Genomic DNA, 245085 nt, shown 5'->3' with positions numbered 1-245085 from the left:
TTTATGAATTCAAAGTTTATAGCGCCCAGTGTTAGGCAAGTTTAGTTTTAGTTTTTCAAAAGTATATGCTCCATTTGGGTCTCGGTGCCACATCTTGGTAATTCTATCTTAATTTTTTATTACTATTCTACCTGTTATGATGGTCTGTGATCAGCAATATTTGATATCACTATTGGAATTGTCTCAAAATGCCATGAGCTATGTCCATATTGGACAGCAAACATAACGGAAGAATACTTTGTGTGCCAACTGTGTGCTGTACTGAATGACATTTTCCATACTCTCCTCTTTTCCTTTTAGCCACCTTATTCCCCAAGAAGCCATTGAAATTGGGCCAATGACTACACTTGGCCTTATTCAAAAAACTGAGAAGCAAAAGGCTGGCAAGCAAGAAAGTTAAGTCAATAATTCTTCAGTGGCTTCTACAAATCCAAGAGAAAGGAATAAATGTGTATTCCTCACTTTAAATCAAAACCAGAGTAGTGTCAATTAGTGAGGAAGGAATGTTAAAAGATAAGACAGGCTGAAAGCCTTCCCTCTTGTTTGACTTCTTTGGGTCTATGGGATGTATCATGGATATTCTGTACTTTATGGCAAATATCCACTTATCAGTGAGTACATACCATGCATGTCCTTTTGGGTCTGGGCTACCTCACTCAGGGTAATGTTTTCTAATTTCACCCATTTGCCTGCAAAATTCATGATGTCCTCGTTTTTAATAGTTGAATAGTACTCCATTATCTCAATGGTCACATTTTCTGTATCCATTCTTTGGTTGAGGGACATCTGGGTTGCTTCCAGTTTCTGTCTATTACAAATAGCTGCTATGAATGTAGTGGAGCATGTTTTCTTAGGAGCATCTTTTGAGTATATGCCCAGGGCCAATGTAGCTGGTTTTTCTAGTAGAACTATTTCCAATTTTCTGAGAAACCACTAGATTGATTTCCAGAGTGGTTGTACAAGTTTTCAATCCCCCAGTAATCAAACAGTGCTCTTTTTTTCCCCCACATCCTAGCCAGCATGTGCTAGGATATAAGCCATTCTGATTGGTGTAAGGGAGAATCTCAGGGACATTTTGATTTGCATTTCCCTAATGACTAAGGAGTATTTCTCAGCCATTTGAGATTCCTCTGTTGAGAATTCTGTTTAGCTCTGTATCCCATTTTTAAATTGGGTTATTTGGTTTCTTGAAGTCTAACTACAAGAGGTAAGGTCATGAAAGGATGGAGATAGGAGGCAGATGAAGAGCAAGTAAACTGGATGAGAGCAGGGATGGGGGGTCAGGATCAGGTGTGGGGAGTGACAGGAGAGAGGGCTAGAAGGACAGGAGAATGAATGGAAATCTGCAGCTGCTGAGGGTGGGGTGGGTAGGGGGAATCTCTAGGAAGTCCCAGAGATCTGGGATGGGGGAATGTTCTAGGAGTCAATGCTGGTGACCTTAGCTGCGTTGCCTAACAATTGGTACATGGAAACTGAAGAGGCCGCATCCTATAACCAGGCAGGACCCCCAGTGGAGGGATAAGGACAGCAACTCACCCACAAAACTTTCTACTCAAAATTTGCTCTGTCTAAAAGAAATGTAGGAACAAAGACAGGGCAGAGACTGAGAATGAACAATGAATAACTGCCCCAGCTTCAGACCCACTCCATGGGCAAGCATCAATCTCTGATACTATTAATGATACTCTGGTATGCTTGCAGACAGGAGCATAGCATAACTGTCCTCTGAGAGGCTCTACCCAGCCACTGACTGAAATGGATGCAGAGACCTACAGCTAAACATAGGATGGAAGTTGCAGACTTTTATGGAAGAGTTGGAGGAAAGGATTGAAGGTCCTGAAGGGGACAGAAACTCTACAGGAAGAACAATAATGTCAACTAGCTTGGACCCCTGGGAGCTCTCAGAGACTGAGCCACCAACCAAAGAGCATACACAGGCTGGACTGAGCCCCCCCCCCCAACACATATGTAGCAGATGTGCAGCTCAGTCTTCTAAGGATCCCCCAATAACTGGAGTAGGGGCTGTCCCTGAAACCATAGCCTGATTCTTGAATCTGTTACCCAACAGGACTGCCCTGGCTGGCCTCAGTGGGAGACAATGAGCCTAACCTTGCAGAGACTTAATGCACCAGGGTGGGGGTATTCTCCCGGGTGGGGCCCCCCCTCACTGGAGATGGGGGGATGGCGGAAAGGACTGTGTGCAAGGGAAGACAGGAAGGAGGGGCAGTAATTGGAATGTACAAAAAAGAGACAGGCTAAAAGCTTGTTATTTGGCCTCAAATGCTTGTCTAGGCTGTGAGTGTGAAGGAAGTGTTTGCACTAATTTACAGTGCTTAAGTGGGATAGAGTCCTAGCAGTTGGGGGGCCTTGAAGTGGGGAATAGTGAGAAGACACTGATGTTCCAGCAGTGAGCATGCAGAACCTTATAAACGTTCCATGTGACGGAGAACATGAAATAGTCTCTTTGCTGTTTCAGAAAAGGCATGAGCAGTATGCATGGAAGATCAAACCGGCCACAATGCTCTCTTGGGGGCAAAGTCTAGTGAAGACGTAAAGCCTAACTCTCTTTGAATCTTTGAAGGAGGAGGATGGTGAGGAAGCTACAGCAGGACCACAGGAAGCATAGCAGAGGTGGTTGATGAAGCTGGACGAGACGGAGCCATCTTTAACATGAGTGTATAAGAGGAGAAGCAGCAAGTGTCAGCACAGAAACTGGAACAAGCCATCAGAAGATCCCAGATAGCGGCGTATGAAGGTGGCTATATTAAATAACCAATATTAAATGTATACAAGACTATTTCATTTTGAGAGAATACAAAACCCAGGCCTCCAATAGCTACTGGAAAGAAATCAATGTCCACATTCATAGCATCAAAGGGCAACCTGACTGTTTTGTTAGAGGCAACGTAGCTGTTGCTTCAATTCTAAGACGATATTTATTTAGTATTATGATTCCTTTAGAATCATACTGAATTTGCACTTTTTTCCTTTATAAGTGGAACAGTAAACTGTAGATGCTACATGTGTTCACAGCATGGTTTATTAAATATTTTAAGTTCACTGTTGAGAATTGTTGACCAGAAAAAAAAATTAAAATATATTGCTGTGGTGCAGAAACTTTAAAGAAAGATTTTCTTTGTGTGTGTTTTGTGTGTGTATGAATATTTTGCCCATATGTATGTCTGTGCACCATATGTGCTCAATGTCCACAGAGTCCCAGGAGGACATTGGATCCCCTGGACCTGTGGGTACACACAGTTGTTAGCTGACATGTGGGTGCCAGGTATCCATTGTGGGTCTTCTGAAAGAGCACCCAGTGCTCATAAGGACAGGATTGTCTTTCTAGCCTCCTGTGGAAAAACTTTTAAATTTTATGTAGTTTCATCACTTGGTACATGGGGCTAATTCCTGGGTTTTGATGTTCTATTCAGAAAGTTCTAATCAATCTCAATATCTTAACATATAGTCCTTATGTTATCCTGTAGTACTTTTTGAGGATTTCATGCATGAGTATTGTATTTACATCATTCCACCATCACACACCCACTCTCTCTTAATTTCATGACCTTTAAAAAATTATTTTACACATATAAATATATATGTATAAGCTTATATATATTAATACATGTGTATATATAAATACATCATGCTGAATCTTTAATGTTGTTCACATGTACACATGCGTAGTGATTTGAATAGAAATGGCCCCCACTGGCTCATACATTTGAAAGCTTGGTCATTAGGGAGTGGTGCTATTTGACAGGGATTAGGAGATTTGGCCTTGTTGGAGTAGGTGTGGCTTTGTTGGAGTAGGTGTGGCTTTGTTGGAGTGGGTGTGGCCTTGTTGGAGGAAGTGTGTCACTGGGCGTTTCAAATGCTCAAGTCAGGCCCAGTGTCTCTCTCTTCTTGCTGCCTGTGGATCCAGATGTAGAGCGCTCAGCTCCTTCTCCTGCACCATGTCTGCCTGCATGTTGCCATGCTTCCTCTATGCTTCCTACTATGCTTCCTGACATGTTAATAATGGACTAAACCTCTGGAATGGTAAAGAAGTCCAAATTAAATGCTTTTCTTTATAAAAGTTGTGGTCATGGAGTCCCTTCACAGCAAAAGAACACTTACTAAGATAAGATGTTTAAGGATAACCATTTGGGATTGGATAACCTGTTAGGGGGCTCATCTACGGACAGCTCTGTTATCCCTTGTTGGCAGACATTAATTGCCAGTAGCTCAGAGAACTAGTTCTTTGAGAGTTTTATACAATGTGTTTTGGTCACATTTATGGCCCCTCTCTGAATTCTTTCCAGATCTATCCCACTTCCCTACCCACCTAACTTTGTGTCCTTCAAAAAAATACCTGCAAAACAATTTGTGCTGCCCAAATGGTTAATTCACCAGGAGATACACTCTTAGAGAAAACTGTCTTTCTTACTCCTGGCAGCTAGCAATTGTTTTTAGCAGTGAATTAGTTAAACCGCTTTGAGGTCCAGTGGGTGAGTCTTGGTGACTGCCCAAGAGTTATCTGGATTCGTGAATGAAAGACACACATACACACACACACACACACACACACACACACACACACACAGAGAGAGAGAGAGAGAGAGAGAGAGAGAGAGAGAGAGAGAGAGAGAGAGAGAGAGAGACTAGCTTAATAGCTGGACACTTCTAATCCTCCCTGTGGCTAGCATATATTTCCCTCTAGTAGTACTGGCTTAACACCTTTTAATTCTATGTTATTTTTACTGCCCTATTACTTTCCACCATAGGGTCACTTTTCCCTTCCACCCACATTTTAGATGTTTTTTCTTCTGTAGCCCAATCTCTCTGCCTCTGAGTTATGGCGAATCTGCCTCCTTCTTTCTCTCCTATCTGTTCAAGCCCAAGAATCCTAAATGTTCCGCCTCTGTCTGCTTTGTCTAACCATTGACTGCTGGTCTCTCTCTGTCTCTCTGTCTCTCTCCGTCTCTCTCCGTCTCTCTCCGTCTCTCTCTGTCTCTCTGTCTCTGTCTCTCTCTCTCTCTCTCTCTCTCTCTCTCTCTCCCTCTCTCCCTCCCCCTCATTAATCAGAACCAACTGGAGGCAGGGTCCATCAGTGTCTTATGTGTAGACACTCACATAAATAGTTTTGCAGACCAAAATTAACATAACACAGGCAGCATTAGGCCAAACCCACCTCAATGGTTAATAGCTTTTTTTTTTGCTATGGGTGGGATTGTGAGCCTAACTCACCTCTCCATGCTGGGGTTTGGTCTGGCATTGGATTCCACAAGTTTTGTACGTGTTATCCCAACCACAGGGAGTGCTACTGTCCTGTTGTGTCCAGAAGGTACCATTTCCTTGTAGACATTCAACACCTCTGGCTCTTACACTCTTTTCACCCTTGTCTGTGATGATCACTGTGTCCTGGGAGGCAAGTGTGGTTTATATGTTCCTTTTAGGGATGAGTATTCTGCAGTCTCTTATTCTCTGTACCTTGGCAAACTGTGAGTAACCGCTAATCAGCAACCACTGCACATAGAAGCTTCTAGTATGAGGATTGAGATATACATTGATCTGTAAGTATAATCATCAGGAGTTGTTTAATATTATGCTCATTTGGCAGAATAATAGCAAATTCTCTCTTAAGACCTATGGCCTGGTGTTGAGAACTGCACTGCCTACATTGGGCGCCAAAATGTCTTCGACCCCTCTATCAATGTTGGAACCCGCACTGCCAAAAGCCTTGGGGGCTAAGTTGTTAGAGCCCGCACTGCCCCAAGCTGCTCCGGTCCATGGGTCGGGGTTCAGCAAGAGAGAGAGACTGAGGACGGGCGCAAAAAATGGAGACCAGACAGAGCGTGATTCAATCCCGTTTATTCTTCAGTCTCTCTTCTTCTCTCCAAGTCCCTAGTTCAAGTTCCAAGTTTCTAGTTCCTAGTACCAAGTCTCAGGTCCTAATCCCTACCTCCAGGTATAATAAATCTCAAGTCTTAATCCTAGTTCCAGGTTGCTAGTCTCTTTCCCAGTTCCAAGTTCCAAGTTTTCCTTCCAAGTTCTTCCAGCTCCAAGTCTCGAGTACTAAGTCTTTTCCAAGTGCCTGTCTTCTGTCTGCCTCTCCCTTTTATATGTCTCACTTCTAAGTCATGACTTTAAGTCACGCCTTTAAGTCTTGTCTCTAAATCACATCTTTAAGTCATGCCCTTAAGTCATACACCTTTAAGTCTCACACACCCAAGGGGAAATCCTGGGTATCTAAAACAAGAAGTTATCAGAGTGTGCTCAGCTGTTGTAGGCTGTTGTAAACAAGTCTCTTGTCAGGGTATATGGCTCAAGATGGCTGCAAGGATGATAGCCGCCTTCTGTCAGCTCCCCACAGCCTGGTATAAGTTTCATCTCAAGAAGTGGAACTTAAATCCAATCAGAAAATGGTTGGTTACTTTCATGATAGTCTTATTCTTATTATATTACTGGGCATGTCTCTCCAGAAGAGTTATTGCAGCTTTCAGGGATCATAGCTTCTACAGTTATAGGTTTTCATTTGTCTCTTTTTGAAAGATCTTTGGTGTTATCCTGTCTTAGTCAAGGTTTCTATTCCTGCACAAAACATCATGACCAAGAAGCAAGTTGAGGAGGAAAGGGTTTATTCAGCTTACACTTCCACATTGCTGTTCATCACCAAAGAAAGTCAGGACAGGAACTCACACAGGGTAGGAACTTGGAGGCAGGAGTAGATCTAGAAGTCATGGAGGAATGCTGCTTACTGGCTTGCTTCCCTTGAGTTGCTCACCTTGCTTTCTTGTAGAATCCAAGACTACCAGCCCAGGGAAAGCACCAACTACAATAGACTAGGCCCTCCCCTCTTGATCACTAATTGAGAAAATGCCTTACAGCTGGATCTCATGGAAGCATTTCCTCAAGAGAGGCTCCTTTCTCTGTGATATCTCCAGCTTGTGTCAAGTTGACACATAAAACCAGCCAGGACACATCCATTTCCATTTTCGATCCTCTACTCTACCCTCTGCTTCTCAACCCAAATTTAAGCATTCTTGTTGCATTAGTTCCCTTGGATCATTTGTCTATTTCAAATTGATTCTTGCACAAGGGGAAATATTTGAATCTAATTCCCTTCTTATGCAGGGATCTATTTAGTCTGCCAGCATCATGCTAAATATGTTATCTTTTCTCTCTGAATGTTTTTGTTCCCTTCCAAAAATCCATAGGTTTATTGATTTATTTCTGCATTCTATAATATTTTCTGTTTGTCTGCCTGTTGGTTTTTATGCCAGTACCAGGCTGTCTTTATCATTATAGTTTTATAGTATAACTCAAGATTGGGTATTATGATACTAGCAGCAGTGTGCTTACATTTTAAAATTGCTTTGGCTATTCATATATAGTTCTGTAATTCCATATGAGGTTTTGAATTGTTTGTTCTGCATCTGTGAGATGTGATTTTGAAATATTGATGGGTATTACATTACATATTTAGATTAATTTTGGTAGTATAGACATTTTCCTGATTCAAGTTCTGCCCATCCAGGAGTATGAAAAGTCTTTCTAGTTTAAAAAACATAAACACATGTAGCCAATAACTATTTTAAAGGGGTCTCATATCCATAGTCATCTGATAAATTCAAAATCAAAACTATTTTGAGATACCACCACACCCCAGTCAGAGTGGCTATCACCAAGAATATGACAACCAATATTGGAAATGATATGAAGAGAGAGAAGCCCTTATTTACTGCTGATAGGAGTGTAAATTAATACAGCCATCATGGAACAACAAAATTAAAAATAGCACTACCATATAATCCAGTTATTTTATCCCTGGGTATATACCTAGAGAACTCTATGTACTACCACAGATATATTTGCACATTCATGTTTGTTGTTGTTCTATTTATGAAAACAAGGGAATGGATTCAATGTAGACATTCATCAACAGACAGATGGCTCATGAAAATGTGGCATACATACAGGTTAAGGTCTAGGTAATTACTGCCTGTATAGACAGCCCTTTTTAGTTTTTACTAATGCTAAAAGGAAACTTTCTGATATGTTGTAACTACTGTTACTAGGAAACGTTCTCATACCGGAGTTGATTGCATATTCTGTTATGTTCTGTGCTTCGGTGTTTTTGGAAACCAATCACAGTAGAAGTCAGAACTGCTTTCTATAGTTAGCCATAATAACCTTGAACCTTGAACCTTGAACCTTGAACCTGAACCAACTGCCCAGCAGCACTTCCTGTACCTGTGTATGATAATCCCCCCTGATATGGACCTCAACGTAAGAGAGACACCTGCACCAATATAAGAAGCCATTGGAAATCACACTTCCATTTTGTGTAGGGGGTCATGTAAAGTCTTAAGATCCCAAGATCTCTATGAAAATTGACATCTTACTTGATAGAAAAAGACATTTATATCCTGGTTGGGAACTTAAGACATGGATGTTAGGCAAGGCAAGTCCTCCACCACAGTTGAATACCCCAACCAATGAGAACAGGATAAGTGTACAACAAAGACACATTCCTAAGGAAATCCTGTATCCCTAAATCCTGATTGGTGGAATAACTTGGTGCAGATGTTTGTAGATTTCAGGCTTAAAAGCTTTATCGGATTCTGGCTGGTAGTATCAGTTCAGTTCCAGAGTTTGGACTATGTCTATGATTGATCAATCTTGGGGTATGCATTCAATAAACCAGACCTGTTTGACTCTGATACCCATCTGAGTGATTTGTGCTGTGATTCTCAGACCCCAACAATTCAAAAACTATTAAATAGCTGCAAACAAAAATGAAATTCAAGTGAAAATAGATGGATTTAGAAAGCCTAATATTAAGCAATGTCACCCAAACTCAGAAAATAATTGCATGTCAATCACACACACACACACACACACACACACACACACACACACACACACACCTGAACATGCACATGCAATTGCAAATGCATAAACAAACACACATGAATGCACATACACGGGCTTGCACACACACATATGCAGCTGTAAGTGCAGATATGATATAATATAATATAATATAATATAATATAATATAATATAAAATTTAGAAAAGAGCCTGAGAGAGAGAGAGAGAGAGAGAGAGAGAGAGAGAGAGAGAGAGAGAGAGAGAGAGAAAGTATTAGGTAACAATGAAGAATGGGATGCAAGCAAAAGAACACACGAGTTGTGGAGGAGGACATAAGATAATTGTTTTTCCAGTTTGTACTCTGTCACAGGTTTTCTTTTGTTGTGGTGGATAAGTGATCAAGCATGTAGCTACTGATAATGAAGATGTAAAACCGTCAGTGATGCTCATCCTGCAGAACGGCCATTCTAACTCTACAGAAGTCCACTGAGATGTATGTTTGGGGCATAGAAAATGTTTGAGTGGCTTCCTTAACCTAGCTGTGTGATGTTATTATTTGTGAATTCATTACAGTAAAGTGATTAAAAATAATGACTTTCAGTTCTACCCAGATCCCTTAAAATGATTTAAATAAAAATGTTAGACACAAAAAGATAAGTAGTACATATCTTTCTTAAGTGGAAGATTTTTAAAGTCTTGAATGCATATTTGTGGTCACAAGATGTGGGGAGGAAGAGGGATTGGTAAATAAACACATATTGAATGTATATATTGAAATATTAATAAATATAATGCTATCTCATTAATACATGAATTATGTATTAATTATGTATCTCATTAATCATGAATACAAAGTACTAATGGCAATATAAATAAAAATTACTGGCATGTTAAAAAATGTAAAACTTGTTCTTTCTTGCCAGTATATCTTGTTGGCCAAAAGCCCTTCTGGATATGACACTGAGATTCATGCTTCTTTCATTCTGATGAACATGGAGCAGTGATTTCCTACTTTGATTTTTTTTTTATTGTTTAAGAAATGTATTTTAGAAATCCAGAGATGGTGGCCATAGATAATATTCCCCTGGTTAAAATGGACAGTGTAAACTGAGAACGTTCAGGAAAGCATTCACAATCTAGATTCAATGAACACTTATGATTTGTGGGAAGAGGTGAAAGTGCCAAAATTAATAGGAATTTGAAGGATGTTTTCTTCAACTTTCATGGGAGCCTTCGAAGGGTTCAAGAATTCAGTGGAAGAAGAACTTACAGATGTGGTAAAACATCTGAGAACTAGAAGGAGAAGTTGAGTTTGAAGATGTGAGTTGTTATAATCTCATGGTAAAATCTTAATGGCTGTGGAGTTGCTTACGGATAGGAAAGCAAAGTTCTTGTAATGGTCACCAGGGGAGGAAAGAGTCAATTTTCTTCAGGCTGTGGCTGTCTGACTGGCTGCCCATGCTGCTAAGGATGACACTGTATACACGAGGGCCACACTAAATGAATTTTCTGGGTCTATGATGAGTACATCAAGTTAGAAGGGAAAAATGTCTGGTGATATGTGGGAAACTTAAATGGGTAGAAAGTGGATTGGATCAAAATACGTTATGTACGCATGAAATTCTCAAACAATACAAAAAGAATTCAGGAAGAAAGTTCTCTCTTGAGCTTCCACCCTTTTCAGTGTTACGGAAACACAACAGATTCAACATAAAACACAAACTCAGTCATAAAACTGTGGTATAGCTTAAGAGAACTAATTCCACTCTTGAAAGAAGTTCTGTGGGTAAAATCTTATTGGACAGTGACACACAACACAGAGAAATGTATGAAGAGTTTACTGTTGCCTTGATTCCACTCACTGACACAGACACCCCAACTTCATCAACCATTGCTCTGATCAGTCAGTAGCCATCAGCATGAGGGCAGGACACCCCACCAAAAGAAAGATATGATTTACTGAAGGCTCAGATGATAATAAAGCAATTAAAGTCTTTTTAAAGTGTATACATTAAAAAAAATAATGTTCTTACCCACTCCATAAAGCAGTGTGTAGTATCAATAACTTGTTATCTGCACCGGGAAGTCCCCCAAAGTTGTGTGATTTCCTTTTTTGTAATATTCACTTTTTACAGTGGAATTGAACCATCATGTCTCTGAACTATGGGATAGATTTCATCATTAAATAGACTGGAAAATAACGTGTCAAGTTTAGTTTTTAATGTTTTAAAATCTAAAACGGTGTCATGACTGTCTCAGAGAGGAGTAGAATTTAAAGCATATTCTAAATTTGTTTTGCCTTAAATTTATTCATTTCAAAATATTTTAGGATTAGGCATTCCCAAGAAATATATGTCAATCACCCTACCCTTAAAGGCTGCAAGGCCAGCCGAAGGACAAGGAATGAGAAATTGCTGGAGGGGATCAGACAGTAGATTCTTCATGGAGGCATTTGCATTGAACCTTGACTGAAGAAGAAGCATTTTGATACACACGTTGGATACGTCGGAGTGGTTCTTGTTGAGAAAGTGCCAGGAGCAAGAACACAGAGCTAGGAAGTCACACACATTGCTCAAAAAAAAAAAAAAAAAAAAAAGGCAAGTGTTTCCACATACATCTATGGAGAAATCTTTAAGCTCAGACAAGTCACCAGATGGTCACAGAACAAACCAGGTCCCAGTCTATTCAGTGGGATGTAGAAAAGTAGCAACGGGCTTTCTGCTTCAGAGTCATAATGTTGGCAACAGTCCAGCTGGCAGCTGGTTATACAGCTGTTCAGGGGGGATTTTATCCCCCTTCCTTCTCCAAGTGGCAGCTTATTTGCAAGGGGAAGAAGTGTCAGCATTGGTGAAGGGGTCTCCCTGGCCTAGAAGCTTTTACTCCAGTGTGTTAATAGCTCTTTTTATAATTCTGTAAGCATCACCTCCACCGTCCCCATAAAGCCCCTGCTCACCTACAGGAGTCATACTCAAGTCTAAAGTATAGCATATCTCTAGAATTTTTTAGTTTCAGTACATTCACATCTGACTTACCTGTGAGAAATCATTTTAACCATAAGATATTCTACCCATATAACAAGGTAAATGCAATACACTTACTATTTTTCAAAGAAAGTGGTCTTACATGTTATCAAAGGTCAAATTCTTATTTGTAAATGGTGCCCTTTATACCCAGCTCATAAATATAAAACTGCCAAAGGTGACTGGGGACATATTATATAAGAACCTGGATTCTAATTAAGAGTTCAGATTGAAACCATTTTATGCTTGTGATTTTTTTTTTCTCATTTTCTTTTTTCTTTTGAGACAAATTTTCACTAAATAGCTCTGGCTGTCCTGAAACTCACCTTGTAGAACAGGCTGACCTTGAACTCACAGAGATCTACCTGCCTCTGCCTCCTGAGTGCTGGAATTAAAGGTGTGTACCACTACACCACCAAGCTTTGCTTGTGATTTCTTATTAGAATAGATTTACAGTCAAACATGTTCTGCTATAAAAACATGTAAATATTTTCTGTTGGTATACATCTTGGCAGAGCGAACCATCACAATACTTAAGTCCAGAAACATACATCTAATCATAAGCCATCAATCTTCTGAAATAGATAAGATCCTCTTTTAGCTTCAGAAGATTGGGTCTTGTCTAGCACCTGTAAGCAATCAATACCAGCTGCTTGAAGTAGTGGGGACCTTTTTTTATGTAAATGCAAAGGTATCTTCTCATAGCCCCATGAAAGGACACATGTTTTTGTTTTTTTTTTTTTCAGAGTGTGTAGGAAACCCAAGAGGCTTCACACGATAGTTCTTTTAGGTAATGATCTCTCAAAGAGTAGAAGTCAACTGGTAGAAAACTTTTTTATTTTTAAATTGAATGCAGTCACAAAGTATTCTGTATAGTCTTGGCAGTTTATGAAACTGGCTGAAAGAGTAAATAGCTGTTCAGTGGCTGAGTAATTCTAATGCCAGCCTTCTCCCTCCTAGGACTTACTGCATGCCTGAGAGCATGTGATTCAACGCTTGAAACCCCGAGTAAGAATCTAAGCTTCCTGGCTCTACTATCCTCTCCATAGCGACTCACACAACCTGCCTAACCAACCTTCCTCCCAGGAGGAAGAAACTCAGGCTTGAATAAGAAATGTCTTCCAGAGGCTCTAGTGTTTGGATACCTGGTTTCCAGCTGGTTGCTCTGATTTAGGAGTTGTGGAACCTTTGGGTCTAAGGGCATAACTGACAAAACCAGGTAGCTGGGGGTAGGGGCTGAAAGTCATATTTGCCTCTAGTTCCAGCCATAGCTTTCTGTTGCCTTATCCTCCAAGATGTGGACCAGTCATGTTGCGAGCTCCCACTGTTATAGGCCAAGCCACCCCAGCTGTCCTGCCTTTCCCACCCTCTGAACTGTGGACCATAACAAACCTCTTGCCCCTAAGTCGCTTACTCAGGCAATGAGAAAAGCAACTAGTATACTCATTGTCAGCCTCCTATGATGACAAGTCACCAGAATGAAAAACTCTGTCCATACAGGAGTCCAGGGAGAACAGCTCTTCCCGATTCCAGATAACACACTCAACCTGGTAATGTAGAGTAGAGACAATGCCAGTCACGTTCATCTTTCCATTTCCCACAACTCCACATCAACTTGGACACAACATTTAACTTTTAGGATATGTTCAAAGAGTGGCTCTGTAAGTCTGTCTACATAAGTGGCACCCAAAGGAGAAGGCATGGTCCATAAAAAAAATGGATGCATTAACCACACCCTGCCCCTCTGTTGCTTTGCGATCCTCTACGCACTGATGTATTTAAATGAACTCTTGCTCAGTCTTTTACAATACACTAGTCTCAGTACACAGTCTAGGTTTTGTGCTTCACGGTGGGGCTAATAGAACACATGATCAGAAGTCCAAGAAAATAAATTTATTGAACTTTGAAGGAAAAAAAAATCCACAGACATAAAAGAAAGTTAAATATAGACTGCAGGACACAACTAGTCATACGGTGAATAATGGCTTGTGTGGCCAGCAAAGTACCAAAAAATGACATTCTGGGACTGATTGAGGTATTTAGCTATTTTTGGCTATAGAAACATGGTCAGCCTATGGTGAAATGGTAAGATGGTTCATCAAAACACACATCTTTAAGCTGAATAGATTCTTTAAGCTGATGATACTTCATATGAACTAAATCATGTAGCCACTGGAGAAACCATAGCAGCAAGGTAGCAGAAAAACCTATTAAAATCTATTACAAAGTAGCACAGTGAACCTTAAACATCTAAGGCTGGATTCTCACTGACTCTCCTACATGAAAGAGATTTTAAAATCACTAAACATTAAGCTTGTCTCCCCACAACGGTCTTGGCAAAATGGTAAATACCATTAAAAGTTAAAGGTAATTTTAAAGTTTCAGGCATCTAAAAAAATATTTAAAATATTTAAAATGAGATGTAGTCTTCAGTCAGCTGAGAGTCTTATTTCTCCCATAAATCTTTAAGGGGGCTAACTCAAAGAACTATGTTTATGTTATTACAGAATCGAAAAGTGATTTTTTTTTTTATATTGTATGTTTTTCTACCTTATTTGAGATCAGTCTTCCTGGAAGGGTAAGTAAGAAACAATGAAATATCGCTTACTATTTAAAATACATCTTATCTAAGGTTAGATGACAAGGCTTCTGTTACTTGTTTAATTCCTTCTGAGTTGTGCTTCGTGACTGGGTAGTCATCTATTCTGTCCCTTCTTCTCCCTGAATTAAAACTGTGTGTCCAGCTGTGAAACAAAGATCTAGGTCTTTAATCTCCTATGCTATTACCTGCTTAACTTTACCCCATCTGCTATTGGATTTCACACATATGAAATATCTCCTCATATACAGTAATTCTTAGGTTACTATAAAAACCAAGCTGTGTTTGAAAAGACGACACTGCACAGATGTGAGAGCCTTCTCCTCCGCCTGATCCCTGGGCTCTCAGTCCATGTGCTCTAGTAGCTGTCCTGCATGCTAGCCAATCACACCACAACACTTCTACCTCTCTTACATGTAGCCTCGTGGCTTGAACGGAAATTTGGCAAAGGAAGTGTTTGTTCCATTGTTATCATTTCTGTTACTGTTTGGTGTATGATACGTTGATCTGTATTAAAAAAAATTAAAGTTTTCAAAATTAAAAAAATATTCGTTTACAAATTTAAAATGAGTTTGTTCCAATAATGCAGGTTATTAGACAAGTTATAGATTTAAGAAGTTTTGGGAGTTATAAAAAGGGCTTTGTAAAAATCTAACTTGTTTGGTTTTCTTTAGGTTCATTGACCAAAGCATTAAATCTTCTTTACATTGTAGTTGCGACATCCTTAGATGGATTGTTGTGAACTACAATTTATATGTAGCATCTTATAAAATACTCATGCTTAAAGTGTAAATTATTAAAAATATCTTTATCAATTTCATGTCAAAATAAATGTTTTGCATATCCAAACTAGTTTTACCTTCTCACCTAGAGTTTAGTTCCCAGTTATTTAAAAAAAAAAGAAAGAGATCAGCCTCTGCTATAATATGCATTCAGTTTCCTGAACTGCAAAAGCCACCTGATTGTTTTGCTTTTTCAAAAAGCATGATCTACATACATGAAAATGTAGCTATTTAATGCTTAGTATCACAAAATTAAGACCCACAGTACAGACAATCACTGCCACTAAACAGTCTTAAAGACAATTCTTTAAAATATTTATAATTCACAATGGGAGTATCTATCTGATTATGTATTCTTGATTTTCCGCGTTTTGATAATGTTTCGACATTTCCAGAAAAGGTGTTTTAGAATCCACACTCACTCGCACGCTCTCCCAACACAGATTTAAAACGTAGTTTTGGTTTAAGTGTTCATGCCCAGCCATTTCTTTGCCTTTAAAGATAGGAAAGGCTACTGCATGATTTTGTTCAGTTGGTCTGTGCTCACATAGCCACAGGAGGAGAGAAACTTCTTTTTGTCAGGCAAAGGCAAAGCAGTCGCGTTGAGTATAAGGCCCCTTGGAGACTGCACGGTGTGAACCGTGGTGTAGTCTGGGACAGGCATCTCAGTATCTGGAGCAGTATCTGCTGTCTCGGACATCCGGGGAGTAGTGGTAAGGCTTTCTGTGGTGATGTAAATGTCCTCTTGGTTAAAGCTTGGTTTTACACATGACGTGGCCTCCATGCAAGGGGCCACAGCGATGCACTTTTTGGCATCTGACTCACAGAAGTAGGCACTGTTCATGCTGTAATTCTCTTGGCAGGGCGTGGCCACCTCCGGCTGGGTGTTGCCCTGGGCTATCCCTGCCTTAATCTTTTGGCCTGGAGAAAGGACTACACCACCTGCTGGTGTAATGTCACTTACTTGGGCATAAAAGTCAATGTTTGCCAGTGACACGGGATTGCTCACCGGTGTAGAGGTGAGTTGGTGGGTTGACTCAGTTTCACTGCCCAGAAGTGGCTGTGGCTTATCTTCGCCTGTCAGGGAGCCAAGGGAAGCAACGTAAGGCGAGTTCTTCAGATTCTTCTGGTCAAGGCACAAGAGATCAGCTTCCGCATTTAACTTCTGTGGCTGAGCAAACTCCGAGGTACCATCACACACGTCACTGGTGTGGAAATCAGTATCCAAAATGTCAGGGTCATAACAGCTGGTACGTCCAGAATCGTCATCCTTTGCTCCAAGGATACCAGCTGATTTCTCATGGTCATCGTTTAGAAGTCTGTCTGTGTCTGACCCTTCAGTCTTCTCATCCGCATCATCAATATCTAGCTCAATGAACTCGACCCAGGAGTCATCATTGTAGAAGTCTGGTTTGTAGTTATCATGAATGCCTAAGATGGTGTTCACCTCCTCCAATTTTCCTTCCTAAGAGGCAGAGAGAGAAAGTGGAGATCTATAAAAAGCAACTCAAAACCATTATGTAACTTTACATAGGATCCATTGAGATTTCAAAACAACAACAACAACAAAAAAAAAACAAATAAAAAACAAAAACCAAAAAACTGAAAAAGCCAAAGCCAACAACAAAACAAAACAAAACAAAACAAAACAAAACAAAACAACAAAAAACCCAGACAACAAACCAACCAACCACCAATAACCCTCTCAACAGAGGATAGTATTCTTTCGGCACTACTTAATTGAATGATCAACAATTTAGGCTTAATTACCTTGAGAAGATCTGGATCAATCCCTTTAATCTTTGGAACGGGGACTGGGGGTAAAATCAGCATCTTAATCCTTGGAAACAAATAAAGTGTTATTTTCACATCTTTATTTTACATCTTTAAATTATCTCAAAAAGGTAGAAATGAAATATTGCCAGTATTATCACTTATTACAGGCATTCTTGGATCTTGTATAAGCCGAATATTTGACAGAGAGGGAGAGTTCTAAGCAGTAAGTTGGTGATAAAAGTTGCAGGAGAAAAAACATCACCCAAAGGCCATCATTTAAGATCATTTAGCTAAGTTGTGGTTTATCTCTAATCCTTCTTCTTAGCACTATTGATGAGTTGTCAATTTTAGTATTTGGCAATGAGGAATCTGATTCTGTCTAGAGCCAACTTTCATGGAACTTATAAATAAGATACGAACAAGATACTTTTAAAGCATGTGACACCAAATAGAAAACAAGACAATCAATAAAATGGAGTGAAAGTTATTTTTAACCTTGAAAAAAAAAAAGGTTGGGCCAAGCACTACACAGTCCATAGTAACTAAAAAACATTCAAGATGATTTCTAGTCAACATAATATTGCATGTGTCACTTAAAATAGGGCAGACTACTGTGAATCACCTCTAATAAGAATAGGTTTGTTCGTATACCACTAAGATGTGTTTATATTTACACTTTCTCTTTCAAATATTGAAATTACATCTATTACTAATAATTTTAATTGAAATTGAATTCTCTTTCCCCCTTTCTTTCTTTCCTCCAGCCCTCCCCGCCAGTCACCCTCTCTAAAACCTCTTCCATGTAACCCCCCTCAAGAGTTACCATTTTTATTTTATGTGTTCCCTTGTAATTATATTCCATGAATGAGTAGGTGCCTAGGAAGGGCAGAAGAGGGTGTCAGATCCCCTGGAGCTAGAGTCACAGACAGACATGAACCACCCTCTTGTGGTTCTTGTGGGACTTGAACTTGGCTCCTCTACAAGAGCGCTAGCTATTCACTCTCAGTTGCCAAGCTACCACTGTAGGCCCTGAAATTGGTTTTGACTGTAATTAATTTCAATGTTTATCCTACAGATTCTGTGTCTTGTTGGAATTCTATTACTTAGCTCATGGAACCTGCTCCGTAAGCATTTCTTGAATAAATTTGAATAAACCATCTATTTTGTTGCTAGCTAACCAGTGTTTATGCCTTAAACCCAACACAATTAGTTCTGAATGCTTCTGTACTTTATTGGAGGCACTGAGCAGTGACACGGATATGGTCCCCAATGCCTAAAACCTCACCACATAATTATTCATAGAGCAAGATGATCGACTCCTGCATTAAAGATTTCATCGAATCCTTACAACTACCAGGAAAGGGAAATGATATTATCTGTGTGTTCTAATCATATAAGACCCTTGGTAGAGCTGGTGTTCAGGCCCAATCTCCAAGGCCACTGTCTGTCCTATGCTATGTCCTCTCTATTGGTTGCTTCTGCATCTATATATTCTGCATATTCTGCATCATTCAAGCTTTCAAAAGTTTAAGAATGCAAAGAAACCTCAACAATATGAAACAAAGATGCCCCAATGGCTAATGTTTCATTTTGTGATATGTATGTTTTCTTTTTGAAAAAGTGATCTGTTTTGACACATGTTAGTGGCTTTCTGTAGTTGTGATAATCTTAAACCACAGAGACCCCTCAACTCCAAGGGCCCAAGCTAGGAGTGTAAATCACTCAATCAATGAATAAATGAATCAATCAATTAATGATGATAGCAGATGATAGGCAGGGAGATAATGGGAGAGCAGGGTAGCTCTTCAGCTCATGAACAACACAGGAAGATCAGCTTAGTCTAAGTACACATCTCAGCATTTAAGGTCTCTTTTTAAAACTGAAAATAGATTATTCTCTCATACAATGCATTCCATCATTTCCTCTCCCTCTATTCTTCCTAACTCCTCCCACCTCTGCCCTCCCCAAGAACCACTCCCCCTCCTTCTGTTTCCTCTTTAGAAAAGAATAGTTCTCCAAAACACGATAAAATAAGACAAGGCAAAAAAGCCTTCTATCAAAGCTGGACAAGGCAACCCAATAGGAGGACAAGAGTCTTGAGAGTAGGCAAAAGAGTCAGTGATACATCTACTACCATGGTTAAGATTGTCACAAATTCTCATCCTTTATAGCAAAATCCTCACTCCAAAATAGGAACCAAAATTACAGTGTGGACCTGCAGCCACTCAGTCTCCCACTTCTGCTGTGTGAGGATGCAGCTCTTTCATGAATCAATAACTCTGGGTTGGTCATATGGTGGGAACAAGCTCAACCTGGGTTGAAACTGTGTCTAAATTTACCTGATTCAAATGCAAATGTCAATACAAACCTTGCTGGATTTTACTTTTAATTATTTGGATTATAACAGAGTAAAGTTCTTTCAAAACTCAAAAGACGTATTTATCCTGGAGCCCTCAACATCTCTGGGATTTTGAGCGAGATGGGAAAAAATAACTTTCTTTGTAGTATTTTAATTTTGGTATTGTGTATTAGTTCTGTGATAGTTGGTACTATTTTCTATCATTTCATGCTTTTATCACAATATGCAAGTCTGGGTGATGATGCAGGTTTCTGTTGGAAATGGGAGAAATTGATTTTTTTTTAATCACAGGAAAGTGGGAATGCAATAAAGATTTTGAACAAATTTCACAACCTGTTGATTTTGAGTGAGCATTCTAGTTTGGTTGGAGCCTCATTAATCATAGAAAAATATATTTTTCAGAAAGTATGGTGCATATATTTATTTATCCTGCCACAGAGGAAATGAAGCCACATTTGCAGGAAAATGGATGAAACTGGAGACTGTTACGTTCAGTGAAACAAGGCACACGCAGAAAAACAAATGTCCTCATGTTTTCACTCAGGTACAGAATGGAGATTTAAATTTCTCTATATAGGCATACATATGTAGGAAATGAAAGTAGAAAGGCGAGGTGAGGAAGAGCTCTAGAGGAAGGCAGAGAACAGGGAAGATAATGTGGTATATATGGAGAAAACAGAAGAGGATTCTGCTTGGGAGATAAAGAGAACCAGAAATGGGAGGCTGGTGGAGGAGGAGGCTGGTAGAGGAGGAGGAGGCTGGTGGAGGAGGAGGAGGATGGTGGAGGAGGGAAATCAGAGAGAATAAGAGCAAAGCAGGATGTTGCACATTCATGAAATATCACTGTGAAACCAGTTCTTTGTCTTCTAACCAAAGTAAATTAATAATGAGAAACCAAAACATCTTTTTATTTAGAGGCTGATGACTGATCTCAGTTAGGAAGGTGTTTGCCTAGCACACATAGGGCCTTGGGTAGAACTTTTAGCACCACATAAAACTGAGATGGTGGAAGCAGGAGGATCAGAGGTTGAAGAGTATCTCTTCTGAGTAAACAAAATAGAGGCATATATATATATATATATATATATATATATATATATATTTTTTTTTTTTTCTTATTGATAAGATGGTATTTTGTTTCATATATTGTTTGTTAGTGTTAGTAGACAACCTCTTGGCCTTTGTGACCTGAAATGAACTAGTGTTAAGGGTGAATGGTTTATATACAGAACAATTTTATTTATCACAGTTCCATATAAAATTTATTTATCACAGTTTCATTTATATAATTTCACTAGCTCTATAGACTTATGAACTCAAATCAATTAATTTGACTCTGGTTGGCATAAATCAAGCTCATGTCTTACTTAAAATTCTAAAGATAAATGTACTTTCCTCAAACAACTGAAAACTCTGCTATTTCAGTTGTAGTATATGCTTTTGCAAAACAAGAATTTGGCTAAAAAGCTAAGTTCAAAATGGAATTACACGGTGAGTTTTTCCCCCTCATTTACATTATGATATTGACAATGAAACCCTGTTGAAAATGAAGTTCATTCAGTTGAAGTCTTTCAATATTGACACTCAAGAATGCTGGCATTACCTGAATCACTTCTGCTAAAATTCTATTTAAGGATGGCTAATTCTGAGATGTGAGAATACTGGATCACTACAACAACTAAAAGCCTATACCATGTATTTGTTTTTACATTCCATTTTGAGTCACAGCCTCTTGACTTGAGCTGAAGAGTTTGATTTCAATTTTAGGTAGAGCAACCAATTATTGGTGGCCCAGAACTGATGGATTTCCCAGGACATAGGGCTTATGGTGCAAAGACCAACTGAGTCCTGGAATCTTGAAAGTGGTAGTTTTAAAAAGCTCATGACCACACATAGTATTGAAACTATGTTAAATGCAAAGGGCAAACATTAGTAATATTTTTTTTCTTGCATGTTGCATAAAACATTTTCTTCAATCTAAGTTTATTTTCCAAGAGGGAAAAATAGCATTTTGTTGTTCAAAGTGATTTAAAAGACCATGTTGTACACACAGATGTAGATTTTCAGAGAGGTTAAGTGATACAAAGAAGTTCAAACAACAGTGCTTGAATAGGTATGCTCAATTCTTGGACTCCAAGAGAACACAAAATAAAATTTCCTTAAATTCTGAAGGCTCCTTCAACTGAAGAATGAAAACAGAAAATGTGGTACATTCATACAATAGAGTATTGTTCAGTTGTTGAAAACAATGACATCATGAAATTTTCAGGCAAATGGATGGAACTAGAAAAACATCATTCTGAATGAGGTAATCCAGACCCAGAAAGACAAATGTGGTGTGTACTCATTTATGAGTGGATATTAATATAAAGTAAAGGATAATCATGCTATAATCCACAGACCCAGAGAGCCTAGAATAGAACCAAACAAGACTGGAAAAAAAAAAAGTCAGTGAAATGACGCCTAATGATATTCTGCTATACTCATAGATTGGTGCCTGACTCAATTGTCATCAGAGGAGTTTCATCCAGCAACAGACAAAAACAGATGCAGAGACCCACAGCCAAACATTAGGCAGAGCTTCTGAGATCCTACTGAAGATGGGGAGGAAGGATTTAGGAACCAGAGGTGTCAAGGATACCACAAGAAAACCTACAGAATCAACAAACCTGGACCCATAGAGGCACACTGACACTGAACCAACAATCAGGGAGCCTGCATGGGTCCAACATAGACCCTCTGTATGTATGTTATAGTTGTGTAGCTTGGTGTTTTTGTGGTACTCCTAACAGAGAAAGCAGAGGTTGTTTCTGGTGCTTTTGCCTGCTTTGGGGATCCCTTGTCCCCCTACTGTGTTGCCTTGTCCATCCATGAGAGGATGTGCCTAAACTTCCTGGTTTAAACCACCCATTTTCCAATACGAAGAGAACAGATTGAGTATAGATGTGGTAAAGGTAAAACCAGAAATTAAATTTTAATTTTCTGAGTTAAGATATCCACTCATGCTATACAAGAGAACATTTCAAATAACATACGGGAGTTCGCATGGAAATGAGGACTTGTAAAAACGTATTAAAGAGAGTGCTTCACACCTACCTTTGCTGCTTTGAAAATATAACTACAAATAGCATCACTGCTACTCCACATATTCCAAAGATAATAATTAAGAACCATGGAAACCGGAAATCTAAAACAGGAAAGAATATTTCACTAACAGAATTATGAATAACCCAAGCAAAGTTTACATTGCAGTGTCCCTTTCCAACTTAAAAATATCTGTTAATTTGAATTCATATGTCAAAGTCACCCTTTCACTTCATAAGCATGGAAACACAGTAAGATGGCTTTGGATTTTTTCCCTAAGCATACAGCATGCTTGCCCACTGCTTAAATCCCTTTACATATATATACATATATATTTACACACATATACATGTTGCACATATGTATATATACACATGTATAAATATATATGTATATACATGTACATATATATGATGATTGTCACCTCCTCACTTTCCCTCAAATTCTTGGCCTCTTTTTCTTTAACTGTTTTTAAATATATATATATATGCATATACACACACATATATATATATACATGTATATATGCATATATACCTATATGTATATACATGTAAGTACATATATAGACATATATTTTTATATGTGTAAAAATACATATAACATATTTAATATACATGTATAAAATATATTACATATGTATATGATATATTTTACATATATATATATATATGTCAAAACAGTTAAAGAATAAGATGCCAAAAATTTGAGAGAAAGTGAGGTGATGGCCATCCTCAAGGTAGTGGTGATGCATGGGAGGCTTTAAGGGAGGAAAGAGATGATGTTATTACATTACAATTAAAAAATAAAATTCTTATCAAAATGAAAAAATCAAAATGAAAAGCACACACGTTTCTAACATATTGCACAAAACCCAAAACCTGTAAGCTTCTCATATGTCCAAATGTCTAAGGAATATCACCAGGGCTTTAGCACCAGAAAGAAACTGTTGTTTGTTTAACCTAAGTAAAGAATGTCCATCTAATATTTTAAATTGTAATAATATCTATTAGTTTCCACATTGAGGATATATCAAAGTCATGAGGCCAGAGTCACCGTGATATACCTGGGCATGTAGAACACATTTTTATAGTTTAATAATTAGCGTTTGTGTACACTGTGCTGAGGCTGTTCAGATACTGACATACTTTAGGAGCCATGGGAGAATTTGCGTGTGACACTCTCATCTCTTTCCTTAGGATTACATGCCCCCCAGTTTCCTTGAGGTCAGTTCCCAATATTCTTATCACAGAGGCAGAATCTAACTATATATTAATACAAACACAGAGCAACCCTGCATCATCCAAGTAGTTCTCCTGTATAGGAGCTCCAAGCGCTTCCCATGTCCCTGGAATATGACTAACACATGACGTACTATACTACTTACTAAGCATTCTCTAAGAAAACACCACACCAAACCCATGAGCACCACATTTCCTTATTCAAAGTTGAGATAAATTTGTTTCTTCTGGATACAAATCAAAACACCCACACTGTGGAAAAAAATTGGGAATATAGAGATATACAAAGAAAAAAATAAAAAAACAACTCCCCTGAAATTCTATTGTTCAGGGACAAACACTGTATTCCCTCTCTGAGTTTCCACCTGCCCTGAAATCTTTCCTAAATCAAATAATTTGGAAACAAATTCTTTTGTTAATTTTTAAAATTTTATTTTATTATTTTTAATTATGTGTCTGCATGTATGGGCATATGAATGCAGGTGCCCGCAAGGCTAGGAATGGCGGATCCTCTGGAGCTGGTGTTACAGGTGGTTGTCAATCTCTTGATGTGGGTGCTGGGAATTGAACTTGGATCCTGTAGAAGAACAGGAAGTGCTCTTAACCACTGAGCCATAACTCCAGCCCCTCTTTTTGATTCTTTTTCATTGTATATATCTTCTATAGATAGTGACTTCAATGTCTTGCCCCTGATATGTGAAACTAGAGTATATTGACCTAGACAATATACTAACAAGTGGAGGCATATGTTAGCATATAGCATATATTGCCAAAAGTTCTGCTAGCTGTCATTTAGACAGACAACACACACACACACAGACACACAGACACACACGCACGCACGCACGCACGCACTCACGCACGCACGCACGCACATGCCTATGTGCATGCAACACACTTTACCTTCTTCACATGCTCCCAGTGTGTTTGTCAGAGGAAATACTACATGGAGCACTTCGCTGAACTCACTGTACTTTTCAAAGTTCCGTTGTTGTCTGGTTCTCACACGAACTTCATGCTCTTTATCCAGTCTCAATGAGTACAGTGGGACAGTTGTTGACCTTATAGGGCCCATCTTTCAAAACAAAATATAAAAACATATTGCCTCAGGCATCAACAGCTCGATGCACAAACTCTTCAAGTGTTTTCTCTTTTCCCTTCCAACTGGGGTTCTAGAAAGTAATATTTTAACATTCCCCAAAGAAACTGGGTATTAAATAGGATAGACTGAGACAAATTATGTAAAGAATAGTTTTGTTAAAAATCATAATCCTCAAATTTATTTTATTATCAAAAAGGCAGCCATGTGTTTGCATTAGGTTCTTAAATAGTTGATTAAGTCCTAATAGACCTAGGCATGGCAGAGTTGTAAGAGAAGTATCAGTATGTTACTTATCTGGGACATTACAGCTTTGTATGGAGCAATATATTAGAACAGGAAACCCCATATTTTCACATCACAACAAATTATGGCCACAAGCAAACCATATATCTGTAGCAGATGTATACTCTGAAAAATCTGGGTAGCAGTCATTTATTAATAATTACAGAATTTGAAATGGTCCTAGAAATACTATAGTTGTCTTGAACTGCCAGAGAATTTTATTGAAAGCAGCTACACACTTTATTTACTCCAGAAGTCTTAAACCTGCCTCAGAATAGTCTATTGTTCAAGAATCTGCATAGAAAAAGGTGAGGTAGCTATTTCCTCAGAACAGAAATACTCTTTTCTCGAGGAAGGGTCTTCAGACTCAGGAAGTCAGTAAAGCTCAGAAGGCTGGAGGTTTCCGAAACCTGACTAATTTACAAGGCTCCTCTATAAGGTCATGCACACAATAACTGTTGCTGAGGAGAGGAAACTGTCCAATCAGCTGAGCTTCCTGTAAGCTCTGTAGTCAGCAAAAGGGATGTACCCTTTGGGAGTCATCCTGCCTGCTGTGTGTGTAGCTGTGTTTGAGTCAAACATACTCCTGTAAGCAAGCCTCACGTGTTCTCCTTTTGGCACTGGATAACCTCACTGGTTCTGGAACCTAGAAGTAGGTGGAACAGTTTTGTTGACCTGTCGTTTGTACTCTGCCTAGAGGGACTAAATTGTCACATCTCCCCAGGAAAAGGCACATGACAGAAAGTCACTAGAGACCCTGAGCATTGACTATCAGTGTTTCACAGTTTTGAAACTTAGGTTATTCCCTCTCCCCGGACAAAGGAAGTAAGAGTAGAAGATTGGCTTTCTAAGATGTTGCTATTAGAGAGGCAGACCTACGTTATCACAGTCCTTTATGGTGAGTCAGTAGGGGTCACATAGCAGATATTGACATTATGATTCAAAACAGTAGCAACATTGCAGTTATGGAATGGCAATGAAATAATTTCCTCTTTGGGGATCACCATAACATGAGGGACTGTACAGCATTCAGAATGCTGAAAACCACTGCTCTAAGTCAAACACCCAATACACGTGGTGCTCAATGTGTTTTTATACATTTTGAGTAGGACACCTTGTTCCTGTTAACAAAACATGCGGAATACTCACATTTTCAACGGCATAGATTTTCCTATAGATACACTACATGATTTTTTTTTTATTAAGTTAGAAGCTGTACTCCAGCATCTGAAACAAATCTGTTTTTACCTCAGTTGCCTTCTATGCACAAAGTACTTATTTCTCCTCTGTGTGTATATGTGTCTTCTTACAGCAGCCTCTGAACAAATGCAGGATTTGTGTGTTTAAAGTGTTTTCTTTAGAGCAGGATTCTGAATTTTAAACTTTCTCATTTTTCATTAAGTAGTTTTGAAAGCTTGGGTTTCATGCTTGGAGCAAGACCTTCTCAGCCACTGTCATTGGTATTATTTAAAGATTTCACTAGCAATTGTAAATGATCCATAGGGAGCCCCAGAGGTCAACCTATGACCCCTCCCATCCGTGTTTTTCTATACCATCTTTCAGTTTTCTGAGGGAACCTTCAACTGCATCAACTATACCTCAAGGAACTAGAAAAATCTGACAGGAGCCTGATACAGCTGTCTCCTTAGAGGTCTGCCAGAGCCTGACATATACAGAGGCAGATGCTCACAGCTAACCACTGAACATCATGGGGCTTCCCAATGGAGAAGTTAGAGAAAAGACTGAAGGAGCTAAATGAGTTTGCAGACCCATGGGGAGAGCAACAGTGCCAACCAACCAGAGCTCTCAGGGTCTAAACCACCAGCCTGGGAGCACATAGGAAGGGACCCATGGCTCCAGCTGTATATGTAGGGGAGGATGGCCTTGTGGGGCATAGGTGGGAGAGGAGGTCCTTGGTCCCATGAAGGCTGGATGCCCCAGTGTGGGGGAATTTGAGGGCAGGAAGTGGGAGTGGGTGAGTTGGTGGGGGCACATTCTCATAGAAGCAGGAGGAGGGGGGATTAAATAGGGGGTTTCTGGGTGGTGGGAAGTGGGGAAAGGGGATAAACATCTGAAATGTAAATAAAATATTCAATAAAAAAAGAGAAAAAGTACAAACGGACCGCAAAGGAAGCAGAAGGAAGCGAGGGGGTGGCAAGTGTGTCAGAGCAGAAACAGGTGAAACTGAGACTAGAAAAATATTGTAAAGGATTGACAGATAACATGTTTTAAAAAATACTTTATTTAACTGTGAACTTTGGCCTTTAATGACCAACTAATATAAACCAACAAAAATTCTATTTAGTATTCATAAATCCCTATAATGTTTTGATCAAACTTATCTTCCACCTCCCATTCTTTCCTTAATCATCCAGTGCTTTTCTTCCCCAACTTAGAGTAGGCACACAAGTTCTCTTCCTCTCTCCCCTCATCTCCATCTCTTTCTCTCTCTCTCTTAAAATATTCAGTGTATTTACTGCTTTTATATGCATAGGTGTGGGACCACCTGCTGGAGCACAGAATAGCTCTCAGGTCTCATGTCTGAAGAAATCCAGTTGCTCTCCCAGTAGTTATCTCAAGCAGTGGAGGAATTTCCCGAGGCTCTCCCAGATACATGCTGGGATTTTTTGCTGGCATGGTCTTGTGTAAACCTTTTGCTCATGCCTTTCCAGCTGCTGTGTTTGTGTGAGTGCATGGCCATAACCAGTAAATAGTTTCTCTATAGCCATATACTCCTTTAGATAATATTTCTTCCTCAATAATCTTTGAATCTTGGAAGGAAGGGTAGGATATGGATGTTCCATTCAGTGCTGAGTGCTCTTCATGTTGAGTGAATGTGGTTTTCTGTATTAACTACTATCTGCTGAAAAAAGGAAGCATCTCTAATGAGGGTCAGTATCTGTATTACTCTATGAGTAGAGTGAGAATAGCCTGGAGAGGCAGTTAATTACTATGCTCTCCTCTCGGGCTTATAACCTGGCCAGCCATGTTGTTTTGGCCCAGTTAATGATGTCAGGTATGGGTTCCATCTTGTGTAGAAGGCTTTAAATCTAACTAGAAAGTAGTTAGTTATTCCTGTAATACTACTATCAGTGGACCTATCTTTTGCAGTTAGAATCTTGGAACATTCACAGCAATGTAAGACTATTGATGGTTTTTCTAACTTGTTTGTTGAAACAAAAATAATACAGTAACTATTGAAAAGAGTATAGAGGTTCTCAAATAATGAGAACTAAAGTTATCATATGCTCTAGTGATTGTTTTTACTAATAATTTATATCCCAAGGAAATAAGATTAATATGTTAAAGACACATTTGCCTTATCATAATAACTAGCCAAAAAGCTAGTAAATCATGGTTGTAGATACACATTTTAAAAAATTCTACATCCTGCCTGGAGGTTAAAATTTATCCTTGGTGCAAACATTGTCAGATGTTCTCTGGAAGAGTAAACTTTTTCTTGAGAAATCTTTGATTGTTTTTACTAATAATTTATATCCCAAGGAAATAAGATTAATATGTTAAAGACACATTTGCCTTATCATAATAACTGTAGCCAAAATATGGATCAACTTGGCCCCACTGATGAACAAATGGGTAAAAAAAAAAAACAGGATATATTGGAATGTACAAGAGAGTAGATTTGAAACTATCAATTAAAATACATCTGTTTAAAAAATACATCCATTAATAGCTCTGCTGAACCATCTTATCACATGTAAATATTTCAAAACATCATTAATACAATAATTAATAATGATAATTATTACATAATATATGATTATATAATTAGTATAATTACTATCTAGTTTACTGAGATATAAGCATCAGAAGTCTTCACAGATTTTATTATATAACATAAAGCCACCGTTTTTGCTAATATCACTATGGATCCTTTTGGGGCAAGTCTTCCTATGTTGGGAAGCTAGTAAATCATGGTTGTAGATACACATTTTAAAAAATTCTACATCCTGCCTGGAGGTTAAAATTTATCCTTGGTGCAAACATTGTCAGATGTTCTCTGGAAGAGTAAACTTTTTCTTGAGAAATCTTTGACCATTCAAATATGAATGATTATCTACTTGCATGTGTGTTGTCCTTCGTATAAAATTTGTGCTTCATTACAAAAGAGCTGCTAGTCCAGTTGCTGAATCATTTAAGTGTTTTGATCCATCATTACCTTGGAATGAAGATGAGTACAGTGTGTACTCTCCATGTGCCACATAGAAGCTTAGACAGCAATACACTCCAAGGTTGACATTTAAGTGGACAGAGGATCCTAGGAAACATCTCTAGCCTTTAATGTGAGCTTCACAATGTAACTTCGTAAACAATGGAACTGTTGCCTTGATTCACGCCAAGACCCAGCAGTTTTCTTACCACTGTATTTGTACTATGGCACAAACATGTTATTAGAGTGAAATTAGTGTTGACCTCATATGCTCCCTTGAGATGGTCTCAAGAGTCCTCCGAGGTACATGATTCTAATTTTCAAAACTGCTACCTCAGGTGCCCTTGGTACCTTGTGCAAAGTAGTTGTTCTTATACTTGGTTGGTGAATAAATGTTTGATTATGACTTGGGTTTAGAAAGCCTTGTTTGAATTAACATCCAACCAGCCCTCTTTTGGTACCAAGTCATAAAACAGATATCTAAATTAGAATGATTCAAAAAACAGAACTTTGAACAGAAGAAGTTGCTGTCTGAGGCAGCCCAAGTTGTAGTCTCTGCTAATGACAAAATTGGCCTCTTTTTTGGTGCTACACTGAACAGACAGGGACTCGTGTCTTGAAGTTTGGGGAGTGAACCCTGCCAGGGTGCTGGGTACAACCTCATGCCTATCCAGAAGCTGCTTAGATTGGCCGAGGCTGTGGCTGTGGTTAGACTGATTTAGAATTAGTTATATTTGGAATGGCATGGTAATCCTGTTTCCCTTCTTGTTGTGTGCCATGTGGAATTTATCTCAGTGCCGAGTTCCCAAGCTCTTGGCAGGGAAGTGAGAGGTTTGTGGGCCAATTTGCTTTCTTCTTCTCTATGTAATGGCCTCTCAGCTTGATTTTTCTCAGAGGTATGTAAAAGAATGTCTTTCTGAAATCTCTATGGAGTTAACTCCTTCTTTATGCCTCTCTCCTGGAGAGACCCAATAACAGATACTAATATAGATCTTATAAGTAGCAGCTGTTAAAATCATGGGATGACATTTGACCATAGCCTACTGTGGACCTCAATCATGATTCTAGTTAAGTTCAGCCACATCTCTAAAGATAGCAAAGCAGTGAGTCTGTGACCTTGCCCCATGGTTAAACTGAACACCAAAGATGACTAGGAAATGGTTTTCTCCTCCCAATACTCTTCCATATACCTATATGGAAGATTCACATCAATATTTGCTGTCTGAGACACTTTTAAGGTATTGAGATTATGTCAGGCTTCCTCTAATAACGAGTTCTAGGGCACATCACTTAGGCGTGTGGTACTAGGTGAAAAGAAAGTGTTATTACACACAAAAAAGTGATTATCGAATTAGGAAGAAGAGAAAGTCAAAGTGTAGGAGGGAGTGATTCTTACCACTTTCCATTTTGATTCATTTACTTCTTTGTACTGAATTTCATACTCCAGAATTATCCATCCCTTCAGAACATCTGCACTGGGTGGTGGCTGCCAACTCACTTGGATGTCTCCATGAATCCCGGTCAAGCTGATGTTTAATAAAGTCCAGTTGAGGCCAATGGGTGGATCAGGTTGCACTGTGAATTCAGTGGAGAATCAATTAGTCCTCAGAGAAACACTCTTGATAGTGATAGTCTGCTTCCTTCAGACACTTAATCACTTCATTCATTTTTTGACCATACCCCTAATTCTTCCACAACAATCCACATCACTAGAACTCTACTTTATAACAGAATAACATTTTTAATATAAGAACGATGTTTTATTTAAAAAAAATATGTATAAAAGCTCCTCCAATTCCCTTTGAAGTCTCAAAACAGAAATTTACTGGAAGAGTTGTTATGCTACACATGTGTTTTAGCTCTGGTAGCATTCATATTTTAGGGTTTTGGTACACAAAATATATACACACAAACAAAAAACAAAAATCAAAAACAAAAGAAGTAGATAATCAGAAAAACTTTGTTTTTTAAATACGGCCCATTACAGGAAGCAGAGGATTTTTCCTTCCAAACTGTGTGTGATCTGAGGAAGGACTTGGCTGATCTCTGTATCTCTGTGTTGTATCTCTGTATCTCTGTATCTCTGTGTTGCTACAGTTCAGTCCCCTGAGCCCTCTGCACTTGCTTTCTGGTTTTGCTGTCTTCCTGGCCATACGACTTTGTTTCTTAGTCATAAGATGGAAGGCATTATGCTCTTATCTTGAGTTAGTGATAATCCAGTATTTTCTCTCTTTGCTTAACTGTCAAGTGAGCAATTTGAAACTGCATTTTGCTCAGTTTCTGCTAGTAACCCTCTATTATATCCTTAGATGTGTCTCTGTATTCTTATGAGGCCCATGAAGACAAGAGCTTCATAAAAGGTGATAAAGACAAGTATAGATTCCAAAGCTAGGCTTTATATCTAAACTTTGCCATGTCTCAGGCAAAGTCTTGCTGGGTAGTGCTTATTACAAGCCTTTTGAAACTACTTGAAGATACAGAATTGAAACTTAACTTATTTCTTAACATATTCAAGTAGCTACTTAGAAAGTTTGGATCCCTAGAATTAACCAGAGAAAAGCCTACAGATACATGTTATAAGGCTCTTTTATTAATACAAAGAAATTTTTGCACTGACCCAGAATGGACACAAACCTATAATGGAATCGTATATTATGACTAGTGTCACATAAACTTTTTTTTTTAAGAAATAAGAAAGATTTTCCTCATTTAAAATATTAATTACATAGACACATGAATACATTTTACAAATTAAATGTAAAAAATATCCAAGTTACGTAGTCCTATATAACAACAGTATTACCTTGTCCTGGATTTGTTAGGACTTGAGGAGTAACTACAAGCTTAACTTTTTAAGTGACTAGTTTCAAATGTATATTTGCATTTCAGCTAACTTTTTAAAGTTAGCATAAAAGTAGTACACTCATCATATTTTCACATGTATTTATTGATATACATCGTTTTTATTCATCTTGCTCCTTCACTGGATTCCTGCACTTCCTAGAGTCTTCCTCTGCTGGTTCTCTCTATCCATGAACATAGTCTTTACTTCTGCTTTCCTGTTCCACTGTCTTCTCTTTGTCCTCTTCTGTTCTTTTATGATCCCCTTTCTAACTCTATGAAAATCTCTTTCCTCATACTTTTAAGTTTATTTTTTATTTTATGTGTATGAGTATTTTTCTGCATGTACATGTATATACCACATGAATGAATGCCTGCAGAGGCCAGAAGAGGGCATTGGAACCCCCTAAAGTGGAGTTATATAGTAGAAAATACTCTCAATAGCTGGCCCACCTCTCCAGTCCATATCTGCCTATCTATGTACACAAGAACATGTATATATAAAATTTTTGAGAAAGGATTTCATTATTCAGCATCAAATTGATGAGCCTCCTGACTCAGCCTCCACAGTGCTGGGATTCCAGGTATCCATCCCATCATACTTGGGGCTTTAAAAAATATTTTTGATGAAAAAATTTCTGAAATTCACGGCTCATGTTTATTCATAGAAATTTCCATTTTCACTTTAAATAGATGTGATCCATAGTGTCTATGAGAGAAGGCTCAGACCCTCTATTAGAAACATACAGCAGCCTGCTCCCCACTCCTACACACATTTACATGCCTTTGAAGCAGACATTTCTGGTTTCTTTGGAGACTCCGTTGTGTCATGTGCTATTTCTCTGGAAACTGTCTTATGTGAAGATGTTTTTACTGAAGGAGACACATGGGAGGATGTTTTGCTGAGAACAGCCATGTGGTGTTTTTCTGGAAGCAGCCTGGAAAAAGGGCATGTGATATTTTGCTAGAGCAGATGCTTGAGAGAACATGCGATGTTTGGAAGTGTATAGATATAACCTAACAGACAGTGGACAACACTGTGTGGTATTGGTTCTCCTTGCTGGTCATTGTTTGTCATGACTTCATAGAGAAAAACACACCAAAATACTTTTGGTGGTGTTCTGGTAGCTTCTTACTGCTTCCTTGGATCGGAACTTGGGCTAATTGGCAGAGCCTGGAGGTTTCTTCTGGATAGAATTGACATTGCTGATTTGTGAATGGTGTTTGTGAGTGGATTGAGCTACCACTGCTGATTCCTGTGAACTGAACTGCTGATATCCTGACAATGCAAATTAAATTCACTCCAAAAAACCTATTTCTAAACAGGTCCACATCCTCCTTTGTCCTGTTAACCTTTCCTTTCCACTTTTTCTAGTTGGTGGTGGGCTAAAATAGGGGTTAAAGTATTTAAGTACACTTATTAAGGTAGGTTTTGAAAATTATAAGCCTACATGCCTTAGCTGACAATTCCCCTTAGATATTTTAGAGTACTTGAAGCTTAATTTATGCAGAAAAGGTTTCTGGTCCTCCTGCCTAACATCTAGCTGCTCCTCCTTCATCTTTGATCTCTCTCAATGGTGATCTCACCCTTCCAATTACTTAGGATAAAAACTGTGAACTCTTATCCTTTTTTGTCAGGACCATATGTTCTGTCAGCTTCTCTTTGAAAATAGAATTATCCCTTTTCATTTGCGTTTGCCCCTTCCCTGTTCCCTTCCTGAGGTCTTTGTCCCCTTTCTTCCAGTCTTAATCTCCACACAACCCACAGACACCGCATCCTCTTCACCTTTTAAGTTAGAGCATCAGAACAATCACCAAACACTATCCCAGCTTTTTGATCTCACTCCAAGGGGAAGCCATTACTAGAGTCTGAAAATTACTAGGCTCTCTCAAATCTTGTCTCTTCCCACTCCTCTCCCTCCCCAGTCTGTGCCAGCTCCTCTGCTGCCTGCTGCTTTCTTTATGCAGAAGGCATGCTTACATTTCAGAGTGCTCACCCTGTGCCTTCCTGCTGAACTGCTTTTCTTTCAGAAACTAACAGGAGTGTTCTTTCCTCAGCTGTACCTATCGTCAGGGAAACCAATCCAGATGACCCTACTTAACCCTGCTGCCTCCCCACACCCTGGCACTCTTTTGCTCTGCATTTCTCTGTGGCACTGGCCCTTTCTACCCTCACTGGGATTTAATACTACCAGGTAGATACTTTCTTTTTCAGCTCATGGAGCACTACCTGGCCCAAGGGAAGAACATGATATTTGCTGAATGAACTGAATGAATGGCACACATCAAAGTAATCTATTATTTCATCTAAATCCAAAGAATAGCCCTGTGAAGGACAATACATGCACAATGCATGAGTCAGCTGTGGGTTCAGACCACTAATATTTTTTTCTCAGAATATACCAGGGTCACCACAGACTGACTTTTCACCCAGTTCCTCTTCCCTTCTCTGTGTTACTATTGTGACTCTTTTTTCCCCATGTTTTTATTGAAGTCTTCTAATGGCTCTGCCTTTAGTTTGTCCCACTTCAAGCTGTCAACACAAATGGCTAAGTCAATTTCCTTAAGACACTAACAACATAGAGGTGATAGGTTAAAGTTATAATTTACTATCTTATTTTACCTTGATGTCATCATTTAACAGTTCTGAGTCTCAGTTGCATTATCTATATAATGGAGTTTATAATAGTACCTACCTCTTATGACCATTATATGAGACATAAGTGCTCTGGGTTAGTTATGTCCTTAAATACATGCAAGTATAACTTTTGACAGTAAGATCAAGCCCTTCCCCAAGGGCCTGTTAGGTCTATGTGATTGCTGTTGAGTCCTTAAACATTTCTTTTCTTTCCTTTTGCCACTATTAGAACTGAGTAGTTTCTAGAAGGTCTGTGACTCTTGGTAAATCTCATTCACATTTTATGAGGTAACTGAACTGTTACAGCTCTGTTCAGCTGGCTTCTCTCCATCCCCCAGGCATAGCAGATCATTCATGCATTTGATTACTACCTTGTTTTTTATGCATCCAAACACCTTAAGTTCAGGACCCGCCATACTGTGTTATGGTACACTGTCCTGCAATTATTTTTGAACTGCCCACTTCCACTACTTGACTGTTTCATATAGTATAGTCAACATGAATGCAGGAGCTTAGTGAGAGTCAGATAAAGGCTTGCTACTGATAGGAGCAGGGACAAAGCATGGATCTTAAACCAGTGTCCTTAAAATTAACCCACCACTCCCTCATTTAACTTCAGCACTGCAGTTGGGATGAGGCCATTAAATAAGTAGCCTCTAGAACCCATGAGTTTTCTCAACCCTCTCTCTGGAAGGCAGACTTCCAGGTTTTTCTTGCTTCTGTCTGCAGCAGTCAGCCACATTTCCCACTGTCTTCCAGGCTGTTGCTGCCTAAGAAACAACCCTTGTCTGTGAGAAAGGACAGTTCGTGTGAGAAAAGAAATGAGATCTTGTGGATAGATTTTAAAGCACCAGGGTCAGTTACTGAAAATCCTTGGTTGCTTTCTTTCCCTTTGCTGTTGACACAATTATACTGTAAACCCAATATCCCAGTTATGGTTACTTGTTTCAGTTCCTCTCTGTATGTCCACAGGATGGGAAATAAATCATCCAAATGGCTCTCTGACTTGTTTTCTCCAGCTGATTTTCATCAATGTTCATTTGAGGTCATATAAACAAGACTTTGACCTGATTATGGCAGTTTGGTGAATTTTGTTTTATGGCTATGGTTGTTTTGTTTTGTGATCAAGAAAATCTAGGCTATGATTCTATTGTTTGGCCTGCTTGTATGTATGTCCATCATGTGCATACCTGTTACCACAGAGGTGAGAAGGCTGCTGCAACTAGAGTTACAGGTGGTTGTGAGGCATCATGTGGATAATGGGTCCTCTAGAAGAGCAGCAAGTTCTCTTAACTTCATAGCCATCTCTCAGCCCCTGATTCATTTCTTCATAGCATCTACTACCAGGTGCTAAATAAAATATTTATTTTATTTGTATGAATGCTTTGTCTGCATGCATGTCTGTGTACTGTGTGTTTTGTATTTGGAGGCCAGAAGAAGGTATCAGATCCCCCTAGATTCAAGATGGTTGTTAGCTGCTATGTAGGTGGTGGGAAGCAATTCTGGGTCCTCTGGAGAGTAGTCAATGCTCTTAGGGACTGAGTATCTCTTTAATTTCATTGCCAAGCTTCTTTAAGCTAGAATGGAGTCCATTGTCTTTTTAGAGTCCATTCTTTTAAATTCCTGTGAGGCAGACTCCATATACCTAAAACCACAAAGTCTTTATACTTGATTATACTTGGAAATTAGGGCTTCCTTAATATTTAGTCTAAAGCTCTGTCAAATGAAACAAACCCATGGCTTACCTATTTCATCAACACTGAAACACTTTTGGTCCAACAAATCACCATTTAGAGTTAGCTTGATGCAGTAGGGTATCCAAATGGAAGTATACGATGAGTTGAAGTAACAGCTGTTTTCTCCAGCAGAGACATAATCAGGACATTCTTTCCATTCCTGGATCCATTCATGGGCGATTCTGAAATGGAGGGTAAAAAAAAAAAAAAAGATTAATCATTCCCCAAAATATGCCACAGCTATAGTCAAAGTAAGGTATCTGGCAGCCAGATCCAGTAAGCTAAGACACAAGTATCTTACAACATAAAAATGTAACATTTCAGCAGTACTTTTTCTTAGAAACATCAAATCTATAGACAGTGTTATTAGAATCTGAAGATTGTCAGGTGCCTATATAGTACTTCTGCCTAAAATAAAAACATCTGTTTATTGAGTGTATATGCTGTGAGTTCCCAGCTGGTGGACCCAGTAATTCATCAGTGACCCAATCACCGGATTAATCATTGATGAAATCATAATTTGATGGCATTATTGAGGGTGGTAGAAAACAGAAGGTGGGCTGGCCGGAGGAAGCAGGGAACTGAGGACATGACTTTGGATAGAGTTATCTCCTTTCAAGCCCCTCCCCCTGACTGGCTGTCTTCTTCCTTGACAGTATAAACTGAGTAGCCAGATTTGTACATGATACTGCCACCATTATTTTCTGCCTTCCACTGGCCCATAGCAACATATTCAGGTTACCATGGACTGAGACTTCCATGACATGGGGTAAAGTAGACCCCTCCTCCTTTAAATAGTTTCTCTCATGTGTTTGCCACAATGATGTGATGGTTGATAAACACAGGTGGGATAGTTCATTCTCTCTTTGTTTTATTTGCTAGCCTGTTTCAGTTGAGAAGAGGGTAACTGGTGAAGAGAATGCAAAGCCTGGTACCTTTGGTTAAAAAAAGAAGGTTAAAAGTAGGGGCCAGCAAGTTGCTTCAGTCTTAAGGTGCATGTTGTGCAAACACAAGGACATGGATTTGATCCCAAGAACCCATGAAAAAGCTGTGTGAGAAGCACATGGAATCCCAGCGCTAGGGAGGGAGACAGGAGTATCCTTCCGGCTTGCTTGGCCAGCCTGTCTAGCCAACTGGGCAAGGCTCCAGGTTCAGTGAGAGACTCTATCTGAAAAATTAAGAGGTGGCAAGCAATGGAAGAAGACATCTGACATCAGCTTTGGCCTTCTATATCACACACACATAGACATACATCTGTGCACAAGTATGTACATATCTGAACATATACAATGACACACATCTCTGCATATATGTGAACATGTACATACACAGACAGACAGGCACACACACACACACACACAGAGTGACAGGAGTGACTGTGCAGGCACAGGTCAAGGGGCTGGCAAGCTAGATGCGGATGTTAGAGAGTTTCCCACTGTTTTTCAGTGCTGGACGCAGTGGGCAATAAGAACACAGGCTGGGGTGGCAGGGGAGGGCAGGGCCTAAAAGGAAGGATCGAGAAGCCCTGAAGTCAGTTGCATTTACATTTCCTTTTAACAGCTGTTTCTCAGGCTAGTTATTTGGTACTTGGGACTCATGTAGACTCAGGGGCCAGCGAGACAGCTGCTCATCAGCTGTTTGAACACAGTTGGGATTAAAACAGCAGAGAATTCAGAATCGAAGACAGTGAACCGTTGCTTACATTCTAGTTGAGATTCTTACATGCCGCATGTCCTTGGCTGGAAAAGAGACTCCTCTATTACAGGGAAAGTAAGTGGAGAAAAGCAAAGGGAAAGATAAAGTGTGCTTGTGTATGTGTGCATGCTCGTGAACTGTGGTAGATAGTGAACCGTCAAAGATAGTGAATGGTAGTGACATTCAAACTGAGTGTGAATTATAAACTTCTACCAAAATTGTCCAGAACATTGGGCATTCAACGATACCAGTGAAGATATCAAGTGCACTTTATGTGATTAATTGTGTCAGTTTTAAAAAGTAAGTCTTAGAATGGTGCGAAGATTCATGGCAACTAGTGGACAGCAGGTCTGTGCTGCTATAAGGAGACACCTAGCTCCATTGTGCTTCACAGTTTCTGTGAGGTTTTCTGACATTTGACAGTTGAAAAGCCCTGTTCCTGGGTCTTGTGTGTAAAACTCTGGTTAGGATTTCTAAATCCATTAGTTCCATAGGACATAGCACTTACAAGTGTTAATCTGAATGTGAAGCATAGTAAATCAGTAATAGCTAGTTTAAAACACAACTCTCAATCTCAGATCTCCCTCTCCCTCTCCTCCCTCTCCCTCTCCCCTCTCCCTCTCCCCTCTCCCTCTCCCCTCTCCCTCTCCCCTCCCTCTTCCCCTCCCCCTCCCCCCCCCCCTCCCCCTCCTCCTCTTCCCTCTCCCCTCTCCCTTTTCCTTTCTCTCTCTCATGATTTTTGAGACATGATTTCCAAACAGCTGCATAGTCCTAGGACTATGTTCTGAAACTTGCTTTGTAGGCCAGGCTGACCTTGATCTCAGAGATCTACTTACTTCTGCCTTCTGAGTCCTGGAACTAAACACATGCCACCATACCAAAAATGGATCTCTTAAGTTAGTAAATCTCTGGCAAAAACCAAGTAACTTCATGAAACACGAAGTCACCTGTCTTCCCTGTGTTCTAGACAAAACATAGGATGACCTAAGGAAGCTACTTTCTTCTTCCTCTTCACCCTCAAATGAAGTTCTTTTGATTTGCCACAAGACTATCTTGTGACGGGTGTAAGGGCCATAAGATATTTCATTAAAAAAATAAAGAGTGAAAGCTGTATTTCTCTCTAAAGGTTTGGATTGGAGTAAAAGCAAAGAACAGAGAAGTCATACAAATAAAACCAGATTCCAGGCCCACAAACATTTAGTAATTCTAACTAAGGGATGCCAACTGTTAACCACCATGACTGGCTCCTTCAATCAAGAGCTGCTGGGTCATGTGGAGTCCCTTGAACCCACAGGCCATACATATATCCCACCTCTGTCTGGCATAAACTTCAGGGATGGACATAGCCAATCAACCTTCTCTAACAAAAAGGAGACAGATTAGTTGTCACCCTGCATTGCGGTGATTTGGATCTCAAATTCTTCAGGATGAAGTTTGATGATACAATTTTTTTTCAGTTAAAATAAATGGTAAAAAGAGTGGGATGACAAGGCTGATGTTGACAGACTTTAGCTTGCTCCCAGAAAGCCTTCTCAAAGCTCCACCACCCTTGGCAGTGCCTCCTTGTGCCATGGCTCTGCTTTGCATTCAAGCCCAGTTGCCTTCAAGTGCGGAGGTTGGATTTGGCAGGATCTCCATCCCAGGGCTTCAGAGACTGCTCTGAATCAGCTGCTTTCTTAAGCTGGGCCATCTCCTCTGCCAGTTTACCTGGCTAGCATTGGGTCTAAGCAGAACACATGCAGACCTGTCCCTTCTGTCGTGTTGACAGCCCAACGTGCTTAGATTCATGTATGCTTTGGATTCCAAGAACAGCCCCATCACAGGACCACATCTTATGATTCTTTCTGCCTCCACAGACTGTAAGTGTTGAATTAAAGTATGCTGTAGTATTGTGGGTGAGGGATGAGAGGCATGATTCTATAGTTTTAGGAGTTGCCTAGGAAACGAACTCTCAGAAACAATAACAAGAGTTGGAAGTCCCCTCTGTGCCTTTGTCTATGTGTAAGTGGGTGCTGAGAGCCTGTGCATCAGTGTAGACTCATTCTGATAGATTAACCCTTGATTCTCCATTTGATTCTCAGACAAACAGGGCTGAGGGCTTTTGTGGGTTTAGCTAGAATATTCAAAGTAGTATTTAAAGTAGGTTTTTTTTTTTTTTTTTTTTTTTTTTTTTTTTTTTTTTTTTTTTTTTTGGTAGAGAAAACATGAAGTCCTGATTTGGGGAGTTTGGTTTGGCACTTCATCATGAGTTTGTATTCATGATATTTAGGGAGGTGGGAATATTTTCCACCAGGGTTTAAACAGGATGTTCCTTTGCATATGTCTGAGATTTTCTTTTCCCCTGGTCACACTTGCAGCAGATTTCTTGTTAGTTCCCAGGGTGAGTGCAGACAGGGGATACTGGGAAGATTGAGATGTGAAGAGAAGGCCTACAGACAGTTACTGTGGCTCGGATGGAAGAAAGTAAGAGACAAGGATGTTTGTGATGGCTCCGTGTCTCTGGATTTATCCTTTGGCTCACAGCTAGTTTAGGTGACTGCTCGGAGGATAGAAAAATCATTTTATTGGAGCGGAACTGATTCAAGATGTTATCCCATTGCTACTTGGATCGGTTTGGTCAGTGGGGCCTGAATGAAAAAAATTCTCATTTGTTTTGATGGCTCTAAGTTGTCTGAGCTACTGAAGCAAGGTATCTAGATGGTATCTAGTGAGTTTCTCTCTTTTTTCACATTAGAAATAACTGAATCAATTCAATACATATTCAAAAGTGTTCCCAAACTATCTATCTATCTATCTATCTATCTATCTATCTATCTATCTATCTGCCTCTACTTTATTGGCCCATACCTCTTTACAGTATCAACCTCAAGATAAATAAGTGGTGTGTTTGGTGCCAAACTTCTTCTATGTGCCTTCTATGTGCCTTTGACGGGGGGTATGTCTGTGATGCCTTTCATAACTAGAAGGTATACAGAGTCAGTCTTTGTTGTTCACGTAGAGTTTTTATAGTCTGTAGATTAAACACTCAGGTAGGCATTAGAAAGTTCTCATAGTCTATTAATAACCATAAGCAATAAGGAATTACTTTTTATAGCTTAGGAATCTGGGTTCTATATCATTATTGCTTTAAATTATTATTATATACAAAAATCCTGCTTATTAATTAATTGATTGATTGATTGATTGATTGATGATTGATTAACTGTGTACTTACTATGCAGAATGCACTGTGTTAGGAATTTTTCTGTCTAACAAAAATCCCCCTAAGATGCTGTGAGCTAAGTCTACTACTCCTAGATGCAAGGAATCTTAGCTTAACTAATTTGCTGGCTGTTACGTGGTGAGCAAGGACTGAAGCCAGGACATACTGAAGGAGGCTAGCTCGGACTAACTGCCTTCTCACATCTTCCTTCCCTTCCTTATCATCTATGGGGTGGAGCACATGATTCTCAGATCCTTGGATGAGACTCTAAGACAAAGGGTCCCCACTTACCTTGAAGCTTGCCGTTGGCCTTCCCTGGAGGTTTATGGAGGGAAGAAGATAAGAAAGTATTTAACTCTAACATTTAAAAGAGTGAAGTTTTATTGTATAGCACAGTAGGGTAATTATAGTTGACAACGATTAATTATGTATTTCAAAATACCTAGTAAAGAGGATTTTGGATGGCACTGGCACAAAGAAATGATAAATGCCTCAAGTGATAGGTACACCAGTTGTCCTGGTTTGAGAATTATGCATCATGTAGATATATTAAAATATCACAGAGTATCCTATAAATTATGCTGATACTGCGTAGTAACAGTGGGAGGAGAGGAAAGAAGGACATGGCCAGGGAATGAAACTTAACAACTGGGTGGTGACCACATTTTCATATCTTTGTTTTCCTCATCAAGTGTCATTCCAGACGATATGGATAAAAAACGAAAGGGCAAGTTCCCTCACTTATTGTAATTAATTGATTTAAGACAATGACCTATTCTTATAGAGAATCCAAGTAATGGAGGCTCCTAAAACACATTTTTTTTTTCAAAGCACAAAGTAAGATTCAGTGGTCTTCCCTGGCCTACAAGCATTGGTACAGTCTCTGAGTAACCCTCTGACTCCTTCACATGCCACTGTCCCACGTTTTAGTCTCATGTCACCTGTACAGGCTCTTCTGATTCTCAAACATGCCAACGTGGCCACTGGGACACTGCATCTGTGATTTTCTTTGCCTTCAAAACCTTTCCCTCATATACTCACACAGTTTTTTCTCACTTCATTTCTTCTCCCCAATTTAACACACTACATTAGAGAGATCCCTGAGACCTCCTCAGTTCAAATATTCCTCAAACCTCTGCACACACTCACATATGCACACAGGCATGCCCACACGCTCTCACTCAGAATTTGAATCTCTCCACAGGATCCACATTGACAAATCAGAGAAGAACAGAGTCAGAAGGGCATGAAGCCTTCACCTTCTAGCATAGTATAGCTGAATGGATCCTGGGATCTTTAAGTCATAATTATCTCCTTTTGTCCAGTAGCATGAAAATGTCTCCAGTTCAGGGGAGCGACACTTGGTGAATCGAGGCTTTCCAGAAGAACCTGCAGAATAAGGAGAAAAGGCATACATGGAATGAGGCAGGTCATGTAACATCCCATGAAACATACTGTTGAAGTGTGCAAAGCAGGAGCTACAGAGATAAAGACAGTCTCTCTGGGAGGTGATGCTAACATTTGGAAGAGCTGTTTTCCTGGCTCACCTTCTCAGCATCTATTCCTTGTTACTGTCAGCCATCAATTCTGAAGCCATAAAGTTGTTGCTTCATTTCCTGCATTATTCCTTAGGGCCTGTTTAAGACTTGGAGCTAGTGGAAAGGATATGGAGGAGGGTCGTTCATCTGGAAGGCATGCCTAGGACTAGAAGTGTGATAACAGGCAGAGAGCGGAAAGGTCCTAAGGAATAATGCTTATTAAGCCTAAAGGTATTGTTTAGTATCCACTTATAGCATCCCAGAAAAGAATGTTGCAATTTGCAAGAGAGTTCAACCTTCATTCCCAGATTAATTCCCACTTGTACAAGTGAGTGTTGGGACTGAAGATGTTCCCCATTCTGAAGAAATTTTAGCATTAACACTGCTTGTACTCAAAGATCTTGGAAGATCATGGGTAGTCATTTGCACTTATTCTTCAGAGGCTTTGTGTGTGTGGGTGCATGTGTGTGTATGTGTATACATGAGAATGTGTTCAGTAGCATGTATGTGTGTGTGTCTGTGTGTGTTTGTGTAGGCCAGAGGTTGACTCTACTGGTTGGTTTTGTGTGTCAACTTTATACAAACTAGAGTTATCACAGAGAAAGGAGCTTTCCTTGAGTTAATGCCTCCATGAAATCTAGCTGTAAGGCATTTTCTCAATTAGCAATCAAGTGGGGGAGGGCCTAGCCCATTGTGGGTGGTGCCATCCCATGGCTGGTAGTCTTGGGTTCTATAAGTAAGCCAGGGGAAGCAAGCTAGTAACATCCCTCCATGGCTTCTGCATCAGCTCCTTCTTCCTGACTTTCTTGAGTTTCTGTCCTGACTTTTCTTTGGTGATTAACAGCAACGTGGAAGCTTAATAAACTCTTTTCTCTCTAACTTGCTTGTTGGTCATGATGTTTGTGCAGGAATAGAAATCCTTACTAAAACAAACTGGTACCAGCATAGTGGTGTATTCCTATGGCAACCTGACCATGTTTTGGGGAGAACTCTGCCACTGGGTGTTAAGAGCTCTATGGGATGTTCTGTAAGAGCTTAGAATTAGAAAGTGATGTTGGTTACACAAAGTTCAGCATGAGGTAACCTCTCTGCAGGTATTGATGTTCACTGGAACTTGCTAGATGCTTCAAAAGCTGGTGAATTCTATTTGCTTACTTCTCATGTGATATTTTCAAAAAAATCTGGAGACTTGTAAATACGTTTTATGTCCCATTCTTTGCTCTATTTTGTTGTTTAAAGACTCATTTGTCTAATATTTGTAGCAAAGAAAGTACCTGTTTTGTGCTGAATCTGAATTATTTCTCATTTTAATACAAAAGTGTGTAAATTATATAGTCCAAGTCCCCTGTGTGAATACTGCAAGTGTGTCCACAACTTGACAATTGTGGCATTTACTTTGATTGTGAGATTGGACAGTTTGCTGCTTGTGGCACCTGATGTGTTGCTATGACATTTTACCATCTGATTGTAAAGTTATTTTGTTAAAACATCTAATAAAAATAGAGGTTTTTAAAAAATCTATTTAAAATATGTAAGGCAAAAGTTATAAAGTTCACTAACTATCAGGTAACTTGAAATTCCTTGATATCTTCTTTCAGATAGTCACTTTTGCAATTCTAAAGCTATTACTATCAATCTGGGACTCCACTTGTCCTGGAAACAGAGTTTTATAATTCACTGCACAAAAATCACTGCTCAGTCCCTTGGCCATATGAAAAGCTCCTCAATGGGACTTAGCTGAAGCAATTCTATGTGGAGCTGTCAGGTCCTCTGAAATTCAAGTTCTTGGTTAGAAATCCACAGACAGAAATAAAATTCACATGTCTGAATTTATTGAAGAATTAAGTAAATATTGATGCTTACATTCCATCCTTTAAAATTCTATTTAGTTGGTAGTTTATGGGTCAACGATTTGCTTGTGTAATGGACTTTGAAATATTTCCCAGTGGCTTTCATAAGTAGCATTTGACCATTAATTTAGGAACCACTAGGTCATGTCACAATTTCCTATCTGAGAGTCAGCAGGCATTCTATTTGCTACCATTCATTGGAAGGTCTTGTCTGGATTTCACAGGTCAAGTTCTTAGCTAGTAATGGCAGGAGAAAGAAGTGCTGGAACATTACAGTGAACGCCTGAAAGTCTAGCAAGGCCCTTGCCATAATCAAATTGATGTCACTGAAAACTTGGAATCTGAAGTTAGAGGGAACCTTATTGCTGGAGGAAAGTAGTAGGCATATGCTTCCTGACTCTTTTGCTGTTTTGTTGAGGACATTAATTCTGAATGACAATGATATACCCTTTTATGTAACCTCATCTTTAAAAAAAAATTCTCATTTAAAAAAGTATTGAAAACAGATTCTTCTTTCATACAATATATCCCAGCTACAGGTTTCCATCCCTCCATTCCTCTTGGCTCCCCCCTACCCATCTTCCCTTTGCCTCAGATCTACTCTCCCTCCATTTCCTCTTGAGAAAAGAGCAGGCCTCCAAGAGACAAGAGCCAAACAAGACAAAACAAGATAATAAGACAAGGCAAAAACGCTCATATCAAGGCTGGACAAGGCAACCCAATAGGAGGAAGAGAGGCCCAAGAGCAGGCAAAAGATTCAGAGATGCAGTTCCAAATGCAAGGAGCTGATTTTTGTAATGAGCACATATGATGTTAGCTTATGTCAGCACAATCTAATATCACTTGAAAACAATCTTGTTAAGGACTGTCTATAGTAGCTTGGTCTGTGGGCATGTCTGTGGGGGACTCTCCTGATTATGTTCATTGAAGTGGGAAGACTCGTCCACCATGAGTGGCACCATCTCCTGGTCAGGAGATCCTGAATATGTAAGAGTGAAGGAAGTCAATAAGAAGAGCATGAGTAAGTATATATCTGTATATGTCGTCTCTCTGCTCTTGACTATGGATGAGACTGACTGTCTCAAGATCTTGTGGCTTGGCTTCCCTATAATGCTGGACTGTGACTGGGATTTATGAGTCAAAATTAAGTAAGACAACACACTAGAAGTTTTTTATTTTAGGGTTGGGCTCCAATCATTCTTTTGTGCAGTGTTCAACAATCACTGAGCAATTACTCATGGGTAGCCAGTAGATTAATAATTTTTACTTCCTTAAGTAGTATATTTAGTCTAAGATTATGACAGAATATTTCGCACAAAGAAAGGGAAAAACCATGAGTCGCTGTTTCTTAGTAACTTCTGCCCTGCATATATTCTTTTGTTCTATACAATTACTATCACTATAGTTTTGAGTTCTTATGTATACGTTCATATTTAAAAATTGATTTATGTGTATCATACACTTCTATTGTATAAAAAGAATGACCAACCTGGCAAATACAATGATACATTTCATATATGTAGATATGTCCTCTAAATCACATAAAGAAAATATTTTTCTTTTAATCCTTAAAAAAATGTATTTCTAAGGACACAGTGAATTCTCTTATGTGTGTACCACTAATATTACTCTTAAAATACTCAGGTGTATACTGGTGCCACATGTAGCTAGGTGATACCTCATTGTCCTCAGCCAAGAGTTCTCAAATATGGTTTTGTTTCCTTCCCAGTAGACATTTGGCAATGACTGGAGAGAGACATTATTGACCATCAAGTCTTGGTAGAGAGGTGATGCTGATATCTGTTAGAGATGTGAACAATGCACAGGACAGTGGGCATGGCAAACAAAAGTCTGGACTAACGTCAGTCCTGCCTTGTTCCAAATAAACTACAGCATAAGAGTACAGAATACTTTTCCAAAATTCAAATATATGCACATAGAATGAAATAAACACACAAATATCCATAACTTCAATCTCTCCTACTCTGTAGCTTATCTAAATGTTGTTGTTGTTGTTCAAACAAAGAAAAATATTTGCATTTTCAAGTTCATAGAATAGTCTGGGGTAATTCATGTCAGATATTCAATGTTTCAGTTAATTCAGAAGCATTTATGATACCTGGCTGTCACGCTTAAGTTTCCCTAAGAAACACAAAAGTAACATTGTATCTAAATTCTGCTTTTGAAGAGTTATTGGGCTGCAGATAAAAAAATGTATGCACATATGAAGACATAGCTAAGAATAAAGGTAGTTAAAGGCAATGATTGCTTTAGGAAATCAGAGAAAGAAATGGTTACTAAGAATTGAAGGTCAGTGTATCTAAGGATAGAAGAAGGCTTAAAAGAGGAGGAAGGATGGAGTAAACTTCTCTACCTAGTTTTCTGAGATGAAAAGCAAGCAGATGAAGTTTACTAACCAAACATCATCAGTAAGTGGTATGTTAGAGTTAGGTTTACCTACACATATACTAGATTAAGATCATTATTCTAGCATGCTCTTTGACCGTCTGTCTCTGGATATTAAGATTGAGACTCATGAGACTAAATACCACTGTAGCAGAAGGCACCATGCAAACCTGAAAATGATGGTGGTAACCAATAGTCCTACCTAGCTCTGACACCCATGAACCACATCAATGACCAGTGTGGGACAATAACCCTAAAATGTAGTAGTGGCACACATACCTTGGTAGTAACCAACAGTTCTCTCTTGAATTTAAGACCCACTCAACAAGAGGGAAACCATAGTTGATACTGGAATTTTCAGTGCTAATGGGATCATGGTTGTTGGAAGAGAATCTACAACCACTTCTTTACTAAACCAGCATAATCACTAACAACAACGTATAAACATTTGTCCTCGTATACAGATAAATGTGACCTTAACTCTTCATAAAGGAAGTGTCTATTTGCAACAGAGCAAGACTACTTCAGAAAAACCACAACCAATCAAAATACAATTGTAGATTCCAATCCCATTAAATCATCTACAAAATACTTCCATACCTAAGACTCAGAGAACATTATTGCAGAGGAGGAGTTGGCAACACTGTAAGATCCAGAAAATCAGGGAGTTTTCTGTGAGATTGTGTCTGAATGTCAGGAAATATACCCACAATGTCTTACCAATATGACTATCAAAACAGGAACTGAAGAACAGACATAACAAAGTGGATGGGGAAGGGCCCATAAGACTTCAACCCTACACAAAGAACTATAGGCACTGAAGAAATCTTTCCCCAGAGAAGAGCACATCAATTGGCTACTAATGTCAAAGAGTTAGCTCTGAAAACACACATACAAGTACCATTGTACAGACTGAACATGTTATATTTAGAAATGTGCATGTGTATATGTATATATTCACATATGCATATATACACATATGTGTACATATGCATAAATACATATATGCATGCAATAATGATTAATGAAAAAAGAGGTCATGAATTTGAAGGAGAGTGGAGAGGGGTGTGTGGGAGGGTTTGGGGAGAGAAATGGAAGGGAGAAATGTTATAAGTATATTATAATCTCAAAAGAAAAGAAGAGAAAAGAAAAAAGATTGAGATTCATGGATTGGGTACCTGCATGCTAACTCTTTCCAATTGGACAAGTGGGTCTAAGTTCTGGCAGCATATTATTATCACTTGGAATATTAAAAACAAAACCTTGGAAGACTAATTTAATGAGATTGGGGTGATACCTGACCATTGTTGAAATGCTCCTCATGAGTTGAGGATCGCTGAATAGAACAATGAGCTTTTTTCGATATTACACTAGCACAACAATGAGTTTCTCAAGTGTTTATACCGAAAGGCCCTTCAAATACCGAGTCTTGGGAGAAAACATGCCAAATAGGGATGGCATAAGCAAGGTGAAGCAGCATGAACTGAATCCTGGGGAAGTGGGGTCAGGGGTAGGGCATTCCATGTAAAACTGCCTCTGTAACTCTCAGAGGATGGCAGCATGCTCAACATGACTCTCTGCTGTCCATGATTGGTTTGGTGTCTCTCAAGTAGATCAGGGCTTAACTTCCACTGGCGTGGAGCAGAAATGCAAGCTCTCAGCTGTCTTCCAGGGCTTCTCCCATTGTAGTTTCTAATGTTTGGTGCTGAGAGTTCAGCTGTGTAAGTTGTTGTAGTCATAGAAGTTAGTGTTAGATTCTTGGAAGCAGATCCCGGGAACAAGGTTGACACCCAGGCTTCAGCTCTGTGTCAGTCCAGAGACAAGAGCCATGGTTGCTTTGGCAGAGAGTTACAAGTGCCCACAGAGCACATCATTAATATAATCATAGAAAGACAAGCTTGGAAGCCAGTGGGATCTGAGATTGAGTCTCAAATGTACAACTTGCTAGCAGAATTAATCCCCATTCTTTATAGTCACTGAGAAGTGAGTTACACTGAGTACTTGGCTTGGCAAGTAACTTTCTTGGCAAATAATTACTACCAGGATGGAGGAGAGCAACACACCATTTCTAGTGCTTTAGTAGATTCAGTTACCTCTGGGAATTGACCTTCAAGGAAAACCAGCAAAACTTTATTTGATCTTAGTCTAAAAATACTTCATAATTAAAATATGAACCCATGGCAAGGTGAAACTCTTCATAGCTAACCACAATGGAAGCTTTTTTTCTATCTATTTGTCTAGTTCGAATGTCTACATTAAGTTTCTAGACTCCAACAGAACGTTTTATACTTATGCACTTTTGGTATTTAGACTAGGTAATCTATGTCCTCAGTGCCTTCTTGTGCATTTGAAATATTTAACATCATTCCTACTCTCTGCCTACTAGATGCTAGGAGCACTCTTTGCATGACTGCTGTATGTCTCCACATTCCCAGAATTTACATCTTAGGCAACAGAGTCACATTTGATGATAATCGCTTCTGAATGGAAATGTATCACAGAATTACAATACTGTTCTGATTACTTTTAACTTGAGTAATTGAAAAATATTTTGTGTGTAGTAGGTGTGGTGTGTGTGTGTGTGTGTGTTGGTGTGAACATTTTATGGTGCATGGTGCATGTGTATGGAAATCAGAGGACAAGCTTGGTTGTTGGTTTTCACTTTCTGCCTTGTTTGAGAAATGTTTCTTTGTTTTTCATCATTGCCTATACCATGAGAGATGACCCATGGGCTTCTGGAGCATTAGAGATGCATGCTGTTGCACCATGGGTTCTGGAAGTCTGAAATAAGTTCTTACGCTTGCATGACAAGTGCTTTACCAACTGAGCCATCTCTTCATCCTCCTCCCCCAGCTTTGAATATAAGCAGAACATTTACTTAAGCAATGTATAAAAGTATAAAAGAAGAAATTAGGCTCCTACTGTGTGCCACACTCCTAGCATGTGCTTTGTCATTTCATACACACACTTCTTATATGTAAAATGTTGTGTGTTAGTGTTATGACCCTCATTTATAGTTAAGGGGCTACTTCTGAGAGGTCAGATAATTTCTAGGCAAAACACAGATGCATTAAATAGCAAGGCTAGGACAGGAAACCACAATTTTCTCACTTCAAAGCTCTTCTCCCCATATGGGATGCTGTAGGCTTTTTCCTTTTTGGCATTAAGTTCAAAGAGTTATAGGCATCTATGAGCTGCTAGATAGCTGTAGAGCCCAGAGCCTAAAGACTAAGTGCTGTGGCCACAATTTGAAAAGGGCTTCTATTTAACCTTTTACTCTATGTATGTGAAATAAATGGGAAAAACATCATCATTATCAGAAACATATGCATAGCCTCCAGGATGTGCCAGATTTTCTTTTCACAGAAATGAGAAACTGAAGATGGCCCAGACTCAGAAAATCTTCTGACTGACTGAGAAAATAAGACTCGTAAGGCAACCCCCAAATGAAACATTGTAGCGTATACTGAAAACACTATGGAGAGTTGTTTAAATAAAGGGATACAACATTCGAAGCTAGCTTCGGGAATGGATTATTTATAAGAGTCCAAGTCCAAATTTCCCTAAGTAGTTAGGAGGCTGGAGACTTATATATGATTAGCCTGTATATTAATAGGTGGACAACAGTCCAGTGACAGCTCTCAAGAATACATGAAAATAAAATCACAGCCTGTATTTGGTTCTTCCTTTTCCAAGTCAGGAGCTCTGCTCACCAGAGGTCAGATGTTCACATAGAGATGACGTTCACTACAGGCACAGAACTGTCTTCTGGGGCATGACTTTGGCTTATTTAGAGTAATAGGTTCTTAGAGTTTGAAGGTACTTACCATACTTACCATTCCATTTTATCACATGCAGAAAAAGGTGCTGTTTAAAGAGAGACCAAACTGCTGATGATCCTGTGGTTGGTAAAGAGTGAGGGTATGCCTTCTACTGCCTCTATGAAGTGAAAATCATGGTTTCTGATGCTCTTCTATACTTAATGATGTTCCTAAGAGTTGCGAAGCCTAATTAATAACCAAGGGTACCACTTGCAGGGGTTGGCTTGCTCCCGAGTCCCTACTCTGTATGACAGAAAGTTATGATGGTTTTCAGATCACAGTAATAACTGGAAGCTTATGAGAAACCCAAACTGAAGAATTATTCTGAGTATTAATGTTCCAGTATCCAATGAGTTCAAATTCCACGTCACTACATATTTCAATACACTAGGTGGCAGCAAATAGGTATTTAGGTACATAGTCAATTGCCCGGCAGACTGGAAACAAAATGAAACAAAGCCTTTGGATCTAATATAAGGGGATTAATCTCTTGATGCTCTCAAACATACATGCCAAAGCCAGAGCTCTTCTCATAAGTTTTCTTTCCCAAAGTTGCCCTTTAAAAACTGTTAGTGGTGGACAGCTACAGCTTGGAGAGCCTGGAGCTGTGCAGCTGCTGTTTCCTGGGGAGGCATGGCAATATGCTATGTATTTCAAGAATGGTTTTCCTAGCATGGAGAGTAACAATCAGAGACAGATACTAGGCAGACATGAAAAGACAGGTTTAAGGGAGCATGTTTCAGGATGTGCTCCAGAATCACAGGGCAGAAAAACAAAATGTCAGCAAAGACTGGCTGGAAATCCTGGCAAGGGAGATATTTGAAATTAAGTAAAATTAGTATCTACACACTCATCCATATGGACCCAAAAGATTATCTAGTGTCTCAGTTGGTTCTGTCAGGTGATCCATCAAGGGACAGAAAGAAAATATATTTTATGTGGTATTTGTCTCACATAGAAAAGTAAAGAAAGATTTCTAATACTGCAGATCAGACTCAGAGTCCTCACTAATCTTGTGTACATGAGTCACACGTCACATTTGCTATGAGAACAACTTCACAAAAAGAGTAGGAGGGTCATGACTCAGAGTGTTTGTTTATAAATTCATCCCTCAGCTCTTTGCGTAGCAGAAGCTTTTCAGGTTCTTCTTGGCTGATTTAAAGGCTATACAGACTTAAGAGATATGAAGCTGCTCAGCTATAATTGTCTTGTAACAAATAAGTGGCCTAAAAAGATTCATGAAAAGAAATTTCAAATTAAAAGTGAGCTGATGAAAGTCCGTTACTGATCAGACAGAAGCTGATAGGACGCTTTTCATAGCTTTAGAAACAGATCTCATGAAGTCCAAGCAAATCTGAAGGAAGTTAACCTCCAAGTCGGAAAAGACTCTCAAGACTATTTGAACAAAGATTGACTCATATTCTTACTATGAGTGAACCTCTAATTTGATGTGTACTGCAACACTTTTAAAATAACACATTGATAAACAAGATACAGACTCTGCCCTCAAATTTCTGTTTTATAAACCACTAAATGAGAGTTATCTCTTCCTAAATAAGTAAACTTGTTGAAGTATGTCAAGAAGCATTCTGCTCTAATAAATATTAAACACATTTTAGAATATCATTTGATTCAACTATATAAAAATTTAAATATATATATACATGTGCATAGAAATTTAAATTTTTACATATGTATATACAATTATTAAGTACGTATGTATACAAATGCATATAGATTGTAGTGATATGGATTGAACTCAGGGCCTGTGCAGAATCTAAGAAAGCTCTCTTCCACTGAGTTATATCCTCATCCGATAAATTTATTTTTATGTATAACCTACGATAAACAAAATATCTTAGAGTACTATGTATGTATAAGCAATTTATAAGCATGTAAACATGTAAACTGTGGCTGTGTGACTGTTACTAATGGGATATAGAATCCAAATTTTTATGACTTGAGACAGCTTAATATAGTTATAAATAAAGAAGTAAAATGAAGCAAGAAACATAGACTCTCAGTTTTCTGAATTAGTCCATTTTCCATTATCATTATGAACTATCTGAGGCTTAGGTACTTATAAAGGAAAGACATTTATTTATTTTCCATTTCTGAGATTCAAGATCAAGGCTTTGGCTTCAGTTCATCTTTGGCGAGGGGCTCATGAGAGACGGCAACACAAGGTTGGGAGTGTGGTGAGAAGAATCTCACAGTAGCACAGGAAGCCAGAGGGACTAAGGAGTGTTTGTGCCACATGTTTTTAAAGAATATCTTTCTTGGGAATGAATTGTGATCTGCTAAGAACTACATGCCTTGCTTTTTCTTTGACTATTTGTGTTTATTGTATTGCTTGTTCTTTGACTATTTGCATCTATTGTATTGCTAGTCACTCAACCTAGACCTGACCTTAATACTCACATGTAATTAAAATGGTATAAAAGCATAAAGGAGGAGGGGGGGATCGGATGGGGGTTCTAGGGAGGGGAAATGGGGAAAGGGGATGACATCTGTATTGTAAATAAATAAAATATCCAATAAAAAAGCCCTCCAAAGTTAAGGCTGCCAATAAACTAAGAACCTTTTTCTAAACACAGTTTCTTAAAGTCCCACCACCTCATGATACTGCCATAATGGGACAAGTTTCTGACGTGAATATTTTTGGAGATACACCATATAGAAACAATAGCATCCATACAGAAAATAAACTGTCAATTTGTTGTATAAACACTTCTATTTGATTTTCCTCAGCTTCCACATTTTCTCTGATGTTGCTAGGTATACACTTTTGTGCACAGGTCCAAGATACAGAGTTGAGATTTTTAGTCCCTTCTAATGCTCCAGATGCCTTCATTCTTAGAGACTGCTCTGTTGGAAGCAAAGTTGCAGGAACTATTAAAAAGGAGGTACCTGCCCATCAGATAAGTGTAGCTATGTGGAAAGGGAGCAGACATCCGAGGAGAGCCAACACTTTTCTTACCATTAAATCTTTCCAATTAAAGTAAAACCACACTTAAATTTGTCTCCTGTATTTTGTGCTATATAAGGAATAGCTTAAGTAAAAGTTGTGCACAGGTGTGGAGAAATCTGTTTGCTGTTATGAGGTAGACACATGAAGAATTTCCCTTCCAGATGGGAAGCTTCTATGGCTCTGATGATTTCCCTGCTGATAGACTTTTTGTTCATTCTCTCCTCCCTCCCTACCTTCTTTCCTTCCTCTTTTGGGGAGAGGGTCTTGCTATGCATCCCTGGATGGCCCATCACTCACATGTAGGCCAGGCTGGCCTCAAACTCTCAAAAGTCTCTCTGCCTCTGCATCTTGGGTGCTGAGATTAAAGGTATGTGCCCACACACCCAGCATTGTTCTTTTCTTTGGAGAGCTTTGTTGTTTGTGGTAATAGTTTATACAAACTGTACTAGGGAAGGTCTATCCCCTTCCTGTGAGCCAATGCTTGGCATATGGAGTCATGAATTCTAAGCTAGTGGTAGCAGAGGGATTTGCTTGATCATCACTGGGCATGTGGGCTCTACCCTAGACCTATTGAATTGCTAGGTTGGGCATCTTTGTTTTTAATCCCTTTTCTTAATTTGTATGGTTTTAGGTCTTAATTCTCAGGCAGAGTGTGCAGTCTGGTAGTTGAAAAAGGAGAGGGGTCAAGTTCAGAGGCTCCTCTACTGGAATCAAGGCAGCAGATACTCACACCTGAACGGGAATTGAACTCACTTTATGATGTGAGATGTAGGATGTAAAGCAACATGTGGCTATGCAGGGTATTAAACTGTGGAATTGGATGCATTAAAGGAGAGACTTTGAATACTCCTTTTGAAAAAGATGTGTGTGTGTCTTTGAGATGTGTCTGCCTACACAGGAATCAGGTATTTTCTACAGGCAGCTGAGTGTCAGAAGCAGAAGCACCAAAGACAACGCAGGACAATTCTGTTCAAGACAACTACAGGAAGAGTCACCATTATTTTCATTTACAAATATGGGATTCAGTCTTTGAAAGGTTGAATGTCTCAGTCATCTTCACTGAACTAGTAAGAGAAAGACATGGGATTCAACTGCTTCATAAAAGAGAGGGAATGGCTAATGTAGCTGGCATGAAGGGAATATAAGCTATTTACTTGGACCATTAATAGAATCCAGTGTTCTGTTAGAACAGAGGGGAATAATGAACCTTACTAAGCTGATGATTTAGTAACCTTGAAGCTGTAGGTCAACAAACAGGAAATAGTCACTTAATTTGGACTGGAACACCGAGTTCCTGTCTCAGGGGAAATTTTATAGAATGTCAACAGCAGCAAATGTTCAGATCAGCTGCTGAATTTCACATTTCCATTGACAGAGGAGGCTTAATACCCCCCACCTCCCACTGGAGAGCAATGGACCAGCACTGATTCAAGAGCAATATCTTTGGGTTCAGAGCCACAGTGGCCACTTCTGACACCTACAGAACCCCGGTGTCCCATGCTGTAATTTCTAATATAACTTTATTTATAGTTTCAGATTCGTCTGAGCCCTGAAGCAAAGTGTGGTTGTTATTCCCTGACCCTATGCAGCTGAGTTACATTAGCTGTTATGTCCATGAAGACAGTTTGCAAGGTCAGTAGTACTGTTTCTCCTGTGACTTTTATTCATGTTTCTTCACTCACGAGTGAGGACTACATGAACAAACCTTGACTTAAAAATGCAGGGAAGGAACCCAGGCTCTGAACAAGTATACCCTGAGTGTGAAGCCTTCTCTTTTGATATTAGAAAACCAGTCTTCTCTCCCATAGCATCAGTTTCCTCCAGATAAATGAAGTGGGTATAGCAAGACTAACCATAGAGAATTATTGTTAGGGAAGCTCCAAATACTACAGGGTTAACTAATGTTTTCACCTCTCACCTAGGAAATTTGGCTACCATAATCCATACCCTAAAGTTAGCTCTAATTTTTAGCCCCAGATAACAGATAGTGAGCTGTAATTGATCAGTTACAGTGACTATCTTTTTGATGTGTTATCTTGGTCAGTTCTCTTGTCAGAAGTACTAAAGTGGGGGGCGGGGGGTTGGTTTGAAGATCTTGGAAAATATGTGCAAAGCAGACTCAAAGATGGGGGGCACCATGCCTAGGAAGCTCTATCTCAAAGCTCACATTCTCAACTTCTTCCTAATACTCTGTGAATTTAGAGAACAATTACTACAGCAAGAGCAGGTAAAGAGGCTGTGGAGCACGGTAGTGAAGAAGTGTGTGTAAATTTCTGAGCGTGAATGTCTGGGATTGAATCACACATCAGGATCTCTTACCTGCAATGCTTTGGACAAACCACTTTTCTTCCCTGCCCTAGTCTAGACTTCTTTTAGATATGGAAAATAGCATCTGCCTTAGAAGCTTGTTATCAGGACTCTGTGCTGTTTAAAATATGTAAAATGTTCAAACTGAGCATGGTAGAATACTACAGTGAAAAGCATTTTCAAATGGGGAGTCTGAAGGTGAATCTGTTGCATGTTCCTTTCAACACTTACAAAACTTCTTACAAGTTTGCATCAGATAACAGCTCTGCTGGTGTTTTATTTATTAGAACACCTCAATGTTTTCTTGATGTAACCACTTCAGACTCTGTGATATGCATGTTACTAAGACATGTATTTTAGGTCCTTGAAATCACAGGGCAAAAAAATTGAGAAAGAATAAAGGCATAGACTTTATGATAAGGCCAGAGATTCCATCTGATCTTCTTCATCTGTACCACAAGAGAGTGTCCACCCCATGATACAGTCTGTAATTTTGAAATTTATACTATAGTTACTATGACATGTTCCAGGTGCCCAGTGGTCCACCCAGGAGAGAAACCGATCTTTTGGCCTGAATGATGCTCTGTTCAGCTTCCTCCCCTGACAGCAGGTTAGTACACAGTGAAACCTCTCCTTCATTTTCACATTTCCCTGGATATCCACTTACAATTAAGCCCAGCCTGGAGAACATAGAGACTCTCTGGCATTCTTGATACTTGCAAGATGCTGAGAATGCAATGCAAAGATTAGAAATGAGGTTGTATGGGATTAGAATGTAACTTAAGATCCAGCAGCTACAAATAATTAGTGCCTCTGCTTCAGATGACACACCTTAGGAGAACAAGTGTACTGTGGTGTCTTCATCTAGCCACAGGGGCTCAAACTTTGTCAACATCCCTGAAATCTTCCTAGGATTACTCTCTGGGTCTTTTGTAGTCAGGCAAAGATAGTAGGTGAAACTCATTACTGCTATCTTTCCCCTTATTCAACAGCTTTGTTTCCTTCTCAGCAAAATCCTAATGGAACAGATTTAAATGATTCAGTTCATCTTATCCCAATTAAGACCTATAATTTTTCAGATTTTAAGCTCACCTTGGAGTTTATGGCTATAATACACACACACATCTACCTCCCCTCACACTCATATGTTTTTCTATATTCATGTCTGCCTCCCTCATACCCCTACTTTATTATTATATATGTGCCTATATGTCTATTACATACCTGCCTCTCCCTCACACCCCTCTACTTTATTATCATAAATATATATATATATATATATATATATATATATATATATTTACATATACTCTTTAGATTTTGCATATTAGAGAAAATGTGATATTTGTCTTTCTGAGCTTGGATTATTTTGTCTAATATGACAATTTCCAGTATTATCTATTTTTTGTAAATGATGTATGTTCATTATTTAGGCTAGAAAGAATTATGAACTTATACCATTCTTCTGTGATGAGCGTTGAATCTGGTTACATCTTGACTATTGTGAGAAAAACAGTGATAGCCATGAATGTGCAGGAGTCTCTATAGTATTCCAACTCAGATTCACTCATGTGTGTTGCTGGAGTAGTGTGGCTGAATCATACAATAGTTTAATTTTCAGCTTTTTTTTTTTCTAAAATTTCAAGCAGTTTCCAAAGAGATTGCAAAAACTCAGAATCTCAACAAAGATGGGGTAACAAGAGAAGGTAAAGTAAGGGAGAATTAAATCTCTCTCTCTCTCTCTCTCTCTCTCTCTCTCTCTCTCACACACACACACACACACACACACACACACACTTACACTTTCATACACCAGGAGAGAGAGAGAGAGAGAGAGAGAGAGAGAGAGAGAGAGAGAGGAAGAAGAAGAAGAAGAAGAAGAAGAAGAAGAAGAAGAAGAAGAAAGCAGTAGGAGGTAGAAGTATGGTTGTGGGGGAAGAAGGGTGACCAGTGAGAGAGAATGGGGAGGAGGAGGGTGGTGAGAAAAACAGCATGAGGCAGAGTGAGTTCCAAGTCCTGCTGTGCAGAAGGAATGATGTGACACAGTTCCAACCCTTGGAGCAGAGCTAGCAGGGTGTGAGCCTCCACAAGTGCTGTGGGTGTGGGGCTTGTTTGTATAATAATGTATGTATTTTCATGTTCATCCTTTCGGGAACCCTCTCCCTGTTAAGGTTAATGATTATCTGTTAAGTTAATGACTCCACATGAGAATGTGTTCCTCAGAACAATGGTAAATACTATGACCTTCAGGACAGGACTTAAGGCTGTGGGAAAGAACTCTGAAAACATGAGTTCAAGAATACACAGTTTCTCAACTATACAAAATATAAAGATAAATATAAATCATATGAGGAGCTTCACAGACTTCAAAGAATAAAGACAGCTGCACTAATGAGTAGGCTGGTCTGTAAGATACAAAGGCAGGCAGATTTCTGAGTTCAAGGTCAGCCTGGGACAGAGCAAGTTTAGATTCATGCTGGGAATTATACAAAGCTAACCTCACTGTTAGTGCTTACTAAAGCAAGCAGATCTCTGACTTCATTTGCTATGTTAAAAGAAACATGTTTACTGTCTCTTTCTAAGAATGAAGTGAGTATGAGAAATGTACAGATTTTTAAAATTTAAGGACAATACAAAAAAATAAGAATAAGCTATATTCTATGCTTGTTTGGAGAATCCACTTTAGAGTCCCCAGAGGGAAGTCAGGTGTTTGAGAGGAAGACTTCTTTGAGCTGTACATCAAACTCACCAAAGTCATAGATTTTATTTTAATGCTAGGAGTATCTGATTTGATTACTAAGTGATCCAAATTATAATTTTAATCATCATTCCAGTATTCACACACTTAATGAAATCTTTAAAAAGAAACACTTTGGGAAAATTTAAATATACCCCCATAGTATTATAATGGCTTAAGTGATTGTATAAGTTCTTCTTTGGAATTTTCTTTAATTTTATTTATGATGCATTAGCGAAAACAAGTCTTTTTACTTTTTAGTTCCAACTCAATAGCATTTACCAATGAAAGAACAATTTTAAAGCAGATATTTTCAATACCTGAACCTGGCTGGTACTAGTTATTTTCTTGCCCTTGCTTGCAAATTCCCAAGGCAACCGCAGATAACTAGCATAATGAACAAAACACAAGCATTTCATTGTTACTGTTGCTTTCTGTAACACAGCTCAATAAATTAATATGCCTCTTTACATGACTTTTAATAACACCATAGTCTGCTAAAATGGGAACAATAGCTTCTGGCACATAACTCTAACACTTTTGGTCTGAGAGTTATCTTCATTCTTTCAACTTCTCTACCCTGCCCTCTCCACTTCTCAAGAAGTTAAAAAAAGAATTATTTTATTTTTAACTATGCATATGCTATGCATGTTTATGTGGAGGTTTTAAATGTTGAGTGCTAGTGATAGTATATTCTAGAAAAGGGTGTCAGATAGCCTAGAACAGGAGTCATATACAGTGTGAGACCAACCAAACTCAGGTCCTCCACAAGAGGAGTGTGTACTCTTAACTGCTAAACTATCTCTCCAGCCTATTTCTTTTCTTTCTTGTTTTTGAGACAGGTTTTCATGATGAAGATCTTGACTGGCCTGGATCCTATTTTCTAAAACTCACAAAGATCCATTTACCTCTACCTCTTCAGGGGCTGGATACAGTGGTGTGCACCATCATACCTGGCCTCCCTGAGACTCTAAATATGATACTGCCATAAATAGGTACTCAGTAAATACCCTCAACTCATTTGTAGGATGAAGGTTGAAACCCTGGCATTTGTCTGTTTACTAGGATAGAGACATCAGGGAAACAGTATTACTATTCTCTATTATGTAACTTCATTTTCTTTCTAGCCAAGTCTTCACAAAGTGGACTTTTGGCAAGTAAACCCCTTTAACTCCCAGCCCTTTAAGACTTTAAAATCACCTGCTTCTAATTATTTTTTATTTCAACTGAAATCTACATTTCTTGAAGGAATTCTGGTTTTTCACCTGGAGTTTGGCTGCTTACCAAAGTAAAGGGGGTTTTCAGGATTTTGTATTATTTCCTCCCCCTACCCTGGGTTTCTCAAATTGTCACACTATTTGGGAGCAGTTAAAATGGATTATTGATTTGACTATGTTGCTTTCAAAATGCTGCAGAAATCAGCCTGCTCCATGCTTGAGAGCATGCTTTTCATCTTTAATTAACTTAGCATGTTCTGATAAACCTTTTCATCTCCTGTGCAGTTATCCTGGAGATATATATGTATATATGAGAATGAGGATGCCATTGAACTAGATTAGAAAATAAAGCTCATGGAACAAGGGACTGCTTTCCAAATGTCTGCAGCCAAGAATCCTTCATAGGAAGCTCTTCCATTTTAGAATGTTTTGCTCTTCTTCAGTGGCCTTGGTGGCTTTACAAACATTAAGGAGAGTCATGTTCCACCTTGTGACATTTGAATCAGTGATTAACTGTCTTTGCCCACTTTCCTAGGTTCTCATAATGAGTAAAGCACTGAAGCATACATTTCTTAGGAAGTGTCCTCATTGTTAGACAATGCATGCCTGTATTTTATTACTTTCAAAATCTTTCTCAGTAAATATTTTTCTTCGACTCTTGGTTTCACCCCAGCTCTCCTTGCCTCCGGTTCACTAATTAAGGCATTTTGTTTTAATTAAGTAATTAATTTTAAATTAATCACTGGTGGTTTTAAAATACTCATATTCTGTTTATAAAATTTAAATTGCTCTCTTTTATTTGCTTTGGGCATGTCTCTTACACCAACTGCTATTTCTTTCTGGCTCCTCCCCTTCCTTTTTCAGTTAGTCTTTTTTTACCCTAGACAGTTTAACTTCTACTCTCATGTCACCTATAATATGTAATTTCAAGTATCTATATAAATGCTATGAATTGCAAATGAAAAAAGAATGCAATATTTGTCTTTCTGGAATGGACTGAATTTGCTTGTATGGTCATTTTCAGGTGCATACATTTTTCTGAAAAATGACATAATTTTGTATGTCGTTATGGTTGAATTAAATTCCATTGTACATATGCATGTACCACATTTTCTTTGTCCATTCATTTGTTGATGTGAGGCTGATTTCCAAATGTAGCTATAAAATTTAGTTAACTAACCAATTAATTAAAATAATAAAAGGAAATAGGTGAATGCAGAAAAATCAGTACTTCCTTATAAGAATACCCTGAAAGTCCTTAGATGTTGGGTTGTGTGTATGCATGTCCTTTTCTCTGTGGTAGTGAGATGTTTATGAAGAACTACACCATGTATTTTCAGATCTGGACAGTAAATAGGAGACAGGCAACCTCATGCTTGGTGGACAATTTTGTGCAAGTTGTAAAGTAGGCAGCACATATTATCATTGACAGATGAGCCCCAGGTTAGTTAAGTGACTTGTCCAGAGCCCCAGGTCAGTGTGGCTCAGAGCTGAGGCCCAGTTTCTCTGATGTAGTCTGTATATTTAGTCAGGTTTCTGAGATGGCTCCTCCTTGAACTTCATCTTTTGAATACCAGAACTGTGCTTTAGGGCATTTTCAGATAGGAAAGGATATCATTAGTGTTCAAGGAACAATTAGTGCTGGTTAAGTTGAGAGATGGGAGTGTCAGGGCTGGTGACTTGGTAGATTATTGGCTTGTTGAGGATGCCACAAAACAAAGTGTCATGTAAGCTGCCAGTGAGATACACGAAGTATTTCTACTTCTATTTTCATATCAGTTTCCTCCCCCTTCTCTCTTCCATGTACATTTAGAGCAGAACAAGGGAGTAGAATAGGAGGTAAAAATGAAATCTCATGTTCTATATTAACAGGGAGGGTGAGGAATCTGTTTTGAGGATTTATGTGGAGAGATAAACAGGGCTCTAGTAAAATCTAGGAATAAAGAGAAAGCCAAGCAAAGAAATTATTTTCCCAATTTTACTCCAAAATACACATAACCACATACTCATACTCTTTGAATGGCTGACCATATCCAACTTTACTTCAGAAAATAACCTCAGCACCTGTTTTCATGTTCCAAATTCCCTGCCAGCCTGATTCACCATTTGGAGCCACATGCAATATGGAGGAAACTCTGTAGCAATAAACTCCAGACTGCTGTGGTCTACAGACTGCTCCATCCTTTGTTAGGTACACATATGTCTTTGTCACACCTGGTGTGCAATGAAAACACAAATGTTCCCCTGTTGACAATAAGCAGGTATCCAGTAGCACACACCTTTGCTCAGGCCTTTAATTTTTTTTTTCTTTAAAATAGAGTCAAATCATCTAAAGTACCAATTTCAGCTCATGTTTTGATGATCTGACAAATACATCTGGTATTAGAAACACCCCAGACAAAGTGCATTACTATGGTAGATGTCACAGCACCTGGAGCCACTGGGCCTGACTGTTGAAGAGGAAAGAAAACTGAATTCAGGGAAGCCAACTTTACAAACAGAATGTCATCAGCCTATGCAAGATTCTTCTACCAGGAGCAGGGGCAAAGCAAGCAAGGGAGCTGGTCTTTCAAGTTTGTTTCTCCCCGTGATTTTGTTCAAGTCAGCAACCTCCCCTGCTCTATACTTGACCTTTAGACAAGGTTTGTAGGAGCATAGCAAAGTTAAAGCCAACACATTCCCTGTAATCTTACTCTGGCTCTTCATCGTCTATTATTAACAGACTACAATGCTTTTTGTTGCAATGGGTTAATCAGTCTCGTTCATACTGAAGAGGAGCATGAGGGCATCTTAAGCTGTGCACAACGAAGCTCAGTGTTGTCTATTGAGAAGGTTCTCAACCGTAATGTTATAATTACAGCATCACCCACACACTATAATTACAGTTAAAGCCAAGGCTATGTTTACAGTGTACTAAAAGGGGTGGAACTGTTTTGTTTTAAGTGATCCAGTTGCCTCCTCTGTTGGTAATCGAAATACATAGGAATGAAAGAGCCATGTCCTAATACGGTTTTCTGAACAGCAGCATCAGATACCAAGAAGCTAAAAGTGAAAATAAAAACCCCAAGACCTCTAAATACCAAATGAGAAAGGACACACATGAGTGCCAAGCCTGTCACCACAATGACTCTTGATTTGAAAGCCCAGGGTGGGCAAGACTGTGGAGGCTAACATGTTAGTGGGGGTTGTTCATCTCTGGGTTCCCTTACTTGATCTGCCTTGTTGTACAGGCTATGGCTGAGCGCCTCTTGTCTGTTTGTAGGAGTTCATTGGTTGTAATATTTTCTCCTAGGATATGAGCATATAGAATCACCACTGACCCAATTACAGTGAATGGTCATTCTGCAGGCCCGCTCATTCCCCTGAGATGTACTTTATTTGTATCCACTTATGAGCCAGACATCCTTCAAAATGCTAAGTAAACTGCAAGAGCAAAATAGAAACTTCTGCTCTCGTGGAACCTAATTCTAATGTATGTTAGACTCGTCCTCTGCTTATTAACCTGGGTGAGTAAAAGGAAAGCTTTGTCATGGGCAATGGTTGATGTAGACTCGTCTGTCCTGTGTTGGACACCAACACTTGACGCTGTAAGCTTTGGGTTGAGATCTACCATTTTTTCCACCTTTATTCCTTCTTTTTAAATTACAATTTTCATACTATATATTGTGATGATATTTTCCCTCCTGCAACTCCTGCCAGATCCTCTCAACCTCCCTACCTCCCTCGCTCCTTTTTCTTTTTATACTCTTGACAATTTCATACACATATATACTGAATTGGGTCACTTTCATCCCATCCCCATTTTCTCTCCCATGGAAACTCTTCTTTCCAACAAGCTTCCTATTTTGATGAGATGTTTTATTTTTTATCTACTGAGTCTAATTATGGATGAACATGAGTGGAACTGTGTACTAGCACTTGGGTAATTTATCAGTTGACACATCACTGAAGAAAATGACAGTCCTCCTCCACACTCCTGACTATGAAACAGAACAATAAAGTGAATGTTGTGCTCTCATTAACATGTTACTAAACTGAAGATAATTTTTACAGGAAACTAAAAGACGGCCACCAGCATAAGATGGAGGCTTAATCTCATAAAATACAATATTACAAAAAGAATCATTTATATGATTAGAACAGTATTTGGTATAATTTCTTAAGAGGCTAGATAGGACTATTGTAGATTTTTAGGCCTATGCTCAGTATCTTAATTACCCTGAAGTAGTCACAGTCAAGCTAAAACAAATGGTCATGGCTGTGTTCCAACAAAACTTTTCTAGCATATGCATCTGGTCTGATGGTTAGTTTGCAACCTCTGGTTTAAATAAAAGCTGACCTAAAAAAAAAGAAGACCCAAGGCAGCTTATTTTATAACTCATATTGTTGAATTGTAGGCAAATACATTATTTATAAAACTGATATTTCATTATTGTTGTAAATCACTGCACATGGTGTTGGGCTTCACATAGGCAATTTCTTTCAAGTTCAATAGATACTTTGACTGTATGAAAACCTCCCTCTTTTGGTCAAGTGATTTTTATGAAAAATTTTAAATAACTCTGGGGAAATCAAATATCCACATGAAAAAGAAGAGTAAGTCTCCCAACTCAAGTCATGTGTGCAGAAATCCCCACTCAGGATGGATCCAATGCACACCCATAAGAGGTCAAACTTTAAACTGCTCTTAAGAAACACTGAGGTAAAGCCGTGTGGGCTTGTGATTGACCAATATATACCACGTATTGTGGATCATGAGAAAAAATATATCCAAGAATTCATACATTTTAACAACCTTTAAAAAAAGATGTATAGACTCATTACTAAGTTACAAGTTGTCTGTTTAGAAAACAATCACCTCTTGAGTGGTTTTGGTCCAAGGGCATATTGTATCATGTTGCATGCTTGCCGCTAGATACTCAATTACTTGAAAAGTAATCCTGGTATTTATGCTTCAACTCTTTATTAAATCCATGCATCTTTTAAAAAAATGCAGTGTGGCTTCTTCTTTCTCAGTAAACACCGAGATTAACTTATATGAAACACAAGACGTACCCAAGGAAGATTAAATAGTTTTCTTCCATGCATCACTGTATATTACCTGAAACAAAATCGTTTATCATACACAGGAGCTATGTGGACCAAGCGCCTTTCTGGAAAAATGGATGTAGATTATTCTCTCCTGACAATACATAATCTACATCTACCACATAGGATCTATGGCTCTCTGGTAATTAAAGAATTGGGTTTGAAAGAGTGTAACTAATGAGTCAAAAAATTAGTAGGCTGCAGACAATATTGAAAAGCTCACAACAAACTGTGGGCCATCATCATTAAAGAATACTCACTACACTACCTGCTGTCTCGGGCCGCCTAGGGCAAGAGAATGTTTATGTTGGTTTTTATCCTTGAACACATTAAAAAAAAAAAAAAAAAAAAAAAGCCTGCTAGGATTCTGTATATAGAGTAAACACAGACATACTGTGATTTTTAGGGAAGTGCTTAAAAATATTTAGCAGACTTCGGAAGAAAAAAAGGTGTAATCATTTTCTAACTATTTGTTTTTATCCCTACCCCCAAAGAAACAGAAGAGCATACTACATATGTAAGCCAGAAGGGCCTTCCTTACAGAGGTTTCACTAACAGTGGCTAAAACATGTGCAGAGAGGGAGAATAGACTTGTTGTATGCAGGTGGTAAATACAGATTTGCCACTTATGGCTCAGACCACTGTTAGAAAGTGAAGGATCATTTAAAACAATGTTATGACTGGCTATTTATCATTTTATAAAGAGTCTTTCTTTTCCACCCACTCTATGTGAAAACATCCACTGTATAACAATGTGTTAACATGTACGTCATGATGATTATAGTCTTTATCTGGGTATTTGAGGTTGGAAAAGTGTCACTGACAAATGAATATTGACATGGATGTTTGAAGAACTATCTAAGTTATTATTTTTTTTTTTCCTGAGGCAGGGCTTCCCATAGCTCAGGCTCACCTTGTCCTTGTTATGTAACTGAGGCTGGTCTTGAACTACTGACCTTCACATTGCGACTTCCCAAGAGCTGTGATTGTGGGCAAACCTCACTACACTTGTTTAGTTTTGCTGAACTAAGAACAGATATACTGTCCTCTCTATTGGTCCGTTGAGAATGCCTAGTAAACCGTCTTCTCTGTACCTCCATTTTCTTTGTATAAAGTACATAATTCTTCCTGCTTGCTGTTTCTGAAAGCAAGGAAGAGGGATGGAGAGCACCACTAGGCTGTGTGGCATCATTTGGAGATTAGCGCTGCCTGTGAGTCAGGGAGAGTTTACCATTCATTTGGCTTCTAGAGAGAGCCAACATAAACACTGTCTCCCTAAAAACAATCACCAGAATCCATGTTTACTTACTGAATCGCTGACTGAATCTTTTGTAAACAACTAGACTGTCAAGAATTCAAAGTCAGCTTCCATGTCAGGACACAGTCAGTGCTGTTTTCTAATGTGTGCCCGGAGCTCAAGTCTCCGGAACACAGGAATGCTGGGAGTTCTGTCTAACACACATTGTGCAGAGCCGTACTTCCTTTATGGAGAATCTCTTTTAGCTATACCACCAGGAAACACGTATTTTATTGAAAATACATTTTTTTCTCAGTTATATGTTCTGATAAGTTCCCCTCCCTCTACTCCTCCGAGCTCCTCTCTGCTCCAATCTGGATCTAATCCCCTTCGGTCTCTCCTTAGAAAACATACAGGCTTCTAAGGGGTAATAGTAAAATAAAGTAAAACAAAAAACAAGACATAGCAAAAACTAACACATTGGAATAGTACAAATCAAACAAATGCAAGGAAAAGAGCCCAGGAAAAGGCACAAGAAGCAGATATAGATGTTGTGAATGACTCATTCACACACTCAGAAATGCCAGGAAAAAAAAAACTGGAGCCATAACTCATACATACAGACATAACTCATACAGAGGGCCCGGGTTGGGGGGGGGGATAGAAGAGAGAGAGAGAGAGAGAGAGAGAGAGAGAGAGAGAGAGAGAGAGAGAGAGAGAGAGAAGAAAAAACCCCATAAATAATATAAAAGGTAAAGTTTAAGAAGGGGTACACCATGGCATAACATTATGGGACAAAAAAAAAAAAAAAAAAAAAAAAAAAACAAAAACCTTCAAAGATGCCTTTGAGTTTGTTTTCTGTATACACACTGCTGGTCGTGTATCATGCAGCGGACCCTAAGAGCAGCCATTCTCCCCAGTGAGATTTCCTAGTTCCTAATGTTGACATTACTCAATAAGAAAAGAATGCTCGACACTGAGGGGTGTTTCAGCTTTTGTTGGACCATCTATGGGCTGGGCTAGGAGTAGGGCGTTCTTACCTTCGGCAGCGGAAGTGCTGTCTGGATACAGCAGTGATTGTATAGCGATCTACAGCATACACCAACACCATACTATGACTCTAACTCCACTTTCAGATGGTAAACCACAGTGGAAAGAGTCTAGGTATGTATAGCAATGGATTAGAGAAGCATTTACCTTTCTCTCTGCTTATCCCACCCTTTTAATGAATGCCCTATGAAGGACATGAAGACCATGAAGTCGTGAGAGGACTTAAATGTTGGGGGTGCCTTTTTGTTCCTTGCATTTTTTTTTTCAACTGTAAATTTTAACTATTCATTGGGGATGCAGAATGTTCTAGGTCCTTTTCAGGAACTATAAGGTATAAGAATTATAAGGCACAGCCCCAAATCTTAAGGATTGTAGAGTTTATTATTAGGAAATAGAAAATACACAAAGGTTTATATTAAGCTGAACCTGTGTGATTTTAGGACACATGGTAGAGTTGAGTAGAGGTAGCTGCACGGTATTTAATTTAGTATATGTTGGACTAAAATTAAAGCCATAAGAGCATACACTGCATACCATGTAAGTTTAGAAAGGGGCTAGGTACTTCTACTTAAATATAATCTTTCTGATAACTTTATGAATTAACTGTTATTAACATTTAGAAACATTTAGAAAGAGAGTCACAGAGATACCAAGATGGGGCATGTTTCTTCTTGGGAGTATTAGAAGCTTTGTATAGAGGAATATTGAGTACCATACCTAAAGGACAAAAAAAATTATTTCACGATGGGCTGTTCCATTTCAGGAGGAAAGAACTGAATTCTGGTAAAGGTGATGAAGTGCAAGAACACAAGGAATGGGACTGGAGAGATGGCTCAGTGGTTAACAACACTGGTTGCTCTTCCAGAGGATCTCAGTTCTATCCCCAGCAACCACATGGCAACATACAATTATTTGAAACTCCAGTTCCAAAGAATCTGACACCTTTACACAGATACATGTGTGGACAAAAATTAATGCATAGAAAAAAATTTTTTAAACTTAAAAAACAATGCAAGGAACAGAAGTATGGAGGGTTGTACTGGCTCATTGTGATCCTTAACTTGATCAGACTGAGATATGTAAGTGATGAATACACTTCTGAGTGAGTATAGTTCTGAAGAAGACTGAGATGCAAATAAGGAAAAAATCTTTTTTGAAAGTCAGTAACACTTTCCAATAGGCTGGGGGCCCCAGCGGAACAAAGCTGGAAGGCAGAAGGAAACGGTGAATGTCAGTGCCTCATTTTTGAGTGATGTCTCTGTTGCTGCTACATTCTGCTCTGGCTATTGCTTCTATTCTCTTCAGCCTTTTGATAGGGACTCACGCCAGTGATAGATTCTTTAAGTGACTCCTGACCTTGGACTGAGATTATGTATGGTTCCAATTACTTGAACTGAATACTTATTGGATTTTTGGTTCTACAACATGTAGATGGCCTGTGTCAGATTATCTAATCTATAACCCAGATAGATAGATAGATAGATAGATAGATAGATAGATAGATAGATAATAGGTAAATAAATAAAAACACACATATACAGGGGTACACTGGACTAGATAGAAAAGATATTAAGATTACTGTTACAGAATCTCTTGAATATTTGGTGTGATACTAGTGTGATATTGGTATGCCCTGTCAACCTGACAGGATCTAGGATCAGCTTGGAGATAAGAGTCCAGATACACCTGTTGAAAGTTATTTAGCCTCTGCTCATGCCTGTGTGGTGTCAGAGAACAAATAGTTAGAAGATAGCCTTTTAAAATGAGAGAGAACATTTCTTCTGAAGGACACACAATCATGTAAAACCTTCTCTCTGTATGTTTAATAAAATCTTATACATTTTGTTTCAAGTTCATAAAATCCTTAAAAGGGTTCTTATTTTATTTTCCTCTCATGGGGTATTGTTTCCAATCTGAGAGCTTACAAACTTGCACATATGTCTATTGACTGTGTGTTCTTAGTATATTTGATGTTGAACACTACTAGCTTTATAGGTAACATTACTTCATTAGAAAACAAAGAGGTCCTTGCTAGGATCAGGCTAGTATTTTGGCAGGGTGTAGACTTTAGCATCATGTGCACATCAGTTAAGTGTTTATGGTATACTGTGACACACATATAGTAAGGTGATGTGAACATTTGCGACTATCTATCCTGAATTAGCTGCTCCTGTGTGTTCTGCATGGCTCATGTCCACTGATACAGACATTGTTTAGCACAGGGCTTGCTTTATCAAATCATCTCTAGGATAAGAAGATAGGAAGATAATGTTTGATAAAGAAAATAGGAAATGATGGACTACTTCCTTGAGTGAGAATATCAGAATGTGTGATTTTACCCAGATCTGAACCAGATCTCTCCAGCTTTCTTATTTGTCACAAGCAGGTAATCATTACATTCAAAACTATAGGCACTCCTCAGTCAGGATTAAGCCTCAGACTTTGATATGAGGTGATGGTTGAGCTCCTCAGACCTGGTGAGTTGATAAAGGAAATGACTTGGGGGAGATCATGCTTGTCAGCCGAAGGGAGGACAGAGAGGAGTATGTACTGTTTATGTGTAGAGGATGGTTCCCATGTGCCCTCAGGAGCATTCTTACTCTGCCCTGTCTTCGTACAGAAAACAACAACTAGGAAGGAGGTAGCCTCCACCAATTGAAAAGCTGCTCCATAACCCAAACATGACTCATACGCCCCCTCCCACTCTACAGAATTGTACACTTCTCAGGGAACACATGAATATGCTTGACCCTTCCAAAACAGGAGCATCCTAGAGAGTTTGCTGTCTGGCACACATGACAAATAGATGAGATTTGCTGAAAGTCTTATCAGTTTGCACTTTGGGTCATCATTAAGAGAGTAATATTTAAACCTCACACTACAAATTTACTGTGCAATTTACTCATACAATCCCAATTATGATTTTATGACACTCATACAAACAATAAGAACAACAGCTTAAAATAAGCTAGGTATACCCTATACCCTTATCTTTTCCTTTTTTTCTTTTCATGAAATGATATCTAGTATATACTCTTTCAAATAAAAATCTACAATTAAACAAATTCCTACTAAGAGAATTTTGGTGATGCAAAGGAGTTAAGAAGAGCATAAAACACGACTATTGACTTAAAGGCACAATATAATTAATTCACGAAATCCATACATTTGATTGCATTTGCATGACTGAGGTGGAGAACTTTGGATCCTAGAACCCCCAACTTACCAGTGGCTGTACCACTGATCAAAGTGACCACACATGCATACATACAAACACGCAAATAGTCAAAGTTTCAGGAGGTAAATGTTATCATTGAACAATAGACAATGTTCCGTAGTAGAACAGAAGGTAGGAAACCTAGCCCTGGAGGATTAGTGGGACCTTTTTCTGTGAGTTGAAGGTTGAGTTTGGTCTTGTGCATAAAGGGAAGATAGTTAAGGATAAAGGGGGGTCGTGTTCCATGACATGTAAGAAACAGGTGGCTTATATGAAGGCAGCTTGGTGAGGTATATGAGTAAATTTGGTTGGAGAGATAAATTCCGTCTTTTGCCAACTCAAGCCTTGTATACATACTTTTAAATAATAGCAATAATAATGTTCAAAACGAGTTTGTAAAAGAAGGAAATTTAAGTTCAACAAATTACCGTTGATCAATAGTAAATGCTTCAATTTAACCTGCAAGCACAAACACAACAGAAAAAAAAAAAAAAAACCAAAGAGCTCTATATGAAAACTGAAATGTAAATCCTGAGAAATACTTTTTGCTTATAAAATTTTAACTCTGTCACTTTTTCTGTTACCGGTATCCCAAAGAGAGAAAGGATAGTAGCTTGAATTATAGTAACACATGGAAGCAATCAGTGCAAGTTAGCAAAATGACAGAGATTCTTACTTTTCCCCAGGCTTGGATTAATTCTTTGCAGATCTGGGGAAGCCTTGCCAAGAGTAGCTGGTGTAGCTGAAAAAGAAAGAGAAGAAGATCATTAGTCATCCCTGTAGGAAAATGATCTGCTGCAACCCTGTTATGGCATCACTTTTGGATAACAGGCTTCCATGCAGAAACCCCCCATTAAAATTAAAGCAGTATCTATGCATTAGAAAGAGCTTGTAAAGACAGCAAATGAAAGCCTTTTGGTTGTCATTACCTTGGGTCTCATGCCCAGACAATACAGAACAATGAAAACAATTCCAGCTATCATTTGAGTCCAAACTCAAGTTTCCCTTGTGTGTAGGAAGGAGAACATAAGTTTCTTTAAAAAAAAAATACAAAGCCCACATTTAGGTTTTTTTAAAAAGTTTATTTTTGGAAATACTATAAGTGAGAACATTCCTAGACATGGGGAAAGAGTAAGGGGAAAAGCAAAGCAGAACAAAGAGGCCCTGGGGTTTTTTGATGGGCAATAATGAGGCTGTACAGGCACTGTTATGCACTAGGTACAGGCTGCCTGGACAGTAGGCAACAGTGGAAAGTGATCAGAAAGGCTCTTTCCAGCTGGGTTCCTTTGCAAATGCCCCAGCTATAAAGGAACTAACCTGTTGTCTGGTCTTGTTGGAGAAGAGTGTAGGAGGACTGGATAGACCATCTTTTGTTACCACCCAGATGTAACTAACACTGAGATTAAAATGAAAGCAAAGGAAGCTATGTGTGATACTGCTAGATCAACATTTAATCTCCCTACTGTATTTTAACTTATAAATTCTGAAAATATTTGTAATACTCAGAGTGATGGGTCTTTTCATAGACTAATGAGTTGACTAGTGGCTGGGGATTTCCTCCCTCAGGATTGAAGCTGGCATGGGAAAAAACAGATGTATGGTTGGAGAACCGGGATTTTTTTTTTCAGTGTTATTCAAAGCCCCTTGGGAGCAAGGAGGGTCTAATGGCTAAGTTCATCACCAAAGGCCAGTGGTTTAATAAATGTAGCCAGAGAACACAACGTTTGCAAAATAAATTAATAGTATGAGTTCAGGAAGCTTTCAGTTGGCTGATAACCTGGAGATGCTTAGAGGGCACGGAGGCAACGTTATGTTCTTCATATGCTATGGTTTAGATGTGAAATTTCCTCTATGGGTCCTTGTGTTAAAGCTATGATCCTTAGCCTGACACCACTCGGAGGTGGTAGGAATTCAAAAGATAAAGGTGAGTTAGGAGATCTTCCCATCATTGGGGGGGGGGGGGGGGACAGTGGTTTTAAAACAAAAAACTGGACACTTAGCCACTTCTTAGACCTAAGGAAAAGTGGATTCTCCACATCCTGTTGCTACAATGTCTTCCATTTCATAGGCTCAAAAGCAGTGGGACCAGCTAATCATGCCCTGAAAAAATCCAGAATACTCCAAACCTGTGAGTCAAAATAAACCTTTTCTCTTTATCAGTTGGCTGTTTCAGATATTTGTTACAGTAGCAGAGGCCCCACTCACCCCAATCTCCCCACCCTACCTGATGGGAACTCCAGGAAGCCTAGCGGCTGTAGGCTCTGCACCACCCTGCCAGAGCTCCATCTTCCTTCTGGTCTATACCAGCACCTGAAGCAGATGCAGATCAGCTTTCTGTGCCCCACCTCACAGTTCCACCTGCCTCCCAGGAAGCCAGCTCTAATCTGACACTCACAGCTCAGACCGCCTCCCTGGAGGCCTGCTCAATCCTGAGACATACAGCTCCTCCTTCATCCTGGGAGGCCTGTTTCAACATGGGACACTAAGGCCAGCCAACACCAGAGACAACCAGATGGCAAAAGGTGAGTACAAAAACATAATCAGTAGAAGCCAAAGCAATATGTCATCGTTAGAACCCAGCTCTCCTAGTACAGCAAGTATTGGATATCATAACACACCTGAAAGCAAGACTGTGACCTTAAGTCTCATGAAGATGATACAGGCTTTTAAAAAGGATTAAAGAAATGAAAAGAAATTAAAGAAAACACAATCAAACAGGTAGAAGCCCTTAAAAAGGAAACAAATCCCTTAAAGAAATACAGGAAAACACAATCAAACAGGTGAAGGCAATAAATAAAATGTTCCAAGACCTAAAAACAGAAACTGAAGCAATACAGAAAACACAAATGGAGGCAATCCTGGAGATGGAAAACATAGGAAAGAGAACAGGAACTATAGATGCAAGCAACACCAATAGAATACAAGAGATGGAAGAGAGAATCTCAGGTATAGAAGATACCTTAGAAGAAATGAATACATCGATCAAAGAAAATGTCAAGCATAAAAAGCTCCTAACTCAAATCATCCAAGAAATTTGCAACACTATGAAAAGACCAAACTTAAGAATAATAAGAATAGAAGAGCATGAAAGATTTCCAGCTCAAAGGGCCAGAAGACATCTTCAACAAAATCATAGAAGAAAACTTCCCTAACCTAAAGAAAGAAATGGCCACAAATGTAAAAGGAGCCTGCAGAACTACAAATAGATTGGACCAGAAAGGAAAATCCTCCTGCCACATAATAATCGAAACACCAAATGTACAGAACAAAGAAAGAATATTAAAAGCTGCAAGGGGAAAAGGCCAAGTAACATATAAAGGTAAACCTATTAGAATTACACCTAACTTCTCAACAGACTCTAAAAGCCAGAAGATTCTGGACAGATATCATGCAGACCCTAGGAGAAGACAAATGACAGCCCCTATTACTATACCCAGCAAAACTCTCAATCACCATAGATGGAGAAACCACGATATTCTATGACAAAACCAAATTTAAGCAATATCTCTCTACTTATCTAGCCCCACAGAGAATACTAGAAGGAAGATTCCAACATAAGGAGAATAACTACACCCCCAAAAAACCACAAGAAATTATCTACAGCAAATTCAAATGAAGAGAATCATACATACACACTAATACTACCAACAACAAAATAACAGGAACTAATAATCATTGATCATTAATATCTCTCAACATCACTGAACTCAACTCACTAATAAAAAGACACAGGCCAACAGACTGTTTATGCAAACAGGATTCATCATTCTGCTGCTTATAAGAAATATATTTCAGGGTGGAAGGATACTGGGGGCACCCTCTCAGAGAAGAAGGGAAGGTGAGGGACTCTGTGAGGGAGGGGCCTTGAGGGGAAGTAGCATTTGGGGATGTAAATAAATAATAAAAAATAAGAAAAGAAGGGGCTGGAGAGATGGCTCAGTGGTTAAGAGCACCGACTGCTCTTCCAGAGGTCCTGAGTTCAATTCCCAGCAACCATATGGTGGCTCACAGCCATCTGCAATGGATGCCCTCTTCTGGTGTGTCTGAAGACAGCTACAGTGTGCTCATATTTCTAAAATAAATAACTCTTAAAAAAAGAAAAGAAAAGAAAAGACAAGACGAAGTGGGCAGTGCGCTGACACACACTAACTTTAGACGTGCTGAGTTTAGTCTGTCTGCTCCCTTGAGGTGCTTTTTCATGGGTGTTTATATGACCTCTTCCCAGTGTATCTGCCTGGGAAGAAGCAGCCATCCTGTCTGGCACAAGTAATGTAAAATCTAGTAGATAGAGTTAAGGCTATCCATCAAACACAGAATTCTAATATGAGGAATTTTAGAGAGGTAATTGGGCGGGGGATCAAGTAATTATCATCAAAAGTACTAAAAAAAAGTTTTGGTTCTTTTTCTCGGTGAATCAATCAATTTAAATTGTTATTATAATATTTAAAATGTCATGTCTATCAGTTTTCAAACTTTCTATTTACTCTTGAAATTTTACATGTTTTTCATTTATTGAAGTTTATTTAGTGCCACAAATGATTGAGACAAGTAATTAACATGAAAGCAGGCAATACATACTCCCCAGAGTGAACAACATACTAAGCATCAATTTTTATATGAGCGGAAAGCAAAAATTGTCTTTTATGACAACATCATTAAGTCTTGCTGCTGCCTTCCCAACTGAAGATGTGTTAATTGTACTAGTATTCTTTTTAATATTTTGGGCTAGTCTCATCACTATCCCTAATTCCTTGTCTTTAATTGTGTATTTTATTTCATTATCTGACATCTCAAATTGAGCATAAAATCTTTCAAACTTTTTTGTGTTATTATTGTTATTAAAGTTTTATGTGTATGAGGACTTTGTATATATATATATATATATATATATATATATATATATATATATATACATATATATGCATGTGCGTGTGTTTATCACATATGTGCCTGGTGTCCACATAGGTCAGAAGAGGGATTCCGTAGATCTGGAGTTGTGGATGGCTGTGATCTACTATGTGGGTGCTGGGAACTTAACCCTGGTGCTCTGCAAGAATAACAAATGCTCTTAACTCTCCAGCCCCTCAAATACTATTATGAAATAGATTTAAATAAATTTAAATATTTAAATATTTAAATATTTAAATATCTGAAACAAATATAATAAACAGCAAAGCAGGAACCAAAGTGAGAACACAGTTAGTGCCAAGTAGATGCAAAAGAACCGTTTTTCATAACCTTTGGTTTTCCATCTTGTTGGTTTGAGACATGGTCTCGTCACGAAGCCTAGGTTGGTATAACACCTTGGCTAGGACTTTTTAGGTGTTTATATCTTTGGTCTTCTATTTAAAATTTAATCTCACTTCAGGACCCTCAAAGATGGACTTGGGGATTATTTGAATCTTTTTGCCCTCTTCTCAATGTGGCCACATTGACCAAATCTCCTTTTACTACATTCCTCTAAATAAATAAACATAAACAAAAAAACATACAAACAAATAAATGTATATGTTCTCTATTGTAAGTTACCTGTTTTATTGACAATTATTTACTATTTGAGTTTAGATAGTTCAAAGGGGAAATATTAGTTTAACTAGCGACAAGAAAAAAGACAGGTGGGAAGGAGGGAGGATGGGGAAGGGGAGAGAGAGAGGGAGGAGGAGGGAGTGCCTGTGGAATTACTCAGCATTTGTCTCAATTTTCAATTTGAAATTGAGGAAAAATAGGTCGTGGATTAGCAGTAGCATTGACAAGTTTTTCCAGAATGATAACTGCCATGGAATGCTCAGGTCAGTTCAGTTCTGAGACCATTAGTAGAGTCTGAGCCAAACTGCTGGTCTGGAAAATCTTGGGGAGCCTTGGCTCCCCAAGACTTCTGGTGTTTTCCCTCTTGGCACATTTAGGAACATTTTCATGAAGCAAAAGCTTCACTCAGCCAACACACTCTATAACATGCAATGAATCAAGACATATAAAGAACAAATGGCATCCTAGTGGAAAGGCCACAGATTTATGCCAGTGTCAAGGTGATGCTGGTTACAGATGTAATGTACAACATGCTGCCTTAGCAATGGAGGGGTCACGCTCACTCATCAATTCAAATTAGTGTCAGAGTCATGGACCCAGTGTCTCGAAAGTTCTGACCAGTAAGCCAAAGGCAAATAAAGAAAGAGCATAAGCAGAGACCACAACTCTGACAGCAGTAACAATCAATTAATGAGGCCAGCACACAGTGGTTTGGTTATGATCTGCAGGGCTCCCATTTATTATGTAACCCAAAGGGATTAATACGCATTTTATAGGGAGCTTTAGATGCTGCGATTTTAAAACCGTCTACAGTCCTCCCCTACCTCAGGAGTCCGTAAAAGAAGCACTCCAACATGGAGTGCGGGAGAAGAAAATAGTACTTTCCATAACTGTAGACAAGCTTCTTGCAGGAAAATGGCTCTATGGAATAGTTGCCAAGTTTAGGACAACAAGCAACGGTGAAGGACAGATGCATTTGAGTCAAGAACACTACAGCACGGATGTGCTTCGGCAAGACACAATCTACAGATCACAGAACTGTGATCCCAGGCAGTGTATTGAATGTGTGAGTTAGGATATGTTGGGTTGGGGGTGAAATCAGGCACACCTTGGGAACGATCTTGCCAAAAGACTTAATTTTGAGTCTGTAAACGTTAGGGAATCTACTAATTTGTTGTGCTCTGAGGTGGAGTGCCTCCTGCTGGACTCATCCAGGAACAGGTTCCTCTGAGTCCTTCTCTATTCTACTTCTCCTACTCGTACTTTCCGAATGGAGCATGTTTCTGGATCTCAGTTTATGTCTGTAAAACAGGGACCTGCATGTCTCCATGTAAGGGTTAAATCAGCTCCTACATACAAATAATTGCAAGTAATTACTAAATGTTAGGCAGTTTTCCTGTTATGATTGTTGTCATTCTTATTAGTAGGCACTGTCTTAACTGTGGGGCAAGTCTTTTCCCAAGAACAGTTCAGCATTGACTTTCTATTGGGTCTTGTGGGGTTATGGTACTTCATTCAGGACAGTATGCACCCCAAAGCCCAAGAACTCTACTTAGGTACTCCTGTAGGCTATATGTAGTTAGTAGATTGTCCTTCTTCACAGAACTCTGGGGAAGTGATACCAATAGAGTATAGGATAGAAATCCATCTCTATAAGCACAAGTCAATCTGAGGCTAAGCACACTTAATCCAACTTCTCTGACTACAGTATTATTAAGGCGGCAAAGGTGGGAGGACCGATGTTCTGGCAAATACTGTGACTTTGCCACTTGTGTAAGAATGGCAGTTATAACCAGTCCTTAATGAATAATGCAGGCACGAGACAAGACAACACAGTACTTCATGAGACATCCATTCTCCCCAGTGATAGGAGGCGAAGCGTGCAAAGCACCACACAAAGCACCTGGCACAAAGTAAGCCTTGGGTAAGGAGAACTATTGTATTACTGTTAACATTTGCTACGACAATGATAAAGATGCTGCTGCAACTGTCGTGAGATGCTCATCCAAGATGTCCTTTGTGAGGGTTCGTTTCTTCCCCTGGGCAGCTTAATTGCCCTCCACCCAGCAGCCCTGGATGCTGTGCTTCCTTCCCTTGCTGCTGGGGCTTATTTGCTCGTACTCAAGGGTACACAGTGAATTCCTCGGGGTGAGTATTACTGCTTTTGTCTTTATGAGTCATTAGAGGCACAGGAGATGGTCCCTAGTACAGTAATACAATTTGCAAAACTAAGATTGCTTTAAGTGTTTGTATGGGGCCACAAGAGAATCAAACATTCTAGCATTACAATCTCCACTTGGAAACTTTCAAATTTGTTGAGGACTTTTCCATTTTTATGACGTTTACTTATTTTTGATAATAGTCTATATAAGATTTTCCTTCTTAGATCTCAGCCTCTGAAAACTTTCAGATCCATGCCCACCTTGCCTTTCTTTGTCAAATTACCAACTCTATTGCCAAAGAGTATTTTCTCCTAATTTATGCTTGCAAAGGGCTCAATATCAAATTCATTGTTTGAATACACAGCTGCTGTACTTCAGACTATCCGGCTGTCCCTGAAGGGGTTGGTATAATGGGATTATTAAAAAGTGCAATGCAATATTTAAATCCAAAATTTATAATATGCTTAAAGTGCACTTAGGCACCACACTAAGCATTTTTTAAATGTTTTTTCCTCATTTAATTCTCACAATAACCTGCTGGAAAGGTATTGTTATAAGTTACACATGGTGAGTAAGAGATTTGATCTCTGAGTTACTTAACTCAGGGAAGGTAAATAGCTCATCATAGGCTACCTACCTAGCAATTATGGATTAGAGTTCATATTTGAATGAGAGCTAGACACTAACTTTATTTATTCCATTGTTTTCCAAACTTGCCAAGTCATCAAGATATCTATGGCATTTATTACATCTATAGTCGAAGGCCCTGAATTATAGAATACCCAAGGCATTGGTCAGTGTGGATATCACAATGTCCTATGAATATGTTAATCATTTCCTTCCATACCCTTTAGGAAATCATGTGGGAAACTCTGCAGTGTCCTCTCTGGTCTACTTTTAGCGCCATCCTGTGATACACTCTACCTGGTACTCATTAGAAGAAATTTGGTGAGTAGTAGAGTGATTTACATGACTGCTCCAGCCATTCAAGAAAGCATATAGATAGGCCAGGTTGCTGAAGGAATGGGCAGAAATGCCATTCTGGAGTTGGTTTCTGAGGACCCTGGTAGGATATGTGGCACCCTCTGAGCCAGACCTCTTCTTATCACTTTCAGCAGTTGGTACCAGGCACAGCCTATGGCTACAAATGCCCTCTTGATCCTTTGGTTCTCCCAATCCCATCATGGTTTAGGCTTGAATTTCTTTCCTTTTGTGGCTCATCAAATTAATTGAATTCCCACTCATAGTTTCTCTGAATTAAAGTGTATCATCTTGTCCATACTCATGATTGTTGGCAGCTCTTGAAGAGGCCATGTAATATGAGTAAAAGTCTCTGAGCCCTTTATAAGGACAGTGTTAACTCTCCCCATCTCCCCATGAAGACAAATGTCTCCTCTGTACTTGAACAGTAAACCACAGGACCATCATATGAGACAGAGAGTTAAACAAAGCAAAGAGGCAGGCCTGAAGCAATATTGTAATTGCAAGAACGTTTTCATATCAGAAAACCTGCTAGATAGCCAGATACTATGCAAGGCCATTGGAAGGAAAGCAAAAGTAGTGAAAAGAAGCATATGCTTGCAAACATCTGCAGCAGTTGCTTTGTATCCTGTGAATAGCTTGGCCAGGAGGTAATCAGAATCTAGACCTTCATTCTCCCAGGATTTATCTCTGGCACAGAGGGACTAATGGGGACGGTTCCTGTTTAACTTCAAGCTTCACATATCCTCTTTTCTGTCTTCAGTGCTCTGCTTGGGGAATTAACAAATACACTTCTGCATGAACGGAGGACATCTGCTTGCAATTAAAGACAGATCCTGGAATCTGATTTTTCAGCTACAGTTTGTTGCATTGTAAGGTATAGTGAGTGAGCTTTGAAAAAACACATTAGTGGCGTGTTTTTCTTTTTCAGCAAGGAAAATGAAGAGGGACTGCCTTGTAATCAGAAAAATTGCAAGGAGACGTTGCAGAAGGAAGCTGCGGGCCAGCTGAGAACAGCATTCATTTTCCTTGTGAAAAGCCCCCTTGCGATTGCCTCTGCTTCCCTTCCTATGGCTAAAGAGAGCAGGGAAACAGCCTTCCCAGCTGCCTCACCTCCAAAGCTGCTTTTCATTATGAAGAACAGCAGGGGTGTCAACCCCAGGCCACAAGCAACGAGTAATGAGGTATGCTGCGTAATAACAGGAACCCAGATCAATCACAGCGAAGATAAAAGCAACAAATGGAATCGCAAGTTGGCACGAGGTCAAGATCAACTGGGAGAAGGGCAGCCAGTGAAATACAACAAAGATCAGAAAAACAAACCAAGAGAGTATTTCAGAGTTAGACTGAAGTGTATGGAGGGCAGACGCAACCCTTCTTTTTAATGTTGTTTGAGATACCTTTGATACATGTTAATCCATTCGCTGCAAACAGCAGAGAGAGGCTGATCCTAGATTAAGCTCAAACCTCAAATAGTGACTCATGCAGAGTGCCTTTGTCTGACTGTGTGCTCCATGACACCATGTCCTTAATTTAAAGTCATCCAAAGTGAGAATATTTTACACCATGCAAATTGGAAATGGATGCATCTTAGGGTCCACTTCTGTTGTATGCTGTGAAAAATCCCATCTGCTTTTTAATATCTTTTTGAATATCTTCTCCTCTTCTTAGAAGAGAATTGTTATGTTTCAGTTGAAATATAATCTCGCCATTCTTTATGTTTCTGCAGCACTTAAAAAATACCTGGTCTGTTGTATTTGCTATTTTTTTATATATATATCTTAGTTATCAGACTTGTCCAATAAAAAAAAACATTCACAGATTGAAGATAATAATCATATCTTACCCTTATACCTGTTGGTCTTTCACAGTACCTGTACAAGTCCTTAAACAGTACAGAGTGTTTAGTACATAGCTACAAATGAGTGACTCAGTTCAGGATAAGCCGTGAGACATCACGACTTTGTTCAGATCTAGAATTTACCATCTATCTTGCGATCTCTGAAGTCTCAACATACACCAAAGTTTACATAGAGTTTAGCGTTAGATCTGGTAGCAAGTTTGAGCCATAAATAGTCAAATCTGGGGCAAAGTCGGCATATTTCAACTAGCTTTCATGATATTTCATCCTATGTTAATACCCCAGGCTTTCAAAGTGAAAGCAGGAAATAGCAAAGCTAGGCTGCTTAACTTTCTTTACTCCCTTTCTTGTTGTTGTTGGCAATGGATATATTTTCCATAGAACAATGGTCTTTAAAAAACACCGCGGTGCTGGATTCTTGTTTGCACCGCGGTGCTGGATTCTTGTTTGTTTGCAGCGACAAATACTCAAGTCCTGGGAAATAAATGACAAATTAGTGGATCTTCTTGTTCATAGCCAGTGACGGGTAGAAGCACGGCATGGCACGGCACGACATGGCACGGCAAAAGTGTCTTCAGAAAGAATATATTTGGCACAGGTTTTAAGGTGTGTCTTTCCCCATGCTGGGCACAGCCATCTTCCATAAACAGGATAGTCTGGGTTGCTGCCACTCTGCCTCTGGCTTCTAGGCTTTTCTTGTCAACTTCTACCAAGAAGTTCTTCAACAAATTTCTAATCCCTTGGGAAATAGATATTTCTGAACTAGATAGTGCTTTTGAGTTAGAATTGCTGTGTGGGAACACAGTGTATATCAGGCCCTGCCCCCAGATGCTGGGGATACCATGGTAGAGAAGAGCAGATGTAATTCAGCTGCCTTGGATCTATGTTTCAGTGTGTGTGTGTGTGTGCTGGGGAAGTTAAAGGAGAGACGTAAACAGGTATACAATAAATTCCAGGTCAGTTCAGAATAGTAACACATGGAGGAAAAAAAAAACACCATAGGTCATATTCTGGTAATGAGCCACATAAATTTGTGAAATAACATTCCAGGCTGAAGAACAAATACATAGGTCCTGAAATAGATTTGGGGAGTAGCAGAGGGGATGAAGGGAGGGCAATCCTCAGGGTTGCAGAGATGCCAGATGCGATGTCTGCTTGCAATCAGAAGGCCTTTTGGACATTTCCATGAAATGGACCCAGATGAGATGGAGCTCAGAGAATCCCCCACTGTGTTGTGACCGTCCTACTTTAGTCCTTTCCAGCAGCAGTTGTGAAATGGGAGCTGCTGTGAATGAGTCTCGAGGCCATACGGTTTATGGTTTTAATTAAGCCCTTTTAGGCTAGAGCCCTTTGTTTGGGATATAGACACAGACCACTGGAACATGTTTGTTCAATGTATATTTACTGAATGCCCATTAGGCACAAAGGAAGTGAGTAGATTAACACATACAGACCCCAAGATGCACTTCTCTCTGTTCCTCTAGAAGTATCCTGAGACCCAGACCAAGGAATTTAGTTACCATGTAGCATATTCCTGGGCTTAGGTCTTTGCCTACCTTTTATTTTTTTATTTTTTTTTTTTATTTTTTTATTTTTTATTTTTTGGCTTTTTCTAGAATGGGAAGACCAGAGATAATTCTCACTTACAGAGGAGAATTAATAATTGAGAAAGTGAAATCGAAGTGTTCAGGAGAAATCTGTACACATAGTAATTCCGATGACCTTGAAGGATTGCTGTTAAGACCTGTGCCACTCAACGTGACAGTGTGAGTAGTGTGCTGTGTTATATCTTGCATTGTTTTTGCTGTGTTTGCTTATATTCTTATGCCTCTAAATTATATTTTAGCCCGTTGAACGGACTATATTTTATCCTTTCTGACCCTGCACACAGTAGGTCTTCAATCCATATTTATAATACAATGACTACCCAACTCTTTGTTCTAATACCTTCTTTTTAAATTAATATTTTTCTGATACTATCTGTTTATTATTAGTTGTAAAGAAAACATCTTAGTGGAAAAGCACGCACATTTTTGAGGATCTTATTGTGTTTTATGTGTATGGGTGTTTTGTCTGCATATTTGTCTTGCTTGCATGGATATCTATGTACCATGTGTATGTCTGGTGCCTGAGGTGGCCAGAAGAGGGGGTTGGATTCCGAAGGATTGGAAATATAGATGGTTGCAAGCATTCATGTGCATGCTGGGACCTGGGTCCTTTAGAAGAGAGTAGCCTGTGCTCTGAGCCCCGGATCCATCTCTCCAGCTCTGTGAATATTTTCCAGATGCACCACATTTGTAACAAAATGACAGAAAGCTTTCATAAAGCTTCTCTGACATGTTTAGAACTTTTCATATTAATTTTTGAATTGTAATTTTGGGAAAAATGTTGAAAATCTGCTTTATGGCTAACATGGAAGTGACATCTACATGACTTTTTGGTAGGAAATGGAAATATTGCCAGAAATGAGTGGTAGGTGATGCCATGGTTCACTGTGAGCCTGGGGAGTGTGCCCGATGCTATCACTTTTTTTCTTTTAACTTTGTTTTTTCCCTTTTGTACCTTCTGGTATCCTTCATGGTGTTATGCCTTAAATCCAAATCTGGCTTTATATTAACAGTTACAATTAAGATGAAAAAACAGTCAGCCAGGCTAACTATCATTCAAATGTGAAATTATACTGAGCCCAGGATGTATTTTTATAATGCCATCTTGTTACTGGAAGGAAAATATTAAATAGAAAAGTAGTTATATGCCTTTGCAGCTATAAAGTAGGCAAAGTGTTAAAATCTAGAACAGGAGTTTTGTTTTCCTTGCTCGAATTACATTAAATTTGTCGATGATACAATATGAACAAAATAAAAAGTCTTATTGATAATCCATATGTGGCTGGCCTCTCTGGCCACTGATGCCCTGCACAGTGTGTCTTTGTGTCAGCCCAATGGGGCACCCTGCCCATAGGCTTTTGGCAGGACAAGCACACTGTATAGCTTTAAATGTTCTCCAATCCAATGTGGGGAAAGAAGTAGCTAGCCAAGCTTGGAACAGAGTTCTCATTGTACTGAGGCCAGAAGGTGAAGGGGGATGTGTAGGGTGAGGGGGAACTCCGAAGAACTTGTTCCCTGCTGGACGTTCTGGCAGATACAAGTCTAAAAGGCATAAAAGGCACCTTTGGTTAGAGGGAGTAAAGGATGACTTAGGATCTCTATCATTTAAATTTAGGATCTTCAGTAAATCATATATGTTACAGCAGCTAATATAATTGAAGAGCCAGCAAAAATAATATGTAGTAACATTCAAACCCCAACTGTGCCATATTTCGTTCTTACTTTCCCTAACTTCCAACCCCTTATCCAGTAATGAATTATGTCAGTTCAGCTTAACACGTTCTCCTCTGTCTACGCCCAACACTAAGTTGTAGCCCAAGTTCCCAGCTTCTCCAGCCTGCGGCATCATGAAGTTTCTATTATCCCGAAAGCCTCAACTGGAATATCTGAATGTCCCAATGTCCTTATAAGAAAGTAAACACACAGGAGAAAGATCTGTAGAAGCCAGAACACCTGGAACACCAACGTGATTTCAAACAAGGGTCATAGTAGGTGGTTTTTCTCTGAAAAGAATTTGTTGCTTGCTCATATTGAACTTAAAATGACCATACAGTCAGTTATTTGTCAAAGTGAAGACATTTAACAGGCAGTTAAAAATAAAGTTCAGAGAGCAAGGAGACTGGGGTTCCAGTTCCTGGCATGGAAATCAGAAATACAGCTTAACATGAGTATTTAGAGTAAAAAGAAAAAGAAAAAAGAGAATGAAACTTTTACGAGAACAGGCAGAAAATGAGAAACTACAGGAGAAAAAAAAAAAAACAAAGATCAGTCTTCAACAGAAAGTAGGCAACCTCTTCTTCTTTAAAACAGAAAAATGCATAAATATGAATAGATTCCCTCAGAATCTAAACTTCCTGTGGAAGAATAAGTGCAGAGGCGACTAATGAACTTTGACTCTACCACAGTGGGAAAAGGGGAGGCACCTTAGTAGCTCGCAGTTAGGGTTGTAAGTGAAGTCACATGTGTAGCAATACACTTTGCTACACATCAACAGCATCTTTGAAAGACTACAAATCTCACTTGGAAAGTATATTATTTCTGGCTTGTATAGAGTTTCGCTCATCGTAACTTCTTTGCTGCTCCTAAAGTTCTTATCTGAATGGCTGCCTCTGCTTTCTAGGCTTTGCTTTGCTTCTGGCTCCACCTGAATTGTGTTCTTGAATGTTTCCGTCTTTGAAACAGGTTCTTGTCAGATCTAATGGTGCTATTTCAATTTTCGAGTTTCTCAACAATTCAGATGCATCTCACCTGGGACCACTGACTAAAACTAGACAATTTGCTTAGTTCTCACATCATACAGCTTAATGGCTTTCCTTCTGTCCCCTCTACCACTGCTCTTTTTGATCTCCCTCACTGGACCCTGCTCCCTGTTTTTAATTTTTATGTGTTTGTTTGTTTGTTTTTATTTTACCTTGTCTCTTAAGCATCGACCTGTCATGGAACTCTCTTCTTTCTGCAGCTTCACTTATCATTTTTTTCCCTGAAAAACAATTCACTTATATTGGTGGTGCCAATTTTATATTTATGTTTAGTTTAAATATCTCCATTCGACTTTAGACTCTGTTCAGTCTTTCCAGGTTTTTTTTTTTTTTTTTTTTCCATGTGATCTCCAATTGGCATCTCTATTCTAACTCAAAAACTGAGTGTCTGGCAGAACCTGTTCCTTCTTCTCAGTGCTGCATTATCGCATCATCATTCACCTGGCACCTCAGCCAACAGCTGTGTCATCTTTTGCTCGTCACTTTCTGTAAGTCCAGACATCTCATTTACTCCAGCCACAAGTAATGCCACTTCTATTCCAACAGATTTACTCCTCTGCATATCCTGTGTGTCCAGATCCTGCAGCCTCGACTTTCAAGAAGTTACCTGTTTCTCAACAATTTTATCTCCACTAAATTAATCATCTAAAAATTAAAACTAATTTAAAGTATAAACCAGATTATGATACTTTATTGTCTAAAATTATCCAGTGACCTCCTATGTACCCGGAAAGCTCAAACTTCCTTCATGGTCGCAGAGTTATACTTTATCCACTCTGCCGTTCCTTGTTCCTCATCCTCCTTTTAAATAAAGTCACTTTAGTCTAGTTAATTCATAAATAAAAACATGACATAGTTAGTTTAATGAAGCTACTCAAATATGTGCCTGATCCAAAACTATATATCTTAGTGAACTTCTCTGTAGTTAAAATAGCCATTCTGAAACAATGGAGATTCACTAGGGGTTTTTTTTTTTTTTCATGTTAATTATCAATTGCATTTTTATTTACTTATCCCCAATAAAACAAGAAAAAAATGATAAAATTAAGACTAGAAAAATCCAGGCAGTGGTGGTACACACCTTTAATCCCAGCACTTGGGAGGCAGAGGCAGGTGGAGTTGGAGGCCAGCCTGGTCTACAGACCGAGTTCCAGGACAGCCAGGGCTACACAGAGAAACCCTGTCTCAAAAAAACTAAAAATACAAAAACCAAAAAAAGAGAACAAAACAAACAAACAAACAAACAGCAAAAAGAAGACTAGAAAAATAACTTTTTAAAAGATAGCTTTGTATCATCTGTCATGATTCACCTGTCCCTTTGCCTGCATCCCATCATCCCTCATCATCTAGTTTCATCCCCTTTCCTTCTTATTAATGGAATTCTAACTTTGTTCAGCCATCTATCCCTCTCCTAAGCAGTTCATTGCTCAAAGAATACTCACTACTCCAGTAGATATGGTTGGGCTGAGGATGTTCCTGTCCTTCTCTGCAATGACAGTGGGAATGTTGCTTCTAGAAAGTTTAAGAAAAAAAAAAAACTTTACACAGTATAGTGTGGTTTCTTTGCTTCCTATATTTCATCTCAGCCCCAAAGATGAAGGTGATATACTCAAGAGGCCAAAGGCAAACCAGTTTTTGGGAAATTAATTTGGAATACCTAGACTTAGTTAATCCTAACCACCGTCCTTCCTCTGGTTTTCCAGTTACTCGAGTGAGTTGGTTACTTGCTACTTAAGTCAGCTTGAATTATGGTTTTGAATTATGGTTTTGTTATTCTCCTTGTTCTTAACTAATGCCTTCCAAAATGGGCCTCAGTCTACTGTTCTAAATTCTGCCAATGCCTTCTTGGTGTTAGGCCCAACCCTTAAACGAGCCAAGCTTATACCAGCTTCAGTTCTGGCGACTTCTAGCTCATGAGTGGTCTTTTTGTTACTAGCTCAGGTTTGGGCTCAGCACCTTCACTCGGAAACTTGCTCCTGCTAAACAATCTAAGAGACTTTCCTAGTCACTTCTAGTGTAGTATAATGTTTGTATTCTTCACAGCTCTAATTTATCTCTGTGTTAAGGTGTTTAACCATTTTCATTTCTTAAACATGTATGCTCCTATCTTCTCCTTATCAGAATATAAGATCTGAAAACCAAAATGTTCATCTTTTGTTATAGGATAGACATTAATAAACATTTATTAGGTGGGCATAGTCATGGATGGAGCCTTGGAGCTCGTGGTAATGGTCCTCCTCTACTTTCTCCATATTATCTGTAACACCTTTAAGGACCAAAAGTTTTGTGTTCTAAAGATACAACTCCAAATGCTTTTCTTGATACATCTGTGATAATTTCTTTAAGTAAAAATTAGAGAAATGCTTGCTAATTTGGTCAGTTGAATGTAAAGGCAGACTCTTCGTGCACAAAGACCTGTGAGTTTAAAAGGGAGTGGGAGGGAAAGGAAGGGAAGAGGGAAATAACATTTAAAAAAATCTGTAATTGTAAGGAAATACTCCATGGAACCCAACCGCATGTACAATGCAGATTTACTAATAAAATCTGTATCAAGCAAGAGAAGGTAGTGTCATTTATCTATTGCCTAACGATGGCGAATCATCGTCGTTTCCTGACTTTGACTTAAAACCTGGGACTTGCTTGTTTCTCCGTTTCTTCCTAGCTGTTAGCACAGGCATTTGGGCTATTCTTTTAAGTGTTTTTAGACCCATTCCTTGCCTACTTTTACTATTAACAGTTCTCTAATGGGACCCCATTTCCCTCCCATTCCTTACTTCTAAGCCTTCTGTTATTTGTATTGTATAGGGGATACGGCCCTTAGCCTGTCTAAACTTGCATTTTTATCCTGTCACGCCTCTGCTATGGATTCAAGCAACACCACTCCACTAACTTAAGTCTCAGTTCATCACTCAGTGTTTCTTTAGAAAGATTTGTCTCTCTGCTAATTTCTTCTCTTCCATGTGCTTTGGAAAATATAGCATCCTTCTCTTCCTCTGCTTGTGTCCCGTTTTCTCTCACCATAAACTTTTGCTTTTTACTTTCTCTTGTGCTGAAAATTTTCATTGCCCCTCTCTTGTGGTTACTATTGACTTGATGAAACATCATGACTAAAGCAACTTGGAGAGCAAATGGGTTTATTTGGCTTATGATTGTCCATCACAGTTCATCAAAGAAAGTCAGAGCAGCAACTCAAGCAGGGCAAGGACCTGGAAGCAGGAGCTGATGCAGTCTATGGAGGAGTGCTGCTTATTGGATTGATTTTCATGGCTTGCTCAGCCTGTTTTGTTATACAACTCAGGACCACCATCCCAGGGATGGCACCCCCCACAATGGGATGGGCCCTTCCCCATCAATCACTAGTTAAGAAATTACCTGCCAGGCTTGCCTACAACCTTATCTTATGGAAGCATCTTTTCATTTGAGGCTTTCTCATCTATGATACTTTAGCTTGTTCTCAAGTTGACATAAAGCCAGCCAGTAGATCCTCCTCTCCAAAGAATTATCTTTAATTCTTTCCAGAATGCCTGTCTTGATCAAGGCTTCATTTTTGGACAGTTTATCACATTTTACCCTTCTCCTTGAAGTGAGCACTGAAGCTTTCTTTCAGTGATTTTTTTTTTCTGAAAAACACTGGTGAGAAAGAACACAGAGTAAAAAAAAATCTTTGTATATAGTTTACCATTAAGATGACTTTACAAACAGAACCGTGTGATGCAAGTGTGTGTTGTAAACAAGTAGTCCAGCCATGTTGGAAGATACAGGAGATTCCAAAATATTCTTGAAGTGGAGTTAGAATGTAGACTATTTATAGTACTGTCCTCAAAAAAAATTTAGCTAGAGTTCTAGGATAGTAAATTATATCATCTTCTTCTGTGTGCATTTTACAATAGATAGACATAGAATAGAAAAATAACTTATAGTCACAAATTTCTTTAATGAAAATCCTCTCTATTTTTCCAAATTTCCACCAGTGAATGCAGACTTTAAAGGTACCCTCCTGCTTCTTGATCTTCACTCTAATTAACTTTAATCTATAATTGGAAGAATGCAACTCTACATAAGAAGATGATATATGTATGGTACTTGAAGACATCTTCCTTAAGCCCATTTCATAACAACAAAAGGCAGTTTTTATTCATTCCACTAAAACATGTATAGTGAGCGGTCTGTTTTCTAAATGTGTAGTGTTTTGCAAGGTGAGGGCTAAAGAAAGAAGCAACGACATGACTGCCAAGCTCAACAGTTGCAGAGTAGTCAAGGAGAAAAAGGCTTGCAGGAGAGGTCCCAAGAAGCTCCTGGGCTTAGGGCTTGTTGATTCATAAGACGTTTAGGAAGTGGGAGAGGCAGGCTTGGTCTGAACACTTCTGCAGTTAGTGACATGAGAGCAAAGTTGCTGTAATTTATAACACAAAGACCACAAAACTGTGAAGCTCACTAGGGGTGAATACTGCTAGGGGGAAAGAGCTGTATTTTCTCTTTAGATTTTGATGCTGTGGTCTTTAAATCTTCTAAGGGCATTTAAAAACTGTCCATATTTAAAGTTTCCAAAAAGGAGATAGGAAGTATTTGTATGTCTTCAGGACACAGAGAATGCCATGTGATTGAAATTCCCAGATGATGATTCAGGTCCAACTTGGAATCTCAAATCTTACCACGTTGGTGAAATATTGAACTCCAGTTGTCAGGATATCTCCATTTCTGCTCTTTGATCAGGATGAGGTCTTTGGAGATCTTACTATCTTCACTGTTTTTTTCTCCTTCATCTAGGATTCTATTCTCCTTAACTACACAGATGAAGGGTTCCCTCTTACTATTTGTAAATAAACCCAGGGATGAAAAGTCCTGTCCTAGATGTACAAAGTATCTGGAACCAAGAGAATAAAAGGGCTTTGCAGGAACAAAGCACAAATTAATATATCAAGCAACTCCCCTGCCTCATGTTAAGTGGCCAGTTTTCACCTTTCACTCAAACTGACTGAAAAGTGTTGAAAGGCAGCACTTTTAGTCACTATTTGCTTGCAAACATAATGGGGAATAGAACAGTCATGCCACACACACACATGTGCACATGCACACGCGCACACACAGGCACATATACAAATACACACACAGACACCGACATACAAGCACATATACAGATAGACACACCCATGCACGCAAACATACACAGACACATATGCAGACACACATACATATACACACATGCACAAACATATACACAAACACAGGCACAATCACAGACTTATCCAGCCACACACACACACACGCACACACATATACAGACACAAATACGGACACACAAACACATATATGCATACACACACATATACACACTCTTCATTGTCTTGTGAGCTTGCTTTGTGAGATGGTGTGGTACAGGGCTTTCAGCAACAGACACTTGTTAGGGATGGAGAATCTTCAGCAGCATTCAAACTCTCAGAATCAGAACCTGAGTTTTATGAAGCTCCCCAGATGTTTGTATGTACCACAAAATATGATAAACAACATCCTAGATGTCTTTTCTAGTCTTTTTCCTTTCTCACTCTTCAAATTGAAGCTCTGTCTGTCCTTGGATTTCTTATAGACCTTGTATTTTACAAACAAAACAAAACCAAACCAAACCAAACAAAACCAAAACAAACCAACAAAACCCCCTAATCAATAATAAAAGGAGTCTTACTGTTAGGATTCATGAGCATCCTGCCCACAATGGACTTGAAACAGGAAAAACATTCACTGTTTACTTCTGTTGGGAACAAAGCATAGTTGCATTCTGCTTCTAAATTTATGCTGTTAATTTTACTAACTCGTGTGTGGAGGGACTTTCTGAGCTGGGATCACTAAGCTGTAATTTGAGGAATAGGAGGCCAGCCTTTGGCCCAGAGCCCAAATGCAGTTATGACCTGCTTACTCCAGACAGTGAGACATCTTCTGAGCCTGGTCACAAGTAGTTTTTTTTTTTTTTTAAAGTTAATAGATTCAATTTGGCTAATAAAATTTGCACTTGGATTAACAATTTACACCTTGTAATGTCAATTTATCTTCCACCCAGATATCCATCTTTTATAATGCCCCTAACTGTACTAGGTCAAGGATTGGAAGTATTTGTTATTTACAAATATTTGTTAATAACAAATATTTCAGTTCTTCTTCAGCCCCTGGTCCAAACCCAGTGGGATTAATCAGAGAAGAAAAACAGCTTGTCAGTTCAGGTTCACATTTTGTCAACTTTTAAGAATCAAATTTTAAGGCTCATTTATGTCTTCAAGATAATGTTAGCCAAATTCCTCCAGTAGTTCACAAGTGTTTCCTTTTCCTGCTTCTGAAAAAGTGTGCTCCGAATGATGTGGCTTTTCATAATGGCGCCTGCTATTACTGCGTTCTCCCAAGGAAATACTTCGTGTGCTCACTTTCTTTGCTGCAGAAAGTACGTTATTATCATAATCTGCTGCCAATACTAGAATAAATTTAGCAAGCATCACCAAAGGAAGCTGACCTCAGTTGCCTCATAAACAATTCACAAATGGACTTTTTCTTGAAAAAGGGTTTTTTTTTCTAGATTTTAATATAGCCGCATCGTTTCCAATGTCTCCAAGCCCTCCCATATAAGCCTCTTGCTCTCATTTAAATCCATGGCTTTTCCTTTAATTATTGTTAGACACAACACATATTCATATGTGTTAATGATATATATGTTTATATATTCCATATATATATATATATTATATACAGACAGACATGCAGGAATATATTTCTACATATATAAATGCAAACATGCCTAATACATATAAAGTATCTATATCTAAATCTAATCTATCCCTATCCTTCTATCTCTATTTCTATCATCTATATCTATCTATATATGTTTTCAGGGCTGAGAACACCAGACAGTTTCCAATACTAAATGGTGTGCCCATTAAAAAAATGATGTTTATCATATGAGTCTTATGTAGTCAATCATTAAGCTGCACACATGAACATACACAGATATACACTCAGAGACACACTACACATACATTCACATGTACACCATACATACAACATACACACACACACACTCACACACGAGGTGTTTGGTACTGAGGAGAATTACCCAAGGTTGTCCTCTGGTCACCACAAGCATGAACACCTGCACACACATAAACATGCACAGATATGCATACACATATTCTCTCTCTCTCTTGTGCCGCGCCGAGCTCCCGACCAGCGGGAAGAAAGACACGCACAACAGTTCCTTCCAACAGCAATTTACTCAGGCCTTGAAAGAAATGGGTGAGCCCCGGGGCGATCTGATGGCTCCCTCCTCCTCCTAGGGTGAGCCTTATATCCCTGAAATGACGTCCCAGCACGCCACATCACGCCACTGCAAGCCATAGGCTCGGGCCCAGAAACGTCAGGTCAGGCGATTGCTAAGTCCTCCCATCTCTCCGCCCAGCCAGGAGTTGTACAGCTCTGGCGCGCATCCGACAGGCGCCATCTTTAGGGCGCGCGGTGTCGGTGTGGCTCTCCACAGTTCCCCCTTTTTTATTTTGTTGCAGACACAGTACGATCAAGCAAGACTCTTCATTAGGAGTCCAGCGATCAAGAACTGGCAAGCAAAAAATAAGTACCACACTCTCCTGGGTGCAATGGGTTAAACCCTCCAGTGTGCAAGAGCTGTGGCACCAAATGTATCGGAACACCCTTCCCTGTGCAATGGACCTCAAAAGTCCTAGGGGTGCAAGGGCTGTTCCTACAAATACTGGGAATGTTTAAAGCTTAACACCGGCCAACCACGCCTATGGTGACACTCCTTCATCAAGGGCATTGAGAGCTTGGACTACCAAGGCCATATCCCTGCGTCTGGCTCTCACCATACGGCATATGCAGAGCAGACACAACGCACTGGTTGCCATTAGGACAAAAGCCAGCACCCCTATTCTCGCCCATTCCTTCAAATGATAAACTGCTTGAAGGATCCACGAGGATAGTCCGGATGCCAGTGACATATCAACTCGGGTAGAATTAATGATGGTCTTGCATCGGGGAGTCAAACCCTTGGGACCAATTGCCTGCTGGCTGTTGAGACAGAGCTTTAGACAAGTTAGCTGCTCGAGAGATATTATCATAAGGGATTGAAGTAACACACAAACCACTCAGTTTCCTGCACTAAATCAACTCTTTGATTCCAAAGCTTGAGCCACAGTAGATGAGCAACAATGGAATTTTAAAAAAAAGTGAAAGAGAAAGGTTGGATTGAAAATTAAAATGTTTAAGTCAACATTGATTTCCTGCCCCCGACAAGGATATTTTAACTATTACCCAAAAGTTTGGTGGCATATTCTTTAGTAGGTCCTTAAGGCAATATATTTAAAACTAATTTACAATTTGACTTGATGTTAGCTATTTTAAAACATCACCTCAAAATAGATGCTCAAAATAATGCCCTCATAAGCCTTTTGAAAATGTTCAGATGTTTCATAAAAAATAATGGTGACTTTATTACAGCAGTGCTCATTAGCACCACTGCTGTTAAAGGCCTACCAAGTTTCCATCAAAGACACCTATTTCAGAAGAGCTCACCACAGAAGATCACATTGGCTTAACCAGTTCAGTAGTGCACAAAAAGGCAGTCTTATCATAGGTTATCATAGTTGCTGGTGCTTTTTTTTTTTTTTTTTCTTGTACTACATTATCAAAAAATTCTCATCGCATCTTCAAAATCCAACTGCTATAAAGGAAATCAAATCACCTCATGACTTAGAACAAAGTAGAGACATCTGCAGCTATCATGAAATTGCCACTTTTAATAGGAAAACATGATTCTTGATACAGAATCAAGTTATTTTCAATTTCCTTTGCTTTTATAAGAGGAACATTATAAACTGTACTAGAGTATGTTAGTAACTCCAGTAATTCTCAAAGAATAGTTACATTTCTTCAAAATCTATTCAGAAAACTATTTCCCTGCACCTTTAAAAATTTACCTTTTTAAATGAGCTGAAAACTAAACTATACAGATACTTCAGGGGTATTCACTCTCTACTCAAACTTTTCAGAAAAACTGTTTCTAAAAATTAACAATGCAACTAGGCTTTCAGAGGACATGGTAGATCAAATTAACATGTTTTCACGTTGACTTGTTTTATAGGTCTTCTGAAATCCCTGCCCCTTTTTTCAACCCAAACTTCCTGATATTTAAATATGTGCCATCTTAAAAGGAGGAAAGTTGACATTATTGTAAATGCACTTCTTTTTTCCTGTGACACAATTAAAACCCAGTGTTATATGCTGCCTGTGTCAAGATTCTCTCTCTCCCTCTCTCTCTCTTTCTCTCTCTCTCACCAAGACACACACACACACACACATACACAGACACACATACACAGAGCTGCCGAGCAGAAATACACATACACCAAAGTTTCCATACTCGTCCCAAAACCGGGAACTTATACTTTCACTTTCCCTTTCTCTTACTGCTGCCGCTTCACTGCGAACCTTAATTGTCTCCTTCCGAGAGCTTGAAAAAGGAATTGGACCACACTTACCGGTCACTTACCAAGCGCTTGCCCTGATTGCTTGAAGGTTCTGGAACTCTATCCTCGAACCCGCTCTTTAACGAGACAGGTTCCCCGTATGGGCCACCAATTGTGCCGCGCCGAGCTCCCGACCAGCGGGAAGAAAGACACGCACAACAGTTCCTTCCAACAGCAATTTACTCAGGCCTTGAAAGAAATGGGTGAGCCCCGGGGCGATCTGATGGCTCCCTCCTCCTCCTAGGGTGAGCCTTATATCCCTGAAATGACGTCCCAGCACGCCACATCACGCCACTGCAAGCCATAGGCTCGGGCCCAGAAACGTCAGGTCAGGCGATTGCTAAGTCCTCCCATCTCTCCGCCCAGCCAGGAGTTGTACGGCTCTGGCGCGCATCCGACAGGCGCCATCTTTAGGGCGCGCGGTGTCGGTGTGGCTCTCCACACTCTCTCTCTCTCTCTCTCTCTCTCTCTCTCTTTTACACACACACACATACACACACACACACACACACACACACACCAAACTGAAACATAAATCCCAGTAAGTTAACACAAGAAAAATAATACAAAACCACATGACCACCATGTATAGTGGTACCTGCCTTTATTCCCAGGACCCAGGACGCAGAGGTGGGCAGCTCTCTGTGAGTTCAAGGACAGTGTATCTACATAGCTAGCAAGTTCCAGATAATCAGAGCTACATAGTGAGCTGCCATCTCAAAACCAAAACCAAAACCAAATCACAAACAAAAATCCTTAACCACATGGTTGCAAAGATCTCATGGTCTAGAAGCCAGAGCCCAGTGGTTAGTAAAACACTTTCTTCAGTGTCGTCTTCGTATCTGATTCATTCTTCCCCATTTCCAACTAAAATGGCAGCCACCATCCAGTGCTGCACTATGACATCAGTCATTACACAGTCTTGGCTTCTATTCAAGGATGCTTTAAAAACTTTTTTTTTTTTTTTTTTTGTAAAACAGAATACCAGAAAAGAGTTTTTATTTGTAACTCCATGGCTAGGTTTTATGCAGGAACCAAAGAAAAGTTTTAAAAAGTTTTCAATATTAATCCTCCATGTTTGAAAAATTACTTATTAATTATTAAAGGTATTAAGTCATGAAAAAACAATTGGATTTTCTAACATGCTTAGTGAGACCATTTCTGAGAATTATAATGGCTACAACTGTAGATCACATCAATGTACAGTTCATCTTCCCAGACAGTTAAATTGATTAGCTTTTATCATTTTTTATTTTTAATTTTCGGTAAGCCATAACAGTATGGATAGGCCATGCTTGATGTTCTTGACCCCAGACTAATTTTGGAATAGGCCTAGGGTGGCTTTACTGTTTTTCAGAAACTTGTTTCGTGTGTGTATGTATTCTGGGTTCTCTGTAAGTTCAACACAACATGAACATCAGATGACTTTCAGACATCCCAATGTAAAGGAATCAGGTAAACTATGGTCTCTTTCTCTCTCATCCCAGAAATACTTATTTCAGTGTTGACTGACAAAGAATTTATAGACTGTTAGTACCATGGACCTTTGCAGGAATCTTTGTGCTTTTACATTCTTGTGGCTGTGGCCTCTTTTCTTATTCATGTCTCTACCTTACCAGCTCATTTAGTCTTTATCCTTGATTTGAGATAATAATTTAGCATGACAGTTAAGTACATTTTCTTCTCCAGCTAAATAACAAAATGACAAAAGGACTCTTTGATGCTTTTCTATGTATCATCTCCTTGTTTTAGAACTTTGGCATTTTGGAAAAATTTAACTCTCTGTAGGCAGGAATGAGTACCCTTGCAGCTTCATTCTGGATGTGTATATTATAGCTTCAAAGATACTGGTATTCAATAATACTAGTATTTGGCATTTGATAAGGCTGTTATTTCAGGGAGTGGTGCAAGAATCATGTGTTTGGTGCCTTACAAGAAGGATCTCAATTCATGAATTAAATCTATGGTGAGAATTATTTTCCTTTCTGTCTGAACCACTAGTTTAAACACACAGACTGCTGATTGTGGTTGGCACAAAATTTCACTCTGGGACCCACAGGTGGTTAGTGATATAGTCAGGGTCTCAAGCCTGTCGAAGGCACTAATGTCCACCCCTAAAGTCCTGAAATTGAGTAGGCATTTCTTTGCATGTTTTTGTTTATGGATCACTTAGATTGTCTCATTATTGGACTCTAGTGATAGTAAATGAAGCTGATAAAGAGAATACATTGAAAGCTAGCGTTAGGAGGACCTAGTTGCTAAATGAGCAACAACTTTATAGATGAGAAAAGCATGTTCCCAAGAGCTAATGAATGAAACTTATAACTTGTAACTTATAACCTAGATTTTTTTCCAGATCTATTTGTAAGGGCTCTTAAGTGGTTTTTTTTCCCCAGTTTTCATTTCCTCCAAGGTTCTTTCTCTTTTATTCACCAGTCAGATAGTTTATCTGTTCTAAAATAAAGCTTAGGAAAATGTAGAAGTTTGAAAGTGTGCATATAGAAGTATGATGTTAGTTTTTAAGAGTCCAGGAATCAATAGTATACACTTCTACATTCCCTTTGTTAGCTTTCTGCTTATAAGATATCAATCACAGGTGCTTCAATAAATGAAAATATTTAAATGAAATGTAAGAATATAAACACACACATATGTACGTATCTGAATGGATAGTAAGAGTAATTAATTAAACAAAAAAGAACTTTTCCTGTTTTGAAAGATGTAGCCATAGTCCAGGGAACTGTGTGTATGCAGTGGGAGAAATGGAAGATAATGGGGACATGGAATCAGGGAAGAATTTTTAATTTCTTCAAAAACCAGTGATGATTACTATCTGTTGGGCATCAGATGAGCATAAATGTAAATTTGATAGAAGTAAAATATTTAATGTACAATTGAAATTTATAAATGTTAGATTATATCGTAAAAACATGAAAAAAAAAAAAAGCTAGAACATGTTGAAAAGGATTCCGAACTTGATGTTGGTTTATTTCTATCCCAAATTTATAGTATAACTAATTGCCTGTTTCTGAGAACTATCTGAATTATAAAAACAGGTGTGGAAGTTGTGTGAATAGTGTTCATTTTGTTCTGTTTTGAACATGTCTGTGCATTCTCCAGTAAAGACTTAACGTTGGTGTTAAGTCCAGTTAAGACTCAAGGTAATGTTCTTCAGAGGTGGTGATACTTAATTAAGAAAACTCTCAAGGTAGTTTTAAGACAGTACATACCAAGTTGATAGATTAAAACCATCAGTTAGATTCTATAAATGTTAACTACCTCTGAAGAATTATTTCAGAGTACTAGCTGATCTATCACTGAGGGAGGCTTTCGTTCTGAATCTGATGTGTAATGATGGATTATCAAATAGTCTGCACACAACGTCCTACTTTGAGAGAATGAATCCACAGCTAAGTTCCTCAACAGACATGCTCTTTGCTGCTGAAGGCTGTAATGCAGAGATCTGCCTTATGTGAAATGATATTTTTTCAACTCTCCTTCTTTATCCATGTTCCTTTATGATTACATAAAATTGAACCCTTCTCTACTAGTCTGTAAGGGACCCTGTTCCTCAGCTTTTTTGTGTGTGATTCCATACAACCTATCCACAAAATTTGCTCCTTTAGTATATTCAAAAACCACAAAAAGTTGAAGTGACATTTGTCTTTCTCTGGAGCACACAACCAGTTCTAAGTCCAGTGCTTGGCCCATGAGAAGGGCACAAGAAATATATGTTGATTGATTAATTTTGGTCTGCTAGAACAGTATGGGTAAAAATGACAGTATTGGATACATAAAAGAAGGGGATGACAAAGTAATTGAAATGCAGGGCAAATGTAGTGATAATTAGAGTGGAAAGATGTGCAGATTACAGGTGCCTTGAACCCTAAGCTAGGTAAATGTGGTTTTAAAAAAAATTAGAATACAGTAGCCACATCTTTCAAGCATAAGTTTAAAATGATTGGGTATGTTGATGGACCAAGGGGGCTGCTGTATCAAACTTGAGGTGTGCCACATCTTATCTAAAAGTGAGGGCAAACAAAACAAAACAAAACAAACAAAAAACAAAACCCCTAAAACTCACAAGAGCAAAATGTATACTAGGTACTACAAAAATGACTTCATCGGGACATCTCTAAATGCTTCTGGCAAGTTCTCACAAGCAATTGTAGTGACCAAGAAACGTATCTCTCAGATCTCCTGTGGCTGCAAAACAGCTTCTGTGCTGGAGAATCCTTTCATCCTGTTACTGATCTTGATAAAGACACCAAAGTCTCCATTCCTCAGAGACTGAATGTTCTTCCATCCAGTAAATTTGACTTGAAGAGTGTCAGCCTTGCAGAAGTGTTGTTAGCAGGACCCTGCTGTCAAATTTGTCCCCTCTCTTCCTCTTTCCTTTCTTTTGGTCTCCTTCTTTCTTTTTCCTTATCATTACTTTTTTCCCCTGCTCCATAAAGATTGAATTTTGAGTCTACTCTCCTCAAGCTCCCGTTTCCTTCTCAGACATTTTTTCTAATAAATCTGTAATGTAGTTAATACCCTGGTAGTTATTTTGCAGGTTCACATCTCTGAAAATCCAAGCTAGCACAGGACCCAAACGGAATATTCTCAGGATCATGATGTCTTGAGCAAACAAAATTATTTCTATTAGTTAAGAACTAGCCGGCTTCAGAAGAGCCTGGAAAGCACTGTACTCTGACCTTATGAGCCACTTGGCTTTGCTTTTCTTTTAAGAATGAAGTACATGCCCTGAGTAAAAAGGCTGGCAAGCTGTGAAGTGGAGAGACAGTCTCAAGGACCTGGAGGGGTTCATATTCAGGTTAACTCCATGCCAGTGGTGTACATGCCAGTGGGCAGGGTGGGATGCCTGCGCCTAGAGTAACATAGCTGGCCTCATCATCCAGGGCTGTTTCTTTTACTTTTCATTTTCCTCTTGAGCATGTGCAGTCTTTAAATCTGTTTTATACGCTTGTGCTTTTTGGCTGTCTTTATTTAGGAATTTCGTTTTGTTTTTCTACTACCCTTTATGTCTTCCACACACACCTGCACTTCTATACTTTGTGATCGCCTCTGTATGTGAAGACATTGCCATGCCAAGACCCTCACCAGACAGTGATGCCAAGATGCCAAATCTTGGAGACCCTGACTCCAGAATTTGGGGACATATAAAGCCCTTCTCTTTAGAAATTCACTCCTCTGAAATATTGTCATAGCAACAGAGGATAGGCAAAATTGAAACTTGCTCTCTAACACAAAGGTTCTCAACCTTCCGAATGCTGTGACCCTAATGTTGTGGTGACCCCCAACCATAAAATTATTTCATTGCTACTTCATAACTGTAATTTTGCTACCATTATGAATTGAAATATAAATATCTGATATGCAGGATATCTGATGCAACCCCTCCCCCACCCCAAAAGGTTGAGAACTGCTGTTCTAACAGCTTGGTCTTCTTTATAATTTTTTTAGTCTCCTGTCTCAGGATCTTCCCATATGAAACAACAGAAACAACAGGAAATTATTACTTGACTCACCGTACATAAAATTGCCATGGCAATTCATACATAACTATTTCTGAGAGTTAACTTCTCTCACTTGACTTCTAGGTATTCTTGGGAACTTGAAGAGATTAAGGCTTGGCAGGGAGAGTTTCAAGCAATCAAAATCTCCAGACCTCACACACAAGATTATAAAGTACTAAATTTAAGTGTAATTTTTTATTCCCTGAGAGGGTTACAGCTTGGGTGCCATCTTGGTTCCTAACAATTATTAACATCTTGTCCTTTTAAAAGGAGATAGCCTTTATACTTCAAATTTATACTTCAAAGTATTTAAGAAAAGTAAGTTTCTGGAGAGAAGTTGGCTGAGGAAGAGAAGACTAGGACCTGGTTTACTGATGGTTTTGCATGTTATATAGGCACCACTAAGAAGTGGAGAACGATCATTACCACCTCTTCCTGGGACAACACTGAAAGACAACAGTGTAGGGAAATCTTCACAGTGGGCAGATCTCTGGGCAGTACACATGATCATGGATCTTGTTTGGAAGGAGAAATGGCCATATGTGTGATTGTCCACTGATTCATGGGCTGCAGCCAATGGATTGACTGGATGGTCAGGGACTTGGAACGAGCATAACTGGAAAACTGATGAGAAAGACATCTGAAGAAGTATGTGAATAGAACTCTCCAAATAGGCAAAGGATGTGAAGATATTTGTGTTCAATGTAAATGCTTATTATAAGGTGACTTCAGCTGAGGAAGAGTTTAATAACCAAGTAGACAGGATGACCTCTTTCCCAACCATTCATGTCACTGCCCAATAGGCCCATGAATAAAATGACCATGGTGGCAGAGAAAAGGGTTATGTATGATCTCAACAACAGGACCTCCACCCCCCAATGCTGACCTGGCTGTAGCTGCTGCTAAGAGGGGATCAAGACTGAGCCCCAGATATGGCGCTATTCTCAAGGGTGACCAGCCAATGACCTGATGGTAGGCTGACCATGTAGGACTACTTCCTCTGTGGAAAGGACAACATTCTGTCCTTATTAGAATAAATATTTATTCTGATTTTAGTTCTGCCTTTCCTGAACATAATGCTTCTGCCAAAAGCACTGTCCATGGACTTACAGACTGCCTTATCCACTGTCATGGTATTCCATACAATATTGCTTCTAACCAAAGAACTCACTTCACAGCCAGAGAAAGTACACAGTGGGCCAAAAACCATGGAATCCACTGGTCTTAGCATGTTTCCCACCACCCCGAAGCAGCTGGCCTGTTAGAAAGATGAAATGGTCTTTTGAAGACACTATTATAGCACCAATTCAGTGGGAGCAGCTGGGGGGGGGGCGTCTGGGGCAGGGTTCTTCAGAAGGTGATATATGCTTTGCATCAGTGGACAATCAATCATTGAGACTTGGATGTAGTTCATACCAGGAAGAATCATGAACTCCAGCAAGTCTCTGCAGCTCAAGAAATCTTTAAATGGTTTGAGGTTTTGAAGGCAATACTTCCTTCTTCAAGGGAATCCTGGCTATGGGAGAAACCATATCATGATTTTCTTAACTCTCTCAACCTTTTTGTAAGCTGATAATATCAGTGTGCTTTTTTTTTTTTTCAGTCAAGCCTTTCATATTTGCCATCTTTTTCTTTCCTTTTTCTTTCCTGATCCAGACTGATAAATAGAATAGAATAGAATAGAATAGAATAGAATAGAATAGAATAGAATTTTATTCTATAATGCTGATTGGTACTATTCAAAAACCAAGCATTTTAAGAGCTGCAAGGAAAGGAAGCACAGAATAATAGATCACTCAAGGTTTAGACCTTGACAACAACATCATTTTCGTCTCTTGTCTCAGAATCTGCCTGCATGAGTCATGAAAACATCAGGAGACTTTCACTGGGATTTTTTTTTAAATCAAAGGCACTAAAATGCTTCATGAGGAGATGTGTTTAAGATAGCTTTTTATCACTGGCATCTATAATTTGATTCATTTGATTCGGATATCTTCTGAATGCTATTTTATAATACTATTGTCAAGTATTGATTTCTTTGCACTTCTGAAATGCCTAACACTCAAATGGTGGTGTTATCATAAGTGCAGCTATTCATGATGTTCTTGCAAGCTTTTGAGAAAGAACAGCTAAATTAAAAAACCCCTGTTGCTTTGATGGCTCCATACACAAGCAGACTCTGAGGTGTGGGCTAAACTCATGCAGGATTTGATGGAAGTAAAGTAACCACTTGCTTTCTATACTCAGGTATTAATGGCCACAGCGTGCTGACTGTACCTGATCTCTTTACTTTGGAAGTAGAAGGGAAGTAAAATTTCAACATCAGACAAAAACAACAACAACAATAACAACAAAAACAAACTGCAGAGTGCATGGTACCATGTTTCACCACGACCTTACTTTATTTACATAGTGCAACTTCTCTGTGAAATGTATCACTTTTGGTTAAACCTGAGGGTTCAGAAAAAGGAGGACTTAGTGCTTTTCACTGGATACTACACCACCAATCAGTGGCTTTCAAATATATTTTGAAACACCAATCCACAAAGGAAATACATTTTACATTTTGACTGATAAGTACCTCACTTATGCTCCTGTTAGCCACAAAATGCTTATCTTTAAAGTTTAAAATGTTTGATAATATAGGTAACAGTTTATACTTCTGTTCTAGAAAATTCCATTAAAGAGCTATTAGATGGAACATTCTGAATAAATCTCATGGAAATCTGACAGCTGCTGTTTATCATGTAAAAAGTATAGGTGAACAATTACCCTAATAAAAGAAGCCTAAATCTATGACATAAAGATGAATTCTACAGTCTCCTGTATTTTATATTTATATAAATATGGGTGAAAGGAGAACATAAGAAAATATTAAATTTGCATTCTTATAGTTAAGACAGGATTTTCATATTCACTAGTATAATTTGATGGTTACAACAGCAGTCGGAGCAATGCAAAAAATCAGGGCTCAAGATGAAGTGATTTACTCATGCCCCGCTGCCAGACAACACAAACTTCCAAGTTCAGACTGGAGGCCTAACTTTTGTGGCTTTTACAGGTAGCTTGTAGGTAGTTTTAAATAATTGTAAAGCATAATCCAGCACGTTACTAGGCCTAACTGCAAAACAATAAAGATATTTGCCACTTTCACTTTGACAGAGAAGTTTCAGAGGAAGTGGCGGTGCACGCTTTCAACACTTAGAACTGTCAAGAGAACGTTATTAGTTTTGCCAGCCCAAGACTTCTGCTTTCCCCTCATTCATGCACACGGTTCCTATTATTGTTACTAAACTAGAATGGCCCTCTTTTTTTCCCTCATTTTGGAGTTCATGCTTTCTATGCCCAGATTAAGCATGTCCCCTTTCTTGCTCTTTTTCCCATTCCAATCTCTCAGGAACGTTTTCAGTTTTTGAAGTTCTATCCTCATTTAAATTCTGCCACAGTATTAGCAACTGACTCTTTTCCTTGTTATTTGGATATTATTTTATATGCAAATATTTTAAAATTTCAGATTAGACCATGTTCTCTTATAATAAGAGCAACTAAGCCTTTTGATGGCTATGTATTCCTTAGCCCTTAGTAAAAACACAGCCCTGAATATGATACCTTACAATTTGGAAGGAAGCCCCAATTTCCAAGTGCACTTCAGGGATACAGGCAATTTTCTGATTTCTCCTTGGATGGATTTTACTCATACATTAAATACCTAACTCTTCCAACGCCCACTTATGGGACTAGTTTGTAAATAACTGGTTTCTCAGAGCTTGAGAATCATGATTGTTCCAGGAGCCCAGAGAACAACAGGTGGTTTTAAGTAGTTGCAAGAATATACCGGCAGCTCTTTTTTTCTGCTCAGCACAGGGCAAGCACGCAAAACACACAGCTCTTACTTTTTCCATGGAAGGTGATTAACTGTGCAACTAAAAGCATAACCCTGATGCTGCCTGGATCAGGCTTGAAATGAAGCAGCATCTGGGAGCTGACTGAAAAGGCAACTGATTGTCTTCTGTGAGGCTCAGAACTAAGTCCCCCTTAGTTTCTTCCCCTAGCTGGCTTCAAAGAGAGAATCAAGCCTGCAATAAGCCCACTTATCCCTGAGAGCTGATAGATTCCACCATTCAGAGGCCCCTGGAAGTGCAAAAAGGTATTAAAGGCTTGTAACATGTGTGGTGTAAAAACAAGTGAAGACATCTAGCATACAGTTTCTTCCTGGCTTGGTAAAGAGTGAATGGGGGACTCCAGCTGCTGGCTTATTATTGGTTAGAGGATGAAGCAGACTATGTATATACTACCCTGTCTATCCCAGCTACTTTCCAATGAATAAAGTTTTATCTTCTCTACCACTGGGGAACTAATTAGTCTTGATGCGTTAATATCTTGAGGGTCACCAAGTATAGAAACGTTGATTTAAATGAGCAAAATGAGTCTGAGTGGTATGTAGAATTTCAGTCTAGGTTGCTTAATGAGGTTCGTTACTGCACAGCCAGACTGACAAGTTTGAGAGACAACTGTTTTTATCTTATATGCCAAGACTCAGACAATAGAAAAAAAAAAAAAAAACCACCAAAAAACAAGGAAATTGTGTTCTGAAGAAACAGTCCAGCAAATCTATGGGAAGTGAACTTAGGAAAATGATGAGTAACTTATCTGAAGAGAATTTATAATAAGAGTCACAAGATCGTTGCCAAGGTCAAGAGAGAAGTATGTGGACAGAATGTGATTTCAGCAAAGACAGAAAATATAAAAGTACTGCAGAGAAATGAAGGATCAGAAGCAGATGATAAATGAACTTAAATAAAGGTCAATAGAGAAGTTTCGCAGAAGCTTAGGTTAAGGGACTAAATCCTGGTACAGGGGAGGATAACCCCTGCCTATTGCACTCTGACCTCCACAATGGTGCGCACACACAGACACACAATTGATAATATAGTTTTACACTGAAAAGTAACTAAGGAGATAGTAATTTGTTTGACTCTATTAACTATAAGCCTCATGTATACACCATATACATAATCATAGTAATATAAATGATAAAACCAATAAATAAGAAAATACAGACATATGCCTTAGTGGTATATGCCTTTAATTTCAGCACTTAGAAGGCAGAGATATTAGAAGTACGTAAGAGACAGTGAATTTAAGGCCAGCCTGGTCTATATATCAGGTTTCAGGTCAGCCAGGGCTAAATAGTGAGACCCTACTAAAAAAAAATAAAGAAAATACAGTGTCCTAAATAAATTCTTTACAGAAGTCATTTAAGTTGTTATACATACCGGATTTATTCTTATATTCTCAAATGGTCTCATTTCTTTTTTTTTTCTTTATATATTCAAAAGTCCTAGGCTAGAGAAAAAGAAATTTGGCTCTGAACACCTTTACAGTGATTGGCACACAGTGAGTTTCAGTAAGATAGACAGAAGACTGAATGGAAGGTACAGAGGAGAAGAGCCAGTGCCATGGACATAGGAAGAGGTCCTTTAGGCTTGACACTGTGGACAGTTGAATTAGACTTCCTAATCTAACAATAAATTGCAATAAATCATAGTCAGCTTTAACAATTACCAATGTTAATCCTGTCAGGGAGGAGAGAAGGCAGGAATGTACTAGGAAAATTCCGTTTGCACTGATGCTTTAATGAGACCTTGGAAAATAATAAGCCTATGACATGCTTTGAATCTAGTTTCTTATTTGGGACAAGTACTTGATAACCACTTAGAAAATATATCTATTAATGAGTCGAAGTCCTTAAAATCCCTCTGGGGCTATTATCTCTGAAACCATGGAGTAAGATTTTTAAAAATACCATGATGTCATAAACAGATTAAAAATGAAATAAATAAAGTAAAAGTAATGTTACACTGGCAATTATATAATAAGCCATGGTTTAAGACATGCCATTATTCATTGTGTGGTAAACTCTGTAGAACTTTAGGTTTTGGAAAAAAGATTCTAGTCTTTCTCAAAATACATTCCTTTCTGGGGGTTATGACATGGCAAGGCCAGATATCAAGGTATGGAGAAGAATGGTAACAGGAGACAGTATTGAGCATGAAGACAGAGACTCTCAGCACCCATTGCTCTCTTTTAGACTAGAGCATAGCTTTGGGTACACTGAAGGGCAGGTCACAGTTATGCTTCGGGGATTCTTTTGATATTAATATGTTGACTCTAGTGTAGCTGCTGACTCTGTGGGAGGCCTAACATCCAGAGCCTCTTTTAGAAGGTGTGCCAGTATTGGAAGTACTCAATGCACAGCCTTCAATCTCTTACTCTCGAGGAACTGCTTCCAGGGTAAATGACTATCTCTCTCAATGTCAAGATCTTCCCTACATGCAATGTGCCATGCACTTCAGTAGAATAGACCACCATCTTGGACTTGGGGGAAATGTAATAGAGGGATTTCATGGCTTTGGTGTGCCTTATGGGGTTAGCTGAGGTTTGCTCTCAGCTGTTCAGCTTAATCCACTGGACACACCTTAATAAACACATGCTAATTTCCATCCAAGAGTCCAGTTTCCTGGAATATGCCACCTGGGAATAATTTCTCTTACTTATCAAAAGTTATCAAATGTTAGTCAATGAGAAGCTGTCAGTCCGAGTTTCTTATTGTCCCATTCTCCAAACTGTTTCCCTAGTCCTTGCCCTGAGGCTTTCTGAGCCTTTCCACTGGCATGCAACTGAGAGTCTAGGGTCTAGCTCTATGGAGTCAAGCTCTAGGACTGTCCCAGTGCTGAGGGAAGTGCTTGTAAAAGACTAGCTAATCAATGTTTAAATATGACCTCAGTCTACTGAGGCCACAGGCAGAGCTCAGAGCATCCTGGAAAAGGCTGTGGAAAAGAGAAAAACACTTTCTTCATATAACAGGGAAGCACCTACATAGCTGTAGCCAATTGTTTAAAGAATCCAGGCCCAAACTGGTTCAATTAGTTAAAGAAAAAGCAGAAATAAGAAAGTTGTTTTACTGTTAACACTTCTAATTTTAAGCAATACCTAATTCAGCTTCCAAAAAAAAAAAAACCTGTGTGAGCCAAACAAAACACACCTGTGTGCTGAATTTGGCTCAGGCATATGTATTTATGACCTCAGTGATAAGATCTCTCTGGTCCACAGGCCCTGGGGGCCAATTCCAGAAGAGCATTTAGAAGTTGGCTGGCTTTTTGAATTTCTCCTGGCGTGACATCCTACACCAAACCTGTGATGACGTTTGAGTCAAGGAGTCCAGTTTAACCTGTCTCAAAGAGTCATTCTTTTAGTGAACCTGACTCATGAGCTAAGGCTTTGCCAAAGCTGTTTATCCCTTACAGAGAAGCTTCGTCCTCTGTCCCTCACTGTTTGTCCTCTCTCCCTCACTGTGGTTATGCTACTGAGCTCAGTAGCTTCACTTGAGAGGTGTTTGTTTGTTTGTTTGTTTTAACCACAGAGCTTTGAAACAATACTGTATAATTTGAATTTTAAATGAAGCAGTGCTCTTATGAGAAGTGTCTGTCTGCAGATATTTTTCATATTTTACATTCATTTGTAAATTCCATTGACACATCTACTTAAAATTTTTCTAAGATCTTTTTAAGTAACTGGTGCTTTTTTAAAAAAGAAATATACATCTTTTCTACACCAATCTTTATAAATAGCTTTCTTCTTTTTTTTTGTTTTTGTTTTGTTTTGTTTTTTTTGTTTTTTTTTTTTGTTTTTCGAGACAGGGTTTCTCTGTGTAGCCCTGGCTGTCCTGGAACTTACTCTGTAGACCAGGCTGTCCTCGAACTCAGAAATCTGCCTGCCTCTGCCTCCCAAGTGCTGGGATTAAAGGTGTGCGCCACCACCGCCCAGCCCATAAATAGCTTTCTTAATGACAAGAAAGGAAATCTAGAACCATAGGAAAAAAGGAATATCTAGCAAATTTAATATTCAAACCTAAGGACAGTTTTAGGGTCTTACATATTTAAGTACACCACATTACCTTTTAACCTGGACAGTGGTATTTGTTTAAATAATCACAGTTTAAATTCTCTTTATTAAAAATAGACTACTTTCCCGATTTTTCATTCAGAATGGAGTAGACTAACTTCAGCTATAAGACTACTACTCGGTAATGGTCTTCAACTACAATCCAAGTACACTCCTGTCTTTGTAGTTGTCTTTGGCAGATTTATGAGCTATGACGTCACTGCCTTTGAGAACATCTCCTTTAAGAACAGGTAGCAGATAAGCCCTGAAAGGCAAATATGTTGAACTAAGAGAAAGCCTTACGCAGTATCAGCAGCCTGTGCATGAACATGGAGCTTCACTCAGAATCTCCTGATTAGGTATGATCTGGGATTGTTTTCCTATTTTCCAAAAAAAAAAAAAAAAAAAAAAAAAAAAAAACCCATCTCTTTAATGTAAGGCCTCTCTGTGGCTGAAAGTAGAGTATGAAATTCCCTAGAACATCATAAATGCCCTATCAAACCTGACTCTTCTTATGTTTAATTTCTCTGCCCACTACAAAGGTATCCAGGAAGCCACTGGACAACACACAACCACTTTGCCCTCCTTCACATTCCTACATTCTGTCTTGCTTGGAATGCTTCCCTCTCAAAGCTCTGCCACGTCACAGCTGCTGGATCGGTACACTCTAGACATCATTAAAGACGCAATTTCACCTCTAGACATCATTAAAGATCTCATTCAGGAACATTGCTTTTCCGTACTTTTCTTTGGCCCGCCTCTGAGCTATGATCACTCATCTTCCTTCCCACTTCCCTCATCTTGATGATCTTCTACTTGAATCCTTCCAAGATAAAAGGCCACATTGTCTTGGAAATTGCTTGGGAAATTGTGCACTGGTGGTAGAGTGCTGAGTGGACCTTTCACTTAATAGCAGGCTGTAAGGGGGAGAGGAAGTGGCAGGCATCAAGATGTCTTCTGACAAAGATGCTTTACTCTAAGTGCTTCTCTGACTCTTGGAAAATGCAGGAAGGTGCCTTCAGTACATGGAAATGATGCTGGCTGATACCCGAGGATCCTGGGATCTGAATCTAAGAAAGCTATGCAGGCCACTTCATAATTCCATCAGAGTGCCATTTTTGCTGGCCATGACAGCTTTTTGAAGGAAAAAAAAAAAAACATGCTTCTTGAGGTAGATTGCCTTCCTAGTAGTATGAGAGCTTGGGCCTCACCAGCTCATGCCATCTAATAGTTACATGTTCAGCAATTTTGTGAGCAAGTACTTGAACAAAGCCTTCACTCAAAACTTCATTGTATCAGCTTAAAATTAAATTATATTAAAAGCAAAGTGATACTTAAAAATCAACCATGCTGTAACCACTTAACTTGATTTAATTTTTAATCTATGCTCTTGAAGATATTTTTTGTCTATCATATCTACCTGGTAGAAATACCCTGTAGTGGTTGGCCACATCCAACTTCTACTCTGAGTCGTGTTGGCAAAGTAAGAATAGTATAGAAATTAGCAAACACCCCAAGAGACCTGCAACAGTCAAGTTTCGAGTGACACAACACTGCAATAGTCCTCGTTGCTTAGCCTTGAGTGAACCATCTGGTTCCTGATCCCAGAGTTCATTCAATCACTCACATCCTTCTTCCTCTTTGTCCTAAAGAAAGCCACAGCCAAACTCAATGCATTACAGGCTGAAATGAAATTGCTTATACAGTGGTGTCCAATGCTTAGAGGACACCTTTTAAGTGAGATTAAAGTCAGGAGTTAAGGACTAATTTGTTCAAGATTAATCTTTCTGTAAGTTGGCATGAAGCTGGCTTCCTGCAAAGGACTGGTGGAACATTCAAGTTCAAGGCTCCAGACAATCAGTTCTGTTCAACTTGCTGTCCATCCCAGTCCCTTTATTATACCAAGGGGAGGAGCTGGTGCACAAACACAGATGCTGAATGGGGTTATCAGGCTCAGTGATGACTAAGGCAGACCGGGTGAGCAGCCAATAAATAGTTTTTGTAGGAAATTATGATTAACTTGAATGAGCTGAGAAGCTCACTGACCCTCCTGTCTTCACCTGCTATTGTCCTTTCTCCCACTTCCATGCAGACCACCAGAACAGCATCCTAATCTGCCTCCAGACTTTCCATTTCCTCCCTTCCGATTTATCAAATCTGTCCTTTATAGAGAACCGTTACTCCATCTTTTTTTAGAGCTCTTAATCCACCCCCAGATGCCTTTTTAATCAAACAGAAATATAACAAGGCAAACAGCCTTGGTACTACAGTCAGACAGATCTCCTTACTGTACTTAGCACATCACTCAGCCACTCCACAACTGCACCTGCCTTACAGCCAATCTTTCATGAAGAAACTACCATGTCTCCACCAACCCACTTCCTCTCCTTAATCTCCACTTAAGATCTATTTCATTAGTGAAACATAATACAGCCACTCTACTAGACTGGTACCAGGCCAGATACTCCAGCATGCCCTCTCAACTGGATCCCATCTCTTTTTCACTTATTAATCCATTCATTCCTGTTGTAGAGTAAAAATAAAAACACATTAAGAAACATGCAGAATGAGCCACAAAGCAGAGGAAAGGACAAATAACACCCAAGGAAGATGACAACAGCAAGAAAAATTGCAAATATAAACCATGCCATTGGGCTCTAGCCAATAAGAAAATATAAATCGGATCTCCAGGTTTTATAGTCCTGGGTGCAAAGCAGACCAGAGAGAACAGATATGAGATTTATAACTACCACAAGAGAAGAACATTCCAAATTTTAAGGAAGGTTATTTACTACATCAGACATTCCTCCAACTGGTCCACTTCATCCATGGACCATTACAAAGGGAGCAGTGAGCTTCAAATCACTGATAACACTGTGATGACACATTTTATAGAACTGCCCCTTTAAAAAGACAAATCAACAGAAACAGTTGTCTAGGCTTGTTAATAAGGAGCTAGGCAAAACTAAATATGGAAGCATCCTGGCTTCTATGTTTGTCTGTCTGTCTTTTCTCTCTCTCTCTCTCACTCTCCCTGAATATTTACTTTAGGCCTTGGATTCTAGCTGTTAAGGATTGAGTTATGAATGTTTTATCATAGCAGGTTCACAAAGTCAAGTTATTATTATTTTTATTATTAATTATTACTATAATCATTATTTTTTTCTCTTTATTTTTCTTCCCTGAGTGTGCTATGGAGTTTTCCGATGCTTTGTGGCAGGCAATGACATCATCATTCTCATATCTAATGGGCTGCTCTATTTTTGCATCTTCTGCTGTAATATATAAAACAGCAAACAGAAATAACTAGAGCAAAAGCAAACAAAGCTTTTTGACAGTTTAAAAAGGATAAATAAAGGGGCCTTGAGACAAAAGGAAAACAACTCCTGGGGGCCACTTTGTACACAGATTGCACAAGAGCGCTGGAAGTCACAGTGTGCTAGCGTTCAAGATGGATGATTACAGGGAATCCACAGTTGGCACCAAGACATCACTGACTAGGAAGAGAAATTTGGCTTTAAACACTACATTGCTAACAATGCTATTTGTTATTAACGCTATGTTAGATAATGCTGTATGTTAGAAATAATGTCATTTCTAGGTGTGGCTGGATGAAAGAAAGAAGATAGAAAAGCGTAAGAGACACATCAAAAAAAATTAACAGGGAGGTGAGGATTATTCAGGTTTAAATTGAGCTTCCCAAACCAAGGACTGCATCAACTGGTACAGGAGTCATCTCACCACTGAGAGTGAAGGGACTTGGAGGCTAGAATCCTGCCATCTCTGTTATCTAATAACTTAGCAAAGAAAAGTGTCACAAGGAGAACTGTACTCCTAAGAGGGTCCCATTTACAGAGTTTAACATATTACAGTCTAGGACTGAGAAAAGTCTAAGTGACAGAACACACTTAGACAAGGGACGTTTCATGAGCATAACACTGACGAATGTTGCCGAATTTCACAAGGAGCTACTTAGAGGCTGGAAGATGACCCAGTGGGTAAAGTGTTTGCTACCTAAACATGAGGACGTAAGTTCAGACCCTAGCACCACCCAAAAGCTGGTATGAAGGCACATGCCTGCAATTCTAGTACTGGGGGCCAGATGTGAGTGGATTCTAGGAGTTCAGTGGCCATTCAAGTTTAGCTGAGATGATGAATTCCAGGTTCAGTGAGGGACTCTGTCTAAAAAAGAATGTGAAAAGCAATAGAAAAAGACAAGTCCCAAAGTCAGCCTCTGGCCCCTACATGTATCCATAAGCTTGGGCAAGTCTACACACACACACACACACACACACACACACACACACACACACACACACACACACAGAGAGAGAGAGAGAGAGAGAGAGAGAGAGAGAGAGAGAGAGAGAGAGAATGTTTAAGTGAGGTAAGTTACACAGGAAAATTCCAGTAGTAAGAGTTTCCAAATTAAGTAGATTGGTAACTGGAGAGATTCTTTTCAGACTCTTATGAAGGATCAGAGACAATGTTGGGTGGTGGCTGTGTGGGTGGGTAGACTTTTTATATTACTGTACCCCTGTTCCAAGCTCAGCCTATAAGCCTATTTCCTTTTCATCTTCCAGCTTGAAACTGGCATCTGAGCATTCAATCGGGAAGCTCTCTCACCATTTTAGAGCTTCAAGCGTAGTTAATGACCTATTCAACTCAAAAGGAAGCAGCATTTGGATCAAGTATCTAAGGTCTCCATTTATTTCCAGCTGAGGGGATTCCCCTACAAATGAGAAGTGTATGCAGTGCCTTTGGCCTTACTGCACATTCCTGTCCCAGGATCTGCATTCCAGGGCAATGTCTTCAGAAATAGCTACCGCCAGTCACTTGTTCTGTGGCCCTTTAACATAGCTTGGCCTCAGCAGGAAGCTAGCTCTATGACGTTGAGATTTCTGATCCAGTTAAAGAGCAAAATAGCTGTACACAGGCTTCATTCTTCATATGCTGCCTGTTACTCAACACAAAACTTCCTTACAAGTGGGCGCTGTAAACACCACATCAGCTGACTATACTTTTTCTATGAAAAATATAGGGCATTAGTCTTTTTACACAGCCCTTAAAAGACACAGCTTCCCTTGGTTTCATGTTTTGCACCCAAAAGAGAAACAAAGAAATTAAAATAAAATGAAGCCTGAAACTATATTGATTGTTTACATAAAGTGTTTGTTAATTGCCTACTTTAAACAAAATCATTTATCAGATGCTATATATTCGGGAAGTATTTACAGCCAAAATGAGACTACAGGGATCTCATAGCTGAAAACTGAAGTCCAATGTTGACTATCATAGATAATTTTCACAATATCTATTATTTGGTATGAACAAATAATGCTTGCATAATTAGTAAGCATTTTAAAGGATGATGTCTTTTCATGGATTGCTTCACGGATTGCTTTTTATCATAAATTTATGATAAGATCTGGAGGATAGAAGATATGATTTCCATTGGACAATGGGTTAACCTTCTATGAAGAGTTATGAAAATGTTTTCTCTTTTATTGTGGCTCTTAAGGGACAGCTATCACCCTTTTCTAATTAGCTTAAGTAGTTTCTTTTTAACCCAGTTACTAGGGTTTTCTGTGTGCATGTGTGGGAGGAGACAGACAGACGGACAGGCAGACAGACATATGCATAGATAGATAGATAGATAGATAGATAGATAGATAGACAGACAGACAGATAGACAGACAGATAGACAGACAGACAGAGAGATAGATATAGACAGAGAATGGCATGAGAAGCGAATGATGTGAAGAGTGCTAGGGAAGTGGCTCTCTCGTTTATAGAGAAAATAAATTTTACTATTAGAGATGCATTCATTTGGATGAAGAATGGTCCTCTATTAAAATGTGCACACCCTTGAGAGAACAATCATACTCTAAATTCCCAGGTCATCATACCTCAAAATAAATGAGGTCACTTGATTCTTCCCAGCCAGCAGCTAAGATTGAATAGGTCTTGAAGTACATGGCACAGGTCAAGGTGCAGAGGTATTTTGGGAAGGGCAGGCCTGGTGAAGGGGCTGCAGAGGAGAACCCAGGCAAGAGATGGTGGGAGGGTGCTGAATTGGATGGATGATCACAAGACATAGAAATGGGATAAGGAGCTTCGAAGAGCTTTGAAGGCCTTTGGTACATGAAAACAACCTGCTCGACTGCCTGGCTAACTCTGGAGCACATCTAAGACAGACTGGAACATTCCTCGCCATGATTTCGAAGCTCCTTTCTTTGCCCCTCACTCTTTCTGCTTGAATCCAGGTAAACATGTTTCTGTTTTAGAAGAAGTCAAATAGTTCAAAATGTAAACATCCTATCCTCTGGTTCTAAAAGAGATATACCGTCTGGAGAATGACAGAACAGAGTCCATGAAAGCTGGATGCCTCGAATGGGGTCAAGAGTTCACTTCCTGGACCTAGCTACTTTAACCAAAGGCGCCTTCTCTATTTCTGGGCACGCTGATACTGTCAGCAGCTGGTATGGCTCCCACAGACAACCCTTGACAACGTCACAGCTGTTTCCTCTCCTGCCAAAGCCACTTAAACTCCCAGAGTTCCCTGCATTCTTTACTATTAGCTAGAGCTGAGGGTAGATGGTTGGACTCAAGTGTTTTTCATCCCAATTGCAGAAATGTACATTTGCTTAATGTGGAATGCTTTCTCACAGTGCCCTCTTTGAGGCACTCTGAGGTGGGTGGCCAACAGAACATTCTCGCCTGCTTGCATTTTCCTGGGAGGAACTGAAAAACAAGTTACTAGGTTTACATCAGAAAAATCAACCCCAGCTCTGCAACCCATAGAGCTGGATAAAGAAATTCAATAGGGAAGAAAGATGAGGGGTCATTTCCTTTTTGCTATGGATGGCCACAGTGGATCTGGTCAAACACACTATGCTTCTATGCCTGCAGTTTTGTAGGCAGTCATTCTCAAAAACACCAATACGCATGTATCTATATATCTATCGGTATAAGTAACACGGCTTAATGTCATAATTAACTCATTTTATGATGGTCTATGGTTACATTTGTCTCAGCAGAATTTAAATATGAAATTGACAGAATAATTGTTCATAATAGAACTCTACTTATCATTTTTTATTTGCAGTCTGGATATGTGATTAAAAAAAAAAAACCTGAAGGTCTATGTTCATTTTTGGAAAGACAGTAGCTCTTGAATAGCAAATGATGTTTCCAGAATCTTAATTTGTATCTCTATCATGCCACTGACATTGTAGCCTTCCCTATGCCACAAGAAAGCCAACTGAAACGGGAAAAAAACTAAAATCCATCTCTTGTAGTTTGTTAGAAAACACCAATTTTAAACACTCTTCTTCACAGAAACTCCTCTCCTCAGTTCTAACTTTAATCTTAGGTCTCTAAATGGCTACAGATAGACTGTTCTGGAATAGGTTTTCATTACTTGAAATATCACACTTGCAAGCAAAACTTGTCTGTAGCTTTTTTACTCTAAGTGTTTAGTGTGAGCTCAGGGAAGAATAGTGGATCCGTACAGCACTGGTCCAGCTAAAAGTAAGGGTGCGGAGTGCCCTGCCTTTATTCTCACCTTTCCAGCGCCCATCTCCAGCCTTATTTTAGTGAAGCTAGGATGATGCTAGACTAGGCAGCAGGTTCCCAAGTAACATTTGTGTCCAGGAGAATCACATCATTAGTATTGCTAATGTTCTCTAACTTCCCAATGACCTCCTCCTGACTTGGTCCCAGAGCCATGCACAAGGGTTCTCACATCCACCATCCAGACCTCTCTGGCTCTGACTTGCTCATTATCACCCTTCTCCACTTCAACCTAGTGGCTTTCATTTGGTGGGTCTTGCCAAGTAATGAGAGCAAATGAAATAAAATTTGCTTATCTAAGTTAAATCCAGATTGCAGTTTTTAAGTCTTGTTATTTATTCCAAGCATAGTCCAAGAATTTGTTTCCACCTTCAATCTTACAGATGGGTGGTACCTCAGTCTACATATTATACAAATAACGTTTTAGATACTCAGTGTACACTGGAAAGACAAAGACCAAGTTAAGATTGATGTCTCCCTCCCTCTCTCTGACACACACCCCATACACATGCTTTATAGATTACTGTTAAAAGAAAATCTGGCACCAATTTATTATTCAAAGACTTTCTATTTAAAAGGCCCACGTTATCAGCTGAGATAAATTTAATCTCTTCTCATAAAAGTTCTAAAATTATATGAAAACAAGATTATTCAATACAGGGTAGAAAGGGCTAACAAAGAGAAGATATTTTTTAAAAAAGATTTATTATGTAGTTTAATGCTTTCCTGCGTGAGCCTATACGGGTTTATGTGCACCATATGAGTACAGGTGCCATTGAAAGCCAGGGTCTCCAGGAACTGGAGTTACAGGCAGTTGTGAGCCACCTAATTCGGCTGTGGGAACTGAACCTGGATCCTCTAGAATAGAAAATACTTCTAACCACTGAGTCATCTCCCCAACCCTGGAGACAGAAACTATTACTGAAACCTTTTTTTCCCCCTGAGGACACCATGTGAGGCTAAGACAGAACAATACGCCAAGATAAGTTACTGGCGGAGCACATTTTAAGAGCTAATGGCACGTTCAACTATTCAAGACCTGATGCATTCCATTCTAGATGCTGACAATATCAACAGACCGATAAATTGATGGTTTCTGTTCACTTTTGGAGGACTGAAGGTGAGACATACATTAATGTTCAAACTGATTTAAAATGCCAGCTCTTAAGCCTATACCTTTGACCTGAACTCTGAGTAACATTTTTTACAGTGGTTAGATTGTTCCTGTGTGCATGGAAAGGAAGCAACAGGTCACTGGGAGCCACATAGCTCCGCTGAGAACAACTCTTTACAGGAAATGCCCTTCCTTTCCTTTCACGGATGGATTATTGGATGACTGTTTAGAGAAGTGTAAACCTGTAATGTTTCTCAGTTTTGGTGGAGCAGGTGATGTCATATCTTAAGATATGCTGTGAATGAAATACATTATTGTGGCCTGAATAATCATGAAGTTAAGTGAAGTCAACTATGGTTAGAGAAAAAGGAAAGATCTGGAAATTAATTACAGAACCCAAGAGACCCTTGGTCATAGCCCTTCAGGGTATATTGCAAAATACTTTGAAACTGTTTTTCTAAAAGTTTTTGTATGAAATAGTTTTAAAAAGGGGACATGCTATATTAATTCTGTAGTGAATAGTGTAGTGTAGGATACAAGTGCAGAATTTCCAGTTTATTTTACCTGATCAATGAACATTAAGTTTTGAGAAAATCTGAAATCCCACGTCTAAATTCAAAATTCTACTGCAAAAACCACAGGCACTTCTTATAGCCACCTGTCCCTGGCAGACCCATAGCTGACAAATGCACTCAGAGAAGCGTCCCTGACGCTTGCAGCCTCTGCTTCAGTCTTTCAAGGAGTTATTTTCATTCTGAAACAAGTGTCAAAGCAAAAAGGCAAATCACCACAGTCTTACCAATCCATATTTTAGCACTAAGTATCTGAGTCTTCTAGACTCCGTCTTCTCTGACAAAGAAAGATGTCTACAGAGTATAGAGGGTTGGCGAGAAGATAGACAGTGGGCATAGAACTGGATTCAAGCTTCAGGGAAAGCATCTCATCTTTTGTGTGTGTACTCTTTGTGCCAAAGAAAGGATTTGTGAGACTAAAGTCACATCCTAATTTCTTAAGAAATAATACAAAGAGCAATGGAAAGACGTTCCCAAAGTTAAAATTCTCATATGAAAGCAAAAGGAGCAAAGATTTGGAGATGAAACAGAAGATAAAATGGCCATGTTTGCACACAATCCCAGGGAAGAATAGTTTGTACCACTAAGGTCAAAGCTTACAGACACTGTCTGCCTTTCCCTAACTCTTTGGTCTTGGGAGTTCTGGATTAGAAATCAGATCCACTCTGGTTTGACAAGGAATAATCAAAATAGTCAAGTCAGAAACACACAAAGGTTATTGTTGTGGCCCAAGCTGCCGCACGTTGGGGGCCAAAAATGTTGCAGACCACTCTATCAAAGTTGGAACCTGCACTGCCAAAAGCCTTGGGGACTAACTTGTTAGCCCGCACTGCCTCAAGCTGCTCCAGTCTGCTGGTTGGGGTTCAGCAAGAGAGAGAGTGAGGACGAACGTGAAGAATGGAGACCAGACAGAGTGTGATTCAATCCCGTTTATTCTCCAGTCTCTCTTCTTCTCTCCAAGTCCCAAGTCCTAAGTTCCTAGTCCCTAGTTCCTAGTCCCTAGTGCCTCCAAGTTCCAAGTTACTTCTTCCAAGGCCAAGTGCCTAATTCTCTTTCTAATTAGTCTTTCCAATTCTCTTTCCAATTAGTCTAAGTGCCTAACCTAATGCCTAAGAACTAACTTCAAGTTGTACTGAACTCTTCTGTCTGCTTCTTGCCTTTTATATGTCTCACTTCTAAACCACACCTCTGAGTCACGCCTTTAAGTCATGCCCTTAGGTCTTGTCTCTAAATCTGATCTCTAAGTCACGCCCTTAAGTCACACACATTTAAGTCTCACACACCCAAGGGAAGATCCTGGGTATCTAAAGCAAGATGTTATCAGAGTGTGCTCAGCTGTTGTAGGCTATTGTAATGAAGTCTCTTGTATATGGCTCAAGATGGCTGCAAAGATGATAGCTGCCTTCTGTCGGCTCACCACAGGTTATCTATCTATCTATCTATCTATCTATCTATCTATCTATCTATTGATCGATCTATCTATCCATCTGTCTATCTACCTATCTATGTCCACCCCTCCCTCTATTCCTCCTTCTCTCCCTTCCTCCTTCCCTCCCTCCCTCCCTCCCTCCCTCCCTCTCTCCCTTCCTTCCTTGTCTTTAGCTCATTCACTCTCCGTGATAGGTGTTTGGTGAGAAAATGAATGCTTTTCAATAAGATTCTTAGATCTTCCCATTTTTCTACAGTGTCTCAACTTAAAGAGACTCTCCATTTAATCCTTTAAATGGTTTGTCTTTGTGCTTTCTTGTTTGTTTGTTCTGAAATATAGATACATATTTTTCAGTCTACCGTATTTCAAACAAAGGTGGTTCTTTGTTTAAAAAACACTAACAAACTGATAAATAACTCAGTAAGAAAAAAATAAGACAAGGTGGACACACCCTCCTTTTGGTATATATGACTCGGGTTCATGTTAGGAATGACTGATCTCATGTATGTGGCAATTCAATATTTTGACCCTTGAAAACAACCATGTTATTTATAAAGCATTTCTCTAAAAATCTACCAAACAAACAAGCAAAAACAAAAGCCATGTCTGCTATGCACAGTGCCACGTGTTTGGGCTTTTTTTAGTCAAGCACTCTTCACCTTTACTAGCTTTGGCTGGAGTCCTAGTCCTCTGGTTCAGATGTCCTCTATGGCCTGGCAAGAGGGGATTTTTGAGGTCAGTGGGGCCCTGGGGAGGAGTGGTAAAGAATAGAGAGTCTGGAAAGATATTCCAAATGCACTGCTTTCTTGAAGGATAACTCTGCTTCGTGTTGCTTTTCACAGGCATTACCTCAGTAAAATGTGGGTACTGCACCCCCAAACTAAGAATACAAGTGTTGTTCAAGGGTAACTTCTTGCCTAAGAGCAGATATGAAATCCCTAGAGTGCTTGTCCTTTCTATCCAAGCCCAATGGCTCTTTTTTTAAAATTATTATTATAGGGCCATTTTTAAAATTAAAAATCTTTAAATTTATATTTTGAGAATTTCATCTACCATTACTGTAGTTACATAATTTCTGCCCTTCCTTTCTCCCAAATCCTCAAATTCATGGCCTCTTTGTCTTTAATTATTATTGTCACACACACAGATGTGCATACATATGTGCATGCATACACACATATGTAACTAACATGCTGGGTTAATTTATTGTTGCTCATATATACATGTGCCTAGGGATGGCTGCTTGGGATTGGATGACCTGTCCGGGCTTGTCTGTAGAGAAGACTGATTCTTCCGCTCTCAGCACTTGGCAGTTATTAATTGTATAGGGTACATTTTTATCTTTTTAAAAAAATCACCCATTTAAATGTAGTATTATAAGAAAGGTGCTTACTCTTGCCATAAAGTCCATTATCATTGGACATGGCTCCTTTAGTTGGAAAGTATTTTTGACCATCACAAAGCCTGACATATATGTACCCCTTCTTTCCTTCTAAATACTTTCATGGACTCTTTGAAAGTTAAGAGGGTGAGCTAGGACACAAGTGTGGGTTGGAAGGGCAAACATGGTCAGTCAGAGAAGGCTAAGGAGGAAGAAAGAGAAAGAAACCATGTTCCAAGGTGCCTAAAAACTGAGTGACTTCTGATTTCTTCTTTACTTGATAACAGCTTATGTTTATAAAGGCTTTTTGAATCATATAGTTTTGAATGCTCTTTATAGGTCTTAATCCTCTCAATAACCCTTTGTGGTAAGTACATAATTATTCCCTTTTATAAATGAGAAACTGGAGGTATAGAGCACTGAAGTCACTTCTGTGTGGCCAGTAGGGCCAGCGTGGAATCCAGCCTATGCCCAGACCAGCATCAGCTGTACTGCCTGGACATTATGCAACCATTCATGGCTGTCATCAGGTTAGCATCATGAATAGTACATTAGAAAATGTCTCTCTCAGACCTACGAGTCTCCCTCCTCCAACCTTTTTTCTTTTTAGGTTTCTTTAAAGAAAATATACTTTCTTGGCATTTATTTATAATTTCATTTTTAAAAATATGAAGATACATACATTCTTTAGCATCTCCAAACTTCAAAAGGATTAAAAACTGGGGAATAGTACATACTCTTTAAGTATAATTTAAAAGCAAAGAAACGGTGGAAACAGTAACAGACTAAAAACAACAGCAGAAAGTAGATTCTTTGTACACCTTATGAAATCTTCAGTGCTCGCTATAGGGAGAGACTGAAAGGATATGAAACAGGTGCTTGAAACTCAGCTGCCAGCCACTAGAACATTCAACTTCAATCACGTGTAAAAATAAGATACAACCTCAGTATTTATATGGGCCTGTTTATCAATAACAGGCTTAATTGTGAATCCTTTTAGTTGTGGTGGCATCTTAGCACTGTTGATAGACTATTTATGAGTTACAAAACCAAAGGAAAGAAACTAAGGATGAGCCTGAAGGAATCCTTGGAGCTGAGTGCCCCAAGACACGGAAAAGCACCAGTGGGCAGGACATTGGGAAAGCAGATTCATTAATTATTTATTTATTAATTCTTCTGGAACCTTAACTGTTGCATAAAACAAGAACTGTGTGGAGTAAGAAGGACCTTTGCAGGCTTTGGATGAGTCTGGTCTGTAGAATCACACATGTAACTGAACACAGATCTAACAGCTGCACTGGAAGCCTGGGAATTTATATACCTAGCAGATAACACAGCTCAGAACTGATGAGAAATCAGAGAGCTGTAATCCAACTTCAAGGTATTTTTCTTTCCTTACTATACCAGCCATGTAGGGAGCCAGAGTGGATCTGAATTTCAAAAGAAATCCTTCAATCTCCACCAAGAAGTATCACAGAGATATGCCTCTCCCTGTGCTATACTTAAAAGGTTGAAGAAAGTGGAGCTAGAGAATTGGCTCAGCAGGTAAGAGCACTTGTTACACTTGCATGAGGACCTGGTTCAGTTCCCAGTACCCACACTGTGGTCACAACCATCCATAGCATCCATAGTTGCAGATCTGACACCCTCTTCTGACCTCCATCGCTACCGGGCACGCATACATACTGGGCACATACGTGTGAAAAGGTGAAAGATTTATTTTAAAATCAATACATCTAAAAGAAATTAAGAAGAGGTTGAAGATGTTGTGTGAAAGTATGCTACTAAGAATAATGTGGCATAGCTGTCATTAAAGAAAAATTGGCCAATAGAAACCTCACACTGCTTATGTGTCTTAAGGGGGAAAAGTGTCACTAAGATAAGCTAACAAAAGAAGAATATGAAAAACCATCACACACTAAAAAAGGTTAGCAATCACATGTTATCTGGGGTGGGAGAGAGGTGGGCATTTATATTGGTGCTTGAGTTAAGATTTTGCCCTGATGGTCATCAAATAACTATTTAGTTTTTCCCAAAGCTTGTAGGAGAAGACGGCATCTGCCTTGTGAAATCTAGGATCAATTGTACCAGCTGAGTAGCTTTTACAGTCTTTACTTCCCACCCAAAGTTACCCCGACCTAGCTCCTCTGCTAAGCAATTCTGGATCCAGGAGTCCTCATTTTAATGAGGACTGGGGATTGTAGAGAGACAGGGTTAACTGTTCAGCATTAACAACATGAAAACTGAATGGTTTTGCCCCAAATACAGTAAGCACCATTCTATGGGATCGAACTTCATTTCCCACGGAAGTTATTGTTTTCATATTACTAAGTAGAAGACCAAACAAACAATCTTAAAGCATGAGATGAGAACCTTAAAGAAATACAGGAGGGCCTTCATCTACCCAGGCTGCATTGCGGTGCTAGCTGTTCCACTTGCTGTGTGATATTCCATTACCTTTAAAAGCTGTTTAATTTTACTGCCTCTTGGATGAGGCAGGACCGCCCCAGGATCTCAAAGGACCTAGGAAGCAATCACGTCACGATGACAATACCCGATCACGTGATCCCCTTTCACCTCTTCACTTGGTGCCTGGAAGGAAAGAAACCTTATGGCTTTTAAATTTTCCCAAAATCCAAATGTTGACGAGGTAGATGGAGGCTATTTTATTTTTTTCCCGAGAGAGTGGAATTTGGGATTTATGTTAGAAAAAGAAGAGGATGTGGGAGAGGAGGAAGAGGGAGAAAAGAGAGTCACGGCACTCTTGTGGTAGATTTCTGAAGCCTGGAAAGAAGCTCATGGACAGATGCCAGTCACTTGTGTGCCAACGGTATCTAAACAGCTTTAGGCGGTCCTGATAATTCCTGGCATAGCTACTATGGTCAGTGACATCCAGTGGGGACCTGTGTGCATTAGTCCTTGGTTGGTTACTATTTCGCTACTTGTCAGCACTTCCACTAGATGGCAGCAGGTGGAAAGGCGAAGATGTCAAAATGGATTAACATTGGTATTTGATGGCAGAGGCTGTCAAGATTGAGTACTGAGGTAGACAACACATAGATTGAGTGGGAAAGTGAGTCTCAGAACTAGTGAGTTTCCATTTCTAAATGAAGCCCTGGATGACTGAGGGGGCTCAGCATCAGGAAGAGGATGGAAAAGGTTTATATTCAAGGAGCCCCTTTGCTTATGTTTGGAGGTTTTTATGCACACACACACACACACACACACACAGAGTCACACACAATCATGCACACAGGCACACACAGACATAGACATATGTGCACACATATATGTTCAAATTCATTCACACTGATACACGCAGATAGACATACACACAGATACATACAGACACAGATGCAGAGACACAGACAGACAGACAGACACACACACACACACACACACACACACACACACACATCCACGCATGTGTAGTCCATGTAGACTGCAAAACATTTCTCTACTTTTTCATTATCTGTAGGTTTGGGGCTTGTGATTTTATAATTTTCAAAAGATTAACCCTTATTCTAAGCACAGCCAAAGTTGGTCCTATAAAGGAACTCTGAGGTCTCTCCCCAAGTTTAAACAGACTAACTTAATGAACACACTATATGTTTAAGAAATCTTCAAAATCCTCAAACTTATCTCTTCTAATTGGTTTTGAGAGAAAGGGCAGAGGTAACTGAACTTGCTACAACGGTTTGCAATCTACAGTTTTCAGAGTACTATGCCAAGCATGGCCCCTCGTAACGTTTTAATCCACACCACAAACCTGTGGGTAGGAAGATTCTTCACCTCACTGATGGCTGAAGTTGAAGTAAGGTCACACTAATGAGAGCTTCAGTAATGACTTCGGACTTTTTATTGTCTGCTGTTCAGTGCTCACCGCTGACTCAATTCTGTTCTGGCCTAGAGTTTAGAACTAATCCTTTTGTCATATAAGGTAGTGGAACTCCAAGAATCACGACAATGTTTAGATTATATGCAAGTCAAGGTTTCATGGGTCAAGGGCCAAAATTTTTCTCCACAGTAGAGCACAGTGATTTCCTATTGCCATTGTCTGAACCTGAAGCACACACCTCAACTCTTTCTCTTGATAGTCATTCTGCAGCAAGACAAGCACCTGGCATCTCTTATTTTGCAGTGTTTCGAGATCTTCAAACAGATTCCACTGACTCTTGCTGTCAAAGACTAACCTCCACACAGGTAGAGGCTGTGTTTTGGTCCTGCCCCTGCCGATAAGCATACTGGATTGTGGATAACCCATTGACTTCTCTGAGTATGTACTTCCCTCTAACATAGATGTCTGGTCCTAAAGCTTGCTACCAAAGATATTGAGATTCAGTCTTATGCTTTTAAGCTAGATTCTAATATCTAACCCTCAGAGGATTGACATAAAATATTCAAGATCAGCTTTTGTATGAAAGCCGATGAAAAGAAAATGGTCTTCTGTGGCATACTACACCTACTCTAAAATACGACGTGATTTAATTATTTTATATATTTTTTTACAGGCTGTTGTCTTCTTCCCACCTTTCCAGGTTTCTCTCAAGAAAGCTCCCAGACAAGAGGGTTTTATTTTATTTTTATTTTAAAATGTTTTGTTCATGGAGTCATTATAATTACACAGAAATACTACAGATGTTAGTAAATGCTCAAAAATATTTGTTGAACATATTATTGCGTGATATATATAAATAAAGAAAGCATGGTCAACTTCAAGTTAGAGACACTAAAGATAATTTACCTTGTAACACGGATTTGAGATTCAGAGTCAGCTGCCACATAAAGGCTACCGATCCGTGCGTATGCCACATATGACATAGCTATTTCTTCTACTACAAGTACATTGTGCCTTGGTACCTGTGGGAAATTGTCATAGGACTGCTAGCATGCCAAAGTTCATTCAGGTTTAAGCCCATTGTTTTAAAGTGGTATACTAGTTGCATATAAACAGTGTTTTATAGCAGTTATAGTACCCAGCATGATATACCTGCTGTTATTTGAGATTAGAGAGAGTAAATATAAGAAAATCATAATTATTTTTAAAAGTCTATGCTGTTAGTATTGGTGCACTGGCTCAAGAGTAGAGTACAAGAGTAACATGTGCAAACCAAAAGGTTTTTTTTTTCCCAACACAGGAAAAAAAAAAAAGAGAGAATTTTTTTTTCTCCTAGGATTGATTGGCTCCAAGGATGCATATGGAGGTTGTGGTGTATAATAACCAAACTGAGATTTTTAAATAATGAGCAAACCACACAAGAAACTCAGTATGCCAAAAGATCTACCTGGAAGCTGTGTGTTTCCCTTATAGGGCTAAAAATGAAGTGTGGCACGATTATTTCACAAGCATGTGCCAGCTCAGCGTGAGAAATGTTCTGTATGGTTAAAACCTTAAATATAGCAGATTTTTTTTCCTGTTGGCAAAATGCAAGCCTTAAGAGTGATGAAATTTAATCTCACATCAATTATATTAGTTTCAACAGTTGTCTTTGCAGGTATCATCCCCTCCCACGCTCCTTTTACTAAACGCTCACGGAGGATGTCTGGTAGTGAGCTTCTACCAGGCTTTAAATTCTGGGGCTGTCAGGGGACAAATGAGAGGGAGCGGAGCGTTTGTTGGGAGCTCTCAGATGTGACTGCCCATTCATGGGGATTTGTTAACTGGTGTCTAAGTTGCTGCCTTCCGTATGAACGAGCATGACTGACAGCCTTTAATGGCGAGTTTCAAAGCAAACCTGAGTCATAACCATTAGTGCGGCACTGCCTAAAGCTAACAACTACTGTTCTGTGCAACCCATGAGTGCCCGGGACAGGACAAGGAATCACCGAGCTTCACAGGAGCTTTCGATGATAAATCTTGTACCCTTTAATATAAACACGGTCCCACCCAGAACATCAGCTTTTACGTGGAATTTCCTGGTTATGGGCTATTTCATGTAGAGCTCAATGGAATGGAGTCTGGAAATTCTGTGATAGTCATTCAATTTCCTTGTGACTAAGACTGATGTATTCCTGGCTATATACATAGAATCAGATTCCGAGTTTGCAAGCAAGTGTTCTCTGTGTTTCTTTTTGGGTCAATAAAACCAACACACACACACACACACACACACACACACACACACACACACACACGTGTGCGCACGTGTTTCCTGTGTTTAAAGACCAATACTTGGAACTGAGTGTCCCCGATACTTTTATGGCTAAGGAAACCTGGCTTAACTTTTTTTTTGTAATGTTTTTCTCTTTTTATTTTTGTCTATCACTGGAGTATTTTTAAAAAGAGGAAAAATAGAAGCTGTCTTTGAAAAGACTTCAAGTCTGAAGTTGCTCGTTTAAGATTTTGATAACACTTCAAGAAGAACGGTCCAGAAAAATGATAATACTTCAAACTATGTGGATACTGTTAACATACACCATAGATATTACGGGCAAAATGCATGAATTTGTGATATTTCCTGTAAGGGTATCTGTCAGTCACTATCAGTTGCTAATTCCTGGGTTCCCAGGTTCAACTTTAATTGTATGACCCAGCTGGGTTGCTATTGTCTCTCCTGCAGAAGCAGCCTCCCCTCTAATCTCTTCCCCATACACTGGGGGTGGGGGACATTCACAATACCTTGTATACTTTAGAAGCATACATTTGTTAAGGTATAGTTTGCATTATCACCTTTTCCATCCTGACCCTTTTAGCTGGAAACCTTTGCCCTCTTAAAGGCTAGGGTTTTTAACACCTGGCTGGGAAAAAAAAAAAAAAAAAAAAAAAAAAAAAAAAACTTAGTTAAATAAAAGAACAAATGAACCTTTGAGAAGATAATAGGGGTACTGTGACTGACTGTATAAATATTTGCTTTTCTTTTAAAAGCGCCCGGACATGTTTCATCTCAGTCTGTATAGCAATCCCGGGGACAGTCAGTTCAACATGCACCCAATGGATTTAGACTAGTGGTTTTCGAGTAGAATTTTTTTTATGTCCCACATGCCTGGAGACACTTAACCACGTGTGGAGGCCCTTTGGGTGTGTGAGCTGATGAGAAAGCATTACTGGTTTCTAGTGTATAGAAGTCATGATGTTGCTAGCATGAGATAATACACAGAGCATATACTACCCCAGAAAGACTATCTGACCTAACATGTGAATAGTTTCCACCAAGAGCAAGAAATCCTCATATAGAATCTTGACCTCTGATGCTCTCATAAGCATATGCTTTGGGAGTTCCTGCCTAAAGCACTGTTCTGCTTTAGTATCTATTATAAGAAGGTGCCATAAAAGACTAGATTTTTAGTGAGCCATCTTTCTCATATATACAAAGTAACCAAAAGGCAGTGAAATTATAAGTTCAGCGTTTGATTCCTAATTCTTGACCATAGATGAGTGTCTATCTTTCCCAGAAAAGACATGTGGGCATAGGTCCTACTCAGACACTTCCAGGAAGAAGGAACTATCTGAGCTCTTCTAGAAAATTTACAGGTCCTCCGACTTTCTTTTTTGTTGTTGTTGTTGTGTTTTTATTTTTTATTTTTTTTGAGACAGAGTTTTTCTGTGTAGCCCTGGCTGTCCTGGAACTCACTCTGTAGACCAGGCTGTCCTCGAACTCAGAAATCCACCTGCCTCTGCCTCCTAAGTGCTGGGATTAAAGGTGTGCACTACTACTGTCCGACTCACATCTGACTTTCTTGATTAAGGATCCTGAGATAAGGGGAAAATACTAAATGAGCTTAAATGACAGCTGTTTTTTTAAAAAAGAGAGAGAGATAGAGAGAAGGCTCATAGCTAAAATATGAACAAATAAGTCGCATCCTTTGTTTTAAAGCAAGCCAAGCCTTGAGTGGGCATGAGGTGTTAGAACTGGAATCATTCAGAGAAGCCTAAAGCATCACCCAGAAATCCTTTACATCTGTCACAACTGAACATGTACCTAGTGTTTATAAAAATTATCCCCCGAGTAGATGCAGTGGAGGAATGCATCTTTTGTAATGATCTTCTTACAACAGTCGGTCTCCAGCAGTAACCCATGTGCCTAGAAAATAGCAATCCCTACAATGGAGAAGTGCTTAGACCAAGAAGAAAAAGCTATGACCTTGCCTACTGTTTTTCACCTTTAAAAAAGATTGCTGAATTATTTGTTTGAAATAAATCTTATGTGGAAACTCACTGTGTAGAATTAAAATAAGTGTTGTACGAAGCTATGCTTAGGCAAGGATGGGGCCCAGAATGCTTTGGCAGATTCACTATGTACACACACCCTTATCTCCACCCCCTCCTGATTCAGCAACTTTTTCTACCTTGGGATGACTTAATTGGTCTCTATCAGATTTGCATCTGAATGCCATTCATGAGCTGTGTAAAGTTTTTAGATTAAGTTCCCCCCAAATAAGCTCCTGAGACAAATATTCATGTGGCTATGAGGTATTAGAAACTGAGTTGGTGAGAAAGTACTTGTGTAAGCTTGGGGACTAAGTTCAAACCTTAGCACTTACATTAAAAAAATTAAAAAGAATCTATGACTTTGAAGGAGAGAGAGAGAGAAGGGGTAGAGGGTGTGTGTGGAGGGAGGAAAAGGAAGGGGTGATGTAATTCTATTATAATCTCAAAAGTAAAAGAAATAATTTTTAAAAGGCATGCAAGTGAACACTTGTAATTCCACTGCTAGAAAGGAGACAGCAAGCAGATCCCTGGTGTTACCTGGCCAACTAGCCTAGCCTAGTGTTTAGGTCCTAGGTTCCAGTGACAGACCCTGACTCAAAAACAGTGAGCAGATCCAGAGGATGGGCACTGAAGAAGGTTGACCTCTGTCTTCTTCATGCATATGCACACACGAGGCACCTGCCTGTACACACACACACACACACACACACACACACACACACACACACACGAACAACTGGACACCAGATTATGTGGAGGTATTATCCCTTGGTAGGGTAGGGGAAAGAAGTAAGTATTTGGCTCAGTTCCCTTGGGAGCTGTGCTGATAATTCTTTGCTGGTGGTTAAGGAAAACCCCAAAGATACAAACACATTATCAGCCCTCCAGGCACAGGAAGAGGTGGTTCTAGTAGCTTGAGGTAGCAGATGAGGATACAAACAGTAGGTATTAGGAATGAAAGCCCAGAGCAATCTGTGTGCCCAATACTGGAAAAGAGGTCTACTACAAAGGGCGGCCTCCTCTAGAGTGACTTTGGTTTCTTACATTCTCTGAGCCTCAGTTTTTCTCATCTGTTATACTGGAGAGAAACAACCCATTTAAAGCCTTCAACCAGTAAATGACCACAAAGACAATGTGGAAGAGTGCATATGCATCCAGTTACTGGTGACTATTCCTGGCCTTAAGCCTTGGTACTGCAAACCTTAGAGCCTAAGTAAGCATGCAGATTAAACAGAGACAGTTTAAATTTATGCTAGTATATACTCAATACCAGCAGTCCAGTCACACAGGAAGTTTAAGAAACTAAGGATAATGACTACATAGCTAGACAATCACACTTAGGAACATTCAGAGAATGTGGTACTGGGCTAGCCAACAAAGAAAACTTTGGTCTTATGGTACACAAGTTTGTCCACCTGTCCAGGGTCCTCTGAGGATGGCACCTTGAGCACACTGCTTCAGTCCACCCCAATGTTCTCAACCTGTGGGTTGTGACCCCCTTGGTGGGTCGCATGACTTTTTCAAGCAGGTCACCTAAAGCCATTGGAAAAGTCAGATATTTTCATTACTATTTATAACAGTAGCAAAATTATAGTTATGAAGTAGCAACAAAAATAATTGTATGGCTGGCTGGGGGGGTCACCACAACAGGAGGAACTGTATTAAATGGTTGAGGCATAAGGGAGGTTGAGAACCACGTGTTAAGCATAGACTCTACCCTTAAGAAGCTGGTTGGACCAAACTGCCTGACTCAGGATGAAGCTACCGAAGCAACCGTCTTTCATTTGCTGCCCTCTCTGTAGCACATACTTTTATCACAGCTATTGCTAAGAAAACCATATCCCCCATTCCCAAACCAAAGGAGCAAGTGGGTCAATGCAGGGTGGAGGAGAAATGATGCCGAAAGTTAGAGGGGCGAAAGTGGTCCTTTTTCAGCGGCTCTTCTGTAAGTGCTTTATGTATGCTAAGTACATGTTCTTCCCGTGACTTATGTTCTAGCCTCACAGGCTTTTATAGTTACAATCAATTATCGTCCCTATTCATTTTCTTCTTATTTCATTTTGGGGAAGCCAACCCTCGCCAATCTCTGGCATGGTACAACACTAATTCTCTTCCCACTAAAGTCAAGATAGTAAATAAGGTTTCCACAAAGCACGTTCCTATCCTAAAGCCAGATGTCAAAGCATTCTTTCCTTTTCCACACATTTGCAAGGCTAACATTTAAAGGGGACACACAATATTATTTTCCCATTTAAAAGTTAAGAAGTTAAGATTTTTTTTCTAATATCATATTTACTTTCAACAATCAGGAGAGCTTCATATCTCTTACTAGGGAGGCCTGTGGTTTAGGAAATGGGTTTAAAAACAGATTCGGGTATTTATAGCATCTGCAGTTAGTCTTTCATAATCTCAAGTTCAATGTCCAGAAGGGCAGTGAAAACTTTGATTTGGGTTCTACAAATCGTCTATGTTTCTGTGTCTGTCTATATTTGTGTAGACTTGTCAGGTAGGTGGGGCACAGATGGAGATGGTGTCAGGGTAACAGTGTTTGGGGGACCAGTTCATTCAATGTACGGTGTTGGCCAGTGACTGGCATACTGGGAGGGGACAGTGTTCAGTGACCTGAATGTAGGAAGGACGTTATACTCAGAGGCATTAATGTCTGGAGCAAAATTATTGTCCTGGTGTCATCAGGCCATATAAATAAAATCATTCCAGCCTCAGAGAAAAGCCTCAAATCCAAGTTTCTATCACTGAAATTAATTTTAGATCATTTCTACAGTAAAGAAATCCAAGTTTAACCTGACCCTGCTTAGATTTGGCCATTCAAAGTAGCAGAGACAGCTGTGGGACTGGAGTGGAGAAATCCCAGGTCAAGATTTTGATGCTGATTTATTCATTCACCTAACAAATAAATAAAGATATTCGTCAGAGTGCCAGAGGATGAGACACATGGATGAGAAGACTTTTCTTCATATCTGAAGGTCTAGTGACTTCCACATCAATAATGTTTTATCACATAAGATATGTAACGCCATTGTGTCAGTCCTTTGAAGCTATTTACTTCGAGTTCAATCCAAACTTGTTACACAGCTTGAAGCATAGATGTCATTGCAACTTCATTTAGAAAATGGACGCAAACCTCTTGACAGTCCCCCTACACACATCTTCCTACTCATATTCTTGGTAAAACATTAGTAAACTAGAGAAGCACTTCTCTAGTGATTGAGACATGAACCACTCTCATCCATGCAACTATGTCATGGAAGTACAATGGAAATACTGCTAAGGATACAGCTTAAGACAATACATTGTCATGGAACCAGAAACAGAGACTTCTGGCAAATGTATCTGATGGAATTCTCTTGATTCATTCTGAGTCACTTTGGGGAATAAAGGACAGGAGAAACAGCTGAGGTTGATGAAGTTCTCCAGGCTTCAGGATCTCTTGGTCTGTCTAGTAGTCTCCATACAGGACACCGAGGAATACTCTCTCTGGGTGATCAATTGTGCGATCAGATCTCAAGTAGTATTCATCCCTACATTTCTACTGTAGACAAGTGAGAAAGCACAGCTCTGCGATAGCAGACATGTTGGCAATATTATGTAAACATGCGAGCTAGGGTTGTTGGCAAAGATAATATGGGACCCTGAGGCCTGCTGTTCTGAAAAGAAATGAGTGTTCTTCTTGGTATTGGGGATGCCCGTGAGCACTTGATGACAAGTTAGGGGCACAGTAATGAGGATAAGTAGTTAGAAGGACCTGAAGCCAAGCCACGAAGGTGCTTTGGTTGATGAATCTGATAGACCTATAACTCTTCATCACATAGCATTTAATGTTTTAACTAGAACCAGCTCTAGTGAGAAACAATCACATTAACTTCAATAAAGAATGGAGAGGGGAGGGAGAAAGGGGAAAAGGAGAAAGAGGAGAAGGAGGGGGAGAAAGAAGAGGAAGAGGAGGAAGGGGAGGAAGGGGAGGAAGAGGAGGAAGGGGAGGAAGAGGAGGAGGAAGAGACTGATGGTAATCAGGAGAAAATTAAAACTACCAACCACAGGTCAGAAGACTCTAAGATAGTTCTCTAAGGGTTCTCCTAGGTGCTCAGTGATTGAGGGACCCTGGCTGAATTAGTCCAAACTAGCATGGGCTTCTGCATAATCGAGACTAGATTGGCTGCTAGCCAGAGGTAGATACCCAGGTGTGCTCATGAACACCCACTCTTTGCAGGTATCACACATCAATCAGTCCCTTCCCTGTCAACCCAAAAAAGAAGTTTCCGTTTCAGTTACTGAATCAAGGTGCTGTGGGAACATTTTGTAAATCAGGACAGGTTCTCGTCCTGGAAAAACTGGGATCCAGGACAGGTAAGTGGATAAATAATCTGTCATGAGCACTTGGATTACTCGTGGGTGGTCCTAAGCCTTCTATTTGCAAATTAGCTGAGACACAAGTTAACCACCTCCACTGCCAGGGTCCTCACTGGGCTGATTCAGCTGCTGAGTAAACCTAGCCACCTTCTAGGGTTCTGCCCAGCATAAGGCGTTCTGCTTCTCAGCACATCCTCTTTGCTTTTTGTTACATTATGTGAGGTAAGTACATACTCTGCAATGATAGAATATTTAAGAGTTTGTCAAGGTCTTGAGATATCATAATGAATGCCTAAGGCTTTAATGGAAAGAGAGTTCAGTCTGTTGTCCACACTGTAGACTTGCTGCTATATGGTCATTTATACCATGTGACAGCCACAACAAGCACAGGTGACTAGAGGGTCATAGAAGTTGGGCTAAGGTAGAAGGAGTTAAGGAGCTAAGGAGAAAGGATGCCAAATACAGCATTAAATACATGTTTTTTTTTTTTCTCCCTGGGCTTGATATGTTCCTATGCAGAGTGGGACTACCCTGCAGCCCCTACCACGTTACTGTTAGCAAGCTGACCTGTGTTTCATGACTCTACTACATTAAAAGCGAGCCGATGCTTTTTTGATAACATTTAATTAAATGTGTGGAAACTTAGAACTGGATGGAATAAGAACATACTGATATTCTCAAAGTTAAAAGTCTTCCTGTTAATTGAACCACAAATAGTGCACTTGGAATATCCTTAATATTTCTCTGATCATGATCCATCTATCTATCTATCTATCTATCTATCTATCTATCTATCTATCTATCTATCTACCTATCTATCTATCTATCTACAATCCTATCTCCTTTAGACCATCTCTCCTTTGACCTATTTTAATTCAGATCCTTTTCACTCATCCTTTCAAATTACTCTTATTACTACTACTATTATTTCCAAGGTAAAATTCTAGCAATATTATTATCTAGCCTAAAACTCTGTAATAACCAAGATAACTCACAACTGAATTATGTTTACATCTCTGCTTCACCTTCTATAAATTATGGGATCCTTGAAGTCATGAACATAAATTTTAATTTCCTCTTGGAACCCAAAAAATATTTAAAAATGTTGAAAGTCTATTTTCTGCCATTGTTTACAAATGACTCTGCCACTATGTCTCCTTGGCACCATCTAGAGTCACCTGGCTTGCTCTGACATGCTGAAGTCCAATGTCAAAGTACGTTTGTGATATGAGGAGGTCAAGGTGACACAGGACTGTTGATGTACATGGACGTGAGCCATTACATTAGACATTATGAAACTCTTCTTGCTTTGGATGGTCAAGACAGCTGAGGTTGAAAGGTCTGTGGCTTCCCCACTCCAGGGAGAAGCCAAAGCTTTAAATTACTTGTTTTTTGACATTGTTTAAAGGGACACCCTTTAATGTTTATCAGCTTCAACTGTGACTCTAATACTTCTTTGAACTATATCCAGGATGTCTTGGCAACTTCTAACGACCATGTGTAGCTTCAACTGTAGTGGTGTAGAGTTTGTTTAAAAAATAAAATTCCCCTACTGTGCAATTATTTCCTGTTGAACAGTAAGATCTGCAGAATCTTCCAACTAAACATCATGTTGCTCTGCATATGATTAGAAAGACTGTTCAAAAATATAAAGGGAACAATACTTGCTGAATTCTGGTTCCTTTAGAACATGGCATATCATTCTAGTAAAGTATTTTCTATTCTCTTAAATGGTATAGAAAGATATAGTGTGTTTTGCAGAAGAATTCTCCAGAGTGGGGAGAGGTGAATTATAAACTTTGCCTATAGGTTTATTAATAGCTTGGACAATCTATATGTATAGACATACATATAAACTTTATATATAAATATCATACCTACATAGTATATATGCAGTCTGTACATACTAAAAATGAATAAATAATGTTCCATCCTCTGTTTAGCACTTTTGCTTTGACTGGCTTGTTTACAGCTTTGAGAAGGATTATCATTTGATGGATTTGGCACATACTTTTTCTTCCTTTCCATAAATTGCCAGTTTTTCGAGGCCAGACAAGTCCGGTCTTTGCCCATGGATCCTTTTGCCATCTGTAGACTGTATAATTCGACTGAAATCACCTGCCTTAAGTCTGTTTCCAAGAGAAACAGAGTCCTCATGTACAGTGAGCTTTGCCAAATGACACCTTTCCTGGCTATTAAGGAAGTGCTCAGTAGATACTTGTTGGTTTTTAAATGCATATGACGGAACTACTCCTCGCATGCTCATTCACTGAACACTGTATAACTTGGTAACTGACTGAACAGTTTTCTATGTCCAGTGCTACTCCTATGTAGTGTGATTTGGGCCATTCTCACAGATCATGTACACAGCCTGATCCTCTAATTTCACGATAACTATTGAAGACTTTCCTTGTATTCCTCGAGGTCCCTAAATTCAAGCTTTGAAAATAGGAAGTGCTGAAGAGATGTCTACTCAGTGACCTTAGTGAATTAATGATTTCATGTTAGCTTTGAGTTACTTTGTTCAGAGAATATTGGTGATTTGCCTTCATTATGAAAGATATACATTAAAGAGTCAGGCCCTCAATCACTTCCAGCAACTCTTTCTGTCCTGGCCAGACTGAACTTCTCTGCACATCAGGGTTTTGTTTGCTTCTTCCTGAGGCTGCTGAGGCGCAAGGAAAAGCTGAGTTGCTGACTGCGTGCTCTCTAAGGATAGGTGACATATTTTATAGCTGGCACTCCTATGCACACCTGATCTTTATACCCATTTCTCACCAGCAATATTCCAGGTACAGCCAGTTGATAGATCGACCTGGTAAAGCCTTTTAAAGACGAGACAATGTTGCCCATTCTTAAGGATGGAATAAGGAATTCTCCATGAGAATATATAATTTGCTCTGATGAGGAATATGGAGCCTCATGTTAAAGGTGAGTGATACAACCCCCACCCTACCCCTGCTCTTACAACATTATAAACAATACAATAACGGCATTGTTCAGTGCTTGGTTCCCATTATGTTTCCCACAGGGCAATTAAATTTAATTAAAAAAATCCTCTCAGACCCAATATATTTCCAGTTGTGTATTTGCCCAAACAAGTAGAGCCCTGCTTAAGTAGTCAAGAGGCAGATCTCCCTTCCCATACAAACCTGACATCTTCAATCTACCTCTGGGGTAGAGTTTTACAGGTGATTCCGTTAGGATAACCCACTTAATACTGCCATATATTACGCCGATCAAGCCAAACCAAAAAAATGAGTTATAAAACTACGTTGTCTTTAATTCCCTACCTATAGTTTTTAGTTTGCCTTATACCGAAAAAGGGAAATCAAAGATAAAATAATTTGATCCAGACCTGGCAGAAAAGGAAACACATGATCCATAAATTTGCTTAGTTTAACAAAAAAAAGAAAGAGGGAAATGTTTTCTCTGCTAAATTCCCCCTATACACAGGGCCTGGTAAAATACATGATTTGTATTTACTACAAAATGTTTCATTTTCTTCTTGTTTTTTCCTCAAGCCAACAAGACACAAACACAAATTATTAAAAAGGAAATTAAGAAGGCGTTTTGGAACTGGCTGTTGAAATCACCACTTTGTGTAAGGGATTCTAAGTCTGTATCCATTGCAGCATTATACAGAACAGTCAAGACATGAAACAGCCCTGAAGCTCTTGACAATTGCCACAATGTGAGTGGATCTAAAGCAAAAGCAGTTATCAGTCTAAGAGAAAGAGGTCAGATCTAGAAAGAACAATAAACATGGTTGCATCAATGTGTAATTTTACAAATAAAAGGTCAAATTGTAGAGACAACAGTGGTTACCACATTTGGGGTATATCTTTTTTTCCTTCATTCTTCTTATAAACTTGAAGGCTGTGCAAAGGTTTAAGCTGTTGAACAGAATTGGGGAAGTCTCTAGGTCTGACAACAATTTGAGCTCTAATCTCTTAGTCTGGGATACATTTTTCAACTTCTTTAATGATTCTTACGCTGTACTTTTCACTTCATAGGCTTTTAAATTCCTCAAGCCTTGCCCCATGGACTGAAAGTCACCTTAGTGAAGAAAGGAGAGATTAAACCACCATGACTCTGGAACGGCAGAGGATCTGAGCTGTAATTCTCTGGCTCAGAACCAGGCTCTAAAAAGCAGCCATGGGAAAAGCGGCTGAAGTGGAGCCTGCGACTCTCTCCACGTCTGACTTGCATAATGTTGACATTATAACACCAGGGAGACCCAAAAATATTTCAAACAATTATGATTTCTTTTCTATAAATATTTTGGGATCGCTTTAAGAAATCAAATAGCACATTCTATCCACTCCCCATTTCCAAGCTGCTCTTAACACAGCCAGCAGCTCACTACTGGGCATTTATTTTTGGTCACAAGGTCAGCAGGACATCTTAAGGCGTTAAGTCGCCTGTTAAACTGTGTTTTCCAACATGAGCTGGGTGTTGAGTAAGGGAGTCAGCTATGCTTAAAGCAACAACAGAGTCCTGTGCCACAGCATGGCAAAAAACGTATTGTTTCTACCTTCTAGTGAAACCTGGGCAAAGAAAACTGTGACGTGCTCAAGACAGTCTTCAAAAAAGTCCACTAACTCTTTGCGAGGACACTTTTCTTTGCAGACAGATACCCCCACACCCACTTGCATTATTCTTTGTTGTTTCTACTATGACACGTGAGTCTGAAAATATTGACTCTACCAGGAGTGTTTAAAAGAAAATTATAAGGGAAAATATTCATACCACTAAGGTAGTTCACAGCTTCTGGGTGCGTAGGTCACCGAGTTCGAGTGTCTTTTTCCTCTGGAACTCAGCCAAATGGAAATTATTCAGAGAACAGGGGCACAAAATCATTGGATTTTGTCTGAGATTTCCATCTCAGGGAAATCTCATATGATTAATAAATATGATTAAGAGGACAGCATTCCAAGCTCTGGAAACAGACTCTGCTATGCTTAGTCACAGATGAGCTGAACAATTAGCAGGCTAATAATGCTTTGGTGTGATTTTAATATCTCTCCCAGAGACCTGGTTTGTCTTCATCATAAACACCCCCAGCATATTATGTAACATCAATCTCCAATATAAAAATGCCAGATTCCAAAGCCTATGACTATAGCCCCACTTACACATCCCCAGAGTGGCCCTCCTGGGTTATGATTTTAAAGCTGAGACAGGTTTTCTGTTTGCTGTTACCTAACAGCAAACTTAGATGACTTTGTTTGGATTTAATACAGCTCTGCTTTGTTTCTTAACACCACATGAGGAGAAAGGGAACACAGAACTCACCCCCACTTCCAGAAAACATGCCGCTGGAGACTGCCACTGCCAAGGTTAAGAACACCTGCCAAAGATCCATACCTGAGACCTGCAAATGAGAAAAGGCACAAGGTCAAGGCAAGCAGTCACAGACCAGGGTTGTGACATAGCATTCAAAGCCCTGTGAAATATTGAGTGTGCAGATAAGACCGTTGTAGAATAAATCTTAGCATGTCTAGCTGCAGACTTCAGAGCCTCCATACTTGTCATGAGGATGCAGAGCAGGTTGGAATCCCATGAGCACTTGCCTCAGGAAACAGAATGGGCAGTATAGATTTTCTGTTCCTGGCAGACAGCCACAGAATCACCTCACAGCAAATGACCCCCCCGCCCCCCTCCAAACACACACACAGCTCCAATAACAGGGCTAGTGAAATTCACTTTAATTTAATCTGGAGATAGATAAAAAATTTTCTCAGCACAGGGCTTTGAGAAAGACAAGAAATAAAATGAAACACACACACACACACAAAACCCAAAAACAATTTTCTATAATACTAACATTTCTTATACCTCTTTTCCAAGGACCAAAGGAGCTTAATTTATATTTTAAAAGCACTGTACTTATCCCAGAGAAGTGTAACAAGAGGGAAGCTGAGATGTCAGAAATACATTTCAAACATTAAGGGAGCACTGGGAGGTTTTGATCTTACAATGACTGTGTGCTCTGAAACACCCAGGCATGTGTTCACCAAGAGCCATCCGTCTCCATCTTTCTAGTCATATAGAAGCCCAAGTGAGGCTACACCTTCAGCCTTTCGGTCTAATGAATGAGAGATCGATCAATGGGCTCTGTAAACACATACCTTTATCTGAAGGAAATACAGTGTTTTGGAAAAATCACCTACAATGACTATGTCCCGGCTTCTCTAGAGACAAGTCTGGATAGGTTGGGGAGAAACTACTCTTTGGAGAAGGATTGCTGCATTTGACAACTATTGCCAACTACTTTGATGTTTAGTCCCAGTATTTCCTTAAATACTGCCCTATTTACAAGTCACCCAGATACACAATATCAACACTTGATCAAATCTTCAGTGGCCTCCAAGGACCACTTTTTAATCACTTGCAAACTTGACGATACTGATATAGCTCTTCTTGTTACCCCTAATCAGGGTGAAGTGTTGAGCAAGAATGTTTGCTTTCATGAATCTACAGGTGTGGTTCTGGTAGCAGATACGGAATTCTGAAGAGCTATAAAATGCTGAATGTTTTACATTTTCTTTTGCAGACGGAGGGCAACATTTCAATTCCCTGTTCTCCAAGTATTTTTACTTAACAAAACACATCTCTATGCAAACAGATTATTTTGCTGTGTCTGAATATATTTGCATGCCTTCCCACCCTCCCTTTCAAACTGACCCTTAGAATCTTTGCTTCATTACTTCAAGCCCTCTCTCGTTACTTCTAGAACTACAGGCCATGTAATGTTATTTTGGAGCCCCTAGCATAAAAGCATTGAATGGCTAGATCAAGTATGTAATAGATTAAAAGTGCTATAGTGTGAAATTTTCTTTTACTCTCATTTAAAAACCATAGGGAACACACTGAGGAAGAAGACTCCAAATCTCAGAACACATGTTAGGTCAAGACAGTACTGCCATGGACTGTCTTGATACTAGACTGTAAGAGTGAATTCAGAATTCCTGGGTGGTTTGTCTTTCTGAGTAGGTGTATGGAAATGTTTGCATTTCTTAGAAGATACCATCCATGCCTTAGAAATCAGATCTTCAAGCATTTTAAAAAGACAAGGGAGGTGCCAGAAAACAAGTGGGATTTAGGTCAGAAAACTAGCGACCAACTTTCCCAACCCTCAAAGTTTTGTGCTTTCTTCATTTTCAAGTTCCAGATATTGAATCCCATAAGCTACATTGTACATGTTAAGGTAGGTTCTGCCACTGAATTGCACCCTATCTTAGTCCCCAGTCTTTTCCAAGCTGGTTCATGGACAGGAATTTTAACTTCTCTCAAATAAGTTACTAGAACACTGTTATAAGATAAGCATAGATCCAAATAACACATTTTTATATCACACACACACACACACACACACACACGCACACACACACGCACACACACACGCACAGGCACACGCACACCAAGTTAGAATTCCAAAAGCAAATTAAACAGGAGTTCATCTTCATCTCCTGTCACAAAAACAAGGTTATTTAAAGCTGCAGTTCTCCCCAGTGGGAGATCAGAACAGTTCACTGTCACCTGAAACATACTGCAGAAGGACCAGACTTGTGACCCTTCAGCCATAGGAACCAGAAGGAGGACACCATAGGAACCAGAAGGAGGTGGAGCTGGATTGAATAGGGACCAACTGCTGTATTGGACTCCAGTCTCCCCTCTCCCTCAACGGTGTTTCAGCAGATACAGTCTAGAGAATTTGCCATTGACTTTGATTGTAAGCTGCCCCAACTTGCTTTGCAGAACTCCATATAGAACTTTCTGGGTGACTGGACTCTTCTATATTAACCTCTAGCTGAGATCAAATGTCTCATCTGACATCTACAAGTGTCCAAGTCATTACCGATTTGGGAGAAGACAGAGTTCTGTCACACAGAGTTTGGAATTTTAATTTAACACAATACCATGTGCCAGATGCCAGAAAGAGAGATTCCCTTCTTCGAGCTTTCCTCCCCCCAAATGTCTAAATTTATAATGATCCATTAGTCTCAAGACAGAAGAGTTCATCCAATGTGCCCCTCTAAGAGGCACTTATTAAAGGCAGGCATTTTTTTTCCAGAGGAATATAACAAATTTAATTTTTAGGTTTGCAGTGTTTTCCTAAGGAAAAAAAATCCTACTTTAATTTTCTTGTGATACTTATTCATTCCTTGGCCACAGCCTTTCTGGACGATTTTCAGGAAGAGGGAGAAAATGGGCTTCTTTTCTTACATAATGGGACTCACACCATTTCCACTCTCCGGGCCTGAGGCATTTTGCGTGCTTTCCTCCTTCCCCCAGGGAGAACCAGTTGGAAACTAGAATAATCCAGCTGGTGTATTCTGTAGGCTGCCCAACAAAAACCACTCCCAAAGTATACAGTCAGGCCTATGCTATATTGATCGTACTATGACTATGTCATAGTTCACAGACACAAAAGAGGAAATACAAGTTAGATATGACATTTCCCCAAACATATGATCACCAACTCCAATATAAAAGGGCATAGGCAACATTATGTTGAATGAAAATGAATAAGTATTTTTGGACTGATTATTGGCTGCTGACATTGGACAAAGCCCTACAGGGATTAATACAAGAGTTAACCAAACCGTGTTTCTTAACTCTAAAAATCAGGAAATATTTAAAACTGAGAAGAGGTGGGTTCTAATTAAAAATGGAAAGTTAAACTAGGAAAAAGAAATTAGTTATTGAGTTAAGGGGCTTAAAATTAGAACTAAATGATAGATAAGATTTTAATGTGTAAAGAGAATGAGACAAACTATGGCAAACTTGTACAGACCAAAGCTCAATGCCAACAATCCGGGGTAGTGATGGAGCCTGAGGGTGTTTAGTTAATATTCTGAGACTAGTAAATAGAGATCACTGGCCAGATTAATAGGTAAACCTGGGTTAGCAAAGTAGGACAGGGCTGAAACAGCATTTTCGATCATATAAATAAGCCTTTGCTGTAGATAATATGCAGAAATGGATTTTCCTCAAGATAACATTGCTTCTCATGCTTTTGTAATTTACTTGAAAAGATAGCTGGATGCAGGAGAAGATAAGGGAGGAGATGTCTGTGATAAATGAGGTGTGAACACATGAATGAATGAATGAATAAAGGCATAGATAGGGATGCCAGGATCCTGGTTGCTTAGGGGGAAGAGAAGGTCTCATGATTGTTTGGGCTACTTGATGAATGACACAGTTATGAGGCTTCCAGAAATATGAGAGTTGTCTAGTGTGAAGCTCAAGGCACAAGAACAAGGGATACATGGAAAGAAGCCATCGATGAGTTTGGGAGTTGTATAGAGATGAGTATTAGGTAAATGTAACACAATGACTAGGCTGCTTTGTGGAAAATGCCTATCTTTGTCAAAAGTAATATTAAAATGTGCATTAATGACATGGGGAGATCTGCTCCTGCAGCTTTATAATTAGCGGAAACAAACCACCATCCTAAACCACCCATATTTTCTAACTTTTGTTAAGTATTTTGAAAGAAATTGAACAACACAACGGCCTCCTTAACGTGCACTGCTAGGATATCAGATGTGGGAGGAGTTAAGATGGAGCTGGGAAAGGAATCCTGTCTAGCAAGTCGTCACAACGACAGCTAGGTGAGCCAGAAATATTGCAGAATATACACAGTATATATATATATTTTTTTTTCAAGAAAAGCTGATTCCAAAAGTCCAGTTGAAGCAGAACTGCTTGTGTGCACAGGAAAGACATCTAGAAGACAACCCAATAAACATGTGCTACCCAGTGTTGGTGTGGATTAGGAATGAAATGTTGCAAAATTGTATTAACTCAGCATGAAAACATGCAAAGGCCAATCCAAAATGATCCCACAAATCACCTCTTTTAATTAGCACTGAGCATAGTTTGCATTTAGAGTTTATGTTAGGTAATTTCCACTGTCGGGATCATTTGAAAACTGGTCAGATACATGTGCATTAAGTCTATTTTCTTCCCCTTAGTGGTAGAAAGAAAATTTTACAGATTTTTTTTCAGTTAAAATTATTATTTTTCGGTGTGTGTGTATTCATGTGCATGTGCGTGTGTGTGTGTGTGCATGTATGTATGTGTATACATGCATGTGCATGTGTGTGCATGCCACAGTACATGTCTAGAGGTCAGGACAATATTGTGGAGTCAGTGCTCTCCTTCCTGAAGGCCATTCTGAGGATCGAATGCAGGTCGTTAAGCTTGCATGGAAAGTGTTTTATTCTCTGATCCATCTCCTAGCCCCAGATAAGGAAAAAATAATAACAAAAGCGTTATGTACACCAAGGCTACATGATATATGTATATATATGACAATAGATACAGATATTTATAGATATAGATTATATAGATATCATGTGTGTTTTTATGTATATAATAAATATATTCTCCTGTATATATGCTTTTATGTATAAATAAAACATATATACCTGTATGTTCATACTTAGATATGTGGTATAGCCTAGGTAATGATGAACAAACAACAGGATGTTAAATTAAGTGCAAGAGACAGTGATGCAATCAGAATGCAGCAAGCAAGTGGCCCCTTTTGTTTTCACAAGTAGGTATATACTCTAAAGCTATGGTAGGACGTATAGTGCTAAAGCAAACACACGAACCTGTGGCATAAGTAGCTGTCACCATCACTAGTAAGCATATTTACCGCCGTTAGCTCAGTGTGACTGGCAATGCAGTAGGTTCATCTTGCCTGACATTCACCCTAATCCTAACTGTAACCCCACCCCTAACTATCACCCAAACGTGAGTAATGTGGTAACCATGTCAGGAAGCCGAGAGGCAAAAGGAATTTCTCATCATTGTAATGTACAAGAACGCTCCTCAGTCTGGATCCTGAGATGGTCTGAAACAGTTACATGGAACAACGCTGTAATTTTTTGAGATTGCTCTTTTCTCGGGAATCTAGCGGGATTCCAGGATAGGAACTTTAGTTATATATACTGTGAGGTAGAAGGGAAAAAAAAAAAGAAAGGCAGGCTCTGGAATAGTGGTATACAAACAGTAGATCTTTTTTTCTACCCAACCAATAGACAGATCTTGTTTGTGCGGTGTTGGCCGACTTAAGTTACCAGTGGACACTCAGCTTTGGAGTAGGGTTAAAGTGACTGAGGAGTAAAATAATTTTATGCTGCATTTAAGCATAATTCATTCTTTTAATTAAGCACTTAGATGTATTTAGAAAAGGTTGGACGGTGAACATGTCTTTCCAGCTGTACATTTTATGATCTAAATTAAGACCATAAAATTTAGCAGCTAAGTTGAGATACGTGTGTATCAACAACATATAGATCTTGAAGACTGGGTAAAAAATGAAAACAGGGTTATCTTAGTAATTACACTGACTGCATACTGAATTCATAATTTAGATAATCGAATTAGCTAAAATATATTACTATAATTAACATTTATATCTTATTTTTCAAATGTGATTAGCTGAAGATTTTAAAATATGAGGTATGCAATACTTGGCAGTATTGGTCATATATTTTGTGGTTTATATGTTTGTATTTACATTAAAACATTAAGCTCATTTGTGCTCACATTGAACCAGCTGCACATGTTTTGTAAGGAAACAATAAGCAATTTAAAGTATTCTTAGTTACGTAAACATTATGAGCACGTTTTTCAGTGGTCCTCACAAACACTGAACAGTGGGGACCCAAGATTCACGGAAGTCTTTGGAGACTTTGGGAGATGACATTAGCCTGGGGTTTTGTAGGGCTTTCTTAGAGTGGGTGTTACTTTTACTGCCATAAGTGTAACTATCCACACGTGTCTGCCTTTTCCGTGCACTGGTAAGTGTCTCCTTACTGTCTCTTTGGAATTACAAAAGGACCACAATCTGCTTTTGCCAACCTCTGTGGCGTAAATACCTCTGCCAAAGCTGATTTTAGCCTACCAAAATGAAGCCAGTGGAAGCTGGATCCAGCACTGGCAGGGAAAGTGACTGTCGCTGGCTAGCTCTATGTAAAGTATCAGGTACAAAGACTGAGGAATCTGCTGACTTGGACACAAAACACATGAGGGCTTCGGAGTGAACCCTGGACATTTGATTTCATCTAGTGACATCTGATCCGATGTCAGCAGATCCTGCTTAGTTAATAATCACCCAGAGAAGCAAAGCTGGGTCTACAGACATTGTCACAGCCCTCTCACCTTGATCTTTATTTACACACAGGGTGAGATAGATAGTCAAGTGAATGTGTTCTTGAGTCAGAGAATGCTAGGTTCAAATCCAGCCTTTACTTACCTTAATACAACAACAACATCAACAAACCAACCACAACCTCAGAACTAGATGAAATGACTTATTCAAATCATTTTTTTCATTCTCCAATACATTTATAATTATTAGAGTTCTGAGAATGGTACCACATTGTTCCAACAGAGTATAGACTTAGAGAGGGGCCTTATTTATACTATATGAAACCTAAGACTGTGTGGGGTGGTAAAGCAAGCAATTTCCATCACATGAGGGCTCAGAGAAGGAAAAAGTTCACACTCATGTAGCATGTTTCCTCGAACTATGCAGGGGTACATAATTTAGGTTTGTGTTTAGGTGTGCAAGGAATTTAACAAGCATCATATAGAGGTTTAATTGTGTGGGAACTATCCTAGGGGTTGAAATATCATTCCAATAATTGTTTCTGATGTTATTACAGGACTCAGATCATTTGTTTTGTTAAGTATAGATTTTTAGAGCTGATTGAGTAGATGAATTCTAACAACCTGAGTACTGGCTTGAGCCAGGGATCCTTCCTGGGACAACACAGAGGGGGCAGGGCCTCCCCTTCCTTTATGGACTAAAAGCAGAAAGAACATTTTAGTAACCAGGTTTGGAGCACTTCTCATCTCTGTGCCTGGCTATCCTCTTCAGAGAGGCTTTCCTTACTGTCAGGACATTCTAGTCAAAGTCAGCAGTGAGCCCCGAGCACATTGCAGCAACCCTCCACAAGGAGTTTTCTAGATGCTAGAGTCTAGAGCAGTGCTCCCCAACCTGGGGGTTGAGCTACCCTTTCACAGGGGCTGCATATCAGATATTTGCATTATGACTTATAATAGTAGCAAAGTTACAGTTGCAAAGTTGCAATGAAATAATTTTATAATTTGTTACCACCACATAAGGAATTGTATTAAAGGGTAAAGCATCAGGAAGGTTGAGGACCACTGGACTATGGGGGTCATCAGCTCACCCAGTCTGATTCCTTTGGTGCATTTATGGATTCACAATACAGACATGATTCTTATGCAACAGAGAAAAATCAATTCTGTGATGCTGATTTGAATAGTGCCCCTTCTTACAGTTCTTTATGCCATTTCCTTGATCAAGCTATTTTTTTTTCCAAATTAAAATTTGAAAAAGGGAACCCCTTACTAGTTTCCTGGTTTCTCTTTTTCCACAAGTGGCTCTTTTAAAATTCTGAGTTATAAATTTTTGAGATTATAATATAATTTCTCCCTTCTCTTTCCTCCTTCCAAACACTCCAATGTCCCCTCATCGCTCCCCATGGTCTTTTTTTCCCCATTAATTGTTGTTACCTGCATATATGTATATGCACCTATATTCCCAAATGTAACTTTCTCAGTCTGTATGATTTTACTTGTATGTATGTTTTCAGGGCTGACTTTGTATTTTGTAACAGCTGTGTACTCTTCCCTGGGGAAGACTATTTTCCTTGCTTTAGCATTTCTTTGTTGCCTGTACTTGTTTGTCTCGGGCTTATGACTATTAACAACAATGTTAGAACATAAAGAACATGGAAAATACTATTTAAACAACTTTAAAGGTATTGGAATTTCTTTCCAATATCTGATGCTCTATGTCTCATGCTCTAAGACAGAAATGCTTCTTGCTTCAAGTGCTGAAAGAGGAGGTTAAAAAGTGGCTTCTCGCTGAACAAATCTTAAAAAAAAAAAGAAAAAAGCATTTTCTATCTTGATAAAACAGCAATCCAACAGGGAACAATATAACAAATGAGACTGTCCCAGGTGCTTTTAAGTCTTCAAGGAAGGCTTAGGCCTCTGTCTCTTCTGGCACAGTATCAGAAATGTGGGCTTTCTCCAAGGTAGAATGACTTTGATAACAAATGAAATGCCTTTGTTTTTCTCAGCATTTACTATTTCATTCAGTCTTCACAAGGGCACTGCAAATACAAACCTCGTATGACAAACAAGAAAATGGAGATTTAGAGGAATATAAAGACCAAGAGAATCTCCAAAACTCAGGAAGATGTCTGGGCAGGATCTGGAAGTTTACTTCTCAGCCAGTAAACTATGCAAACTAAACATGATTGTGTCGGTGAGTAAGGATAAAACTAGAGAGAACAAGAATAGAAGGAGCAAATATGAGATAGGATTATATACAGAGAGGCAGACATCGTCGTATTTCCTGTGCATAGTGATGTCAAGGGTGGTGATAACATAGATGCTGGTATGATAACTCATAAATATTCATGTAGCAGTTTGTCCAAGGATTTGTACCGATCGAAGAACACAATAGTCATCTCTTTGCCTTAGAGCCTCCAAGAATACCTGGTCTACTTTTGAGCATACTGGTTATGGGCTATGCTGTGTACTCACTCGATGACATGAAGTCGTCCTGTCCCCTGCCTTCTTTAAGCCTATATATAAAAATAGAAAGGAGCTACTTTGGCTAGACTGACTGGCTGCCAGGGAGATAGAAAACAGGCAGATCAATGTCATGTCTCATCTCTATGAAGTTTACTACATACTAATCACTTCACTCTTCAAGATTATGGTCACTTGAACTTAGACCATTCATTGTTAATGGCTGCAATAACAACTGCGCTATATATATAACTGATTGTATAACACAGCAATTCTCAACCTGTGGGCACACCCTTTGAAGGTCACATATCAGATGTTTACATTAGCATTCATAACAGTAGCGAAGCTGCAGTTATGAAATAGCAATGGAATGATTTTATGGTTGGGGTCACCACAACATGGGGTGCTGTGTTAAAGGGTCATAGAAACTAGGAAGGTTGAGAACCACTGGCCTAACAGAAAAGCAAGCCACATGTGTCATTTTAAACTTTCTTGTGCTCACATTCAAAAAGGATAATATTAATTTTAATATAAACACTTTTTTCAATAAAATCACTGTGTTCTAGTAAACCCACAAGTAAAAACACCACACAGGTGGATAACGGCAGCTGCTCAAACATTTGGCCAGTCTTAGGCTCTGTGCATCTCAGTAAACTTCTGAACAGAAACAATGGCCACTTGGAACCAATGGAACGTTGCTTAGGATTTTACACTTTCACTATAGATTATGTTTCTGATGGTTTATTCTACACAAGAAAAAGAAATAGAAAAAGAAAAAAATCCCCGTTGTTTGCTGAAACAAACAAAACAAATCCACCACCAACAGTAAAATACACACACACACACACACACACGTAGCTTTATGCCATTTTTCATGACTCCTATGTCCTTTTTCTGCAGTCTGCTCTTTCTCATCACCTAAGATTAGCCTTTCTTGGCCTCTTTTCTCGATTTTATGCTATAACCACATAGCTGTTTACATGCACACATGTATACATTGTAGGTTAGGACAAGCATATAAGGAAGAACTTGTAGGCTCCTTTCTGTCTAAACTAGGTCACCTCCCTTGAAATCATACATTCCAAATCCATCTACTGTCTTACAGATTGCCATGATCTTGTTCTTCTTATAGCTGAATAAGGTTCCATTTGTGTGTGTTACCCACTGTTGATAGACATCTAACTTGGTTCCATTTCCTCGAGATCATGGTCGAGCAGTAATAAACATGGATGTGGAATTACCTCTATGGAGGGTATAGAGTTCTTGGAGTATATGCCAAGTATATACTCTTGGAGTATATTCCCTTTTGCATCCCTCTCTCTGTCTCCCTCTCCCTCTCTCCTCCCTCTTTTCTTTTCATCTTTTTGTTTTAATTTTCAGGGACAAGGTTTCATGTAGCCCAGCCTGTCCTGGAGTTTGTTCTAAAGCCAAACAAAGCCGTTCTAGAACTTACACCTCTATGCCCAGCTCATAAGTGAACTTCCTCTGTTGAACAGTTGAAACAGTAAAGGCAAAATTAGCTACCATGATTATTATTCTATGAAGTATCAAGATAAAAAAATACACATGTAGAGATGAAATCACTCAGGCCATGGTTGAAAATGTAACTGATGAGCTGGGGAAGGCCAAATACTAATGAGATCCCTCCAAAATTTCCTAATTACTCTATCAAATATTGGCCAATTTAGGTACTGTTGTCAAGGGACTTCATAGCTATAACTAAGATGGTCAATCTACTAATTTTACAACAAGGAGACTATACTATTACAGAAGCCTAGGAAAGCAGAACTGGAAGTCAGTTACTGCAGTGTGGGGAGAAGGCAGAGAAATTAAGAAATTGAGAGGGACTCTATCTGCCTTTGGTGGAAGGAGAGCTTTAAGTTCAATCCAAACTGGCAGCACCAACTGGCTTCTGGCTCTCTACCAGCAAGGAAACTGAAATACACTCTCATGGCAAAAAGGACCTGAAACCAGCCAACAACTCGGATAAGCTGGGAGGGAGCTTACAGAGAGTAACACTTTCCTTAGGATACTTTGATTTTATCCTGTGAACTCTAAGCAAAGAACCCAACTGAGCCATGGTGGCCCTAGATACCTACATAACTGTGAAGTAATAAGAGGAGTGTTTTAAGTCACTAAAATTTGTGGCAATTTATTACAGAAGCATTTGAAAATTAAGACAGGCTCTAAGTGTCTGTAATTAAGCCTTAGGCTGAGTTCCCTAGGCTGATTTCCAGGAAAATAATAAGCGATTCAAACTTATCTGCATATAGAAATCTGGATTCAACAGGGACTTTAGCAATACTGTATACTGACTTTTGTTATGAGGTGCTACAAATCAGATAGTAAGTAATTTATAGTTTTGCCTCCTGCAATTTCCCGGGATAAGTAGTCTTTGACTTGGAAAGTAGAATGTCTCAATGCAGACAGCTGCAATGTTCTCTTAGAGCGTGAGCTCATTAAGTCTCCTGCATTTCAACTCGACAGTCACCAAGTTGTCTTCTAAGTTTTAACTTATTCTCCTGCCTTCAATTTAAAACAAACAAACAAACAAACAAAATAACATAATAGTCAACTGCAACAGAAGTTTTTCATAGTGCAGTGATGAATCAAAAACAAAAAGGCTTTATTTAGGAGCTTTGGTCTTCTCTTTTGACTTTGGCATATGTAAATCAGACCCCATTATCTGACTGCCTCTGGGCCACCTAACATCATTTATTTTTGAACCCATAAATCTACATGAGATTATCTGAGGGAAAAGGAGAAAGTCTGGAGAATGTTGCCTTCATGAATTGGTTGGCTTTGTTTTTCATCTTAATCCAAGGCCAAACTAGGGATGTAAAAACTGGAATATATTGCTAGGAAAGTAAATCAAAACCAAGGTTGAAACCTATCACTGATTGGGGTAGGGATAAGATAAATACATAAAGTCTGTGCTGCTCAGTCTATCTTGGTGACACGTCATGCAAATCTTGGCTCTGGTGAAGGGGGCTTATTTCTTATCCTTCTGAATGAAACATTTAATTCCAAGAATATTTATGTTTGCTTTCCAAGCCGCCTACCACAGTGCATCTCAGGAAATTATAACTAAATGACCTGGCTGTGTTCCTTTTAAATCAGATGGATGATGAAGGAACAGTATAAGCAACAGGCTGAGACAAACTATAATCCACCACTATTAACAGGCTGCCATTCACATGAGAGCCAAAAGAGTAGAGACCTGAAATGCTATTTTTTTTTTTTCGAAATACCACTAAGTGAAATTTGTGATTCTGATACTTGTATAACAAAAATAAAATGCTCCTCTTCTTTTTAAATGGAAGTGATCTGAATGGAATTTTCACATTTCAACCACTTGCAGTTACTAGTTAAAACATTATGTTTCACCGAAAAAAAGGCAACTCTACAAGAGATCTACAAGAAGCTGTTCACACAATAAGATACACTAATGCCAAAGAACCAAAGGGAGGCGTTTCAGACCTTAGTCTCTCCAAGTGTACCAGTTCCACAGTCAGTAATGCTCAGGAACTCGCTCTTTGTCCAGTGGATAGACTTTACAAGCCCAAATTCAGCGATGAAAGGAGGAAGCAGTCAAATGCTTCTCCAGCACTTAGAAAAGAATTGACTTAGAGGGAGGAAGGATACAGAGAGATCTGGGTAAAGGAAATCACTAAACTGGTACAACAACAACAAGGCATAAATCCAAGCTTAGCTTGGTCAGAAATTTAGTTTTTTAAAAATACAAAAGCAAGTAGAACTAGTACCGGAAACCTGACCTGACTTAGGAATATTTAATCAAAGTTAACCACACAGGAATACGAACCGATTGTCCTGTAGATACCTCTGAATTCAAGGCTGAATATTTTTATAATTTCTTTCAGAATTTATATCAAGCATCTTTTTTCCCCTCTATTTATTTACCTTTGCAAGAAGATCCTGTTTAGTTAAAATCGGGTAGAGAAGCTAGGGTTGAAAATAGAATTTTGTAGAAGTTTCGCGGTTATTTCTTGGTGTGTCTTGGTCTGTAGCTTCTAGGAGTTGTTTCTTGGGTATATAAATCTCCAAAAAAATCCTCATAAATTAATAATCCTCTATCTTGTGGTCTCTCCCTCTCTCTCACACACACCTGGTTCCAGAAGAGTGTATCAATTGTCCCAGGTGATTGCTTCATCTAATGCAGCTGTTGCTCTTTGCCCAGAACATTTTTAGAAGCTTCCAGCTGAAGTGAAGGCCAACCTGGGCTAGAGTCTACCTGAGACCACAAGATCATTTAAGAAGAGACTTGAATGTTAAACTCAAAGCAGATCATGTTTTTATCTAAATAAATGAAATATAATAATAACTGGGTAGTTTTGTTTGTTTGTTTTTTTGCTTATGTTTTTAAGACAGGGTTTCTCTGTGCCTTGGTTGTTCTGGAACTCTGTAGACCAGGCTGGCCTCAAACTCAAAGATCCGCTTGTGTGCTGGGAAAGGGGTGTGCCACCACCACCACCTAGGGATAATTGAGTAATTTTAATATGGTCCTGTGACATCTCTAAGAAGAGTAAGAACAGAAGTCCACTGATACAAAATTTAAGTGTACCAAGGCCTCAGAGTGCAGAACATCAAGTAATTTTTAAATGAAGAAATCAATGCAAAAACAAATTCTGAAATACCATTATGCATTAAAAATCCTAGTATATTTCATTCTATTGTAGACATTTAACCATTCTTTAACTGGAATACCTGTAGTATGTTTTATAAACATTAGTTTCTTCCTTCATCTCAGTGCACCAATGTTCTTGACTATCAAAGAATAATTAATTGAGAAGGAGCATACACTTACATAATGTTTTTATTTGATTTAGTTCTCTTTCTGTCTCTGTCTCTGTCTCTCTCTCTCTCTCTCTCTCTCTCTCTCTCTCTCTCTCTCTCTCTGAGAAATTTTCTCAAGAAAGTGTTTCTTATGTAGCCCAGGATGTCCTTGAACTCTTCATCCTCTTGCTTCAAGCCTCCAGTTGCTAATTGCTCTAAATACAGATGTGCACCAGCATGCTTTGATTGTTAGATGGCTTTTAATTACCTTATGATTGAACTCTTTCAGATAAAAAAGGCCATGAGTCAAGAAATATTACAAAAGATCAAATATTTAGTGAAATACATACATGAGCAATACAAAATGAAAAGGATGACTTCCCTGGTCTGTAATTATGCTATAGTTCTTGTAACTACTCATGTAGGTAGAATAGTCATGGTTCTCATTAGGTGTGGACTGAATAACTCCACACAGAAGTGAGATGAAAATTTCACTATGTGAGCAACAGTCCTTCCTACACTAATACTCCAAGAAGACAGTTGTGATCCATGACTGTTGACAGAATTAATGTGCTGGGTATTAGACCTGCTCATGCACCTACCTTTTTGAAATATTATGAAATACACCATTCTGTGATGTCTGATATATTCAAACTCCTTGAAGATAGGACAGCCTCAAAAAGAGCATTCGTATTAATAATTAACAATGACTAGTTGAGAACTTCAGTGATTCTTTGTGATTGCTTTGCTTTTGAAATCATGTTTTAGACACACAGAAACTGATAGCATGGTAAACTCTGAAACACATTTCTAAAACACAACTCAAGTACCCATAAACACCTGTCTCCAGAGTTTGCATCACATGTCAGAAGTCTACGGATCAGAATTTAGAGGCTTTCTCTGCATTCGTTACCTATCATATCTTCAATTTGCCTTTTTAGCTAATTTTGAGTCATTATATATATGTAATATATATATATATATATTACAATCCTGGCTATTTACTTTGAGAGAAAAGATTTGAGAGGATGGTTTTCAGCTGACATTCATTCTAAAGCCAAGGAAAAAGCCAGGTTCAGAACTAAGTGTTTTAGTTAGGATAGATGACAGAGGTTCTGGTTAGTCAACAAAATGATGGACTGGGTATTAGGACTATCTTGTACCTCACTGGTACAAATTGGCATAATTATGCTCTAATTGTATTTTGAGAGAAAAGTTTCATTTTAACAGGAAGGGTGATATGTAAGAGGAGCTAAGTTGGGAGGAGTACTGAGAGGAAGAGAAGGAGTAAGGAGAGGAGGAGAAGAAGGAAAGGAGAAGCTAGGTGATGAGAGAGAGAAAGAGGGGGGAGACAGAGAGGCACATGTTCACATATCTCCACCAGTCAAAGATAGTTGATCTATCTAGGTTGGGGAGTGGGTTACACCTCTGATTGAGCATTACCAAACTTATAAAGCCTTTGATTAACATTTTAAAAAATGTATAAGTGCAAAAAGGAAAGGGCGCCATGGGATAGGGGTTTTCTAAGGGGGGGGGGATGGGGAAAGGGAATGGCATCTGAAGTGTAAATAAAATATCCAATAAAAATGAAAAAAAAAGAGCTGAGATATATTATGTGAGAAAAAAATCTAGTTTCAATAAAAGATAAAAAAGGTAAAAAAGTTGAAAATGAGCAGAAGTTATTGACCTTGTGGATAAGCATGTGTTCATTTCAATTTGGCTAACAGAGAGAAAGCATGTAATAAAAAAATAGAAAAATAAATCTATGAAAACTGGATATACCTATATTCATATGGCTCCTTTAATCTTCAAAGAAAAAGACAGTATTTCAAAAGACTACTAAAAATGGAAAATATCTGTGACATTTATGCTGGTGTGTACTAACAAGTCTAATTTCCTTACATAATAAATGAGAAAAATACTTTGATATATGAATGCTTTTTCATGTGTTGATGGAAATTTGGCAGTCACCACTCACTACCTCTCATACACCGAATATCTCAACTAGCCACTGGCCTTCTCTTGCAAATCGGATAATCTGTATCCATTTAATAAAATAATGATAATAATGTTTTCCTGTGTGCAATACAAAACCATGGAACAATGGACTGTTTATTTTGGCTCAAAAACTTTGTATAAAAGTCCTTCTGTGTTCTCCAACACAAAATTCTACTTATAAATTAATAACACCCAGAAAGTCAAGCAGAAGAAAACCATGACTTTAGCCTTTTTATTTGGCAAAAATCTGAAATTTAGGAAACACAATAAGCTTCTTAAAATTATTTTTAAATTAGCTAATAGAATCCATGAGTGTGCCAAACCTTTTGCCTCAAACTATTTCCAAAATCTCCTCTGGTTATTGATGTAGTTCTAATTTACATGCTTCTCTTTTATGTAACTACTGCCTCAACCCAAGTCATGGCTTCTTTTTCTAAAACTGAAAAAAAAAAAAGATTATTTCTTCTCTTCTTTCCAAAATAGGTGTTCTACCCAAAGACAAAGAAACTGAACTAAATCAAAACCAACTTAAGCGGTAAGAAAAGCATGTGCCAAAACAGTCTTCAGCGATCTGCTTTTACAGCAGATAATCTCTTTGGCAGATGAAAATCATTACCAAGAGAAACTGTAAAACTGAAAAACATATCAGTCATTAACAGTTCAGAGAAGATCTGCAGCATGAACAAACTTAATCCATGAGGCAGAATTCTAAATTACATCTGCAGGGCAGAGTAGCAGGTGACTGAAAGTCCCAGAATCAAATAATATGAATTCAATCCTGAAAAGCTGGCTGGACTTAGCACTTGTAGCTGCAGGTTCTAGAATAAGAGGTATCTCTAAGACTGTCGACTGTACGCATGCAGAAACCACTATAACATATTCTTAAAAGTTGAGGCAGATGAGTGAAATTGACAGGGTTCTAGATGTTGAAGGCACTGAGCACATGACAACAGGTTGTGACTATAAAAGAAACTATAAGTCACTGCCTAACTACATCGTGAGGCTTTTCCAGAATCTTCAGCAGTGCACAAGATCCCATGGTATCCTGTAGTACAATGATCTCTCAGTAACTCTTGACACCCTGACCCTATGTTACTCTTTATCATCCACCTTGTGTAACAAACACTATAGAATTTGTTCTTTTGCTATGGTTAACATATAAATGGCTTCCTGGTTGAGACTATTTTATTCATTTATCTCTTCTTTGCATTTTTTGAAGGATCCAACATTTAATAGAAGCTCAGGAAGTGATAAATTCCCTGGCATTGGTTTTTATTTGATTGCCTAATATTTTAATTATAGGTAAGTAAGGATGCTAAAATAGTCCAATTATTTTGTTTTCAAGTATAAGTAATAAGCCGTCAAGAATTTCTGTGATCTGGCAGAACGAAGACATATTCTCAGCATGCTTATTAATTGTTACATGAATAGACAGACACTCAATGATGTTTATTGAATGCGCTCATGTTTGGGCGGACAAAGCTATGAACAAAGTCTAACAATAGTAATTACACTAGTGTGTTATGTCTTGGATGACTTTCCCTCAAAGGCCAATACGTACAGGCTTGGACCCCAAGTAGGGGATACTGGGGTTATGTGGATCTTTAGATGGCGAAACCTAGTGGGAAGTCTTTGTATAGTTAGCAGAGTGACTTTGAAAGACATTTTATGACCTCAGTATTTTCCTTTCTCCCTGTCTTGGCATGAGATGTGAGCAGAGCTTCTATTCTGACATGTACCGCTGCTGTGTACTCTGACATGTTGTTCTTGCCATCAGCCCAAACCAATGAAGCTATCTGATCTTGGAGTTGAACCTCTACAAACACGGGCCAATATAAACCTCCCCTTAGTTTGTATACCTATGTCAGTTATTTTAATATAGTGGTAGAAAGCAGATTAGTATCCTAGAGTTTTATTCAACAACAAGTTCTTACTATGTACTGAGTCTAGTACTGAGTACTTAGTACTATGTACAGTACTGAGCTGAGTACTACAAATACAGTAGTAAGGGAAAGAGACATAGATAGGCCCTGCTAAAATGAAAATTTTAATTTAGGGACAGCATAGATGTGATTGAAGTCTTCAAACAAGCACATAGCATGCTTGTACCACAAGCAACACATGATCTAGTATGAGCATTATAGGGTTCTCTGAAAGTCAGTCAAAATAAATAGTTCATCCTAATCAAAACGATAGCACTTAACCATGTCACCTTTTTAGAAATCATGTGTTCAGGCAGAAAACAAATGGTTATAAAAGGTAACAAATTATGATTGCTCAAGTTGCTTCTTGGTAACTAAGGGATAGGTGACAGAACCTACCTGATCACTTTATAATCACTGGAAGCTCTTAAGATGAAGTCTTTGATAATACTGCCTGTTTATGTGTGATCTGGTTGGAAGAGAAGACTATACTGTGAAGTAAGTTTTTTTTTTTTTTTTAATATTCTTAAGCATACCATAATTCTTTAGATGTGTGTGTATGTGTGATGTGTGTGTATGTATGATGTGTGTGTGTATCATGTATGCACAGGTGCCTGCAGAAGCCAAAGACATTGGATCTGTTGGAAATGGAGTCATGGGTGGTTGTGAGACACCTGGCCTATGTACTGGGAACCAAACTCTGGTCCTCTGGAAGAGTAGGAGTTGCTCTTAACAGATGAGCCATGTTTTCCACTTCCCAAATTCTTCTACTGGTTATTAATATTTTAAATCTGGACACTCAGCCATCTCTGCCCACACCCTACTGGAGTATATAAGAAAAAATTTAAATCATTTTATGTTTGAAAAAACAATGCCTTGCTCATACTCTTCGATCACTCAGGAAAAACAGCTAAATGAAATATTGGTCAGACTTTCCAAAAAAAAAAAAAAAAAAAAAAAGAAAGTTTTGGGCAGAAGACAAGCATGGAAAAATCCAAACCCAAAGGAGAAATTTCCAGAAATTTAGAAGCAAGTGAAAACAGGGGTTATAACAGTTCAGCATCTGCGCCAGGAACAAAGTATATATGATATTATTTATTGCTGAAAGCTTCTCAGGGAGGCAGCATCTGGTTTCAGTGAGGTCTTGCTTTCATCCCGTCCAGCAGCTGGACGGGGCTCTGCAGCCCAAGGAGTACTGCCCATTTGCCAAGGTGACACAACAAGTTAGTGACTCTTTCCAGATTAGACCACAAGAGCCTCCTGGTTCCTTGAATGCCAAGAATCAGTCCCATGACCAACAGAGAGTCTAGCACTTCTTTTTGTTTTGACTTTTGAGTGGATCCTTCAGCTTTGGGTTTTACTGGTATTTGTATTTTCAGAGTCCGCAAGAATCATCCTGCTTCGTTTTGTTACATTTCTACCGTGGGCGGATCCAGATATGAATTTGTTTTGGTGTGGATGCCAAACTCTCTCTCCCGCCTTCCTTTAGATTGATCCAGATAGGCTGAATGGGGGTGACAGGAGGGTAAAATGTGGCCTTGCAGCATTCTGCTCACTGAGGACAGGAAGACAGATAAGTATCATTAGCCAGCTCTGACGGAGCACCTGGGGGCTTTAGTTGTCCCCAAAGTGCCTCTCAGAGGCAAGGAAACCAACTCTGATGAGGAGACCAACTCTGCCAGAAGAAAGCTTGGTAGCTTTTGCCTTTCTTTGAGCTCTTTTCTCCACGAGTACTGTTTTACTTAGAGTTCTAGCAAAATGAAATGAGTTCCTCTAATTTTTCTTCTTCATGTGTCATCCATACTTACAAAAGAAAGGCTGCTGTTTTCAAAGTATATGCTTTCCCCCCATCCTAATAAGACTATGCTATTTGAACTGCAAAGGGAACGGGGGTGGGGGGACAATGACAGATATAAAGAAGTGTTGATGTTAGTAAATAACCAGCCAAAGTACTCACCAATCAATACCTTTCTCTGTGTATGTATGTACACACAGATATTGGAATACATTAGCTAGAACTATTAGTACCATTAGTAATTACTATTACAATGCACCATATGCATAATATTGTGAATTAGTAGTATCATAGATCCAAATACCAATTTTAAGGGGAGAATGGGAAGAGATGGATGGAAGAGAGTTATAATCATCCTTCATTTCTAAACTTCAACCTGGTAGGTAACAATTCAATGAGAAGATCAGAAAATGGAAGGAAGCCTGCCGGTTGTATAAGTGGACAGAGCATATTCTGAAACATATGAAAGACTATTAGGAAACAAGACCCCACTGTGCCATTGGATCCTGCAATGGCAACAGACAAGGCACAGAGACAACACACAAACTTTCCGAATTCACAGCATCCCCAGAAGACACAATATTTTAATAATGGAAAACACAGCTACTATGAGTGACAGACTACTGTTCTGAATAGAGAGTTCTAGTAAAAAACACACGAGAGTTCCTATACAACTGGGCTTAGGACAAGTTTATATTAAACTTATTGCAGGTGTCCAACTGCAATATGAATGCAGAATATTTCTCTTTATTTCTTTAACATCGTGTTTAATTAGAGCAGTAGCAGTAGGAACCAATCATAAGAAAGTGATGACCCATCAAAGATGTGGTCCATAGTGTTGGTTTATGAATGGATTCTAGTTCACTGACATTATTCCAAGGTTCAGCCATGCCGATGCCAATATCATACAATTCACTCAACTATGACTGGGTTGAATATTATTGTCATAATCATCACAACAAATCCCTCATCTCTTAATCCAGCAGTTGTGTTTATTTCAAAGCTCAGTTACTATTAATAAAGTCTCAGATCAGGCTTTTAAAGTGAAAATATCATCTAAGGAAAATTCTTATCATTGTCTTTCCCGAATCGCATTTGCTCAACCCTCCATTTTTGATTTGAGAAGATGTAGTTCCAAATAATAAATTCCTTAACCACTCAGTCTGGTGCTACATGCTATGCTGTGTACTCTAACGAATGCCAGAATGGGTCACCTGAAAAATACTTTCAAATATTACACTTTATCTCCTCTCCTCTAAAAAAGGTACATCTTTACTGAACACCTGTAAATAATTACACATTCTGCTAATCAAGTGCAAATAGCCAAGTTTCAAAGTTTGCTCCAACCACCTGTCTATAAATGTTTTGACTGTCCCAGTTTTAGCAAAAGGCACAGCAGGCAATTAACCAGGACAAATGTCATTTCAAGCCAACACCTCTGCTTCAAGTGTAAGTTTTGGTCTTTTTGCTGACAAATTTTCGGCAGTTTCAAAGTCTCTTCAGCATGCACATATATCTCTCCTCAAGAAAAACAAACAATGGCCATCCCAAATTCGAGATTTTTACGTTTTTTTTTCCTTCTTGAGTCCTCTCTCCATTCCTCAGCCCCAAGCCAGTCTTCTTCCTTCTTTTTTCCCTATTGTGTCTCCCTATTTGTTTCCAAGGTTAGACCTACTCTAAGCTGTTTTTATATATTGAACCTCATGAAGAAGATCATACTTTGTATCCTGGCCAATTTTCTGCTGGCCCTTCTGAAGAGATTGGCACAGCCCATGGATTTATGGGCAGGTGGTTCAGGCAAACTTTGAAACTTAGTTGTTTGCACTTGATTGGCAGGATGTGTAAATATTTACAGGTGTTCATGTTGCATGTCATGTTGCAGAGCAGCGGACCCTGGTACCCAAGGCTACACAGCTGGGAAGCAGCTGAGCCAGGATTCTAGGCAGCCTGCCTGACCCACGGCCACTGGCAGCCACGGTACTGTGTAGTCAGTCTCTTTTGTATCCTATGAGTTGCACTTATGATGGATATGGAATGCTTATAGGTTCTAAGTAGGAAATTAACAGTGATATCTATGCAATTAGCCTCTGATGCACTTGAAAAAACCCCAACTCTTGCTTCATCAAACTGCTACATAGTTGGTTTTAAAGGTAGCTGGTTGACAGAACACTTGGTTGAGGTTGTCTGCATTACTCTCTCCACCTCAAGTCTTGCCTCTTCTGCAATGAGGTCCACTGATGAAAGCAGGATCAAAATACTAACTAGAGGCAATAAAGATCCCAACAAATGGCAAAAAGTAAATAAAAACAAAAATCTCACTTCTTAAATGTCATAGTTATTCTCTGTACCCCTACTCCAAAATAAACCAAATAAAAGCTTGGGTTTTGGTCCCATTTATTGTTGTTCTTTGTTTCTGTGAACAAGTAGAATTTTCATGGGGGTAAGGATTTGGATTTGAGTTAAATAGCTTGATGGGGTGAAGGCTAGAAAAGTAACTTTTTCAAGAGTAGCATACCTAATGAACTAACTCAGGATGATAAAGCAGGGGAAAAGGCAAGGTTGCTCCAGCCTTCCTTTTACCAGAGACTGCAACTATGCTCTATTCTATTTACAACTATACCCTGCTCTTCCTGGTTGTGAAGATTGGAAGACTGGACCACCCACTAAATATCCCCAGCTAAATAAACAGCTGCAGTTGAGAGAAGTGCAAAATTCTTGGCTTGTTCTTTTATAGCCACCCAGCGTTAATTCAAGACTGAGTTCCAACAGGATACAGACCTCATCCAACAGTGTGAAACTGGAATCCCAATTAAAGCTACTGGCAAATATACACTCATTAGGTAAGCGCTCAGCTTGTGCCCATCATCACCCTCCCTCCATCTATCTGAATAATGCCTGAGGCTACAAAAGCTAACCCAATTCAGATGATACAGAGTATGAACACTGAAACAAATGAAGTACCGCGGCTCAGAAAGCTGGGTTTATAGGTAAGATGGCAATATTTAACAACAGGAAGAGACAACTCAGGAAGATGAAGACAGAGAAGCATGATAACAAGTGTAAACAGTAGCAAATTCTGTCTGAAGTACATCACTAACAGTTGTAAACAGTAGCTATCTGCATGAAAGGCTTTGCTTATGCCAAAATAAACTAGGAGGGAAAGACATATCCAGAAAGACAAAGTTGCTTTCTGGATTTACAATTATTTTCCTTGATGGCTATTGCTTTATTTTTTTGGAGAGGAATCAGGCTTAGAGTCTTCATGGAAATGTGATGAAATACGGAAAAAGCAGCAGCGAAGGCATGTTTGATATATTTGTATCAAAGGCATATGGTGTAAGACACCACATTCTGTTTAAGCCTATATCCTGCTTTATATAATCTGTGGCATAATCAGTTTCAACAATTTCCATCAGTACCCTTGTTCAAAGGTGTCTGCCCTTTCCTGGCACCTCTTAAGATCTTAGTTTGCTTTAAGATCTTAGTTGTAAACACCACCTGTCTTGGATACTCTTCTTCATCAAACATGTCAAAAAAAGATCCAATGAATAAGTCCTCAGAAGTCTAATCAGAGGTCAGAGATTGAGTCAAGACACCTTGCTGTTAAGGTATAAATGCAGTGTAAATGGTCCTAATCTACTGGTGGTATTTTTCTGTGAAGGAGACTGCAAGGCTCTTGAGATGTGTGACACGGCTGTCAGACAAAGGTTTTAGGGGTTCAGCCTGAACCTCTCTGATTTCTGGTTGGTGACCCATACAAGCAAATATCACATGCTTTCTTTGCCAGGGAGCCAGCCCACCTACTCCACCAAATAAAACATTTCCTTTCTCTAGTCACTGCTCTCAGATGTTTCATTACAGTGAGAAGTAGAATAAGTAATGCAGAGAATGGGCTGTCATAAATTTGACTATGTGGTTCATAAGCCTTTGGGACTGGTTTAGGGGAAGAATATTCCAAGAGATGGAGATGTAGACTGCCTAAGCCTTAGAATACCACTAGCAGAACTTAATGTGGCACTCTGGTGAGAGACCAGCAGAATAAAGAGTAACAAAGACAGTGAAGACAACACTCAAAAGGTTTCAGGGAGAGTATGGACTTTATTGAGTACTAGCTAGAGGCTACTCCTGTTATATTATAGAAATGGATCAAGCTGTGTTCTATTTGTGTCCTGAAATCTCGATTGAGGTGGAATTCAAAAGTAATAGACTAGGTTGTTTGGTGAAAAAATTTTTGAGACAGCTTAGCATCTAAATTCTGGCACGCTTATTGCTCAATAATTTTTAGTGAGGTTTACTTAAGTGAGAAGCAGAACAGAATGATATGAGAATGTGCATCTTGGAGTGTGAAAACAGATAAACTTGTAGGCAAGGATGAGTGGATGCAAACAATGTCAGTATTTGTTAAGGAAACTAGTAGCGTTAAAAAGAAAGCTTGAAATCTGAACCAGTACAATGGAAATGGTGTACTGAGTGCAAGACTCCACCCATATGGCAAGACCCTACCTACCTAGCTCTTAATTTGCACAATAATGCAAATTAAGGGTATGCAGGAGCAGGAGTGATCAGAGAAGCATGGGAAAGGGTGTAGTGAGAGGTGGGTGTGATTAAAATATACACGCAAGGAATTCTCAAGGAATAAATAAAATTTAAAAATAGTTTGAATAGAGAAAGCCTGAAGAAAGAGGACCTGAGAAGTCTGAGCTTCAAGGGCACCGTGCTAGAGCAAAGATGACAAGGGAAATGGTTTCTCCAGGGTTGACCAGGCAAGCGCTTGGGGCTCCTGCAGCTGTGGTCCTAGGGGACCGGGCTGTGGCTAAACCTGGCAGCAGAACTTGATGTTCTTTACATGGTACTTATGTGATTGAACACTTAGTCCCCAGATGATGGCACTATTCTGGAAGGCTGAGGAACCTATTGGACATGGAACCTACTCACCAGATAAGGGTTTTAAGGGCAGGACTGTAAGATTATAGGTGTTTCTGTCTCTGACTTGTCTCTCAGCTCCTTGGTTGGCACCATGTAACCAGCAGCTGCTGCATGCTCCTGCTGCCATGGAGCTGCCCAGCACCTGTGTTTTCTACCATAATGGACTACGTCTCTTCACAGTGTTAACCAAAGTAAACCCCTTGCCCCATAAGTCGCTTCTATCAGATATTTTATCACAGTGATGAGAAAAATGATTAATGCATTTATACAGTTCCTCTATCAGGTTGAAGTGGGGGCACACTATTTAGGGAGGGTCTCCAGTAACTCTCACTCAATATCTTCTTTCCATACACTTTTCCACTTATTCTACAATGACCACAATTCTCCAATGCCCTTAGTAATTTCCTGAATCAGGTCTTGACATTACCTGATCAGAAATTCCTGTCTAGTCATTGTCCAAGCTCCCATCTCACTTTGGTCGTGCCCTGATCTTTTGTCTGCATTTCTCAAACACAACATCCAGTTCTGGATTTTCCAGTTTTATCAATCTCTGTATATTTCTGAATATTTCCTTTTTCTCATATCTTGAACCACACATGTCTTTGGGCAGAGAGTTAGAATAAACCCATGGAAAACTCTTTGTTTTTTTTTTGAAAGTTATAAATTTTTATAGAAGCAAAGAGAAGCTTGGTATCAAAGGAAAAAGACTGAAAACCCCAGAATAGTGGTAAATGGGGATTTCTTTTCCCAATGTCATCTGCTATTCTCATTATTGCTCCTGGGAGATTTATATATTAAAAAAAAAATCTGGTCTGGGGAACCACACCTAGAAGCTCAGATGTAGGCATCACACACAGAACCTGGAACCTCAGAGGCAATCTTAGCACTTAGACAAATTGAGGGTAAAGTAATTTCTCATTTTGAACTAGGAAACCAAAATTCTGGGGGGGCTGTAAATGTCACCTTTTTTGGGTTTGCTTTGCAGTATGTGATAAATAGCTTTTCAAAGATCTCCGGGAGATTTAATGCTTTTCTTGTTATTAATGTTTGCAGCCCACTCATGCCTAATACCTAGAAATAAGGATATCAATAAGGAAAGAGAAGAACTACAGTGACAGAGAACTCTCCAGTCACAGCCAAGCCCTCTAATTAAGTTTTCATCTCTTCAGCTAAGCCTTTTTATTAGAACTCCCAGGAAATAACCTGTGACACTTCTAAATTTTGTCTCATCTATTTCCTCTCCTTCTATTTGGGCTGCTAATGAGCTGTGAAGTGGCCAAAGACAGCTGGCCTCATGATGAGGGTAGAGAAGATTATAGGCCAGATACTTGACAAAGCCATTGGGATTACAAGGTAGAAACTGTATGCCTATTATCACATATATAGGAAACATAACTTAAGTACCTTAGAGGATGTATTCTTCAAACTAACTACCTACAACTAATTGGACTTTCACTTAAAGGTACATTTCTTAAAGTTAAGATCTCAAGCAATTTGCTTGTTAGTCACCTGAGACCTAGGAATGTGAGAGAATGTTTTCATAACAAGCCCTCCATGGTGGGGCTGGTACTCTGTAGCAGGGAACTGATTTTTATTACCAGACTCACTAAAGAACTTCTCAAATTCAACTTTAGTTCGCTTGAGTTAGAAGTTCAGAACATCAATGCAAGAGCCTCAGGGTGATGAAAAAGTATTTTGAGAGTAAAATGGATATCTTCAGAATTCCAAAGATAAACCAGAATGGGAGAAGGAACCTAAGATCAGAGAGAGAACGTATCAGGACGTTTAATGCAAGGAAGAAATTGAGCATCTGCTCACTCCACACTTACGTGTTTAGAGATTCTAGAGCCCACTTCTAATGGGTGGTCTCGATCAAGCACAAGTTCCTAGGGGACTTGGATGTTGAAGTTTTACGGTGGGACAAGTATAGAAATTAATACGTAAAGTTCATTTACAGATATGAACTCGTAGGTCTTTAGTCAGTCACTTATCCAAGTGTAGAGCCCAGAGTATGCTCTCTGGTCCAGTGGACAGTTTTGCAAAGCCAAGGATGATTGACAAAGGTGGTAAGAACAAAGTCTGGTCAGATTATATGACCAAAGCATCATTATAAAAATACCCGGTATAATTAATTGGCACTATTACATTGCGCAGGTGGTAAGGTGCACATCACAGTGAGAGTATGCGATAGAACAGACTGCTGACTCCATCAGACAGGACTGTGTGCCATGCAAGGGCATCCTCAGTGGCCTAAGAGTATTCTCCTAGTGCACCTTCCACCAAGTCCTGCTTCTCAAAGTTTCCACCACAAAAGCCATTCTGAGCGCAAAAACCTTAACACACATGCCTTTAAAGTCTGGGAGAACACTCCATATCAAAGCTATAGTATACACCAAAGAAGACAAAAAGTCAGGTTTACTAAAAGTCTCTTTAACATACAAACAGAATCAGGAAAAAAACAACAAACAAACAATCAAACCAACAAATCTAACTCCCCCCCCCCAAAAAAAAAACAAACCAGGAAGATGAACTGTTCTCTAGATAAGTAAGAAACAGATGAATTCAGATGTAATTGAAGTTTCATTCATCCGTTCAACATTTATTAAATGCCTTGCACTTGCTGGGCTTTAGTCCAGCTACAAAACAGAGAGAAAGAAGGAAGGAAACAAACAATCAAAAGCAAGAAACAGAAAACAGAAACAAAGAAACAAACCCAACCCAACCAAACGAAACAGAAATGCTCTCACAATCTGCTATTCCATCATATAGGTACTTCTGGAAGTGGGTCAGCCAGTAAGTGAGTAATAGAAATACAGAGAAAAATAAACAATGGCAAAAAGTAGGAATGCTGTGGGTGGGTGAAGACACTGTTTTTATGTTTTTCTGTTTTCATCTACTACTCATTACTAATAGGCTGTTGTATTACGACACATGTAAAAGTTAACTCAGATGCTATAGTCAAATAGCAGAATGATGTTGCTATAACATGAAAAGAAGAATGCTCTTGGGAAAGAGAAGTCAGAATAGCAGTAGAATTAGAAGCTTAACTGGAAAGAGGAAAGTGCTTAGGTTGGCTGCTCTCCATGACTTTATTTTTGGAGGATTTAAAGTGCGCACTTAAATCCAGAACTTTCTGTTCAGTAAGGTGTCTTCTTCCCACCTGCCACAGCTCTTTGTTCTAGGGAGACGGTGCCTCGAGAGCAGGCTCACTGATGTAGATCTCCTTCAGTCATTATTGTCTGGGCTCTTCAGCAGGCATCTTCAGGCATTCTGCTATTTGTGTTTTAAAAATAATATTTTGTATGGTGCAAGTGATTTGTCCCAGTCTTAATTTTCTCATAATCTCTGTTACTTTAAAAATATACTTTATAGAACTCTAGGCTTTAGAACAGTGATTCTCAACCTTCCTAGTGCTTTGATCCCGTTACTACAGTTCTTCATGTTGTGCTGATCCCCTATTCCCAACTATAAAATTATTTCTTTGCTACTTCATAACTGTAATTTTGCTACTGTTATGAATCATACTGTAAATATCTGATAGACAACCCCTGTAGGTGTTGCGACCTACAAGTTGAGAACCATTGCTTTAGAAGGCCACATTAACAGTGTCGCAGTAGAAATGCTTATGCGTATGATGTCAAGACTTACATAGAGTCTGATTAGTAAAGGCCTTATCCTCAGACCTTTGAGTGGAGGTGTAAAATTATGTGATGTACCCAAAATAAACTGAAGATCGAAGGAATGAAATTACAAGAAAACACAGAATATAGAATACCCAAGAACCTTTGCAGTAACCCATGGGACTGAGAATGGTGGCTTGGGATTTTAATTACATTTTAATGTAAGAAAATGAAGAATGGACTGTTATCAACTGAGGTCCAAATGACTGAATTATGGGTTAGGCAGGTGGGTGATGGATTCAGCTTGAGTAAGGTTACATCTGAGGCATTTATGTAGAGTTATTAAGAAGGTAGATGAATAGACATTTCTAGAATTGTAGGGAAGTGAAATTGAAGAATTTTGGCCCATAAACCATCTAAAGCTACAAGAATAATCTATTCAGTCTCTCATAAAATTGTTAATTTTCCCCCCAGCAACTTACTAACAGCTAATGAATGCAGAGACTACTGTTACTATTATTACTACTAGTAGTAGCTTGATTCTTTTAAAATTATTATTGCAGAGCTTGCCTTTCTGGAATGAAGCAGGGGGTGCTTATTGTGGTAAAGGCTTAAGAAAGAAAAAGAGCAAGAAAAAGAGAAGAAAGGAAGGAAAGAAAGGAGGTAGACGGGGGACAGAAAAAAGAGAGGGAGGGAGGGAGCGACAGAAATATTCTGAGGCTTAATATTTCTGCATTATCTTAAAAATGGAGAAATAATGAATAAAACATGGAAGGGAACTTAGGGAGAGAACCTGTGAGGTTGGGGAGTCTTGAGGTTACATGACCACAGGTCATGTCCTCTACCTGTGGAGGGGCTTGGGGCGTTGCCCTTATGTGACTGAAGGCCACAAATCTATGGAGGGCTGTGGCCAGTGACAGGGCCTGATGCCAGGGAATCAGGTGAAACGTCTACTGTCCCTTTAGGGTCACCGGGGTTTCTAGCCTTAGTTCAACCAGGAACCAGGCTGCCTTTCCCTGCCCACAGGGAGACTCACAGAAAGGTGGAATCTCAGAGACAAATAAAGTGAATCAAATGGATCAAATATGATAAAAAAAATATTGTTCAGCATTTCTAAAGAGGCTAAGCAAGTAAATGTTACAATAATTAAGCACAACTCATCTCTGTTCCATAATCAGGCATTTAGATGAAGTTCTTAAAGGGTTTTACTGAAGAAAATAGGAACGGAAAAGTAGGGCAGTGGCTAATAAAAAAGACCAAAATCAACAAATACGTATTTGCTTTTTATAAGATTAGATAGAGACACAATAGCATGTTTGCATGAAGTCTGGAAAAATATGGGGAGGGAATGATGTAAGCTGAGGGAAAGAATGATTGAGTTTAGTGTCCCTGGGTATAAAGCAAGAGAGGGAGTAAGAGTCACATTGAGAGGTTGATATTTTATAGAAGTCCTCTGTTAACAAGAGGATGCCTGGAATCGAACATGCAGAGATGTGGTAGAGGGAGCTTGCGGGTGCACCTCTGATTACTTCTGATTTGTAAGAAAGGTTAAGTTCACAGAGCTAAATGGAGAAAGTAAGAGAGACTTGAGGATAGGGGAGGGGATGGAAAATAATTGTCTGAGAGTAGAAAAGAGAATCGAATCGAAAAATATGGGACAGTTGCCAGACATTACCAACAAACAGCCCAGTATATATAGGGGTCATAGTCACAAAACAAGCAATTGTCGTTCACATTTCCCTCATCATATTGAACATTAAAAAAATGTCATGATGTAGGAAGAGACTTGGAATTTATTTGGGTTGACAATTTTCCAGGCCAATGTATGATGACGCAAGAGACCCAAAATATTACAATAATAAACCATGGGAAAATCTGCAATGCAGGATCACTTATATATTCACAAACGCTAGAGGCCACATAAGGAATATTGTCTTCAATAAATTGTGTATAACAAATGAAAATGTATAGATGCAAATTTCACCACATGGTGCTGCTATTTTTTTTCCTTTTCTTAAAGATTTTCCATGTCCTTGTGTGTGTTTGCCTCTGTATGTGTGCATATGCATAAGGGTGCCCCTAGAGGCAAGAAGAGGTATTGGTTTTTCTGGAGCTGGACGTTGGTCTTTGTGATCAGATGTGGGTACTAGGAACTAAACTGTAATCCTCTGAAAGAATCAGTAAGGGCTCTCAATGGCAGAAACAACTCTCCAGGCCTCCTCCTCCTCCTCCTTTTTCTTTTTTAAAATATTCATTTTCTTTTCCAACTGGGTAACCAACACCAAGATGAAACAAAAACAGCAAACCTCCCCTTTGGGAGATAAGTAGAATGTATAATAACCACAGTTATAGATAATTTATCCTCTTTTGGGGTTCACCACTCATTAAAAAAATTATGTCAGTCATGCTTGCAAATAAAGCTTCCAGGGCTCAGATGTGTGGGTCAAAACATCATACACTTGTGAAAACATTTACAAATCATTTTCATGTATCTGCCTGTGATGGACTACCTTATCAAACAATCACTCCATTACTAGCTATAGTACTTTTTGGTGGAGAGTCTCAGACTTTTATTTGTTACTTTTTTCCCTCTTCAGATATTCTGCACTGGGCAGAAACTTAGGGGTCCGGTTCTACAGTTACATACTGACCTTAGAACTAAGACTGAGACAGGTTGAGTTGACAAGAAATTCTCTTGGCTGTTCTTAGGTGCCTACAGAACACTTGGAAGAAAGCAATCAGAAAGTAGATATTAATCCAAGATCAAAGGAGGTCAGGGCTCTGAATTCCTTAAATAAATATACCTTCCTCCTCCCCCCTTCTTCCTTATCTCTCTCCCTTCCTTCTCTTGGCAGAATTTGAGTTTTAAAATAGCATTTATAATCTGGGGTAGTTCTTTCTTGGTTGGCCCTAACCCAGCTCTATATTCATGAAGCTGAGTGATGTGGGCACAGTCTTCAGATTCATTTTTATGTCTCACTTTCTTTGGTTTGAACAATGGAGAAGAAGAAGAAGAAGAAGAAGAAGAAGAAGAAGAGGAGGAGGAGGAGGAGGAGGAGGAGGAGGAGGAGGAGGAGGAGGAGGAGGAGGAGGAGGAAGGAGAAGGCAGAGGCGGAGGCGGAGGAAGGAGAAGGAGGAAGGAGAAGGAGAAGGAGAAGGAGAAGAAGAAGGAGGAGGAGGAGGAGGTTGAAAGAGAAGTCAAGGATATCTTTCCCTTTCGTCTGCTTTCTAGAAGAGTCTGGGTCACTTCTGACATAGAACCTCTGCCATGGTCCTCAGTTGCTCGGGGCTACAGTAATGTCATTTCTTCCCATAGTGGCTTCAGGCCCAGGGGTAATGACAGTACATGAGCCTAAACACAGTGATCATAGAGATCATGAACCTAAACTTTTCTTGCTGGCGAATTCAATCACACCCAACCTTCTTCTGTGTTCTCCTTCTCCTTCTCCTTCTCCTTCTCCTTCTCCTTCTCCTTCTCCTTCTCCTTCTCCTTCTCCTTCTCCTCCTCCTCCTCCTCCTCCTCCTCCTCCTCCTCCTCCTCCTCCTCCTCCTCCTCCTTCTCCTTCTCCTTCTCCTTTCATTAAAGCCTTTGGAGGCTTCTAGTTATTTTTATTTATTTATTTATTTATTTATTTATTTATTGGCATGACATTGACGAATAGGCCATTTCAAATTTCAGCACACATAATTTTACATTGCACTTCCATGTTAAAGCTGCTTGTTCAGAGGACCATTGAAGAAGAAAGGCAAGTGTCAAGCATGCACAACATGCCCCTCTCTTCTTTCATTAACCTGGGTGAATTTGTAATACCCATTTCTCATTAAAAAGCAGAGTCAGAAAGGATTAACAGGCAACTGACTGCCATGGACAGAATGTGACAATACGATAAAGGGTTTTGCTTCCCGAATCAAAATGTTATCTACAAAGACCAGCAGTCTTTTCTACTAGGTGAATTTGTAACTGAAATCAGTTTGATGATAGGACTGACTTGATATCACAGGCAATTACAGTGTTACTGATTAGCTTGCTTGGTAATAAGTCTGACCTATAAAAAGACCCAAGGTTCTGTCTTAAAGGAAGAAATATAGAAAATGAAATAATTTTAATATACTTCAGAACTTTCCAATACTAACAAGTGGCTGATTTGATGGCTAATTTATGCTAAATGCCATTGGATTAGTAACATAATCTTATATTTATCCAAGATTAGCAGTTTGGTTACAAACACTGGGGGTCAAAGAATACTGCAGTTAATTTTCAATGAATTTGCTTCATAATCAATGGTTAATAATTACAACCCTATTTCCTTGTAAGGACTCAGACTTTTAAGATCCTGAGAGTCTAGGGAAAATTCTGCTATTATCTAGGTGTATTTAGGTCAAGTTCCTTTTTTATATATTTTTGAATTCAATATGCTCTTATCCTAAAGATAAGATTGGTAATGTCAACAGTTAACATCAAAAAGATGTTACACACACACAGACACACACAGACACACACACACTTCACTATTCATTTATAAGATATATAGTATATAAAGTCTAGCAACAGTGACGCAGTGACACACACATTCTTATTAATATCTGTATTAATATTTATAGAATATTAATATTCTAATTAATATCTTATTAATATTTAATACATAGGACATCTAAGTAAAGGGAAATAAGACTTGTGTGCTAGCAACACATTTTTTTTTCCCAAGAAGTAGAGTAGGAAACTGTCTTATGAAGCAAAGCTCAGGGTACCTCTGTTGGTCTCATTATCTTGAGCCTCAATCTCACCATCTAAGATAAAAAAGAAATCATTCTTTTTGCTTCAAAGACACAATCAGTTGTAAAATACAACATCTTAGAAACAAGTATTAAGAAAGAAAAATCCAAATAAATAAATAAATAAATAAATGAAAAATCCTTATTCAATACTCTTATAAGTTGCACATTGCATTCTGATATCAAATATATTAGACCAGAAAAGTGCACATTTATAATATTATTAATAGGACAAGGTGAGTTATCTCCGGCAGTATGCTACATGCAGTGAAGAATACAAGAATATAAAGAGCCTGCCATAACTCCTAGCTCAACACAAGTCCTCAACAAATGTTGGGGCTTTGCTGTCATCATCTCTGCTGGCATTATGAAGAAGTTTATACCCAGGCCTTCATTCTAAAGATTTTGTTCCAAAACACTGAGTACTTTTGGAGGGAAAATAAATCATAAAGAATCTGTTCTCTTTATCTGACGATAAGTGATGGGCATAGATAGTGTGATGAAGTGACTTACCAAAGCTAAAAGACTGTTGGTCAAATCAAAACGTTATTCATTCAATTAAATAGGATAGGTGATCTTACAAAGGCATTCTGGGTTAAAATCTGAGAGCTACCTCCAGCCCAGGACTGTATGGTTTTATTAATGTCTCCTCGATTTCATACCACAAATCTCTCTAACTTATTTTTTTTTAATTTCGAATTGCTACACCTTCTTTTTCTTTCCTCTCACTTTCTTTTATTAAAGGAAAACAAAACTCTAAGTACCAGAATTGCAAGTACAATGTGATGTATTTTTTAAAAACTGCATAGTAGAGAGCATGGAATTCTGTACATGATAAAGACTGCTTCCCCAAATATATGATCTATAGTACTTTTAAAAAGGAAAGTTATAAATTACAAAAGAAAACTCAAAAACACCAAATCGAGTAAAACATGTACAAAATCCTTCAAGTGAAGACTTGCACATGGACTCTGTCCTCCACCGGTACGTGTGTCCTGGCTGGTTTTTACCACTCTTGAGTCAACAGTCCCAAGATTAGGCTTGAACAGAATTCTCCATAACTGCAAGAAATAGACTTCCAGCACATTCTCTGCTGGTCCCATGCCAGCCCCACTTTCTCTAGTGATTGACAGCTCCCAACATGCATGCTTAATGCCTCTGAGGCAGGCAATGCCTAAGAGGCTGGTAGGTAAAATCTGCCCTTGAAACAGAGAAACTGCCTCCAACTGGGACATGTGACTTGGTTTTAAAGTTAAGTATTCAACAATCTGGAACACTCCTTAGCTAAGACAATTAGAGCTAGCTCACACTACACTCCTTAGCTAAGAAGAATGGAGGAGTTAAAGAAAGGACTGAAGGAGCTGAAAGAGTTGGCAACCCCATAGGAAGAACAACAATATCAACCAACCAGACCCCCAAGAGCTTCCAGGGACTAAACCACCAACCAAAGAGTACACATGAAGTGATCCATGGCTCCAGCGGCATATGTAGCAGAGGATGGCCTTGTTGGGCATCAGTGGGAGGAGAGGCCCTTGGTCCTGTGAAGGCTCAGTGACCCAGTGTACGGAAATTCAAGGACGGGGAGGTGGGAGTGGATAGGTGGGGAAACACCCTCACAGGAGCAGGGGAAGGGGATGGGATAGGAGGTTTCAGGGAGGGGGACTGTGAAAGGGAATAATATTTGAGATGAAAAAAAAAAAAAAAAAGAACAGAGCTAGCTCATACTGTTCTTCTTTCCACATTTAAAGAGAAGAGAAATCTTCTTGAGATAACGAAAAGGCCTTTACTAATGGAAATAAAACAAAGAAAACACAGACTGAGGTGGAAAGAATGCAAGATGTCAAGGAGATGAAGGACACCAAGATAGCAAAGCCCACTAAACCAATAGGATTCCTGCACATACAAACCCACAGAGACAGAGGCAGCATGCACAGCGTGTTCACCTGCATGGGTGTGCACCAGTTGGGATCCCAGAGCTGAAAGGAGAAGTGGAAACATGTTCCCATCCCTAACCAAGAAGCAAACTCCAATTGATAACTATTGGACCGTGAAAGGACAGCCTGGTTTACGGTTGAGCACAGGCTAGAAATGGCCAGAGACCCCGCAGGGTTCCCTTTGAGGGGTGGCAGGCATTTTGCCATGCTCCCAGACTCTAGGCTCCTGATACAAGGCTACAGACCTCCATAAATCTGTGCCTTTCAGTCACATAGGACAACACCCCTACCAGCCCCTCCACAGGTAGAGGGCTTGACTACAGGTCACAGAGCCCCAAGACAGATCTCCATATTAATGAGGTACCTAAAGGCCAAAAGGCATAGCCAATTAAACATTCCTTCCCAGATTCTCCTTCTTGCAAAAGGTATTTAACCTTAGGCCCGCCCTGAGGAAATGAGGTAGAGTTGCATCCATTTTCTGCCATGACAATAAATATCTTAAGACCTTAGCCTATTTCTCTTCTTTGGGACCTGCTGTGGGGAACTGTGGAGAAGGTTTTCAACGCCATCTAATCTCCCGCTGACGACTTCTCTAGGTTCTCAGCCATGGAGGCCACCAGGCCACCAACCCAAGCAAGCAAGCAATCTGAGCCAGCCTTGACCCAGCCAAGCCAGTCGCCCAAGACTCTCATTCCTGCAGGATGCAGTCAGAGCTCATCCCTCCTCCTCTCCTCTTTGGCTGCGGGCCACCAACCCATGTCCCCACTTTGGTGTTGAATTGGCCTTCATTGGCCTTCCAGTGGCTCCTGAGAGCCCTAGGGTCTGAGAACCAGCTGGTTCCTGGCCTCCTTTTGGCCCAGGGACCCCCATCCCAAGAGCTCTGGCTCCATTCGGGACCTCTGCGTTCCCTCACCCTCAGAGCAGAGTCCTGTGGCTTCACATAGCCCAATGTCTGCTCAGCACAAATTCCTGCCTCTCTGCCTCTCTAAGGGGTGGCACTGGCCCTTCGTGGGGGCAGATGTGGGACCCACAATTCAATACACAGGACCCACGTGCACTACAACCCAACAGCTAACCACTTGAAAATGAAACTTTAGTTTCTTCTTAGGGACTCCAAGACAAACTACTCTTAAGTGTAGGCTGCATGCCCAGCAGCAGATGGCCAACAGAGAAGGAAGTCAAATGGAATTTTTAAAGGTTCTTTGTCTCAAAATGTCATGCAAGCACCCTTTCTTTTTTAAAATTTAAATTATCTTACCATTTTTATTTACATATTTTGTTGTCTTCTCACTCTACAGGTACCTTTTTTTTTTTTTTTTTAACATTGTGTCTTCCATTTCAGTGTTTCTATGGCTCCTGTGTGTGTATGAACTTGTAGGTCTCTGATTCTTGTGCCTTCTCTTGGGCTCTGACCCTTTGTTTGCTTTGTCTATTTCTAAAGTGCTGGTTTTTATTTTATCTAATTTTTAATATATAAAAATTATATTTATAAATATATTTATTATTATTATATTATATAATATATTATAAATATATTATTAATATATTTATAAATAAAATTTATATATATATATATATATATATATATATATATATATATATATATTCCTTTAGAAGCCTGTTTATTTTCTCATTAGAGACAGAAAGGGAATAGACCCAGATGGGAGGGGAAGTAGGGAGGCGCTAGGAGGAGTAGGTGGAGGAGAAACAGTGATCAGGAAAAAAGGTAAGGAAAAAAAATCTATTTTCGATAAAAGGAAGGGAAAAAAACAGTGAGAACTTCTAAAAGCCATTCTTCGAAAGGTGTTCCGACAGGTCTGTAGCATCCTTGTCTCAGCCAGCAACTGTCCTCAGCTGTCAGAAGAACAAATTGCTCATAAAAACTAAGGTTGTGGAGTCCTATTGGGTGGGAAAGCAATAGGGTCTGGATAGCGTGGGCTTCTGTGCATAGCCTCCTCTTTCCCCTCTTGTCTCTGAAACTGCTTTGCTTTTTGTCTCCAGCTCAGCCCTGAAAGCTCACTTCCCATGAAAATCAGACGTGCAGTCTGGTGAACTGGACCAGTGCCTACCCTCAGATATCTAGTTGCTTCTCCCCCCGACCCAAATCCATACCACTGTTTAACCCAAGCAAGCCAAGCAGAATTTTGCTGAGTTCATTAAAGCTTTGAAGGGAAGAGCCAATAGTCAACTACTTCTTGTTCAGCACGACTCACTAACATCTTGCCTACTGATGTTTGTCAAGGCTCGAGTCTTAGATCTGCAGATAAACAATCTGATTTTTTGGTTTGGTCACTCGGCCCTGACAGTCTTTAACTCGGTACATTCCTGTACTGCTTCCTTCATGTTTTCTCGAAGCCCCCTTCCCCTGCCTTTTAGTCCACTCCTTCTCATTCTAAGCACCCCTTGGCCTGTTGTTTTATACTCTACTAAATTTCTTATGAGAACACATAGGCTAATTTCTGATAGTTTTCTTCAGATACCCACTGCTTCTCCTTCTCCTTCTTCCTCTTCCTCTTCTTCTTTTCACAATTTCTTTAATTTTTAAATTTGTTTTTTTTTTTTAATTTTCATTAATCATTCTATTTGTTTACATCTCAAATGATATCCCACTTCTCACTTACTCCCTCCACCAATCCCCCCATCCTATGATATCCCACTTCCCGGTTACTCTTCTGCTACACCCCCATCCCACATGTGCCCTCCCCCCTCCCTTTTGCCTGTATGAGAGTACTGTCCCTCTGTTCCAGCATCCCTCTACTTCGGGGCATCAAACCTTCTCAGGACCAAGGGCCTCCCCTCTTGTTGCTGTCCGGCAAGGCCTTCCTCTGCTAAACACTTCTTTTTAATTCCTTCAGTTCTCTGTGAAAATGCTTTGGTGTTAGAGTGACATAACTATGTTTCCCTGTTAGAGCGGCATACCTTAACTAATCTAACACACTGATTCTTCCTTCCAACCACACTTCACCTACTCTCTGTACACTTTACTTTTGCCGTGTTTTCGTTTCCATCCTGGCCTTTATTGCTACATGATATAATATGCGGGTTTTTCTTTCTTTCTTTCTTTTTTATTTTTACTTTCTCCCATCATGAAATGTAAGAGAAAACTTTGTGGAGTTTGGATCACCTACAACAGAAGGCTCTTGCTTAATGCACAGACAGTGTCCAAAGGGATTCTTCATTTTGCATTCTTGTGGAAAGGTGACTGTGTAGTCTACTGGGCCTTAGGTTAAAATGCCACACTTCTTTCAACCTGCTCTTAGGCAGTCTGCTAGAAGAGGTTGCCGCCCCACCCCTAAGACAAGCTTTGTTCTGTTTCGTTTTTAAATAAACCATGAGCTTATTTTAATAACACGTTCCCCATTTTGGCACTGTACCCACTTCTGAATGAGATCATTCATTTTCAGCCCAAAACAAGGTCAAAGGCATTTCCTGGTCTTTCAATAACTTTTACACAAAACCACAGTAGGAAGTTTTCTTCATATTGTACAGAATACTGAGCACTGGGAGAGAATTGGAATATGACCATATGACCGTAGAAAAGTAAACTCCATATCCGCCTAATTCTGGTAATCACAAATAAAAGGTTGACTGCCCGAGGCAGGCGGCAGGCAACAGGGCTGCAATGTACACCTGTAATCAGAACTTGTACACACCAGTAAAACATGTTCTACCATTCTCTCGGCGATGTTCTCATTCGCCGCTTGAACACTGTCTGAACTTGACAATTTTCTGCTTTATTAATATTTATTTAAATCAAGAATTACACGGAGCAAATGACACCACACACACACACACACACACACACACGGCAGGGGCATGAGTGCACATGCACATGCTATAGATGTTAGATGTGTCATTAGTGGTTTCCTTCGTAAATGAAAATAGTGTAAAGGACGGTCTCATTTGTGATTAGGAGCTATATGAAGGTCACAGCACTGAATGGAAGAAGGAAGGAAAGTGAGCAGTTTCCAGTCACTGTTTCTTCAATATCTTAATCATAATTTGTTCAGTAGACAAAACTCATAACTGGGATTAAGTAAAAAAGTGGAAATCAATCATTCACAATTGGCTGATTCTGTACAATCATATGCTATAAAGAACACACACGCATATTTCCAGATGCCAAAGCAGAAGACAAACTGATGTTTTCCTTAATTTTTGTGCTTTCAATTGGAAGAACATTTCTACTTTGTCTTTCTTTGTCTTCCTTATTCCTTGGATTTTGAAAATTGCTGTAAGAGTATAATTTTAAACGTTTTACTCAACAAAAAATTATATATTCTATGCCTATATGTTTGTAGTTCCAAGGCTATAGCTTGAACGGCTGAGGCTTACTAGAGATATTTGTGCTGTAGACTCTATTTTCTGGACCGTGGCATCTTATCCTTTAAAATAAGAGGCAGGAACATGAAGATCTCTGATGCTGCTTTTTTCTGCTTTTTCCCCCCTTGAGATAAGAATTTCACTATGTAGTCCAGGCTATCCCTAAACTCACAATGCCCCCACTTCAGTTTCCAGAGGGCTTGGATTATATTGATGTAACACTGTGCATCTCATTCTGATTCTTGCCTGCCAAGTTTCCATGTGAGTATAGATGGGAAAACATTACTGTGTCTAGAAGAAGTTTATACAAACATGCAAAAGTAGGATGGCTGAGGTGATGATCCAGTCTTCTAGAGCTGTTTGCTTGAAATCAGTCACCATGACACATGGATAAGTTGCTAGTAGGTTAGCACAAACATCCACCTGTTAAACACTGTGGGACTTGTGCCTTAGCATTTCAGCAGCATAACTTGTAGGTGGTCTTATTCATGAAAAATTCTCATCTTTAGGATATCTTTATTTCTGGGGAAAAGAGTAGGAACCAAACTCAGCCTCTTCCCTCCCACCCCAGGAAGATTATCCTGGTGCACAATTTTGTTTAGTGCACAGGGTGGGAGAGGTGTTATTACCATTAGAGACCAAGGATGCTACTAAGTACCTCTTAGGACAGTATGCATTCTCCACAGGATGCAAAGAAATATCTGGCCCAGCTATCACAAATAACAAGATTGAATAAAGCTGGTCTCGAGAGAAGCTTTAGATTGATGATGGCCTGGCCAAGTTCATGTAAAAGAAATTAAACTGGAGTTTAGGGGTTACTATTGTCTTTTTATCTCAAATGGCCCCTATGACCATACACATGGTTTAATAAGTATTTATGGGAAGCTTCTACATTAACAAATTGAGAGAAAATTTTTATTTAAATACAAGGGAGCTAAATATTCTCTGAACAACTTTTTCCCAACATGTTTTATACTAAATCTGATATATTGCACTTTTTTTTAAATAAGTAAGACATTTAGACATTATTGGGTCTAATTGAGCAGAGCTACTGGATACAGTCTCTTTTCAGTCCCAAATCCTTGTAGCACATATTTCACTATAGGCAGCACCCAGCACTCTCCTTCCTGTGTAGATTTGGGGCTAAGATCCAATCTTTTATGCAGAGCCTAATACATCGTGGATGTAAAAACAGCTGGGATAGTTTTTAAACACAGAGAATTGTCTCTGCAAGAAGTACCCAGTTTTGAAGATGAACTCAAGTAATGGAGTACTTCCCAAACTGAACCCGGATGCTTTATAATCATTTCACTGTAACTTATTCTAAAATATAATCCACACATCTTTGTCTTTTATAACACATGTGACTGAGCTTAATCTTCTCTTAGTGGCTTTAAAATGCCATTGTAAAGGATGTTGTGGTGATTTGGATAGGAATGGCCCCCATAGACTCATTTGTTTGAATGCTTGGCCCATAGGGAGTGGCACTATTAGGAGGTGTGGCCTTGTTGAAGTAGTGTAGCCTTGCTGCAGGAAGTGTGTCACTGTTGGGTTAGCCTTTGAGGTCTTAAATGCTCCAAGTAGGCCTAGTGGGGCACACAGTCTATTTCTGCCGCATTTAGATCAGGATGTAGAACTCTCAACTCCTTTCCAGCCCCATGTCTGCCTGCACACTGACATGTTTCCTACCATGCTGATAATGGACTAAACCTCTGAATCTGTAAGCCAGTCCCAATTAAAGGCTTTCCTTTATAAGAGTTGCTGTGGTTACAGTGTCTCTTCACAGCAATAAACCCCTAACTAAGACAAGTGTTAGCTATCCACCTGTGCCAGGAGCAGGGGTTCATGTACAACACTTATTTTTACTAAGGTTTTTGCTGCCTTAGCAGGTCAGGGGTAAATGATATTCTTGTGGTTTCCAGTTCCTTACCTTCCCAAAGTGACCACAGGATGAATTACAACATATTCCTAGGAATTAAACGCCTTGAAACCTAAGTTCTCTCATCTATTCTATATGCCTAGGGTTGTTTAGCAAAACATTACTCTGAGAGATTAAACCAAAGTGTAAAAATTAGCCTTTCACAGTATTGTGAATTGTGTGATATGACTGAATGTTCTAACTGCACGCTGTATATACTCTGAATGGTTTTCTTTTGTGTGACTATTTAATTTTGCCCTCATAAGAACACGATGAGCAGGCTCAAGTATATGTTTATCCGGATACAAACAGAGATGACTGAGGCAGAATTTTTTTTTTTTTTTTTTTTTAATAAATGGCGGAGTTCTGATTTAAAGCCAGGTGACTTGACCCCAGAACTTTGAACCACGACTACAGAGGCGGTAAAATGTTAGAGTGCAGGCTGTGGGCTGAATGATGTCCACAGATAGGCGTCATTTGGCTCATGAGCCAATAGTAATTTTGAGGGTGGGGCATCTACGCCTGTGTAGCTTTCACAGTCTCTGGTATAAGGGAGCATAATAATGTTGCCTTTCCTTCACTTGCACAACTATGGGATTAGCATGAAGAAAGGGATGCTCTTTTCTAATTTGGACAAGCAGGCCAGATGGGCTAGTGACATCCGTGGTTGTTGACACTAATGAAACAAATTTCATGGATTATTCACACAAAATTACAAATGTCTGCCTTCCATGAAAGGGGCACAAAAGGATGAATTACAACCAACACTCCAAGTCACAACAGTTTCTCTAGAAGGGATTCAACCCACACATTCCTGGGAACTGCCAGGTGTGGTGGGATTTTTTTTTTCAAGTTGTGATCTCTGTATAGCACATTCTGGTATTTCCTTTTAAAACCTACTCCTCTTTCCTTCTTATAACTAGTCCACTCATGGTGCTGTAACTAAGTTCCTCCCTTATGCAGATGAACAGAAAACTAATGTAGCTTCTCTGAGCTGGCTGACTCCCTCAGGTGACCAACAGGGTGGATTCTGTTTTCCTGTGCAAGCTGTTTTGTAGGACACACTGTTCTCTTGTTCCATGCCTGGCAGAAAAAAGAAAAAAAAAGTAACACACACACACACACACACACACACAACTTTGCTCTCGGTGTCGGTGTCTGATAGCTGCTCTGCTTAGTGCACTTCCTTGTCTACAGGAAAATTGTGTGCATGACCATTTACATTTTAAAGGCATCTCTGTTTGTTGGTGTTGCTTTTGATGGAAAAACAACCATTGCTCAGACTTGTAGCTTGTGGGCAACTGGAAGAGAGATGATTTTGCTGAGTGAACGGTCCTCATCTGGTGAATGCCAGACACTTTCCTTTCCAGCTTGAGCTTCAGCACATGGCCCTTTGTCTCTGCCAAGCCAATGGGATCCAGTAATTCCACATAGCCTGCCTGCATCCTAACCACAAGGATGGCTGCCCTGGTCTGCAGAGACACCTAATACACAGTGAGGATACAGACAGCATCATCACCTAGCCTCAAATCTGGCTAAGGATACACTTAGCAATTGCGTTCCTCACTGGAGCTTCCATTATTTGACTTATAGACAGAGGGAAATCATTTCATTTTTCGGAGCTCTGTGTCATGCCCAGGATACCGCCTATAGCATTGAAAGCTCTATTCTGTCAAGTTCTTCTGTAGACCTGCGTGTGTTTGGACCAGAGTTTCGACTTTTAATTTTTTTTAAACAGAGATTTATTTAATGATAATTCTCTCCTGCCTTTGTGTCTACAGAAGACACACACACACACACACACACACACACGGAACCAGCTTACTACAAGAAATTTTTAAGTCTCTTTAGAAAAAAAGGAAATCCTAAGAGTTGATGAAGCATGCATCAGCTGTCATCACCAAACAAGACTCTAAGAAAGAAAGCACACCTAGCTGGATTGTTATCTGTTTGCCTTTTTTCTTTATCTAAAGAGATGCCTAAAGACATGATGCCTGGATCTTCTCCGGCTATTTTTTTGACCCTAAGGAATAGGTTAACACAGTATGCATTATGTCGCAGAAAGCTAGAAGCTCATGCCACTGTTGATGAAACTAGACAACTTATAATGTGAAAATTTTATTTACTTTCTAAGTCTTAGTATTATAAAGTATAAAAATACTCCTTCTTCCACAGAGGGTTTTTCTGGGGATTATTTAAATGATACATGCATATAAAATTGCCTCTGGATGTTAGAAATTAGAAATCAGTCAGTCCAATCAACTAATACATTATCCCTTTTTTTTTTTTCTCATTTACCCTCCATCCATATCTTCTACTTGAGAGGAAACCAGCCCAGTTACTTGCTACTAGCTAACACTTTAAAATGGGCTTCTGTATAGAGAAGGGCTTTGGACTTGACGGTAGATGGCACAGATCTGTCCATGAGTAAACAGGGTCTTAGGAACCTGAAAGAGATTTCCCTTGAACCGCAGCAGCAGCAACTCAAGATAAGCAACAGGTGGGGCTCTGCCAGGCTGAGGCAGAGAGAAGGTGTGGCCTTGCTGGGAAGGGAGCGGAACAATGTCTAAGACAAAGTAAGCTCCAGAAAGTTTCCCAATCTTCTTACAGCCTAAGATATTTGCCTTCCTGGGAAAATACAGCAGAATAGAAAAAGCAAAATGGAAAAGCTCACTGTGTGCTTCCATGTCCCGAGGCACAGACATAGAGATGCCTCTCTTTCATCATCTAAAAGCATCCATAATTGATTGGTCTCTACATGCCTGTACATTTGGGAATGGGTAACTCTTTTTAAAGAAAGTTATACCATTTTGCAATTTCTCTTTTCTAGTCAGCAGTTTTATTTACTTTTTATTTACTTTTTATACTAAACCATTCTGCTTCCTATCTTCCCCTTAAAATAGATATCAGCAGAGTTGTCTGTTCATTCAGATGATAAGCACTCTAGACTACTTTCTGCATGGTGGCATGCAGAGGTTCTACATTTCTTTTGCTCACTTGTATATGGAGTGAATATGTAGCCACAGGTAATATGCCCAGGAAGATCTGTGTTCTTGTTAAATAACCCCAAACTGGTGGCCTGCAGCTTTGCAGTCCCTGGTTGCAAGGGACCGTGTGAATCAAAACAAGAAATATTTGGTAATAGGTAACTTTTTCTCACCAGGAATCATTACTGTAGAACGCATTAAGCTATAGGGCTTGCCTAAAAAGTCACCAGTGAGAAATGCGTGGAAGGCATTCTGACAAGAACGGACTCAGCAGCAAGAACAGCCAGATTCGAGTGTTCCAAGGTTAATGTAAAATTCGATAAGCAAGGGAAAGCAGAAAGCGTGACTGGATTTCAGGTCTCTTACTCCTTCAAGATAAACATGCTCAAATAAAATAAAATGCTCTGTAGACTAGAGCAAGAAGGTTACTTTTAAGTACTGCAGCTGTTAGGGGTGGATGGAAAACACAGATAAGAATATCAGCCTTTGACTCTAAGTGCAAACAGGATAAGAAGCAGACATAAAGTCTGCTTTACAGACCAGTAGCTGAGCAGAACCTAGTGAGGAAAGCAGACAGACCCCTCAAGGCATCTTTGAGTCTGGCTCTGAGGCTACTGGGCATTGGTGTCGCCATTTTGCTTTCTTCCCTGACTTGCATGAAAATGTCTCGTGTACTCTGAACAACTCACATGGGATAATGCACAGGAGAGACTAAATGCCTAAAGAGCAAATCAAAGGAGACAAATCAGAGGAGGGCGATCAGGAATGGAAAGGCTTTGAGGAAGGCTGGAGTTGGTCCGTTCTGTCACACTATCATTTGTTCCCACAAATATATTGATTTTCACCCATTCTCCTTGCTTTGATCCCCTGTCAAACTCTTCTTTCATAAATAGCACTAAGACTTATAAATGGTTTACACTATGCAGTGTTCTAGGCATACTGTATACACATATGTCTATTCTGTTGATCTTCACAATCCCATGACTAGGGTACAGATGAGATAACTGAAGCCCAGAGATGTCAAGTAACGTCCTCCGAGTTTATGCAGCTAGCAAGTGATGAGACTCGGAATGCAACACAGACATTGTGGCTCCAGACTGTGTATTCAACCAGCATCTTATTCCAAGGCCACAAGTTATCTCCCTCATCCCAGAGCTGGCTTTGGACCAGACCAGAGACCTCAGAGCAATAACTGCACTTCACCATTCGATATATATGAGTATATATTTTGTCATTTTCTCAAAAAAAGTTGTCCAATAAAACTTTTAGATACAATTACCAATTTGTAGCAACCAAGGACATTCAGAAACATGCAGAAACACACATGTGGAAACAATCTATACATGCCAGTCAGTATGGAATTTGCCAAGACCTCAACTCAGTTTCTTCAGTAAATAAATTTCAGAGATAGAGTTAACAGAGGGGGGAGGGGAAAGGAAGCAAAGAGGAGCAGGATGAGGATTTGACCTACAGATTAAACGTGGTTTAAAAGACTTGTAATCATCTACAACACGTGAGTGTTATTTGGAAGCCTATTTAAACAAACTATAAAAAAAGTAAGCTATAACATTTATGAGACAATTGTAACTTGAACATTATCTGAACATTCAATAATTTATGGTTTTATGCTAAAGTTTCAGAGTTATAGTGTTATGACTATAGCTGCTGAAGCATCATGGGGGAGGTGAGATGATGCCTAGATCTGTTTCAAAACAATGTGGGCGGGGACAACAGGGTGGGGGCAGCAATAATATCGCACTGGCCAAGAGTTGTTAACTGTTTAAACTGGGTAATGGAAATATGGCAGCTATACATACATAAACTTGAAGAGTCTATATAGTAAGGGCTACCTACCTACAAGTTTACATGCTTGGTGGAAGGAAATATGAGACATTCAATTATGTACCAGGAGAATAGACTCCATGAAATCATATTCAAAGTGTGGTCCTGGGACTGTTTTCTTTTGGCATCCGTAGCTCCAGAATTTATCAGCTGGGCAATCTTAGATTAGCAGCTAATGGGGATTTCAACTATCATATCTACAAGTTATTAACCATCCTAGGAGATAAGTCTACCTACTTGATAAGTAGTAGAAATATGCTGAGGTTTAAAATTAAGGCAAGGAGGATATTCTAGTCTTACCAGTATTTTGTCAGCACACACATAGTTTCTCCTACCTTTGAAAAGTATTTGAAAACTTAAGGGAAGAATTCAGAAAGAATGAGGGGAGTATATTGTTCTTGCTCTGGGAAGACAAGTCATGGAATTGTTAGGAGAACCTGTAGCCTATTCTCTCTATGGTTATGTCTTGAAGATATTCTCATAGCAAAAGCATACAGCCCTTGGTGACCTTGCCAATATATCAGCACCTGTTCATGGCCACATGGGTTTACTCAGGGTACAGGAAAGTACGAGGAAGAAGAAAATCACACTTAATGGTCACAGGATCAGAGGGTGAAAACTACATGCTCGGTGTAAGGAAATGTGAGATATTAAATTATGTACCAGGAGAATAGACTCTATGAAATCATATTTAAAGCATGGTCCTGGGACTGTTTTTCTTTTGGCATCCTTAGCCCCAGAGTGTATCAGCTGAGCAATCTTAGATTAACAGCTAATGCGGATTTCAACTATCATATCTACAAGTTGAAGAACATGGATTAATCATCCTAGGAGATAAGTCTACCTACTTAATAAGACTATTAACTTTTGCTCTACAAACTGAGTCTGAGAACGCCAATCCAAATGCATAGCCTATTCCTGCCTTCTGAAAGCTTCTTTGCAGCTTTACTTAGCACTGAGCCACAGAGGTGAAATATAGAGATAGAAGTATATAAAAAGAGAACCCATGGAATTAAATGGTGAGTGAAGAGCCATATACCCTACAACAGGATCAACGTCCCAACTCAGGAGATGGGGTTCAGGTGGGAGTGAAGAGGTTTTCTGTTGAGACATTGCCTACCCTGTCTAATTTTTGTTTCTTTGTTTTTAGACAGAATCTCACTGCATATCCAGGTTAGCCTCAGATTCACCATCTTCCTGCCTCTGCAGGAATGTTGGGATTAGCAGTGCAGGGCACTACAACCAACTCCTCTTTTTGTACTCAGTCATTCTAGGGTGAACATTCTTCTAAATCTAAGCTGTGCCACAATAGCTGTGATAGGTGTATTATTGGGTGAAACATACCTAACAGAAAAATTTCAAGCCAAATTACGTTTTCTCAACTTCTAGAACCCAGGATCTCTGACACACTGCATGGCTTTCTATTTTGTGTCCTTGGATCAAACACAGCTGTAGATGTTTTTGAGACACCAGGCTTCAAACTTCCTCATGCTCTATCATTAGCTCTGCAGCAACATTTTAAGAGAGTAATTTGCCCAATTTGCTAATGGCCTGAAAAGAGGGAGCAAGTCCTTAGAAACGATGAAGCTTATTAAGTGAATTAGCTGACAATACTTTTGACCTTAAGTTGTTGTGGTTGTTCACTAATCAAGAACTAATTCTCTCAGCTTGCAAAGCCTAATTATTACTGTGCTTATGGTTTTCCTTTTGACCTGAAGTACCTCTTCACAAAGCAGAGAAGCTCCTCAAGGCATTGCCTCAACTGGTCTTAACAAGAGACAAGATGAATCATAGGAACAGCCTGGCACCATCTCAATTTGTAATACTCTTTACTAAGGGATAAATCTCAGAGAGCAAGATCCAAGGAGCTTTGAGTTTTCTCCTCTCTCTTCCCCTCCTCCCATCTCTCTTCCTCTTTTTCTCCTTCCTTTTAGTTTCATCTTACCCTTCCCATCATTTATTATTTTTTCCTGGTTCTTTTCTTTAAAAACAAAAAGAAGGTTATTGACAAAAATTGAAGCAGGTGTCTTAGCTGACAGAATTGTCAAGGGTGAACTCATGTATAAAGAGAATGAGAACACTGTCAGGATTAGCATGGTCTTCAGGGAAACTTCAATGGTGCTCTCAAAATGCACCAGGGGCAACAGCTGAAGTATTCAATGCAATTTTTTGCATAACAGATGCACAAAGATTTTAAACTCCACCTCTGCAAGACCACATCTAGCCATGGCTTCCATGCCCTGACTCTAAGGTCTCCTCACAACTTGAAGATGTGTGTAGAAACTTCTGTTAGCTGAACCAACAACTCTCTAGTCAGCTTACATGAACTGTCTAGGCTGGGCTATTCCTCTAGCTGGGTACATTACTTTCCCTTTTATTCTTCTCCCTTGTCTCCTTTTCACCCTCTTCCTTCTTCTTTGCCTCCCTAACTCATCTCTTCTTGCTCTTTTACCTTTCCAGTAGAATATGTCAAGCAGGCAGTTTGAATTCCTTAGCTTTCCAACTTAGATTCCTAAGTGTCTGGAATCACATTCAAAAGTCACCACTTTTGCCCTATGCATATTTTTTTTATCACACACTATTATGGAAATGATAAACTGACAATTGATTTAAAAAAAAGGATGTGGCCTGGGATGGAAGTGAACCAATACCAGATAAATAACATATATTGAGAAAATATGTGAATAATGAGACAAAAGATATTAATAATATAGTAAATTGTCAGGCAACAGTTGAGATAAATATAATCTAGTGGGAAACATAGCTAAGAAATAATTCATAAATGTCTACATTTGGGAAGGAAAATTTATATTCATACTTTGGTTACACCATGTCACTCACAAATGAATCTATTAGTATATTTTTTCTGTGTATTTCCTAATACATGGATATTGACACCTCTATTGTACATTTATGGTATGTAAAAAATTCTTACAAACACTGATTATTTTGATAAAGTCATTTGCATATGACATGAGCACATCTTCCTCTTATCTATTCTTAGGATAATCACAGCAAATAATTTTTTTCTTGCTTGTCTATAAAAGCAACAACTACCCTCAAGCAATCTGTCTCACCTAAAGGAGAGACTTGACAGATATGTCAGTTTTATATCTGTTTTATATATTCTATACATTGGCCCATTGTCTAAGAAAAGTGGAAGATATTCAGAAGCAGAACTCAATGTGGGAAACTCCATCACTAGTAAACAGAGGATCCCAGTTGGAAACTGATTCTAATCACTTAACATCTTTGGTGGTAACAGCCAAGTTCCTTACCAGAAAGAAAAAAAAATGCATTTTTATAGTACCAACAGACACCTTTATTGAAGTTTACTGTAAAAGGACAATGAAGAGGAATGAAGACTCTGTATTTCACAAAGGATCTCTACTGAAATTTTAAATAGGTAATGATATCATCAACTTGGCTAAGAATTAGTTTGTGCACAGAAATTATATTACAAGACTATTCACTTTCTTTTTACTCTTATATTGGTGACAAGCTGGACTTAAATACTTAAAAATTCTCTTAATCTCTAGAAAACAGTTATGAGTGGATGCTTAGAGTTGCAACATGCTTTATTTATTAGTTTAATTACATGGTGGTCATGTCTTCATGCCTTCTGGATACTGTATCTTTCACATATATCCATACATGCTCAGTGACAGTAAATGTTTTGCCAATATTAAAAATGATGAGAGTTGGTTTCTCACTCTGAGGAGTGTGAACAGGACTCCTTTAGTTTTGGGGCATACTACTATAACCACCAAAAGGGATGTGCTAAGGACTCTTGACCTATTCCTCCCTTCTGAAAATAACCACCCCTAATTTCTAATAGTTCCAAGAGGATCCAACAGGAAAAGAAGTACAAGTCAAGGAGCCTAGTTCTAGTGTTGGTATTTTCATTAGTTCCTATTATGCTTTTTATGATCCTAAAGCAGCTTAGCTGTAGAACACATGGGAAGGTTGGTCATGAAAGGTAGAATTAAGCATACGTTGTCCTACCAGATAAAGATTCTCTCACTCATTTGAGTATCCATTAGAGCATCCTTCCTCAGCTGTAATGTGGGATGACCCCAGAAGACTTTAACCTTACTCTCTTTCCTCCAAGACTTCAAGGTCAGTCTCTGAAACGATTTGCATATACTAATTATGTAAGGACATTATAACTGATATCTAAACAGCTAGTGCCACCTAAGCCCAGATTCTGTTGGAATGTTCACAATATCCTATAGTCTAGGCTCTTTGCTAATGATAATATGTTTTGTCTTGGCAAATGAGAGTGTGGGACAACAGACTTAGTGTGTTTGTGTGTGGAAAACTGTCAAGTTGGCATAAACATATGAAGGTAGTCCTCAGTCAGCAAGACAGCTCAGTAGATAGTTGCTTGCTGCCAAGCCTGAGGACCTGAGCTTATTCCCCAGAACCCACAGGATGGAAGGAGAGAACTGAGTCCTATAAGTTGTCGTCTGAACTCAACATGCATTGCATGGCATGCGTATGCCCAAATAAATACACACAAAATCAATCAATCACTGCTTTAAAACCATCTTAAAGACAATCTCTTTAAAATATCTCTTTTTTCTTTAGTTGTATAATCATTAACATACCCTACAATGGTCCTTTATTTGCTGCTTGTCCAATGAACAGACAATGCATGATCTTTCTAATTGCATGCTAAGTTTTCCTACAAAAGTCATCTATCAGTAGACACTAGCATTCCACTAGGAATCCTAAGTGTGGGTCTGAAACTATGTACCATATCTATCTGTACAACTACATATTTAAAATAACTTTGAGGCACAGAACCAATTTTTTTTTATAAAGTGGAGCATTGAACTGTTGTTTAGATAGAATGTAATTTTAAAGAATTGCTTAATAGCCAACATTTTAAAAGAATATTTTCGAAACAGCAGTTTTTATGTAAATATGTTATACCATATTCCCTCTCTATTTTAAACACAAACTGGCTTTATTCTAAGAAAATGCTTTCTTTCATCACAAAACCTCCCCTGTCCTCCCACCTCTACTGACACACTTGGCAGCAAAGGCTGTTTTCTGCCTACAGAGTCACGGAAACCAGAAAGCACCCCATCACTCATGAGCTGGAAGGCATAGCCCATGAAAACACCATTTTCTCTTTATCTTAACAGTACCAAATAACGGCATGCTGCACAATTGTTAGCAGAAGTTCTGATTTCTCATTGCACATTCTTTTCATTACTTAGCTTGGAGGGGATCTAACCTATTTCTAAAACTATTCCTTGATGCCCCCACCCTTTAAATACTTACGGGCTTATCTAAGTTTGAAGGTAATTTTTGCTTATTATATGCCAAAACCTTTTCAGGGAACAGAGTGTTTAGTTACCATGACTTGAATTTGAATGCACATAAGATGTATATTTTCAGTTTTCTTAGAGATATTCTTAAATTGTGTTAGTAAAATAATAACATTTGACTATTTCAAATAGGTTATTTCAAAGATTTTGGTTTTTTTTCCTGTATCAGGAGAATGTGGAAAACAGAATTACAGACAGCATTTGTAGCCATTCCTTCACAATGCATCCTTAACTAATCATTTTTTTAAAGTAACTCTTTCTTCTGCATTTGTAGGCACAGCCTTATATCTAATAGAATCACAGCCATGTTAACAGCGCCTCCTCTGGATTTTGTTCTAGTTAATTATCTAAATAGAAAGCTAGCAGCTTCCTACAGAAAATGCCCTTCAGCCTCTTTCTTTTCTTTGCAAAAACTAGCAGTGTGAACAGACCCCAGTCAATTTTTAATGATGTGTATCAAGCTCAGAGCTTTGCAGATCTGAATCACTTATATCTAGTTTAACTTGAATAGTCAACAGTTCTTTTTTATATTTCTCTTTTGATTCATATCATTCATATTTTCTGGTCTCATAACTTGCATCAGCCTTTTACCTAATCATTTTCAAACCATCTAGAAATATAAAGAAAACAACCAACAGGTTTCACAGTGACTCTACAAATCTGAACCTAAAACTGACTCACTTTTGCCCATTCTGTATTCTTAGTCTTAAAAAAAAAAATACATCATGCAAGCAAGTAGATATAACTTAAGAATATCATCCTAAATGAGGTCATACAGACCAAGAAAAGACATATATGGTATGTACTCACTTTTAATGGGACATTAGCCATGAAGTGCAGGATAACGATGCTACAATCCACAGAAAATCCAAATAAACTGTAAGAAGGAAGGCTCAGGGAAGGATGTGTAAATCTCACTCAGAAGATGAAACAAAATAGTCATCAAAGGTGGGTGACAAGAAGGAACTGGGTGGGAGAGGGGATGAGGAGGGGAATGGGGATGGCAATCATGTCTTGGGGTCAGGAAAGGGCTGAGAGTGAGAATGGAAACTGGTGGCAACACCTGTGGGATTAGTTGGAGGCCTGGAATAGAGGAGGCAACAGGGAGTCTATGAGGATGTCCCTAGCTTAGATTCATACCAACAGGGGACATAGAGACTGAAATGGCCACCTCCTGTAGCCAGGCAGGACTTCAGTGGAAATAGGGGGGCATCAACCTACCCACAAAACCTTCAACTCAAAATTTGTCTTGTCTACAACATGTGCAGGAGTAAAGATGGAGCAGAGATTGAGGGAATGGTCACCCAATGACTGCCTCAATTTGAGAACCATCCTATGGGAGAGAGCCAACCCATGACACTATTAATGATACTCTTCTATGTTTGCAGACAGGAGCCTAGCATAACTGTGTCCTGAGAGGCTTCATCCAGCAGCAGATGGAAACAGATACAGAGATCCATAGTCAAACATCAGGCAGAGCTCAGGGAGTCTTGTGAAAGAGTGGGAGATAGAATTGAGAGAACAGGAGGGGTCAAGGACACCACAAAAAGACCTACAGAGTCAACAAACCTGTGCCCTTGGGAGCTCAGAGAGACTAAACCATCAACTAAAATGCATGCAGGGGCTGGACATAGGTCTCCCACATATTTGTAGTAATCGTGCAGCTTGGTTTTCATGTGGATTCCCTAACAATTGGGTTGGGGTCTGTCTCAGTTGCCACTGGATTCTCTTCCCCTACCTAGACTGCCTGGTTGGGCCTCAGGGGGGAGAAGTGCTTAGTCCTGTTGGATGTCCCAAGATGAGGTGGAACCCAAGGGGGCTTTTTCTTCTCTGAGAAGGGGTAATGAGAGAAGGGCTTTGTAAGAGTGGGACTGGGAGAAGAGGAGGGAGGGCTGAAATTGGGATGTAATGTGAACAAAAATAATAAATCATAGAAAATAAAAGAATAAAGTACTAAGACAACAACAACATTATCACTTTCAGTGTCCCAATTTTCATTATTTTCCGGTAAAATTTAGTGTCTTTCTTAAGGTGCCAGGTCAGACCTACTTCCAAATTAAAGTCTTTACTTTCCCTTCAGTAATTAATTTGTCTGATGATTAGACATGGAAAACTTACTTTAACTCAGTGTTATAGATGATGATGGATCAGCATCTTCCAGGACTGAATTTTAGCATATATATTTATGACTATCATGTTTCATGCTATATGATCAAAAGTATGGAACAATGGGTGCTGCTATGCTGGTTTTGTCACAAGATAAGAAACAGTCTTTACATTTTATTTTGAATTGTTTTGCTGTTATTGTGTGGTTTGTTTTTATTAGCTGATGGAGAATTAGGCATCATTATAGGTTTTTTACCCTTTGAGCAAAGTGTATTTTGTTGTTCCTTTATTTTAAAAAAAGATACAAAGAAAATTGGTATTAATGAAAGTCAAAGGGATTTCAACCTACAAAGATCAGGCAGGACTTTGGGAGGTGGGTTAGGGTTGAGGACATACTTAACTAGGTCAGTATATCTATGGAGAACAAGTCAGTTGGTCACTTAATATTGAACTATTTGTTTTCAGGCACAGAAATGTGGCATATACCAATTAAAGCCATTCGAGTTTTCATAAACACAAATATAATTGGGTAGAATTCACTGTATAGTATGATTCTACTAATATGGTTTAGATTTCTCTGCCAGAGCTGTGCCTCAGTTTACAGTCTTAAGGTATGAGTGGAATTTCTCTGTGCTCTGCATTGTGTATCCGAAAGTGGTGATCCCACTTCTGAGAATCCATGGGCTTGGATAGTACACAACTTAATCTGTCTGGAAGAAAAAAAGTCAAAGCCATTGGAAGATGAGCTGTTCTAGTGTTTTACTGAGTAAATACTGGTATTCTTTAGGATCAAAATGTAGCCACACTGCTCCATAAGCTGGCAACTTTACTTCAGGGTTCTTCTCCCAAGTAGAAATCAAGTGCAGGTACTTACCCAATTTTCACAGCCCTCTATGTGAGTATGTATTTTAACAAAAATTTCCTTGTTATATTCTCCTTTAGAATTTATTGCAGGTGTGTGTGTGTGTGTGTGTGTGTGTGTGTGTGTGTGTGTGTGTTTAGAAAGAAAAAGGAGGAAAGGTATTTAAATGAGATTTAGAGTCCATAGCTAAACAAGAAGGGGAGCTTATTCAGCTGAGTATATCCAACACGCTGTCAAATATTTATTTTCTGAATTTGTCCCATTTGGAAAGTTTATTTAAGAAGATGAGTAGCCATAATTTAAAACTTACAGAGGAAGCAAAAATGCCTGAGCCCAGACTAACAGGTCAATAAACACCAAGGATAATCAATATCACTCTACTATAATCCCCAAGCCACTCTCTATACAATTGAACAATCAAAAGTTTATCTATCAATGCACGGATTGTAACTTAGTTCTTTTGTAAGGGCCAACATTGGGTAGTTCAGTACTAGAGTATTTGCTAACATGAATAAGGCCATGGTTCAACCCCAAGCACCACAGGCATGTAAACTTTCTTTACAGCTACTGTTTCATTGCCAGAAATAAGCTTCCTGCTGAATTGCTACTGCTATATAAAACAGTTACACATGTGTTACAGTCTTCTGTTGTCTATATTTACAGCATAAAGATGACTGTTTAATACACACACATATATAATATAATAAATTATATTGTATATAACATATAATATATAATTTTTACTTATCAAATTATCATGGTTATGATTAGACACCCAGGAACTAGAGAATATATTATGAAGCATAAAGCTAATTTTCAAAAGGTAAGGGAATCATAAATGCAAAAAATAATGAGAAAGTGGGCAAAAGGACAAGTAAAAAAGACAAGAACAGAAAGGGCCAACTACAGAACAGAAAGAAAACCAGGAGAAAGGGGAGTAAACATGGGGTGAAGGTGAAACAGGTGTGGACAGGACAGCAGTTGGGAAGCAGAGAGACAGAATAAGGAAGCAGAAAGGATAGATGATGGCAAAGAATAGCAGTAGCAAGAAGTATGGTTTGAATCTGTTTGGCCCATGGGAAGTAGCAACATTAGGAGGTGTGGCCTTGTTGGAATAGGTGTTACCTTGTTGGAGGAAGTGCATCACTGTATAGGCGGGCTTTGTGGTCTCCTAGTGTTCAATCTCAGTTTAGTGCAGAAGAGAGCCTCCTGATCAAGATAGAGAACTCTTGGCTCCTGTAGCACCATATCTGCCTGCACACTGCCATGCTTCCCGCCATGATGACAGCGGATTGAATTTCTCGAACTGTAAGCCAGCCCCAATTAAATGTTTTCCTTCAAAGTAATGGAAACCCTAACTAAGATTCAGCATGAGCTGGTTAAATGTGTGGAGAGACTGGTGTTCAGTAGACACGAGCTCTACCATATGATGAACTTAGGGAATTCTGTTAGCCTTGAAAATGACAATACAATCTACTTCACAGTCTTGCTGTAAGAGTAAATAAAGTCATGCCTGCAGTGCTTGGTTGGTACACAGCACACACTAGTTAAGTGTCAGATGTGATGAAGAAGATGATGATCAACACTTGTGATAATACATACATGGCTCAATGAAATGTTCCTAAACAAACAGCTCAGGGGGTCCTCTACCTATACGCTTACTTCAGAGGAGAAAATAAAATACATAGATAAAACAATTCCTGTCATATAAAGTGGAAAAATATTTAGTAGTGACTAAAAAACCTGGCTAAAGACTCTGAATGTCAGTAATCAAGAACCCTACAGATACAGTGAGGAACAAATATGATCTATTATCTAGAGAAACCACATGTAAATATTAGATGTTGTGATGGATCAATGTGTTAGTTTGCAATCATGTCTCAATCTTGTCTATTAAGATGTTTTCTTTTCTTTCGTGTCATATTTTATTACCTCTATTTACTGACAAACTGTATAGTGACAAGTATGTATATTTTTAAATTAATAAATACAAGCTGGGTGTAGCAGCTTTTACCTGCAATCTCAATATGTAGGAAGCTGGAGCCAGAAGACTGGCATGATCCAGCCTGGGTCCAGAGAAAGACTGGGCTCTATATCAAAGAGAGGTAAGAAAGGAAGGAAGGAAAGAAGGAAGCAAGAAATGAAATGAGAGAGCAAAATAGGTGGGAGAAAAATGAATCACTAGGGAAGTAACCAAAATTTCCAGAGAAGACAGCTTTTGTTTGTTTAAATATGCTTGTCAAGAATCAAGTTAAAATTAACATATTGCCAGCAAGTTATAACATGTAGAAAATACTATAAGGTGAATACTCACAATGCTAAAATGTTGCAAAATCAAAACATATTGAGTATATGACATGATTCCACAAGCATAAAACTCCACAGATGACCTCAACAGATCCCAGAAGTTACTGAAATGAGTAATAAAATTTTTAAAATACTGTACAAAATTAACTTCTAGCAAGGTATATATAAAACAGATGCATTTTTGCATCTTGGATATGATCTTTAAGATATCTTACCAAATATGTACATATTTTCCCTCACCCTAAAATCTAAAATCGGAACCACTTCTGGTCTTAATTACTTCAGATAGAGGATACTCAACCAGTGTTAAGAATGAAGAAAGGAGCGCATCATGTAATTGGGTAAGATTAGGGCTCATCATAAAAAAAAAACACTTTAATTTATTAAAGTGAATACAAATGAAAAGTTTAAGCATTCAATCGAAGGATAAAGCCTCCTTATTAAACAGAAACAATCACCAGAGTGCAGAAGGTTCATTGTAAAACATTTCCAAGGACACTAGTATCCTTCTCCCAACCCTGTCTACTTAAGCAAAGGCTGGAATGAGGCTCCCACAGGGCCACCCAAACGAACCAATTCAGCTCCTTGAGCTGTACTTCCCGAGAACTAGAAGATCTGTATCTTGCTAGATTACAGAGTTATATGTAGTTAGTTACTCTTTTATGGCATCTCTATTGCCTTCTCTATAAAAAAAATTAAACTTGGCTCCAAATTTATATGTTCAGAGACCAATTTATAAACCATGAAAGCCTAGCTCCTAGTCAACTAATTGAACTCTGGATTCTTAGGCAGTCTTGTAAGGTCTGAGGATACAAAAAGCATCTAAGAAAGTATTTGAGGATGTAAGAAACTGTTTGAAGGTCTAGGTAAATTCAAGTTGTGAAGGCTGGAGGACGTGAAAAACTTAAATGCGAAGAAAGTGACATAAGGTTTGTAAAAGAAATGGAAAGAAATTGCTTCAGATCTCTTCCCCTCTCTATGCTACTGTTATATTGAGACTTCAACGTTCATAACTTTAGCATTAAGCAGTGCTAATACTAACATCTGAAATTTGTCTTCTTTGTAAACTTAAAGAGATTCTTATGAGCTTCAAGGAACAAACATGAATCCACCTCTCACAAGTCAAATGGACTCCAGATAAATACTGTTAATCAACAGCCTGTTCCCTACATGTCTATTCCTGAGGGTGGGACCTATTCCCCTTTCCTTGGTCATTGGATCATCCTCACTTAAGCTACCAAGGCCATGGGCCTAAAGGTTTCAAATGTACACCAAAGAAAAATTTTTCCTTCCTAAACTCTTTAATCTTATTTTCTGCCATAACCTATCTGTTCCAGCATCCTGCCAGGTCCAAGTGTTCGTTCAAAATCTGCATCCAGAACAGCTTCAAAAGCAGCTAGACCCAGATACCACAACCTGAACAATGAAAGAAAGAGCAGACTCTACACAGACTGGGCCAACATTTCAGAGTTTTTGACACCCCCCATAATAGCACCCCAATGTCAGCGGGAAGTAGACATAGATGACTACTTTACCCTTTATTCATTTACTATCAACAAAAGGCTGGGAAGTTTGGATTCAGATGCATGACAAGCAGCTGATGTGCATAGTTACTGTACCAAAGTGGACCTGGCCTCCAGGTTCTCTGAACACCCCCAGTCCCTACCTGTTACAGGGCTTGGTTGGTACACCCCATCCTCTGCCCTGACTCCCCCAGAAACCCTTCCCTATATGATGAAGATATTTTGTTCTCTCCCTCTGTCTTTCTCTCTCTGCATTTGCTCTCTTGCTGTGTGTGCACCCTCTTTCTATCCTTCTCATCCTCTTCCCTCATGTCTCCCTGCCCCTGCCTTGTTCCTTGGAAGTAATGAACTTGCCTGAGAGCAGCTTCTCAATAAATCTGCCTTTATATACTTTAATTTGGCTTGAATTGGCTCATTTCACTGGAGGATAATAACATCAATTCGTACAGGAAATAATACTGCTTACAATTTTACAATTTTTCAATGTTTCGTAAGACGTGCAACTAAAAAAGAAGCAGTATTGTAAGTGAAGTAGGAGAGAAATCAAGATAAAAGAGTGGTTGACATAAAATATATAAAGATGTAGGGGTGCTAAATGCTAAGAGGGGCTAAATGCCCCGGAAATAGATGGAGTGAGCTGTAAGGATGCTTAGGAAGGGGTTAGCTTGAGAATGGCCATTCTCTGGGTTCTCCTTCACAGTAGGAGAGGAAGGATTAATAGTCAACAGTGGATTTTTATTGCTTTTTTTTTTCTTTTGAAACAAAGACTTAACTATAGAACCCAGATTGGCTCTAAGTACTTGCCTCAGCCTCTAGACTGCTGGAATCTAGAGAGGATTATATTGGAGGAAACATCCTATCTCTTAGGATGGCTTAAATCAGTGGTTCTCAAACTTCTGCCATTCGACCAGCTGCCTCTACAGAACCTACGAGCTGGTTAGAAACAAAAGCCAGCAAACAGACTAAAGAAAGCAAGTTTTATGCCCCCACCTTGATCTTGATTTACTGAGTCAGAGTCTCTAGGGAGAAAGCTCCCCAAAGCTATGACCCAATAAGCTTTCCATATGGTTGGTTATATTAATGTTTGAGAACAAAATCTTTTAGAACAAGAAATGACCGCCTGGTGATAGCAGGACAGCAGGTGAGGGAGTTAGGGATGGAGTTTGGTAGCCATTGCCAGGAGGAATGTGAGATGCAGGCAAGACATTAGTGAAAGCCACTAGTACCATGCGAACTTAGCATACCTTCCTGAAATCAAAGTCTTCCTGTTCTCTTGCCTCTAAGTTCTGTGGACGGTAATAATATATTTATGCAAAACTACATTTTGCTTCTCATATAGGAGAACGCCACCCAGGAGTGAAGGTTTAATTATACCTTAGAGATTCCTCATGAGTACCATGCACTGACCCAGTGAAAACAGGAAAGAAGTGATTTACCTTAGGACAAATGGAAAAGGAAAATAAACTAGAACAAATTTCATCACGTCCAAAGTGAAGCTGCCACGGAGCTGTGAGGCCCCGGAGAAGGTCTTCCACCTTAGATTCCCATTTCTCCTATGTAAAGACAGACCCAGCTTTCATTTGCCCAAATAGCAGACGAGGGAAGGAAATCAAGGACACACATGAAGAACCCCAGTGGAAAACACATTGTGACGGACTTGAGAATGGTTACATTGGGGTTTGGAAAACAGGAAGGAAAGAGCAATTAATTCTAATTAAAGTAAACAAGGAAATGCTCATAATTACAGTAGAGCTAGAAAAGGAAGGAGAAGAAGAAATTCAGTAGATAGATGTCCATGAAGAAAGAATAAGAAAGTATACAGCCAGCCCAGGGAATGGAAACACCTGGTGCAGATTTATAATCCTAAAACCATGGGGGAATGAAATGGTCTTTTTAGCCTTAAGATCAATTTTATGAGTAAGTTTCACTAGTCTGAAAATAATAGGGAAATATTCTCATTTATTTTTCTCACTTTCAATAGCCCATGAATATTAAATTTTGGTAAGTGCCTCTTTCAGAACACTTCCTGACTGGAGTGTAATTTATGAAAGGAGTGTCCACCTCTCAGATTTTCCATACTCCTAACATGGAAGATTCTAGGCATTTCTGAGGTCACTTACAGCAGTTGCTTGCTGCTTTGAAAAGTATTGCTTCTCTGAGGCCAGAATTTAAATTGATTCTATCATAAGAAAGAACACACTGTAATAAATTTTTTATTAACCTTTTAGAAGTGGGCCAAGTTTTTATTCTCATAGTAAAATTCATATATTGAATCTCTGGCAACAAGCCCTTGCTAAGCACCCTTTTCCTGTCTTGGGCCATGTCTCAGAGGACCTGAGTGAGCAGAAAGCAGCTGTCTTCTTGAATTTAAAAGCAGCTCTGGGCTCTGCACAGCAGCGTGGTTACACAGAGGAACAGCAGGCTCTGCATTTGTAGATGAGAAGGTGAAGAAAGCATCCATTTCATTTTGGTCCAATTTATGTTTCCAGGACTAAGCAGCAGCAGCAGCAACAGACTGATCGATCACATCCTCATGTCTCCTTCTCTTTTCTGGAAAATGCTTATTTCCTAGTGGCATCTTCCCACTTCTAAAACCTTTAAGAGGAGGAGGCCCACAGGGTATCCTCATTGTGGCTATTGTGGTCCTCTGGTGGAGGTATAGGGGACGTAGTTTTAGCTGAGGAATTGTATGCCAGGTGCACCAGCCTTGAAGATTTAGCTCAAAGAGCATCACATTTCTGGGTTTTACATCCAGTGAGTCACATGATTATTCATGAAAATGCCCTTTCTGGTCTTTTTAAAGGATGTCTTTAGCCTTAAAACTCTAAAGGAGAAATGTTCTCTCTGAGGTATAGTACTTTTCAACATGATGTTGTATGGGCTGGCTTCAAGCACTATTATGATAAAGGTCTTTGTCAAATTCCTCTCTTGGAACACAGCCCATATACCACAATTCTTGATTTTCTAGGCCTGTGCAGGTTTCTTTCTTAGACACTGTGTTTACATAATGCCAGTATCTAATATCTAAGAATTGAGCTCTAACTTGATCTGCTAGGGTGGGAGGGTACCCAGGGGAGCCCCAGCCTGCTCAGAGGAGAAGGAGGCAGGGAGAGGTTAAGGATTGTGGGAGGGAGTGACTGGAAGGGTGCAGTGAGTGGGATGTAAAGTGAATAAGTGAAACTTAATTAATTAATTAATTAATTAATAATGAAAAGGGTTGAGCTCTAAGTGAATTGATCACTCAGTCACTTTCTTCTGGAAACCTGCCTCGATGGTCCAGTTTCAGTTCTAGCCTCCAGGTATCTGCCTGGAGTTCCTGCCCTGCAGACCTCAGATGGTCTACTGTAACCTGTAAGACAAATAAGTCCTTTCCTCCACAAGTTGCCTTTGGTCATAGTACATTATTATAATAGAAACCTAAGACATAGTCCAGCACTGAGGGAAGCCAAGGCAGAAACTCAAACAGATCAGTGGCCAGAAAGTCAGGAACTAATTCAGAGACCATGAAGAAATGCTGTTACTAGTTAGTTCCACATGGCCTGCTCAGCCTGCTGCTTTCTTATACAACCCAAGACCACCTGCCCAGTGGTGGCAGCACCCACCATAGAATGAACCCTGCTACATCAGTCAAGAAAATATGTCCACAGACTTGCCACAGGCTGATCTGATGGAAGGAAATCCTCAATTGAAATTGAAATTCCTTGTTCTCAGATAACGATTTTTATGTCACATTGCCAAAAAAAAAAAAAAAAAAAACCAACAACAAAAAAAAACTAGCTCACCAAGAATGAATGAACCTCTATTTACCAGCTCACTTTAACACAGATGACTTAATTTCTCAAAAAAGATACAATTAATATCATAGACAAGAGGGGAAATATTAGAGAAACTGATTCAGTTGGTTCATGAAATATTCTATCCAAAACCACAAGTTTCACTCCAGGGAACTATCCATTTGTCTAGGCATCTTTTTGAATGCATACCATCTTCACTGACTGTATGACCTTGAAATGTTCTCCTATGCTCACAATGATCACCATGCACTTCTTTCCTAAGCTCTTCACATCTTGTTTTCTCATTCAAATAGGTTCTTTCAATCACTGAGCTTCTAGTCTCAGGTCAGATACATACTCAGTTAGACTTTATCCAGAAACAATTTGCCAAACATCTCTCCCTGCTTCTATGGTATCCTCTCTCATCTTCAGCTTTAGTTCCTGTTGTAAGTCAGCAGTCGAAAATGTTAAATGGAAACATCTAGGAACAAACACAAATGATAGTTTTAAACTGTACCGCATTGAAAATATGGAAATCTTATGCTGTAGTGATATGCCCTAGGTCCAACTAGCTACGCAGTACATAGTGACTTAGGAGGTTTCTCAGCTCTCATGTTGATTGTTGCAACATCCCCAATGCTGTGTCTAAGTAAACCTTATTTTATTAATGTGGCCCTCCAAAGCAGAAAAGCAGTAACATCAGCAATTTGAGATGATCTAAAGTGCTTTCATTAAGGATGGAGATGAAGGTGCTCAAGGAAAGGAAAGGAAATCATATTGCAAGATTGCAAAGATTTGTAAGGACAAATCTTCTATGAGATCATGAAGAAAAATAAATTTGTATTCTTTGTTTGTACATATTGTTGCATAGGAAACTGCAAATCCTACAGAACTCCCGTATATCTAAAGTTTCAAGGTAAGATGTGAAAAGACATTAAATTACAAACTCTTCAGGCATCCATAGGGGGGAGATTCTTATGACATATTTTCTGTAGATAAAGAAAAGCTAATTATTTTCAATACCTCTCACATAAAGTAACTTTGGAAAGCCTAATCTGGATTACATAACAGTAAACCGGTTTGCCTGACAACAGCTATAGCCCATTGCCAAGCAGAAGCAGTCAGAAGAGGAGCCATCTCACAGGGAGATCTTGCAAACCATTTCGATAGAAGTCTCTCGAATTCACTTAGCAGCACTTTGGAGCTTTGCTTGAGCACAAGGATTAATTAACCTTCACACTATGCATGGGGCCATTTACCACCATGAATGCCTCAATTAGGCTAAGTTTTGATCCTCCTCTGTCATATTCAACAAAGACCTAAAATGAAATTTCTCTCTCCAGATAATATCATCTTTGAGCCACTCATACCTTTCCCAGGTAGAAACAGCTACCATCTTTCTTAGACTAAAGCTTACTCAACAAAAATTATTTTTATCAAGGCATTGCACTTATTCTTTAGTCATTGTGTGGCTTTTAACAATGTCTGGTGTCATCAAAGTGACAGGGTCTTACCACAAGGACAATTGGAGGTGAGATGCCTGTATCTCCCACCCAGAAGTTGGACTCTCGTCTCTAAGCACATATGCCTGCTCTGTTGACATTAAATGAACATCTATACACAAGAAGCTCTGTCTTTTACAGGGTAGGCTGATCCTTTGGAAAATGACCCTGTATTTAACAACCCTTCCATCTATTTGCTTACTTATAGGCCTTAGTCTTTCAACTACCTGCCTTCCTACATTAGAAGCTGTCAGTGATAATTCTTGGCTTTGTAAAGCATGTTCCACTTCTGTGTCTAATCCTCATTTTACTACTTGGCATGATCTCTTACCCTTTAAGCATTCTGGCATTCATTTTAAAATGTTATTTGAAGTTTCAATATCTGTTTTAAAGCACGTGACCTAGACTTGAGGCTATTAGCCTAGCTAAGGTCTGATTGTAAATACTCATACTGTATACTTTTTATTTTATGCAATAGTATTTATAAAATCCACAACTGAATTAACTTTGGGGGAAAGCTCTCGCAGATGTTTGGCCCAAATGAAGCCCATTATTAATTACATGTAAAACCATAACATATTCTACTCCGAGCCAGTTTCTATCACAGAGCATATCACATGTCTCCAGAAGTAATTAAAGCATGTTAAAATGATCATCTTCTAGTTGATATTTAAAGCATGGAATTTCATCAGAACCCACTCTTGCCCACTAATTTATTTTCAAGTTGGCCATTCTACGGTCATTAAGCTTGTCATCAAAATTTGCCTAATGTTCAAGTGGTACTTCACTATTTGTCAAAATCCTTCTATAGTTTAACCCTGCTGTGTCTTCAACGATCTGTCACCACCCACAATTCCCGAAGACAAATTATCTGAGTCAACTTAGGTTAATATTTCTTAAGTTTCTTTATTTTTTTTAAACATTACCTCTAGAATGGAGTTCACAGTGGGCACTAAACAGTTAATGCATTAGACAAATGAATATTTGATTCCCATTCTCCCATTCTTCCATTCATAATGTCGACTGCTTTTGTTTATTTGTTTGTTTGTTTGAGACAGATTCTTTTTCATAGTCCTGGCTGGCCTTGAACTCACAGAACCCACCTGTTTCTGCCTCCAGAGTGCTGGGACAAAAGGTATGCACCATCACACTCATTCTCCATATCATTTCTAAGAGTTATAGTTCTCCATTATAACACTGGGTCATGATATATATTGTTGTCTGTGCAATTTACTGGCTCTGTAACTTCAAAACAAACAAACAAACAAACAAACAAATTCCAAGTAATGCCGGGTGGTGGTGGTGCATGCCTTTAATCCCAGCATTTGGGAGGCAGAGGCAGGCGGCTTTCTGAGTTCGAGGCTAGCCTGGTCTACAGAGTGAGTTCCAGGACAGCCAGGGCTACACAGAGAAACCTTGTCTCGAAAAACAAAAACAAAAACAAAAACAACAACAACAAATCCAAGTAACTTTCTAAGCTTCTCATGATGCTTGTTGATCGATCTGAATGATAGTAACATTTCATATATTATTTAAACAAAAACACGGGCCCTTGTTACTCAGCAGGCCTGTGTCCAGGCACTGAACAGCCATCAATACACTTAATCCTCAGGAGTATCAGACTGAGGCTGAGAAAGGCTCGTTTATGCTGGATGGTGTGGCTTACGTTCGTAGGAGTTCAGATTTGAATGGGAAATCTGGCTTTCATTTGTTTTCTTATCCTCTGGCATGCTTGCTTACACAAGCTGTGACATCACAGTGTTTAAGAAGAAAAAAAGATTCCTGATCACACTCTAGTATAACTGAGGCTTGAATTACATCAAAAATAGTGTGATTTTCTACAGGTTTTATGGTTGATTCTCCTCTGTGCCATATTTATTTTTTAAAGTTACTAACCAATGAAAACATTAAAAACACTGAGCCTTGAGTGCAGAGTGGATGCAAATACCTTACGTGAATCTGGATTCCTTCCAATCACAACTGTTGGGAATATTTACCAGAAATGTAAAGGACCATGAGAGCCAATTTCTAGAACAACAGCAAATCAAAAAAGTGCTATAGTCGATATCAAGAAGCCAGGGGGAAAGGGAAAGCGCATTTCCTCAGAAAAACATTTTAGTTTTCTAGAACCAATTCCTGATGCAACCAATGTATGCACAGGAAGACACTCATTATAGGGGAGTTTTGAGCAGTATACATGGCAATCTCTACCCTCACAGACAAGGAAACTCTGAGAACTTAACGTCTTGTTACTGGTTTCTTCTCTTCCCATACACTCACTCTCCTCCAGGGAGCGAGACTGCAGGGATCCAGTATTTCCTTGTTGTCAACAGTCTGCTTTAACCTGTTTATGGCTTCTACATCCTTAGATTCAACCACATGCAGACCAAAACTATTTGAAAAATTTGCATCTGTATTGAATATGTCTGGAATGTTTCTTATCATTATCCCTTCAGCCACATACTATAACTATTTAAGGAGAATTTACATTAGCTGTGGTGTAATAAGTAAGCTAGAGATGATTTAAAGCACATGAGAGGATATTTGTAGGTTAAATGCAAACTTCTTGTGAGATTTGAGTGTCTGTGGAGTTGGGTACCCATTGGTGTTCCTTCAAACTATCCACAAGGAACGGAGCAATCTGATCGCACTTGCTCTAAAGGATCTGGTACGGGAATTTATTTTCCACAAAACTAACAAGTTGCCAAAGCTATATAAAAGTCCCCTCAAAAATGGGACTGGGGAGATGGCTTAGAGCAGTGGTTCTCAACTTGTGGCTCACAATCCCTCTGGGGATCAAATGACCTTTTTAAGACCACTAGAAAACAAATATTTATAGCAATAACAAAATTGCAGTTATGAAGTAGCAATGAAAATCGTTTTATGATTGGGGAGGGGTCACCACAACATGAAGAACTATATTAAAGACTCATAGCATTAGGAAGGGTGAGAATCACAGACTTAGAGGTAGACTACTTTCCCAACAGACATGGGGTTCGGGCTTCAGTTCCCCACCATTGAAAAAAAAGAAACAAAATTAAAAGTACATGGTGTAAAAGGAAAAGCAGGTTGAAGGAAAGGTAAGTACAGAGCCCTGAGTAGAATATTTGTCAAAGTTATATTCAGACTTAATTGAGTATTCTTAGGGTGCATCGAATAGCAACAACAACAAAATAGAAGAACAGAAACACATGCGTAATGAATGCATCAAGGCAGAGTCCTGAGGAAACAGTTTCTGTTTTATAGAGGATATCACTGAAAGTACTCTCTTCAAGCTAAATCTAAGAGCTATGGGAATGTAGTATTTAAATTCAGATTTTTGTGCTGGGAAGTTTACTCCTGAAAGGGGTTTATGGTGAGTAATATTAGTTATAAAATAGATACTGTTTGCTCTTTGAACGAATAAAATCAGACCTAATTTGAAAGAAGCAGCAGGGTACAAGTATTCAACTCATGTGGTCGCTGGAACCAACCCCTGACATTCTGGAGGAAAACTATTCAGAATACACATCGGTTTAACATTTGGTGAGTTGAAATGTTCCTCTGCATATTAATTAGATGAGGAGTTCAAAACAAAACAGTTAACAAGTCTAAGACGTGATTCTGAGTGAATACAGGAAATGTGGATATGAGAATATTTACCTGTGAACAATCCCTCCCCACTCTCACCCCCATTGAAGAGGTCAGATTACTAGGTTACTGGTGACAAGTTACCTTTTGGCATATATATTAGTTATTCTTCTGCTGTTGTGATAGAACATAATGACCAGAGCAACTTATAAGAGGAGGAGTTTATTTGGGCCAAATAGTTTCAGAGGGGTAGGAGTTCATCACGACAGAGAAGTACAGAAGCAAGCATCAGACATGGCCACTGGATCAGGAGGCTGGGGCTAAAATCTTGAACCATAAGCACAAAGCAGCATAAGTGAACTAGAAGTGGCTCAAGGTTATTAAGGGCGAAGCCCATCCCCAGTGACAGACTTCTCCCAGCAAGGATGCATTCCCTAAACTTTCCCCCAGGATACTATCAACTAAAGACTGTGTTCAAATGCTTGAGATTATGGGGAACATTTCTCATTCAAAGGACCATGTTGTATATTTCTAAAAGACAAAAATGAATACTTGTGTCATGGAGCAAATGCCCACGGAAACTTTCTAGAGAAAAGAGTTAAGAACAAACAAACAAAAACCAACCAACCAAACAAACAAACAGACAAAAAACTAGGGATGTCCCAAGTCTCTGGAGTGCTGAAAGTGGGGTCTCCTTTCAGCACCTGGGTCTGACAGCCTGGCTGGGCCTACTGTTAGAAGAATCAGAATTTAAGGAATACGGCTCAATTCTGTTCCAAGGGGAAGTTTTCACATGGCTGTACATGCTTGAACATGCTCTGCAGAGACCAGAAGAGTGGGTAGGAGCAAGAGAAAGAAGCAATCAGGCTCCTCCCACCATCACATGCCCTCATTGCTCCTTCCCTGTATGACTGTTCCAGTGTGCGCCTAGGCGTCTACTGGATTTGTCAAAATGGAATGTACTAGAAATAAGAATGTCTAGGTCTAAGCCTCTTCGTCATAGGGTTGGAATAACTATACTGTTGCTTCTCTATCCCAGTGTGTGTGTTCCACCTATTCCTACAGCATTTCCTATGTGAACTGCAAAAGGACCACATGCATCCAATGAACTGCCTTCTTCTTCTCACATTCCATTAGGCCATCCTGGTATCACCAGCTGAACTCTTTCCAGCAAAGACTCAGAAAATGCATTTTGTTAGCTGTAAGTAATAAAACAGATAATACCTGCCTGGCTTTGGTTTCTTCAAATCTCCCTTTTCTAGAACAAGAGTTTCTTTCTAAAATAAAGTTATCTGGAAAACTTAATGAATCCCAAAGTTGCAATTAAGTATAAGTACATTTTGAAATGTACATTGTCTGATATTTGCAGTTAAGCTTTAAAAATATTCTCTAAGTCATCATATTTAGCTCAAGGAGAACCATACTTTCTGTTCAAATATACTCTTCTGGCTTTGTCGCGTTAACACCAGCCTCTGGGTCCATCTGCCCTGCTTTTGTTCTTGGCTCGGATGCTCTCTGCATAGCAGAGCATTGTTCACTCTATCTACCTTAAACTTGAAGGAACTTTGCCCTGCTCCAGGATACCAGCAACCCTAACATTTAACAATCAGGGCATGCTGTATCTCTATGAAGTTTATCTATTAACTATGGATACTCACAGCCACACACTTGGCAACAGAAACAAATGATTCCCTCAAAGAGAATCACTTTCCTATTTCATTTCTTTATTTCTCTCCAAATGAATATATTCCAGCCCACCATTTAAGTCAGTCTAATTCATTCATTTAGGTTACTATGCTCTAGGCATCTGAACCATGAAAAAGGTGTCGGATGCTCTTCCTTTATTTGTAATGGAGAAGGAGAAGACGAAAGACACATAATGATATATATCACTCTCTCCATTCTGCCACCCATAATTTAGAATATGGGTCTGCAAAGAACTCTTGACAGCCTAGTTCAACTGTTGTTTGGTCACTGATCTGCTTGCCACACTGACAGGTCCTATGGCTAGAACTTGCCTGGCTATCATTCTCCTACTTTTCATATGCTTCATACTTTCTCTCTTTTATTTTCTTTTGACCGTGTCCACTGTCCATCTTGGATTCATGCCATCACATTCTTACCCGTGCTTTAGAGATACCATCCCACGGTGAATTTCTGATCTTCATAAAAGTGTTTCTCATGACATTATCTCACTATACATTCTCTAAAATGTCAAGAGAACAGCACTCCAACTTACAACTCTATTTTAGAGACAGAAGAAAAAGAGACTTTCAATGAGAATGGGTTACGAGAAGACTAATTTTCAAGTCAGGAAACTCTATGCACCATCATATCTCTGGCCCTGAAAGAAGAACCTGTACATCACAGATATATAATCTACATGCAGATTACAGAGGAGCTCTAAGTGCCCAGCAGCTGCAGGTAGCAGATTATAAAGGAAAGCAAATGAGAAGTCATAGGACCGGGCAGGTTAGATTTCCTTATCAGAGATGACTGGCACCAGAAGTGATTCAGATTTTGTAATATTGTATGGACCTCTTGACTCATCTTAGAAACGAGAATCAAGTTAAGTGCTAAAATTGTTGTGTGTATATTTTATCTATATAGCCAGCAATACTATATGATAACTTAGCACACTTTCATTTTTACTACAACTCATCATACAAAGTAAGGTGTGGAATTCTGCACCTGGGACAAAATGCCAACTCTCAAAAAGGTTTGGATTTTGAAATACTTTAAATTTCAGATATTTGGATTAGGCGTGCTCAACCTGTGTATCTCTGACTGAGTTAATCCCTGAGGCCATAGACATTTTTTATTATTGCTTTATTTAAAAGAGTAAGTGTGCTTCTCTGATGATGGCTGATCCTATTTCTTTCTGGGTCTGGGATACCCCACTCTAGAAGTTTTCTTCTAGTTGAATTCATTTACACAATAAATCTCATGAGATTATTATTTTTTAGTGGCTGAGTAATTATACTTCATTGTGTAAATGTATCACATATTCTTTATCCATTCTTCTGTTGAGGGACATCTAGGTTATTTTCAGTTTCTTGTTGTTATGAATAAAGCCTCAGTGAACGTTTTCTTGTGGTAGAATTTCAGAACATCCTTTGGGTATATGCCTAAGAGTGGTATAGTTGGATCTTGAGGTAGGTCGATTCCCAACTTTTTACAGAACCACCACACAGATTCCCAAAGTGACAGTCCAAGTTTACACTCTTACCAGCAATGGATGAGTGTTCCCTTCATGCCCCATTCCTGCCAGTATGAACTGTCAATGTGTTATTGATCTTAGCCATTCTAATTGGTGTGAGATGAAATCTTAAAGTAGTTTTGATATGCATTCCCTGGTGGCTAAAAAGATATTGAAGATTTAAGTGTTTCTCAGCCATTCAAGTTTCCTTTATTGAAAATTCTGTTTAGATCTGTAACCTATTTTTAATTGGGTTATTTGTTTTTTGGATTTGCAGGAGATAAGAATACATATAGAGGTCCATAGCCAGACATTATACAGAGGTGGGAGAAGGGAGGGAGGGAGGGAGGGAGGGAGGGAGGGAGGGAGGGAGGGAGGGAGGGAAGGAGGGAGGGAAGGAGGGAGAAGAGAGAGGAGAGAGACCTTGAAACACACAGCTCTAAATGAAATGTCTATCAAATCCTTCCTCTTAGAGATCAAAGAATTCCAAAACAGAGGAGAAAGAAAAGGTGTAAGAGCCAGAGGGGATGGAGGACACCAGGAGAAAAATACTCTCTAAATCAACATGATCAAAGCTTATACGAATACACAGCAACTGAGGTAGAATGTACAGGGCCTACACAGGTCTGAACCAGGTCTTCTGTGTATACATTATGTGTTCCAGTTTAGTATTTTTATAGAATTTCTGGGCATGTAAATGAGTGGTTCTCTGATTCTCGTGCCTTCTCTTGGGCTCCTTTCTCGTTTGTCTTGGTCAACTTCTATGCAATAATTTTTGTTTTATATTACTATAGTTTATTTTCTCATATTTATAGTATTATCCCTCGGAAGTCTGGTTGCCTTCCAATGAGAGACAGAAACGGGAGTGTATCTGGATGTGAGGGGTGGGAGGGAACAGGGAGGAGTAGAGGGAGAGGAAATCATGATCAGGAGTTATTGTATGAGAAATAAATCTATTTTCAATAAAAGGCAAAACAAACAACAAAAGAAGAGTAATTAGCATGAACTTACTTCGAAGTATTTTTGGTTTTAAGAATTCTCACGAAAACTCACAAAATCAACAAACCTGCTCTCATAGGACCTCACATAGACTGAACTGCCAACCAGGGATTGTGTATAGACTGTTAAAGATTTTCTTCATATATGTTACAGTTGTGTAGCTTAATCTTCTGTAGGACTCTTAGCAGTGGAGCAGGGGCTGCCTCTGACTCTGTTGCCTGATTTGGGACCCTTTTCTCCTACTGGGTTGCCTTGCCCAGCCTCAATAAGAGAGGGTTGCCTACTCTGACTGCAACTTGCTATGCCACAGTTAGTTGATATCCATGGGAGGACTGCCTCTTTCTGAAGAGAGACAGAGGGAGAGTGGATGGGATGGGAGGTGGAGGGAGGGACTGACTGGAGAGGAGGGAGGAGAAACTGTGATCAGGATGCAGAATAAATAAGTCAATTAATTAATTAATTAACATAATTGTATGATGATGCAACTAATTTTTAAGCTTTTTTGAGTTTATTTTTTAGATTTATTTATTTATTTCATATATGTGAGTACACTGTAGCTGTCTTCAGACACACCGGAAAAGGGCAACAGATCCTACTATAGATGGTTGTGAGCCACCATGTGCTTGCTGGGAATTGAACTCAGGACCTCTGGACAAGCTGTCAGTGCTCTTAACCACTGAGCCAGCTCTTCAGCCTCGATAATGCAACTTATAAGTGATGGCTAAAGGTTGAAAGGCCACTGTTGACATTTTCAGCCCAGCCAGACATTCCTGCTCTTTATTTTGTATAGGCAAAAAAATGAATATTAATATCCTTTGGAAATTTTCCAGGAAAACATTTGCCTCTCCTGTTGTTGTTTATACATAAAGATTTAGTAATAACCTTCTTTCCAAGATTTAACTTACAGTCCATGTCTATGTTTATACTGCTGTTAATCAATTTAGGACTTAAATATCTAATTATAATATTCTACAACCTGCATACTTTGGTAATATAATCATGTTTACAATGAAAGAATTTAAAGAGATAGGCAATAGGGCATAAAAACACTTTCCCTGATGTTGTATCATCAAGTAAATTTTTTAAGCTTCTCTATTTCCTACTCCCTCAACACACATTTGAAGCAGACCCTGATGAGTTTTCTACTCAGAAATACGTGCTTATTAAGTTATACCTCATTTGTCAAGACTCTTTATTTGTCTTAGCTATTGTTAATGGAAAAGTAAATGAAACATTATTACATAAATGCTTAGAGAGATATGACAGTAATCATTCTAAATTAAATAACAAAAAGGTTAAATAAATACTACAACTTTACAGAAATTAGAATATGACCTTTAAAACAGTAAATCTTTCCCCTTGTTTTTATGACTTATTCTTGAAATATTTATCATTATTAAAACTTTGTATTTTTTGTTTTTAAAGTTTAAGATGGATGGTAGGTATTTTTCTCTTTTAGTTCTATAACTACTATACTCATTTTAACACATTGTGATTTTCTCCTCCAATAATGTTTTTGACTGCATCTTTCCAACATACAGCTGTGAAACAGGAAGTACTGGTGTTCCATCCCTGTAGATGGGTATCTGGATCTAAGGGTCTACTTACATGTACATCTATACATTGTCTGTCTGTCTGTTTGTCTCTCTATGTCTCTATATCTGTCTCTCTTTCATACACACACAGATGCGCAAACACACATACACACACACATGAACACACACACACATGAATACACACTTCATGATCAAACATCTAAAGCAAAGATGTTCAGTCTCAGAACAACAATAATTCAAAGACAAAAGGAGAAGACTGCCTTGACTAATGAGGGCATGGGGGGTGGAGGGATGGCTCAGTGGGTTTAAACACTTGCCACACAAGTAGGAAGACTGGAGAGTATGGATCCCTAGCACCTACATAGAAAAGCTCAGCAGGTATGGTGGTCTCCCTGTAGTGCCTACTTCTAAAGATGAAGACAGAAACTCCTCAGAGCAAGCTGGCCAACTAGACTAGAGAAATCAGCAAGCTTCCAATTTAGTGAGAGACCCACCTCAATATATAGGGTGGCAAGCCTTTGAGGAAAGTTCTGGACATCAACCTATGGTCTCTGCATGTATACATGTATTCATGCACATGTGACTCACATGCATACCACACACATACACACATCAAAAAATAATGAGTCGATGTAACTTCTATGAAATAAATGTTTGAATAACCTTGTTAGATGCTTGAAAACATACATTCTTATGGAAGAAAGAAGAAATAGTTCAATTACCTATTATGACAAAGTGGTTTTAATCTGTATCTAAATTAGTAAAGTAGTAAAGTAGGATGTGTCAGGGTTTATTTCTCTTGCATCTTTGGGGTATAAAAGTATCTCCATAACAATATACTTATTCAGACATAGGCATCCACATGGAGGAAGTTGTATCAAATGTCACTGAGATTCACCTTAAGGAGTGACCTCATGATTCCCTTGGGTGTTTAAGAAGATCCACAGAAAATGTGAGTTGAGAAACACGAAAATCAACAAATATCAGAAGGGAAAACAAGATGAGCACGAACAAAACCAAATAAGCCCAGTAATACCACTTTCGTTGCAAAATGCAGTGTCTGTATTGGGCTACAAATGTGAATAGTGGACCACTTCTCATCTCAGGACTGTGAGCACTCCTGGTACAGTGTCTAGGATTCAGCTGTTAGAGGGAACACAGCCACAACCTCTTGAGAATCTATACCTTGAAGAAGTTGTTCAGGGAACAAATCCCAAGAATCTGCTATCTGTTCTTCTTAACCAGTTCCCACTATCTCTCACCTCACATGAAGTGTCCCCACTGCCCCCAATAATGAATTCTTCATGTGTTTCTTTCCCTCTTTGCATGCCCTCTTCCACACAGAAAGAGACCCTTGGGGCTACAACCAGAATCAGGATCAAACCCACACAGACCCGCCCTCCTGGGGCTGACAGCCCCAGAGAAAGCAAACATTAATCAAATAATTGTGTAGATAAACAGAATTATCTCAGTGGTAACTATCTCAAAGAGGACGTTTCAGAGCACTATGGAAACCCAGGGACAGGGAAAACAGTTCTATGGTGGATGGTCAGAAAAGCCCTCCATAAAGAAATGACGAGTGAATTAACAGTCGTGATGGAAGGGGCTCCTGCTGAGGAAGGAACAAAATAGTGAGCTGTGGATGCTGGAAGATTGTAATCATAATCCCAGTGACCAAGAAGTATCATGAGACAAATTGGAGTACTGCAGACAGTGTCAGACCTTGATGAGTTTAGAAGAGAAAGGGATAAAAGTGAGATCACTATGAAGGAACTCAAGACATTTGTGCTGATAACCAACAAACAGTAAGTCTGCATTTCAAGAAGGTTTAGAGAAAGGTCAGTCCTGTGGACAGACAACAGTGGGAGAAGAGGAGAAATACAACCAAAGCACACGCCAAGCCAAGGTAGTTTGTATGCTTTTTCTCTACCTTCACACTTTCAAGGGAAACCTTTGTTGTCCTTGAGAAGAACCTGCCCCTTGCTCCTGAGCGCTGGTCTTCTTTTCAGTGGCAAAGAAGAAAAACCGCCCATTCCAGGAATGCTAAATATTATACTCAACCAGGCTTCAGTTAGCCTCAAAGCATGACTAATAAGGGCTTTTTTTTCCAGCTGAGGACCTAAGGTATACTCAGGGACATGAAATCTTTTATGTCTTTCAAATCTCTCAAATTATGTTGGATAAGCACTTACAAGGCCATGTGAAAGAAATTCTCCAGAACCTGTCTTAGTTACGGTTTCAGTGCTGTAAAGAGACATGATGACTAAGGCAAGTCTTATAAAGACAAACATTTTGGGGCTGGTTTACAGCGTCAGAGGTTTAGTCTGTTATCACCATGGTGAGAAGCATAGCAGCATGCAGGCAGATGTGGTGCTGGAGGAGCCAAGAATTCTACATTTTGATCTGATGTCAGCCTAGAGGGGACTCTTCCACACTGGGAGTATAAGAGGAGACCTCAGAGCCCACCTCTACAGTGACACACTTCCTCCAGTAAGGCCACACCTACTCCAACAAGGCCACACCTCCTAATAGTGCCATTCTCCATGAAACACATGAATGTATGGGGGTCAAACATATTAAAACCACCACAAAACCCATATTACTCCAGTTCTTCACTGATTAATTATAAATGATAACTTTTCTTTTTTATTAATCATTTTATTCATTTAAATTTCAAATGATATCTCCCTTTCTGGTTTTCCCTCCACAAACTCCACATCCCATACCCTCTCCCCTTTGCCTCTATGAAGGTGCTACCTCACCCACTCATCCACTCTCGCCTATACTGGCACATCAAGCCTCCACATGACCAAGGGCATCCCCTCCCACTGATGCCAGATAAGGCCATCCTCTGCTACATATCTGTAGTCACAGCTCCCTCCATGAGTACTTACTCAAGTATAGTGACAGGATTAGAACTCAGCCCAATAACCCCTTCGCCTTCATTACATTACTTCATGAATTTGGGATCTTGAGAAAAATAAAATTGGGAGGATGTAAACAATCTGTTTATGGCCATGGCTAGAAAGTGCTGAAAGTCATGATTTGCATTGTGGGCTTACAACTCAAGCTGGAGTTGCTTCTCATTCCCTCTGATGAGGAGCAGCACAGCACTTCCAATTTCTAAAGCTTGACCACCACTGTCAGGCTAAGAAATGGGAAATGACAAATCAAGTCTGGAGCCATCCCCCCCCCCAACACCAGACACAAGCACTTGGTGGCCCCTGCTTATCATTCAGTTTACTACATTTCAGTTATATTTGCCTGATTTATAGCCCCAACATATGGACCTAATTAAAAATCATCCTGATTATAGTGCAACATTCTGTTTGTGTCTTGTATCAGGTAACACATTTTAGTAAAACCCTATAACTAAAATATGAGTGAAAACGACATTTATCATTCAAAACCGAACTATAAACACGGAGATGGATGGCTACAATTTGGACACTGCTACAAGTTCATTTGTCCCTGAAGAAAGCTGTTTGGTGATGTGATTTGCAGGAGTTCTTGAGTTTAGCATCTTTTTTATTCTCGTTAAAAATTGTATTGAAAAGAATATAAAACTCAAAACTATATTAAAACATGAAGACATTCTTATCTTAATAGAAAATAATATATTATAGTCTATACATGTATAAATTGCTTATACTAGAAAGCAATCCCTTCAAATTCTGTTTTATAAATCTTTTTACAAAATACACACAGACTTCGGACTTCACCATCTTTGTAAGATTAAATGTTTCTAAATATTAGGAGTTATGATTTGCTCTAAGACCTTAAAAATGCTGGTTTTATGTGTGCCAAATGGGACTTTGTGAGAGAGCTGTTTTAGAATAAATATTTATTTTTGTCCCACATTATGAAAGACAAATAAGTTTCGCGGCAACTAATGTATTTAGTTGAGAATATTACAACCTCTGTCCTCTTTGGTTGCTATTGCCAGTGTTGGATTTGTCATATGAATGATATTGAGCACTAGTGACAGTAGGAACACACCCCCACATAGGTTTATAACACAGGGAGAACACACACACACGTGAGAAAGAGGACGACCTGAGAAAAATGTGAGTCTCTTTTCTGTTTTGTATGTTTTAAAATGCATCAATTTTTGCCATAAAGTTAATACACAGTTAAAACAAGCGTGCCTTCCTGCCCCCACAACAGAGAATGAAGGCCTCAACAAATAAATTATTTAGTAGGCAGGAGAGGAGATATGGTCTCCCCAGTTCCCCTTGTGTACCCAACAAATCTTTTACTGACAGGTTACCATGAGCTACGCAAGAGGAACAATGTGTCCCACCTCTTGCAGAGGTTGAGGACACACATTAGTGATGTGTCAGCACTGAAGAACAGATTGGCTTCAAGGGAAACTAACCCCCAGCTTTGTTATTTAATTATTTATTTATTTCTCAGACTGAAAACGGCTTGGTCGAAGTTGACTTGAGAAACCACAGAAGGCAACTTTGCTTGGAACCAGTGGGATATTTTCAGCATACATTTTAAAGAGAAAAAAAAATTCAGGTACCTATTATCAACCTGGGGAAAGTTAAAAAAACAAAACAAAACAAAACAAAACAAACAAACAAACAAAAACCATGAGTGCAAAACACCTACTATTGTGGTTTCTCTCTAAAATGTTCTCCATGGGCTTATGTTTTGAACACTTGCTTTCCAATTCATGGCACAATTTTAAAAGCTGTAGAGTGTCAGGGATGTGGAGAGTCTGGCTGACAGAGTACCTCACCAGGAGTTGGGTCTTGGAAGTTTGTACTGGATCCTGCTTCTGCCCTGTTTACTGGCTTCTTAGTCAGCTGCAGTTTCTGGCACATGTGCCTCCTGTCATGAACCCCATCATGCCTTCCCTCCCTTAGTAGATGGCAACCCTATAAAACTGTGAGACAAAATAAACACATCCTGCCATTAGTCATTTCTGTCAGCCGTTTTGGTCATGGCAACACAAGAGGCAAGTAATACATACAGTTAAATCCCATGCCAGATAACTGCCAATAAAGCACCCATTAGTCCCATCCACTCAAGAAAGTGTTCTTGGTAGACCGAAGAGCCAGGATGGAAGTCACAGGAAACTGCAGGTCAGTAGAACCTGAGTCATCCTGCAGCTGATAAAGGGGAGAGTGTAAAGCCTCTAACAATCCTTTTATTTTTCCTTTCCTTTTTGTCCTTCAGGGTAAGGAAATCACTTTCCAATTAAAGATTCAGCTTCCACACAGGAAAGGATGAAAAAGCACATCTGTGGGGAAGCCTCATTAAGCATCCTCAGAAAGGATTTAGAGCTCTCCAGCCCCTCCCCTCAACCATAAGCACCAGTCCTTCACACAGTAGTGCCTGGAGCTCTACTGCTAACAAGCTGCCACTCTTCCCATTGGGACCTGGGGTTTTTCCACCCTGAAAGACTCATTTCTCATTGGTTTCATATGACAATCAGCAAATAGTGATGTCTATACTCTCTCTCTCTCTCTCTCTCTCTCTCTCTCTCTCTCTCTCTCTCTCTGGCTTTGAAGAGAAGCAATTCAAATAATTTACAACTTGATCATCTAGCTTAGATTTGGAAATGATGTTTTCCGGGGTCAGGAAGGTAATGCCAGGGAACACAGTGGACCCTGTGAGACTGGTTCATTTAGCTATCTATTCACTACTCAAGAATATGTATAATTATCACCTAACCATTCATGTTTTCAAGTGACTCAGAAAGGGAGAGAGAGAGAGAGAGAGAATCCAACAAGCTTCAGAATATTAAAGTATCATACCTAAACACAGAGAAAACTCTCCTGTAGATTTCAATTGAAATCTTATCACCTTATTTGGTGATTTTTAACTCGGACTTAAGAAGGGATAATTACCTTGGAGTTTATAAATGTCCCTACCAGCCTCTTTCCTGCAACATAAATTCTGATTAATTTGACCAAGGATAAAATGATTTAAATGTGCAGAATGTTTTAAGGGCCATTAAACTGTCGATCATCAACAGGACAGATAAGAAAATTGTGGCCCAGACATTACAGCCACCCACTGTCTCAGAAGGAAAAGAATGCAGATGGAAATCTGACCGCTTTCCTCTGCATGTTGTTAGAAAGCAGTGGTGTGTATGCGTGCTTCTCATTACCAATGAACGGAGTTGCATCTTTAATGTATATAGACTATTCAGTATTTTACTGGAAAAAGTGTCCAGGTTTTATGCTAGAGTCTTTTCTTTTAAATTGAATGACAGTCATATAATATTAATGTCTGGTTGTGAACTCCAAAGGCAAAGGAATTATCTCATCCCCAGCAGTATACGCCATCGCTTCAGGAAATATTCACTGGTCAATGAGTAACCTTACAAGTTTTTCTAAGTTCTATTATAATATATATTGGGGAAGAAATTTCTATGAAGCTCAAAAGGAAAAATCAATAACATACAGAGATTTCAGTGGGTAGATACTAGTTGGAGGAGACAAGTGAGCACACCCCACAGTGGACGAATGCCGGAGTGCATGGGTCACTGTGGACAGGCAGCCCATAAAAAGCAAAAGCAGAAATAACAAAACCTGCTGTTCACAAGAACAGATTTCATTACATTTTCAGCCTCTCTTTCCTAGCAACAGCACAAAGAAGAAAAGGCAGTTCGTTTTCTCTTAATATTCTTACTGTCAGTAACTTGAAGGTTTTTCTTTTCTTGGGTGGTGATCCCTATCCAACAGCAACAGCTGCTGCATTTGTTTTCTGTCTGATTTCTTGTCTGAATGTGACACAGAACGTCTGTGTTGCCTGCCTGTCTGAACTCTACACACTCCTGTTCTCTCACCATATGCAGACTGTCCTCTCGCCTTCTTTTCCAGGGAAACATTCCCTATTTCCATACAGACTATTTTCCATATAGTCTATTTCCATCGAAGAATCGGCTCCAGTTCATTGATAAAGAGACACTAGCAATGTACGTGCATCTCAAAGAACTTCGTAGGAAATGCTAGACTTCCTTTCATCCTATGAGGACGTTGGCAAGATCCTACTCACAGTGTAAGATGAAGACACATTAAATGGATGCCTTTACCAAACCCCTTCCCTCATGGTTCAAATATTTACTCAGAAGAGAAGGTGAAAGCATTTAAGAGTCATGGCTCTCAGGAAGTAGCATCTTAAAGACTCCACAGGGCTGAGGCCCTTTTGAAATCACATGACTGCATGTGACCTGTACAAGTGCAAGCTGAACAGAATCCCAGTCTAAAGAAGGGGAAGTGGGAACAAAATCCCACCCTAATCTGAACGGTATTGGCAATTGATAACTGCTAGGAACAGAAAAATAAATTTTCTCCAATGGAGTGGCACTTGGTATGTCAACCACACTCCAGAAGAGTCCCCAGGCCCAGGAATAGTTGGATAATAAGAAAAATTACCTCCATAATGCTTAGTGTGTTTCATTTGTTTTCTTTGGTTAATTTTTGACCTTGGGGTTTTGTGGGATTTGTATTATTTGGTTTGGTTTTAGATCTGTCTTGTTTTGTTTATTCCTGAGAGACAGAGACAGAGACAGACAGACAGACAGACAGACAGACAGACACAGACACTGACACAGACACCCAGAGAGAATATGAGGTTGAGTGGGTAGGAAGGGGGAGAACTTGGGAAGAGTTGAAAGGTGAAATAGAATATGATTAAAATATAGTGTATGAAAAATTAATAAAAATAATATATTAAATAACAAACTGTTAATTATTTGGTTTATTTAAAAAATACAACTTTATCCTGTCAATCAGTGAAATCCAAGAACTACTCTTTTGTAGTATGAGTTATTTGTAAAATAGGAAATATGATCAGAGAACTTACCCATGTGAGTGGATCTATGCACAGGTATCTGCTGATTGCTACATAAAGACCAAATTCTTGGACAGAGCACATGACCCCTGCCTACTTTTCCGTTTTCTTCACCTGTCCTCAGACATTCTCTGGTCCAGTCACTTCAAGCCATTTCATTTTTCTAACTCCCAATCCTTTATTATATCTCTACAATTAAAAAAAACTGTAATTCCCTCCTTTTCGTGATTGATGACCCCTTGCAGACTTTCCGGAATCAGTCAGGGGTGTTGTTACATACCTACAGTTCCAACCCCCAGAAGATTGGTCATGAGAATCAGGTGCTCATGTACAGCATGGGCCACCTAGTGAGATTCTATCTTAAGAAGTAAAAATTAGCCAAACAACAGCCACCACAACAAACTGTAACTTTGGAGACCCAGATCACATGTCCCTTCTTCAGAGACAAACATCTGTCACTCCTTTTAACGAGATTCTTCACTGCCTCCCATACTCTCTGGTCTCCCATTGGATTGCCCTATGAGTGTGTGTATTCACCAGAGTCTGTGTCTGATATCCAGCACATCTTTAGTGATAAAGCCATAGTCACTCAATGGGAATGTGCAGCATTCAATATCTGCTGCTGTTCCTCTTGCATGGAAGAGGACAGTGATGGGTACTGGACAGTATTGATCTCCATGGTAACAATGGCCTCTATCTATGGACAGTGTGTCAGTATTTTCAACTGTTTTGCTTCTTAATGCTCTGGCTTTAACTTCACATTTCCAAATCACCATCATCTCCCTGGAGAAACAGGGATTTTGCAAAGTTTCTAAATGCAAAAGACCATCAGCCAGAGGTAGGGAATGAAAGCAAATTTAAAGAAACAAACAAAATTGGCTTCTGCTGTCACAGTACACTGAGCTGGTCAGACATGCCTTATCCGATTTAGAAATAAATGGTGAGTGAATAGATATACTTTTTTTTTCAAACAGAAGATACTACTGATGACAGCCTTGCTATTTATAGCTGTGAATTAAATAAAAAGAAATAAATATTTTCATGGAAGTTAACAGCAAAGAACGAAGCTACAGAAAAGGCTAGACATGAGAAGTTTTAAATGAAAACATCAACAATCACAATGACAAGATACAAAGCCATCATGACTAGGCTACCATATCCTTTTCCTAGCAAAACAACATGTTCATAAAAACAGCTATGGGTGCTCTCAGAAGGGACATTTCTCTTGGGGGAAGGGAAGCATTTATTTCAGCTCACAGTTATATTCTCTGAGGGAAGCCATGCAGAAACTCAAGGTAGGAACCTGGAGTCAGTAACTGATGCAGAAACCATAGAGGGATCATGCTTCCTGCCTTGTACATCACAGTTTGCTCAGTAAACTTTCTTATAGCTCGAAGATCACCAACCCAGGGTTTGTGTCACCCACAAGGGGCTGGATTGTCCCACATCAATCATTAGTCAAGAATGGTCTGACAGACATGCCTGTAGGCCAGTCTTATGGAGATATGGAAAGGGAGATTTTCTAATAGTGTCACCACTAATACTTGAGAGTTGGATGGTGACATAACTCCATCAATGTGACTCTTGCTGACTTGAAGAAACACCAGATTCCTTAAATTTTGTGTTTACAGTTATTACAAATATTTGAAAATATCTGAAATATGTACTATTCTCTTTCATCAGGTGAAATCTCCCTCAGTCTGAAAGCATCCAAAAACTGAGTCTAACAAATAATAAATCCCCAGTCCTTGATCACTAAATAACTACTCTATGTCCAATAGTAGATTCTGGCTCACTCAGCAATATAGTAGATAATGCAAAAGAAAAAAAACCCTATTTGGCAAACTAAAATAAATAGCAAAAGAGCTTCACCCATTCAATCTCCTTGATGTTAAAAATGTGCTTTCTTCTCTTATAGCTTTCTCTTGAAGCTACATGAGCGCTATAGGCATAGATGGTGAATTCAAGTCACACATGAAAATATGAAGGAAAACATGATAGTTTTAATGTATGTGCTATAGGAAATAGAAGAAGGGATGCTCTTATCTGGACAAAGAAGAAGGGTGGACCAAAGCCAACCCCATAATATCTGAAATTCATCACTACATTTCAGCCTTCTAGAACAGAATGTAAAAATGAGAGAGAAACTGCTTTGGAGGAAACCATGAACAAAAGCTTGCTTGGTGGGAAGAAGCAAATGGGCTTTGAGACCAAAGATACAAAGATTGGTTAGGTTAATATTGTAGGGTTTTGAACACCAAACTTGGAAGTCTAGAAATCATTCTGTATACAAGAAGATGGTTTCCAAGGTACTGGTAAAATAACAAGTATTTGAGATTAATTTGGTGATGATGAAGTGAGGGTAAAAGTGGACAAATGAAAGATGCTGATGCTTCTTCTATGACACAGATGCATGAACTGAAAACAGCAGTGAGCTTCCAGATGTGCAAATTGTAGTCAGCCGGGATTCTCTTACCAGCTGTGGCATTTTTGCTATACACAGCATGCCATTATGAAATCTCTTTTCATTGGCACTAAATAGTCTTTAGGTATTCTTCAACTTTGACATGACAGCATATGTATACACACACACACACACACACACGTATAGGTGTATACATGTGCATTTCTCCCTTGCAGTCACTCTGAATACTAAACAAGAACTTCCAATATCTACTTCATGAGTGAATTCCTTGGCTCCCTTAACCTCTTTGTCAGAATCATAGAAAATGTCACTTGCATGTATTTTTTAAGAGACCAGTTAGCAAGCATCTGTTTAAGAAGTTAAAATGTCCCAAATTCAGAATGTGTACATGTATGCAAAACAATTAATATATATCACCTTCTTTTCTTCTCAGAGACCATCTTTGGATGAGCTTAGAATGATGTGTTTCTGCATCTCATACAAATTCTTGGACTTGAGATCTAAAGATAGGAATCAAACCTGAGTCACTCATTAAACAGCAAGTGGCTATAAAGCAGAATCGATGCAATTTGTAAAGCAAAGGAAACCAAGACACGCTCTCTCTTATGAGCCTTCAGAACTCTACTGAAAAGCTCAGGAAAACCACCAAGAGGTTAAAAGTTAACTTAGCTTCGTATCTCGCTTAAATCATGCAAAGTCAACCTTGCTCTTGACAGTTCCATTCTGAGTGATGAACAGCCCAACAAACTTGTTCCCAAGTTTGCTTGCAAATTTTTTGAAGTCCAACATGCTATCTTCAGAAATGGTGTTATTAATATCCTTCCTTTTGAAATCATGAATTTCAAAAAAAAATGTATTTATTTACTCTTTCTCTGTGTGTATGTTTGGATATGTGAAGAGAAGCCAGAGGTCAGCTTGCAGGAGTTGCTTCTCTACTTGCAGCATGTGAGGTGTAGTTGAATTCAGTTTGTCAGGATTCACTACGTACCCTTGCTTAGCCAGCTAGATGATCTGAAATCACAGACTTTTAAGAAGTCTACAACCATTGCTCCATTGTGTTCTTTCTGCTTGCCATTTACTACTTAAATGTGGTCGAGATTTTTTTTCTTCAAAAGTCTCATCTTGCTTTATCAAATGTATTAAAATGCTTAAGTTTTGGTGAAGTTAACTTCATTTCCTTTTAGAAAGAAGACTGGGGCATGATCGGATTCTGTTAGTTGTTTATTGGCCCATAAAAATATATATTTTAATGTTAACTTAAACAGCAGTTTAAAAACCAGACATTTGTTAATATTCAGAGGAGAAACAGGGTCCCAGAGGCAGACTAGGTGGCCAATGTTAGTTTATGGTATTCCACTAGATTATTGTCAAACTGTTGTGGGGGTTAGGGAGACTTCACCTTCATGCTTACTGTGGTAATTTGAAAGAAAACAGCTCTCTTAAGCTCATGTGCTTGAACACTTGGTTTGCAGTTAGTAGAACTGGTTAGGAAGGATTATGAGGTATATGACCTTGCTGGGAGTGGGCTTTGTAGTTACAAAAGACTTACTCCACTTTTAATTAGATCTCTCTGCCCACTTCTTGCCTTAGAGATGTGAGCTCCCAGCTGTTACTCCAGTATCATGCCTACATACCCAGTGCATGCTTGATTACGGCTGCCATGTTCCCCATGGTGATGGTGATGGATTCTTACCCTCTGAAACAGTAAGTCTCCAATAAACACTTCGTTCTGTAGGTTGTCTGGATCATACTGATTCATGACAATAGAAAATTAAGTAAAACACTCACTCTCATGGTAGTTGTTAGAAAAGGCATCAGTGTCACACTGGCGACTAAACTGAGAGCCTTAGCTCCTGATTCCACGTTGGCTGCTGGAAATTCTTTGGTTCCTTTTCATGTAGGTGTCTCCAGAGGACAGTCGAAACAACATCATTGGGTTTTCCCAATGTGATTTTCCCCGTAAGTTTAGGGGACATATCAGCAAAATCAGAAATCACGGTGCCTAGGAATGATTCAGTCTCCAAAGCTGTACATCTTCACTTCCACTGTACTCCAGTCATTAGCAACATGTCATATAAGTTCAGCCAATGGGAACAAAATTCAACCACATGTCTTGAAAGTAGGAAGACCAAAGAACATTACCTAGGTGTCAGTTGCTAGAAAAAACGAGGGTTAGATGCATCTGGGATTAGAAGGATTTACATTTGAACCTCGACTGTATGGCATGTCCTCTGTGGGTACTGTGTAACATCTGTGGAACAGTTAGCTTCTCAAGTAGTTTTCTCAATTGTTTAATCATACAGATCATGGAGTGTTAGTTGGGATTGAACAATTTAAAATGAAAAGCGAGCTTGGTTTAGCTGGGATCCACAGGAAGCACTTCCTTAACGTTGACTACATAGCAGTGATTGTTTATGCAAATGATTTATACCCTTTGCCTGGTAAATGCTTAAAGATAGCATTTACAAAAGGAAACCTGAAACCCAGACATAGAAAGGCTGATGTGAATTTTTCAATCTATAATCAGGGTATTTCCTAGCTAGAAGCTGAAAGAAAAGCATCTTACACACACACACACACACACACACACACACACACACACACACAGAGAGAGAGAGAGAGAGAGAGAGAGAGAGAGAGAGAGAGAGAGAGCGAGAGAGAGAGAAACAGAGAGAGAAACAGAGAGAGAAACAGAGAGAGAAACAGAGAGAGAAACAGAGAGAATTATACTCATTTTTCTTTATATTTGTGTGGGTGTGCATATGCGTGTAGGTGTTCATGCCATGGTAGGCGTGTGTCAGAGAACAACTCTCTGGAGTCAGTTCTCTCCTTCTGTGCTGTTGAACAAGGTCTCTCATTTCTGTCTCTTAAATATATTGCGTACTCCAGGCTAACTAGTGTGTGAGCTTTGGAGTGTTCTTCTGTCTCTGGCTAAACCTGGGTCCTCTGGACAAGCAGCCAATGCTTTTAATTACTGAACTATCTCTCTGGCCCCCACACCTAGCTTTTTATGTTTGCTTTGTGCTGTCTGTCGTATATGGATAAAGCCTTTACCCTTTATGTCATCTTCCCAGGCCTATTTTTTTAAAAAAGAAGAAATTTTGTCTCTGCAACTTAACTGATAAGAAGTGTTGAGTATAGAAAGGATCAATGCACAGCCTTTTGCTGGCTGGAGGCACACAGGACAGTCAGACTGGATCTGCCCTCTGTACATTCCGCAGTCTCTGAGGAGGCTTAATGAGGTACATTTTGCAAATATGCATTTATAGATTGTGCTCATAACTGCATATACAAAGGATCAAAGGTCATGGCTGAAAGCTACACCAATTTAATGTAGTCATTTAAGTAAAAATAACAATCTCATATATGTGTTCTAAAAGACAATGGATTTTTCCTTTAAAAATGTTTGATATTTTATATATTGAAGTACACAAAGGATTGCCTCTTGTTCCATCTCTAGTTATCCCTTCAGAGGAAAAAAATTGTCCATTTAACATGGTTTTCTGTGTTTATCTTAGAAATTAGATATCTTTTTGAGTCAATAATTTATGTTTTGCATAGATGTTATGTTATTAGATACTAACTCTAGGCTTCCAGCAACTTGTAATCAAGTCAAAAATAAACAAAAAAAACCCTTAAAGCTCGTTCTTTTCTCAATTTAGAATTAGAGGTTAGGGGGATTTCAGAGTTGGTTAGCCCTGACATGCATGCAGTTTCTCTTCCCAGAGTCAAAGCTCAAATCATTTACAAGAACTCATATTTCTCAACTTCATGCTCCAAGCTCCAGCCCAACAGAGGGTCATTTTTAGCTGGAGAACTGGAAACATAAGGATTACTCTGAGATTTCACTGAATAGTCTACATCCCTCATGTAACAGCTCAAAAAAAAAACCCAGTAACTATAGACAAATGAAAGAAATGGTCAGAAATCTGTTTGAACTCAGATACACTATAAAATAACAAAATCCATTGAATTATAATGCAACATCAATATCCTGCCCTGGACACACTTGCTTTTATGTCTGTTATTGATCTGTACCAAAATATTACTTACTAATAAATGGAGTATGGTTGATTTTCTAAAGAGCTTTATTGTCATTTTATGTGCAAATTGGTTATTAAAAATAAGTTTTACAAACATAATGTTAAAACTAATTTGTAAATCCAAGGCTGACTCTTAATTCAGTTTCTGATTGCAGTTTGATAAAATATAATTTTAAAACACTGTATTTCTAGAACAAAATCACCAAGGTTAGTGTCTGAGCATATGCAGAAGAGTGGAAATAACTCTAGTATTAAGAGTAGAATAAATCAAAGATGTTTTACTTTAGCTGTTTCTTACTGTGAGTCACTGACAAGAAACTTAACTCTCTTTTTTTCCATCTGTCAGAGATAACAAATGCATCTCACAGTTGCAGGAGTAAAGCACAGGGGAACTAGATATCCAAAACTTATCTGATAGTATTGTATTAATTTTGTTTTTTTAATTTACCACAAATTAATAAATAAGATCATATCAATGATAAAGAATACCAAGAAAATATAACAGGATCAAATTAACTCTTGACCTAGTTAGCAGAAGTTGCACTTTCTGACGCAATGGTTTGAATAAAAAGAGAACTATCCTTGTGGATAGAAGAGATCTATATACACATTGTTACTTTGTTAAAAATCTTTTCTCCATCAGAACTTGCCTTTCTTTAGTAAGCCAAGGTTGGCTTGAGAAGTACATAGTCTCTCTACCCAAAAAGTATATTTAAAATAGGGAGCTTTTTAGTTGACGCTGCAAACCAAAGCATCCATAGCTAATGAAAAGAAGGGCTATAATACTAGTGATTTCTAAGTTGTCTAATCAGTTACCGGGGACTCAAAATACTGCTCTCTTTTCTTTGCACTTAAATTTTCCCATAGTCAAAAGCTGACCTGGAAACTATGTAGTCTTCTATGAGAGAGCCTGAGTCTTTATCTTAGACAAGGCTATTTCGAAGTATGAGGAGTCAAAATCTAATGTTTAAAAAGTGAGTTTGAAAATTATTTTTATCCATATAAACACAAATCAGTTGCATCCAGCAGAAAGGACAGACCTGTTTTTTTGGCAAATTCGTGTCAGTATTTCTTTACAATATACAAGGTTCACTTTTTTCTCCTTTGAAATGGTTATTTCTTCATGTTCACTCACTAATTAATATCTGTGTTATATTTATGTGTTCCTTTTACAATTGTAAGAGAGTTAAGTATTTACTTTTTTTTAAACAATTATTCTTCAATGTATAATTTTAAATTGTCCTTATGATGAGAAATTGTGTACCTATTTTTTCATGTAGGACTATTTCTTCAATGTCAAAATTAAAAGCGTTGTTTCTGTGTGCAGATTCCCCAGGTCCCTGTACTTCACACTGTTTTGCCAGAGACTATTCTTTACCCAAGAATGTCCTTATCATAACCATCACCATTTCACTGGTCAACTTCCAATCATCTCTTAACTCTCCAAAAGCATCCTTTTACTTAGAGAGGATCTCCCATCATAGACTGACAGACATCTCTCTGAGAAACACATGCATCAAGAATGATGTATGAATGTAGTATTGATTTGAAAGCCAAAGCTTCACAAGTCACCGATAATTTTGTGTCATTTTGTAATATAGTAACAGTTTAGGCAGTGACAGAGATGTCACAAGAAGCTAATCTCTAATGAACGCTGCTTTTCAAAAGAGACAAATTTCAATAGTTTATGACAAATGAGTTTCTGAAGGAACTCATTAAAGCCCTAATTTAGTTGTCTTTGATAAGGAGGAAGAATTCACACAGACACACACACACACACACACACACACACACACGTGCATTTTTGCCGTGAAGATTCTAAGTTTTCAGTCTTCAACCCTCTCAACAAGATACTACAAGAAGTCAGCGCTCTCTGCTGAGTCCAATATGCTTCAAGCACTGTTTCCACTCATTTAAATGAGAGAAGCCTTGTGAAGTAAGGACCGTCGCCACCATTTTTGCAGAGCAATCTAAGGGATTTTTAACCTGCTCAGATTCATGAAGAAAGCCAATAAAAATAGGCAGAGCTGCATCCAAATGAACAAGCCAGTCCTCTGTGATTTCAACGTCTACTCCATGTCCCGTGTAGAACACCAAACTATCTTTAGACTTTCATAATAACTGGCACTTCACAGGCATGTGCCAACTGAAATTTATGGCAAATCTGTGTGTGGTCCCAACAGAAAGAACTGTCGGTCAAGTCTATCAGGTGTCTCAGTTCACAATCTATCCACTTGGATAGTTAACCCAGAGAATTGTCACTCTTCCATATGAATGGCATAAATAAACGTATTTGTTGTAGCCAGAATGTGTCCCCTAAGGGTTTATGTGTTGAAATGTAATCCTTGCGAGGTAGTGAAAGGGCAGAAAGTGGATCCAAGTATGATGTTTACAGAAGAGGCCTTTGGGAGGTTATTCGAATTAGATAAGATCATCGGGGTGGAACTCCAATGACCAAACAGTTATGGCTTTGCAAGAAGAGAGGAAAAGAACAGACAAGACACATATTCACGCTCCCTGGCACTTGCTATGTATTACCTTGTACTGACTAGACACTGTTAGCAGTATGAAAATCTTCATATGTGGCATCCAGAGCCATTCAGAACTGTTAGTTTTAGTGACCCCATTTTATGCATTATTGATCCAGCAAATAACAGTATGTTGTCAACAATAGAAACCACGCTAAGAAAAATATTTTATTTTCATAATTTATGTTAATAGGAGAGACCAAAATGTAACAGAGCCCAGCAGAAAGATAGACTTGACCTATAAATCTGTCACTCTCCCATTGTAGAGACTCCTATTGTCATCTTTTATAAAGATGGTCTCTCGAAAAAAAAGTTCAATTTAATATGAATTAAAAACATATAACTCTTTTAAGTTCTCATAATAAATATATTTCCAAATGCCTTCTACATTATCAGGCATAGAAGCAGAGCTTGGAGTCCTAGGTTCATGACCTTAAGGTCTAGCAAACCTCAAGGCTATATTAGACCAGGTGTTAGGATCCACATGGGAAAGGGAAATGGAAGGGGAGGAGCCACCCCAGACTCCTCCTTCATAAGGCTTGTTTAATAGGATATTCTTAAAGAGGAATCTTACTATTACCACCACTAATAGGCCTCTTAGAATAGTAGCAAGAGAAAAAAATTGAAATTATTACTATTTGAAATATATAACATTTGAGAAACAGAACTATGCAAAGATACCATGCAGTAGCTACCCACTCCTCCAACAAGCCTTGGGTTCAACATGGCCTCCTGAATACCCAACTCAGTGATGAGTATATACACAACATCTGTAGGTACAGGAAGAAGTCCTGTTATGTGACAAATCCGCACTAAGTCCTACCTGATCATCTGCTATTGATAACCCTAGGGAGCTTTTGGTATACTTTCTGGTCCTCAGTTCCCAACTTCCTGACATAAAACATTTTAAATCTTTTACATAAAAAAAGAAGTTACTCCATTATAAGACTTGCCTTGGGAGTTACTTTGATTATTGCATCCTCTCTTCAAATCCTTCAGTCCAAATAAATACCCCTACTTTAAAAATACTGTATGATTTATATTTTATTACTTTTCATTCAACTCAGTTACCAGTTGATCCATATCTATATATTCTATCTATCTATCTATCTATCTATCTATCTATCTATCTATCTAATGTTGCATTCATTAATTGAATGCTAGGTCCCAATTCAAGAGTGACACATTATACTGCTTTTATAGTCCCAATGTCTATCACATTCCAAAGGACACATTAATGGCTCAGTAAATACATACCCTCTCGTTGAATTTTTTAGGGATACCGAAAACTACCACTGGTTTGGCCAATTTTGCATCCTGTGGGAGAGGGACTTATTTATTCAGCATCGTTTCCCTCAATTACTTTAAAAATAACTTTTCAGATGATATAATTCTCATAGAAATACTCAACTTTACGCCACCAAACTTAAAACCTCCTGGCAATGATGTGGTGTGTGAAGACCCAGCCTAATTATACCTAAGAAGAGCCTAGAGAGTGTCTCAGTAATTAAGAGCACTTGCACTCTTCCAAAGGACTGAACAAATAGATGGAGACAAGAACTGGCTGTAACTCCCTCTTAGGACCTCTGTGATCATCAGATACCCATGTGATGTATAGTCTTACATGCAGGCAAGACACCCATATACATAAAAATAATATAATGTTTCCATGTTGCTTGAACTTGTAGATATTTCAAAGTCTGAGGGAAGAATTCACTTTGGGATGCTTGTCATCAAGTGCCATCATTGAACTAAGGAACTCAAACAAAATGGCATAATATGCTTAGATTCCAGGTGTCATTGTTATCTATATTTCTTTGCCCCAGACTATCCTCCAAGCCTCCTGTTATCCCTTTGATTGCTCAGTATGTATTCCTGCTACTAATGAGAGATACCATTTCTCTTCATTCTCTGGCTTTTTGTTTTAATATCTTTTATTTGCTCAATATAAACATGGCATATTTTTTCAGCTATTATGACCTTCTTCAAGGATTCTGGTACTTTTCCCTGTCCTTATGAGACAACGACTTTGAAAAGAATATATATATATATATATATATATATATATATATATATATATATATATGTGTGTGTGTGTGTGTGTGTGTGTGTGTGTGTATGTATATATGTATATGTATATATGTACATATATGTGTATATATATACACACATATGTATACAAATTTTTTAAAAAACATTTTTTCTGTTTTTCTAATGTACAGGAGACTTATGACAATTCATTTGTCCAAAAACCTCTTAATTATTTTGCTTTGAAAATGTACTCATGGCACTAAGAATCATGTCCACTTTTCTCCTCTGGTGGTGTCACTGTAAGGGAAAGCAGAAGCAGCTGTGTATATATATACATGTACATATATATACATGTATATATATACACATATATGTACATATATATACATACACATATATATCTGTGTGTATACATACACACATATATATGTATGTGTATAGATATGTATATATACAACATATACACATATACTTATATATGCATATATGTATATATGTACATACATACATACATACATACATACAATTTATCACTCATCTATTTTTAACCAGGTTTTTTTTTTTTACTTTGCTTTGCCAAATTGACATTTTCTAGGCCAAAAAGCACATAGTTTGAAGGTCCGCAGAAAGGCAACTGACAGGATAAATCCAGAGTCCTCATCACACTGCTCAAGAGCGAAGTTGACTTTCTGACAATTAGAAAGAAAAACTGAAGTTTCAGTTTATCAGCCATCATCAAAGTTCAGATAGGCTTACAGCATCAGATATCACGAGAGCTGTAAGCAAGCGAGGGGCCTGCTGATGACTCTGCTCTGCACAGCTGCTTCTGCTTTCCCTTGCAGTGACACCACCAGAGGAGAAAAGTAGACATGATTCTTAGTGCCATGACTACATTTTCAAAGCAAAATAATTAAGAGGTTTTTGGACAAATGAATTGTCATAAGTCTCCTGTACATTAGAAAAACAGAAAAAAAATGTTTTTAAAAAAATTTTTTGAATGAAAATCTTTTTCAAATGTTTTGTTATATTTTCTAAACTAGTGAAAAAACAATCAAGTAGTTGTTGTATCAACTATGTATATGGAGCACTGTAAGTTCTTCCTTGCAGGAAGGTTCATAAAAATGCACCTTCAGTTTGCAAAATCTTTGTATGCTCCAATTTTGAAGGGGTTTCTTTCAAAGAATTTCCTACCACCTCTTCTGTGTTCCTAATATGCAATCTTCTCACTAGAGTGTCCTTTTAATTTAGGCTGAACCATACAGATATAGGCTTTCTTACATTTCAACACATTTATAACTTGATGAATACAATTCACTGGTGTCAGGATCATATTAATCTAAAGAAATTATATCATTATTATCCACCATGAATAATCCCTATAGGAAGACACACTTGTGGCCAATTCTGAGCAGGTGGCAAGAAGATTTGTAATCTATTAAGAAGTCCAAGACTTCAAACCAATAACAACAGGCAGGTATTTACTTTATGAGCCGCAGATGCTAAAGACCCTATGCAAAAGTACAAGGTAGACCTTATTATGTTCTTAGGGGAGAAAAGAAAGACCCAGAGCAGTTCATCAACATATGAGTGGTAAATTTCCAGTCAATGAACCCTAAAGGGTTTGCCTTTTCAACCACCCCCTTTCCACATGTCAGCCAGCTTTGCTGTCTCACATCAAGGTTACTTAGACCTTATAAATCATGAGTAGCAGAACATTCATTCATTTCCAGCAAGACATACTGCAGGATATGGGGACCTAATTTCATACGGATGTCAGACTGTAGCTTCTAATGGAAACCGAGCACTTTAGAGTTGCCTGTGACATTAGCAAGCCATTTACCTCCTGAGTAAAAAGCAGGTTGTTGATTTAGTCATGTCCTCTACCTGCATCTCAAACCCAGTTGCCAAAGGAAGCATTTCTGTCCAGTGTACTTTCACCTCATTTGGGGCCAGATGGCATACTCTATAAGACTCGGGCAGAACAAGCCTTCAATAAATGTTTGATTGCCATTAGTGACTCATGCTCATGAAAGCAGACACAATAAGGTCTGTGGAAGAAATGCATCATGGTCAGAACCTGTCTGCAACATGCAGCTGCAACTTGCTTATCTTTGGAAAATTCTAATCCTGTAGTTTTCTTGGTAGTCGCTCCTTGATAAGGAGGGAAAGGCAACGAGCTATCTACATAGCACGTAAAATTATATTTATCTCTATTATTACACTTTGTATGGATTTATAGCAAGTGCCAGCTTGAAGAACTCACGAAACAGATAACCTTGACTATAGGTACATAGCAAACTGAAAAGAACATATTATTATCTTCCTTACAGGGTTGAAATTAGATAATGGTACAATGAGACGGCTGAGTAAACACTATCGATATTAAGCTGTTTGTATAGATATAGAATGTATAAAACCAAGAACTCCTAATCTGTGTTTTGGGCAATACGTATTAATTAGGGGCAGAGAGAATGGGGAACTTGAGGCAAATTGTTCATGGTAGAGAAAGCTAATGTTCAGTGGTGGTAAGAAAGATTCCTAGGATAGGCAACAAGAATTTAAGGAAAATAGCACAGGGCTTCCAAATATAGGAAGATTTCTAAACAGCAGAAAGAAAAAATAGATTCGGTTGGAGAGTAGGAAAGTAGGGGTTTTTCAAAGCTGATTTTGCACAAGATTGAATTTTCTGCAAAGAAAATTCTAGAATGGATTGGCCAGGGAGAAAGTGAGATTTCAATTTATTATTTCTAGGAGGCGATAGACTAGATACTGAAGTGGAGATTCGCACACTACCTAAAGTTACCTTTTAAGTAGTTATCACACTAAGCAGCTCTGCTCTTGGGTATAATGTTGTCACTATTGCTGTTCCAGATGGGGAAAACATTGCTTTCTGAAAAGAACATACTGCCTTACTTACACAACTGGCTGAGGGCTTGACTTCAGTCTTAGCAAACTCAAATTCGCACCAACTCAAATTTAAGTGCTCTTATTATTCAAATCATGACTACATCAGGGTAGCTTTCTCGCCCCTCCCCTTTCCTTCATTCTGGGACTAGATCCTAGTGCCTTACACATACTAAGTGCTTATTCTCTGCTACATCCAGCCTTCTTTTATAAAGAAAATGTGTGAGTTTATATAGCCACGCACCAAGAAGCAGAAGTAGTTCCATTATTGACATATTTAAAAATCCAGTCTTCAAGAGCAAGCACACACTGCTTGTTGGTCTTTTGGCTAAGACTGAATTTTAAGCAACTGTACCTCCAAAATGATGACATTTGCTGGTGGAAAGAGCTAAGAAGCTTAATCCCCTGGCTAGGAGATTTTTACAAGTAGAGACCATGCTTTTTTTTTTTTTTTTTTTTTTTTTTTTGTAAGTTAAACAATCTGGTGCCCCATATTCCTGCATATCACTCAGACTTATCTGTACATTAACAATGCTTAGCAGCAGATAGCCAAAAAGGCTGGCCAAGTTGGAGAAACTTCAAGATTTGTTTCCACACTGGGATGTTTCATGAACTTGGCAGAAGCAGGCTGCAACTGTAGCTTCATTTATTACACTGTGCTATAAACATTATGTCCTGAGCTAACAAGACACTCCACATGACAGTCCCATAGGTTACCAAGCACTGTAAACATCTATTAACACGGGCGCCAGAGATGTCATAGTCAAGGCCTGTTGAGGCCATTTGAGAGTGTTTTACAAGGTGCAGTCTACTGTTTAAAAATGAATAATCAGAAAAACACAGCCGCAAACCCTGACTAAAACAAATATTTGCCGGGCAGAGTTAGGCTCACTTTGAAACACTATGCAGTAATGTCATCACATTGCCGCTGCATTTACGGACTCATTTCACACCTTCCTCGCTAAGCATTGGCTTTCCACAGTATTCAGGAGACCAAAACTGTAATGTCACTGTAATCTATTTACTCCTCCCCATCCCCCCGAAAAAAAAGATTTGAGTGTTGATTGGCCAAATTTTTTCCTCTAGACTAATGTGAAGCCAAAAGTTTATAAGGATGGAAGAAGGCAGTGAAGACCGGATAGGTCTTTGTAATCTAAAAATGATAATTGCCCCGAGTCTCTTGCCAAGCATGCACTCTTCTAGTCCACCCAGAGGTCTATCTGGAGGGGAATGTGACTGGAGACCTCTTGGCATCTAATCTCAGAACAGAGCTTTGCTTTTCTCAAGAGGAATAATGATTTTGCAGCTACAACATATACATACTTGCATACATGCATAAGTACATACATATATATGTGTGTGCACAACATAATATTACATACACATATATTATACATGTATAATATATACACATAAAACATGTACATATATATTGTATAACATATATACATTTATTATACATATATTATATAATCTTCGATACTTTGTTTTCTGTTATTTTACTTCGTTTCTATGTATCCTTTTAATCTGTGAAAATATTTCAGTAGCTATCACCTCAAGAATAAGGGTACACCTCCTGTGACCCATGTAGAAAGCAGCCTAGAGTGCTAGTTGCTACCACACATCCAATTTCTGTAGGAAAAGGGAAGCACCGTCTGAGCCACATCTGGGGAGTTGAGGAGTAAACGCTTAGATCTCTTATCCTGCTGGACACAAACAGCAGCACCCTGGGAGACACACAGATCCACAGCAAATCTGCTCTGGTCCCGCAAATTCTGTAACCACACATGCACGCATCTCCTAGGTGCTTACATTCTCTCCCACTCAGCTTTCCTGAGAACTCCAGAAACTACCATTTCCAGTCCTCAGACCTTCCAAGGTAAGTAAGTTAGGTATTTTAAAGTCCAGGAAATGTATTCCTATTCAGGAACAGCTGTGTCTTCCCAACTCTTTGGCGTCCCAGTACTTTTCCCTGTCCAGCCAAGATCTCATGGAGATACAAACAGCAGGCAGTATCTTTATAGTTTCTTTCTCCCTCTCAACACCCTGATTCAGGAAGCCAACACACCTCCCAATGCACTTCCATACACGCCTGCAAACACATACAGCACATATATACTGCACACCCCTCAGCACATACACCAGAGCTACACCACGGAACCCTGCAGCCTGGTCCCAGCAGACATACTCCCCGGTGCTATATATAAAGTCCTTGCCCAGAAATAGATTTCCCCACGCACCCACAAGTGGATACTCCTATCCTAAACCCACTGCTTGCAGCCAGCTCTCTCTTTCTCTCCAGACATGCTCCTACCCGACTCACCCGCTCAGCGCTCAAGACTGCAGTTCTATCAGAACTTTGAGCCTGGTTGATTTCATAACCCCGAGTGTGTCCAGAGTTGGGACAGTTTGGCTTGCCACAATTTCCACCCACCCCAGTTCATGGAGACTGGTGGCAGTGACTCTACTAACTCCAGCTCCTCTGCTGGCAGCTCGCAGCTGCAGCCTGCACAGACGTGCAAAGGCAGAGCGCTGCAGGGGTCGCGTGCTCCCAGCCCACCCTCTGGGAGTCCCTCCGGTCATTACACCCGGGAACTCGCTTCAGACTGCAGCAGCAGCCTTTACAGTCCTTGCTCCAGGTTGGCAGGCTGACGGTGACAAACACACTCGCGAAACTTTTAAGACTAACAAAACTGTCTTAGGAAGAAACCCCGCCTTGCATCTCACAACCTGGTTGGAGGAGGCTCCAGGTTGGGACGGTTCGCCTGCTGCCTCCAATTTCTTGTCGCCCCCCATCAACTTTCAGCTTCACACAGCACCAAGCACAACACACACACACACACACACACACACACACACACACACTTTCAGGACACGGAGGATCGGGTTACACCAACCCATCAGCAGAAAACAACTTTTGAGAAGGGAATACAACCCACCCTAAACTCATCAAAAAAAAAAAAAAATCGGGGCAAATACATAAAAGTGAGCCCCATTTTCATAAGCAGTTGGCATGCCCGAGTCCACTCCCAGGTCTCCTGGCACAAAGTGAGGGAAATAAGCTCTGGACTCCCGGAATCCCTCCAGTACCTCGGAGTTTCGCCTCGGGAGACAGAGCGCGGGTTCGCATCCACTTGGGGCTGCTGGAGCCGAGGCCTCAGGCCCGCGTGGCCCCAGCCAGGGGTCCCCGCGGTTGCCGGGGCTCAGCAGCAGCCGTCGCCGCCACCGCCGCTGTAGCAGCCGCCTCTGCCAGTGCCGCCGCTCCCTAGACCGCCTCCTCTTCCCATGGCTGAGCCCTGCTTGGCAGCTCGTGGGCTGTCAGGCTTGGGGAGGAGGAAGGGGGCGGGGTGAAACGGGAAGGGAGGAGGGGAGGGGAGGGGAGAGGAGAGGAAAGGAGGGGAGGGTGGGAAAAGGAGATTGGCGTTCAGCTCTGCGAGTGACCCGCCGCCTCCGCGGGGATCCAGGCTGCCCAGGAGAAAGGCAGCGGGAGCGGAGGGTTGCCGGCTCCGGGGCCGCTGCGGGGAGGCTGAGCACCGCCCCCGCTACTCAGTCCGCAGGGCTGGGATGAAGCTTTCTGGCAAGGAGTTGCGAGTTGGTGCGTGTCACTCTCAACTGGGCGGCAGGGCTCCTCCTAGAGGAAAATATTGGTAGTTGCGGGAGACTTCCCTCTTCTCTACCCACCGGGTTCCCCCCAAAGAAGGCAGTATCTGGAAGTCCTCAAGAGCAGGCTGTACATTCCAAGAGAGCAGTGCACCTCCTGCAGGTACGGGAAGAAGTCACCTTGGGAAGTGTGATGAGTCTACTAGGCTTTACCTGTCTAGTTGGTTCCAATTTTCAAACTCCTGCTCACTGGGATAAAGTATAAAGGATAGTCCCAATCTGAGAGGTTTTAAAAAAAAAAATGGAGACAAAGTAGGTAATTTACCAAGAATGCATGTTTGAAGATAGCTATGTTAGTATGGACCACAAGACTGCAGGGAGGGCAGAAAGAAGGCTCAGCCTGAGCTTTGTCCTTGTTTGTGACCTAGGGAAAGACACAGTTTGTCTATCACACATAGGCTCTTGCTACCTCGTTCCATTTTGTTGGAAAAAAAAAAAACAACCAAACAAACAAACAAAAAAAAACAAAAACAAGACCGCAGTTGTGAAAGCACTTCTCAAAGTCAGAGTGCTGTGTAAGTATTGTCACGAAGCACCGGACGGTCAATTACCACTTGCTTCTCCAGACATACAGTACAAAGGTACAAAAGTCCAGCCCTGGGCTGCCGAGCAGTCTCATATCTGGAGGAGCAACGGGTCATGTGGTCTTTTTACTGTTTGCTTTGTACTGACAGCTAGTTGTAAGCTCACTTATCTTTAACCTTTCTAACTGCTTCAGCTTTAAAAAGGACACCCCCCCACACACACACACACACCATTTTTCACTTGCTTTCAGACCCAGAGTCACAGTAAAACGTTTAAGCACTGCAAAAGAATAAAATACCAACTCCACACCAAGGTAATGGACTGGGCGAAAATGAAGAAAGAGAGGACCAAAAACCTTGGGACTTCTGTTTTCAAAGTAACTTTGCAATTGGAGACTTTCTTAGCATCCTTTCTCATGAGCCCAGCTGTGTCTTATGGCTCTCGAATACAGAAAGGGGGAGAGATTCTGGAGATGATATGGATCATGACTATGCCAGTCAGGCATAGGGTGGGATGGTTAGTGGCCTTGAACCAGTCCCGTTTCATAGGCAGGCTGTTTCTGAGACACTCTCCCACAACTCCTTGGTTTCCATGCTAGGATGAAGCCATAGGGGTGCTTAATGACTCTGGAGCTTTTAAAGGGAGAGTTGCCCAGATAGAGAAACCCGAGAAAGGAAACCATGAGGTCAGGCAAAACTCCTGCTGGGTGGTCTGTACTTGCCAAGCTGGCTGAAAGGGCAGTACTGACAGCCGTGGAGACCAGCAGTCCTCACACGCTGACTCCACTCTGTCCCAGGTGACCTTCCCACCAGTGTACCATGGATTCTGACAGTATCAGGCTATCTCCTTACATCCCCTCTCTGCTCACTCCTCTTTGACTTCCCCCTCTTTCTTAGCCCAAAGAACCTTGATCTAGGTTCCTAGTTTAGTTCCTTGATCTAGAACCTAGTCTGGGAAGGGTCAAATGGACTCATGGAAGATTTTCTATGTTCTGATCATGCTCCAAGGTAAGTTTGGGGTCATGCTCAAACAAAGGCTTGTCCTCATGTTGCTCTGGCTTCAATTGCAACCTCCATTCTGTTAGGCATGGAAGCAGATTTCTCTAGACAGAAATGTGATCATGCATAGACAGCATGTGAAAAGATACACTGGCTTGTATATGATATTAAAGAACTGAGTTGTGATGTAACTTGACAAGGTCTAGCATCCCCTGGGAGACAACTCTCTGGGCCTTTTGTGAGAGACTTGCTAGTTTTGGTTGATTGAGGTGGACATACCATTCCAAGGGCTAAGAGCTTGGTCTGAAGAAAAAGTAGAAAAGGAACTAAGCAATGGTGTTCTTCTCTGTCTGCTTCTCGACTGTGGACACACTCTCTTCAGCTGCTCTGCTCACTCTTCTGCTGTCTGTCATCCCCACCATGATGGATGCATCCTCTTCAACTCCAAGTCAAAATAAGCCAGAGATGGAGAGGCACTTCAGTGACTACGGTATTTACTGTGCAAACCCTAGGACCTGAGTCCCTAGCCCCTGAAAACAATAGCAAAGAGAGCTTGGTGGTTTGTTGGTGCACAGTCAGCACCAGGGAGGCAAAGACAGGCAGCAACCTGGAGCTTACTGGCCAGTCATGGTAATTAGAGACTCCAAGGTCCCTTTGGGAGACACTGTCTCAAAATAACTGGGAAGATGGAGAGAAGACATCTGAGAAAAGACATCTGAGGTCGACCTCTGGCCTCCATAAACATGAGCATGCATGTCCACATACATCCTCGGCCCCCATGAACATGCATACATGCTTACACATAGATATTCAAAATTAATTAAAAATAAAAGAAATAAATATAAGCCCTGTTTCTGTAAATAGCGTCTTATGGTAACTAATACAAGACAAACTTGCAATTTATATGAAGCACACCCTCTATTAACTCCAGAAATATCTCTGGGTCTTCTGGATGTCCGTGTGTAAGTCTATAGTAGTAAGTACTTTACATATTTTCCATTTACAAAGGGGAAATATATCAGGCCCCGAGGTGACTACTTTGTGATGAGAATTTCTAATTTGCTAATGTCTTCCATTAACTATTAGGAAAATAATATGTTCTTACTATCTGTACTTGAAATGTTTAGATCAGTGCTGGCAAATAGTAAGGGGTCTCATAAATGTTTAGTCAAATCTAAAGAAAAAAGTTACCCATAGATGCATAGAGCTCTTGGATTCATATCCCCAAACCATCTGTCCACAGATGTCCAGACTAGCAATAAGCCATTGTTAGATAGATTTCTTATAGACATCCCAACCCCAATTATATTCATGTCAGAACTCTGCTTCCTTCTCCAGCCAGAGCTGTTGCAGTCTCCTCTCAATAGACAGCAGCTACTTCTCCCCAGTTACTGATATCACAAACCTTTGTGGTCACCCTTGCCTCTCTTTGTCTCTGGAATTCCACACTTAGCATCTGTCTACTTGGTAGAGAGGTCAAGAAGCAATCAATCATCTTGAAACATTAGAATCTTACCTCTATTGTTGCAATGCTTTATAAACTCACCTGGTCTCCCTGTTCCAACAAGACCCACTCCTCTCACTACCGACAGTCTTGATCCAACACACAGTCTAAACTAAGTCAGGAAAGGAATTCTCTTTAAACGCCAAGCCATGGCATCCCTTTGCCACCCGAGTCCCCATTTGAACTAATTGGCAAATATAAATGACACATAAGATTCTGGGCTCTGTACTTCTGCTCTCCACATCATTGCCATTACCCTCCCATGGACTCAGCTTGCTCCAGGCACACTGGACTCCCTGTTCTTTCTTAAACAGACCAAGCACACTCAAACTTATAGACAGTTCTCGCTGTTTCTTCAGCTGTAAAGGCCCTTCTCTGAATGTTTGCACACTCCTTTATCTTTGCTCAAATAGTACCTTGTCCTTGAATCCTATCTTGACCAACCTATTTTTACTGTGTAGCAGGATACCTTCTGACATCCCATTCCTCATCCCCACCACAGATAGCTCAACCAGAAATATAATTCCCACTTCAACAGGGTGGAAGCAACAATTAGAAACCAGACTAGGCATATTCAAGTCTCTGTACCTAGGTCTGGTTTTTTAATCTCTCCAGTTATACAGCTGCACGCGATACATTTTCTAAATCTACGGCTATCAGAGACTAGGATTTTACTTTGGTCATTCTGTTGTTCTGTTAAGTACCAATGCCTTTTATCAAAACAAACAAACAAACAAACAAACAAACAGAAAAGAAACTAAAATTCCCAAAGCAGCACCTGTAGTTAGAGAAAAGATGAGTATTGCCTCGGAACATCAGAGCCTTCATGAGTCATCTGTGGTCTTGGTCAGCAGCTGATTGATCTCACAGTGACTCAATTCCATTAGGAATGGGAGAACTGCTGTCTAAGATCATGGACATTATTACATTGAGGTCTGTGATGGTTTATTTTATGTGTCAAATCGACGAGGTGGTTTGAATAGGAATGCCCCCTATAGACCCATGTGTTTGAATGCTTGGACCACAGGGAGAGTCATTATTAAGAAGTGTGGCCTTTTAGGAGGAGATATTGCCTTGTTGGGGGAGGTGTGGTCCTGTCGGAGGACATGTAGCTCAAGTCTTGCCAGTGTGGCATAGTCTCCTGCTGTTTGCAGACCACGACGTAGACCTCTCAACTCCTTCTCCAGCACCATGTCTACCTGCGTGCTGCCATGCTTCCCACCATGATGATAATGGATTAAACCTCTGAAACTGTAAGCCAGCCCCAATTAAATTTTCTCCTTTATAAGTGTTGCCATGATTATGGTGTCTCTTTACAGTAATAGAAAGCCTAACTGAGGCAATTGGCTTGGAAATTGTATGCAGATATTCAGTTAGATATCTTTCAACATGTTTCTGTGAAGAGATCTTAAAGATATGATTAGTATTTAAAATAATAAACTTTAGTAAAGCAGATTAATACCAAAAAAAATATGGAATGAGTATGGATATCACCAATCAGTTTAAGGCCTTACTATAAAGAGATTGACATCTAATAGCAAACAGAAGTGAAGCACCACCTGTTTCCTAGTTCTTCATAACATTGAGGAGAGGTATCAGAGTCAGGCTTAGACTTCCTATCACCATTTAATGCAGAATTTTAAAAAGTATGCATTTCTACCCAGAGCTCATAATATCTAACAGGCATACAGAATGCTGATGGCCTTGGCTCTCACTAGTAGACCTGGAGATACCTACAGGTATGTCTCAAACCTGGAAGATACTAGACTACATCTGGCAGCCTCATGGGAAGATTAAAAAAAAATAGGTTTCAAAGGAGGCTCATGAATGGATATTCCTCTTGAAGTCATTCTAGCATTTAAGCATGGAGAATTGTTTTAGATGGGGAGCAATATTACCATCTCTATCAATTCAAATGAAAAGGCTTATTTTAAAAAACCTTAAAGACAATCATCTAGCTTCTGTGTCGGTAATTACACCAATGAGTAACTCACTAACTCCTTCACTGGGAAGCTTGTTCTATTTTGTAACTGGGTTATTTATTAAAAGTACTTTAGCCAGCATCTGCCATTTTATTATTTATATGTGGTTTTGTCTCTAAAACCCTACAGGGAAAATGTTAGAAATTTAAATTTGTTTCTTTTTCTCATGACGCATTGCCACTTGCCTCTTCTCCAAGCCAAACACTCCTTATTTGAATCATTAGCCTTGTTCCCCTCTCCTACTGCTGCCTCAGTTTACCTAACTCTGAAACTGCTGTTTCTAATATCAAATCCAGTCCTGCATGTGTCACTACAAGACAGGGGGACAATGAGCTGCTATCTAAGTGCCAGAGGATTTTGGGAAAGGACAGAAGTCCTAGAATCCGGAACACACAGTAGAACCCACCACTCGCCAGTCACTCAGCCTGCACTCCACAGGTATCTCTGGAATACAGAGGTTTCTACTCTCTCTTTCTTTCCCCATTTCAACCCTTTCCTTCTTCTCACATACCCTCCTTATTTTCAAAAGAAATGAGGAAATAAGAGCATGAGAGAATGTCAAAGAGAAAGAAATGCAGCAGTGTATCTCTACTACATTTTACAATAAACTCAGTAGTTTGGGAGGAGCTAATGTGGAAGGAGAGAAGGATAGGAAGAGGAGAAGAAAGAGGAGGAGCTAGGAAGGAGAGTGATGGAGGAGCCACGGAAAGCCACACATGCATCGAGAGCAGTCCTGGGTAACAACTTATATCTAGGTTAGTTAATTGGGAAACACCTCCAGTTGTGTGGGTATCTTGTTAATTGAGCATTACCAATATATAAAGTCATTGGATAATCTTTAAGCATTGGAGTCTCATTTTTACCAGGTACCACATGGATGATGGACATTGACTGGGGTTCAGCTAAGCATTGTGGAGACAACGTGGTTGATTGGCAGAGCCATCTCCCACATTGGCTTCTCGTGGGTGGCAGGGCCGGTGGCATGAGCCTCAGTCAGAGTTGAGCACCAGTGAGAGCACACTGCCGCTCTTGACCTCAGGCCTTGTCTAGTCGGGAACATGGCGGCTCCCGTACCCACAAGCCAGATTGGGTGCTGCCTTTTTTGTTTTGTTTTGTTTTGCTTTGTTTTGTTTTGTTTTGTTTTGTTTTGTTTTTTTGAGACAGGGTTTCTCTGTGTAGGGGTGCCGCCTTTTTTTTTTTTTTTTTTTTTTTTTTAAATCTGGCCAGGAATGAGAAAGTTTCTTGTAGCAGCTTCTTGTAGCTTTAGATCTACTTTCTAGGAGATATAAAGAGCTGTTTCCAAAGACCAAATGCATTCTCAACTTGAGAACCAGACTTATTTCAAGGCAGTATAGCTGTCCAAGAGGAAGAACACTGAACCGTTTGAGCAGTGAAGGAAGAAGCCTAACTGCCTTGTGTCTGCCTAGGCAAGACTGGGATCTCAAGCAAGCTGTTAATTCTGAGTGACAAAAAATCTTAGATAGGACAGTGAGTGACTGTGTGGAAGAGACAGAGGATTAGCCATGCAATACCACTGTCTCAAGGCCTTGTGCACTTTCTGAATCAGATGTAAGATGGAGACATCTTACTCTATAAAACTGTGATGTCTTTTAAAAGATATCTTTATTTTATCTTACTACGTGTGTGGGTGCTTTGCTGCTATGGATATTTGTATACCACAAGCATGTAGTGAATTCAGAGTCCTGAAGAGGATACTGGATGTTCTGTGACTGGAGTTAGGGAAGGTTTTAAGACATGATGTGGGTGCTGGGCATTGAATCTAGGTTCTCTGGAAGATCAACCAGTATTCTTAATTGCTGAGCTGCCTCTCTAGTATCAAATTGTGAAATCTTTGTCTGTGACTTTAAAAACTAGGTAAAGTTGTTTTCCATTTCTAAAGACAGGAAGTGAGTCAGGCTGTAGAAATTAAATGTGCTTAATAAAAGTTATTTATTTTTCTAACACTGCAATACTTTAAACACGTTTATCTAAACTATAGTTATTATTTCCTTGACAGAAAAATCTGTGACAAGGATGAAATTATTCTTCTTTAATCAATAGGAAGTCATGAAGACATGCAAAAACAAGCAAACAACAAGAACAAAAACCAGACCGATCATAGAAAGAGAAAAATTTAGAGTCCCGGATGGGGACTCAGACTTTTTTGTGTCAGCTCTATTCTGAGACTCTTCTTTCAGCCTATCAAGGTATCCGTGTCATTTTAAGCCATCAGCCCACCAGCCTCTCTGTGCGGCAAAAACTAAGGTTATCCTCTAATTCCTAGGCACCAAAGTAATTAATGGTAGTGACCAGGGAACACAGGAGAGATTCGTCTGTTCTGCCCTTAGTAGTGCATGTCTCGTGCAGGCAACCCATACAGGAGCCCCTCTAACATCTGTGAGGTTCAGTGCCAGGAACATTTGGAGACTAGTTACCATAAGTCCCCATATTTGTTACGTTTGAGCTAATGAGTTGTTGAGGAGAATGTGTTTTATCATCTTGCTTTGAGAAATAAGCATTCATAATGATATAGAGGGACTGGTTTGGATTTAGACAACTCAGCTGTTACGAACATCTACACATGAAAATGCTCTTGAAATCTTCCGATAGTTGGTGTCCTGCTCATTACTCAAATCCATTGCTTCCCTTCTGACTTCTGCCTCCGTGAACACACGGTGTCCTCTACATGTACTTGGACCTCAACTCGCATGCCCCAAAGAAGCTCCTAAATCCTAAGACTTGAGGACATTTAAACTCTAAACTCCAGCCCAAGATACCCAGAGTGTGGTCTAGAGAAGAAGGAAGCATTCTTGTACATGGGCCCTTCCCATTCACCCAAGTATTTCTTGTTCCAGGCATAGGGATATGATTGGAAGAAAACCAGCTCAGGACCTCTCTGGCAGGGCCATAAGGAAAATATTTATTGTTTGGTTTTGTTTAGACTCATGTGTATTTCTTTAGCAGTGACAAAGTTAAAGTGGGACTTGTATCTAAGAGCATGTGGCAAAATGTTGCATGCCGTTTTTAAATTGAGGCGCTTAGGGTAGAACTCAGTGAATATTAAGAACTTCGTAGAACCTTCCCCAGCTCAGGAACCATCTTGTAAAAAGACGCAGGAAGATGGTAAGAGCCGAGGTTGAGATGTGAGAGGAGACGAGTGAATGAGTGTCCTGTGTGCACAACAGAACGCCGCACTCATTGACACAGCAGGGCTGGCT

The 245085-nt window shown here is 39.3% G+C and overlaps 1 protein-coding gene across 6 annotated transcripts; it reads right to left on the bottom strand.

Annotated features, from left to right (window-relative positions):
- Nucleotides 1-13755: 13755 nt before the first annotated feature.
- On the bottom strand, nucleotides 13756-236754 carry Ghr (growth hormone receptor). Of its 6 annotated transcripts, none has more exons than XM_034523342.2 (11): nucleotides 236289-236754; nucleotides 138588-138666; nucleotides 71501-71566; nucleotides 42645-42774; nucleotides 41677-41700; nucleotides 36498-36670; nucleotides 30670-30848; nucleotides 24622-24793; nucleotides 22490-22580; nucleotides 17029-17098; nucleotides 13756-16723 (listed from the first exon to the last, which is right to left on the bottom strand). In XM_034523342.2, the coding sequence occupies exons 2-11, from the start codon at nucleotides 138655-138657 to the stop codon at nucleotides 15770-15772; spliced, it is 1929 nt and encodes a 642-aa protein (XP_034379233.1). In that variant the 5' UTR covers nucleotides 138658-138666; nucleotides 236289-236754; the 3' UTR covers nucleotides 13756-15769. The 6 variants fall into 6 exon arrangements, with proteins under 6 accessions (XP_034379233.1, XP_034379234.1, XP_076772286.1 ...); XM_034523343.2 differs by lacking the exon at nucleotides 236289-236754 and adding an exon at nucleotides 235522-235637; XM_076916171.1 differs by lacking the exon at nucleotides 236289-236754 and adding an exon at nucleotides 151809-152042.
- Nucleotides 236755-245085: the final 8331 nt, after the last annotated feature.

Source organism: Arvicanthis niloticus, chromosome 19 (genome assembly GCF_011762505.2).
Source record: "Arvicanthis niloticus isolate mArvNil1 chromosome 19, mArvNil1.pat.X, whole genome shotgun sequence".
Taxonomy (NCBI): Eukaryota; Metazoa; Chordata; class Mammalia; order Rodentia; family Muridae; genus Arvicanthis; species Arvicanthis niloticus.
The sequence above is the reverse complement of the archived record's forward strand: the minus strand, read 5'-3'. Positions and strand labels throughout refer to the sequence as shown.

Bases quoted from the DNA above. Each gene is read 5' to 3' on its own strand.
- Ghr (XM_034523342.2), bottom strand. From the start codon at position 138,657: ATGGATCTTTGGCAGGTGTTCTTAACCTTGGCAGTGGCAGTCTCCAGC. The intron at 17,099-22,489 runs GTAGGTGTGAAG...TTTGTTTCCAAG, and splicing joins ATATTTTCAAAGCAGCAAAG to GATTAAGATGCTGATTTTAC. The intron at 16,724-17,028 runs GTAATTAAGCCT...TCTGCCTCTTAG, and splicing joins TTGATCCAGATCTTCTCAAG to GAAGGAAAATTGGAGGAGGT.